We start from the raw sequence: 288,358 nt of genomic DNA, 5'->3' as shown, positions 1-288,358 counted from the left end.
TCTTAATGATTCTATCAAAAGTTCAATACTTACTAAACTCTCTCTCTCTCTCTCTCTCTCTCTCTCTCTCTATCTCTCTCTCTCTCTCTCTCCCCCTCCCTCCCTCCCTCCCTCCCCCCTTCCCTCCTTCTCTCCTTTCCCTCCTCCATTTCCCTCTTGTCTACTGCCTCTTTCTCCCTCATTTTCCTTTTCATTGTTCTCCCTATTACAACTCTGGCAGATATCTTTACGTCAACAACAGGTTAATGAGAGATTGAATGAATGGGCTATATTCAGTGAAAAGAACAAAGAGCTTTGTGAATGGTTAACTCAAATGGAAAGCAAAGTTTCTCAAAATGGAGACATCCTCATTGAAGAAATGATAGAGAAACTTAAGAAGGTATGGAATGTTCAACTTTTGATGTCTTGAGATTTCATTTTATTTAAACACATCTTTCTAAGGAACTTTGTGTCTCCTTAGTCTACATGTAATTTTCTAGCAAAAAGAACTCTCTAATTTAATTAGCAACTATTTAATATTTGAGTTATTCTAGATCCTTGTAGGGATTTTTTATCTCCAGAGTTCAATTTCATATTATGATCATATTGTTTAGTACTCCCCAACAATTATACACAGATTGACATCCAAACAGCCCCCCCACATCTTGCTTAATTATTATCCATTTATTCCTACATATCCTTAATGGAGTCTTTATTGAATACATTAGAGACATTCCTCTCTTTTAGGAAACCAGTGCAAACACATGGCTTGGCCATGTGTTGTCTATTATTCACATTTAATAAATAATTATGTAGTAAAAGAGACAAATGACAAAACACTTGGCAAATGCATTTTATAACCCTAATTTAAAGTTTTGCATAATGATTCCAATATTTTCAATTGTCTTTTTAATAATAATTTTCATAAACTAGCAAATTATATTAAATGATACATTGAACATATTTAAAAGAATAAAATCAAAAAACAAAACAGGTTTTTAAGCATTCTATAGTTATGTATAATAGTACTATGATTTTTTAAAAAAATAAGAACTAACATTCATGAGGAATTGCTCATAGAAAAAAAATTATTCCCAAATAAACATTATAAAATTGATTCTTTTTTTGTAGTACATAGGTGAATACATTTAAAATAAGCCTCCTCACCTTCATGACTGTTTTTTATTATTTAGGATTATCAGGAAGAAATTGCAGTTGCTGAAGAGAACAAAATTCAACTACAACAAATGGGAGAACGACTTGCAAAAGCTAGCCATGAAAGCAAAGCATCAGAAATAGAGTACAAGCTGGGAAAGGTCAATGACAGGTGGCAACATCTCTTGGATCTGATTGCAGCAAGGTAAAAAAGAATGTTCTTATTGCCTTCCTTAGAATGTGTTGCACCCAAACAGAAAGAAAAAGTTTTCTCTCGATACAACATAAAGATTTATTTCCTTCTTTCATGCTTCTAGTCTAAAATTTCTCTCAAAAATTAATTAATCGACTTAACTCATTATATTAAAGGAGGAAGTTGTTGATTGGCCCCCCAGAATACATATCTAAGATTTACTTGTTTAGTTCTGGGTCAAAAAAGGCACTTAAATATTTCTTTAAGAATGTTGGGAAAAGGAGCAGCTAGGTGGCGCAGTGAATAGAGCACCAGCTCTGGAGTCAGAAGGACCTGAGTTCAAATGGGACCCCAGACATTTAATAATTAATTACCTAGCTGTGTGACTTTAAGCAAGTCACTTAATCCCACTACTTTACAAAAACAAAAACAAAAAGAATGTTGGAACCTTATAAACAAGAGAATATATTTTTATTTAGTTTCTGCTTTCCAAAGAAAATAGATCAAGTCCATGAAATGCTACTGCAAAGTTCACAAGCTTATCTTTGTTACTATTAATCTGGCATAGTTTTGTCTCCTCAACAGCTGACCTTATGAATTGAACGTCCTATATATTTCAGCATAGTGGCTCAAACAAAGTTAAAGTAATTACTATAGTAAAAAAAAAAGTACCAATATGAACTTTAGTAGTTCACATTTACAAGGTACTTTAATGTTGACAGAACATTGTCCTGTGAAATAAGGATAGCAAGCTATCTATACCCATTTTACATATAAATCCATTTTTAAATATTTGTTAAGCACCTGCCAAGAATCATACAAGGTTCTGGGAATTAGAGTACAAAGAATTAAGTAGTCTCTATTCACAGAGAGCTTATGTTCTAATAGGGAATATAATAAGTTCATATGTAGCTAGATAAAGCATAAATATAGAATGAGAACTAAACTTCAAGAAGTTACAGTGCATTACCCTAAGAAGGGTTAGAGCTAAGACTCATCTCATCTGGCTTTGAATCCAGTGTTCTTTTTCTTCAAAGAGATGAGCTCACCCTTTCATTCCTCTTCCCCACCCCCAACCCCCCCCCCCCAAAAAGAGAAAATTCAAGAAGGATCCCTCTGGAAGCATGTAGACTCTGATATGATTTTAAAGCTATAAATAAACAGTTGTTCATAATTATGATACTATCTGCAACAATGATTATAATAAAGGATTATCTGTTGGGCAGATATTGATCTGAGTTGGATATTATCTCACAAAGGAGAAAAGAATTTGAATGATAATGATTCCTTTCTCTAAGTCCCAATATCAGAATTGCTTCATATCAATTTTTGATCTGAACTATATTATTCATTAATATTTTTCCTACAACCCATGTACAAGTGAAGACTTGTTCACAGAACATGTAAAGCATTTCATAATGGTTCATTAGAAGGTCATTGAGTTCAATCTGACATTGAAGATGCCTTATAAAGGAGTTGTACAACTTTTATTTCTAAAACGATGCCCAACTTTGGAAGAAGTTGAGGAGATGAAAAAGGCTTTTCTTGTTTTCACTGAATCAGCAGGCAAAAAGACAATGCATATCATCTCTTAAGAGTTTTTGTTTGCTTGTTTTAACATTGATAATTTAAGATTATCTTCAAAACTCCTTGAAAAAGATTAGTCAACAATTTGATTTCATTATGGGGAATTTTTTCCCAATACTTTGCTTATTTTGGTGTTACTTTGCTTACTTCAAACCAATTAAGATTTGAAAATTCACTATGATTTTTAGCTTCATTTCATTTTTATTTGAATCAAAACAACTTCTTTCAGAAGGACAAATTGAAGGCAATCTACCAGAATACTCCCTTCCTTTGGTGGAGCTGAGATATTATGTACATTTGCTATGAAATAGGTTCCCCCCTCCAGGTCTAGATAAGAAAAAATAGATTGAATAGTATTGCTGGGACATTTTGAGAAAGAAGATACATTGTAGAAAATATGCGACTTAAAATATCCCAGAGGTATTAACATGAAGTCAAAATTAGGATTCTGATTTCTCTTCAAAAAATTTTTATATATAATATTAACTTTGATTTAGGTAATTAAAATATTTACCTAATCTTTTAAAGTAAAAGATAATTGCCAAATATTTTAATAACTACCTACCTTCCAAAGTAATTGTGTTTTCATGTTTATGTGTGTTTATATGTATGTATGTATGTATGTATGTGGTATGTGTGGATGTGGGTGTGTAGTGTATAGAAAATGATTTATGATCTGTAATGTGTTTTCATTTTATTTTTAATGTTAGTTTTAATTGTGAAATTGGGTACTGGAATATTATTTATTTTAGGGATTATTTTGGGCTTAGACTTTCTGGTAGTTTTATTTTCTCTGTTTCTTATGCTCATAATTTTTCCTATTACCTTTATTCAACAAAGTTGTCCTTTTCTAATTCTCATATGCCAAATTGAAAAGCAACTTGTAGATGGTTAGTTGGTTTTAGGCTGTAATGCCTCATTGGATCCATTTTTTTTTCTAAACAACTTCCCAAAGGACATGTTGACCTTATAAATTTGTTTTTCCATTTCCTTGTCTATCAGTGCATCATTAGACGGTGTATTGGCTGAGAAGCAATATCCAGTAATAGTTTTCAGCTGCACAGTATCTGTAGCATCTTCAGCTGCATGCAGTCTGCTTGTTTATAACACAGGCTTGTACATGACCCATTTCTTCCAACTTGTTGGACCTTGTTGATTTTCGCCGCCACTCCTCTCTCCTTCAACTTGTCAAGCCCAGAACTAAATCTATAAAATAGGGTTGTAATCTTTTGCATAATTTCTGTTATTAATGCTTTGAAAGGTCTATTCCCATGAGGTTACTATAGTTCCAACATTAATGACTCAAGGACATTTGTTGTTATCATTCACTTGAAAGATTTCTCCTAGCAACCAGAATTATGACCTAGGAGGCAGCATGGATAGTGGAGAGAACATTGGACTGAGTCAGGAGAGTTGAGCTGTAATGAATGAATACAGATCACTTTCTACATATCAAGCACAGTATTAAGTAAGCCCTGGGGATACAGATATAAACTGGAGGAGGGGGGAAATCACTCCCATCCCCCAGTAAGTTATAGTTTTTATAATGGGTAAAAATTCACCTCTTCCCACATCAATTAACAATATAATCTCTAGCCATAGACCTTCAACTAAGAATGACCCCTTTGACTTTCAGATTCATTCAATGACTATGAAATATGAACAGATTTGCTGTACTCTGGTGCACACATCTTTGATTTAAGAAGGGAGAAAGTATAAGTTGCTAACCAAACAAACTATCAGTACAATTTCAGTAATTTCCAAGGAGAGTCTAGCAGAACAGAAGATTTCTTTTATTCACTTAGACATTCAAGTATGAGCTAAAAGTTGAGAAAAAGTTGCCCTTGGAAGGGAGGGATGGAAGCAAATATTTATAAAATAGTTATTATGCATAAACAAGTTATTTAATCATCAGCGAAAATTCTTACATCTACCTATTCTTCCTCAATTTCTCTCCTGGTATCCAATATCCAACTGCCTTTCAGACATCTTTTGTCTTTTGTTTTTTGCAAGGCTATGAGGTTAAGTGACTTGCCCAGGGTCACACAGGCAATTATTAAGTGTCTGAGACCAGATATGAACTCAGGTACTCCTGACTCCAGGGCCAGTGCTCTATCCATTATGCCACCTCAGACATCTTAAACCCAACATGTCCAAGTCTGAACTCATCAACTTTTTCCCAACCCTTCCTCCCTTACCACCTTCCCTGTAAGAATAGAGAACACTATCCTCCCAGTCCCTCAGGCTCGTGACCTAGCAGTCATAGTCCACTCTTCACTATTTCTCACCACCCTCTCCCCATTTGATCTACTGCTAAAATCTATTGATTTCATCTTTTCAATATCCCTTTCCTTCCTTTGATTAACACCACCACCACTCTGATTCAGGTTCTCAAGACTTTGCTTCTTGATTATTGTAATGACTTACTAATGGGTCTGTCCAAGTATCCCCTACATCAAGTCATCTTCCAATCAGAAACTAAAGTGATTTTCCTAAAATGTAGACCCAGCCATTTCACATTATTTGATAAACTCCATGGTTTTCCTATTGCCTCCAGGATCAAATGCAAAATGTTCTTTTTTGGCATTCAAACCTAGCCCCACCCTCCTCCTTTTCGATCTCAATACCTTAATCACAGTCACATACTCTTCAGTCCAGTAACAACTGTCTTCTTTTCTATTTCTCCAACACTCCAATCTCTCAGTTCTGGTCATTTTCTTAAGCATTTTCTCCCTCCTGAACTCCACCTAAGACTTCCCTGGTTTCCTTTAAGTCCCAGCTAATATCCCATCTGAGCCTCAATTTCCTTATCTGTAATTTGAGTTGGTTAGATTATAAGACTTTTAAGAAGTTTTCCATTTCTCAGTCTCTTATCCTGTATCTATTCATTCCAGTGTTTAAACAATGTCAATATATTATTTTCATTTCAGCATTTATACTTAACCTGCTATGTATGTAAGGTTTTAGTTACCCAACTTCAAAAGAGGCCTGCATGTATGTAAGAAGATCAATACCTCTAAAACCTAGAGATACAGATTAAAATTCCTATAATCCTAATAATTCATAAGAATATAATTACAATATGTAATAAAATAAATTCTTATTTATGTAGTACCATAAGGTTTTCAAATTACTTTCCTCATAACATTTAGAGCAGGTAACACTGGTACTGTTATTTGCATTTTATATGTACTGAGACAGAGAAAGGGTAAGTAATTTGTCCATGTTCATGTGGCTAGTAAAATGACAATGTAATATGGAGGGAAACTCATTATGTTTAGAATCAAAGAACCTACTTATTCTACAATTTTCTCATCTGAAATTAAGTAGATTACACTTATTGACTTCTAAGGTCCTTTCCAGTTTTTATACTGAAATACCAAATGGCAAAACCAGAATTGCAACTCATGTACCCTGATGCTAAAATCATTATTTTTTCTACCATGCTATACTTCCCTACAAAGACTATTGAGAAGAAATACTAGTGGGGTGAATTATTTTTGCTAATATGAGAAAAGCAATAATGATAAAGATATCAGATAAGAAAAAGCAATGATAATTAAAAAAAATCCCAAATCCCCAGTTTTAAAATAAATGGACATTTTTAGTTGGAAAGAAATTTTAAAGAAATTACTTGATAAATTAAGTAGTTAAATGTTATAGAAATCAAATTTAAGTACAAAAGGAAAAAAAAGGCTTCAGGACAAGGAGGAATGGGCTGCTAAGCAAGGTGGCATCCCTTGTAAATCTTTATGTGGAAACATCAGGACATTTCTGGGCAGCTAGGTGATGCAATAGTTATCTGGAAGATGAGGCTTCCTGAATTCATATCTGGTTTACTAGATGTATGACCCTTTCCAGGTCAATTAATCCTGTTTGCCTCAGTTTCCCATCTATTTAATGAGCTGGAGAAGGAAAAGGCAAACCACTCTAATATCTTTGTCAAGAAAACCTCAAATGGTGTCAGAAAGTCTGACATGACTGAAACAACTGAACAAAACCAAGGCAATGATTGGTTTTGTTTTGTTTTGCTTATTTTTGTATTCTCAATATTCACCATAATGCCTGGTACAAATTAGATAATAAGTTTTTATTGACTGACTATTCAGGTATAAGATGAGGAGATACTGATCACCTGTATGAATTACTAAACTTTTCTGGGCTTCAATTTCCTCATTATTAAAATAACAGGGTGAATATAAACTCTGAACTTCCTTCCAGCTTTAGAACTATAATTCTGTGATGCCTTAAATTGTTTGATCCCTTCCATGTCCAATAATTTCCAAACCTTATTCTTTCAACTGGTCTTTCCCAATTTAAGAAGCCAGGAGGCAAAGGATATTTTAAAGCAACAAGCAAAAATAAAGTAGCATCTTTATTTTTATTCCTACATTCTTTTAGGGGCAAATACTTTTTCCCTGCAATGTTTTCTCCTCACTCCACTATCTTCTTGCTTCTTCCTCTTCTAACTTGGGCCTCCCACTCCTCCAGTGGTTTGCTAGTAAATATTTAAGAAGCCTTCCAGGAAAAAAATGCAAGACAAATATCTAAATTTAATCTGAATTATTAAAAATTTCCCCCACTACTTTAGGTCTAGAAAATCAAACAATAATTTAAGCCCTGATTTTTCGGAAGTGAAAATGCATCTCCACTGAATATTTAACAATCAGCTCAGCTCCAGAGAATCTGTTGCAGAGTTAGCACAAGTTCTTTTCACAACTATTGTAAACAAGAGAGAGAAAAAGCAGATGTTACTTGCTGTCTAATTTTATTTTCTTACTCTCTATGTATTTGGGTGACTTCTCTTTTCAAAGAGGTTTTCCTAATTTATGGAAAACACACAAAATGTAAATTCCTTTTATAAGTAAGAATTCACATGTGGGTGGTTTATAAGCATTATCTTTCATATCTCTCTCTCTCTCCCCTCTGGGTCATAAGGCTCCCACTGCTTGCAGATTACACTGAGCTTTTTTTTTTCTTACACTCTTGGCCTACATTCCGGGAGATCAAGCTTGGCACATGTTGATGAATGTAAGTTTTATTTAGAAACATGACCACTTGTCACTGCTCAGTCTCATGTCATTAGACAGAAGCTACCAACATTTGTCTACACTGAACATTTTGATACTCCTGTACATTAGCAAAGGAAAAAAAATATATACACGTGCAATCTCTATAGGCTTTTGGTCTGCATGGTGTCCCTTTTGGCAGTGGAAGCTTTGATGGTGGTGTTTCAGGATTTGTGCCCCGTGAGGATGGCAGAGGACGGCAGTGTGGATTCAGATCTCCCAGATTGTAACTGCGATGTCACAAGGCAGGAATCTACTTGGGTTTCTTTCATTGTGCATAGCTTTCATGGTTCTGTGTATAGTTTATAAGACACTAACTAGATGCTAGCATTGTTCCATAATTGTTTTATAACAAGGTTTAATAGAAAATAATTGTTATAAGGAGATTGCCACATAGATGTAATTCTAGGAAATATTTTTTTTAAGTTTATCCTAAAAGAAATGATACTAAGGGAAGATATTAATCGTTGCTATTATGATTCGTTGTTTCAGCTGTTGCAGTACTCCATGGGTCATGCAAGGGGTAGGACTCTTGTAGAGAAGCTTGGATATGAAATAAATATTCATAAAAATTCCCTAACAACTATTTAAAGTATGGTTCTTGATGAAAATGAAATTCAACTTTAACCAAGGATAAAAGAATTATCCCAACTATAAAAGGACAAATATGGTCATGTTTCCTCATAATGAGAAGCAGCTAGGAAAAATAACTAACTGCTTGTTGTGGGGGTGGGAGGTGTTTGTGTTCCATTTTATATTTTTAATTAATTAATTCATAAAAGTTACAACTCATTAAACTAATATCCAGCTCTATGAACTTTTATTATAAAAAGTTTAATAAGTATGGATTGATTAAATAACCATGTGACATTGTACAAATGTTGATTTATGATTTGTTTAACCTCTTTGAGTTTCTGTAAAAGTCCTTTTCCTATTTTAACATGCCATCCCAAATTAGAAATTTCTAAATTATACTAATAAATATAGTGCAATTATATTTGAATTTCCTATTTTATGAACTAAGGAAATCATACATATGTGTACATATATGTAATTTACTTTCCAAAATGAAAAAATCTTAATAAGATCAAAATTTTGCATTTAAGAAAAGTGATGAATGTTAATAACTAATATGCACATTTCAAAATGTAGACATATTAGCAAATTAGAGAACTGACTTGATAATAATATTTTCCTTCCTAAGGAAGGTCAAACTCCCAAGCTATACTTGGAGAGATGAGAGGATAGCTATGAGCAAGCTACAAGGGGCTTATGGATTTATCAGACTTACTAAATTTACTGAGCTGTATGACGTCTCTAAGTATCTATTGTAATTGTAATCCTGGATGCCACCATAAGTAATGTCCTCCAAACTTCTTAGTCTGGTATATAGGTAAAAATCACTTGAAATTTTTTTTGAAAGAATTTGCTTTAGAAAAAGGATGGAAAAGTAAAAGTGAAGCTTAACTTTATCTTAAAAATAATGGCAGTCCTGTAATTAAAGAAGAGTAAACTTGGAGAAAATTCAATAAGACACATAAAACTGAATGTATTATGCCATCAACAGGTAACACAGAATTAAATTGGGTGTAGAGAAAGAACTCCTTTAGCTTGGATACATGTATGGATGTGTATGAATATATGTATGTCATTTTTAGACTCGTGTTTGTTTTAAAGAGAAGTTTGTCCCTAAAAGACCCTGTGAACAACTGTTTCAGGACCATGATTCCTCTGACAACTTGCTTGCAAACTGCGCTGACAATAGCTTTTATGCAGAGTAAGAGCTATCAAGAATCAGTATAAAACTTGCTGTCTTCAAGATTACATTTTACTTGAGCAATACAGTTTCTCAGAAAAACATTCTTTGTACAACTCTAAATATAATTTATAATTTCTTTAATAGTTCAGAAAGCTGAAAAGATCTCTTGAAAAATGTGATTTCTCAGCTGTAGAAGAAGCTTGGGATTTTATGATATGGGGCAAAGAAAGAGTGTCTTTGTCAAAAAAAAAAACATGGAAATTAGAGATGGAAAGTATGGGGAATCAGTTACCAGCCCAGTTTTGTTGATTTTCAGTTCTTTTTCAGTTATGTCTTACTCTTCATAATCCCAATTAGGGTTTTCTTGGTAAAGATACTGGAATGGTTTTGCCATTTCCTTCTCCAGCTCATTTTTCCAGATGAGGAAACTGAGGCAAATAGGGCTAAATATGACTGGGAACTAGTAAGTTATGAGGTCAGATTTGAAGATGAATCTCCCTGACTAGTCCCAGAACTCAATCCACTACATCATTTAGCTTCCCAGACCAGTTTTATTGAAATGGAAAATATGTGAACAGAAGTTTCATTAAATAAGACTGAAAAGGGGCGGCTAGGTGGCACAGTGGATAAAGCACAGGCCTTGGAGTTCAGGAGTACCTGGGTTCAAATCCGGTTTCAGACACTTAATAATTACCTAGCTGTGTGGCCTTGGGCAAGCCACTTAACCCCATTTGCCTTGCAAAAACTAAAAAAAAAGAAAACTAAAAAAAAAATAAGACTGAAAGGATAGGTGTGAATCAGTTAAATGGAGGGCTTTAAATATCAGGTTAAGGGTTTTATAGTTTTATCTTTACATATTTACAATATATTGTCAGGTGAATTTTGATGATTAATACAAGAGTATATTGGAGTTTTTATAAAATCATGTAGGTTAAAAAAAAGCATACTATTCCAAGTTTAGAGGTTATCAAGGCCACCCCCTTCATTTTACGAATGAGAAAGTTGATGCCCAAAAAGATTGAGACTTACCTTAAGGCTTAGGTAAGGAGTAAAATGTGGTAGAGATGAAATTTGAAATCATATCTTCTGATTTGAATTTTGATGCTCCTCACCATGTAGAGTGGCACCTAATTACTTTTTCTTTAAATTATACCTAAAAATCTACCAGACTTTCAAACTGAATTTCATTAATGATTGGCACCCAAGTAAAATAACAAAACTGAGAGAAATATGAATGATCTGTATATATACAAATACATAGGAAGATGTTTTCACCCTACTTGGGGGTAGGGTACAATCTGTACTTTTAAATTTGTTTAGGGAAGTCTCTCATGAATGAATCATGATAACTCATGCTGCAAAGCTATGATTTCCACTTCCTGGAAATACAATATGCAGTGGCTACGGAATGTACTCTGAAAAAGTAAAATTGTATTTTTTATTTCAGAGCAAATCTCAACCCTTACAGGTAGCTAAAAGTATATCAAATGTTCATTATTTTGTGTCCTTTGCTTTACTTGAAGTAAATGTTCAGCAAATATGTGTTGAAAAAATGAAGAAAAGGAATATAAATAAATCTGAATGGAAACTTTTTCTTCATCCTCTGTATTTGTTAAAAATTAATTTATGCTTCAATGATATTTTTCAATCTAGTTAAATTTTGAATGATTTTTAATCTGTTTCTCTTGAATGAATTTGAAGAGGAAAAATATCTTCATTATTAAAATATTTTTAGCAGCTGTAGTATTTATCAACACCCCAATGAAATAGTTTTGATTGGAATTTACTAAGGACCTATCTTTCTTATTTCAAAGAATGTCTTAAGGATGAGATTAGCTATCTGGTTACCTTTATGTGAACATTCTCCAAATGCCACAGGCTCCATCTCTCTATGAGAGTCACCTGGCCACCACTGTAACCTGAACTTTGGCCAACTCTCCTGAAAATATGTGCCTGAGGCCATCAAGAGTACCAGGCAAAAGTATGAATGGAATAGAATACTACTGACTTCTAGTGGGAAAGCAAATCAAAACACAAGGTCTTTGAAATGGAATCACTTTCATCCATTTTTTTGTTGTTGCTGTCCTTGCTGTTATAGTTTTTGGTTGTGGTTTTTTTTGACAGCATATTCAATAAAACAGGTTCCAAAAGGCTGATCCTTGAGAGGAAGCATTTGATTGTGAAATTAGTGTACTTCCAGGTAGTACTAGATTCAGTCTGAATTACAATAAAAATTTTAATATGTTTGTTGAGCAATTGGTAGTAAATCTAAGATTTTAAAACATTTAGATTTTTATAGAATTGCTGAGATGTTTGCCAGGAAAAATAAGACATCCACAGTCTGAACTTTTTCAACATTTAGAAATATTCACATGTCTTTTTAAAGATTTATTCTTTTTTTCTGGATCTATGATTTCATTGTTGGAGTTAACTCCTTGTGAGGAAGTTCTTTACCAATTCAGTTCTGCAACTTAGAGTTCAAGAGGTTAAGTGACTTGTTCAGGTGCATATAATCATTTTATATCAAGACAAGACACAGGACCAGAACTCAGACCATCCTATCCCTGCGAATACCTCTTCTTGTTTTTTTTTGTTTTTTTTTGTTTTTTTTTTAGTTTTTGCAAGGCAATGGGGTTAAGTGGCTTGCCCAAGGCCACACAGCTAGGTAATTATTAAGTATCTGAGGCCAGATTTGAACTCAGGTACTCCTGACTCCAGGGCCGGTGCTGTATCCACTGTGCCACCTAGCAGCCCCTCAAATACCTCTTAAACAGCATGCCACACATATTATTTTATAACAATAAAATTTATGTTAAGTTGAGAATTGCCACAAAGCTAGAAAGTCTAAAAATATTGCTTTTATTTTTTGGCAAATCACACTATAAGAGTTCCCATTTTTTGATGATAATGAGATAATGAGTTTGGTTTTTTTTTACTCCTAAGCCCCAAGATTAACCTGGAGGATGAAGGTTGCATACTGACCAACTGCAATAAGGTAGCTTGCCTGGCAAGCAGCTTCACAGATGATTGCTATGACCTCTTTCCCATGCTCTGCTTACATTTCTGGTAGTAAAAAGTCCAGAATATAGTGTGACTGGAAATTGTCACCAAGCTATCCTTATTATACATGTTCCCATTTCAATTAAGAGCTGAAGTGTACTACATGTTGAGAATTATACATGTTGCCCTTGAAATATTAGGGAGGATAATGAGGCCCCGGTTTCTAGTTAGACTTTACCAGAGACTAGTTGCAGACTCCTTTTATCAAAAATTCCAATTAACAGCTTCTAAAAACTGCTTGATTCTTGATATGGTACCAAGTCCACCACATGGATGGCATTTTTTAAAAATTACATTTCTTATCACATTAGAAAATGAGTGACAACAAAGATCCTAGATGCTTTTTTACATGTGTTACATACCTTTCAGTGTTGCATTTGAGCAATAGAAAAATAGATCTGGAATCAAATTTTGTAAATTTAATGAAAAATTATAGAGTTAGTCCCTTTCCTTGGAATATTATATCAAATTAGTTAACTGTGATAAGTCAGAAAACCTAGATTGAAGTTTTGACTTCATTACTTTTTAGCATGACTGACAGCAAAATGTTTATCCTCTCTAATCTTATGATGACCAAGTATGAGAGTTTATACAAAATGCTTTGTGTATCAAATAATATTATTTAGATGAAATTATCATTAGTATTGAGATGCTTCACCTGACAAAAAACATTCCTGTCTCAACTTCATCTCCAAGCATAGTGCTAAAAGTGATTTAATGGCAATATATGGAATGACATATGAAATATTTGAATTGAAAAAATACATTAGTCAAATACTTGAAAGATATTCAGACAGAATGGTGTATTGTTGCTTGATAGTGGTGCATTACTTTACTTTTATTTTGTCCTCTAAAATGAACTTTTCAATACTTAATACAATCTCAATCTAAATACTTCAGACATTTCTGACTAAATTAAAATTTCTGCTTATACTAGTTATAATTTGTGAAGTGCTATATGAATATGTAGTACTATTTTTGATACTCAAAATGTAGTCTAATATGTATCATAGCTATAGTACAGTTATGTTCTCTTTGGGTTTAGGCATAATTTTGCTTTGAAATTTGGATTCTGGGAAGAGGAAGGATGGATAATATTGATGCAAGAAACGCTTCAAATAATCAAATATCCCTTAGTCAATTATAAGTAACAACTTTGCTTCTGATTATGTAAAAGTATGTCCAAATGGAGCCTTTTAATGAAGACTAGCTCCCTGGTTTCTCTTTCAATAGGGTGAAAAAGCTCAAGGAAACCCTGGTGGCTGTGCAGCAGCTGGATAAGAACATGAGCAGCCTCAGATCTTGGCTTGCGCACATTGAATCAGAACTAGCTAAGCCCATCGTCTATGACTCCTGTGACTCTGAGGAGATCCAAAAGAAGCTTAATGAGCAGCAGGTAATTTTTTTAATTTGCAGGAATAAAGAAGAGTTTTATTTTGTTTTGTTTTTAAATTCTCAAGTGGTCCAGCTCCTGGCTATGCACAAGAAAGTGAATACTTGGGCAAACAACTTCCTGCATTACAGTGGAGGGAAGGTATTCTTAAGACTGAAGACACAGCATCCTTAGTGTCAGTTGTCTTTTTTCACTGGAGTTACAAAGTGTAATCCATTGATTACTTTTTCAGTGAAAGGTGAGACATGTCTGCTGTGAACTATGTAAAAGGATACTTGTTTTATTTGTTTGTTTTTGTATCCCCTTCCCATCTCAAACTACTTAAAAAACATACTTTTATTCCTTGAAAAGTTTGGAGAAAACTTTTTTGCTTTGTTTTGGTTTTGTTGGCAAGGCAATGGGGTTAAGCGACTTGCCCAAGGTCATTATTAAGTATTTGACAGCTCAAAGGAAACACAAGATGCATAAATTTAGAGTATTCATCTCAGGTGTTCACATAGACTATTTGTGCCCAGTTTATGGTAGAGCATTTCAATCTCATAATTAGTCTGATCAGTTATAGTCAGATACACTATAACTTGTCTCTACACAATAATGTCAATTTGGGCTTCTTATCTTTCCTGGAGAAGAAAGAGACCCAGAAGCAAACAGGTCAATTAAAATACTATTGTAATAGTTTAGGCAAAAAGCAATAAGATGATACTTTTACCTCCCTCCTCCCTTCCTTCCTCCCTCCCTCCTTCCCTTCTTCTCTCATTCCCTCCTTCTTCCCACCTTCCTTCCTTCCTTCCTTCCTTCCTTCCTTCCTTCCTTCCTTCCTTCCTTCCCTTTTCTTTTCATCTGCAAAAATACACATACAGAGACATATAAAATCAGAAGGTTTCACAGGCTTTTATAGGGTTATGTAATGGAGTGGAGGAGGGTGAGACTTGCCAGTGAAATCCTAGTCCTTAGTGCTTGTACAGTATCACCTGCTAGCTGCCAAACAACATGGAGACTTGGCCCTCCTGTTTCCACAAATGCATATGGAGAGTTGTTTTATATTTTGGTGACAAAAAGTCATTAATTTGATAGCTGTGTCAAAACTGAGGCTGCATACAAGAGCTTAACAAGATGAAAATTCTTCCAAGATATTTTGAACAAGTTTTTGTGTGTGCCTTATAGTCTCTGGCTCATTATCCTAACTCACAGACCCCATAGCTCAAATCCCCAGAGTATATCTAGTTACACCTCATCTTGAAGTTAAATCTGAGGGATTGGGTAATATCTTTCTAGTAAGATCATTCATAAGCCCCATCCTGTATGTTCTCCCTAATATCCATCAACCTGAGAATGCTTCATCTCGAAAAGTAAAGACTGATGGAAGGATATAACAACTTTTTTCAAATATTTGAAAGATTTTCACATAAATGAGATATTAGACTTGTTCCATTTGATACCCCAAACATACACACACATACACACACAAACACACTTACCATCTAACTTCCCCAAGCCCCCAAAGAACTGAGAGACTCCATGTTTGTAAACATTTTTTATTTAAACTATTTTTAAGAACTTTCCTTGTAAGAGCTGTTGGAAAGTGCCCAAGGATCCCCTTGAGTGTTATTGGTTAATTGTCAAAGACTAGATTAAAACTCAGGCCTTCCTGACTTCAAGCGTAACTTTTTCTTCTTTATTCCACAGCTGTCTCAGGGTGAATGCTTTTTTGAAAAACATATACATATACATATATATATATATATGGAAATTTAATATAATAATAGATTGTAGCAAAACATCTTTAATGATGATATCCTTAGTTTATAATATAAAAATATGAATCTTCCTGTTAGCAAGTGAGATGGTATAATTTGTTCTTGATTATGCATACATATTCATATGCTGAATTTCTCTGTTGTAACCATGACTATTATTTATGTCATAAGAATATTTTTAAACCAATTTAACAGTACTAATTTATTTGTCAAGGAAATGTTAAAGTTAGTTATACTTTCTCAAAGACAGATGATAAATATTTGAAATAATTTAATATACAAACCACATGCTTAAAGGAAACTAATTGATGCATGGCATGCTCAGAATTTTAATTAGATTTTTCCTATTTCTTTAATTATAACATCAGTGTGTTGACATAGCTATTCTAAATCCACTATCATTGAAGATAATTATTCCAATTAAACAAATTTAAATAGTTTATGAAAGTAAAGTTTTGTGCTATGTACATCACAAGCATTTAACAATTATTTGTTGATTTAAGAGTAATTTTTTCTTCTTAATTTCATGTGAAATTTTGATAATATTGGGAAATTTTATTGGAATAATCCAAAGTCTGTCTTTCTTTTTTTTCTGAATCAACACAAAAGAAAAAGAATGATCTGAAAGAGAAATGTTAGAAAATTAATTGCCCAAGTACTATGTTTTCCAATGTATAGGTAAATTTTTTAGATGTTTAGATTGTTATAAATTTCAAAAGTAAAAAAAATCAATTAAAAACATTAATGAATAAGAATATGCCTCTTTGAAAGACCATCTCTTTTATAATTTCCCCATCTTTGCTTTAGAAAAAATTGTTTATCATTTAATTGCTTTGTTTGCTGTAATGTGTCAATAAAAGAAAGTTTCTGACATATTCCTGACACATATCATTATATAAGCTATAAGATTATAGATGTTGTTATAATATTTTTATCATTTGTAGTGTCAAAAAGCAAAAAAGATTTTGACAAAAGTCATGGCCTCACCTTGGTCTAGAAGACTGAGGATGGGGCTCACCAAGGTAGCTTATTAAGGACATTATTATTGTATTCTAAATAAAATTTATATTCTAAAGAATAATTTATTGATTTCATTGATTTTCCCAGAAATTTATTTAGACAAGATAAATTATTCCTATATAAAATAATTATACTCTACCACCTAGCTACTTCATAAGATTTAGACTTTAGCTATCATCTATGCTAATGAGGAACCCAAGAAGGTCAAGTGAATTGTCTATGAACTGGAGCTGCCCATTATGCTCACTCATTAGACTTTTTTGAACTCAGAGTATTATTACTTGGAATGAGTTAAACCTTAACTTCTGCACAGATTTCCCTTTCAACCTGTGGAAAAGACAGTAGAATTCAGGAGATAGAAAATACAATGGAATAGAATTGTTATAGTAAAGCAGCTCTGTGATCAGATCATTTTCATGTTCACAACAGTTCTACATACAATGTTATGACATTGGAATGTAATCAAATCACTTAACAAGACCAAATTTTTCAATTGTCCCTTTCATCAACATGTCATGGTTGGAGAATTATATGATCATGCTTCCTTGCTCACCCAACTTATTGATGTTCCAAATACCCAGGAAGTTATAATGGATATGGTTTGTCATATAAATGATACAAAATTTCTTTTTTCCTACATATACATTATTGAAATCATGTACAATACTGACTGAGGGGAAAGAATTTTTGAAAGAATTGATATAAATACCTAGCTAAGTCTCAGCTTCCTCACCTGTCAAATGAGGATATTTGTAATATGAATAACCTATATTTATCTAGTTCTTTATGGTTTTCCCCAAAACAATATTTTCCTCAAAATAGTTATTATGAAGAATGTATTTATAAGTATTTTCTATCCCCATTTTGGAGTTGGGAATACTGAGGCAAGGGAGATTAATTGATGTATTTGTGATACATAGCTCATAAATTTCAGAGGTCAAACTTAAACCTGTTTTCTGGTCTCCATGATGGCTGTTAAGCTTAGTCATCTTTCTGTTTTGCAAACATTGTGGAATTTTTGTGGAAGGGCGTAAACCATTATATGTCTATCACTAAAATTATGTCTTATAGTTTGTTTTATATCCCCACTGAATCATGAACTCCTCAAAATCAGAGTGTCTTACCTAAAATTTTTGACTCTCCTAACACTTTGCATAATATTCTATGTACAATCCCTCATTGACAGATGTTCATTGAGCATGTTGTTCAATGCATATGTGATTAAGATGTTTTAAGATGACTATAAAAATCTTTATTGTCATCTCTCATATATTAATATGTTGAAAATATCTATAGGAAGAACATAATTGAAAAATAGATAATAATGTTATAAATGTAAGAGAAGGAAGGGAAATGCTTTGATTTGAGGTCAGCTTTGCCCAAAATTTAGAGATCCAAACCATTTTTCATGTTGTTTCAGATTTCCTGAATCCTAATTTTAATGCTAAATGATTCAATCATCTCCTGCCCCACCCCATAAAAAAATAAAGTTTCATGTTCTGGCCAAGAAAATGCATTAACAGTTTGGGGTTTTTTTTTGGTCTGGAAGTCAGGGTTAGAATTCATACTCTCTCTTTCCAGGCAGACCAATGACTAGGAATATACTTATTTGACTTTTTTTCTCTTCCAAAAAAAATGATGTTCCACTGGAAGTGACAGAAGAAAAATGACTAACAAGGAATTGATGTTCATAATATGTAAGCTGATAGAGATTCCCTAACCAACTTTAACGAATGTATGTTTTCTGGCCCTGAAAACTACATCCTTAAGTCATGAAAGAACTGGCAGATATGACTGATGAACCATTGTAGGCTATATTTATAAAATCACAGAGACCTGATTTTCAAAAAAAATCAACAAAAGTAGAATTTGAACATTAAAGTGGACTTGACTTCTGTTCTTGGGAAAATTCTAGTGTGACTCACTTAAGAAATAGCAGACATCTAAAAAAAGGGAAGCAGTGATTACAAATAGACCATACCAAATATGAACTTCATTTCCTTTTTCCATAAGATTACAAACTCAAAGATGAAGAGAATTCTGTAAATATAGTTAACCTAGATTCTAGCAAAGCTTTTGGTAAAGTACACCATATTATTCTTGGAGAAGATGGATAGATATGGATAATTCAACTAGATTGAATCCAAACTGCTTGCTTGAATGAATAGACCCAAAGAGCAGCTGTTAATTATACAATTCATCATATTAGGAAGTTTCCACTGGAGTACCCTAGGGATCCACTTTTGGCATTATGTTGTTAAATATTTTTATCAAGAACTTGGATATAAGTATGTATATATATATATATATATATATATATATATATATATATATATATATATATAAAATACTCATCAAATTTGACAATGATACAAAGCTTGGTGGGAGAGATATACAGCAGATTAAACACTCAGAATCCAAACAAAATCTAATAAGCTTAAATTCAGTAGAGATGAATATAAGTTGTTTAACTGAGTACTAAAAAAATCAGCTTCATAAGTATGAGATCAATGAGTCATGTTTATGCAGCAGTTCTGAAAAGAATTTGGATATTTTAATAGACTACTAGCTCAATGTGAGTCAGCAGGGTACAATGGCAAGTGAAAAAACTAATGGAGTCCTGAGCTTCATTAAGAGAAGAATTGCTTCCAGGAGAAGCGAAATGAGAGACCCACTGTCTTTTCCCTCAGTACAGGATTTAGCTTCAGAGTTACCTATCTAATTAATCTCTACAAATTATTTAAGCCTTTAAAAATGATACAGATGGATATTTTTATTAAGTCATTTCAGTCATGTTCAGCTCTCCATGCCCTCATTTGGGGTATTCTTGGTAGAGATACTGGAATGGTTTGCCATTTCCTTCACCAACTCATTTTATAGATGAGGAATTGAGCAAATAGGGTTAAATGACTTGCCTAAGGTCACACAGCCAATAAGTATCTGAAACCAGATTTTTAATACAGGAAGATGAGTCTCCCTGACTCCAGGCCCAACACTGTATTTATTGTGTCACCTAGCTGCTCCATATGTGAATACATATACATACATAAACTCACCTTTGCATATATATATATATATATATATATATATATATGTATGTAAAATAGAAACAACTATTCTCTGAAATTCTTCCTCTTAAGAATATCCTGGTCTCTGAAATCTAGAGTATTTTTTCTACCATATCACACTATAGCTGCTAGAAGTGAATTTAGTTTAATCTGTATAGATATAGAACTTTCTTAAAAGTTTACTTAGTCTAGGGAAGGCTGTCCCTAGTTTATTCTGACCTTGTAACTTACCTAGATCTTTTAATTGAGTTCTGAAAATGGATTTTAGAGTCTTTAATATGATCAACTACATTTAGGGACTTTAATATCATCATCATTTTCAAAAAGGACTTTCCTCTAATAATCCAGTAAGCATTACAAATTCAGTGTTTTTTTTTCCCTCTTGCTTCTCGGTAGCTTTCAAAAAAAGACCTACATGAAAATTTCCAAAGGAAAAACCTTGTTCTTTATCAATCATCAAATATGTCTACAGATAGTTGATGAATGCTCATTAAGTAAAAAGCATCAAATTTTGTTAGTTGCCTCATTTGGATGCATGTCCTTTGGTTTGTGACTGAAGCATTATATTCTCCTCTAGGAACTTCAGAGAGACATAGAGAAACACAGCACTGGTGTTGCATCAGTGCTGAATTTGTGCGAGGTCCTTCTCCATGATTGTGATGCATGCGCTACTGAAACTGAATGTGACTCCATTCAGCAAGCAACACGCAACCTAGACAGACGATGGAGAAATATCTGTGCGATGTCTATGGAAAGAAGACTCAAGTAAGCAAGCTGTTTTAATTCTTTAAAAAATGAGACTGCCCACAACCAACGATGTTATTTGATATAAAAATGTGTCACTATTCCCTTTGCTTACAAAGCAAATTGATGCCAGTGGGTCTAGTGGTAAAATAACCATGTGAAAAGGAACATAACCTTGACAAGCCAAGTTAACTTAAGTAGAACTTCTAAATTTGGAAAAATGTGACTTTGCCAGTACATCTTTGATAAAAAAGTGACATTTGCTTATTAACAATGAATATGTAAAAATCAGAGATGATTTATCTCCCAGTTCTTGGAAGTTTAAAGTACTGAAAAGTATCAGTGTTGAATAAGAGCGAAATGACTTTAAACTCTAGTTTCAATGCTCTCTGGTCAACTCTGTGAAAATTGATAATTTGGTTGAAAAAAGATCCGTTTTGTGAGAGTGGGCCTGATCTTGTGTTAAGACTGCAATTTTCAAATCTTATTTTTATTTCATTAAAACTGGCATAAGTGTAGACTATAAACATGGTATGCATTTATAAACCTCTTTATAAAGACTTGGAGCTCATGTTTCTTGCTTACAGTATTCTGTTCTACAAATTCCAAATCTAGGGCTTCAGAACACAGGAACAAAAACACAGCTGTTTTATTTTAGCCCTAGCAGTTGTCTGTTGTCACCCTGTCAAATTTGGGTTAAGGCACAGTTATTATTTGGCACAACTGTTACTTGTTTGGTCCCTCTAGGTCCTGTGGCTGTTGTCTTACTCCCAAGCAGTACTCTTGTGCTTGAACAGTCTTGAATAATTTAAAGTGGTATTTTTTTGTGTGTGGTCACAGAATTGAAGAGACCTGGCGATTGTGGCAAAAGTTTCTGGATGACTATTCTCGCTTTGAAGACTGGCTAAAGCTTTCAGAGAAAACTGCTGCCTTCCCCAGTTCTTCTGGGGTGCTGTATACAGTTGCTAAGGAAGAACTCAAGAAATTCGAGGTGACTTAAAAAGCTTGAAATTCAATATCTACTTATCTGGTTACAGCAGTCAACTGGTTGCCTCTCTTTTAGTGCAAAAACTGTTCACTAAATTGACTCTCAGATCATACTAATGGGTTGATTGGGAAGCTACCATCTATACTATTTTATGGTCTTATGTGTGCAACAGACACATCTTTTAAATTAAAAATCATAAAAATTGGTAAATAAGTTGGTTGGTCTAGTCATTAGACATCCAAACTGTGACATTTCCCTTAAGTATTTAAAGGGAGATCTTAAAGGCAACAGCAAATATGAATACAGAAACAAGCGTAACTTCATGTTCTGTTTGAAAATACTCCCTCATCATTTTCTTTTCTAAGAAACTTTTCAGGCCTGTAAAGATAGATATCACAAATAAAATCCCTTTTTTATTTAATTGTAGTAGATATATTTAAACTTTTGTAAAAGTGTTTAATGATAAAACAGACTTTCCCCCTTATTTTGAGCCAACATTTTTCTTTTCTAAAAAACTTTTCAGTGCTATAAAGATAGATATCGTAAGATAGATATCCCTTATTTGTTTAATTGTAACTAATAAACTTTCTGAAAGTTTTTAAAGATAAAGGAGGTTTTTATCCCCTTTTTGAGCCAAACATTTTAATCGTAGTCTTCTTAGTATAATAAAAGTTAGGTTGTACTTGGCATTTGATGATTAAAGTTGGGGTAAAAAGTGAAGATGAAAAAAGCAATGGTATAATGATACTTCATTAAGAATGCAATCATTCAATAATTTGTTCCAGGTCTTTTGCCAGTTGCTCAAATCTCTGTCCATTCCATCAGTTGCTATTTAATGAAACATTGGTTTTCAAACCCTTCAGCTGTCTTCCATTTTCACAGCTGAACATTATTTATTTCAATTTGATGTGACTCCTTTCTATTCATTTGATATTAATGGACAGATATGAAGAATAATTGCTAATTTTAAAAGCCTGGACTCACAGCGAATCGTTTAAAGCATTTATCTTACTCAGATCAGTTGCAATTAAAGTTTTTACCTCTGCTCAATTAAACCAGAAACCTGAATTCTGTTGCTTTCATTTTTCTGAATATTCATTGAGTGTTTACTATAGAGAAACTTAAAGAATAATTAATTTTTCCTTGAGGAACATATACTATATTAGAGAACAAATAACAGATATAGATGGAAAGTCAAATGAACTGATAGAAAGAAGACACATATTAAACACCTAGTGAGGATTTCTATTGTTATCCTTGACTGAATGTAATAATTTCTATTTGTACCACTAAATCTCAGAAAATTTGTTTTCTAAAATACAAAGAACTGAAAACTTTGAAAATGATAACAAGTACATAAGAGGCTTTGTGCCATCTCTGGTGAACCCTGAGATTATTGAGATCCTACTATGCAAATTTACATTGCAGTCAGTTTGCATTAAGGGTAAAACCTTTTGTAGTTGTCTTATCCTAGTATAGTAGTAATTTTAGATATATTTTTCTACTATTTCCTGCTCCTTTTGTGACAGCATATTATTTTGTGGTTAACTTAAATAATTTAGTTAATATGTTTAAACCCTATAGCTTTTCATAAGCAAGAAAAGCAACTACAAAATTAAATAAAAATCAAAAGGAAAAAGAAAGAATTTTTTGTTTTTGGAAAATGTGCAATAACATTTATTAAAGGAAGTTAAGCATGTAGGAAGGTCCCATGAGATGTGGGAGGTTGCCTACCCATAAGATAATATCACTGCTCTCTCAAATAAATGGATTTTCTCTGTTCTCTGTTCAAAAGTAACAGATGAGATGTCCTTCTTCGAACTCTTTAGCAGGAAAGAAATTTGAATAAATATAGGAGAGAGAATCAAGTAGAGTGATTACACATGAAAGATTAGGAGGAAATTCAGCAGGACCCTAAGTGATGAGATTCAAATGTACACACCAGTTAATTATTGAATTGTCTTCCTCTTACCTGTTCAAGGTAAGAGGTTTCGTGCTTTGGTTTCGTGTTAAAATGCCATAAGCTGGTCATTAATTTAATTACTTTATTACTTTTTTAGAAGATAGATGGAATGTCTGAAAGTGCCTATTATACAATATGTATAAACATTTATTCTCTAGACATAAACTAGAATATAAAATTATTTCAATTAAATGTCTTTGGTTAAAGAAATGATTGAGCATGTTAAAAATATTTCTGAAATCACAAGAATGATCATTGCATATTACTACATCTGAAAATATTTTTTAAACTTTCATCAAAATTTAAAATTATTTTTTTTGATATATTTATGGAAATTTATAAATCACTGTGGCTTCTCCAAATATCCATATGACTTTTATTTTATGGGTGTAATTATTCCAGAAATGAAGTAATTTCTAAATCACATTCTGATTTTTAATAGTTTTGTTTGTTTGTTTTTAGTTCTCTCTCTCTTTTTTTTCCCTGATTTTCTACCAAAAACTTTTCAGGCATTTTAAAATCATATACCAGAGATTTGAATTAATGCAATTGTTGGCATTAAGCATAATTCACTTTTCATTCTATTTTTCTTATATGTTTGCTTCATGATCTGAATGAATTTATTATCCCAAATAAATTTCCATTTCTATTTCATTTATAATCTTTAGGCAGAAATAGCCAATCATTATTTTTATTATATTTACTAAAAGAGATCAAATTACCATACTTTTCAAAGAAATTTTCACATTACATTTTTATTTATTAAAGCATGCATTCTTCTTTTTTCCTAACATGACTTGATTTTCAACTCTTTTCCATTCAAGTATTAATAAGTTGTTAAATTATTTTCCCAATTTATCTATATGAAGGTAACCTATATTTGAAAAGACTTTCAATAAAAGATGAAAGATAATACATCCATAGCTTAAATACAAAACAAAAGGATCTATAATTTCATTAATGTAGGTACTATCCCTATTGTTGTTCAGTCATGTCCAAATCTCTGTGATCTAATTTGAGGTTTTTTTGCCAAAGATGTTGGAATGTGGTTTGCCATTTCCTTCTCCAGATCATTTTGTAGATGAGGAACTGAGGCAAACAGGTCCAGGATCAAACAAACTAGTATCTGAGGCCAGATTTGAAACCTGAGCCTTCCTAATTCCAGTCCCAGGGCTCTATCCACTGCTATCACTGACTATTATTATGGCAGAAGAAGAGTGGGACCTTCTGGTGATAGGTCTCCCCAGACCTAATTCAATTAATCCTTCAGACAATAGATATGGATTTCATTACTGTACTTAATGCTCAGTCTTTCTAGTACCTTCCATATCTTGACTTTTAATAGTATAACCTTTAAGAAACCATGGTCACCTTTAGCAGAGAAGCATTTTTTAATGAGCTATTGAACATCTTAACACTTTATCTGTAAGTGAAAAAGCATTTTCACTTGAACTTATTCTTTGTTCTTAGTCAAACTTGACATGCACCCATACTATAGGAAAACCAATAGACTTTTATAGAAATCTTTTCACATGATAACATTTTGACACTATTTCTTTTTTTGTGGTGTTAGGCTTTCCAGCGACAAGTTCATGAAAGTCTTACCCAACTAGAACTCATCAACAAACAGTATAGACGCTTGGCCCGTGAAAATCGGACTGACTCTGCTTGCAGCTTGAAACAGATGGTCCACGAAGGAAATCAAAGATGGGACAATTTGCAAAAGCGTGTCACTTCCATCTTGCGCAGGCTCAAGGTGTTTCTCATGCTTTATTCTTAATTTGGAGAAACTGTGATCAAGGTTAGGTAATTGAACGATCAGAAAGGAGTTAATATTATTCATCTCTTTAATTCTATCATATTAGGCAGAATTGAGATGGGATAAGGGAGAAGATGGAAAAAGGTAGAGAAATTTCTGCTCATTGGTCTAGAGTAAAAAATTCTGACCTTGGGTGTTTGAAACTTTTTTTAATATTTTGATCACTATATTTCAATAAAATTAATTTCCTTTATAATCTTACATTATATTAATTTTAAAGCATTATTCTGGGATACATAGGTTTTTACCAGTCTGCCAAAACATTCGATGTTACAAAAGAAAAAATAGTTAAGAATGTCTGATCTAGAGGCTTTCATTAGGAAAATAGACATTTTCCGAAACACATCAACATTATTTTCCTTTTCCTCTCAGCATTTTATTGGCCAACGTGAAGAGTTTGAGACAGCTCGTGATAGCATTCTGGTCTGGCTAACAGAGATGGATCTGCAACTCACAAACATTGAACATTTTTCAGAATGTGATGTTCAAGCCAAAATAAAACAACTCAGGGTAAGAAATTATGTGTGGCCCAGGTCTTCCAATGGGAGAAAGAAAGAAAAAAAAAAGAGAATTCATAGAAGCTTAGTTCTGGTACTTCTTTTGTAGAGTAGAATGAAGATGATTGGAAACAGGCCTATAACTGTTTATTTGGTTTCAGGACTGACAGCAATCTGCTAGTTATTAGTTTTCGAATGGAATCTACTAAATCTGTCCAATTTTACAACAATTTTTTTAACTTCTCTGCAATATTTCATTGGGATTTCAGGCCATAATTTTTATTTTGTCTAAACTGCTAGTTACTTTTTTTGTCCTGATCGTTTCAGATATTTATAATGTAAAATAATCCTTCCACTGAGGGATAAATCTTAAAATTTTTCATTTCCACTTATAAGTGAATTAGAGGAAATTAATCAAATTTGGAAGAGAAAGTCTAAATAGGGCAAGAGAAAGGTGTTTGATAGTAAGTTAGTGTACACTTAAATGAGTTTTTCATGGGGAGATATGGATTTTTTAAGTATCTCATTGCCTACTGATCTAGGAGTGCATAAGTGAAATCTACACAGTAACAAGATGATGGATTATGTATTATTTCAATGATGCTATTCTCCTAAGACTGTAGATATTTATTATAGCATGCACTCACCTTTTATATCTACAAAACTTCTGAAAAGATTTTTTCTTTGTTCATTTTCTGTCATTGGTTATCATCCAATCAATTTATTCCCTACTTGTAGCAGGCATTTTGTAGGAAAGTATTATTTTTTAAACCATGTTTATTATTTCCCCAAAATATACTACATCACTTACATTACTCTGAGTAACTTCTGTACATCATAGTAGTTGATGGGAATTATTCTCAATTGACTTCCAAGGCTATTTTTCTATGATTCTACAAAAAAGCAGATGATATGATATAGAGAGAAAAACCACTCAATCTGGTCAAGATCAGAAGACCTGATGCTAGCCACCTCATACAGTTCTTTTAAATACCACCTATGTTACTTGGCCAAGTGTTATAATATCTCTGGGCATCAATTTCCTCACTATAAGAAGATCAGGGGTTTGGAATAGGTGACTGATAAGTTCCTTTCTGTCTCTGAATTTATTCTCCTATTATACACAAGTGTATTAAGCAGCTATAATTGAGGGTTATTGTTGTTGTTATTGTCGTTTTCCTCATTCACTTATAAAGGAGAGTTTTACTTAATGAAGTTTCAACTCCTGGCACCTGAATCTGACTTTATGTTTTCATTTTCTATTCTAGGAAGTCTCTGACAGTTTCCAATTATGTCTGTGTAAATATAACCGACTATTGGCCAAATTCCCTCTAATGATCTAAAATATATAAAGAGTTCATAATGATTTCTCACGAATTTTTACAATGATATTTACATGCAACTTTGGGATTATCGTTTAGGCATTTCAACAGGAAATTTCACTGAACCACCATAAAATTGAGCAGATAATTGTCCAAGGAGAGCAACTGATTGAAAAAAGTGAACCACTGGATGCAGCTGTTATTGAGGAAGAACTGGATGAACTCCGGCGCTACTGTCAGGAGGTCTTTGGTCGTGTGGAACGATACCATAAGAAACTGATTCGCCTTCCTGTATGTAACCTTCAAAGTTATTGTTAATAACTGTGAATTTTGTTAAATGGCTCCAACTCTTGCTAGAGAAATGTGTGGAAAATTATCAAAGGATCAAAATAAGGTGATAATTGGCTAGAAAAAGTAGTCTAGTAGAAAAGTCTTTATAACAAAATTTTCTCTCTGAAAGTGTTAGAGGTGAGCTTGGATTTTGCTAGAGTATCTGTTCATTTGTTACATTCCTGTTTTATACATGAAGTCAAATATTAAGAGGAAGATTGCTGCTGTTCATTCTCATTGTATGAAAATTGTACTTTCTAGAGTTAGCTAGGAAATGGGTGGGAGGGGGGAAAGGTGTGAAGATTGGAAGCTAAAGAAGAGAAGTAGGAAATGAGGAAAGTCTAAAAACAAGATTAATATAACTGTCACTTTTTTACTTTTAGCTGACAGATGATGAGCATGACTTATCTGACAGAGAGCTTGACCTGGATGAATCTGCAGATCTCTCTGATATCCACTGGCATGATAAGTCTGCAGACAGCGTGCTCTCCCCACATCCATTCTCCAACCTGTCACTTTCACTCCCCCAGCCTCTCCGAAGTGAGAGGTCAGGACGAGACACCCCTGCAAGTGTGGACTCCATCCCTCTAGAGTGGGATCATGATTATGATCTCAGTCGTGACTTAGAATCAGCAGTTTCAAGAACCCTGACTTCTGAGGATGAAGAAGGCCAAGAAGACAAAGACTTCTATCTCCGAGGAGCTATTGGTCTAGCAGGTGACTGCACTTATTTAAGGCAAACTTGTGAAAAGACATCTAAATCCCATCAAAGATGTATATATGACCCTAGATTTAGAGGTCTAGGACCATTTTCTTTCCTCTGGGGAAAAATTAATCTGGGCTTGATTAGTACTTATTAAAGGGGAATGGTCAAATGTGAACCTTTATGAAAGATTAATTCTTAGGGGAGATTCCTATGACTCACTGTTTTTTCTTTGATAGCTAATAATTGACATCCCAGATATCTAACTGTTTTGAAAAGAAATAGTGTTGCTCTGCTTTTCAGCTCTTCCTTACAGGAGACATTCTGGAATGGTATTTTTTCTTTGTATTCCAAAGGATATATATTGTCAATTAGAACTGATAACTTGCTTTTTTCCCCCCCCTCCTCCCAGGAAAACTATATCCTCCATAATGAGAATGAACTTTCCAATGCCTAGAAATCAACTTAGACTGTGCTTTTTTTGCAGATGTAGTGATCCCAGAAAGCCCTGAGGCCTATGTAAAACTCACAGAAAATGCAATCAGAAATACATCTGGTAGGCATGAAAACAGCCTAAGCATAGCGAGAACGAAGTCCCTCCCCATACCTGTAACAATCTCCTCTTCTTAGCACATCCAACCTTGCTCAGCTTATGGCACAAGCATGTTAATGCAGAACTTTTCTCTCTTATCTCTCTGTTAAAAGATACTGGTCTAGTTCTTTGTTATCATGAGAATAGATTTTCAATAGTTAGATGCAACATGGCCCCTTCTCAACATGTTAGGTACTAATGACTTAAGAATAAACAAAGATGATTTTTAAACCCTTTGCAGCTCTATTTGTGGCAAGTTACAGAATGTAGTAGGAAGAGCAATATATTTGGGCAGTCATGAGTTCTTTTCCTAGATTTGGCTAACTACTGATATGAGAATCTGTTTTCTCATCATGTAATCTTATTGTTCCCTAAAGTCCCATTTTTGGGCTTTGAAATTTTACTTCATTAACGTGCATATGCAAGAGAGATAGAGAAAGAGAGAGAGGCTACTAAGCTACTCAGTATTGGTTCAGAGTCAATTACTTCATTCAGGAGGGTGCAGAATTGAATTTGAATGACAGTGTTAATAGTTTACCAATAATAGGAGATACAAGGATCAAATCATGTTAATGAAATTGATTTTTTTAAACAGCAGATTTGGCGGGGAGGAGAAAGTGGTCTAGTCAAAATAGAGCTGAATATGGAGTTAGAAGGACTGGTTTTAGATGTCAGATCTGACATCTAATATTTATGACATTTTGATCAAGTTATTGTACCTGTCATTTGGATCCTACTTTTCTCATATGTAAAATGAAGGGATTTAGATGATCTCTAAAGTCCCAAATGGATCTAAATCTAGAATCCCTTATAATTAATTCCATGTTGAATGGTTTTAATCATTTTCCAGTTAAAAATGCCAGCTAATTCTATAGCAGTTATATATTAGAGAATGGTGCTATTGTTTAATCACAGAGAGTAGAATTATTCCTTTTTTAGGGGGGGAATCAAAAAAGTGTCGCAACTCAAGTTGTAGAGACAAATGAGCCAGCATTCTTAAGAGCATGTGACAACATGCCTGTACACTTGGTTAAAGCTTGATTCCCTCATGATCTTCTTTCAGATTTTGAATCCAAGCTAGTTAGGGCTACTTTGTGGTGGCTTAATCAGAACTTTAGTATTCCCCCCACCCCCAAGAAATAATACGTTGTACTGTTTCTCCAGATTTATGTAGACATACAAAGAAAAGAAAGATATGAAGTCCCTCTTTTCTATAAGAAAATTGATGAGAGGCAATTTTCCCTTATTTGGGAGGGGAAATGTGGGACTCCATTGCAGTATTTTATATAATAAGGTTTCACCTACATTGTAAACCTAGCTTCTCAGAGGATGAGACCAGAAAAGGGTGAAGAGTCACAAGTGTTTTCAGAACAGAATGCAAAATTATCTGCAAATATCAAGGTCTTCACCAGTGCTGTTAGAAGGGGAAAAAAATCACTCAATTAACCATTTTTTCTTAAAAAAATAAAAAATTCTAACATATGAGCATGTCACTACTAAATTTGCTTTATGATTTCCTCACATGCCATTTCCATGCTTCCTTATCTGAGAATCAATCCTTAAACTTTGCTAATAAATGTAAAAAACTTGAACTGGAAAAAATGCTAAAGATTCCTTTTCTTGTGGTTATAATCCAGGTGAGCCAGGAGCCTTAGAATCACATATCCGACAGCTTGATAAAGCCCTAGATGCCAGCCGTTTTCAGATGCAACAAACAGAAAATATTATTCGCAGCAAAACACCCACAGGACCTGAATTGGATGCTACTTATAAAGGATATGTGAGTATCATCACTGCTCATAATCCTTTAAAAAAATTTCTCTGTCAAATACAGCTTGTTTAAAGTCCAAGAATTTTTCCAGTTTTCTAATTATCATGACTCCCTTGAACACAGAGGCATAAAGTGTCTCCAAAAAAAGACAGGCTTATATGGTTACCTTTTGTAGACCTCTATTTTACTCTTAAGCTTAGTAAATATATCATCATTATCCTATCCTGATTTGTTTAATGTCTCTTGAGAGTTATTTTAATAAAAGTTACAAGATATTTCAGGACCAAGGCATTATTTGGTTCATTTCCCAATTTAAATGATGATTTATTCAAACAAGTTTATCAAAAAGATGAAAGATTTCTGTTTCCACTTCTGCTTTCCCTAATTCATTTAATTACCCTTAATAAAAATGTGTATTCTGGATGTTTTAATATCTTTCATTGTCAGAGTAAATAATTCTGACATGTACAACATGATGGACCATGGAAGTAAGTTAATAAAAACCACTGCTATTACCTATTATTTATACCACTGCGGGTAACTCTCCAACATCATTCAGCCCTATGTCCAGGTTGCAATGAAGTCTTCTTTTTTTCAGTGAATTTATTGTTTTCTGTCTGTCACCAATTAGGAAGCAAAAGCTCCTTTCTTCTCTGCCTGTAAACTTCTTGCTATATACATCCAAAAGATCCCTCAGAAATATCTATGGCAAAATACAAATTCTCAAGGTTGGTTTACAACAGTTATTCCAATGTATCTTGGTTCTCCTCTTTGAGCCCAGAACATAATTAATAAAAAAAATGTTCTAACATCTTGGTTCACTAGACTACATATTCAGCCCATAATTTTAAAGAGAAGTTTTAGGTTGTATCATGCAATTTAATGTGACTGAAATAATATTTAAAGTACTTTATTTTGACTATAAAATCAGGCACATATATACATTTGTATATATATATTTGCCATGTGTATCAATTGAATAATAGATCAATAATATCCAAACCTAGTTCTGAAAATATTTATTGAGCAGAGCCCAAATGACATAATGGATAGAGAACCAGTTGAAGCCAGGGAGATCTGGTTTCAGGTCTTTTCTCTAATATTTATTGATTTAGTTTTAAAATGGAATATTATCTGTCTTATTGTATTTTCATTTATTTTAACTATTTTTCAATTACATAACCTGGTTTGAACTGCTATCAATAGTGTTCCAGGCTGAGGACCCTGCTTTAGACAACTTTCCAAAATTATTAATTGAAGAGATGGTGCCAGTCTATATTGGTAGAGGGAGCCCCTATCCTCTATGGCTATCTATCGAGCAGCTATTTATTGAAACACCTTTTATGTACATAGCATTGAGGAAGGGACAAGAAGAAGGTATAGACTTGGGCATAAAACTACTTCATAGTGTCTATTTGATATCAGTCTTGTCTTCCATTCTTATTTCAAGAATGCTCTGGATTAATAAGATCTATGAGGTTTTCTGTGTTTTGTGACTGTACTTTTTTAAATAGATGAAACTGTTGGGTGAGTGCAGTGGGAGTATTGATTCAGTGAGGAGATTGGGACACAAACTGAAGGAAGAAGAGGAGAAATTATCTGGGTTCATCAATCTGAATAGCACTGAAACACAAACATCTGGTAAGTAGAACCACCCTGAGAAGTAAAAGGGAAATGGGATGCTCTGTATCTTTTCAAACTCTGAGAAGACAAACAAATATGGGTCACAAGATATCCCTTGGACTGATTTTGTAGCCAATCCTCTAAGCTTCTGTCCTCACTGTGATGATTGACTAGGGGAGAGGGAAAGGTAAAGAGAACTGTGTCAATCCATCACGTGCTCCAGTCATCCAAATGTGTTCTCTCCATCCTTCTTTCATATATTATTTACATCCCATCCAATATGATCCAAACCAATAAACACATATTAAAATAATTACTATGTACTAGACAGTACTAAACTTTGAAAACAGAATTAATTAAAAGAAAGACTGTCTGTACCATCAAGGAGTTTACAATCTAATGGAGGGAGAAACAACCACAAAAGGAGATAGAAAAGTAGAGGAGAGGAAATACCAAGGGCTACCCAGGCTAAGGGGGCATCTTGTTTTGAAAACAAGCAGTGCAGCCAATGCAAAATAAAGTGGTTTCAAACTCAAATTGAAATGGAACCTCCTGATCATACTTAGGAAGGAAGGAAGAGAAGAAGGGAGGATGAAGGTTTTTTTTAAATACCTATTACATGCCAGATACTGTGGCAGATGCTTTACAAATATTCTCTCAGTTGATCTTCCCCCAAACCCTGTGAGGTAAGTGTAATTATTCCCATTTTAAAGTTGAGAAAACGGAGTCAAACAGAGTTTGAGTGACTTTTCTCAGAGTCACACAGCTAGTAAGTGTTTGAGCATTGATTTTAACTCAGGTCTTCTTGGCTCCAAACCTAATGTTCTATCACCACCTAAGTGACTTAGAGGTCATAGAATCTAACCCACTTATTTCGTAGATGAAGAAACTAAGCATAAATTTCTCTGGACCATACAACTAATGTGTCTGAAGAGGAATTCAACCCAGGTCTTCCTGACCCCAGGATCAATGCCATGGAGTCATGCTGTCTGTCCACTTGCAATCTTGTTTGTCTCCAGTTCTTGGTTGGTTTTGCTATTCTTTCAGTTTCAAGTGGTCCATGTAGCAGGACATGGTGTGTTTGTTCAAAATGTCTATGTGCTAATAAATATCAAACTCCTGAACTACCCTGCTTTAGGTGTGATCGATCGATGGGAGCTGATACAGGCCCAGGCCCTAAGTAAAGAACTGCGAATGAAGCAGCACCTCCAACAATGGCAACAGTTCAACTCTGACCTGAACAGCATCTGGACTTGGTTGGGAGAGACCGAAGAGGAGCTAGAACAGCTTCAGCGTCTGGATCGCAGCACTGACATTCAAACCATTGAGCTCCGAATCAAAAAACTAAAGGTAGTTTGGAAAAAAACATAAAAAAATGTCAGCCCTGCTTTTTCTGTTTATATCCATCATCTTTCCCGTTAATCACTGCATCACTGGACACTCCCTTGGAACAATACTTAAAAACAGCATTAAAGCAGTCAATGCTCCAGACACTATGTTATATTCATATACAGGGTTCCCCACCCTCCTTGAGAAGAAGAAAGACTATTCCCTTACTAGTTCTCCAGGACTGAAAATATTCATTATCATTCATCATAATATAATTGCTTTGAATGCTATGACCCTTTATATTTTCCTAGGCATTAGAAAGAAGTCTTTCTCAGCCTTGCTTTCCTTATTTTGAATCACTTCCTACAAGTCTAAAGATGACCTTCTTTCAAATGATCTGCAGTCAATCAACTGCATGAAACATGAAATTCCCATTTACAGTTATTCATCATAGTTAAAGCATAGGCTGTGGGGATTTTAAAAAAGGCAGAAATAAGTTTAAGAACATAATGTTCAGGGGAGGCTAGGTGGCACAGTAGATAGAGCACTGGCCCTGGAGTCAGGAGTACCTGAGTTCAAATCTGGCCTTAGACACTTAATAATTACTTAGCTGTGTGGCCTTGGGCAAGCCACTTAACCCTGTTTGCCTTGCAAAAACCTAAAATAAACAAATAGGTAAATAAGAGCATACTGATCAACTGAATCATTTTACAGATAAGGAATCTGAGGCCCAGAAAAATGGCATCATAGAATTACTAACTGGCAGTGATTGAACTCAAACCTAGGTTACATAGTAAATTCAGGATCAGATACTCAAATTAGGGATTGCTAACTCTGAAGTCGATTGTTCCTTATGCTATAGAAAGAATGTTGGTTTTGACTCCAAAACCATGTCAAGGTGTAACACAATGAATATAATATGTCTAGCCTAGAGTTTTGAAGACTTGAGGTCAAACTCATATTAGCTGTGTGACTATGGCAAGACACTCTGTTTGCCTCAGTCTCCTCATCTGTAAAATAGGAATAACTATAGCACCTATCTCTCAGGATTGTTGCAAGGATCAAGTGAGATAAGTGATAATAATTTTAAAATTCTTATTAAAATGCTTGATGAATGTTAACATTATATAAATTTTTATATTAATAATAATATTATTACCTTGTGACGCTGGGCAAACTTTTGACCTTAACTTTCTCATCTATATAATGAGGAGGTTGTATTTAGTGATCTCCTAGGATGGTTTCAGTTCTGAATCTATGATCCTATGACTGTCAGAAATGCAATAAGGTGAATAATGCCTTGAGATTGTCATTTTACAAAATAGACTTCATTATTGTTCATGAAGAAATAAAATTGCGAATAAAATCATGAAACTGAGACAGTGATTGATCTTGTGACTTTTTACTAATTATATAATAGCAACCATCTTGATGAGAGTAAGTAAGATAGCAGTAAGGTGAAGAAAGGTGTGAAATCAGTCTATTAAACAAGTAGGGGCCAGCCCTGGCAAAAAGCTGGAGGCAAAAGAAAGCACTGATGTTTATTGAGCAGGGGGAGAGGCATGCCATGTCATAAGATTTAGGAATAATTTTATGTAGATTATGGACTAAAGAGAGAAAAAGAATAGAAACAAGGAGGACGATTAGGAAGCTTTTGTAAGAATCTAAGGTAATGAGAGGTAATGAGTGCTTAATTTTATAGAGAAAATCGAGAATGAGAACATTTAAATGATTTGCCCAAGATCACACTGATCATAAATAGTAGAGAAAGGATCCAAACCAAGGAGTCCTGACTCTTAAGTTCCACCCTCTTTCAACTATACCATTGAAGGCCATGGAAATGACAAGGATATCGATGAAAGATACCATAAAGATAGAATCAAAAATTCTTAAAGTGTGAAAATGAATTGGAAAGGACAGGAAAAATATAAGAAGTGGCAAGATAACTCTAAGCTTGCAAATATGTAAAGTAGAAAATTAGGAGAATGCTGCATAGAAAGAAGGACATTGGGAGAAGAAAAAAAATAGTAAGTTCCATTTTGAACAAATTGGACTCAAAACAATGGTGGAAAAATCTATTAGAAATGTCCAATAGGTGGTCAGTATAATGACATTAAAGCTCAAGACAAAGATCAGATGTAGATATGTAAATTTTTAATTAATTTATTAGGTGATGGTAGTTAAATCCATTTCCATTGAAATTATTATATGTTGTTCAGTACTTTTTTCAGTTGTGTCATACTCTTCATGACCCCATTTGGGGTTTTCTTGGCAAAGATAGTAAAGTGGTTTGCCATTTTCTTCTCCAGATACAGGTGAATAAACTGAGGCAAACAGTGTTAAGTGATTTGCCTAGAGTCATACAGCTAGTGAGAGAACATATAAAGAAGGATAATAGGTGAGTGTTCAGGTGAAGATTGAAAAGAAACAAGAGAAAACAATACCAAGAAAGAAAGCAAGGAAGGAAAGGATAATTGATGGTGCCATAACCTGCAGATAAGTCAAGAAGGTGAAAACTAAAAAAAAAAAGTCAATAATGTTAGCAATTAAGAGGTGGTTAGTAGTCTTGGGAAGAGCAAATTAAGTTTAAAATGGTATTTGAAGCTATATCTAAAGAGTTAAGATGGAAGATCAGGTATGGATATAGAATTATTAAATGTATATGATTTTTTGTAATTTTTTATTTGGTTTCTGCAAGGCAGTGGGGTTGTGACTTGCCCAAGGTCACATAGCTAGGTAATTATAAAGTGTCCAAGGCTGGATTTGAACTGAGGTCCTCCTGACTCCAGGGTCGGTACTCTATCCACTGTACCACCTAGCTGTCCCAATTTTTAGTAGTTTTATTTAAAAATGCAAAACAGATATAAGTTAATAGTTTGAAGGGTGCAACTAAGTAGCACAATGGATAGAGTGCTTCTGAATTCAAATTCAGGCTCAGACACTAACTGCATTACCCTGAACAAGTTAAGAAACTTGTTTCATCTGAAAAATGATCTAGAAAAAGAATCAACAAACCACTCCATTATCTTTGCCAAGAAACCCCCTCATGAAATCACAAACAGTTGGCTAGTGACTAAAAAAGACTGTACAACACAAACAATAGTTTGAAGAAATGGTAAGGTCAAGTGAAGGGTATTTTAACAGATGAGAAAAGTGTCACATTTGTAGTCAGTAGAGATGGAATTATTTATAAGAAAATATTGAAAATTAGATTTAGAAAAGAGTGGCAAGTCTATAGGATAAGTGCCAAATGAGATTGGAAAAGATAGTCCCAGGGCTTAAGTCCCTAGCCTTGCCCAGGAGAAGTGTCACAACTTGACTTCAAAGATTGAAGCTAAAGAGAGAAAGGTTTTCTGTCAAAACAGAAAAATAGATGGTATAGATCAGTAGTATCAAACTTATACAGAAACAGTCACTAGTAGAGACAGTTAGAAGGCACAATGGATAGAACACTGGTTGTGGAATCAGAAGGACCTGAGATACTTGATACTTTCTACATGATCTTAAATAAATCACTTAACTCCATTATGTCACTAAAAAAACAAAGAAAAGAAACAGCTATTAAACCATATATGTTTCCCTACAAACATAGAAAGTCACATGTTAAAATTTTTTATGTTTTATTGTATTTTTTATTTATTTTGTTAAAACATTTCCCATTTACATTGAATAAATCTCAGGCTTCTTGGGGTCGCCGGGAGTTTAACATTCTGATGTTGATGGCATCAAGAGTGACCTTATTTGGAATAACTCCTGTTAGATTTTTACAGTGAGTTAAACAGTGTTGGGATGGGGTATAGATTCCTATAGGCTACATGATTCTTACCCGCAGAAACTTCAAAGATATTGAAATATCATAATCATTATCTTAAAGTATCTCCTAACTATAGTCTTTTAATCTCCAAAAGACAATTTTTCAAAATCTGAATTATATAAGACCTTTTTTTCTAAGTAAATTATTTCAAGTCTTCTATAAAATAGGTGCCAATCTTGTTATCACAACCAGATCCTGTAAAAGTGACATTAAAAAGATAAGCATTCAGGCCAGAGCTAATGATGAGCTTGATATAGAATTGTTTTGCCCTACTGCACTCTTCCTTTTCTGTTTTGGTTTTTCCCTAGGAGTCCCTTTGTGGGTAAACTCTATGGTCTTTCTACAAATAGATTTCATAATCCCTTTGACTTCCTCTTATATAATGCCTATAACAATGGAAAACTAAAAAAATTCAAACACTACATTTCTTGTTTTCAAAGAGCCAGAGAAACGATTTGTTCTATGGTTGGATTTTTTTGTTGTTGTTTTTCAACAAATTGAAGGGATTGAACAGATAAAATTGCTAATTTAGTTAATTGCTTTACTATTATATTGACAAACTCTTACTCTATGATGATGAAAGTTATACTTAGTGCTGACAAAAGTGCATTTTGGAAAACCTGGGGATAAGGATGTTGTTGATAGTGATAACAATGATGATGAAGAGTCATGTTTATATTACTTTTTATAATGGCACTGGATTTATAATCTTGCTATGATTATCCCCAAACCTAGAGGACACATCAGATCAAACACTGAAGAACCTGAGTCAGGAAGACCTGAGTTTCATTTTGTGATGTGAGAAAGAAAAGGATGAGATAGATGGTGTGGAGATTGAAATGACAAAATTTAGCAACTATTATGTCCAGTGAGCGAGAGAAAGGATTCCAGGATTAATACTGGGTTGCAAACCTGAATGACTGGAAGAATAGTGGTATCTTCAAGAGAAATAGGGAGGGTGGAAGGGATAAGTAGGTTTTTGGGGGGGAAGATAATGAGTTCTGTTTTGGACACACTGAATTCGAGAAGTCTGAAGGGCATCACAGTTAGATGGTGAAGTGGGATGTGATACTGAGAAAAACTGAGAACTAGATAATGCAGATTTGAAAATCATCTCTGAAGGAGTGAAAGTTTAACTCACAAAAGCTGATAAAATGACTAAAGAAAAAAAAGTTTTAGTAATCTTGGGGTGTCCACTTCATTTTTCAAGTTGTTCATTTTAATTTTTTTCTTGATTCATCTTTATAGGAGCTTCAGAAAGCAGTTGATCACCGCAAAGCTATTATCCTTTCCATAAATTTGTGCAGCTCAGAATTCACACAGTCTGATAGTGAGGAGAGCAAGGAACTACAAGAGCGACTGGCCCAAATGAATATGCGCTGGGATCGTGTGTGCAGTTTGCTAGAAGACTGGCGTAGCTTACTCCAGGATGCCTTAATGCAATGCCAGGTTTGTGCAGTCTTCCTTCTAGCCTCTGAAGTCACAAGGGGGCATTTAGTGGAAAATTCCTTCCCTCCCCCCTCATTACTTAAAAAGTTGAATATTTTTATGAGCTTCATAAGTTCTGAGTGCAAATTGTCACTAGCTAGGAAACCCTGGGCCATTGACTTCTGTTTGCCTCAGTTTCCTCAACTTTAAAATGGGGTTAACAATAATACCTACCTTCCAGGGTTGTTGCAAGGAACAAACAACATAATATTAGTAAAATTGCTTAGCAAAGTGCCTGATCTGTAGTTGATGCTATGAAAGTATCAGCTATTATTAATTTATTATTATTATTATTATCATTATCATTATATTATTACTATTATGATTTAAAATTGTGACACTTATTCATGTGCCATATTGCTTTGTTTTATATATATATATATATATACATGAATCATAATAGTTGAGGGACCTGCTTTAGTAGCATGATTACTACTAAAACAATGACAACAATAAAGGAAATTTATGTAGTATAGTATCCTAGAACTATCCTATCTAAGGTTTACAAAGTGCCCTCCACCATTATTTTGATTAGAAATTGTTCTACCTCTCTAGGTATTGTTTTTTCATTTGTTTTTGTTTGTTTTGTTTTGCTTTTTTTTGCTGAGTTCCTCTCCAAGTTTCACAATAATCTTTTAAGGTAGTTCTAAAAGGAATTATCATTCCCTTACCTAAATATTACAAGACCAATAGGTCTTAAAAAGTATTATTTGAAGTCTTCTACTTCATCAGATAAGCTAGGCTGCCTCTCATGATGACTAATTGCACTGAACGATGATGATGGCCATATTTGAGTGTCAATGAGCACATAGATGTGTGTGTGTGTGTGTGTGTGTGTGTGAATTGTATATGTGAAAAGAAAGAGAGCAGATACAAGTGATATTGTGGAGCAGAATTAATAGAAGCTGACAACTGATTAAATGTGGGTTTAATAAAGGTAAAAGAAGAGTCTGGAACAACTCAGGGTTCAGAACCTTTGTGTCTTAAAGGATATTGGTGTTTTAAAGGTGAGATAAGCTCTGAATAAATGATAAGAAGAATTTTTTTCTCTCTTTGGTACCTAAAGTATAGTACTCTTATTTTCTATTAATTTATATTAAGCATATAAATTCCAGTTTCCCTGTATCTAAATTACAACCAAATAATTATTTAGAGGAGGCAGCTGGTGGCTCAGTGGATAGAGCACTGGACCTGGAGTCATGAAGACCTGGATTCAAACCTAGCCTCAGACATTTACTAGCTATGCGACCCTGGGCAAGTCACTTAACTCTGATTACCTGAAAAACAGAACCACTGGAGGAAGAAAAATAGCAAACTACTCTAGTATCTTTGCAAAAATACTAATTATGGTCCATAGAGTCATGAAGAGCTGGACATGACTGAATGACAAAACAAATTTCATACATTTGGAGACACAGGAAACTTTTCAAATCATTTGCAGTTAGAACACTAATAATAATAACCTTGCTTCTGTAAAGAAGGATATGCTTGCCATTGAAATGGAGATGCTAGAAAAAGGTAGTCCATTGAGTACTAACCAAGCTCATAAATTAGAAAAGAGAGATGTGACCCAAATCTGTGTTTAGATATGAGTATTTGGGCAGGTCGTTTGAAAGGAGTCATAATATTGCTCAAAGTCATTATACATTCTCTCATTCTTTTTATAGGATTTCCATGAAATGAGCCATGGATTGCTTCTGTGGATAGAGAACATTGACAGGAGAAAAAATGAAATAGTTCCTATTAATCCAAACCTTGACTCAGAAATACTTCAGGACCAACACAAGATGCTTATGGTAAGATGCTTGACTCTAGCCTGTGGGGGGAGAGTTAAAAAGGTTTCTTTCTTTCACTGGAAAGTAAGATAATACAGAATTCAGAATTCTAGCCTTTGTGCTTTGCTCTCTAAGTCCAAGCCTTTAGTGCCTTTTTTTTTAACAGCTAAATATGTCTTTAGGGGATGCCACCAACTGGAACTGAGTTTCAGAGTTCTTGGTTCAATTTGTAAAATGTCTGTGACTGTTCTTTTTCTTATTTATTGGGGGAGGGGGGGGAAGAAATAGGGAGGAGTGGATTTTGATGGCAATGAATTCTTATGTTCCATTAGGAGAAAATGATTTTGTGCTAGCAACTTTCTGCATACCTGAAAAGGTTATATCTCATTTATAACCTGTTAACTTAACCTAAGGACTTAGTAACTTTCAATTGGATGCTAATATAGATCTGGGAAATTACATAGTTTTACTACTGCATTTTCCCCTGCATTATTGATGATAATGATCACCTCACGACAGATCCAAGTATGGAGTACACACCTACCAGACTTCACTGGGAACACCCTCACTTCTTTAGCAAACATTAGTCATTAAGTGGTGAATGGTGAATCTTTCACTCAATCTTGAAAAAAGTACTTTACTATTCATCAGGCATAAAGAATTGAATTCTGAGTAATTTCTATATTCACAACTTGAAGGGGTTTTTTTTGTTTTTTAAAGGTTTTTTTAAATACCATGCATCTATATGCTTTATATTTTAAAAATCTCTTCATATTCATTAACACATATGATTTTTACAATAGCCTTTGAAGAGAGGTAGGATCATTCTTCCCATCTTGCAGACAGAAAACCTGAGGGCAAGGTAGATGTGATTTGCCCAAGACCATACACCAAGTTGTGATGGGTAAAACTATCACTTAGTACTCTTTCCTCCCATCCCAAACAGTATTCTTACTGCTAAACCATCATGTTGACCCTCTATTTGCATGTATGACATTCCATTACATGGGCTCAGAACTATCCTAGATTAAAGGAATATTTTTCCAAGTTTTAGAAAACTATATCTGTTGAAAATTCATAGGGGAAAAATGATATTTTACTCTGTAAATAGCAAATCAGACGTGAGTTGCTGGAGTCCCAACTAAAGGTGGCATCACTTCAAGACATGTCCTGCCAACTTTTAGTTAATGCTGAAGGAAAAGACTGCTTGGAAGCCAAAGAAAAAGTCCATGTCATCGGAAATAGACTTAAACTTCTCTTGAAAGAGGTTAGTCGTCATATCAAGGACCTTGAGAAGATCTTAGATATTTCAAGCAGCCAACTGGTAAGTCACTCATTCATTAATATACAAACAGTTTAGTCCTCCCTCAGTTGCTGTATGGTTTGTATCTAGAAGACAAAATCTCCATTCAAACTGATAGTGCTTTTAAATCCCACTATCTCAAAAATATTTTTCAGAATGGTAAGGGCCTGATATAACAGAATTAGTGATTTGTTTTCTAACACAGAGGGATAATCAAGTCCAACTATATTTTTTTTTAATTTATGAGTACCAATCACATTAGAAGTAAAATTTATGTCAGGAAAATAGATTTCTTCTTTGAACTAATTCTCTCTTTTTCTCTTTATGAAAAAACTGATTAGCTATATCAGGCAACATATATGTCCCCCTCTAGAGCTGAGAAATTAATTTCTTGGGGGAAAAAGAAAGACAAAGAAAGAGGGAGGGAGGGGAGGAAGGAAAGAGAGGGAGGGAGGGAGGGAGGGAGGAAGGGAGGGATAGAGGGAAGGAGAGAGGGAGGAAGGAAAGAAAGAGGGAGGGAAGGCATATTGTTAAACGATTCATTTGTGAATTCCTGTCATGAGCATAAGATCTCTTAGTCTTTTTATAAGCATATAAATCTATCTCAAATAATAGTAATGACACCACAAATGGACTATTAGGTGATTTTGTCACAAAGCCCAGATGAGTGAGATTCCCTCAGGGGCTAAGCCATTGCTTAGCTATAAGTCTGTCATCATTCACAAGATATATTTATTGTTTTACAACATAAAATCATAAGATCATTAAGGAAATCCCCAGTAAGATTAAAAAAAAATTTAAGATAAAAAATTGACCTATAAAATGTTTAAGAGAAATAGACTGTCTTCAGAGCCCATTTCAAATTGCAGTCCTAAAGACTTCACTATTAGAATCTGTAGTTTATTAAACTGTACTAAGAATCTGAGATTCCTATACCCTAACCTTAGGACTATGGTGACAGAGTGTCATGAGATTTGTCTAATCAAATTCAATCTTATACATAGGATTTATCCTCTTGGTCTTCTGCTGATGAACTGGACACCTCAGGATCTGTGAGTCCTGTGTCAGGAAGAAGTACCCCAAACAGACAAAAAACGGTAAATTGATACTGCCTATCTTCTCTCAGCCCTAGGGAGGAAACACTAGGAAGTAATAGTCTTTGCAACCAATAACAAAGTTCACAGCATTTTCTTGAGAGAAAAGCAAAAAGTGTCTCTCCTTTCCCCACATGAGGTTTTCCTACAGTTTAATATTGCTTCCTCATTCCTGCTGCATTTCCACCCTGCATGAAATTAGTAATGAAAAATGGTATTTTTATTTTTAAATTAAAACAAAATCAGGGCTCAAAGTGTGGCTGGTATGCAGGATATTTTTGTTGTTCAAATGACCAGTTTGAGCAGGGTCTTCAGTTGTCCCATTTGGCAGCCGTTTTGTTTGTCTCCTCCTCACCCCTTTACCATTTTTTTTTCAGCTAAAAGATCAGGCTGCCACTTTAAAAAAAAGTCATAAAAACTTATTCTTTAATTCTTAATAAGGCTCTTGATTTGGCGAGCCTGATGATTTTATTAAACTATTTACAAATCTGTCTTATAAGGTTTTTAAATGACCAGGTAAGCTGTCCTGCAAAGCTGCTCCTGGGTTGTGACCTAGAAGACTTGGTGAAATGAGCAGTGATTTTCTGGTCACCTGCATCAAAGCAAGTGACCCTGATTTGCCCATGGGTACCATTGAAACAAATAAAAAATCAAAACAAAATAAAACAAAGCAAAAAAAAAAAAAAAAGCTAATTCTGTCCCTACTGCCCTTTATACCTTGATCTTTGTATGTAACAAGAGATTTTTTTTTGTCCTGCTTTATAGTTCCATTTGTTTTTATTATTATCCCATTCTCATTAGTTCTTAGAATAATCATTTGCACTTTTTATAAGCATCTAAGTTCTGTCCTGGTGAACTTTATGATCTTTTAAAATTGATTTTTGCAACATTCACTAGTTTCCTGTAGATCCTAGTGTCAGAATGTGAAGGAACACTGGCTTTTCAATAATTTCCACTTCAGCCTCTAGAATAAGTATCTAACTTGTTTGTTCTTTAATCATATTTTTACAAGACAACCTCATAGTATTGTCTTATTAATCCACCAAGAAAGAGAAAATTCAACATTCTAGATGATGAAAAATGTAACTGAATGAGATGATAAAATGAATTCATATAAAATTTAAATGGTCAAGCATTTAGTTAAAAAACATGCCAACCAGAAATCTATTTTATTTATCTTTATCATCTGGCTATTTGTTTTATGTGCTTTAAAATTCCATTCATATATATTTATATACATATATATTCATATATACCTTTTCCAGTTCAAACTCTAAAGGTCCTTTGTTTACTTGTAAAGTGGCAAAGAATACTCAGAACTTCTTGAATAATGTGGCATCATCTATACCAAAATATATGACTAAAAAATTAAAATAAAAAGATGCCACTACCGTGGAAGTAGTTAGAGTAATAAATTTCATGGACCTTTAATAACTGTTAAACAATTGGACATTCATTTCATTTGTTCAACAGAAGAAAAGCCAGTTTCCTTGGTTCATGGGTATCAATCACTTCATTTGATTTGTGTTTTCCTTTGCTGCACTTTTAGTTTAATTTTCATCAGTAGCTTGTCTTTATTTGCCTGGACTGAACATTCTTCTTTCTTTACCCCCTGTTCATTGCAAACAGCCACGGGGCAAATGTAGTCTCTCACAGCCTGGACCCTCTGTCAACAATCCACATAGCAGGTACCTTATTCTCCTGGTTTCCACACTGTTCTAGAACTGCAAGAGGATGATGGAAAATGCCCTGATTGGGGCCAGCCTGCATATAATCTGCCCTCAGAGGAGTAAAGGAATTACTTATTTTAGAAACATCTTTGCCCTCAGTAGCAGGTTGGCAAATGTTTGGGTTCCTTTATGAATACTGAAATACTTATGAATTTTATTGCACAAAGCTCTTGGTCTTCACACACAAAAGAAAAGCATTCCCAACACAGGCACCATTCTGATACACTTGCCCAATCGGTGAGCCTTTATAAATGTAACATAGAGACCATGTAGCTGACTAGAACATAATACTGTGGGAAAGTGGCAAAGAATTTTTATCATCCTCTTAGTTCTAGATTTTACATTTAGACAGGTGATAGAACAATGCAATATTTTATCATTTACAGAACCCACAAGTCTGAATAAAGCATACTAACACTCCCCCTTTCCCCACTCCCAGCTTGTTTTTTTTTTTGTTTGTTTGTTTTTAACGTTTTATTCAGTTTGTGGGTTTGGGGTTCTTGAGATTCTAAAAAATGAAAAGTCAGAATTTGAGTAACTTCATCGAAAATTCCTTAACGACTTCTCTCTTTGGCGTGGCCTTCAGCTCCTCTGCAGTTGACACATTAAGTCACTAACTGTTTTTGATAGTTGGCAGAGTGCTTGCATCTGTTTCACCCTGGGAACAAGACCAATGTCCACTACTCTGTGACCACTAGAGAGCAGACTTACAGCTGCCGCTTTTTGCTTTCCACCTTGTCTCTGGTAGTCTATCATTTCTGCAGCTAACAATTGCTTTTGCATTCTTCCCTGCTGGTGTGATGTGTCTGTGTTCCTTCACTCTTTCACTGATCAGTTCATGTCTCCCCCAACCACTAGCCCAGACAATTTTTAAAAAGGAGAGGAAGAAAGAAAATGATGTCCTCTCAGCCAATTCCAAATTCCAGTCCTGAGTATTTCACTGTTAGAAGAGTTCAGCCACCTGGGAGTTTATCTGGGCTATTGAAGAACTCTGAATTCCTAAGGGGAGGGATAAGAGGAAATCTAAAACTGTAAATAATCCTTACTTAATATTTTCAGTTTGCCAGTTGCCACAATTGCATGTGAGAATTCTCACTTAGATGTTGAAATTATACGATGTTGAGGCATTGGAATTGTACAATAGATATTTTGATGTATCCTCATTATTAGATGATACATAGACAAACAGAAACATAGATGTATGTTTGTGTGTCTATACATATTTATGTAAACACATATATGCATACATGTATTTGATTTAAAAACACAAAGATTTTTCTAGCAATAGTAGCAATTGGCAAAATGTAACTCTGCACCTTCAGTTAGCTACTATTCTTCAGAGAGAGACTATGTTCATAATATTCATGATGTATTCCCCAGCCTCTGCAATAGAGGGAATGGTGCCCTACTGGTAGACCATTGTCCTGTGGATTTCCTCTCCTCCCCCTTACCCATTCTCCCCACACGCTTCTGTCCTCCCAAAGAAAAGTGCTGTATCATTGATTTCAGCTTGGCCTCCCGGAGGCAAAAGAGCAAGTGTGGCTCAGACAAAAGTGGGAGGGAAGGGTTTACAAATTTTCCAGAAGACAGTCTTCTCCCTGGAAGCTAAATTGGCCTCAGAGCATAGGTAGAAAATGATTCTATTCCACCTCACCTCTCCCACGGTCCTCTACCCACATTTCTTATCAGGATTTCAGACGTCTCTATGTTCAAGGCTGAGCAGGTGCTTCAACATGCATCTTACCAATGCTTTGCAGCTTGGGGAACAGCCCCCCTTCCACCTGGGGCATCCACGCGGCACCTTTCAGATCAGCTCTGTCCAGTACTGTTTATTAACACATCTCCTTAGCAGTACAACACAATGCTCAATTTGTTACTCAGACAGGCATGGAATACAAACGAGTTTCACCTGAATGGTAAATTTAATAAAATACACTAGGCAGACAGGTTGTGGTTGAAGTGGATTGGGTTTTTTAACTCATTGGCGCCGCTGGTTGGGGTGCACACACTGTGGGCAATGAATGCAGCTCCTGCTGGGAAAGGATTAACTTACAGGACATGCTGTCACATTGTTCCAGAATACTTTCACATCAGAGTACTTCGTATTTGATCTTGCCCTGGATCAGCAAATTGGAGAGGTTACAGTAGTTAGGGCAGATAGAAAACTCCAACAATTTAGGAATGTTGACCCCACAAGCTTAGAGTGGAAAATTTTAAACCAGTTTTTTTTTAACTTTTTTTCTTCTAATTTGAGTGGTATGAGCAGGGGCAGGGATTGAAGTAGAATTTTTGTTTTGAAGTCAAATTCATTTCCTTGTTTGTCAATCCTGTCTTCTGTATAATACAGTTTAGTCTTGCCATATGTGTCTGCTCCATGAGCATGGTATTCAATTGAGCCTACTTCGCAGCTAGAAAATTTTGAATCCAGGATTCCTAGTGAATGTTATACCAAATTAATTGATGAGAGTCACCACCACCCCCCCCCAACACAAACACACACATAGAACTTCCTTCTTCACTTTAGATTCTAAGATCACTGAAAAACTCTGTATATTCATACCCACAAATTTTATCTAAGTATATTTTAAAACATATAATGATGCAAGTCATCGTGGCACATGTCTGTTATTCCTACTAGGGGAGAGAGAGAGAGAGAGAGAGAGAGAGAGAGAGAGAGAGAGAGAGAGAGAGAAAGAGAGACTTGCTTAAGGTCCAGAGTTCTGAGGTATAATAGAGCTCAAGTCAATTAAATGCACAGCCCCTGGGAATGTGGAATCAACCACCTGACTACTTAACAAGGGGTCAAAAACAGCATGTCAAGACTTCTGTGATGATCAGTAGGGAGTCTAAGGCTATATAACTAGACACTGCATTCCTAGCCTGGGTGATCTAGAAGTAGTCTCCAAAAAATTGAAAATAACAAGCAAAAATTTTTTCTGTTTAAGGAATTAAGCTCAAATTTTGATGTGGTGCTTAGTCTCTTCCATCCAGTTGTCCAATGCTGGGTCTGAAGGCCTAGTTTGTACTCATATTTAAAAACCAATGGTCCTAGAGGTTAGCTACTTCAGCCTCCTCATTTTATAGAAGAGGAACATGGGACCCAGAAAAGTTGAATGATTTGTCCAAGTTTGTACAGGTAGAATAAGTGGGTAAAGATTGACTTGGCTCTGACTCCTCTGACTATGCCACTATTCCATAAAGATAGTATAACAAAATAATATATTAGCATAACTATGGACCACAGATGATTTATGCATGAATTTAGCTACACTGTGTTTAGATAGACATAGAACTCACACACTGGTATCTCACCATAAGAACTGTTTGCTAGAGAGCGGTATTAGTAAAAGTGGACATCTATATCAGATTCATGTAGAAAACCCTTTTTCTTAAAATTCTAAGAGAATTTTTTTCAACAAGGAAGGACACTTAATGAGACATTTCCTTATACCATTAAAATGATTGATTCAGTTCCCATCTCTTTTCCTACTGAATATAGCAGTAGTATCAAACTCAAAAAATCAAGTTCCTCAATGAAAGATATTTTTGTTTATTGAATCCTAATGACCAGTGTTAAATATTAAGGCTCCATTAGAGTTTTCTTTTCCTTTTTGGCCCTATAACAAAGTCCTAATTAATGCAAATGATGAATTCCCCTCAGATATGGTGTCATTAATCAGTTTTGCAATGCATATTTCCATTGCCCAGAACCAATAATCATATTTTACATAATTATAACTTTAAATACAATTTAAAGAAATTTAACCATTTTCCTAGGTCCGTTATTTGCACTACTGCTTATAAAATCCCAAAATATCTTAGGAACATAAATGAAGACTGGAAAAGACTTCACATGTCATCGAATCCAATGCTCCCATTTTATAGGTTGGGAAAAATGAGGTCCAGAGAAATCGGATGTCTTGCTCAGGGTCACATAAATAGTTAATAGAAAAGGTAGGATTCAAATCAAAGAAAGTCCTGACTCCCAAATTTATCTCACTTGCCACTGTTCTGTTAACTATAAAATGAAAGAACTAGTCCCTTTAAATGTTAAGCATTTTACAAGGTGACAAAAGTTCCATAGATTGTACCTTGAATTCAGTAGTCTCTTATTTATTAGGAGAATGATCTGCTAATTCCCATAATAACTATCTATTGACAAAACTAGGTGGTATAATAATTAGAGTGCTGAATCTGGAGTCTGAAAGACCTCATTTCAACTTTTACCTTAAGAAACTTAGTAGCCATGTAACATTTAACCTTTCTTAGTTTTGTTTTCCTCATCTGTAAAATGGTGATAATAATTACAACTACCTCCCCAGATAAGTGTGAAGATAAGAGAGGATAATATTTGTAAAGGACTTTGTGGATTTTAAAATGTTTTATAAATGCTAGCTGTCAGTTTTGTTGTTGTCTAAAGTTCAAGAGGCAAGTTAGTATAATGATTAGCAATCTATTTTCAGAGCTAGGAAGACTTGGATTCAAGACCTGTTTTTGATCGCTACGTAGCGTGTGATCCTGGGAAAGTCTAAATTGACTTCTCAATTGTCTAAGGTGCCAACCTCACCAGTAAAAGGAATTTCTTCAGCAGAGAAGTCTTTTATAACAATGAAGTTACAAGCCCAGTCTCGATTTCTTATCCTTATTGCCTGTAGCACTACTGTCAAACTCAAATAGAAATAAGTACCACTGAACAATATAAAAAGATCCCTACAAGACTCATATTGACTTCATAAACTACCCATGTTTATATGTTTCATTAATTGGTTTATTTAATTAAATATTTCTCAACATTTTAATCTGGTTTAGTCCAGATTACTTGGAAGCATGTGGACCCTTTATGTTTGACACCTCTGTTTTAGAGCACCCCAGACCAAGATTTTGGTCATCCCTGGTAATAAAGAATTTTAGTGGTCCAGGTATAGTATCAATTCAGAAGCTTGGATCAGTGGATGGTGGGTCTGTGATGGCCCTGGACCAGGAAAAAATATTGGATATGTAATTTGAATATATCCAAGCTTTCAGGTTGCCCCTAGAAACAACAGTTCCCAGGAGAGGTTGCAGGTAAAGGATAATGCCCCTTTTCCTAAAACCCCTCTCTATTTAATAGAACCACATATCTGTTCCTCTGGATATAGATACCACACTGTTTTCTCATGATGAATTCTTTAAGCCATCTTCTATTTTAGCTAATAGATTATGAAGCTACTTAAATCATTTTTAACAATTCTTCTAGCAAAGTGTTTTAATTTTGAATGATATTGAAATATTTTCATTTTCTTCTTTGTAATTTTTCCTTTAAAAAAAATCTTTTTTTTTTGATTCTTGCCTTCAACCATGCTTAAGTGTTGTTTTGTTTTTCCTATTGGACCCCTATATATACTGACTACATTACAAAGGACATTGAAGCAATTTCTAAGTAATTTAAATGGGAACAAAACTCTGCTATTTAGAGGAAGGGGATTTGTTTTAGATCTATCTTGCTTGTCTTTATCAATCAGATTATTTGCTTCAGTTTCCATTTCATTTTGTCAGTGTAGAAACATTCTAAACACAAAGCAGTAACCATGTCCATTAAGGTAGCAGTGCCAAGAGAAGAAAGAAAGGGTCCAGAGGCTAGTCAAAAGACTGCCTTTGTTCTTTCTCTTGGAAATCCTCCCAAACCTCTACTGAATTCCAGGTGTCTTTATGGCCAAGGATAAATATTAAAAGAGTACTTTTCACCCCATGATCATTAACCATGTTGGAACTTTAAAGGTAAAAAACCAGATTCACCATAGACAAGAGGTGATTTTGGTCACTCTTGAACCTTAATGGTTCCAAAAAAAAATTAAAAAGAGGGGAGTTCTGTTACAAGGTAGATTTCAGTTTTCAAGAGAAGCCAAACTCCTCAAAGGTAATTAAGCACTGTGTGTTCCCTTTGTCCCTACTTCAGCCCATTAACTCTTGGTGTGTTGGCATTCTTAGACAGTAGAAGGCCTGGTCTAATTGAACTTTAATAAGGAATGCTCTGATGCTGTTCAATGTGCCATGTCCTTTCAGGGGGATCTTTACAATATATGACTTTACATAATACAAAAATAAGTCACTTTTTTCTTCTGGCTCAAGAGCATACAGTTGTTTAATGTGCAACCTTTGTTTTGATCTTGAACTTTGACTTTAACCTCCAAGAAAGTACATCTTTTTTCACCTGTTAATTCAAATCTACCAGGCAAATTTTATCACTAGTTATGTGCTTAAGTCATTCCATCTCTGGAAGGTTTAAGAATCCTCTGCAATAATGACAAATTATATTTCATTCTAGTTAAACATCAATAATTGCAATATTATTAGTGATCTTTAAATTGACCATAAATCAGTAGGTTCTAAGTAAGAAGTATTATCTATCTGAACACTGATGAAAGTTGTCAGATCTGCCTAGACTGAAGAAAGTCTTAATTCAATATCTATGGTCACTCAAACCCACCTATTTAAGGTCATGTTAAAGCAGAGCAATGCATCATTGCTCCAATAATCCTCTGACTATATTTACAAAGAAAGGAAGGGAGGGAAGAAAGGAGGAAAGAAGAACAGTTGGGAGGAAGCATTTCCATGTTCTCACTAATATTTATGCAAAATACTGTAGATACAAAAGTAAAGACAAGCCCTGTCCTTAAGGAGCTTACTTTCTAATGAGGGAAACAAAACATAGGAGTAGTATCTTGTCAGTGGGAAATTAGATAGTTCCAAGAGTTTTCAGCTGTGAGAATATTCTTTATATTCATCCCATAACCTTCTCCATGTGAATCGGTCATGTCACAAAAGTAAACCAGTAGTTCTTATCTGTTCTTTCATAAACCAACATAAACTGAGGATACTAGAAACCATATTAGACTCAGAGTTAGGAGACTGCCTCTGCCAGCAACTAGCTGTGTACCCTCTCAAAAAAGATGTTTATCTCAGATCTTCAATTTCCTCCCTGCATCTCTCTTTTTTTTAGTCTGTTAAATGATGGATTGACCCCAAAGATCTCTAGCTTGAAGACCATTTGAGTCTCTGACTCAGAAATTGAAATTAAAGAGGAAGTCTTGCCTGCTATTCATTAATGTGTCATCAAACTCTGTAACATTTCCACGGAATAAATCATTTTGATAGGTATAAGCTAGTGTTTATCTATAGTTAGTGTAGTTAGGTACTAAGAGGCTCAAAAGGCTGTATAGGGTGATCCACTTTTTGATCCCAATAATTTTTAGAGACAAATATCTACTTTAGAAAGAGGTTTCAATCTATGTTGATTGATGGAATACTCATATTTATAGAATCACAATTCTCTCAAGTTCTGAAGTCTTATCATTTTGCATAGCGCATGCATAAATTTACTTTTAATGCAAGTGCAATTCTTGGCTTCACCAGTAGATGGCAAACATTCTTTTTGAGAGCAGGACACTCAAAATGAACTTAATTTACCCAGTGAGAAAATAATAGTTTCATTGAATTACAAAATCTTAGAGCTAAAAGTGATGTTAAACATTTTTTTTTGGTCTTCATATATCACCTACCACACTGCCTTGGACATAGGATATATTCATTAAATATCTGTGGAATTGAATTTTTGAATCAGGTACTATCTCTTATTTTACTGAGATTCCAAGGGCTAGATAACTTGCCCAAGGGTATCTATCAGGAAAAAAAAAAAAAAACATAGCTGATACTCCCCAGCTTTTTTAATTCTCACTCTAGGATAGGATGTTCTCTAGACACCGAGCTTCCCCAGTAGTCTCACTGCTCTCCTTCCCAGCTTGTTTGTTAGAGCAGTGAGAGAATATTGGGCAAGAACTGTTTCCACTCCACCAAAGCAAGTCTGTACTAGTTTTAAACATGCCCCGTACTAGTGTTCTGTTGCTCCATCTCACTCTCTCTCTCTCTCTCTCTCTCTCTCTTTTTCTCCCTCTTCCCATTCATGATAGTTTATGAACACACAGTAAACTACTTTCCAAAACAGACAGTTGAGCTACAGTAACTTCACTGAAACAAAAAGAATGTATGAGAATTCCATGTTACATATCTGTTGGTTGGTTGATTGGTTGGTTCTTATCTTTCATTATTGAAGAAGACCAAAATGACATCACTGTGTTTGAGACATTATAGTGCATCCCGCTGTGACTGATCAGACCAATATGAGCTCAGAATGCTCTACCACAGGTTACTCTAAACTCATGTATGTCATGTTTTCTTTGAGTTGCTTCAACTTTCCTTGTTCATAGAGCACAGCACCCTCACTGATGCTGGGAGGTCCTGTGCCAGTGTCTCCAATGACACAAAATCAATTCTATAGATTTTAAGAGTGACCTTCAGGGTGTCCATTATCTCTTCTTCTGACCCCCTTATAAATGCTTGCCCTGTATGAGTTCTCAATAAAATAGTCTTTTTGACAAGCATATGTTTGGCATTTTAACAACATGGCCAGCCCAACATAGTTGTGCTCCCTGTAGTAATGTTTGAATGTTGGTAGTTTAGCTCAAGAAAGAACCTCAGTGTCTGGTATCTTCTCCTACCAGGTGATCATCAGAATTTTCCTAAGACATTTAAATGGAAGCAATTCAGTTTCCTGGCATGGCCCTGGTAGACTGTCCAGGTTTCACATGTATACAGCAATGAAGTCAGCACAATGGCTCTGTAGATCTTCAGTTTGGTAGTCAGTTTAATACCTCTTCTCTCCTGCTTTCTTTTGGAGGCTCCCAAATACTGAGCTAGCTCTGGAAATGTGTGAGTCAAACTCATTATCAATGTGAACCTCCCTGGAAAGTACATGTTACACAATCTGAATATATCTCTCTCCACACATAGATATTTTCTGCCTTTTCAACATATTTTTTTAAATAATTTAGAACCATTATCTACACCCAGAATGAACATCCTATAGGGGAGAAGGGATACCAGAACAGTAATATCTTTCACTTATCCAATAAACTTTGATAGGACACATAACTTCCTTTGTCCTTTCCATAGATTGTACTTCAATGAACTTATAATTACCATTAGGTATCTATCTGCCCCCCCAAAAAAACTAAATCAAATCATTATCAACAACAACCACAGAAAAATAGAGAAATGGAATTTTCAATTTCAGGGTCTTGGGGCATCCAGATCCCATTTTGCAAGATTCAAAAGCCAATAAAAGAATTTCCCCAAAAGATCTTGAAATCAGTGAACTTTTTTTCTTACCAACTAAATTCAAAGCAGTTATTGTATTTAATATTCTTAATCACTATAGCCAAAAGCAAAAACAATATTCCTACAGTAATAGTTTGTGAGGGCAAGGTGCTGATTCTGTGCAAAATCAAATTCTGATGTATACTCCTAAACAAGCTTTCATAAGTCTTTCCAAATTGCTGGGGACATACTTTTGTATTTGCTTCATGGGTTTTCATGTACTGGAGATTGTTTATGAGATTTAAAGATGAGTAACCTTGAGATTTAAAGATGAGTAACCTTGTCTAAGATGTCTCTTATGTTCTCAGACTCAATATGTATTGCCTCACATAATCATGCTTTAATTATTCTAGAGCTAGTTAATTTCTTCTGGTAAATTTGTATAAAGCAATTATCTTTGTTAATGGAAAATGTTTTGCTGAATTAAGAGAAAAAATTAGTGGAATCTAAGTCTCTAATTAGTTATTCTTTAGTTGATTGATTAAATGTTTATTTTGCATCCATACAGTTTCCAAACAATTCTTTTGTTAGTATTGAGGAAATAGCATGGGCTTTTTACAAATCAGTCATGGGTAATAGCTCAGTTGAATTATATTTGGCATATTCTTGTAGATTCCAGGAAGAGTAACAAAACCAAGAAGCTATATGCCTTACAAGTATTGTTGTTGATTCTCTGTGTTGATTCTTTCCTCAGGTCCATAAGAGGTGGCTCCGATTCCTCCCCTTCTGAGACCCAGCCAGCTCAATCCTGCCAGGCCTTCCTCCTCAGAGTCCTCAGAGCTGCTTTACCTCTTCAGCTTCTCCTTTTGTTCTTAATTGGTCTTGCCTGTCTTGTACCAATGTCTGAGGAGGACTACAGCTGTGCCCTCTCCAATAATTTTGCCCGATCATTCCACCCCATGCTCAGATATACCAATGGCCCACCTCCTCTATGAAATAGAAGATTAGTATCTACCTATAAATGGTTAGCAGGAGAATGTGGCAAAAAAGAAAAAGAAAAAAATTAAAACCCATCTATAAAAAACAACTTTTGCCAAGTGGAATGCACATAGGGTGGCAGCTTCTTATATCTTCTAGAACCTGTGTGCAAATCATCACATTGGTAGTAGGTCATAAGGAGAGAGAGAGAACCCAAACAGAGCCAGTATTTTGGAAGAAACCTCAATTTCCAACTCAGAACCCTAGCACTAAGAAGACTCTTAAGTAAGAGCTGCCAGTGGTCTGGGATGTTTGCCACTTGAATTCTGGGCTTTGCCTGGTTCTGTGGATAGCCAAGGATTTTATTATACTGTCAGTAACTTTCCTATGTACTGCTGCCTGGCTCTGTTAGCCAATCGTCCCAAAGTACCCTTTCAGTATCATGGGATCTACAAATCAACCAGTGCTTAAGAGATTTTAGAATCTTGTACCATACAATTTTAAAAAGCTTCAATAGCTGCTTAATTTTTACTTTGGTTACTTTTTCAGGCATGATGTTCTAACCTTTGCTTTGGATGCATAGGCTGTAAATCGATAAAGCACTTTTTTAAAAAGTTTAAAGAAAACTGGATGTAATAAATAAGATCATGGAAGGTTTTATGAGAAAAAAACTATTGAATGTTAAGTAAAAAAAGGAAGATATTTATGTATGTACAGTTTGCTAAAGCCAAGTTTTGTTTGTATTGATTTATTTGCATTTATTATAGATATCCTAAAATATTTGTCTGTTCTTTTTTAATGATAATATTGAAAAACTAAGTTTCAAGATTAACCAGGGGAAATTAAAATATAACCATATGTATCTACAGGTGTTTCATTTATTTTCCTCACAAAAAGTCACATTAGGATGACAGTCAAGGACAAATATAATTACAAAGACATTAAAATATAAATATAGATTGTTGTCATCATCATAAAAGTAACATTACCTTTATAAAAGAAAAATTATTTGTCACCTCATTATAGGGTTAGAAATTTGTTTTCATTCCACGGGATGAATGAATGAAGAAAAAAAATCATTTGTAGGTGTCTTTGAATAGTGAAATCTACAAATATTGAACTGAGGAGAAAGAAAGGAGGATATGGAATCCATAAGCATTTAATAATAGCATTAATTGTAATGTCTGTGATATGATAGGCTTTGTTTCTGCTCTGAGGAAGCTTATATTCAATCAAGGGAGATATAAGAACATATAGACCACACACATAAGACATTTACGAGGAATACACATTAGATGGGAGTCACTAACAATTGAAAAGAAGAACCAAAAGGAAGACAGTCATAGGAGAATAGGAGCCTGACCTACTCTTTCCAGACAACAAGTATATGTGAGTATTGCCTATTTCTCCTTAAAAAGATTTGTCCTCTCTTTTTTTCTCTTCCTCTCTTTTCCCTAGCAGGAAAGAGTAGGGTTTTGGGTAAAGGAAGCTTATTCAAATGGAAAAATCGGACTAGCCTGAGCTGAGGAAATTAGACCAAGAATTTGCACATTCTAAACTGGTACTGATGCCTTACAACTTTAATCATCTCAAAACCATATGTATGAAAGCTCTTCAAAATATTTGGTATACACATTATTAGTTTCTGTGAAGAAAGAATAATTTGTCTTTAGAGTCTTCCCATCTCCCTTCAGAATCCCAAGGTCTACATGTTCTCTAATTATCCAGAATTCCCCATTCTGTTCAGACTTAACTTTTTACAAAGCGTCTTATACTTCAAAGTTATCCCTCTCCACATTGTGCACATTAACAGCAACACTGTGAGATGACCAACTATAAGGGACACAACTCTTCTCAACAATTTACTGATCAAAGACAATCCTGAGAAACCTGTTAAAGAAAATTCCATTCAAATTCAGAGAAGCCTGCAGAGCAAATCAGCACATGTTCACTTTTTTTAAACTTCTTTTATGTTTTTCTTTCATTCTCTTGTTTTCCCCCCTTAGTTATAATTCTTCTTTCACAACATGACTAATAGGGAAACATGTTACATATGATTGTACACATGAAAAGCTATTTTTCTTCCTTTCCCCTGCCTGCTTTAGGAATTTCTTTACCTCTGATCTTTGTTGCTAAATATCTCAGTAATCTGACTGTCTAACCAATGTAAAAATAACCAAAAAGCTTGACCTGACCATATGCCTCCCTAATTAATCAGAATTGGATGCTAGCTGAATATTTAGTAATATGTCACAGGAATTCAAGTTGGGAAACCTCAGTCAACTAAATTCAAAATGATTTAACAAATATGTATTACATGCCTTCTATGTGCCAGACACTGAAAGGTATTGGGAATCAAAAAGACAAAAATGATACAGTCCCTACCCATTAGAAGGTTACATGGGGGACAAATGGATACAGGAGAGTTAAATATTTAACAAAATGCAAAATACTTTATAGTGTGATGGGATTCACAACTGAAGGAATCAGAAAAGACTTCTTATAAAAGAAGGCACTTGGTAGAAGCCTGAAAGAGAGTTTAGGATTCCCAGAAATATCATCTAATCCAGCTCCTGCATAGTGCAAATAAACTGAATCCCAGTAAAGTGAAGTCACTTAGCTAAGTTCACATAGATAGTAAATGGCAGTGGGATAGAAATCCAAATCAACTGCTCCAAATTCAGTGTTCTTTCCACTATATCAAAAATGTCATAGAAATAAGCAAGGTTGCTTCAACTCTTAAAAGATGAAAACATTAAACAACTCCTCTATTCAGTCATTACATGAAGATTGGGGAAATGCATAAAAGAGTATAAGACCCTTTATTCTGATTTATAACTACATATGAACTGAGGAGAATGTTTCTTTTCTACACTTACACAGCAATCACCTAGATTAGGCCCTTTTTACTACTTAGACTATTATGATTGTCTGCCTCATCTCTGCCTATTTATACCCATTTTTCAGTCAATGATCAAAGTGACTTTTCAAAGCATTGATCTACAAGCTTCCTGTCCTTCTCTCAGTAAACTTTAGTATCTCACCATTAACTCTAGAAACAAATATAAACTCCTCTGTTAAGGTAAATTGAGGCCATATAATGGAGGGCCCTGAATATCAAGCTGTGGAGTTTATACTTTAACTTTCAGGCAAAGGAGAGCCATTGAAGATTTTAGAAGCATCATTGGAAGGAAACACTTTTAGGAAGAATAATCTAGTGAATAATGTGTAATAATTTAGAAAGACATTCAAATTAGAGATCATTAGTGTGGCATTTATGAATTTTTTTAGGATTTATATATTTTCACATAACTACAATAGCCTCATTGCAAATGTAAACATAATGCCCCCTTTCCACCAAAATGATAGAGAAATCACATAGAAAAGTAAAGTAAGAGAAAAAAATGTACTTCACTCTATGTTCAGATACCATCGGTTTTATCTCTGGAATGGATCTCATTTTTATCATAAGTCTATCAGAGAAGTGGCTTCAATATATTTTTTCAAATCGTTGCTGCTTTTGCTAACTGGATTTCCCTCCATTCTCTTCCTCCTTACTCTCATTTATTCTATCCTCTCTCCTTTTACCCTGTCCCTTCTCAAGTGTGTTGTATCTGACTACCCTCTCCTATAATCTTCCCTCCCTTCTATCACCTACCACCCCCATTCCCCCTGTCCCCTTTCTCCCACCCTTTTTCTCTCCTTTTTCCTCTAGGGAAAGAGAGATTTCTATAAGTAATTTCCTCTCTCCACTGCAAAAGTTTTTTTCTTAATTCTTTTATGTGAAATATCTTGGCCCATCTACCTCTCCTTTTCCTTTCTCCCAGTATATTCCTTCTTCACCCTTTGACTCCATCTTTATATTTTACCTTCACATTCAGCTCCTCTCCTGTGTCTTGTCTATTTATGCACCTTCTACCTATTCTAATAAGTGAGAAAGTTCATAAAAGCAGTTCAATCTCATTAAATACTCATAATTTGCCCTTACCATCCATCCTCTCTATGCTTCACCTGAGTCCTGAACTTTCTGTTTAGCTCTGGTCATTTCAAAAGGAAAGTTTGAAAGTCCCCATTTCATTCAATGTCCATCTTTTCCCCTGAAAGAGGATGCTCAGTTTTTCGCTGGGGGGGGGGGGGGGTGTTGATTCTCAGTTCTTTTGCCTTCTTGAATATTATATTCCAAGTTCTATGAGTTCTTAATGTAGATCTACTAAATCCTATTTAATACTGACTGCAGCACCACAATATCTGAATTGTTACTTTCTGGCTGCTTGCAATATTTTCTCTTTGATTTGGGAGTTTTGGAATTTGGCTATTATATTCCTAGGATTTTTTAAGTTTGGGATCTCTTCAGTGGGTGATCAGTGGATTCCTTTACTTTCTATTTTACTCTCTGCTTCTAAGATATCAGGGTGATTTTCCTGGAGAATTTATTTTAAAATAGTTTTTTCTCTGGTTATTTACATTCAGGTAGCCCCCATATTTTTAAATTATCTCTTCTGGATCTGTTTTCCTGGTTAGTTGTTTTTTCCAATGAGTTAGTTTTGTTTAATTGTTTCTTGATTTCTCACAAAGTCATCAGCTTCTTAGCTTCATTCTACATTTGAAGGAGATATTTTCTTTAGAGAGCTTTTTTATCCCCTGTTCCATCTGGCCAATTCTGGTTTTTTAAGGTATTCTTCTCCTCATTGACTTTTTTGGACTGCTTTTTCCATTTGACCTAAATTGGTTTTTTTAACATGTTATTTTCTTTGTTTTTGTTTTTGCTTTTGCTTTTTTGTATCTCCTTTACCAAGCTGCTGACTTGGTTTTCATGATTTTCCTGTATTTCTCTCATTTCTCTTCCCAATTTTCCTCTACTTGATAGTCAAAATCTTTTTTTGAGCTCTTCCATAACCTGAGATGAATTAATATTTTTCTTGGAGACTTTGGATGCAGAAGCTTTGACTTTGTCATCTTCTGAGTATGAATTTTGATCCTCCATGGGACCAAAGTAATTGTCTATGGTTAATTCTTTTTCTTCTGATTTTTGCTTACTTACTAACCTATGACCTGATTTTAATGCACTTCCAAAGATTTTGAGGGTATTTGGAATACCCCCCCCCAGGGATCTTATTTCTTTTTTTTAAGGTTTTTGCAAGGCAAATGGGGTTAAGTGGCTTGCCCAAGGCCATACAGCTAGGTAATTATTAAGTGTCTGAGACTGGATTTGAACCCAGGTACTCCTGACTCCAAGGCCGGTGCTTTATCCACTATGCCACCTAGCCGCCCCAGGGATCTTATTTCTTTCAAGGTCTAATGAGAGGTTCTGACTGCTCTCCTGGCCTTTGCTGTGGTCTGTAGATGATCACAAGCACTCTCCTCTGCCTTGGAGCTATGAGGAGGATCCCTGCTTTACTATGGTGGTATGGGGCCCTAGAATGTGACCTGGATCTGAGGGTGGACAAAGTCCTGTTCCAAGGAAAGTGGAGAGAGATCTACATTCTCCCCTGGCCCCCTTACCATCTATGGGCTGAGCACTCTGGGAACAGTTACTGGGTGACTCCACAGACCTGCTTCTGGTTCCCAGTTCAAGTCTGTGCTGAGGCCTGAGCTGCACTGGGCTCTACTCTCACTCTGGTGAGGCAGAGTTTTCCTGCTGAGCTTCCAAGTTGCCCTTGGTGATCCCTGGGCTGAGAGGTCTGGAAACTGCTCCTGCTGCCATGGATCCAGACACCCCCAGAGACCCAAGTGCCCCTGTTCCTGGAAGGCTGGAGCTGATTCACTTCACATCACCTGGCCTGAGTAGCACTACAAATCTTTCAAACCCTGGTGGAACAGATCCTTTTCTTCCCCATGGAATAGATCTTCCAAGTTGTCTTGGGTCAGATAATTGTTTCCATCAGTTCTTTCTGTAGGTTCTACCACTCTAGAATTTGATTAGAGCCATAATTTTAAGGTATTTGGAGTGTACTGGTTGGGGAAGCTTCTGGGGATTCATGCCTCCATGTCACCAGTTTGGTCCCCATGCCATGAACTTTTTAAAATATTTCAATAACTATTCCAATATAATTCTTTTACTTCATAATCCTATACATTTAGAAACATTGAGTGGAGGTTTTTAAGACTTCACCAGACTGCCAAAAACAGTCCATGACACAAAAACAGTAATTAACTCTTTTTAAGAAGCAAGGAGACTAATTCCTTTAGATTACTACAGTAATCTAGGAAGTGATAAGTATCTGAACCAGGAAGGACTAGGAAGGTGACAATATGAAATAAAAGAGAAGGAACCAGTAGGAGATACAGAACTTGGTGATTTATTGGATGATTCCAAGATGGACACTGAATGAACAGGGAAAGGACAGTACTGTTTGCAGAAATAAGGAGATCAAAATAGGAAGTTAAATTGGGAGAGGGTTCTGGAAGACACTGAAATTAAGGTGATACATGAGACATTCAAGTGAAAATGTCTAGGGGATAGTTAAGACATAAAATTATAGTTTAAAGAGGTAACTAGGTGATGCAGTGGATAAAGCATTGGCCCTGAAGTCAGAAGGACCTGAATTAAAATCTGACCTCAAATGCTTAATACTTAACTGTGTAACTTTGTACAAATAACTTAACTCCATTGCCTTGCCAAAAAAAAGAATTATACTTTAGGTGAGATAGCAGAAACAGGTTTTGTAGTCATATAAGTGAAGATGATAATAATGAAGCAATGAGAACAGATGAGTTCTCTTAGGAGTAGGGAACAGAAAAAGATTCAAGTGTGAACCTTCAAGGAGTATAAACAACTAGGGAATGAGAGAAAAAAAGAAGAGCTGAATAAGATCTTCAGAAAGAATAATAAAAGAACTAAAACTATGTAATTGTAAGAAGTCTGAGAAAGTTTGGTGGGGGAAAAATAGGGCTTATAGGAGCAAAGAACAAGGAGAAAAGTCTTCTAGATTTGGGGAAAAGGAAATCATTGGTCTTATAGAGAGCAGTTTCAATAGATTTTTGAGTAAGTAGAGACAGGGCAACTAGGAAATGGAGGCAGGATAGTTGAAGGGAGTAAGAAATATGATTGTGTACCAAGATTGTGTTACCCTAAATGGGATTATAGACTGATAGCATATTCCAGAAAGAATGTTGGGTCTTATTCTCTTCAGACTTTTCTCATACTGTTCTGTCTCATCACCTCTCAAGTGAGAATGGATGAATTCTCTTGGGAATGAGGAATAGAAAAAAGACCAGTTGAGGTTCAAGGATGGAACTTTGAGAAGTACCAACTATTAGGTAATGAAAGAAGAAAGAAGAGTTGAACAATAAAAGAACTAAAGTAAGTTGTAAGGAATTTGTTGGTCCAACTTGAATTTTACCTCCTTCTTAAAACTTTCCTTAGTCACCTCACCCATGAATAAGTTGTCTGGAAACTTCTTTATCTCTGTAATTATAAATTTATAGGACAACATTTTGGGGAGGCAGTATTGTGCACTGGAAAATATTGGATTTGATTTATGATAAACTGACCTTAGGCAAGATGCTTAATCTCTCTAGGCCACAGTTTCCTGATTTGTAAAAAGAAGGAGTTGGACCAAATATTCCCTTAGACCCAGCTCTTCCATCTTCCATCTGCTGTTTGTAAAAAATATAAATTTCCTGAAGAATTGAAATGATAGTCAGGGCTTTCTTGTCAAAGAGAAATCACTTTCCAAGTTCAATTTCCTCATAACTTCCATGTTTATATTCCAATGTTTTGTCACTAAATTTGATTTTAATTTATGAAAAAAAAGTAAACTAGACTTTGGGCTAGGATTTTTTTTATTGTTTGTTTTGTATGAGCTATCAAATAATCCTACTGGGGCTATCCTCTGCAAGTTTTCTTAATCAATAACACTCCTCTTAACCATGACTCATCAGTGATGCAAGATGCCAACACAACATAGCAGGCCAGTTTCTAGAAAAGCCCGTGTTCTCTGTGCTTTCTTTTTTCTCCTTCTGGGAAAAAGAGACAGTAATATTCTTCTTCTGGTGGTGTTGATGTTAGGACTGTGACAGGTAGTGTGAAGAAATCAGATGTATCTGTGTACCATAGGTTTGAGGTAAATCTGATCTCTCCCAAAACCAATGAAACAGAAATTGTGGAGTTTGTACTTTGTTTTTCCTCCTTATTGACAAGAATGGGATGAATAAGAATGAATCTATTTTAAAAGGAACCTCCCCCATTGAGGTGGCATAGCAGAGTGCTGATCCTGGAGTCAGGAGAACCCGAGTTCAAAAATGACCTTGGAAGCTTGACACCATTATTATCATACATTTACTATCTGTGTGAGTCACTTAACCCTTGATTGCTTTACAACCAGAATTCATCTCCAGTTGTCCTGGAACCAATATTGGGGTCTGGAGGAGAAAGTGAGGCTGGTTACATAGCATAAGCTCTCCCTTACTCAAATTCAATTCACATGTATACCATGGCATCACTTCCCTGATGTCATGGTCTTCTTCAAGAATGAAGGTCAAACAACAATGATTTCCTCCCAATATACAGAACCACAGAGAAAAAGCATCTCAGCTACTTTTGCAACATTAAGATTTTCACACTTCCCCATTTATACCTCACAATGCCTCTAACTGGCCATATACCTGAATCAAGTCTAACAAACTATTAAAAACCCAATCTATTCTTTGGCAAGTCACTTAACCCCATTGCCTTGCAATAACTAAAAAAAAAATCCAATCTATTCCCTATGAAGCTACCAGTCTAAACAAACTTCCTTAGTGCATGAACAAATTTATTTTCCTTTCAGTCTGACTACTCACTTTTTGACTTTTAGTATTAATAGACCTTATGGTAGATGAAATTAGGAAGGAATTATTCTTCCTTAGCCTCTGCTCCATGCATCTGGATAACTGTCAACCATTGGCAGATCCGTATTTAGACTCTGATGTGTAAATCTTTTCTGAAGCTGGAGCACTGTCTTTGTCACAAAAAAAAAAGATCAACATTCAAGTATAAATAACAGGAAAATTGAAGCCAGTGATAAGGTAGTGGGTGTTCCTCAGCCTCTTTTCTAGAAACTGGCCTGTTATGTTGTGGGAACACTGATGAGTCATGATTTAGAAAAATGTGCTATTGATTAAGATAACTTGCAGAGAATAACCCCAGTAGGATTATTTGATAGCCCATCAAAACAAAAAAAAATCCTAGCCCCAAGTCTAATTTATTTTTTCATTAATTAAAATAAAATTGAGTGACATAAACATGGAAGTCATGAAGAAGTGAAGTTTGGGAGTCACTGCTTTCTGCAAGGTTATGATTTATATAACAAGTGCCTATTCATAGATGGAAAGGAGACACAACTAGAGACTTGCCCACCTCACTAGTATATGCTGAGTGAAAGACAGTTCAAGAAAGTTAAAATACTTTCATGTGAATTGCAGTTATTCTAATTACTCCAACAGTGTGGAAAAATAGAGATATTTTCATTTTCATCAGTTCTTCCTAGAAGTGAAAAAAGCATTTAGTTGATGAAGGAAAAATGGTGGATACTAGCTATAAACTCATTTCTATTATGGTTGATATAAGGCAAGAATGCACTACTATTTCAGGACCTGAGAGATAGAAACTTAAGTGAACTAAAGGTTAAAATCAGGGCAGAGTTTAGGAAGGATGGGGCAGAGAAATGAACAAAAATATAGGTGAGATCCATTGAATAGGACATTGCTAATCAGTAGTTTTTGAGAGATAAAACAAGTGTTATAAGAGACTAGAAATGGAAGAACAATTTCTAACAATCCAGATGAAGGAAGAATCAATGTGGGATTTGTGATACTAAAATATTTTCAAATACAGAAAAGAGGTAGTAGAAAGTGGAAAATTGTTGAGTAACCAGAAATATATGGATAGGATCTAAAGGTCTGCAGAAAAGGTGTACATTTTAGGGCAGAAATCTTGTCCCTCTATAAGTAAGATATCATTATGGCTAATTTCTCAAAAATCAAGATCATAGTAAATACCAGACCTTCCTACTTTCTGTGAACAAAAAGAGAGAAAGATAAAAAGTGGCAAAGGACAAAACCCACATGAGTTCATGGGTGTCTTCCTAGGTTTCTCTGAAACCATCTCTTTCATCATCTCAGGGTAAAATAACATTCCATTAGATTCATATACCACAATTTGTTCAGACATTCTCCAGTCCATGAGTACCATCCTTAGCTTCCAGCTCTTTGCCACCACAGAGGGGGAAAAATCAATCTACTATTGACTAGTGAAGGGAGAATGAATTCATAGCCTGCCATATTAAGTAATATACCATCTAGATAACTTGAAAGCAATAGCGACATTAAGTATAGTGTGCAAAAAAAAGGGTCAAAGTAGAGTTACTTAGACTACTGGTAACTACTGGGTAAAAATTGACCATTGAAAATCAAAGACAAGACCCTCTTAATAATCTTACTGGATAGGAATGAGAACAATTCAGAAAATTTGGCTCTGCTGCCACCTGACTGCCTCCTCTTCATTCTTTGCTCATAATTTTATCTATAATGGAAGGTTCAAGGTTAAAACTGGGGAGAATGCAAAAGTTCTCAGAATTTACATTTAATAGGTTAATAAGTAAGTTTGGACAAGGATTGATTAGTTCGTATTTTCCTGGGAACTCATGGTGTTTTGATTAAATAGCTCTAAAACCTCTGGTGAGAAAAACAAAACAAAAACCAAAAGCCTGGCATCTGGATCCTGAAGGTATTAAGGAATGAGTAGTTTGGTTTGGTTTTAGTCCCTATTAGTAGTGTCCAAGGACTAGCAAAAACACTATAAGGAAAACCATTAGATGAAATATGGTAAAATACAAATAGGACTTAGAGCCAAAAGGTCTGACTGGTTTCAGGATCTACTACTCTTCTATGATTAATGGACTAATTATCTGTGTGATTTGGAACAAGGCATTTCACCTCTCTTAGCTTCCTTCTGTATAAAATGAATAAGCATTCTAGGATTTAGCATCTGATAATAGAATTGGAAGCTCTTAGCTCACCAGAAGGTGAACTGGGCCTAGGGGAGTGTACACAGACTGAAAAAAGAGAATGCCTAGTTGGGGAAATGAAGAAGGGGGACAATTAAGTATACTATTATATAAATGTACCATCATATTCTGATGGAAGATCTCTCCCCTTTCAACATTTCTTAACTGCTTTGTTGCTATAGTAAGATGTTTTTGAGGAGCAATTTTTTATTGTCAGCAATAAAAATTGACCTGGGCAAAGAGAGGAGACTGGTATAACAGTACATAGGCTTCTGAAGCTAGAAGCTTCAAGGATTAAGTAGTAACAGGGAAGATTCAGGAGAGTTCTACAGCAAACCATTCTTGCTAAAAGCTAGCATTGCATGAAATGTGAATGAAGAAAAAGTAAAAAAGTAGGATTATTGGTTTGATCTGTTTTGGATAAGTTGATAAATGCAGGGGATCAAACTGAAAATCATTAAGAGTGCCTTCCATTTGGAATTTAAAAAGGAACATATCACTGCTCGAGCACATTAGTCTTCTCCCTAAAACTTTTCTTTACTCTGTCCATTTCTTAGTCCTTAGATTTGGTCTCTGGGAACCTTATTTAAAGCCTATAGAATATCAGAAACTTTAATGTGCTTAGGAAAGAAAGCCCAAGACTGACAAGAAGAGAATCTGTTGGAGAGAAACTCACTTCCTTACTTGCCAAACTCCATCCAACATTTCCCTTTTCCTACTCTTCCCATTCTTATACCCCTCTGAGAAAACATATGACCATTTTCTTTGCCAGCACAAATTGAGAAAACATCTCCTGCTACATGAATACCAAACCCTCTCATACCTTCCCACTTAGTTAGACTCACTAAACTTTTATTAAGTGCCTACAAGGCAGCTATGTGACACATTGGATTGAGTACTTGGCCTGACATCAGGAAGATAGAATTTAAAATCTGACCTCAGACACCAACTGTGTGATCCTGGGCCATTCACTTAACTCCTGTTTGCCTCATCTGTAAAATGAAAATAATAGTAACACCTATCTTGTTGCTGTGAGGATCAAATAATATTATTATAAAATTCTGAGCACAGTGCCTTTACATAGTATGCATTATATAAATGTTGAGTATCATGATTATGATTATTATTACAATTATTGAGGCATTGGACTAATTGATGGGGATACAAAGACAAAAAGTAAATACTTCATGCATGTCCTTAAAGTGCTCACAGTCTCTTGAGTAGTTATGGCCCATACATATATCAATCAATAAATACATCAACACCAAACATGGTACTTGTTATTGGTGATAGAAATATGAAGAATAAGATATGATTCCTATTCTCAAGTTGGCCAATTTGGATGGAAAGTAGTTTGCATAATTCACTCACATGAAATCGATTTAGGGCAAGGAAGTGATGGGTGGAGGCTGAATTGGAGGAGGGGGGAAGACTGAAAGGAAATAAACCAATTAATGTGCTTCTGAAATAGTCCAGTCATTGGAAATAATCCATATATGATGAGGGACTAAGCTAGGATGGTGATTGGAAGAGTGGAAAGAAGCAAATCAATGTCAGACACATTGTCTCTATGCAACCAAATGATTGCCTGGAGATGAAGTGTTAAGGAAGAGTAAAGGGAAGAGGGATAATCCTAACTTTATGAACCTGAGAGGTTTGTACCTTTAGTAGAAGTTGGCAGGTTGAAACAAGTGATGAATTTAGGGAGAAAGACAACACGTTCTGTTTTTAGCATACTGATTTGGAGATATCTATGTCATTTAAACAGATATTTAACAAGCAGTTAGTGTTGGAGGATTAACTTCAGGAAATAAATAAAGATAAAATATATAAATTCAGGAGGGATCTGCACAGAGATGATAGTTGAGTCCTCAGGAACTATGAAAGGAAGGTGAAGAAGGTGAAAGAAAAGAGAAGACTAAAAATAAATCCCTATGCAGAGGAGAGGAGAAATAGAATCCATAGTGTCAAACACTGCAAAAAAAGAATGAGGTCCACAGAAAGACTCATTGATTTAGCAACTGAAAGATCAATTTTTGCCTTTCTAAGAAAAATTTTCTAGGTAGTGGGATTAGAAGATGATCACAAGGATTTGAGGAATGAGAAGCAGATAAGGACTCAGAGAGATTGAGTATCCATGACTTTTTAAGTATTCTGCTGAAAGGGAGAAGAGATATAGAAGGATAACTTGAGGTGATGACAGTATGGAAGAAAATGTGTTGTTTAAGGATGGAACATTGTGGACAGCAGAGAAGTAGTGAATACAGAGACTGAAGATTAGTATTAAGGAAGAATTATAAAGAGACAAAATTCTGAAGGCTTAAACACTTGGATTGACTTTTCCAAAAAAGAAGGGGCACATTTTTTCCCTTAGACACTGGCAGATGGAGAGAATGGGAAATGATTCTGGGAGGATTTGAAGTATAAAATTGGAAAGAAGGAAGAGCTCAGAGTGGATAGCCTCCTTTTTAATGAGAAAAGTAGAAATCAAAATTCTTTGCTGATATAGTGAGAAGATGGTGGCTTGAAGAAGAAGACTAACATCATGGAAAATATACTGGTCAATCAGGGGAAAGGATAAGTGTCCAAAGAATAAGACAGCAAGGAATCTAAGGTAAATAAGAATGCAAAATTGAATTTAGCTATAGGATCAAGATTGTGAAGGGAAGAATTCAAGGCAGGAGTAGGGTTGGTGAATTGAAAAATTGGGAGGGGTTGATTAGGCAGGAATCATGATGAAGACCAAAAAAAAAAGAGTTCTGAGGAATTACGTAGGAGGAGAAATTATAGGGTATGGAGATTATGGTTTGAGATTGTTTTCAGAGTCTGGATTATGGAGGTCTAAAAGTTATGAGTGATGGCAAGATCAAGAGCAGGCATATCCTCTAGTGCAGATGAGGTGGTTGTTCAAATAGAAAGATGATCAATTAGAAGATAATAATGACTTGATTTGATGATATAAATATGGAAAATAGAGAATAGATGTCTTCTTAGTTCATTTCCAGTTGAGAATCTATTATCTATTCTATGTAACTTTTCCATATGAAAGTCTCCAATTCTGAGAACAGGTTGAAATGGAGAAGTCTATGATTCTGCTGCTAAATTCCTTGAGAGAGGAGAGAAAAATGATGTAGGAACTGATAGATGCCCTCAGAATCTGACTGGGGCAAGGCTTTAATTTGGAATCTTTAATCTGATTTTAAATATTTTGATAACTATATTTTAATGACTGGTTTCCTTGGTATTTTATTTTATGCATTTAAAAACATTCTAAGAACTTCCTAGATTTCACTAGACTGCTAACAGGTCATTATTACACAAAATGTTTAAGAAACTTTACACTATAGTGCTGCAGACTATTGTAATGAACTTCAAAGGAGAGGCTGCTGAATGACAACAAAGGAGGTAAGAAATGACAGTGAGGAGCAACAAGTAAGCCTACTCTTCCTAACCCAGTGAGAAGAGGGCATGGGAAAAGGTATAGCCATTATTGGAAAGTGAAGCAGTGATATGGTGCCTTCTAGTGAGAGCCAAGATTCTTTGAGTACAAGATTCTGAGAGTGGGAATGGAAGAGAAATATAAAGAGCCAATTTGTTAACAATAGAATGAGACCCCAGTAGGCCTGATTGAGATGTCAATTCATGTAGGCTTGGGACTCAAGAGAGGTACATATGAAGGAAATTGATAGGATCAGGGAGCCAGAGCCCAGACAAAAGAATTTTGCCTAGATACTTTTAATTCTAAATTACAGGGTTTGTAGAGGAGAGAATTTGTTGGTGATTGGACAATAATACATGGTCATCCACTTCCCACTAAGCAATGGCTATTCTGACATAGGACTTAGCTATACTCTTGATTTGATTTTGTTCTATCTGAAAGTAATAAGGAAATGTTTTAGGGAACCTCTATGGAGACTTTGGTCCTAATCTAGTTCAGGCACCTGGATGGCCTTAGCAACAGGCTATGTGTGGACCAAGTGAATGAACAAGAAACCTCAAATATGGACCTTCACTGTCTACAGTATATAGTATAGATAAAAACAGTCAATGGATAGAATGCCTGACCTAAAATCAGGAAGACCTGAATTCAAAAGCAGCCCCAGACATTTCCTGGTTGTGTAGCCCTGAAAAATGGATTCACTGAATCTACTAGAGAAGGAAATGGTAAACTATTTGTGCTAAGATTATCAGAGTTAAATGACTCGCCCATTGTCACACAACTATAGGTCAAGTGTCTGAGGCCACGTTTGAACTCAGTTCTTCTGACTCTTCTGACTCCAGGGTACCACCTGGATGCCTTGGTATCTTTACCAAGAAAACCCCAATTGGAGTCATAAAGGGTTGGAAACAACTGAGCAACGACTGACCATAGTGGTCCGAGGCACAGTTGAATTATTCACCCTGTTCATCCATTACCACAGTACTTTTGCTCTGGACCCCAGCTGGTCTGTTGATTTACTTATTCCAGAGACTGAAAGTCAGTGTTTCAGGCTTTGAATTTTGGGAAATGCTGAAAAGTGCCTCAGGAAAGCCCCCCCATGGGGGAGGGGAGGGGAGGGGGGAAGGGATGGGAAGGGCAAATTAGTTCCACCAGCTGTTGTTGGAAAAAAAATCTGAAAATAATTTCCATCCTAGCCCTGCCACTGATTAGTTTGGTAAAGTCACTTCAAATCCCTAAAACATCAGTTTCCTCTGATAAACATTATCTTCTCAAACTCTTTATCAGCTTCTTTCTCTGAATTTGACAGTAATTTTTATTTTGAATTTACTTATCTACAAATCTTTAGGAAATATGATTTCCTTCCTCCTTCAATGTGTTGGGCACATCTGTCCCATACATTCTGGGCATGACTAAACCATCTTCCCAGGACAGTCATTCTCTCGAAGGGAATGAGTCTGGGCTACCAGCTGTGTTTTCTGAGAATTATATCACTCCAAAGCTGCAAGGCATGGGATGGACTTAGGACAGTGGAATTCCAAAGACAGTTTCACAGGTTACAGAAAATAATGACAGTAGCTCAGATCTCCATAACACTTTAAAGTCTGCTGAGTTTTTAACTGTATCTTCTCATTTGATCCCCAAAACAATCCCAAGAACCAGGTGGTTCAAATATCATTATCTATTTAACAGATGAGACTCACAAATTAGATGAGTTTTCCCAAGGTTACCCAGCTAGGAAATGGTAGAGCCAGAACTCGATGCCAGATCTTCAGCTCTAAATTCAAGGTTCCTTCCATGGCAAAAGTTCCTAGAAAATTGTCTTTATAATTCTGTTCCCAGGCAGATATTAGGGATTTTACTAGGAAGCAATAGTACCATCTTTTCCTGTTCCCCTTCTCTCACACTCCTCTACTTCAGGAGGAAAAAAATCTCTCTTTATAATGGAAGGATTTAATGTGACTGTCTAGTCTGGTAAGCTTTGGGAAAAAAGCTTCTCACCTGATTTTCCTGGCACATACATAAGGTTGCAGAGCATCCTAACTGCCTGTTGACAAAGCTTCTCTTCTGCCTGTTCTCTGACCCTAAAAGTCATGTGGAGCTTGAAGCTGACTCTGACCATAACCTCAGGTTAGCTTTCTTCTCTCATAAAAGACAATATTTACACATACACACACACACACACACACACACACACACACACACACACACACAAACACACAGGCAATCTACCCCAAGAGATTCTTAGTACATTCATTTCTGATATAGCAAAGATTCCTCAGGAACAAATAGTACAATGTCTTTGCTTCTGTTTCTCACAAAGTTCCCAGGAGACCTGGAACCAAATAGAATCATTTTTTGAGAAGAACTCTGTGGCATAGGAGAATGGGCAAGGACACAGTTCAGACAGTTTACCATCCTTCTCCAAAATGAGTTAAATGGTTTTCTCTGCTAGATGAGTAGGCCCTAAGGTTGGAAATCTTCTTAACTCAAGCTGACTCTAGAGAGACCATGCTAACTTTTGATGGTCCTTTGCTAACCAAACCAGGGAATCACTTTGTGGGACTCAGTTTATATTATGATAATTAGTTGATGTGTTTTTGCCCCATAAGATAACTAAAAAGGATTAAAATTCATTTATAATCTTCCCTTTTTCTGCAGAATTCTCCATCCTGTTTGGGGCAGGCAAAAAAACTGGTAGAGCCAAAATGAAATGCTGTCACAGAGTCATTGGATTTCATAGGATCATAGATATAGAGCTGGACATTAGCGACAATCTCAACCATTCTCACTCTCCCATACACACAAATTTTACAAATCAGGAAACTGAGACCCAGACTAGTTAAATAAGTTACCAAAGATCTCACCTAAACCAGAATTCACTTCCAAGTCCTTTGATTCCAAAGGCAGGGCTTATTCCTAATTCCTTCCAGAGTCAGATCATTGCTTATATTTATTTCCATCCTAACCTAGATGAATAACTGAGTTTTCCTGAGAAGAAAAAAGAAGTAGTTGAGTGAAGGTAATGATTGGTTTGGTTCAGTATTCGTTATCCTGCTTGACCTGTGAGACTGAGGCCCCATTTCCCTTATTTGTAAAATAGAGAGGTGGGGACAGAAGATCTCTAATATCCCTTCTAAATCTAAATAGAAAATTCTATGATGATCTAAAATGATCTGAAATGCTATCATATCTTTAGGTTTGACTGCTTGCCCCTTTCTCCCAGAGAGAAATAGTTGTTGCTAAAAAGTCTGGATAAAAAAAGCAAAATACCAGTTACTGTCTTTTAGCAGTCCCTCCCAAGGAAGGGCATCCAGGAGAAGTGGGGAAGTTAGGTTATAAATTTTGTCCCTAATAGTAACTATAGCTGCGAGTTTGGGGGCATCTGGCACCTCTAATTGATCTTGGCAGTGGGATTGGCTGCTTCCCTTTGTCAGAGTCGGAATAGCTTCAAGAATGTGTCCAGTAGGACCTGGGCATCCAACACATCTGTAAGTGCAGATATTAATATTCGGCAGCCTTGTTGCGACCTTGTTTTAAGTGACTACCTGTGGCAGTAAATTCAACATTTCATGGCACAGCCTATAAAAGCATTTCCTTCATCTGACAAGAATTTATGGTCCTCAAATTCTGCAGCCTTTTTGCCCCTGTATTGGGTAACAGGTTAAAATACTAGGAAAGCAGATCAGTTTTCAATCTGACCTTCATAGTTTCAGGGGAAAAAAAGATTGCAAGTCCTAACCAGCTTCTTCATCTTCCTGCATGAGATTCCTCATGTTTAGCAGAGATGAGTTATGGCTTATGAGAGCTCTCATTATCTCTTATGAGTCACTCCTTTTTTACCCCCCTTCATGGACTTGGAAGGGAAGGAAAAGGAGGTGAGGACTAAAAAAGGTCCTAAGGTACCTCTCCTCTTTTATTCTTCCACCTCCTTTCTCTCTCTGTCTTTTTCTCTCTCCTCTCCTCTTCTTGTCTCATACTCTCCATTTTTGCTCTGTCTGACTTGTTCACCTATGCCCCTCTCTCTCTCTCTCTCTCTCTCTCTCTCTCTCTCTCTCTCTCTCTCTCTCTCTCTCTCTCTCTGTCTCTGTCTCTGTCTCTTCAGTGTTTATCTCTATCTACAGTCTGTTCCTGTGTCTTGTTCTCTCGCTTCTCCCTCCCACTAAAAGCCTTGGAGCCCACTAGGGCTCTGAGCCCAACATTGCCTTTCATTATAGTTACTTACCATTGGGGAGATGACTCAAGATACTCAGAAAACAGGAAAAGGAGGGAGAGAAAGGGGGGGAAGGAAGAATGTGTAGGACCCAGGAAATACTTGGGAAGGATTATTACTCCCATTGTTCAACAGGCATAACTCTCAGTATGACTAGATTTGAAATGATAGGAGCTTCTTTTAGGAAGTATCTTCCTCACTTCCCCAAATGAACTTCTTGGTGTTGCAGGTGATTAAAGTGAAAATTACCTCTGCTCTTATATAGTCTCTCCCTGATCCTTTGTATTTTAAGAGCCAATGACTCCTAAGAAATGTTCTGACTATACCAATCCAGCAGTATTAGAGAAGCTAAGAGAGAAAGAAATCATAACAATGAAATTAGGGATAGGGGCCTGTCTTGTGATTTCACTGATATGAGGAATTCTGGAATTCCTCTGCTAATGCAATTCTTCATCTTCTCCAAAGTTTAATCCCCACTCACCTCCCCAAAACACAGACTTTTGCACTAAGAATACATTTACTTGTGGGTGACCTAAGCTACTTTGAAAGTGTTACCACTTGGGGCAGCTAGGTGGCATAGTGGATAAAGTACCAGCCCTGGAGTCAGGAGTACCTGGGTTCAAATCCAGTCTCAGATACTTAATAATTACCTAGCTGTGTGGCCTTGGGCAAGCCACTTAACCCTGTTTGCCTAGCAAAAACCTAAAAAAAAAAAGTGTTACCACTCAAGGATACAGGAACAGAAACTCCTTCCCCTACCTCCACCCTACACCAACCAATCCAGGGCAAGGTTCCCGAGTGCTTTGATTTGATTTGTCTGTTTTATTTTTAAGAAAAGAAGCGCTGCAACTTGTTTTAAACCATAAGTTTGAGAACAGTAGCACTGGAAGTATAATTTGTGTTCAAGGAGGCAAAGCCTGCTCTCAGTGAAGACTGGGGGCAGCTCTGTAATTCTAGTTGAAAGAAAAGGCCACCGTTTCACAGCATGAGTCCAGAGGTTGCCATGGATGGCATCGACCCTGCAGTGACTGGGGCACATGTGATGAAGAGGGATGGACACTTATTAACTGTGTGACTTTGAACAAATCACTTAACCCTGATTGCCTCATGTCCAGGGTCATCTCTAGTTGTACTAATTCTTATCTGGCCACTGGACCCAGATGGCTCTGGAGAACAAAGTGATGCTAGTGACTTAGCACAGCACCCCTCATTCATGTTCTTATGATGGCATCACCTTCCTGATGTCATGGTCTTCTTTGAAAAAAAAATGAAGGACAAATACCATCAGTCCTGGAATGAAGGCCATGGTTTCAGGGAGCCAAGAACATGTTTATTTGTTTATAAGATTGATTTCCTAATGAAAAGTTGAGGAAAGTGGATGGCATCCAATACATGAGGATCAGGAAAGTATAGAATCAACCCTGACCATCTCAAGAGTCTTTGTGGTCATCTGTCCCATAGATAAGGGTGAGGAGTATAAGCAGTAATTCTTCCTTGAGGGGAACTGATTTCCCCTGAACCTGTCTGGCCAAGGTCTTTGTCCAGTCTATTTAATGGAAATTGTAGAATTTAATCTATCCATCTATCCATACATACACATATTTTTAATGTATTTATATAACTTGGAGCAGTTAGGTGGCACAGTTAATAGAGTCCAGTCCTAGCCTCAAGAAAATCTGAATTCAAATCTAGCCTCAAACACTTACTAGTCATCTGACCCTGGGCAAGTCACTTAACCCTATTTGCCTCAATTTCCACTTTTATAAAATGAACTGGAAAAGGAAATTGCAAACCACTTCATTATTTCTGCCAAGAGAATCCTAAATGGGCCACAGGGTTGGACATGATCAAAACAACTAAACAACTATATGTATATATCTGGACTACATATCATATACATGAACATGTATCATATATATATATGTTCATACATATATGGGCATACATATTTTCAAGTATACATTCAGAATCATGGTAGTACCCTAGTATCAAACTCAAATAGAATCGGAGGCCTCAAAATTATACATAAAGATCTCTGCAGGCAGCATATTGACTTATAAAACCACATAGTAACTTTATCCATATTCTATTGTAGTTTTTTTTTTTGTCTGCAATATTTTCCAATTACATTTTCATCTGGTTCCAGCAGTACTTGGGAGTTTTGCTGGCCTACATGTGTTTGACAACTTTAGTGTGGCAGATACAGCAATGCACCTCAAATTAGGAAAATATGAGTTCAAATCTCACCTCAAATATTTACTAGTTGTGTTCTTCTAAGTACTATCTTTTTTCAGTTTTGAGAGTGTGCTGAATTCAGACCACAATTATTGAATTTTCAATGAGATCATTTATAACTCAGAAATGCAACCGCTACAAATCAGGACATCATTTGTTGTTTTACTTAAGAAAGTAATGGACAGGGGCGGAGCCAAGATGGCAACATGAAGGGATCCAGTCTTAGGAGCTCTCTGATAAAACTCATAAGCTAAGGACTCTAACTAAACTTTTGAGAGACAGAACCCACAAAGGGACCCAGTGAGGCAGTTCTCCTACTCAAGGTAACCTGGAAAAGAGCAGAAAGGCTCTGCTCCCCGGGGTTGGAGGGGAGGCCCACCAGAGGGGTGGCCCGCCATAGCCAAAGAACTTCAGCCTCCCTGAGGCAGCCCCAGGGCACTGGGAGCCCCAGCTCACAGCAGCGGGGGAGTCTCCTGAGCTGCACCCCAGGGAGCACTGGCACAAAGTGGGGGAACAGCGGGGGACCTCTGCCAGAGCAAGCACGTGGAGCCCAGACCTCAGGGCACACAGGGAGCAGCTTGGTCTTTCTGCATCCCAGACCAGGAAACAGAAGCAGGCAGAGGCAGTAAGCAGGAGCCCCCAGGGCATGAGCCCATTGAGCTGAGCGAGGGGAGTGAAGAGAGACTGCAGAGCTCTGTCCTCTGCCCCTGGAACAGGACTCTGGGGCTCTGACCACATTCAGATCCTGATCCCAGTCTAGATCCCCCCCATAGAACAGCAGGGCCCCCCCACCTCAGCCCCTTGGCAGAGGGGGTCGCTTATGGTCATTCACAGACCAGGAGGGAGGACAGAGCCTCACACACTGAAACCCTTGTGGGAGTGTCCCAAAAGCTCAGGAAGCACCCCAAAACCAGGCCCAGGTTGGGAAAATGAGCAAGGAGAGAAATAAGAGGAAGACTTGAGAAATATTTTGCGAATGAGCCCAAGAAGGATCAAAATACTCAGTCTGAAGATGAGGAAACACAAGCTCCTGCATCTAAAGACTCCAAGAAAAACAGAAATTGGTCTCAGGCTATGACAGAACTCGAAAAAGACTTTGAAAACCAAATGAGGGAGTTGGAAGAAAAACTGGGAAAAGAAAGGAGAGAGATGCAGGAAAAACATGAAAATGAAGTCAGCAGCTTAGTCAAGGAAATCCAAAAAAATGCTGAAGAAAATAGCATGCTAAAAATCAGCTTAGGTCAAATGGATAAAACAGTTCAAAAAGTTATTGAGGAGAAGAATGCTTTAAAAAGCAAAATTGGCCAGATGGAAAAAGAGATAAGAAAAGTCTCTGAGGAGAACAAATCCTTCAGACAAAGAATAGAATTCAGGGAGATTGATGAATTTAACAGAAATCAGGAATCAATACTTCAAAACAAAAAAAATGAAAAATTAGAAGAAAATGTGAAATATCTCATTGAAAAAACAACTGATATGGAAAACAGACTTAGGAAAGATAATTTAACAATTATTGGAATACCTGAAAGTCATGATCAGGAAAAGAGCCTTGACATCATTTTCAAAGAATTACTACAGGAAAATTGCCCTGATATTCTAGAAGCAGAGGGCAAAATAGAAATGGAGAGAATCCACTAATCCCCTTGAGAAAGAGATCCCAAAAAACCAACCCCTAGGAATATTATAGTAAAGTTCCAGAGCTCCCAAGTCAAAGAGAAAATATTACAAGCAGCCAGAAGGACACAGTTCAAATATCATGGAGCTGCAGTCAGGATCACACAGGACTTAGCAGCAACTACATTGGAGGCTCGTAGGGCTTGGAATACAATATACCGGAAGGCAAAAGAGCTCAGAATGCAGCCAAGAATGAACTACCCAGCAAGGCTGAATGTCCTCTTCTAGGGAAAAAGATGGACTTTCAATGAACCAGGGTAATTTCAAAGGTTCCTTGTGGAATGGCCAGAGCTGAACAGAAGGTTTGATCTTCAGATACAGGACTCAGGTGAAGCATGGAGATTGGAGGAGAGGGGGGAAATAGGAGGGACTTAATGAGGATGAACTGCATGTATAGACAAATGACACTGATAATATTCATATGAACCTTCTCAGTTAATAGAGCAGGTAGAGGGAGCTTTTATAGTTGAAGCACAGGAGAAAGCTGAATTCGAAGATAAAATATGGTGTAAAGATGGAGTCAATAGAAAAAAAGGGAAATGGAATGGGAGAAAGAAAAAGGAGAGGTGGAATAGTCCAAGTTATTTCACATAATAAGATTTTTTTATATTACAATGAGCTATTGCAGTGATATGGAAGGGAAAGGCAAGGGGGAATGAGGGAACCTTTGCTCTCATCAGAGATGGCTAGGAGAGGAAACAGTATATATACTCAATGGGGTATAGGCATCTGGAGTAAGAAGGAGGGGGGAACAGGGGAGAGAGCTGGGGATGTGAATAAAGGAGAGGATGGACCATGGGGGGAGAGTGGTCAGATATAACACATTTTCTTTTTTTACTTCTTGGAAGGGGCTGGGATTGGAAGGCCTGCCCAGGACCATAGGGCCAGGTGGATTCTGGGCCTAAAGGGTGGTATGGGGGCTCAGGGCTTCTTGGCCCCAGGACAAGGGATCTGTCTGCTGCGCCACTCAGCTACCCTACAGCAGAGTCAGAGTGAAAGGAGAGAGAAAATATAGTACATGGTAGTGGAGAAATAAGAAAGGAGGGAGTTGCGATCAGCAATGGCAATGGTGGAAAAATATCGAAGTAACTTTTGTGATGGACTTATAAAGAATGTGATCCACTCATGACAGAGTTGTTGGCGTTGGAACAAAGACTGAAGCACATTTTTTGTTATTATTATTTGGGGGAGGGTGCACGGCAAGTGGGGCTGGGTGTCCTGCCTGGGGCCACATAGCAGGGTGATCTTTGGGTGTCTGGGGCCGGATTTGGACCCAGGTGCTCCTGGCTCAAGGGCCAATGCTCTGTCTGCCACCCAGCCACCCCTACTATTATTACTATTTTATTTTATTTTGGGTCTTTTTTTTTTTCCTTCTTTTTGGTTTTTGCAGGGCAGTGGGGATCATGGCTTGCATGTCACACGGCTGGGTTATTGTTGGGTTTATGAGGCTGGATATGGGCTCGGGTGCTCGTGGCTCCAGGGCTGGTGCTTCGTCCATTGCACCACCTGGCCATACCTACAATTATTACTATTTTTTTTTTATTTTAATTTTTTTCTCTCCCCTTTACTTTTTTCGCCCAGCAAGTCTATCTATATTCATGGGAGGAGGGGTATTTTGTTTACTTGTAAACAAGAATATTTTATTAATGTAAAAAAAATTTGTACAAAATGAGAATAAAAAATAAATTTAAAAAGTTATGGACAAAATATTATAGTACAAATTATGCTTAAAAGTATATCTTGCACACATTTCTTTCTGAGAGTTGGCTGTTATTTACCAGCACACAACACTGTTCATGTTAGAAAAGATGCTGTTAAATATTTAGCCCTGTTCTAAAATGAGGGGGTCTGACTCAATCTCTAAAGTCCTTTCCAGCTCTGACTCTAAGATGAAATCTCCAATGCCCCCATTGTAGTAAGGACTAAACTTTGGGTTCTTTTTTAAATAGTTTTTTCATTTTTTTAATTTACAGAATAAAGAAGCATTTTTCATAACATAGTATACTAAAAAAGATAATTACAAGAAATTGCAAATTTATTATGTATAAATTATTACTTTTAAATATATAACAAAGTTATGCAATTTTTTTTCCAATTTTCCCTCCTCTTTCCTACCACCCTAGAGATGGCTATCATCAGTCTCAAGTGTGTGTGTGTGTGTGTGTGTGTGTGTGTGTGTGTGTGTAATATATACATGTATAATCATTCTATACATACTTCCATTGATCAATTCAGGAAGTTGAGAGTATCTTCCTTTGTATGTCTTGTTTAGTTAATTTTAGTTCTTAAAGGCCATGTCCATAGAGAACAAACTTGGAAGGGCTAAATTGAACTGAAAAAGGCTTTAAGGGGGTGGCTAGGTGGAGTAGTGGATAGAACACTGGCCCTGGAGTCAGGAGTACCTGAGTTCAAATCCAGTCTCAGACACTTAATAATTACCTAGCTGTGTGGCCTTGGGCAAGCCACTTAACCCCATTGCCTTGCCATAAAAGAAAAAGAAAAAGGCTTTAAGCATGTTCCTAACATGAGGATCATCCTAAGTTTGGAGTTATATCTCTTTATTGGCATCAGGATAAGTTGGTGAATTTTCTGGTTACCAGACTTAAAGACTCTTTTTGGATGTAGTGATGATGTGGGCTACCTTCAGTAGAGGGAACATATGATAGTAAAATCCTGGATCTTTGAAGTTTTGAACATAAATACTTATGAACTCCCAGACTGATTCCTATGTCCTAATTCATGGTGCTTTCAACCTGTAGTGGCATTCTTAACAGTAACAGAGAGGTACAGACTCAATCCTACTATGTCAGAAAAGTCACTTTTCTGTGGCTCATTTCTATAATTACTAGATTAGATTGATGAAGGAATTGATACATTTTTCCTGATGTGATCCTGCAAAATCAATCATATTGAAATAAAAATGCAATATTCCTACCATCCAAATTCAAGATCCTTTGAAGTATGTCTATATAACAGGAAATGTGTGGACCTGAGAGTAAGAATCTCTGGTTTAGATGATCTTCTAAGATCTTTGCCAGTTCTAAATCCTATGGATTGCCAGATCTCACTCCTATGGATACCAGATAATAAACAACATGATTGTAGTCTAAAATCTTTTTTTTTTCTCAAAGGCTTTCCTTTGTGTCATTAGGTACATTTTGGGGTCGGGAAAAGATTGGGTAGAGATGAGCTGAGAGGTGGATGCATGCCTAAAGTGTCATTAAACTCTGATCCTGGCACAGTTGTTAATGAGTTCAAAACCCTGAATATCAGTGCCTAGAAATAGAGCCACTTTCTATGCCAAGGCACATACAGAAGTCTTCCCTCATTTCATCTCCATATTATTGACAGGGACTTGGCAGGAAAGATAAAAGGTTTGAGTACTAAAGAAGATCCTAAGGTTAAACTGAGGAAACCAAAACCTGCTCAGACCACCACCTTAGTGTACTTTTTCTAAATTAGGGACTTATAGATGCAAAAATTTTTGTACCATTTAGTTTAGCAAATTGATAATATGTGCTTCTGTAGGCCTATTTCCAGGGGTTCCTCTTCTCCTCCCCTCTCAGGACCAATCTGACCCTGATTTGGTCTGGGCTTAATAAATCCTTGTTAATCCACTCCCCTTTCCTTTCATCACTTTGCTCTCCACATCTCTGCCCCAAACCTGTTGATTCATTCAAGAGCACCTGTTGATTCATTCAAGAGCAGCAAGGCAATGGAGTTGAGAATGGGAAACCTTTTCTTCTACCTGAGATAACTGGCAGAGTTTGCCCCAAAGCAGGGGGTTAGACCAGATCACATCTTCCAACTCACTTATTTCTTTGTTTCAAAACCTAGTTAACTGGGGCAGTTAGGTAGCACAATTGAATAGATCACAGGAACTGAAGTCAGGAAGACCTAAGTTCAACTCTGGTCTCAGACACTTAATTACTAGCTGTGTGACACTGAGCAAGTTACTTTTTTTTTTAAAGCAATAGAATGTTTATTAAAGATATTATTTGAGTTTTACAGTTTTCCCCCAATCTTGCTTCCCTCCCCCCACCCCCACCCCACAGATAGCACTCCCTCAGTCTTTACTTTGTTTCCATGTTTTACCTTGATCCAATTTGGGTGTGATGAGAGAGAAATCATATCCTTAAAGAGAACAGAATTCTCAGAGGTAACCAGATCAAACCATAAGACATCTGGGGTTTTTTTTCCGAATTAAAGGGAATAGTCCTCCTACTTTGTTCAAACTCCACAGCTCCTTATCTGGATACAGATGGTACTCTCCTTTGCAGACAGCCAAAAATTGTTCCCAATTGTTGCACTGATGGAATGAGCAAGTCCTTCAAGGTTGAACATCACTCCCATGTTGCTGTTAGGGTGTACAGTGTTTTTCTGGTTCTGCTCATCTCACTCAGCATCAGTTCATGCAAATCCCTCCAGGTTTCCCTGAAATCCCGTCCCTCCTGATTTCTAATAGAACAATAGTATTCCATGACATACATATACCACAGTTTGCTAAACCATTCCCCAATTAAAGGACATTTACTGGATTTCCAATTCTTTGCCACCACAAACAGGACTGCTATAAATATTTTTGTACAAGTAATGTTTTTACCCTTTTTCCTCATCTCTTCAGGGTATAGACCCAGTAGTGGTATTGCTGGGTCAAAGGGTATGCACATTTTTGTTGCCCTTTGGGCATAGTTCCAAATAGCTCTCCAGAAGGGTTGGATGAGTTCACAGCTCCACCAACAGTGTAATAGTGTCCCAGATTTCCCACATCCCTTCCAACAATGATCACATCCTTCCTGGTCATACTGGCCAACCTGAGAGGTCTGAGGTGGTACCTCAATGAAGCTTTAATTTGCATTTCTCTAATAATTAATGATTTAGAGCATTTTTTCATATGGCTATGGATTGCTTTGATCTCTTCATCTGTAAATTGCCTTTGCATATCCTTTGACCATTTGTCAATTGGGGAATGGCTTTTTCTTTTAAAAATATGACTCAGTTCCTCTGTATATTTTAGAAATGAGTCCTTTGTCAGAATCATTAGTTGTAAAGATTGTTTCCCAATTTACTACTTTTCTTTTGATTTTGATTACATTGGTTTTACCTGTGCAAAAACTTTTTAATTTAATGTAATAGAAATCATCTAATTGGTTTTTAGTGATGTTCTCCAACTCTTCCTTAGTCATAAACTGTTCCCCTTTCCATAGATCTGACAGGTAGACTAGTCCTTGCTCTTCTAATTTGTTTATAGTATTGTTTTTTATGTCTATGTCCTGTAACCATTTGGATCTTATCTTGGTAAAGGGTGTGAGGTGTTGGTCTAATCTAAGTTTCTTCCATTCTAACTTCCAATTATCCCAGCAGTTTTTATCAAAGAGGGAGTTTTTATCCTGGTGGCCTGACTCTTTGGGTTTATCAAACAGCAGATTACTATAATCCTCTCCTGCTTTTACACCTAGTCTATTCCACTGGTCCACCACTCTATTCCTTAGCCAATACCAAACAGTTTTGATGACTGATGCTTTATAATATAATTTTAGATCTGGTAGTGCTAAGCCACCTTCGTTTGCATTTTTTTTTTCATTAAGCTCCTGGCAATTCTTGACTTTTCTATTTCTCCATATGAATTTACTTACAATTTTTTCTAGCTCATTAAAGTAATTTTTTGGAATTTTGATTGGTAGGGCACTAAACAGATAGTTTAGTTTTGGTAGAATTGTCATTTTTATTATATTAGCTCTCCCTATCCATGAGCAGTTGATATTTGCCCAGTTATTTAAATCTGATTTAATTTGTGTGAGAAGTGTTTTATAATTGTTTTCAAAAAGATTCCGAGTCTGTCTTGGCAAATAGACTATCAAGTATTTTACACTGTCTGAGGTTACTTTGAATGGAATTTCTCTTTCTAGCTCTTCCTGCTGTTTCTTGCTAGTCATATATAGGAAACTTGAGGATTTATGGGGGGTTTATTTTATAACCTGCAACTTTGCTAAAATTGCTAATTGTTTCCAGTAGTTTTTTAGATGATTTCTTGGGATTCTCTAGGTAGACCATCATGTCATCTGCAAATAGTGAGAGTTTTGTCTCTTCCTTCCCAATTCTAATTCCTTTAATTTCTTTTTCTTCTCTAATTGCTGATGCTAACATTTCTAATACAATATTGAATATTAGTGGTGATAATGGGCACCCTTGTTTAACCCCTGATCTTATTGGGAATGCCTCTAGCCTCTCCCCATTGAGTATAATGCTTGTTGATGGTTTCAGATAGATACTGCTCATTATTTTAAGGAACAGTCCATTTATTCCTACACTCTCTAGTGTTTTTAATAGGAATGGATGCTGTATTTTGTCAAAAGCTTTTTCAGCATCTATTGATATGATCATATGATTTCTGATAGGATTGTTATTGATATAATTGAGTATACTAACAGTTTTCCTAATATTGAACCAACCCTGCATTCCTGGAATAAATCCTATATGATCATAATGTATTATCCTAGTGATGACTTGTTGTAGTTGTTTTGCTAAGATTTTATTTAGAATTTTTGCATCTATATTCATGAGGGAAATAGGTCTATAATTTTCTTTCTCTATTTTAACTCTTCCTGGTTTAGGTACCAGTACCATATTGGTTTCATAGAAAGAGTTAAGCAGAGTTCCATCTTTCCCTATTTTTCCAAAGAGTTTATATAGGATTGGAACCAATTGTTCCTTAAATGTTTGGTAGAATTCACTTGTGAACCCATCAGGCCCTGGAGATTTTTTTTTAGGGAGTTCACTAATGGCTTGTTGAATTTCTTTTTCTGAGATAGGGTTGTTCAGGTATTTAATTTCTTCTTCATTTAACCTGGGCAATTTATATTTTTGTAAATATTCATCCATTTCATTTAGATTATCAAATTTATTGGCATAAAGTTGGGCAAAATAATTTCAAATTATTACTTTAATTTCCTCCTCATTGGTGGTGAGTTCACCTTTTTCATTTATAATACTAGCAATTTATTTTCTTCTTTCTTTTTTTTAATCAAATTGACCAGAGGTTTATCAATTTTATTGGTTTTTTTCATAATACCAACTTTTGGTTTTATTTATTAATTCAATAGTTTTTTTTGCTTTCAATTTTATTAATTTCTCCTTTGATTTTTAAAATTTCTAATTTGGTATTTGATTGGGGATTTTTGATTTGTTCTTTCTCTAATTTTTTTAGTTGCATGTTTAGTTCATTGATTTCCTCTTTCTCCAATTTATTCATATAAGCATTTAGAGCTATAATATATCCCCTGAGAGTTGCTTTGAATGAATCCCATAGGTTTTGGTATGTTGTTTCATTATTATCATTATCTAGGATAAAATGGTTAATTCTTTCTATAATTAGTTTTTTTGGTCCACTCATTTTTTAAGATGAGGTTATTCAGTTTCCAATTTGCTCTGGGTCTATATCTCCTTGGTCCAGTATTGCATATGACTTTTATTGCATTGTGATCTGAGAAAGATGTATTCACTATTTCTGCCTTTCTGCAGTTGATCATTAGGTTTTTATGTCCTAGTACATGGTCAATTTTTGTATAAGTTCCATGTACTGCAGAGAAAAAGATATATTCCTTCCTATCCCCATTCAGTTTCCTCCATAAGTCTACCATATCTAATTTTTCTAACAATCTATTTACCTCCCTAGTTTCTTTCTTGTTTGTTTTATGATTTGATTTATCTAGATCTGATAGCGGGAGGTTGAGGTCTCCTACTAGTAGAGTTTTGCTGTCTATGTCTTCCTGTAATTCTTTCAGCTTCTCCTCTAAGAATTTGGGTGCTGTCCCACTGGGTGCATACATATTCAATATTGAAATTACTTTATTGTCTATGGTACCTTTTAAGAGGATAAAGTTTCCTTCCTTATCTCTTTTAACACTATCTATTTTTGCTGCTGCTTTGTCTGAGATAAGGACTGCTACCTCTGCTTTTTTTACTTCAGCTGAAGCAAAATATATTTTGCTCCAACCTTTTACCTTTACTCTATATGTATCTCTCTGCTTCAAATGAGTTTCTTGTAAGCAGCACATTGTAGGATTCTGGTTTTCAATCCACTCTGCTATTTGCTTATGTTTTAAGGGAGAGTTCATCCCATTCACATTTAAGGTTATGATTACTAATTCTTTATTGCCCTCTGTGCTATCTTCCCTCTGTTTGTATTTTTCCCCCTTTCCCCACCTTTTATCCATATTCCCCAGTATTTTGTTTTTGAATACCACCCCCTTCAGTATGTTTGCCCTCCTATATCACTCCCTCCCCTTTCTTTCCCCTTTCCCTGTTCCCTTCCCTTCCTTTTTGTTATTTCCCCTTATTTCCTCCACTCCCCTTCCCTTTCTCTGTCCCCCCTCCCCTTTTCCCCTTTTACTTCTTGAAAGGTTAGATGTTTTATAAGTTAACTGAGTATGTGTAGGTTGACTTTAAGCCAAGTCTGATGAGAAGATTCGGGTGTTTCTCTTCTACTCCCTTCTTCCCCTCTATTACCATAGGTTTTTTGTACCTCTCAATGTAATGAGATTTGTCCCATGCAATCCCCTCCCTCCTCCCATCTCTTTCCTGTCCCCCTTTTTAGGGAGGTAGTGTATTTTTTTTAGATCATTCTATCTAAGTCATAGAAAATTCTGAGTGTCTGACCCTTCTAGTTCAGTATATTCTGTTGAATAGAGTCCAAATTCCTGAGAGTTATTAGAGTCTTTCTCCCCGGTGGAGTTAAAGCCAGTTACATCCCATTAGATATCAGTCTCCTGGATAGGTCATGGATGTCCAGCATTTCTGGCTAGGTATATTCTCTCTGTTAGAGTTACATTTCTCAGGATTCTCAGGATTTATGAGAGACTCTTCCCCCCCCCCCCCCCCCCATGCTGGGATATAGCCAGTTTCAACTTGCTGGATTGCATTTTTTTTCCTTTTACCACCCCCTGCCTATTTTTTTTTTACCTTTTCATGTGTCTCTTGAACCTCCTGTTTGATATCCAAATTTTCTGTTTAGCTCTGGTCTTTTCATCAGAAATTTTTGGAATTCTTCCATTTCATTAAATGTCCATCTTTTTCCCTGGAAGAGAAGGCTCAGCTTTGCAGGAAAGTAGATTCTTGGCTGCATTCCAAGCTCCCATGCTCTTCAAAATATCTCGTTCCAGGCCCTTCAATCCCTTAAAGTTGATGCAGCCAGGTCCTGCGTGATCTTTACTGTGGCTCCTTGATATTTAAATTGTTTCTTTCTGGCTGCTTGCAGGATTTTCTCTTTTATCTGATAGTTATGGAGTTTGGCCACAACATTCCTTGGTGTTTTCCTTTTAGGATCTTTTTCTGGTGGGGATCAATGTACTCTTTCAATAACTACTTTGCCCTCCGATTCCATGACCTCAGGGCAGTTTTCCATCACTAGATCCTGTAATATTAAGCCAGGCTTTTTTTCTCTTCAATGTTTTCAGGAAGTCCTATAATTTTCAGGTTGCCCTTCCTCGATCTATTCTCGAGGTCAGTGGTTTTGTTGATGAGGTATTTCACATTTGCTTCTATTTTTTCTATTTTTTGATTTTGTTTAATTGACTCTTGCTGTCTTGTGGAGTCATTAGTTTCTGTAGACTCCATTATTTTTTGGGGGGAGGAGTTTTCTTCATTAACCTTTTCCAATTGGTAGATTCTACTTTTGAAAGAGCTTTCCATTTGACCAATTGAGGTTTTGAGAGAATTAATTTCTTTTTGCATTTGCTAATTTGAGGATATGAGAGAATTATTCTCATTTTGCAAGGTATTAATTGTCTCCCCCAAATTTTCCAGTTGATTTTTAAACTCCTTCCTTATTTCTTCAAGGAAGTCTTTCTGTGCTGGAGACCAGATTGTATTCTCCTCAGAGGTTCCAGGTCTCTCTGGGTTGGGGTCTTTCCCTTCCAGGAATTTTTCTATGGATCCACCTTTCCGCTGACCCTTCTTCATTATGCTAAGACCTTGAGTTGGGTGGCGCTGGTTCACCTGGCCTTGGGATCTCTAAAGGCTTTACTGAGTGCAGTTTCTCTGGCTGGCCAGTAGGAGGTGCTGGTTGCCCTCTCTGGGGTGTCTGTGACCTTGGTTGAGAGGCCTTCTCCCTTAGCTTGAGGGAGGGAATTGGAGCTATTGAATTCTTTTGCCTTCAATCAATGGTGGGCTTTACCCTGGCCTGAGGTGATTCCTCAGCTGGGCTGGTTCTTTTGCTCACACACCTGGGCCTGAGGCAGTAATAATTTGCATTTGTTTGGGAGGAGACCTCAGTGCAATGGAGGGGCTCAGAGTTTCTCAGACCTGAGGAGCCCCGGGATGGTGTCCACAGCTGTCCTGCACCAGGACTCTCCCCGCAGCCCCTTCCCCAAGCTCCAGGGGGACAGCCCCAACACCAGCGCCCCTGCTTCCCCACAGACTCAAGCCCCATTCGTCCAGCCCCACCGCTGATCCAGCAGGTCCGGCTCTCGGGCCCTCAGACTCCCGGTTCCGATTCAGCTGTTGGTCTGGCTGATCTTCCCTGGGAGCTCAGACTTACCTGCCGGTACTCAGCCAAGGCTGCTGCGGGAGACAAATCCTGAGGTAGATTTTCCTCTCCTGGCTTTTCTTTCTGGGTTTCCTTATTCAGATTTCTTTTAAGAGGTTTGTTTCATGTGATCGATGGGGAAGAGATCAGGAGACTTCAGAACTGTGCCTGTCTTCTCTCTGCCATCTTGGCCCTGCCTCTGAGCAAGTTACTTAATTCCATTGCCCTATCCCCCCAAAAACAACTAATTAATTGACAGAAGCAGGTCATCTTCTGCATCATAGACCAAAAATTGCCACTGTGTAAATGTTGACTATAAGACTCTTAAGATGGATTTTGGGGAGGAGAAACAAATTTATTAGAATTTATATATACTCAAATAAATGCTATCTTTCAATGTTAGTCATCATGGTAGGCACTGTGCTTATTCAAACAGGGCTGCCTTTGCTTCCATCAATTTTAGAACTCTTCAAAAACTTCCTTCAGCAGGTAATTTTGAAACCATATAAAAATTGAGCTCCATGACTTTGTCATTGCATCTCATTTTGTACTCCATGTCAAATTACCTATATTGATCACCCATTTATATTTGCTTCTATACGACCTTGGAGTATTTCTAAAAATCAAATCTACCTTCAAAATTAAAAAAAAAATTTGACACCACTTGTATTATTCAGAAGAATGCACTGCAGGACCCAAACACTGATTCTAGAGCAGTTTTCCCAAAATATTTGGATGAAGGGGCAATAGGTGAAGCTTCCCATGGCAACTAGAAGAGTGTGATATTCATTTGGACTTCTCATACTGCTCTAGCCACTCAATTAAAATATAACCAACCTGCACATTGACTCCACTGTCATCCAATTTCTGCTTTGATTTCTTTTTTTCCAGCAATGAAGGGTTTGACAGACCCCCTAAATGCATTCTTGACAACTTCACTACAAACTAAGCATTTGTCAGAATAATATTCCCAGTTCTTCTATTAAAGTGTCTTCTCAGGCTTCATTGTGACTTGGCGATGACCCTAACTTTTTAAAGACTAGTGAATGTCAAGAATCAGACTCTCAAGCAGATTCCAACTGGAAGGAAAGTCTACAGTTAAGGACCTTGTAATGATCTTGATTGGCTGTGTATCTTCCATCTGAGTATGAACCTAGCTCTATTCAAAAAGGCTTATCACCAGGTGGGACTACTCCCCAACAGTCCTGAAAAACTATTGAAGAGAGGTTTTACTCTGAATTGATGGAAGAAGCAACCATGGATCTGCAGAGGATGCTGGATTCCAAGGTAGAAGACTAAAGTTCAAACACTTAGTTCTGTTACATAATACCTATGGCACATTTGACATCCATTTTCTATCTCTTCTAAGATACCCTATTAGTAAGGAAATAAGCAAAATAAGCATTAAAAATACTTAATATATATCAGGTATTGTGCTGAGAGAGTGTCCTTGAAACTTAAGTTGTTCATATTTTAATTGGGGGGGGGAAGAGACATAATGTCTTTTGGCAGTTAAAAAGCAGGCGGTCAAAAAATGAAGATATCTTGTAGGAGTTGGAGATTGAGGGGTAGGGGGGTGGTATTGTTTTTATGTTCAGAAGAAGCCCTGGCCCCTGGCATAGGACCAGAAGGGGAATTAAAGCAGAATAGCTTCTATGCTTCCACAAAACAGAGGCTTTATGCAGTGCTTACCAATGGCAGAAGACATTACTGAGGGATATTCCATGGTAAATGTGCTGTAGGCTGTTCTAGGATGAAATTCAAGGATGGGCCAAAAGTAGGGATATGGTTTTGAAAGGAAAGTCAGGAAGAGAATAAAGAATTTGGTTTAAAATGGGAGGTTGGCCCCAATAACTTCCAAAGGCCATTTCAATTCTCTGTTTCTGTCTGTCTGTCCATAGATAGAGAGAATGTGAGAGAGATGACAGAGAAATATTGATCCTCTGATATAGCTATCCTACATTGTATGTACTTGAAGTATTAAAGTATTGCCCATAAAACAAAGAAAGTCTAAGTAATCTATTCTAGCTTGTTATTACCAGCACTATTTTCTTTTTTTTAAAAAAAATCTTTTTTTAATTATTATGAATTTGGCAAGCATTAACAAACATGAATATTTCCTTATATAAGGGACAGAAAAGTTAGCCTGCATATGACACTCTACGGGTTGATGTTTTTTGCCCTTTTTTAAAATATATTTCAAATTTAACACAGAACTTCCAGCACTGCCCTATATGTTTGTTGTCAGCTCCCTTCTGCTATGACACTGTGTTCTAACCAATGTAACTTAGCATTTAAGAATAGGCATGAATCCTTCTTATGCTTCACAACTCTTATTTTTAGGGTTTTTTTAAGATTTTGCAAGACAATGGGGTTAAGTGACTTGCCCAAGGCCACACAGCTAGGTAATTGTTAAGTGTTTGAGGCTGGATTTGAACTCAGGTACTCCTGACTCCAGGGCCGGTGCTCTATCCACTAGCCACCTAGCCGCCTCAGCTTCACAACTCTTAAATTGTTTAGGATTATTTTAAGATCAAAGGATTAGAGGTACAAAGGGATTTTGGTGAGTGGTATCTAGTAGAATGGTATCAAACCCAAATAGAAATAGAGGCCAGTAAGTCATATAGAAGGATCCATGCATGTACTATATTGATTTTAAAAGCTGCATATTTTTTATTCTTTATTGTAGTTTTATTTTTTAATTTTGGCAAAATATTTTCTAATTACATTTTAATCTGATTTGAATCACACTGTTGGTGTGGTTGGATGGCACACTGTTGGTCACATATGGTGGCCAACAGACCATGTATTTGATAATTTTGATCTAGTTATAATCCTTCATTTTACAATTAAGGAAACTGATTCATATAGATTAAGTGACTTGTCCAAATTCACACATAGTGCCAGAGCCAAGTTTCAAGCCCAGCTCTGACTCTAGATACTGTACTTTTCTCACCTGAATACAGCTACCATTCTCTCAACTCTCTTGACTCTCACCTCCAGTCTTCTTATCCTCAAATGAACATCCCCAATTTTAAAAATCAGTCTTCAAATGATAGGAACTCAAGGGCCTTCACCAATTTGGCTGTCATTATTTATCTTTGTTAAAAAAATTTTAAATGTATCATTGCTTTTGCTAACATGTAGTGTCCTGAATTGGCCCCAATATTCTAAATGTAGTCTGACCAGGATGGAAAATTGTCATGCTTATCGTGTCTTTATTCCTAGAAATTACGAGTTAATACAACCTAAAATCACATTAGCTTTTTTAGTTGATCTAATATTAAAGGGGACCCTGGAGATCATCTATTCCAACCTTCTCATTTTATAGCTTAGGAAACTGAAACCTAGAGAGAAGAAATAACATTACAAAGACCCTGGTTTTTTCTTAGTGCCTATCATTCCCCTTTCCCCATTGTAGCAATACTAAAAAAAAAGTTTGAGACTTAATATTTAGATACTTTCCACAGCTTCATAAGGCAGACATCCATTAGATTGTTTGTCCTATCTACCAGAGTCAGGCAAAGAGTAAATAGTTCTGAGAATCAAATTACCTAAGATGTGCATACTATTTTAACTAAATTAAAATAAGGAGATTTTAATTTTGCAAGGCAACCATCAGACAAGTCATAATGATGAGGACTACAAATATGGGAATTCTAACAATTCTAAATTAAATCTATTCATTGTCAATTAGACATGTCAAATTCCTGAACTTTCACCAGGAAGTGGTATATATATATAGTTCCTGAAAAACAGAAGCAAATACACTACAATAATCATATTTGTACTACTCATCCAGGTTTTAACGAGCTCTTTTTTTTTTCTAAGTTCACCATCAAGAAATACAAAGCCCTATGCTTTGCAGCAAAAATAATTTCATGTGGATGGGTTTAAGTCCATCCCAAAAAGAATCGTAGAGATGGGGGTAGGGATAGAAAATAAGGTTGAATGCAGCCTCAGATAGTTATCAGCTATGTAACCCTGGGCAATTCAACTGGTCTCTCTGTCTTAATTTCCTCATCTGTAAAATGGGGATAATAGCACCAACCTCATATAGTTGATGTGAGGCTCAAGTGAAATAATATGTATAAAACACTTTGAAACCTTAAGGTGCTATATAAAATTAGCTAGCTTTAATAATGTTATTATTACCTAGGAGGATATAAAAATTAAAGTAAATTTAATTATCAATAAGATGATTATCAAAGAAATTTCCTCTGAAGAGGAAAAGAAGTGACAAAAAGACAACCTGAAGCTTGATATGTGTATATGGAAGAAAGTCTTTGGAAGAAAAGATTTTGATGGAGAAGTTTATGGACTGAACCACTTGTTTCCCACATCCCCCCACAATCCCCTGCCTCATTAGATTGGGATAATTCAGAGACTCATTCCTAAATCCCATCACACTAAGGTAAGGGCAATTCATTAGAAACTAGAGTTAGGTCCGTGTAAATATATTGCTAGCAGAAAGGGGAGAAAGGAAAATTGAACGATTAGGAAGAAAGAGAGAAAATTCAAAGAAAACTGAGCTACTTCTGTTTAATTGTTTATTTGAACATCAAAGAGGTTGAGAAAATTGTCTACAGGTTCTTGGGTATCCCACCAAATTCTTTACTTCTTAAAGGTGCAAAAGAGGTTTACATGTGTGTTTCATTTAACAAAGCAAGGCAGCGACGAAACAAAATTACATCAAAAAACAGTATGCAACAGCGAAAGAGCAGAATAATCCAGCCAACACATCATGGCAGCTGAGCTTCTTCCCATAAAACAAAGACTCTACATGGAAAAATTATGTAGAGTGTACCCAAAAAAGCATTGTTTTCTGAAGCCGTGAGAGTACATAGACTGGCGTAAAGTCGCTTGTTAATTCAAGTCTCTGTGACCAAAGACCTCTCTTCATTCACAGAGGGGTCAGTTGTTGGTGGCACCTGGTTTCTGGTGGGGATTGTGTTGGTTTGACAGGTGCCCTGCTGTGCAGCACATACACGCTGAGGATGGGCTTGGAACATGGCAGCATTTACATATTTTAAAAGTTCAGGCACATTTGGATGCAAAAAAGAGAATAGAAATTTTTTTTTCTTTAATCTCTGAAAGAGTGCAAAATTGAAATCTTAATAAAGGCAGCAATCACTTAGAAAATAATTTTCAATGACTTAAAAATAGCCCACATTTTTAATTAAGACAGAATCATAGTCAGAAACAGAAGAAAATTGCAATAATGGAAAGATGAATATTTGTTACCCACAATTTAATTCATTTTACTCCATTTGAAAATATATTAAATTCCTGGGATACTAACAAAGAAAAGTATGCAGTAAGATATGGGTCCAACTCCCAGGACTTGCTTAAATTAGAGTAATGATCAATGAGTCAAGACATATAATGACCAGACTGATTTTTCCAAAAAAAAAAGTGGCTAGTTTCTTTTTGCAAATTTACCAGTGGATAGATAAGACATCAATCACAGCATCCACAGCCATTTAATCTCATTTTTTGAGAATGGACAGACCCTGAAAACTGTCATTATGAATGGAAAATGGTTTTGAATTGGTTCCTCTCAAGTGATGCTGCTTCAAATCCTTTTTGGAAGTGGGCATAGTTATAAATCTTAAATAAATAAATTTCATTCAATAATATTTAGACCTATAGTTTTCATCATAGCAATTCCAATGAATAGCAATTGCAGTATAAGATCTGTCCTTTTCACAAACCAACTCTTCCCAAATGAAATAAAACAGGAGGAAAAGCAATGTCACAATGATATATTTAAAGCTGAATTACAAGTGTACATGTGTATGTTTGTGTGTGTGTGTGTGTGTGTGTGTGTGTGTTTCTTTTCCTCTCCTAAGAATACAAGCTTTAGTTTTGCTTAAAAGTGGATGAGGCAAATCAAATCAAAGACTGCTTTTCCTCAGGGGTTGGCTTTAGCAATAAACGTTGGGTATTGGATTTGGTTTATTTAAACTTTCTTGTTACTCTATATCATTAAATGCTCATTCTGTTAAGTCCATAGCTAGACTGTGGTTAAGAGAAAATGTGGTTCAGTTTGTACTTTAGCTTTATTTCTCCAGAAAATGTCTTGCCTGTCTTGACCTGAAGCAAGTCCTGTTCTTCGTTCCCTATTTCTAAAAGCCCTAACACTACCATTTTTCTAAGTGATTGTCCATTTGAGCAAGTTGTCTGCATGCAGTTTATGGTGAAGAGTTTTGATGTCAAATCCTTAATATACATTCTACCAACCCACCCTAGAAAATATTAGGCAATTGACAAGCATTGTATTGTCCCCAAAAGAAAATGATGAAGCAAATCCTACCTTTCCACCTATAAATTTCCCCAGAAACTAACAATGGATCTCCAGCACGTGCTTGAAAAAGGAAGAGTAGCCTAAGCTAACAACTGTCAATCACTCACTAGTTGCCATTTTTATTAAGGCTAAGAAAAAATTTTCTAAAATTGTTCAAGACTCAGATATAGCAGGCTAATACTGAGTCCATCTGATTTTTTTTTCTTCCTCTCTTGAGCTTAGTGGGATCTTGACATGAATACAAACTCTTTGGATGAGCTAAGTAAAATCCTCCACTCTATTTCTGTTTGGTTTCAGCTGGAATTAAGTCATCTACAGTTCTAGGGTGGCTTTTTAAAATTTGTTTTTGGTCTTTTTTGTGTGTTTTTTTTAAAAAGGAAATCCAAGTATAAACATTAAAAAGAATCCACCATCCCAATGGCTACTATCCACAAATATCATTACTAATATTTTGGTAAAAGCAAAATTAGCTGCCCTGAATAGTCTTCCTTCTCAGGTCTAGGCTCTGCTACATGAGATGGACCATCTTCCCATATCCAGCAATAATAGGCACCAAGATTCATGCTGCTTTTGTCTACTATGGATATAAAAGTTGATATGAAATGTGATTTTCATATAAATGAACAATCACCAGGCTTTAATTGATGGCATACATGATAACGTAGCTTGAAGAGTATCTAAGAGTTAACATTTCCTTGGTTGTTTTTTTGCATGGTAACCCAGTCAACCAATATCTAGAACACAATCACTACATTCAATCGTCTGATAAACAAGTGATGTAATTTTTAAAATATATTACACTATATAAGGTGCTTTTTTCCCCCCACAAAATGACAAAAAAGAAAAAATATATATATTTTCTGAACAAATTAGTGATGTAGAACAAGTAAAATTGCCAGAAAAATAAATGCACATACATATACCAGAAATGAACATTGCTTTGTCCCTTCCCATTTGTCCCTTCCCATATCCTACCACTTTTATCATGGCTCACACTGGGTGCCTGGAAATGAACACATTTTTAATTTCTTTACCATATACATATATATATTTACCATATACATACATATATATATATACATATATGTATATATATATGTATATATTGAGAATCCCAAGCAGCTGATCCTAGTTGTGATTTGCCAAGTAACCTCTGTTTTGAATCGTCTATTAGGGAGGAAGGTGGCTAACAGTGCCCTGGGCCCATATGTGTCTTAGTTGTTTGTAAAGTGAAAATCCCACATGCTGCAGCCTGACAGGGAAACAGTTCCTGGAAGGACTGTCCTAAGTTGGGAGACCATTTCTTTTTTTAATTTAATTAGAAGGATTCCTGTGGCCATGGGTTAATTTCCCATTTTTGACTTATGAAATAAATTGGGTCATGGAGAGGACTTTTTCTAAGCTGAACTCTGGGGGGGGGGGGGGGGAACAAGAAAATACAATTTGATAAGACTTTGACCATCCTTCCCATTCTTTTCCAAATGATCTAACCTAAAGCATCTAAACCTCCAACCTGACTTCAAGGGTACTTCCTTCCCACACCAGAAGCACTAACTCAATGCACAGTCCTCACAGGTTAAATGTTGTGGAGATATAGTAAGGCCAACACTGCCTCTTTTGACAAGACTAGTAGGGCTCAAGGAAAATGTAGAAATGTAAAGGCTGATGAACTTGCTCAATGGTGACTGGGCAACCCTAGAGCTGGATTTGAATTCAGAAAATCATTCCATGTGTGACTGTTCAGCTCTATCCTTTTTCTTCTTAATCTATCTTTCTCTCTCTCTCTCTCTCTCTCTCGCTCTCTCTCTCTCTCTCTCTCTCTCTCTCTCTTTCTCTCTCTTTCTCTCTCTCGGAACCTTATAATGACTAGACATAGTATTTGGTGAATAGTTAGCTAGATGTTTCTGGCCTAATGATTCATTGTACTTTCTGTAGGGCCTCACATACTGCCAGGAGATAATCTACATGAGAAGAGATTTTTCATACTCATAAAAATCTAAATTGTTCACATGGAGCTCTTGGACCAGTAAATGAGACTCCATGCTAGGGCCGGTCCTAAGGCCAGCCTCCTACCAGTTTCATTAAAAATCATTAAAAAGGTTTGGACTACTTAAAAAAAAAAAAAGTGGGAGGGGGGGAGTTTAGTATGTGCATAAGGGGTTCAACAGGGACAAATTTGCCTGTAACTATTAGCAATGGTAAGCATGAATTAACCAGAGACCACTGCTTCAAATACAATGCATATATCCTCTCGAACACTGTCTTCAATGATGTAGTTCTCAGCAAGCCCTAGCATCTGATGCATTAAGCCCACAGAGCTTTGGTGAGGAGGATTAACATATAAGACTGGATGCATCTTGTATTGCTACAGTGGAACAAATAATCACAGGAACATTTTACTATCACCATGCAATAGAGCAAAAGCTGCAGAATATGACTTGAATAAAAATGATACATTTCTATAGGAATACACGAGTAGGCTATTACTAACCCATGACCTATCCTTTCCTAAGCCAGCAGTTAAAGAAGCTAGTTAAAATTTCTGTGAGTGGCTCATTCTTCAAGCCAGTCAACTAAAGGTATATGTTTAACAGAACTGTTACCTGCCTACCTCCTAGGTCAGGGCTTCAACATGGCTTTAAAGCAAAGGGCCAATTGAGACCCAACTCTTAGGCTGAGCTCAGTCATAAAGAGCTACAGGAATCCTTAAGCTAATTAATGCAGCAAAGGGGGTAAAAAGAGCCATTGCAAAAAATTACAAGTAACTTGGCCCTGGAATCCCTGTTGGCTATTTGCAACAACTGAATGTTTGCTGTTGAGAATGGTAGCAAGCAAATGAATGGCCACTCATATTCAAAATCACTGGTGATGGATGCATACTGGAGTGTGTTTATGTGACATTATTCAGCTGATGTGATGCATGAAGTAGGTATTATGCTGCTGGGATTCTCAGGACCTCCTGGGATTTGAGACTCAGGAGCTCTTAGATTGTGGTGGGGAAACTCTCCTCATCCCTTGTGATATAATAGGTTTGCAAGGAATGCGATGAAGTTGATGCAGTTGCTAGCTGGTTCTGGTTGTCTTCCTCCATAGGGGCACCACCTCTGTTTGCTGGTGCATGTAAGCGGTGAGCATCCAACATCTCCAGGAGCAGGTCATAGAGTGGGACCACATTCTTGCACTTCATGCTGTACAGATGCTCCATTCCTTTGTTGCTGTAGTTTCAAAAGAAAATAAATTGATGGTTATGGGTTTAGTTCAGCAACTGTCCAGATCAATTAATCAATGAATCAAAAAGTTAGCCAAGAGTAGAAAAAAGAAAGCCAAAACTGATCCAGCCCTGAAACTCCTGAGATTTTTTCACCTAGACCTTCTAGGTATCATTTTGATTCCCCTACCTCCCAGCTTTTCAAATCCTTTTCAGTGTTATCCTGGCTCGTTAGAATTCAAGATTCTTGAGTAAAGTATTATATTTCTTTTTGTTTGTGGTTGTATTTCCTGATTTAGAATTTCTCATAGTAAATATTCAATGCATACTTTATTCTCTCTCTCTCTCTCTCTCTCTCTCTCTCTCTCTCTCTCTCTCTTTCTCTCTTCTCTCTATGTCTCTTTCTCTCCCCATCTATCTCTGTCTCTGTTTCTCTGAATCTCTCTTTTGTCTCTCTTTTCTCTGTCTCTGTCTCTCTTTCTCAGATCATCTTTACTACCACAGAAAAAGGGAGGTCATGCAAGCATCCTAGGGTTTTTAGTCTATGGTACCATTTCTTTCTCAATCCACAGTTCCTGGAGATATAAATTTTCCTATTAGCTATGATGGAAAAAGCTATAGGAACTATTGATGTAAGCAGGTATCAGATTTAGTCACTCTTCTGTATTATTTTTTGTGGTGGTAGTAGTGGTAATGGTGGTGGTTTTTAAGAGGGACAAGGTCCACAATGAGTATGGCAGCTAATATAATTGATGACTCACCTCAATATGGAACCCTGAATTTATCATTCTGGAAACTGAGTCATTACAAATGAGATTCTTCCATCTCCTATATACTATTGTGTTTGTTTAGTAGTGTCAGTCATGTCCAACTTTTTGTGACTCCATTTGGGGTTTTATTGGCAAAGATCATGGAGTGGTTTGCCCTCTCCTTCTCCAATATATGTAATCTACCATAATTAGAATGTGAGCTCTTTGAAAGCAATAACAATAACTTTGTTGTATGTATCCTCAGCCCCTAATACAGTGATTGTACATCCTAACAGTATAATAATTTTTAAACTTTATGCCACTCCATCATTAAATTACTTGTGAGAGAGAACAAAAAATCTTGAATAGTAAGTTGCCACCCTTATCTGCTCTCCAACCCTAGTTATTTCTTTGCAAAAGAAGTCCAGCCAAGAAACTTCTACAGCTAATCTTTAGCTGTGCTAAATAGAATCAGGATAGTATAGCAACTAGGTGGTATAGTGGGTAGAGCACTAAATCTGGAGTTAGGAAGATCTGAGTTGTTTTTTAATCTCAGACACTTACTAGTCGTATGATTCAGGGCAAGTTACTTAACTTTGTTTGCCTCAGTTTCCACATCTGTAAAATGAGATATAGAAGGAAATAGCAAACCACTTCAAACACAGCCTTAAATGGGGTTACAACCAAAGAGTTGGTCATGACTGAAACAATGGAACAACAACAAAATAGAGCAGAAAGTGTATCTATTATTAGTTGTCAAAAATCTGGCATGGAACTAGAGAAGTAACCCAGAGAAGTTGAACCAAAGTATTATCACCACATCAGCTGAAATTCAATTTCCTAAATTGCTTTGTTTTGTCATTTTAATTAAAGTATTGTCAAATGCCTTCTGGGCTTTGCAACTTTCTTCCTGGTAAAAGCTAATGAATTCCCATTTACAGTCAGGTTAAATTTAGGATAATTTTTTTGAGAAACAGCATATGATAGAGCTCAAGTTGCAACTCAATATAGTTTATAGGCTGGAGGTCATCTAAATGCTATTTCATCTTCTTTTATAACATTTAAGACTTTTAAACATTTTCTGGTTTGCTGGCAATTTGTGGTTTTTCAAAAAATTTTGGCAAAAATTTAGAAACCCTTATTTCCTGACTCTATAATCTTTGTTTATAGGCTGATTTTAAATGAAGAAAGTTGCATTTAGAATACAGCATGTAATTAAGTAGGCCTTTAAAAGGGTCATAGTGGGCAGCTAGATGGCACAATGGTTAGAGTGCCAGGCCTGGAGTCAGGAAGACATCTTCCTGAGTTCAAATTTGGCCTCAAAAACATGGCTGTGTGACCCTGGGCAAGTCATTTAACCCTATTTGCCTCAGTTATCTTATCTGTAAAATAAATTGCAGAAGAAAATGGAAAACCACTGTTAGATCTTTGCCAGAAAAAAAAAAAGAAAAACCCAAATGGGATCATAAAGAGCTGGATAGGAGGCAGCTAGGTGTCACAGTGGATAGAACACCAGCCGTGGAGTCAGGAGGACCTGAGTTCAAATCCAGCCTCAGACACTTAATAATTGCCTAGCTGTGTGACCTTGGGCAAGTCACTTAATCCTATTGCTTTAAATAACTTTAAAAAAAATGAAAACAAAAAAAGAAAGAGTTAGATGAAAATTACTGAGCAATAACTAAAAGGTCAGAAAAACAGCACAGCTTTAGAACCAAGAAGAGTTCCAGTCCTGCCTCTGACACATACTATGTGAATTTAGGCAAGCCACTTAACTTTGGAATTCCAGGCAACTCACTAAACCTAGTCATTGAAGAAATTATGTCAACCTCTATAGGTACAGGAAGTTTCCTCTTCTGGTAGCTACCTATACCAATGAAGACACAAGCTTAAGTCCTAACCCTAAAAGTTCCAAGGGAACGTATTGGAGTTGAAACTGTCCTCCCTGAAAAATACAGGGTTTCTACTATATATTCTAGGGTAAGGAGGCTGAGATCAGTGCCTCAAAAGAAATGTTTTGGAAAGTTCATTTAGTTATGATCCTCCTCCTCCTCCCATCTACTCCATCCCTATCTGGGATCCCTTATCAAGAGAAGTAAAATAAGTTGGAATTCACCAGTTAGAAATTTGAGCTAAAAAAAAGCAGCCTTTCTCTTCCTAACTTTTGTGACCTTAATTCCCTCCAGAATTAATAGGGACTGCAGAACTCATTTAGACCAGTACTCTCCACGCTGCTGAACATAGATTTGGGAACTGTAGACTTACAAATCATAACTTCATGGACTAAGAATTGGAAGAGACCTCAGAAGTCATTTAGTCTGATCTCTCATTTTACAATAGAAAAAGGTGAGACCTAGGGATATTAAATTACTTTCCCAAAGTGACAAAAGGAACATCAATTGATATGATAAATATATTAAAAAAGCAAATATCCTGTACTATACATGTTGTCAAAGTTAATTTTTACAGCCTATGCTACTGGTCAAAGTCTAAACTTTCAATATACAACTAAGGATTTTGAATTTGGAAATCTCTTCTATTGTTAATTATTGTAACAATCGCAGGAGGACAAATGATTAGAATTTGGGAAACCTGGTTAGTTATCTTTGTGAGAACCGCATAGATATCTGGTATTTATTAAATATTAAACAGGTGCACTATTGATAGTCATTTTTTATGTAATTTAAAGATGACGTATTTGTGAGCAAATGTGTAACCTGATTTAGTAGCCATCAGAAATGTCAATGATACCTATGTTCTTTTTATGTTCCTTTGATGTAAAAATTTAATACATTTTAATGTATAATACTCCTTTCTGTGTGTGTTCAGGGTGGGCATCTTGGATAGAAGGTCTCCACTAATAAGTTTCTCAGTAAATCTTAGACAATAAACTTCATGTCTAACCTATATTTTCTATCTTTTTTTTTACTTTAAATTTGAGGTTTTACGATGTCTAGTAAATATATATATCACTTTCAAATCTATGCAGATGCTTTAGTGATTAAAAATAAAATGCAAATTCATTTCAAAATCTTTTGAAATTTATAATGACTTTTACCTTATGCATTTTCTTCATCATCAACAAACACTAATAATGCAGTTATTATTTTTATTTGAATACTGTAGATTTTTTTGATATTAAAGAAGATTCCTTATTCTCAAGGTAGTTGGGATCAACAGGAATCACCTCTGCAATATTCCTAATGAATGCTTTGCTTGAAAATCTTCATTCCTCTCCAGAGAACTCACTACTTTCTGAAATGATTTATGCCACTTTTCAATATTTCTAGTTGTTAGGAATTGCTACATCAATTTGAAACCTATCTCTGCAATTTCCACCCACTGTGACTATTCTTGCTCCCTGAGGCCAAGTAGAATAAGCTCTCCATAATCCCTTTTTCCTGAGGTATTGGGAACAGCTACACTTGAAGATAGCTATTTTGTCTCTTCTTAGTCTTCCTTAGGCTAATTATCTCCTTTCTTTCAACTAATCCTTAAATAACATTGGCTCTAATCTTCTTTCCATCTTTGTTACCTTCCTTTGGATGAGCTCCAGCTTGTCAATGAACTTCCTAAAATGTGATTACCAGAAAAAAAAACACATTACCCTTAGATGTGATAAAGTCACCCTTTTGAGACTTGTTTAATAAGTAAAATGGGGATAATGATGCTTGCAGTAGTTTCCTTATATCATTGCTATGAAGAAAGCATTTATAAAAATGTGAACTTATGATTTGTTACTCTCAATTCCTGGATTTGAAAAGCATAGGAGGTAGAATTCATTTTTTTTCCCCCATAAGTTACAGCTCAGGAAAGGACCTTGGGGTTCAAATGGAATATCAGCATTGACTATTTGGGCCCCAACCATATGCCAAACACTATGTTAGAAACCTGGAACTTACAAATATGTTTACAATATAACCTCTCCCCTCAAGAAGCTAGCAATCCAATTGGCATTAGGGTTACTTAAAGAAAAGACCTAAATAATGTTTTCTCTGTTTTTCCAGGACAGTCAATTCAAACTGCAAATCTTTGTCCCTTTTCCTCAGAGTTCCAGGAAAGAGGAAAACAAGCTATGATTCTAGAATATTCTTATGGTGATCCAACAACACATACAAAATATTTCACTCAAAATAGTCCATTCAAAGGTTTATCATCCTTGTATCTCCATAACTGCTGAGCTTCTTTTGCTTGCCTAGAGTCTGCAATGAAGAATTAAAATGCCCTTCTTATTTCTGACAAATCGCAATTTTTACTCATTGCACTTGTTTCTAATTCAATTCCTTGAAACTCTAAGAGGAAGACCTTTTGGACTTATGGCTTAGAACAAGTTATTGCCACCTTCTGTTATAGTATAAGCCTTATTCTAATGACAGAGGGTTTTCCTCTGTCAGTAATGAAGTCAGTGGAGTGACTAAAAGTTCCAGGACTTTCTGAAAGATAGGAGCTGTAAGGAATGGGTGGGGTGGGGGTGGAAGTGTTTGGCTTCTAAAAGAATGTAAGGGGAGATTGTTAGTTTACATTACAAAGATTGGGGTCTGCCCATGTTGGTGCCTATGGGCAGGTATGTCAGTGTAAATCAAAGGAACTGACCAGGTCCTGAACAGACTTGAGATTAGATCAGGCCTGCCCCATCTGGTTCCCAGTTGGCCTAGGGTCCTTGTCCTTTACAAGTGTGCCTGCTCAAGGAGGTTCATTGCATATTACTTTTCACTCCCCAGTGATCATTAGTGCAATGACCAGGATGGGAAAACACTTAGGGGTAGATGTATTAATTAGATTGCAACCCTGGTCAATGATTGTTATAAAGGAGAAGAACAAGCCTTTCGAACTGCATATATTTGGGGCCTTCTTTCCTTAAGAGAGGAGGTCCTTCTTTGCAAAGATGAATTAATAAAAGCCATTTTAATCACGCTAGGCTAAGTTTTTATAATGACAAGCTATTGATAACAGGAGCCAAATGAAATAGTGAAAAGAGGAAAAAAAAGCAAATGTATGGTCAAAGTCTAGAGAAGAAAAGTGTGCTCCAAGTAGCCATATGGACTTAATGGGTCAGCTAACAGGTTAGTATTCAGGCTTGGCAGCTTTATTGGTTGCCATATTCAGGATCAATCATCAAATATTTGCCAAGTGTCTACTGTGTGACCAGCACTATGCTTGCACTAAAGATATAAAGGGATAAACAAAACAATCTCCTCCGTCAAGGAACATTCATTCTATCATAAAAAATACATCAAAAAAAAAAAGGAAGAAAAGAGAAAATGGTGGTAAAGAAAGGCACTATTAACCGTTGGGATTAGAAAAAAGGTCTCATATACAAAGTGATGCATAGGAAAGGAAACTAGAGATTGTGAAAGGAAAGGTGAGGAAGGAAAACATTAGAGAAAAAAGGAGTCTGGCTGGAGAGTTGAGTGCTTGAAAAAGAGAAATATAAAATAAGTCTAGAAATGTCAGTTGGATGTAGCTTGTGAAGTATTTCAAGTATCAACAAGGAGTTTATATTTTGACCTTAGAGCAAATAGGGAGATAAAACATCATAGAGCTAGGATATCTGGCCTTGGAATCAGGATGACCTTGTCCCTAATACATGCCAGCTGTGTGACCATGAACAACTAAATTAACTTCTCAATGCTTAGGCAATTTTCCAAGACTTTAAAGTTACAGAGGTATTGATCTTTACTGATGGATCAAGTTTCCTCACCTAGAAATTCTTATATTGAAGTCATAGGTCTGATCTTTTTTGAAAAAGTTGCTTATTCCCTACTTTTAGGTCTTTTAGTAAAATTGTATGTATCTTGTATTAACCAAGTTATTTGTATCTTTTCTTACTTATTAGGATAATAATAATAACTAATAAACATATTATTTTATAGAACTTTAAGCTTTATAAAATACTTTCCAAATAGTTTATTTTATCCTCACAACACTTGTGTGAGATAGATGCTATTATCTCCATTGTAACAAATGAAGAAATTAAGGCAGACAAAGGGTATATGACTTACCCTGGATCACACTCTGAGACGGGATTTGAAATACTTCTTTTTTAATCTTTTTTTAGTGTTTAACCAACAGTAAACACTTAAATGACTGTTGAATGACTAACTTTACTATAATATTGGTCATTCTTCAATATGAAGGAAGATATGGAGATAACAGAGTAGCTGACAATTCAGGAGGCTCCCCACAATCCAACTTCACGCAGCTCAGCATATGGGAGGGCAAAGACAAACCATGACAAGAACAGTTCTTTCATGTTAGTAATGCACTTTTGTCAAGGAAAAAAAGTGGACTGAAGGTTTCAGTTCTGCAATTAGTACCAAGGCAGTGAGCTACAGCCTACCAAGGTGTCTCACCTCATGTGCCTGATATGGGAAAGGATCAGAAGGAGCTGAGCCAGACGTCGGTGTTGTTGTTGTAAAGAGAGGCCAGCTTTAGCCATCAGGTGAATCAAAGTATCTGTGATCTTATCCAGGACTCTGTGAATATGGTCTTTTTCTTCCAAAGATTTCAATGTGCTGGAGAGAAATGTATACACTCCTAGGAAAAAAAAGAAAGAAAAATCCACAGAATGTGAGCTCTAGGGTTGGTTAAAGGTACTTAAGTCAATGCTTTATTTTTAAATTGTGGTCATTTATTTTCCTTTTACATTGACATCATTTCCAAATATATAACTTCTCCCTTATTCAGTAAATCATCACTTGAAAAAAAAGAGGAGGAAGAAACAATGAAGTTTATTAGCAAAGCTAATTAACACATCAACAGAGTTTTATAATATTCTCAATGTTCCATACCCATAGCCTTCCAATATTGCAAAAAAGGTCTTATGGTCATAGCAATGGCACAGGGATCAGTTTCATTTTGTTGTTTTTGTCCCTTTCATTTACAACCAAGTCCTTTGCCTGTGAATTTACCTCACTGTCCACATTATACTAATAATCTTTTTGAGTTACTGTATCTAAAAAAAATTACCTGGTGATCAAAATCTTGGTGATTGAGCCTTTCTGTATTCAGTTAGTGGTCATATAACAAAATATATACAGTCCATTGTTGGGCCTGAACTCAAAGACATCCCACACTGACAGGATCAGTCGGAGCTTTTATTTGAACTACATAACCTTGAGGAACCCAAGAACAGCTCCATTCCAGAAGTGGAAAAGTGTTAGGAAAGATGGAAAGTCATATGTAATTCAAAGGTAGCAAGAGATCTCATATGAGCCTTCCTTGAACACTTAATGGCTCTCTTTTCATATCACAACTCAACACATACTCTCTACTCTTGTCATAAAATTCTTCTTGTTCTCTTCCTCTTCCAAAAATTGAATAGGTTCATAACATTCCACTTACAGGAATAGCTTTGTTCTTGGAATTTGAAAACCACTTGAGGACTGAATTCTCTATTTATGACAAATTATCCCAGAAGGTAATCTGTTGGGGGGAAGGTGAAGGTGATAGGGGTGTGTATCAGTTCCTGTTTTATGGAACCACAGATTCCTTATAAATTAGCTGCAATTTCAAGTCAGTAGGAAGTCAGGACACAGTGACTTCCTAAATGGTCTTATGGAACTGTCTCCTCTTTAGAATCCCCAAGCTTGCAAAGACTACTTGGATGATAGTTAGGCTAGTAAATTCCACAGGATATCCGATATATCTGAAGTATCCATAGTGTTTGATGTAAGGAAGGGTGTTGTTTCTCTCCAAAATGTAAGCCTCAAGGAATCTACTTTCCTCCTTTATTAAATCAACAAACATTTATTGTATACCTGTTGTGTAACATTCGCTCTCCACTCAAATCTACTTCTTCCACCTCTTGTCTTATAATTTCAAGTATGTTAAGATATTATGGTGAAATTGCACATAACCTATAGGTTAGGAAAAAGAGGAAAAAATGCCAACTCTCTAGACAGGAATCCATAGATAAAATAACCTAAAAAGAAAAATAATCTTGAAAATAAAATCCCTCAGCAACTACCACATGCACAATAAAGATCTCAAAGATCAATAGATTAATTATAGGATCATAAAGTCAGAACTGGAAAAGACCTCGGGGTAATATGGTACGGAGGTGTCAAATTCACTATCTTGGGTCACATGACAGAAAAACTCCAGAATGCTTGGAACCAGATAAAAATGTAAACAACAATACAATAAAAATGTGATAATGACAATTTGTGGTTTTCTAAGTCAATAAGCAACAGCGCCCCCCCACACACACTCCCAAAGATTTGATATTCCTGGTCTAGTGGATATTTAGTCCTGTCTGACTCTCTATGATCCCATAGACTATAACATATCAGGACTTTCTATTCTTTACTATATCTTTCTCTGTCCAAATTCATCTTCATTGTTTCCATGACTCTTATCTATTCATCTCATCTTCTGCTGTCCTCTTTCCCCTTTGCCTGCAATCTTTCACAACATTAGGATCTTTTCTTTTTTTTAAAAATTTTATTTATTTAAGACAATGGGGTTACATGACTCGTCCAAGGTCACACAGCTAGGCAATTATTAAGTGTCTGAGGTCAGATTTGAACTCAGGTTCCCCTGACTCCAGAGCTATTGCTCTATCCACTGTACTATCCAGCTACTCCCAAGGTTCTTTTCTAATAAGTCCTCTCTTCTCACAGGAACAAAGTAGTTAAACTTCAGCTTCATCAGGTGACCTTCCAGTGAATAACATGAATTAATTTCTTTAAATATTTACTGGTTTGATTTCTTTGTGATCCAAGGTACTCCCAATAGTCTTCTCCAGGACCATAATTCAAAAGCATTGATTCTGTGGCACTCAGCTTTCCTTGTATTGCAACTCATAGCCATATATTGCTATTGGAAAAAATCATAGCTTTGACTATACTGACCTTTGTTGGTAAGGTGATCTCTCTGTCCTATAGCTTTCCTTCTAAGAAGCAAGCTTCTTTTAAACAAAGGGTGAATTTAATTCATATGATCATTATAAGAATTCCTTAGTAGAAATGGATCAGCCCTCATATCAATAAAAGCATAAGAAAATATTATACAGGTGTATAATCTCAAAAATGACAAAATAATACCTGAAGAGCTGAGCTAGAGAAATTCTTTTAGCAAACTTACTAGTAGTTCCTATCTATTGCCTTTTTTTCATTCGCTAACCCCTCATATTATACAAATGACAAACAAGTAGCCTGGTTCTTCCTAAGAAGATAATAAGAACATTAGCTAAGATTAATACAGTGCTTCAAATTTTACAGGCTTTTGAGGGGCAGCACAATGTAGTGTGTAAAGGATCAGATCCAGAAAGTTCTGGCTTTGTACTTTGTCTCTGTCATATACTGGTTGAATGAAGCTGAGCATACTAATTAACCACTCACTGCTCTAGACCAGGGGTGTCAAACACCCTGCCCAGACCACATGTAGCCTGCACCAATTTAAAATGTAATTGGGAAATATTTTTTAAATCAATAAAAATGCAATGAAACATAGAAATGATAATGTGATTACTATGCTACTATGTAACTTACAGGGATCCTTTATGTATTAGTGGTTTCGTGTCCCCTCTGTTTCTATTTGAATTTAACAGAACTGTTCTAGGGAAATATTTAAGGCTGTAAGTGGAAAAGAAGGTGCTAAGCTACATTAGTAGATGGAGTTACCTTACCTGGGAGTTCCTTACAATCAATGAAACCACAAGTCAAGGTCTACTCCCTATCCTTTTACTTACATGATGGCAGGTGATGACCAAAACAACCTAGATAGTAATTTTTCTCCATCCTAATGAGATCTTTCATCTCTTCCTCTCCAAACCACTGAACCTTTTATGTCTGCATTCATCTCTGCTTTCTTCATCCTCTATATCAAAGTTAAATCCTCCAGTGCTTAAATCCCTGGGTGGCTAGGTAGCCCTGGGGTCAAATCCAGCCTCAGACACTTAATAATGACCTAGCTGTGTGGCCTTGGGCAAGCCACTTAACCCCATTTGCCCTTCAAAAATAAACAAACAAACCAAAAAACCCCAATGTTTAACTCTCTTTAAAACTGTCCTGTACACAATCTGATTAATAAGGTTGGTTGAAGAGGTATGGTCCCATATAACCTCATTGCTTCCCACCTTTATATTGCTCTTGTTATTTTAATCTTCCCCTTTCTTGCATATATCTTCAACCTCTTCCACTTGATTAGCTGCATCCTGCTGCATCCTGCAAATATGTTCATATCTCCCTATTTTAAAACAGCAACCAACCTAACACTTCAGAAATGCCTTTGATCTGAATTGTGAATGGTTATCTGGGGAAAAAGGGGTACAGGAAGGTTGTGTAGACTAGAACTTTTCCATGTTCAAGTAGCAGAGCAGAGGTAAGTGGATGGCTCTCAGCCTTCTTGGGTGAGCTTATCCAGAAATGATTCCAGATAGGGTTTACTGCTGCTGGGATCTGTAGCAATCCTCTTTAACTAGGGCAAGGAGGCCTGTCCTATGGCCTTTGGCAACAACCACTATAATAAACTTTCATCCCTTCCTATGATGCTTAACTTAGCTTCAAGCTTTTTTCCTTGCACTCTGGTCGATTATACTCCTCAGAAAGAGGAAACAGTTGGTTGTGTCTGAAGCCTACCACCATGGGGATAGGTGGATAAACATAGATCAGAGTTGCACGATATAAAATAATGTTACAAAGCTAATGATGACAAGATATGGCAACTGACTGGTTCTATAGCATGAGGAAAGGTGAGGAATTGTGACCTGGATGTTTGGAAAGATAACAATACTCTCAATAGAAATAAAGAAGTTTGGAAAAGGGAAAGGTTTCTTGGGAATGATAATGTGCTCTGTTTCAAAAAAAAAGATGCCTACAGGACATTCATTTTGAAATATCCAGTAGTTTATAACTATTTAGACTTGGGAGTCATTTTCATAGAAATTATAATTAAGTTCATGGGAGCTGATAAAATGACAAAGAGAAAAAGAAAATAGTTAAGGGTAGAACTTTGGTATACATTTGCAGTTGGAATATGCTATGGATGATGCACTAGTAAGGAGACTGAGGAATCATCATCCAGAAAGAAGAGTTAAAAGATAACAGTGTCATCATGAAAAGGTAGAGATGAGACAGTATCCATAAGGAGATGGAAGTTAATGGCCTAGCCAAAAAAGGCTATTGGATTTGGCAAATAAAAGAGTATTAGTAATTTTGCAAAGAGTAGCTTCAGTTGAGTAATGACATGGTCAGAAGCAAGATTACAAAAGATTGAGAATTGAATAAGAGGAAAAGAAGTGGAGACAGTGTGTGCAAGCAATTTTTTATATGAGTTTGGATATAAAAGGGAGAAGAAAAATTAGGCTGATAATTTGAGGAAATGGTAAGATCTAATGAGGAAATATATAATCTTCATTCATTATTATATTTGGATGAAGAAAATTAAAGATTCAGAGATGTTATGATTTGCTCACAGTCACACACTAATATGAGAATTAAATTTACTCTATTCATAATACTGCACTGACTTTCTCTGCTCCTTTCACACACTAGAAGAAGTCATTTCTCTCTCTCTCTCTCTCTCTCTCTCTCTCTCTCTCTCTCTCTCTCTAGCTAGCTACTATTTATTTATTTGCACTTAATAAACACCACTATCTATAAGTTCTTTGAAATCAGGAACTATATAATTTTTTAAACCTTTGCATTCCAATTTTCTGCTTTGTATCCAAGATAGTCTATTAATCTGAGCTATTGTTGCATTATGCTTTGCTCAGAAATGGTGTTTAATACAAGCTTTGTTGAATTGATTTTTACAGATAAGAAAACTGAAGCTCAGAAAATTAAAAGTGGCTTGTAAAAGTGATAACTAAATAGTGGAAAAGGCAGAATCTGAACCTAATCCTGTGCTTTCCATTTGCTTGGAAGCTGTTGGAAGTGGTTCTATTTGTTTACTCTTAATATGAGTACTCTGTAGCCTTTGGTACTGACATGAAAATTTTGAATGTTAACATTTCATAGTGTTTCTTTTCAATTGAAGCAAAGACTTGACGCTGCTATTTTTGACACTGGAGTTTTCTCTTATGCAGATGAGCCTTGTGCTCTGACCACTGAGCATAGATTGTTTCTCTGTTGGTCTCTTTGTGTTTCCTCTCATTCTTCTATCCAGTCCTCTATCCATCTATCCATTTATGTTTCCAATTATCTATAGATTTATCTATGTATTTCAATAGTATGTTTAGTACCTCCTGATCCATTTATCTTTTCACATTTATTTTTAAGTAACAGTGTTTAAGGAATAGACTTTGCATTTTGGACAAATAACTTTTCTTCACTGACTCATTAAATTTAGACATTCCCTGAAAAAGAGGTCTATTTTGTTGTTCCAATCTAGCACATGCATAGATTCTCAGCCTCACAGGGTCATTATGAGGATCAAGAGATAATATATGTAAAGTTATTTGCAAATTTGAATGCTATAGAAATGCTAGTTGAGATTGTTATTATCAATTTGTTCTTATTAGCAGATAATTCCATGCCTCACAAAGATATTTCAAATAAAATCTATCCTTTTAACTCTTGTTGAAAGCAGTCATCACATTTTTTAGTTGCCTGGCAAAAAAAAAAAAATAGTTAATCAGTTGTGCTCCTCCGCCACCCTCAATCCCATGGAGTCATTTAAAAAAAACAATCAAAACGTCCAAATTCCCAGAATGTTCCAGGTACTCTGTCTGCCAGGGCTAATGAAAAAGAGTAAAACATACTTCTGGCAAATTCTATGACTTAGCTGTTTCACCCACCCTGGATCTTTGTACCATTAGCCCCCTAGTATTGATGTCAGTCCTTAGGGAGTGCCTTAAGAAATACTGAGGCAACAAAGCCAGCTTTGGCATATCAGGAGGCTTCTCAAGAAGATGCAAATAAAAGGGAAAAAAAGTGAAAGAAAAAGTGAAAAATAGCATCCTTCGGTCTGTATTCAAAAAATATCAATTCTTTCTCTAGAGACAGATTGCATGCTTTCTCATTAGTCCTTTGGAATTGTATTGTAAGCGAAGTCATTCAAAATTTTCATAAAACAATATTGTTGTTACAGTGTACAACTTTCTCCTTTCACTTCACTATACATCAGTTCAGGTAAGTATTTTCAGGTCTTTTTTTCTGAAATAATCCTGCTTGTCATTTGTTATAACACAACAATTTTCCATTACAAACACATACCATAGCTTGTTTAGTCATTCCACAATAGAAAGGCACCTCATCAATATACAATTCTTTGTTATGACAAAAAGAACTGCTATAAATATTTTTTTTTGTTGAATAGGTCTTTTTCTCTACTTTTGGCATGTCTTTGGGATATAGACATACCTGTGATCTTGCTGTATCAAAGGGTATGCACAGTTTTGTAACACTTTGGTTATAGTTCCAAACTATTCCCCAGAATGATTGAATGAGTTCATAACTCTATGAACAATGCATTAGCATCTGAATTTTCCCACATTTCCTCCAACATCCAACATTATCCTTTTTTGTCATATTAGTTACTCTGATAGGTATAAGGTTTTTTCCTCATGGTTGTTTTAATTTTCCTTTCTCTGATCATTAGTCTCAAAAGTACAATAATCTAAGACAAACCCAAAGAACAAAAAATGAAGCATAATATCTACCTCCAAAGAATAACTGATATTGAGTGAATATAGAGTGAGGCATCCTAATTTTTACTTTCTTTTATTTTTTCTTTTATTTGAGTCTTCTTATACAAAAGGACTAATTATAGAAATGTTTTACATAATCGCACATGTATAACATATCTGATTGTTTACCATCTCAAAAAGGGAGGGTAAGGCAGGCAAGAAGGAATAGGATTTGGAACTCAAAAGTTTAAATAAAAATGACTAAAAATTTTGAAGGCTGCTTAAGTTTTAAAGCAGAAAAAAATCTCCATGTCATTATCCACTTTCGAAGTATTGCTGGCATGACTGAGCTTTGACGTATCTTGAATATCACAGCCAAAGCTGAGAGATTTAGAAATAATCTGTTAGTCCTAAAGGATAAGGTCCAGTAGTGGACATTAACATAGAGTGAAACCACATGGACCTCCCAAATGGAAATGATCCCAATCTCTTCCTTTCTCTCTCCTTTCTGTACCTTTAAAGACAGTAAAATTGTTACTTGAAATTTAAAGGCACATGGGGGTAGGGGAATGTATATTATACACTTGGATAGAGGGATGATTAGGCAACTGATAAAGTACCTAACTATTCTCCATAGAATCCTATTCTGATTCCTATTATTGTTGTGCAGGTGACCCTAATTCAATTCTCAAAGATCTTCTAAGCTACCAAAAATATTATTCTAGCACCAAATTTGAGTTTCTGTGAAGCCTAAACAAGTTAAATACAGAGAGAATAATCATCAATAAGCAGGTTGGAAATTAGCTGATTATTAGCTTTTGACTCTGGTAATTCATTAAGCAAAAATAGAAAAAAAAATGATCCCTTTCTTCATGGAGTCATTGCTAGAATTGATAGTGGCCTCAAAGTTCAACTGGCCCAAGCAATAAGAATCCTTTCTATAAAACACCTAACAAGTGGCTCTCTACGTTTTTCGAAGACTTTTAGTGATGGGGGAACTACTCACTAAGATGAGAGATCATCAGTTCCACTTTTCTGTGGAAACTTTAGAAAAGAAATTTTTCCTTACATCAAGTTTAATTCTATAACTTTGCAACTCCCACCCTTTTTTTTTTCCTAGTACTATCCTTTGGGACCAAGGAGTGCAAATCCAATCCCTTTTCCATGTATCAACTCATCAAATACTTGGTCAACTTTTCTATTCCTAAGTAATCTCTTTTCTAGTTCAAACATCCCCAGATTCTTCAAACAATTCTTGTATAAGATATGAATAATGTGAACTTGAGGCTGGTACCTTTCTTTCAAACTCATCAGCTTTTCAGTATCCTTCCTCAAATGTGATTACCATATTGAAACATAATGTTTCATATATGGATCTGATCAGAACAAGGCACAATAAAACTATCGCCTTTCTAGTCTATATACTTAATGTCTTTTAATTCTATTTAAAATTTAACACACTTATTTTTCTTGAGTTAACACATTCTTTACTTGTTTTGAACTTACATTTCACAGATACCACCATATCTTCAATTCCTATGTCTCCCAAAATCATTCTTATAAAGCTGATTTGCTGAACCAAAGTGTAATTCCTCATATTTACTCCTATTCAAATTCATTTTAGAACTATAGACTTGGACCCAGAAGACATCTCCAAGATCATATAGCCCAATTCCCTTATTTTACAAATAAATAAAATGAGATTTACAAAGGTTAGGTGGTTTGCCCAAAAGTCAAGTTGGCCCAACCTTTGAAATTATCAAGAATTTTTTAAATCCTAATTCCATCATTTAATGTTTTGGTTATCTCTCTTAGTTATATGCTGCTTAAAAATCTAATTATCATGTAATCTATAACTTTATTTAAAACATTGGTAAAAATAGTAAATAGCATCAGACCAGGGTCAGATCTCTGGCCCTCTACTAGAAACATTTTTGCAAGATGACATTTGAACCACCAGTGATTTTTCATGGGATCAAATTCATCCGTTAGTTTTGAATTCCAATAACTGTTTCATCACTTAATCCACTTCTTTTTAACTTATTAAAAAAAAGCCTAATCTAAGCAATTATCTCCAATCCTCTGAACTCTAGTGCTCAACAAGTGATCTGTCACAAAAGGAAATGATGTTAGTTTGTCATGACTCAGAGCCAATGGTTGAGTACTGGGAAGGGGATCAGTGGGCAGTAAGAATCATACAGTTCAATGATATGAATCGTAACTTCATAGTTGATACATCCAATGTGACACTGTTTCCAATGACAAAAAAAATGAAATATTAATGGAACAATTGAATCACATCAATATGGACATTCCTGTGATAAATGAAACCAGGAAACAAAAGAAAGTTTCAACAAAATGGAAGGATGACTAAGTCTACATTAAGAGACTAAACAAAAGAATTGACAGTGTTTGTTTTATGTTGCACATTAGGTCAAAATGTTGCAATATTTTATAGGATGTAGATCATCTCACTTTAGAATATTCGTGATGAGCATAAATAAAAATTGATATGAAAATTATCGTGGCTTATCTATCAACTTCTATTGCAGAATATGAGATAAAGCATTTCTATGAAGAACTTGAAATCATTTAAAGCAAAACTTATATAAAGTGAGTCTATCAATCTAAGGTATGCAACAGGAAAGGGAAGCAGAAAGTATTTTGGACAACATGGTTCAGATATTAGAAATGAAAGAGGCTCTTAATGATCTAGGTTCAGCCTTCAATTCCAGGTTTATTCAGCATTATTTCTAGTAACATATTCTATATTCCAACCAAATTAGCCTAATGTTATATGATATCATATTAAATCATATATTATGTAGGCCTCATATACAACATTTTTGATTTTTCTCAATCCTATAATTCACTTCCTCTCCTCACATATCTCAGACTCTCCATTTCCCTCAATAGTACAGTTACAGAATTAGCTCCTTTAATAACCAGTACTGATTCTTTAGTTGCTAATATATCCCTGTCACAAAAATTACCTTGTATTTACTCAAAATATATTTTCATTTACATGTGTGCTTCTTCTGAAATAATAGAGACTCCTTACATGCAGGGACTAGGTCCTTTTATTTCCCTTTTTTTTTTTTTTAAATATTCCAGCACCTAGAATAGTGACTGGCACAGTAGTTGGTAAATGTTTGCTGATCTATTATAGGCTATATCAAATTTATTTTTCGGAAATAGTTGGAAATGTTTTAGACATGACAAGCACCAAATCATATCATCCTCTTCCCAACCCCCCCAACCCACTCAGATGAAATTGATTTTTCTTTAACAGTTAGAAAGCAATTGGTTTCTGAATAGGGTGTCATATCAGAATTAGCTACCATGTACAATTGGACTATTGATGTTACTCAATGAGCAAAAGTAAAAATCAATGTCAAATAAGATCAAAAAAATAAGACTAAGAAGAACACACTATGTACAATGGCAGCAGCGTCAACTTGACCTATTAAAAAGTCACTGATGGTGAGACAAGGAAAATAGAAATAGTGTATATAGATATATCTGATGACCCAAAGTTCTTAGTGCTGCCCAAGTTCTTAGTGTAGTTTTAAGTTCTGAGATTTAATTTTTATTTATATTTAATTAATTTTATGAAATTCAAGGAACCTGTTTTTAATTTTTAACAATACAAGTCTCACTAGCATTATTCATTGAATGTGTAACAGTTTCCAGATGATTCTTTCTCAGACCAATGGATTGGTAGAGGAGACCTTCTTACTTGCCTACCTTAATCTAGCAGATCTATCTTCATTAGACTTTTTCTTGTGGGGGTCATGTCAACACTATTGTGGATGCATCTTGGGGTGATCTGAAGACTAGGATTAACAAATTCAATCTTTTCAATCACTGAGTAGTAGCCGACAAAAAAATTTTACAAAATTCAAAAATTAACAAGAGAGGGGTATAATAACATAAGATGATGCTTGTATTTATTTTAATAACAGACAACAATATTTTAAATACTAAATAATTAACATTTCAATATTGTTCTGAAGCATTTATACTTCTGAAATTATTAAAATATAAAATCTACTAAGATTTTTGGGGCATCCTGTACAATTATTCTGATCATCATTATTTCTAATGAAAGGTTAATATATGTGAAAGGTATCACTGTTTCTGTTCAGTTGTGTCTAAGTCTTTGTGAGCCCATTTGGAATTTTCTTGACAAAGGTATTAAAGTGGTTTGCATTTGCTTCTTCCAATTCAATAAGGAAACTAAGGCAAAAATGGTTGAGACTTGCCCAGAGTCATCCAGCTGTGTCTGAAGCTAGATTTGAACTTGGAAAGATTAATTCTCCTAATTTCAGGCACAGCATTCTATTCACTGAGCCACCTGGTTGCCCTCAGACCAGGCTTCAAATCTCACTATGTATATTTATTGGCTTCGTGACCTTGGGGAAAGATTCATCCGCTCAGAACTTTAGTTTCCTTATCTTCAAAATGGGCATAATGTAATTGTATTACCTACTTTATTGGTCTGAAATGTTTGCAAATTTTATAACTGTGTAAATGTGAGTTATTATTATATAAAACAGTCAAGTATACAAAAGAAAAATGCAGAAAAATCCTCAGTCAGCAAACACTAATTCTTCCCAAGTTTAGAAAAACCACAACAGTATTAATTCAGAATACAAACACATTCATAAATTGTTGTCTAATCAAAGATATGTTTGAATAATAAAAGGTTTGGGGAAGTTGTCTAATCAATATGGAGTTCTAAAAGGAAGAAAAAAATACTATTATAAAGCAAGAAAATAGCAAGAAAAAATGTCAGTAACTACATTCCACAGACTATCTTTCTCAACTTTAAGACATACACCCACAAATATACATTTCATATACATATTAATGTACATATATTAATTAGCTGGTTGAATGTTGCTAAAATATTTTTTCTCTTTCTTTTTAAAAATTCTTTGTTTTAAGGAACTGCTTGCTGATTAGGGCAGGGCATCTATAATAGCTTTCAAATTAGATATAAACATATATATATATGTATATCAAAGTTATCATTGATAAAAATTGGAGAAGGGAACAACAGGCAGACTTTCTCCAATGGTCTTCTCAATAGCAACTTAAAACAGTTAAGTAAATGATAGAAAGAAGGCAAGATCCTACTGTTTTTGTTTGTTGTTTTTAAAAAGTAGGTATTTGATACAATAAAGCAAAGTTAAACCTTATATGCTCTCTTCTAATAAATCAATTCCCAAAATATGCTATAATTCCATAAGATACATTAAGAAATTAAACCAGAGAGATAATTCTGCTCAATGACCCTTTTATTACTATTACTTATCGATCAATAAAACAGCAAGATCTGCTCATGAAAAGCTTTTAGTTGCTAGCTTTGACAATGTCCTGTCCAGGGTTGAGGGTTTTATACCATCAGTGTCTATTTTCACTAAAGGACATTTAACTTTAACTAAGGGATATTCCTCAACCTAAGGGGCATTTAATTTTGAAAGATATGTTTGAATTAAAAAAAGGTTTTGGGAAGTTGTCTAATCAAGAGGGAGTTCTAAAATTCTCTTTAGAAAACCACTGAGATTTCAACAGAATATTTTCCCATACCTTAGGCAGCTGGGTGGTACCATGGATGCAGTGCCTGATCTGGAGTAGGCAGATCTGAGGTAGATCAAATTTGGTCTCAGACTCTTATTAGCTTTGTGATGCTGGGCAAGTTACTTAACCCTGTTTTTACTCAATTTCCTTATCTTTAAAATAAACCGGAGAATGAAATGGCAAACCACTGCAATTTCTTTGCCAAGAAAACACAAAATGGGATCACAAAGAAGCAGACATGATTTAAAAAACTGAACAATAAATTCCCCCAAACCCAGTTCTTTATATCTACTAGTTCATCCCCTTGGTTTCTTTTTCTTTCTTTTTTTTTTTTTGATACCTTCTACTTAATGTAATAAATACCAGAATTAAACAGACATAGAGCAATCGTATATTCATATATACTTCAAGGTTTACAAGGTATTTTATAAGAGTCACGGGGCTCATGATCTTTGAAATTATAATAGGAATGCCAATCGAGGCAGCTAGCCACTTCCCTCCAAGTGTTCCTAATGCCTTCCTAAGACCCACAGATACTTAAAGACAATTTTCTAGTTACTGGGGTTAAATGATAAGAATCAAAAAGTCACACAGAAAGGTCTTTATTTATATCTATTCTCAGAAAGACCCAGCAGGACATGCTAACCATATAAGAAGCCTCCAGTTTATCTGAAGCAGAGAAGAGCTAAGAGGAATTCATTGGTACTTAGATCTATTAGGAATGATGTCTGGGAACCTTCAATTATGAAAGATGAGGAAACAAAGTTATCGTTTTTTTAAAGGCACTTTTCCCCTCATCTGGTAGGCAGAAGTCCCAAAGTAAATTAAAGAAAGGGCTAAAAATGTGTGTCCAGATAACCCTGCTGCATATGGTTCAGATAATCTCATCTAAGAAATTAATGACACTTCATCAAAAGAACAATGGCAGGATGAAATAATGGAGACAGGGCTTTAGTTTGATTAAAAGCTAAGGAACTACAGTAAGCAATAAAGTGTAACTAGAGAAAAAAATGGAGTCATATTTCTTCTTCCTTGAATCCAAACTATTTGACTCCAGTGTTAAGTTGAGGACTTTTCAATGAAAAACCTTCACACACTGTTAAAATAACCTTGCCACCCACCTTTTTGGTATCAAATATCTTATCAGATAAAAAAAATTGGGGCTTACATTTTCCCCCTCCTTAGTGGTAGTAGTAGTAATAATAAACCATTTATTTAGTACTCATGTTGCACAAGGCACTGTGCTAAGTGTTTATTATTTCATTTCATTCTCACAACCCTGGGAGATAGGTGTTACTATTTTACAGATGAGGAAATTGAGGCAAATAAAGGTTAAATGATCTGTCCAAAGTAACCCAGCAACTAAGAACCTGAATTTGAACTAGGTCTTCCTGACTCCAGGTTCAGCATACTGTGCCATCTAGCTGACAGAAGTGAGAAGATGGGGAATATTTTTAAGTTTATGGACTATTTCTACTGAATATCTTAGCTGTTGTTCAGTCATTGTCAATCATAGCCAACTCTTTATGTCCCCATTTGGGTCTTTTTTGGCATAGATACTGGTTTATCATTTCCTTCCCCCAACCCATTTTTACAGATGAGGAAACTGAGGCAAACAGGGTTAAGTGACTTTCCCAGAGTCACACAGCTACTGGCTAAGTATCTAAAGCCAGATATGATCTCAGAAAAATGAGACTTTCTGACTTCTGGTTCAGTTCTTTATATCTACTAGTTTATCTCCTTGTTTTCTTTTTTTTTTTTGATACCTTCTACTTAATGTAATAAATACCAGAATTAAACAGACATAAAGCAATCGTATATTCATGCATACTTCAAGGTTTAAAGGTATTTAACCTACTTTTGTATCTACTTTTTCATCTATCTTTTTTTTAATTTGAGATGGTCTAAGGTCATATGTGTAATTTCTTTCTGAAATGTTTTCCCCTACCCAAAAGCCAACTGCGTTTTTTCTCATAGGAACCATGATCTAGAGTCTACTTTGTCATCTCTTGGCTTCTTAATGTTTGATTTTAGAACACTAGCTGACTTGGAAGTAAACCAGGACAAAAAGACAAGACCAGAGCCATCTGAATAGTTTAGTTTTCTGTCATCCAAAGGCACATATCCAAATATTTCTAAATGATTCAGAGAAATTATCCCATACTATTAAGGAATTCATTTGTGATTTGTTGTTGAATGGGTTGGTGGGTGAGCAAAGAAAGAAGTAGCTGGGGGTAAGATTTAACACTTGGGCTTCCTAGCAACTCTGTGGGCCCAGCCCTGAGCCTAGAAAATGAGTTATTGTCATATTGTTGTTTTTATTCACACAGTCCCTCAGCTCTCTTTTAAAGGACCTTGAAGCTCAAAAGATTCAAATCAGAGGACTACTGGAACATGATCATTCTGTTCAGCCTGGTACCATTACTTGCTCTGTGGAATCCTCCTTGCACAGATTGCTAGCAAAACCATATGTGTCTGATTCAGTGACATTTATATTTGGAATAATTTTTCATGAAAGCAACTGAGTGTTCTAAGAGTCAAATAATGCATTTTACCTCTAATTAACTCAGAAGACATAACTCTATAGTGGTCTAATACACTAATAATGTGATTTGCTTAACTTGAATATAAATCCTTGCCCATTACCACCACTATGACCATCTTTGAGCAACTGCAACTTATCTAGTAATAATGAGCAATAAACCTTATCTTACTATCATCTGTTCAAGCACATGGTTGAAATCTGTCATATGAAGAGGAATTTTGCCTTATGTTCTTAAAGGACAAAAATTTAAGTTAGCATGGACAAATATGTATCCAAATACTTCTCTGTAAAACCTAGGTAAAGTGGGAGGGAAATCCTCTTTCTCTGGTCTTCCTTGGTCTCTTCATGGCTGGCTGAGACATTTAAAAATTTGAATTATTTCTACAGAAGATAAATAGTTGGAAGGAAAGCCACTGATTTCACAACTTGATGCATCTGAGGAGTATTTATCTGGATCCAACATGAATTCACTGGATGGTGGTTCCTATTTCTAGGTGGAAAAGAAAAAACCAAAGTAGTTTCCCTTCTGACTCTCTTTTATACTCTTAGGCAAGGATTTGTCTGTTCTCTTCCCTTCCCAACAAGAAGGGCAAAAAAGTCTAAAGTTCGCTCAACTGAATAAAACCCCTTCACATTGCACTGCAGAGAGCCTATTTATGTAAACTGGTAATAATCAGGAAGTATTAGCTGGCAGGTCTTCCTCTATTGGTCCTCATCTTCTCTGTACTCACTTCTGGGGCCACATGCTCCCAGAACTCCTGTTTTTCTTATTGCATGAATACAGTAAGGATAATAATGCTCCCCTGTTATATCTAAAAATAATAATTAAAAAATAACGAGTCCCATGTCCTAAAGGTAATTGAGGACCAAGATATAAAATTTTTGAGATAAGATTGCTATTAACATTAGCTATAACCTTTTAAACAAATTCAAAGAATATAATATGAGCATAGAATTGTGACTTTGCAGCAGGTAGGATTGAGGTATTTAACACAGACCTCAAGATCTTTGAAAAGTTTTGTGAAATAGTAAAATTCATTGTCAAAGAAAGATTGTAAGGAGTCCTGGAGAGATATTAAAGAAAAACCTAAGTAATATGCTTTTCTCTAGATTCTAGAACTAGCAAGTTTGGAAGAGAGGTGAGAACAGCTATATGATCTCACAATCTCCTTTCCATTCTTATAACTGCTAATATTTTATTGAGTGTTGAATCTATAAAAATAGAGGGTTATGATGAAATTATATACAAAGGAATAGCATTGTTGAAGTGATATCATCACACCCTTTTCATAATACCACTAACATCTGTAATGCTGTTAACACTTCAAAAATGCTCAGAGTAACTTTTAGTTTTGGCATGCACTATGGAGTAACAAAATTAAAGATAAATCATCATAGAAGTTCCAAAGACATAAATACTTTCTTTTTAAATTTTATTATTTATTTTTAACATTCATGTTTTAAAAAATTGAATTCCAAAGTCTCTTCCTTCTCCACGCCCTTTACTTATCCATTAAGAATATATGATTAATTAATTAATTTAATTAATTAAAGAAATATGATCTCAATTATTGATGTGAAATCATGCAAAATATATTTCCATATTAGTCTTTTGAGGGAAAGTAAAAAAATGAAAAGAATTATGCTTCAGTCATCACTTTGATTCCATCAGTTTTCTCTGTAAGTAGATTTTTCAATATAGTCCTTCATAATTGTCTTAGATCATTGTACTGATCAAAAGAGCTAAGTCATTCAAAGATGATCATAATTTAATATTGCTATTTATGTGTATAGTGCTATCCTGATTGTGCTTACTTCACCTTGTATCATCAGATGTAAATCTTCCCAGTTTTTTCTGAAACCATTCTTTTTTTGTTTTGTTTTGTTTTGTTTTGTTTTTGTGTAGCAAAACCCTTAGTAGATTTCTGGTAGTCTTATTTTTTGGCCTTTGGAGCAGCAGCAGTTTTCTGAGCAGGTGCCTTCTGTGCAGGAACCTCCTTGGCTGGGGTGTCTGGCCAGGTGCTTTGGGGCCCTTCTGCCCCTTCTGGCCTGGAGCTGCCTTCTGGCCCTCCATCTTCTTTGCTGGGATCTTCTTGGCAGAGACCTTGGAGGCAAGTGCCTTCTGGGCAACTTCCTTCTTAGGAGAGTCTTTCTGGGTAGAGGCCTACTGAAGCTTCTTCTCCTTGTGCTTGATAATTAGATTTCTCATTTTCTTGGCCTTCATGATTTTTGTAATGGTCAAAAATCTGTCATCTTATCTTTCCTTTCTCTGGCTTCAATCTTCTCAGCCCATCTTGTGTCTTTCCATTTTGTATTGATCTTTTCTTTCTCCTAAGCAGCCCGGACATACTTCTGCCTAGCACTGTGTGGGAACTTGAAATGGCATGGTCTTCCTCCTCATGCCACTGTATGGACAAAAGCCCTATTCTGATCAATCACATCGACAATAGCTACCAGCTTGCCTGCATAAGGCCTAAAGGAAATGTAGGCCACCTGACCAGTTTCCACAAAGCGCTTGAATACCATCTTGGTGGTGCCAAATGAGAAGGGCAAAACCATTCTGATCATCATTTCTCATAGTACAATAGTATTTCATTATGATTATATAACATAACTTTAGTCATTAACCAAATAATGAGCAACTTCTCTTTTTCCATTTCTTTGCCACCACAAAAAGAGCTGCTATAATTTCTTTGTACATAGAGGTCCTTTTTTTTTTTCTCTTTGAGCCCTTTAGGATATAAATGTACAGTGAATTTGATAGGTGTGAGGTGGTACCTCAGAATTGTTTTAATTTGTATTAAAAGTGATTTGGAACATTTTATTTAACATTATTATAGATAGCTTTGATTTCTTCTGAAACCTGTCTTTTGTATCCTATGATCATTTATCAGTTGGGGAATGACTCATATTCCTATAAATTACTCAGCTCCTTATATATTTGAGAAACTATGTATTTGTAAAAGAAACTTACTGAAAAAATATTTTCACAGTTTTTCTGTTTTTCCTTCTAATCTTAGCTGCAAACTTTTTAAATTTCATGTTACAAAAATTGTCCATTTTACTGCCTGAGATTCTCTCTGTCTCTTGTTTGGTCATAAATTCTTTCCTTACTGATCGAACTGGCAAAATTTTCCAAGTTCACTAATTTGCTTATATCACCTAAGTTATGTATCCATTTTGACCATGTTCTGATAGACAGTATGCAATGTTGTGTTGATCTATACATAATTTCTACCAAACTTTTTTTTCTTTTTTCTTAGCAATTTTTATCAAAAATTGAGTTATTGTCCCCAAAACTTGGCTCTTTGTGTTTATCAAATGCTAGATTACTGTGGTCATTTACTCCTGTGTATTATATACTTATCTATTCCACTGATTTATCACTTTATTTCTTATTCACTACCAAATTATTTTGATGATTACTGCTTTATACTACAGTTTAGACTCTTATATGCCTAGGTAATCTTTTCATTGATTCATAATTTTTCATTAATTCCCTTGATATTTTTAATCTTTTGGTTTTCTAGATGAATTTTGCTATTATTTTTTCTAGTTCTATAAGATAATTTTGATAGTTTGGCACTGAATAAGTAAATTATTTAGGTAGAATTATCATTTTTTATTATATTTGCTTGGTCTACCCATAAGCAATTGATATTTTTTCAGTTGTTTACATATGAATTTATTTGTGATAAGAGATTTGTAATTCTGTTCATATACTTCTTGAATTTCTTTTGGCAGTTAGACTTGAGTATTTTATGTTGTCTATAATTATTGTAGATGAAAATTCTCTATCTCTTACTGTTGAACTTTTTTGGTAATATATAAAAATGCTAATGATTTATATGGAGTTTATTTTACAACCTGTAACTCTGTTAGAGTTGTAAATTATTTCAACTAGCATTTTAGTTGATTGCCTAGGATTCACTAAATATATCATTATATCACTTGCAAAGAGTGATAGCTTTGTTTCCTTTGTTTCTAATATCTTCAGTTTCTTTTTTCTTCTCTTATTGCTATTCTTGTACAATATTAAGTAATTTGGTGGTTATAGACATCCTTGAATTACCCCTGATCTTTTTGGGAAGACTTCTAACTCATCTCCACCATAGATAGTGTTTGTTTATAGTTTTAGGTACCTAATACTTATCATTTTAAAGGAAAATTCCATTTAAACATATGTATTCTCAATAGGAATGTGTTATATTTTGGCAAAAGTTTTTTTTCTGCATCTATTGAGATAAATATATTTTTGGTTATTCTTACTATTAATATGACCAACTATGCTCATAGTTTTGTTACTATTAAACAAGTCTCAAATTCCCCACATAAATCTCACCTGATAATAGTTTTGTGATTCTGGTGATAAATGCAATAACTCTATCTAAACATCACCATCTCCTTACTTCTCCATTCCATTCTGCAAAGAGCATCAAACTCTTTCTGCCCAATCACATGAAGAAAAGTTGAGTGAAGAATCTATCCCAGACAGTGCAGGTGGCTAATTCAGATCTGAGGAAAAGGTAACTGGAACCAAGTGAAGACCAAATTTTACATGAGGGTGGAATTTATTCAGAAAAGTGACCCCCTTTAACCACAGCATTGCCTAAACACCGTCACCCTGTTCAGGCAGCAGATACCTGAATTTGTCTAGATATGTAAAGGAATGGAAGGAGAAATGAGGCATTCTGAAAACAGACCTCCACAGGTTATGCCCTTCGCCTGAAAGTATAAAAAAAGCATTTATCAGACCCTTCTGGGTGTCAAGTAAAACGATTTTAAAACAAAAATGGGAGCAGTCTTCCCTCAAGTTGAAAATTGAGCATATACTAAGAGCAGCTAACCAAACAAGAGGAGTAACACAAATGAGAGGAGTCAGAGGACAGTTCATTAGAACCTTCTTTCCAGAAGTAAGAGAAGCAGTGTGGTATATAGTTAATAGCTTTGGAACCAGAAGACAGGCTCAACTCCCTACCTCTTGATACATATTAACTATATAACATTGAGCATATTGCATTCTCAGGACTCTACACAAATCTAAGACAATAATTTGTACAAAAGGTACCCACTTATATTGTTAAAAGGAGTTTCCTAATCTTGGACTTTAAATCAGAGATCCAGTACCTACCTCTACTTCTATCCCTATCACAATCATTATTACAAAGCAAGAGGTGAGTGGTCTGAGAGAAATCAAGCTAGGACCAGCCTCAAACAATGGAGATCAGCCAGGACAAAGACTGAGACCCAGACATGAAGAAGCTGAGGGACTCCAATTCAGCCTCAAGTAGTCAAAGCACAAGTAGAGGAAGTACTAGAGTAATTGACAGGAAAGATGATTTAAAAAAAAAAAAAAGCAGAAAATCCCAAAATAATCAAGAGGAAAACTCTCAATAGAAGCACAACACACTGATGAATTCTAACACTTAGAAGGAAAAAGGAGAAAAGTAAACAAATAACACCTGTTGAAAGACAGAATTTTGTGGATGAACCTACCATCATCCTAATCATGGAATAATAAAGAGAAACCTTAGAATGACTTAAAAGGGAAACAAATATGAATAAGAAAGAAATTTGGAATGAAATTAAATTTCTTAACACAGAATGAAATTATAAAGTAGTTAGCAGACTAGGAAAAATGAATATGCAGCTAAATCCATAATAGAGAATCTCTCTAAAGAAAATTAATTTATTTGGAACACAAAAATACTGGTCTGAAGGAAAATTTGGAAGAAACAGAAAAAATGCAGCAATATTAAAAGAACACATTGATTTCATGAAAACTAAAGTGATTGATTTTGAAGACATTTGCAGAGTGATAACTTAAGGATCATAGCTCTCCCAAAAGAACAAGGCAAAACAATATCAACAATAACAAAGAAATTACCGATACCATAATGGAGGAAATAATAATCAGAAAATGACTAGAACTTCTGCCTATAGACAACAAAGCATCAATAAAGAGAATACACAGACTGCTCCTAGGAAATAATTTGGTTAAAATTCCAAGAAATGCAGTGTCTACACTTAATAGTTTTAATGATAAGTCACAGATTTTGCATTTGGGCTGGAGAAAGACTTGCAAAAGTAGTGTGAATTATATTTTCCTGTGGTTATAAGAAATCAGAGAATGGAAAGAAATAGCATATTCCAAAAAACAATGAAGGTCATGCTGAAAACCTTAAATGACGTTTTCTGCAAATTTGAATCTAATAATCAATGAAAATACAAACATTAATAGAAAGGAGGCATTTGAAGCATTTCGGGGGGGGGAGAGGATAAGGTTATTTGACTTGATAAAACCCCTAAACAGAATCACATAAAAAGCTAAATAAGTGAAATTAATAAGGAAAAAATAAGAACTGAAGTTATTTTAGGTTTACAGAATATTGTTCACATATAAAAAGAAAGAAAAACTAATGTTTGGACAAAATACAAAGTGAAATCATGAAGGAATATGAAGTACCCAAAGGCACTCAAGATTTCAGGGGAATGTTGAATAGAACAAGGGTCAAAGGATACTCCATTAGAATCATACCTTTACAAAGTCAAATAGGTGGACTAATTCTACTCTGTGAGTTTCTGAGGTCCCTCATTTTTGTTTTTGATGTTTTTGATGAAAATACTTGATAACTTAGAAGAACCTGAAAATGGTTATAGTCAGATTTTAGCATCAACACTCTTTTCAAAATGGAATAGTGCAACTTGGCCCCCAGTTGGGAATTAGTAATATGGTGTTTTGATCTTATATCGGCATATGTTTTGTTTTATATTGTTATGGGAAAATTAATTAAATATTATATCTATAAACTTTAAGACTTTTAACCATCATATCTGTAACCAGACAAGGAAACTGCTTGATGTTTATTGAGGAGCACATAAAGCTTCTTCTTAGATCATTACTGATCAGACCTCAAAATTAAAAAAAAAATGTTAAAAAATATAAATGAAAAAATTTTTAATTATTTTAAAGAAAATCATTACTGAGCTAGAAGCAGATCCCAAGGGCAGTCTGAAGAACAAAAGTCTTCTATTCTAGATAAAATTTAAAGAGATACACACTTTGAGTTGTTTGGTTCATAAGCTTCTTGTTTCTTTCCTTTTGTAAAAAAGTCTTTAGAAAAATATCAAGAGAACTTATTCCAGAATAATAAAATACGATCCCTGTGAACATTGCTTCTGGATTCAAATGCAGACACTACCCTATGAGCACTATGGCACTCATAAAACTTGAAATATTCATAAACCAGTAGCAGAAAGTAAATGGCCATCTAACAGGGTGATTTGGAAATGACAAACAGTAGAGCCTACATGATTTGTGTTAAAAGTGATTTTATGTATATTTTGGCAGCATAATAAAGATTCCCTTTTGATGCATCTGCTTTTGAAAACTTCACATAAATGGATAAACAATACAATAACAACATGCTGTCCTACTATCTAACACCCTTTGCTCTTGTTTAGAGTCTAGGGGTAAATGAAACGTTTCACTTGGCTGAAATCACTGGATCTATCAGGATATCATCTACTAACCTAAAAGAGTGGGGAAAATAACACACAAAAAGACAGACATGAGGAGAAATTGTGACTCAAGACAGCTTGAAAATTAATCAACAAAAGCTTAGTCATCAAATCCCATTGAAAAAAAGCTGTATTGAGCTAAAAAGCTGAAGGGGTGGTGTGTGTGTGTGTGTGTGTGTGTGTGTGTGTGTGTGTGTGTGTGTGTGTGTGTGTGTGTGTGTGTGTGTGTTGGAGCCTCTGTGGAGGGAGGGAAGAAGCAGAGGGCAGGAAAGTCATGTTCTTTGCTTCCTCCTTTCTCTTCTATTGCCTAATGGTAACAACTAGAGGGAACCACAGTTTCAAAAATATGGAAGAAGGTTGCCTCTGAGGCTCATTCATACCAGCAACAGAGATTCCAAGCAAATGAAATAGACTTTCAGACCTTGCTCGATAATGATTTTGATGTTATAGTATATTAGTTTTAGAAAATGCTCTATTTTGATGGACTCTTTTAGAAGCTTTAGAAAATATATAACTTCTATAGTGATTTACTGCTTATTTTTAGGGAGAAAAAATGAGTTAAAATAAAAGATAAAATTTAGATTCAGTTAAGATCAGAGCTGAGGGAAACAGTTTCATTTCAAACACAGTTCATTCTGGGTTCTGACTCATGGTTCAATTCCATAGTTCTGAAGTACAGTTTTCTGTCAGGGAACAGATAGACCAATATATAGAAAAACACTTTCCACTGACAGTCAGTTGACCCCAGTCAGTGGATAAAATGATATTTGTATGCTAAGTGTAAGGAATAAGACTGTGAACTTTGTGATCATCCTGTACTTTGATCCCAAAGTAAAGTCTTAGGATACTTAACCTTCCTTTTATAATTTGAAAATAGAGCTAATATTATTTCAAATAATTAATACACATGAGACAATGACCTAACATGAAGTTAGTCAAGTGGTCCTTTAATCTGTCTATGGGGGAAGATCCAGGACCCTGACACTATTTGGAAACCTGGTCAGTATGATTTCAGTAACTCTGCTCCCAGACACATAATTAAGCATCCAGTAAGCACTTATGAAACACCTACCATATGCTTTGGAGATACAAAGATGAAGAATGAAAAATTGAATACTCTCAAGGAGCTTTTATTGTCTCATATATTATGAATTCCTCATTTGACTATAAGCTTCTTGGGGACAGAGGATATCTTATTTTACCTTAATATTCACTGAATCCAACACTTCCTTCCATTTAATTAAAGTGCCAAACAATTAATGTTCTCTAGGTTGAAGAAGAAATCCCAGTTATTAGTCTCACAGTATGGATTTTCCTTTCATTTGAGCAAGTTGAAAGAGATATCTAACATTTCAGAAGCAATGGGCTTCTTTCTTTAGTTACTATCCCCAAGGACCCTCCAGGAAGCAATAGCTATCTAATATGACCCAGGGCATCTGAGGCCATATCCAAGGCTTTCCAAATTCCCTAGCAACACTAAAAGAGTTTAGAAGATATCAGGGTGGAGATCATCTTGTAAATTCAAGTCTGGTTGACATATTGCTGGTACTACTAACTTTCAGAATCATGGAATTTCAGAGGTCAAGGGGCCTCATCAGTTAATTCAAAAAGCTACCATAGGCCTGGGATTCCTCATTCAAACTAATTTTTTAACCATAATTATAAATCAGAGTGCATATTCTATAGCAAGTTTTTGGAGGAAATCAAGCTAAGAAACTAGGCTGATAATTGAAGGCAAAAATTTGATTAAGATCATGGAACAAATGGGCAAATCAAAGATTTAACTGTCTAAGTTTATTCTTATAGAATCATGCAATAGAGGGGGAATAAAATCATTATGAAGCATTTATGAAGTGTCCTTGGAGAGGTGACTTGGTGTGACAAAAAGCTATAGTGATAAAATAACAATAAAAAAATTCTCCACTCTGACAAACAGCTCCTGACAATGTCCATTTGTAACTGCTAAGTAAACCCTGCTTCTGCTGGAAACCTTAAACTGATGAGAATTAACTATTCTCCATGAGTGATGATGAGCCGCAGCTGAACTATGTTTATAGTCAGTGTGCTTTTAAAAATGCTCTTTGGTCTAAATATAAGGGCTTTTTGAATCATTGCCTTATTATAAAACTTAAAAAAATATAAATGCTTTAAGTAATTGGTCTAATAATACAGAGGAAGGGCAAAGAGTTCAACAATGGAGAGAGGAAATATTCTTTGTGATGAAAGCTGGTTATAATTAAACATTAAACAAATGCTGGGTTTTTTTTTTTGCCAGAATCTGGCCTGTCATGAACATGAATAAAAACCAAAAATAGATTTTATCAGCCTGATATCTTGTGTTTTCAGCCAGGTAGCAAGATGACATGGTTAGCTCTGTTAATAAAAGGAACTGGACAAAACGTCTGAGAATTTCCCCTTCACTTATTGGGACTCCCATTTCTTATGAGGAACAGATCATGATCCCAGCTTTGGGGCTTGAAAATTAGGCATGCCCTTGATACTAAGAAATAAACAAATAGATGTGAAAAGGAGCAAATTTGCTGGTGTCTTATGGTGAATTGTTCTCACCAGCAATCACAATGGAACCCTTTGGTCCCCTTAAAGATGCTATTGAAACATATCTATATGTAAATGCTAAGATAAATCAAAATACCATGATACAAGTAATCATGGTGATAAATGTGTGCAATGAATGGCTAATTATCAACATCAATGAAGCTATGAAATAGGAAGACACATGCTTGCCAAAAAGGTGTTTTGTTTTTTATTTTTTCATTTTCATAAAGAATATTTGGCTCAAAAATCTAAGTAGAAAGAGATTCTAAAAATATTCCTATGTGCAGTTAATGTTGCACTGGTTGCATTGATGCTTTCAGTGAACTTAACTCTTAATCAGTTGTTAAAATGTTTGTAAAACACTTTTCAAACCTAAAATCACTGAATAAATATTTTTTGTTGCTATTGTTATATTTTTAACATAAACATTATTTCTTGCAGGACCTGCATTTTAGTTTTTGAATCTCATTTAGATTCTTCCAGTTCTGAGTCTGTTTCCTAGAACCCACTATTCATACTTGTCTCCACCCTTGTATCTGAGTATTCAATAGCCATCTCAGTTTGAATCTTTGCTCATCCTTATTTGACTTCTGAGAACTACCAAGAAAGATGCTATTGTTCCTATTTTACTGATGAAAATAAATAAGGCTAAGAGGAGTTGAATAAATTGGCCAGAATCAACTAGCTAGTATGTGTCTGAAATAATATTCAAAATCAAGACTTCTTGACTCTTAAAATCAGAGATCTACTAAACCACCTGGCTGCCTAGTAGTGTTCCATTATTATCCATTCTGACTCTAAGAATCTAGAATACTCTCAGTGTTGGCCATCAGATGTGCTGAATGGCTTTTTCATAGGGTTGAATTCTGTTATTACTTATAGTAATAAAGGATTATAGCCCTAAAACTAGAGGGAAACTTAGAGTTCATCTAGTTCAACTCTTTCATTTCATGGATGAGAAGACTGAGGCCCATAGAAGATAAGTGGCTTGTCCAAGTTCACAGATATAAGTGGAAAAGCTATCATTTGAACCTAGACCCTCTGCCTCCAAAGAAAAATAGTCTAGGCACAGATTCACTGCTTCATAAATCTGAATGATAGCATCTAATTGTAGCAGCCACCCAGGACTTCCCTCCAGTGAACTTTTCAGTCACTAAGCCCAATATGGACTAACAGAACTATTACAAAAGCAATATGCTACACTCAAGTTCCATTAACTGTGCTTCAAATGGTTAAGATGTCTTCATACAAGAGAGCTGGCCTCAAATAGCCACCTACAGCTATTAAGCTATTTATGCCTCCCCCTAGCAAATTCTGATAGATAGATCCTAATTAAGAGGATCTTGTTGAAGGCCTTACGAAGTGTCCACAACAATTTTGAGTCCACAAGAATTATGTACAGTTGTATGAAGTATGTTAGCCAAGGACTGAGTAGTTCAGAAAGTTTGCTATAATCCCTAGCAACTTCACTCTGACTCTAGATTTCATCATAAACTTTTCCCCTATATCATACTGTCATCTTGGTTGTGGCTTGACCACTTCTTATGTGTTGAAACTCCCAACAAAAATCAAGGTTACTCAACCATTTCTAAAGGATCTTTACCACTTCACTATCTTGTCTCTCAGTTCCCTATCTTGTCAATCAATTCTGATTGGGCTATACAGTATATTTCATACTTCTTGGCTATATTATATATGACTTTTCAGATAAAGATACACTTTTCCATCAATCAACCATTTATTTAAAGAGGACACAAAAACCAAAAGACAATTCCTATTGTTAAGGGGCCTACAATCTAATGGGACAGACAACATGCAAACAAATATATACTAAGAAAATTATATATACAGGATAAATAGGAAATAATTTTAAAAAGGGAAAGCACTGGAATTAAGAAGGATTAGAAAAGGCTTGTTATTGAAGATGGGATTTTACTGGAATTTAAAGGAAGATAGGGAGATCTGTAGTCAGAGTGGAGAAGGCAGAATTCCAGGTATGGGGAACAGTTAGGGAAAATGCCTAGAGTCAAAAGATGGAGTGTCTTGTTTATATGGAATAACCAGAGACCAGTCATGGATAAAAGAGTACATAAAGGGGAGTAAGGTGTGAGAAGGTCAGATTACAAAATCTTTGAATGCTAAATAGAGCATTTTGTATTTGATCTTGCAGGCAATATGGAGCCATTGGAGTTTATTGGGTTGGGACTAGCCATGAGATGACATGATCAGGCCAAAATTTTAGAGGAATCACTTTAGTGACTGATGGATAAATTAATTTGAATGGGGAAAGACATGAAGCAGGCTGACCCACCACCAAGCTATTGGAATGATCAGGGGGTAAGGTGATAAGGTTTTACACTATAGTGACAGCATCAGTAGTATCCAAGGAGACAGGGGGTTTATTTGAGAGATGTTGCAAAGGCAAAGTAGGCAGATTTTGATACCATCTTGGATGTGGGGAATGAGAAAGAATGGGGAATCTAGAATGACTCCTAGATTAAGAGTCTATAAAACTGGGGTGACATTATTTGCCACTACAATAAGGAAGATGGGAGTGAAGGTTTAGGAAGAAAGATACTCAGTTTTCTTTTGGATTTATTGAGTTTAAGATGTTTCCTTAATTTGAGATATCTGAGAGATAGCTGGAGATATAGTTTGGAGGTCAGCAGAGAGATTGGGGCAGCAAAAAAAAAGATAGATTTTAGTATTTTCAGCATAGAGATGATATTTGATTGAATTTAAATCCTGTGAGCTCACCAGGTGAAGAACTATAGAGGGAGAAGAGAAGAGCATCCAGGACAGAAGGATTGAAAGTATACAAATTGAATCCAGAAGCATTATCTCTAGGATAAACTACCAGCTGATTAGGTTGTCCAAATACCTGGAATTCACTCTTCTATATGAACGATGGTTCTGAACAAGAACTCCCCCCCCCAATTATGCTATGTTCTATAGTTCTCATGTAATCATTGAATAACTGGGAGAGTACCAAGCTAACTTGTGCCTCAATCTACAAACCACAAAAGTATAATACAAACATGGTGCCTAAATATCATCTTTCCTTCAAAGAAACTTTGCAAACTGTGATTTAAATTCAACTATCCTATTACTTCAATGCCAAAAACCATCCCTAGAATTGGAAGATAGGGATTAGACACAGTCCCCATCCATCTAGTGGTTTTCCAACTGAGCCTGGCCTTATATCATGTTTATTTCATATTTTATCAGCTTTTCCTGCAACAAATTCAAAATCAGAAATTTTATCCATAATCACCGAAAGACAAGAAGTTTTTCAGGTTACCTTTGATTCACGGATATGAAGACAATAATTCTAATATTTTGTGGAATGATTGTGGGTTGGAACTTTGAAGAGGACAAAGAAGTCAGTGCATATGATTTATGCCCCAGAATTGGTAAATCCTTCCACAACCTCATGGACTCAAAGTAGAGGAAGGAGCTGAAGAGAGGAGGAATGGTGGACATGACAATGGCTTAATGGAGGTGGTTGAGTCAAAAGGTGGCTTTGCAGTTCTTCCCAGGAACAACAAGTTGTTATTATAATAAAAAGACCAAAGTTTGGGGGAAATCAGGTTGTATCAGATGCATGGTCAATTCCCTGGCTTCCTAATCTTATCCAAACTCCTTCAGTTCTGAATGTTTTCCCAGAACCCAGGCTTCTTGCCCATATCAGTCTTTCAATCTTGGCATGCTGATAGAGACCTGGACTGACTTTTCAGTTTACATTTTCTCCTTCCAGCTCAGACCATGACTGCTCAGCTTCAGAAAGGTCTGGTCCTTCCCCCAGTTCTAGCATTGGCTAGTAGCCATCTGTTGTGTCTATTTGTAGGATGCCATACTAAGGAAATGTCCTCATTTTCTAGATGTGGAAATATGCCTACAATATTTTTTCTCAGTACTATATTTACCGAGAGAGAGAGAGAGAGAGAGAGAGAGAGAGAGAGAGAGAGAGAGATTTACCAAACAGAATCACAGAATCTTTGAATAGGAATAAATCTTAGTGGTCATGACATCATACAAGAGAAGAATTCCCTTTAAAACATCCCTGAAATATGTTCAACCAGCCTCTGGATGAAGAATTTCAGTTGATAAAGAAGAGATCACATCTTGAGTCAGATCATTCCATTTTTGGAAAGTTCCAATTGTTAGAAGTTTTTCTCAAGTCTAAAGTTACCTTATACCACCATACTCACTATTCCTAGTTCTGTCCTCTAGGACCAGGTAGAACAAGTTTAATCCTTCTTCCATATAATAGCTTTTCAAATACTTAAGTATAGTGATCATATCCTGATTATATCCCCCCTTCATACACACACACACACACAAACACACACACACACACACACACACACACACACACACACACACACACACATTGTATTATCATCCAGCCCATTTTGTTCACAGAGAAAAGAGAGGCTATCAATTGCCTTGCTGAAATCTGTATGCTTTAGATCTAAGGCAGTCCCATGATCCAAGAGTTTAGCAGCTCTACTTCAAATATAAGATTGGTTTTGCTTGAAGCCAAAGGGTTCTAGATAATTGGTACCTCCCTTTTGAAATCATCAGAATAATTTTCAGGGTTATGCAATGGGAGAAGAATAATTGGAGAACATAGATCAGGAAAGGATATATTGTCTCTAACTAGAATGAGATATATCATACTCAGTGTAAGCTTACTGGGATGGAATAATGCTTAAAGATAATGTCAGTCACCTAACATTTATTATGTATGTGTTGTGTGTAAGACATACTGCTAACAGTAGTCTTAGGTCACCCATAGGTAATGATACTGTTCAGGACTACCACCATATTCAACTCTGATCAGATAATTTCTAGAATGTTACATTAGATTGTAGGCATTATCTTTTGATAAAAACATTGATAAACTAGAAAGTATCTAGACAATAAAGTACCTTGAGATCATGACACCTTAGGATTGTTTGAAAGAATAGGGGAGGTAAGCTAACCTCTGTGGAGTAAATAGTAGAAGGGGCAAAGAGGAAAATTTAGTCTTGCTATCAAAAACAACAACCTAGCAAGTAGAGAAGTTCCAAAATGGATTTGTCCTGTCTCAGGAAATAGTGTTTCACAAAGACTGGAAGATCTTTTATAGATAAGTTGCACAGAGAAAATTTTTTCAGATTTGTTACACTTGGTAACATCTGAGGTCCCTTCCAACTTCCAAGAGTCATTTCTTCTGCAGAGTTCTAGAAACAGGTCTTATATACAATTGGATCAGTAATGGACTGATTTGAAAACTCCATCAAACAATACACATCACAACCCAGTCATGCATCATTAAGTCCATTTTCTATGAACCATCTTAGAATTATGGAGGGGCTAATCATTAGGAGGCAGGTCCATCAATAAGCTGGCCACCTGATAATGAAATTTTTGGACCATTGTAAATCATCATTCTCAGATTCAAAAAATCAATATCACATGGACAAGATGAGAGAGGCTTGGCTTGATAGAAATTTGTATGAAAAAAAGATGTAGGAATTGGGAAGAAATATAAAATTAAAATAAGTTAACAATGTGAATATTACCATCAAAAAAATGTTATGTAACCTTAGTCTATTTCTGGAAGAGGTACTCAGGAGTGAGGAGATGATAGTCCCACTAGCTTCTAACCTGATTAGACCACTGCTGAAATCCTGTGTTCATTTCTATCTACTAATTTTGCAAGAGGTCCTGATAATCTAGAAATTATTCAGAAGGGGATCATAAGAATGATAAAGAAATCAAAATCATACTATATGAAAATATAATGAATAACTGGGACCAAGATATAGAAGATGCAGAGATTTATTTAGGGTTGTCATCAGGATAGATTTCAATGGCTCCCAAATACATCTAGGTTCATAAACAAACTCACTGGATATTAAAGCCTTTCACAACTTGGTTCCCATTTCCTTCCCCCTTCATTTTATATATCCCTCTTCTTCATATACCTTATAGTACAAACTAACAAATATTCTTGCTATTTCTTAGAAATGATACTCCATCTCCCTCTCTTTTCAAGTCCATGCCTCAAATGAAAAATACACTTTCTCCTTTCCTCTACCTCCTAAAATCCTAATTCTTTCAAAGTTTAGCTTAAGTACCACCTTCTACAAAAGGTCTTTCCTGATTCCTCCTATCCAGATTAGTCTATAAAAATTTACATATCTTATATATCCTTGCAGAATATTATATATTTATGTTATCCTATTAAAATTTTAAAAATTTATAATAAATTAAAAAATGTGTTGTCTTCCTTGATAGAATTTAAGCACCTTAAAAGTAGGTAGGGCCTTTTTCACTTCTGTTTTTGCATCTAAATAGGACCTTAATAAATGTTTGTTAATTAATGACCCATTGACTTTCTAACAAGTACAGCTATCTAAAAACATCATAGTCCATTTTCGGTGGTCTTAGTTTCTTACTTACTATAAGTCAGTGAATATATCTTAAGCCTAAGTAGGACAAACTTTGTTTTGGGAAATGGGGTGGGAAAATGAAGGATTGAGTCACTCTGTGGACAAAACTTGGATTTTGGGAGTGGGGTAATGAATTAAATTATTATCTCTACAGCACATTCAAGTCACAATAAATATCATGGGGCCTTCCCCTGAGTGCTAAGCCCAGCCCCAATGCAATAAGATTTGAGGAATCTTCTTGCCTTTTTGGGAAGCTATTCTAGGATATCTCTTCTCCTATGGTCCAAAGTTAGAGCCAATGTAAATTAAACAAAATGAAATTCTCAGACAGTGGCCACAGCAACTCAAGAAGTAATCTGAGCCTGTTACATTTTGAGGGTTTGGGCGACTGAGCAGCATGTTCAGACCCCAGTTTCCTGTTTCCTTTTCCTTGTGGTTTCTTTCAGGTATGCCTATAGGAACCACTGGTTACTCTTCAGATCCATTTCAGGTTTCCATTCTTTTGTGTTCCTGAATCATTCCCCTGGCCTCATTGCCTCCCTTGTTTGGTTCTTTTTTTTGTGATTTTTTTCTTTTCTGGAGGTGAGAAAAATCAATGTTGACCCAATTATCCCAACCTTTCATTGACTAGTTTTCTTTCCTCTGCAAAAGGATCTTACTCCATGTAGTTGCCTATGTGATTCATATACCTATTCTCCTTGACCTCAGTTTTCAAGCAACAGCATAGGGCACCCTAAAGCAGTTGTGGGTAGAAAATCTGCTCTTTGAAGTCCCAGCCCAATTTTTATACTGGTAAGGTTTCTTCATTTTCCACAGGGCTGGAAGCATAGTGTTTTGTTATTGAGTTAGTGAAATATCAGTTTTGTCCTTGATAGGAGAGACAAGCTGTCGCCTTGGTATCTCAGGAATTTTTATTTTAAATCTTTGTGTCATATCTTGAAAGCAGCTTTTCAATCCCTCTGGAAGACTACAAGGGAAGTTCATAGGAGCTTCAACTTTTACTCTGAGTGGCATCAAAAATATGAGCCATGAATGGAGAGCTGAGTAAAACTGTAGCAAGATTGAAGAAGGCCTTAATTAATACACAAAAACAGCAGGATTAATTCCAAATATTTTTTTTTAGGTTTTTTCAAGGCAAATGGGGTTAAGTGGCTTGCCCAAGGCCACACAGCTAGGTAATTATTAAGTGTCTGAGACCGGATTTGAACCCAGGTACTCCTGACTCCAGGGCCGGTGCTTTATCCACTGCGCCACCTGGTTGCCCCTTAATTCCAAATCTTGTTGGAAAATGATTCTGAATTTACCAGAACCTTTACTTTGACAGGGGTCTTTTTCTTTAAACGAAGAAAATGTAAAGCATTGCTTTTTTAAAAAATCTAGCCTTTATGTAGCTTCAAGACCAATACAATTTGGTCTGTTAATTACAAATGACTCACTTTCTTATTCAGCATTAAAATAAAATGAAATGAAAACCTTTCATGTGAACAAAACATCAGACTAGATTGATTTTGATCCATTCTTTTTGATTCCCCAAGACCAGAACATAAGCTAGCATTGATTATCCAGTCCTGGCTAATTTTACTTACTGAATATTATTTCCTGGTTAAAGGGGAAAAGGGGGAGAGAAAGCCCAACACTTGAAAAAAGCCTGCTTTTTCTGAAGTTAGCCAGATTGCCCACTCAGAACCTATCAGTATTTGCCAGGCTCTCCATCTAAGGAGCAGGTTCAAGACCTGGCACTGTCTAGCCGAATGGCACTGATCCCAGAACTCTCATCCCACTAAAAAGCAATTGTGGGATCTGGACCCTTCACTAGGCAGGACAAACGACCAAAATGAAAAGCACAATGTATATGAGTGGAACCAGAAACTTGAATCAAGTGGTAATCACTTCCTTATAGACTAGATATTTTTTTTTGCCCATGTAACTTGATCCAGTATTTCATGCCTCAGCTAAGGTAATAGTACAGATTTCCATTTATCAGTTGATAAGTGAATGTGATTGCCATGATAATCATTGAGTAATGCAGGCTACTACACTGGCAGTGAGGAGAAGTGAAAAAATATTCTGCTTCCATTCTAAAGTGGCTCAGGGGAGATGGGAAGGGATTGATTTTGATCAGAAAGAGATAAAGCATGAAAACAAATATCAAGTTGGAGAGAAATAGATATATATTATCCATGACTTTATAAATGGGATCCATACCAGATACACAGGCTTTGGTAGATAGGGTAAAAAATTAATTGATTCAGGATTCAGGAAACCCAAAGCAAAACATTACTGACATATTCATTGGAGTGGAATGCATGTATAACCAATAGGTGAGTTTTTTATGTTATACTTTATTACTAGTAGTCACCTTTCATGTTCTAGAGAGTGTCATTCTTTCTAGTTCTAACATCCAAAGATCAAGATTTGGGAGGAGACTGGACACTGATTTGGACTGAGCTGTAGATTCCATCTGTGTGACCTAAAATGACTCTTTATATATCAGCCAACCTCAGCATAAAAAAAACAGATGCCGCTCTTAGCTAAGCTTTCTAAAATGAATAAATAGGAGGGGAGCATGGAATTAGACTCCATAGACAAAATGAAAAACACTCCTCTTAGCTGGACCAATTTACTGCATTCCAGTGTTTTAGGCTCTGTTCCTTCTAATGCCCTATTTCTAATCCAGTTTTGCTTCCCCTCCTGTCATTTTTGAGCAAGAATGTTGTCATTCTCAAATATGCTCCTTTCTTTATAGTTAAGAGCTTGCAAGGGTCTGTCATTTCCTAATGGGGTCATCAACTCTGCACTTTGCAAAAGTATATGTGATGTGTACCCATAAAAACATTTATTGATGACTGAAAAAAGCCTTTTCTGACAAAAAGGAATCTGTTTTCTTTGGCACTTCAAAATCTATTTGACACCTTGGATCCAACCTGTACAACTTAAATTTCTTTGAGTAGATTCAGAAAAGTAGTTGGCTGCTTCTTTCAATTTATACCATTTTCCCCTTCAAGTACGTGTACTTTGTCTAGTTGGAAAATGCAACAAAGATAGCTGTCATCTGAAACTTGGCATTCTCTATCCCCCCTATCACCAACTCACCAGAGTTAAGTAAGATGATGGACTTGAGACACACAAACTCTTCCCCCTGGAGATTCATCATTCGAAAGCGAGAAGATGTAGCCAGCAACATGTCAAAGATCTCCACCATACCTTCCACACATTTCCCTTGGTTCCTGGGAAAACAAAAATAATGGGTCTATAAATAGTGGGTCTATATTCACAGAAATGAACAGAATTCAAATCTGTGATATGAATCTGTGATACAAATTTCCCCTTAATATAAATGAAAGATCATTTGAATACAGGAAGGCAAAACATCAATAAAGATTTCTCAAAAAATTATCAAATCTTAGGAAAAAAGTAATATAAAGGAGAGTATAAAGGAGGTGTTTACAGTGTATGTAGTGGGGAATCCTTCCTAAACAACACAATAAGAAAGAACAAAGGATTATTTAAAAACCAATCTGGTAAGAGTATGTACAATTTGATAATATTACAAGCCACTGATCATTAGACGTAGGTAACTAATGATCAGTCCTGTCATGCATGGTCTATATAAAGAATATTCTGGTCCCACTTTGAATCAGTCAGCTCTGAGAATAAAGTATAGAACTTTAAAAGACTTCCTTTTCGCCATTTTCCTCAAAGTACAAGAGGAGGAAGAAATTTATCTCCATCCATTATCAATATTAGCTCTATCTTGTGACAGAGTACCATTGCTATAGGACACATACACTCACACACAAGTCATAGAGGTGGTGAAAAGAACATTTTTTTCTTAAACCATGATTTGATTTGATTTTTTACAATTATATGCAAAGATAGTTTGCAACATTCATCTTTTTTTGTAAACTATTAATTCCAATTTTTTTCTACCACCTTCCCTTCTTTCCCTTCTTCCCATAGCAGTGAATAATCTAGTAAATAAAGGTTGTACATGAACCATCATTAAACCACAATTTTGAAGGCCATTGCATTCAACTCCCTTATTTCATAGATGAGGAAACAAGCCCAGAGTTATAAAGGAATTTGCCCAGCATCAATAGCTAGTAGATATCTTGTCCAAGGTCACACAGAAAGTTAGTTAAAAGAATCAACAAGCTGTGTGACCATGAGTTAGAAAAGTCAAATCTACAAACATTTAATAAGTTCCTACCATGTGTCAAGGGTAAAATTGAATTTTGGGAATTCAATGAAAGACAAAAAGATAATCTGTCCTCTCAAGGAACAGACAGTATAATAGGAGAGATAACAAAAATGTCTGTGCAAAAAAAAAAAGACATAAAGAGGATAAATTGGAGATAAATTTAAAGGAAAGACATGAATATTGAGGCAGATGAGAAAAGTCTTCAAGGAGATGAGATTTTAGTTGGACCTAAAAGAAATCAAAGAAGTCAGTAATGGAAATGAGAGGAGAGAGAATTCCAGGAAGGAGAAACAGTCAGTAAAAAAGCCAAGAAGGAAGATAATGAAATATGTCTTGTACAAGGCTCAGCAATGAGAACAGTATCACTGTATCAAAGAGAGCTTGAAGAATAATAAGGTATAAGAAGACTGGTTCTTGTCCTTTGTTAGAGACTAATTTCAGTTTGGCTGACTAGGTCTGATCAGACCAATACAAACTCAGGAGGCTATACTACAGGATGGTTACATATAGTTCACATGAACAGCTGAGTGAATTCTCTAAACTTAAGCATCTCATGTTTCCTTTGCTTCACAGAATTCTCTCTGATGAGAACACACCATGCTCAGTGGTCCTGTGTCAGTGTCTCCCATGCTGCCTTATCAATTCCAAAGTTCTTAAAGAGAACTTGAGTATCCTTGCATTACTTTTTCCAAACCCCCTGTGAACCCTTACCCTGTGAGAGTTCTCCATAAAAATAGCCTTTTTGGCAAGTATGTATTTGGCATTTGAACAATGTGCTCAGCCCATCAGAGCTGCACTCTCTGTAGTAAGTAACATTTGATTAAGAAGGGCAAAAGAGACCATGTTAAGAAGGAATTTGAAAATCAAATAGAAAATTTTATATTTGGTCCTGTAGGTCATAGGAAGTCACTGAAGTTTACTGAAATGGGCATTGGGGTATGACAAATCTGTGATTTAGAAAGATTGATATGACCTGAGTGAAAGATGGAATACAGAAAACTGAGACTTGAGGGAGGAGGACCAAGAAGAATGCATAAGATGATAAGACTTGGCACTAGGATGCTGGCAGTATCAGAGAAGGGAGGCATAGAAAACATATTGTGAAGATAGAATTAACAAGTCTTGGCAATAGATTGACTTAATTGGGGGGGGGAGAGTTGTAAGAAAGAGTAAGGAGGGCAAGATGACAAAGACCTTGCAAACCTATGTTACTGGGAGAATTTGGTACCCTAAATAGTAATAGGGAAGTTAGGAAGAGGAGATGTCATGAGGGGAAAGAGGGTGAGTTCATTTTTGGACATGCTGAATTTAAGACATTTGTGGTTCATATAGTTTGAATTGTCCAAAGTGTAGCTGGAGATGCAAGATTAGAGGTTAGGGCTGGATAAATGAATATGGGAATCATTAGCACAGAGATGATAATCCACGGGAGCTGATAAAACAGTAAAGAGAGGCAAAATGAGAAAAGCAGAATAGAAAGAAAAATGAAGAGGATCCAGGACAGATCCCAGAAAGACAGTGGGTATGAACTGGATGATGATCCAACAAACAAGACTGTAAAGAGAAGAATCTGTCAGACTAGTAAGAAGAGAACCAGAAAAGAGAACAGTGTCATAAAAACTTAGAGAAGAGTGTATCAAAAAAGAGAATGATCAACAGTGTCATTAACCACAGAGAGATCATGAAAGATGATGTTGGAGAAGATATATATATATATATATATATATATATATATATAGATATATATATATATATAGAGAGAGAGAGAGAGAGAGAGAGAGAGAGAGAGAGAGAGAGATTAGATTATTGATAATTTTGAAGAGGAATTTCAATTGAACAATGAGATCAGAACTGAGACTGCATAGAGTTAAAATAAGAAGAAGAAGGGAAATAAAGGCACGAATTGTAAATGATTTTCTCTAGGAGTTTAGCCACAAATTAGAGGATTGACATGGGATACCAACTAGCAGAGACAGATAAAGTGCCTTATAGTTGAAGATGAGAGAGACCTGTTTTCAGGCAATAGAGAAACAGCAAGTAGAAAGGTAAAGGTTGAAGAGTAGTGAGAAAATAGAGATGATAGGTGATCTTCAGAGAAGAAATGTCAAAATGGGATAATGTGGATGTAAAGGAGTTTGCCTTGGCAAACTTCTCATATGAAAAGGTAATGAAGAAGGAAATAAAAGTAGAGGACATCTGAGAGATGTGTGAGATTAGAATAGAGAGCTCTCAGCAAATGGTCTTTTTTTTCAATAAAATGTGAAATGTTCTCAATGAGAGAAAGGGTGGAGAAATCCATAGAAGACTTGAAGGAGAGAAAAAAAGATCTGTTAAAACTGCTGTGGTGAATGGGATAAAGGATTAATTAGGGAGGTGTAAAAAGTTTGCTTCAATTTCCCCAAGAACCTGATATTATAAATGCAGAGTAGATATTGATCTACAGTGATTAAAAAGTTTCCATCTAGAGTTCCCCCATACCAATGGAATTACAGATTTGACCCCATTAAGATAATCATACAAAACCAAAAGTCATACAAAAACAATCATGCATCCAAATGATCCCATTTTGTCATTTCCTCTCCAGAAGATCACCTATCATCTCTATTTTCTCACTACTCTTCAATCTTTACCTTTCTACTTGTTTCAACAAAATATTGACTTTCCTTAAAAAAAAGTCTACAGCTTAAGAAGAAATACTTTTAATAGGAAGATATCGTTTATTTCTCATAGCCCATGTCTGGATATTTTGAACCACTGTCTCAGGATGTAGTATATAAGAAACCATTTTTTCCTCTAATTTTTTTTAAAATTTAGATTTTTTTTCAATTAAGTCAATCCAGGTGTAGTTTCTTGCCTGAAATTGCCTGAAAAGTTTCTTAACTCTGAATTTTGATTTAACTATAAAGTTGAATGCATACATTAAAGGGAGGAATCACTGAAGCACAGATAGTCTGAGTGATGTCAGAAAATATCTAATAGATGGTCCCTCAATAAAGATGGTCACTCTGAAAAGTTAGATGTCTTTTGTGTTGAGAGACCACAGAACAAATTTGATTTTTTAAAGTGGCAATTTTTCTTTCTAGTGAAAAAATAAACAAGGATGGAGAAAATGTTTGGAAAATGAAGCTTTAAAAATAACAACTCATAGCCAAAATAGAGAAATGTTCCTTTCTCAGTATAAAGTCTCTGTTTACTTAACAGACTGTACACCGGCAGGGGAGGAAGCTTAAGTGTAGGAGGAAACCATCATTCACCTGCTGTGAGCAAAAGTTCAGTTTAGAAACTGAGAAAGTAGTATCTTAATAACCATCCTTCCAATCTCTTTTGAATATTCTTTCATTTTCCCCCATAAGAAGTCATTTCTTTCATGTTCTTCTAACAAGTTGGTTTTCCCAAGTCTTCTTGCTTTTTGTTTTTCATAGACTCTATTTCTATAAAAGGTTTGGTGCATGTTAAGCATTCACAAGGTAAGGAAAGCCTTTGAAACACAAGAAAAGGCAAATAGTCTGGACCCTGAGGGATGTTTCCATGCCAAAACCCTCTGGATTCTGGTCTTATCCTATTCCATTGTCTCCAAGTATTTCAAAGAACCCAATAAATTCTTAAACATCTGCCTTGTGCTCTGCATCTGTGGTAGAGGCTTGGGATACAAAGGTAAAAAATAACAGTTGCCTTGATAGAGCTTACAGTCAAGGGTGGGGGTGGGGTTTTAGACAGGTGTATATATATATATATATATATATATATATATATATAAATATATATATATATATGATTATTATTTCAGTTACAATTCTACAAATGTGCAGAGAGATCAAAAGGAGAGAAATGAAATATGGAGAGGGTGAGATCACTATTATTTGGAGCGATCAGGATACATAGCATCATAGACCCAGATCTGGAATGGAACTGGAACATCATATGGGTCAAGCCCCTCATTTTATACATGAGGAAATTAGACCTGGAAAATTAAAAAAAAACTAGTTAAAGGTCACACAAGTCAATCTTTGCAGTACCAGGACTTGAACCCAGGCTGTCATCTGGGCTTTTCAATCTATTCTTGGTTACTATAGTGCAGTAAATAGTATACTTGACCAAGGAAGACACTATCTACTTCCAGAAAAAGACTTGATAAATAGAAATATGCCTAGTCTGATCTTACATTCCTGAATATGTGTGTAAATATATGTGTATTTATGTATGTACAAATATAGATAAGTGTATATATACATATATATATATGTGTGTGTGTGTGTATATATATATATATATATATATATATATATATATATATTTGTGTTTAATTGTAGATTGGGGGTGGCAGGGAAGAAGGAAATATATATATATAGGAGACAACCAAAACTTAGGACAAAGCACAAAAAAGCTGGGTAGCTTTGAAAGCAATATGTAATATTATATAGGTTCTCAAAAAAGTAAATTGCTGAAAATGGAGATTTATATTTTATATTGAATTTTCTTTATATTCTGCTGTGTACCTGGAAATTTTTTCTTTTCCTTGTATTGAATTGTTTAAAATGAATTTTAAAATTTTTTTTAAATGACTATACTAGACTCCACATGGGAAGGGAAAACTATCCATGGATTTAGAAAACCTGTGGGTTTTGAGAATAGCATTCACTGCCTTGGAGCCAGATTTACTAAACTGCCACAATAACTTAAAAGTAGTTATATGTTGCAATGGATAGAATTCTAGGTTTGGAATCTAGAAGACTGAATTCAAATGGGACTTCAGATACTTATTAATGGTGTGACGCATTGTAAGTAACCTAATTTCTGTTTGTCTCAATTTCCTCAACTGTAAAATGGAGATAATAATTGTACCACCCTAAAAAGAGATAATTTAGTTTAGACAATTCAAGACACTTAGTAATCGCTTATGTTAGTGATTATTAGCAATAATAGTGGATGAAACATTTGCTCTCTACTTCATTTATCACTGAGCAAATTTCAAAGTTAATTTCCAAACCAATCAATTCCTTGTCTTTTCTCCAAGGTTCTTTCCCACTCTGAAAGGGTTTGACTCTAAAAAAGTCAAGTAATATCAAGTTAAACTATTAGCATCCTGACTGAGTCATGTGGTTTCAATGCATAGTATAGTGCCTGCAGGCCCCTTTCCATCACCACTAGGAATGGTTGCTACACAGAGTGATAAAACTGATAAGCAAACTGGTGAGGGGCTAACATACTAACCTATGTCTCGTAACATGCCTTGCACCTTTTGGAGGATTCAATAAACATTTACCTGTTTGGCAAAGTAAAATCACCAAGCTCTTCTGAGGTCTCCAGAAGATAAATGTTACAACAGGATCCCATATTTCCATTTTTTAAATTCAGCGATTTAATATTCAACCTCCATTCCAAGACTCAAGTAGGAATAAAGTATTTAACAGGGTGTTAAATAAAATGAATTAATCAAGAGCTTTGGAAAGGAGGTGATTACTGAGAAACTTGAGATAACAATACTATAATAAGACTAGATCTGTCTCGACTTAGGAGGTGCTTCTGAGGCTGTGAAACACATGGGGACCAGAAAAACAAGATTTATTTTTAAAGGAAACACAGTTTCAGTCATAGATCAGAAGAACAGAGGTTTACCAAGCAGCCCCAGTCTCTAACTCCTACTGTGAGACGTGACAGTCTGAAATGATTAACTCGTCCAAGTATTTTATCAGTCTGGTTTTCAGTGACTCTCAAAATCCCCTTGTGGGGGAATCTTGTTCTACTACTTATCCTCTTAAATGTATTTGATTTGATTTTAAGTGAAGATAGAACACCTAAAGAACAGAATTTGAAGGAGCATTTGCTCTTGGCACATATTAAAATTTTCTCCTTTATAGAAAAAAGTCAGTTTGTCTGTTTTACAGAAGCACTCAGGTACCCTATTACTCTAGATGGGATATCAAGAGTTCCAGAAAGAGGTTGCAGATGACACTGGTATTTATGCCTCTTGGAAAATGCATCTTATAAAAACGATAAATAATGACATTAAAGATCAATTTTTTTTGTCTAAAAGGAATTTAGTAAACAGGGGAAAAGACCAGTAAAAGAAATATAGGCAACTTATGTAATCTGAATAGAAAAAAAATGTTGCAGATATTTGTAGCTATTGTGCTCTATAGAATCTATACATTTGCAGGCCCACCATTCCTCTGGCTAAGTTTTGAGAAGTTTATTAACAAAAGACTAGCTTCAAATGATCCTGTAAACAACTAAAGTCAATAAGTGTTTAATAAGTGCTTACTTTGTGCCAATCACTTCATCACAAGGAAGCCTGAAATTGTTTACAAAGGGATAGAGAGGGGTTATGATGGAGATACTCCTCAAACTGATGAAACTGAGAATACCTTTAAACTAGAGCTATTAAAATTTGGCAATCTGTAATATATAGAGTTAATCTCATTTTAATTAAACTATGGAGAATCATGTGCATAAGTATAGAAAATAAGGTCCTAGACTTAGGTGACAGACAAATGGTCTTCCCATATCCCAGGTTTTTCCAAAATGGTGAAATCTACCACAGCTTTCATTCTTATGACAAATCATGGAGAATCTATGCAATTACAAAAGAGGAGCTATTGGTAGAGGACTATAGAGAAGCCAAGTAATCATGAGCTATTTATTTAGATAAATAAATGAAATTGGGCACATTGAGTTCTTCCTCCTCAAATTGAACTTTAAAAGTCTTTTCCTCCAAGAATATAATTCTGAATGCCAGCTAATATTGTCAGGAGTTTTGAAGTTTTAGAGAGATATAGGTGAATGTAATAACCATGTACTTGATGCTAGTGGATTTTCCAGAAGGAAATAGTTCAACAATGGAAATTCTTTCCCCTCCATTCCCAGTCTTCTCCCATACTACCGAGTCTTGTCTATTTGTAATTCCAAGCTTCACATATTAGGGAATATAATATTCTCTTAGTATAAGACAAGTGACATGGGTCAAAAGAAAACAAACTGTAACATAGTGCTCCAAATTCAATAAACCTATTAGTAGTATTGACATAGAAGTTGAGGACAAGATGGAAGAAATTACCCCCAAAATGAAAGATTTTAAGAAAATGCTGGGATTATCATTTATAGTATATTCTGACAACAGTTATTCTGAGAAAAGAAAGGATTAAAAAAAAGTTGTATGATTGATTTAGAAGGAGAAAATGCAGTCAAGCAGAAATGACTTTTGGTCCATTACCCAGAGGAGATTGGCAGTGATAATGAAACCAGTGCTATCTGTACTAACAGTTTGGGGAGTAAATGCTCTGAACAATTTAGACAGTATTTTAAAAATGTAAAGTTCTCAGAAGGCATATTCCAAGTCAAGGAGACCTTATTGAACAGCTTGGGCAGAAATCGCCTATGAGAATAAATGATTCCTTCTTATCTTGGTTTAGCAACATCATAGAATGTATTTAAGGATGAAATGTCCCTTTAAATCGCCTATTATATAAGAAACAATGCAAATGATGTCCAGTTTGAATGTCTTCTCTGGATGAAAGATTGTATATATTTCCTGAGCAGGGAGTAAATTATGGGTAATTCCTCACATTGGGAATATCTGTATGAACTTGGATACATAATTGAATTATAGAACTTAAAACAAGATGAGATTTCATAAGTCATCTAAATCTAGCTTCTTCAATAAAGAATCTGAGACCTTGAGAAGGAAATTACCAGCTCACCGTATCCAGCTGTACATCATCAGTCACTTTCTGTTTTTACATTTTATCATATTATCTTCCAACTCTCCATACCCCTATGTCAAGAATATGTTCCCTTCTCATTTCTCTTCCCCTTGGATTCTCTGACTTTCTTCAAGTTTCAGTCAAAAGTTTACTTTCTGCAAGAAACCTTTCCTGATCTATTTTAATGCTAATACCTCAGTGGGCATTTGTGTCCACAAGTGTGTGTGTATGTGTGTGTGTGTGTGTGTGTGTGTGTGTGTGTGTTTGTGTGTCTGTGTGTGTCTGTGTGTCTGTCTGTGTGTGTGTCTGTGTGTGTGCACACACACGCACTTATGCTTGTGTTTTGGTATATATATGTTTACATATAATATTTTGTGAATATATATGCACACATGGTATCTTTGTATGGCTATGTGAGTGAATATATATTGTGCTGTGGTGTGCATGTATGTATATGGATAAAAATATGGATGCCAACACATGTATTCCTACATATATATGTGTGTGTGCACAGATTACATGGTTGTTTGCAAGTTGTTTGTCTTTGCAATTAGACTTTGAGCTCCTTGAGAACAGGGACTGGTTGTTATTCTGTTTTTTCCCCTTTCTTTACTTCATCAGTAATTATCAGAACTGAGACAATCAATATTTTTTGACTCTGCACCTGTTTCTTCATCTATAAAAATGAGGGTAATGTCAACCCTATGTACCTCACTGAGTGGGGGGGGCTCAAATAAGTTTCTGCACAAGAAATAAATCTGATGTTCTGAGGAATCAGATGAAGTACTAGGCATGAAAACATTATCTAAACTGGAGAGTGCTATACAAATAGAAGATATCACTTAGAGAAAAATTCCTTTGATTCAGGAACCTCCTCAGTCTAGAAATGTGCTGAGACTGGTATACGTTGATTGAATTTCCAATGAATTTTCATGTCTGTTCTCACTCTAATCCCATCCTAGCCCATTCTCTCTTCTTCAGAAATACAACATTCATTTCAAAGATATCTTCTTTCTATTCCTCTTCCACTCAACTACAAATAATGAAGTCATGGGCATGACATAGCCCTCTGCCCCTCAGGGGCTGCTATGAGCCTTCTTTCTACCATATTGATTTCAAAGAAGTATTCAGGAATAAACCTATTACCAACTCCAGAAGGATTTTTTGCTATATTTGTTTCCATTGGTACAGAGGGTTGTAACAAGAATTACACAGGGAACATTGCTTTGACCTTGTCTGAAAGAACTTCTGAGTTTTGCTTCCAAATGCAGGGTCACATGCTGCTAGATTGCCTTTATTAGGTTATAGATCACATCGTAAACCACTGGGAGAAGAGGAGCCGCAGTCAAGGGAATCCTTGCTGCCTATTTTTCTCACATCAGGAGAGTAATGGTCAAAAGATTTGACTAGCCAAGGAATGTTTTCAAATAGAGGGAGTATATCTTAACCCAAGTTCTTTTGCTGTACTTTCTCAGCTAAAGTGTCGAGAAAAAAGGTTAGAGTTCAATGCCATGGCAGCTTCTATCAAAATGTGCAAAACAAACTTTTCCTAAGTGAGAATCCTTTGCCAAAGATAGAGAAAATTCTGCATAGCCACAGAGAATTTATTTCTTCGTTCAATTTATATGACTAAAATAACAGAGAAGAAGTCATCTTTCTATAATTCTCAGACAGAAAAATGAACTAAAGGCTATGTGGGAAATTGCCTATAGAATGATAAACTATCCCAATGCATAGTGGAAAAGACTCAGTTATCCAGATGTTTCAAAGTATCCTTGGTCCTTTATTACACTAGGTACCTGAGAGGAGGAGAGTGAATGAATATTACTTTTCATCTACATGCTTGGTTATTGCATGAAATACATAAGTGAATTTTTCTTCTATTAAAAATGATTTTTAAAGGAAACTATATAAATAAAACAAAAAGAAAGAAACAATTGTTTTATATTCATCTTTCATAAGTCATCTAATAATGAGAAAGGTAAGTAATTCTCCAGGAGAAAATAATATTAGTTATTATCAACGGTGATTCCTATATAATGTCCCAGTTTAAATGAAAAGGATATACACAAAAGATCTATATTTATGTCCTAATAATTCCAGATACTAGGGCTGAAACAAGGATGTCCATTATTACCATTACTATTTAGTATAGTATTAGAAATGCTAGCTTTAGCAATAAGAAAGAAATTGAAGGAATCAGAATCGGCAATGAGGAAGCAAAACTTTCACTCTTTGCAGATGATATCTTGGTATACTTAGGAGAATCCAAGAGGATCATCTAAAAACTCCTTGAAGCAATTAATATTCAGCAAAGTAGCAGGATATAAAATAAATCCATATAAATAATCAGTATTTCTATTTATGAACAACAAAACCCAAGAGCAAGAGATAGAGAAATTTCATTTAAATCAACTATAGACAACATTAAATACTTGGGAATTTACCTCCCAAGACAAACCCAGAAACTGTATGAACACAATTATAGAGCACTTCTCACCTAAATAAAGTCAGATCTAAGTAACTATTTTCCCTGAGTTAGAAAAAAATAGAAAAAATTAATCTGGAGTACAAAAGGTCAAGAATAGCAAGGGAGCTGATGGAAAAAAATGTAAAGGAAGGTGGCTTAGCTCTACCAGATCTAAAACTATACTATTAAAACATACTGTACTGGTTAAGAAATAGAGTAATGATCAGTGGATTAGGACAGGTTCAAAAGAAACTGCAGCCAAATGACTACAGCAATCTACTGTTTGAGAAACCCGAAGACATCAACTTCTGGGATAAGAACTCACTTTCTGACAAAAATTGTTGGGAAAACTGGAAAATAGTATGGCAAAAACTAGGCATTGGCCCACATCTCACACCCTATACCAAAATTAGGTCAAAATGGGTATAGGATTTAGACATAAAGGGAGACACCATAGATAAATTAATAGACCAATAAATACTTGATCTATGGGAAAGGAGCAAATTCATGCCCAGATAAGACATAGAGTGCATTAAAAACTTCAAAATGAATGATTCTGACTATATTCAATTAAAAAGGTTTTGTATAATAAAATAATTATCATCACAATTAGAAGGAAAGCAGGAAGGTGGATTGATAAATTGATAAATGGACAAAGGTTATGAATAGACAGCTTTCAAATGAAGAAATTAAAGCCATATACATATATATATATATATATATATATATATATAATCATTTGGAAAAATGCTCCAAATCATTATTGATTAGAGAAATGCAACTTAAAACAACTATGAGGTATCACCTCATACCTATCAGATTTGCTAAGATGAATAAAAGGGAAAATGATCAATTTTGGATAGATTGTGGAAGGATTGGGACACTGATGCATTGCTGGGGGAGTTGTGAATGGATCCAACCATTCTGGAAGGCAATATGGAATTATTCCCAAAGACAAATAAAACAGTTCATTCCCTTTGACCCAGAAATTCCAATTCTATGCCTATATCCAGAAGAAATCAAAAAAATGAGAAGAGTTCCACATTTTTCAAAATGTTTATAGCAACTCCTTTGCAGTGGCAAAGAATTGGAAATTGAGAAGATGCCCATCAATTGGGGAATGTTTCAACAAGTTATGGTATATGAATACTATGGAATAATATTGTTCTATAAGAAACCATAAATAGTTGGACTCTAGAGAAGCATGGAATGTATTACAGGATCTGATGCTGAGTGAAGTGAGCAGAACCAAGAGAATAATGTACATATTAACAACAACACTGAGATAATCAACCTTAATGGAAGAAGCTCCTCTCTGCTGTTCAGAGAGCTAGGACAACAATCTTAGATCAGCTATGGCCTGTGTTATCCCTATCTAGAGAAAGAAAAACAAAATGAAACAAATTTAAAAAACCCTTCAGAATCTGATGAACACTTTATAAAAATTGTCGCTTATGTATCTCTTTCCCTTAATCCTAATACCTCATACTGAAAATGACTAATCTATAAATGTGTTTATCAAAAATGTTTGTATAATGTTAACCTGACTGTTCATCACTGAGGGGGATGGGGTGGGAAGGGAGGGTGAAAGGAAATTTTGTAACTTAAAAATATACATATGCATAAGAAATAAAATAAAATTCAATACTCTTAAAAATTATTCCAGATACTAACATTTGTCTTATGTATAAAATCACAGTGAAAGAAAAACAGAGACAGAAAGCCAGAGAGTGAAAAATAGAGGCAGACAGAGATAACATGCAAAATCATATGAAAGGAAGGAATGAAGTAAAAGAAAGAAAGGGGGGGGAAGACAAGAGGCATACGGAGAGAAAGGAAAAGGAAAAAGCAGAACAGGGGAAAGGAAGAGGAGGGGAAAGAGAAGTAAAAAAGAGAAAAGGAAGGAGGTGGAAGAGGAAAGGGAGGACAAGGAAAAGGGGAGAGGGAGGACAGGAGAGAGAAAGTGAGAGAACTTTTTTTTTAGTTTTTGCAAGGCAGTGGGGATAAGTGACTTGCCCAAGGTCACACAGCTAGGTAATTATTATGCTTCTGAGAGCAGATTTGAACTCAGGTCCTCCTGACTCCAGGACCAGTGCTCTGTCCACTGCGCCGCCTAGCCACCCCGAACACTTACTCTGGAAAGGTAGCAACTGTGACTTTAGAAATGTATTAAGAGAAATAAAGCTTTTTCTTCCTTTTAAATGAATAATAATACTAAGAATTCTCTAAGGGTAGAGTCAATATATGCTATTTTGATCCCTTACAATACAAAATGTAAATATCAGAAGTTTTAGAAATCTAATGTTTTCTTTCTTTTTTTTTCAGAGGAATTTCAGTTCCACAAGGTAAGCAGAATTATATAAACTTTTTTTTCCCATCATAAGAGTTGTAAAAGTATTTTGCTTCTAAGTAATAAATAAATAAGTTGCTCATTATTTGAATGACTATTTACTGTGCTTGGAAAAGCTTTTTAGGCTTTGAAATGGAATAGGGAATACCAGTTGACACAAGCCCTGTGCCAAGTCATTCAAGTAACTTAAGATAGTAAAGTGGAAATGTAAACAACATGAGCACAACCTTCCTCCTGCATCCCAGGAGCACTTCATTTTACATTAGCTTGGAATAAGATTCAACACAGATGCCATTTTTCATGCTGTAGCCAGTTCTTTATAGCTATTCCATGAGAAATAACTCAACCAAAGGTAATTCTACAATTCTTAGCTTGAATTGTGGGGCAATTTATTTCTTCCTGTCTGAATTTGTCATCTTTTTCTATCATTTCCATTGCTTTCTTCAGGACCTACTCACTTTACCTGATCTACTCTTACACTCTATCTCACTGACTCACAAAGATGTTCTAACCTATGATTTTGATGCCACCCATAAATGCACCACTTCCATGTTAAGAACTCTGAAATCCCCTTATTTGACCATAATCCATTAGATTTCCATCTCTCCCTCTGTCCTCTTATCATATCAAACACTACTCTATCAACTGTAACCTCCACTCCTTGACCTCCCAAGTCTTTCATTTCCCTTGCATTAGTCACTATCTCCTATTTCTATAGTTCTACAACTGTACATTGCTTTTTTCTCTCTCTCATATCCCTGTGCCACTTATCACTGATTCTGCCTTTATAAGTCTTAGTCTTGGTTCACTCCTACCCTCTACTGCTTATGCTCCAGAATAGGTGTTTTGAGTGAAAGTGGAGAAAATCTCTACAGATTTATCGTGGACAATTTGAACTAGTTCTCACTGATGCTAGGCAATCTTTCTATATGTACCTTATTAACTCATTGTCTCACCCTCCAGAGCAGTTTTCCCAACCCTTTTCATTCCACCTCTAACTGCCCATGGCCTTTGTTTCCCCCAATCCTCTCAGTTGAATCCCTTGGCTCATCTTTGACTAAAAAAATTGAATACCTCCCCTCCCCTCCCCTTACTCCTCTGACACTATCATCCATCTGATGTAGAGTTTCAACATCTCAGGCTCAGACTACTGCTGGTGGGTCTATCTGCCCCAAGTCTTAACTCATTTCAATCCATTCTCCATGCAGCCACCAAACCATTTCCCCTAAAGTACAGATTTAACTGTATCACCCCTCTAATCATTAAAGTCCAGGAGCTCCTTCCTGCATCAAATATAAGATCTTCTGTTTGGCAGTGAAGTTCCTTGTAACCTAGCTCCTTTCTACAATTCTTGACATTTTACATCTTACTTCCTACCCCATATACTTCAATCCAGTGACACTGATTTCTTTGCTATTCCCTAAATAAGACCCTCCATCTCTCTTCTATGATCATTTTCTTTGTCCCCATTCCTGGAATATTCTTTCCTTAAGTCTGCTTCATGGTTCCCTGGTTTCCTTCAAGTTCCAACTAAAATCTCCCCTTCTACAGAAAGCATTTCCTCAAGTCTAGTGCCTTCCCTCTGTTAATTATTTCCTAATTATCCTGACAAGCTCATTTGTATTTCTTCACTTGTTGCTGTGTCTCCCATTAAGTTGTGAACTCCTCAGGAGCAAGGATCTGCCTTTCTATGTATATCTACTGCTTAGCAATGGTGAGCACATAGTAGTAAATGATTTTTAGTAAATGATTTTTGTTTAATTGATTTGTTTTTTTGGGAGATTATTTTGTGGCTTTGTGAAGGACTAATTGGAGATAGAGAAAAGGAGTTCATGGAGAATAATTGGAAGAGTATGAGATGTGCTTGAACCAAATGAAAAAGGAGTAGCAAAGAGAGGGCAAGTATGTCAAAAGAGGGGAGATTTACATAACAGCAGGAATTTAAGATTTTTTAAGGCCAGAGAGAAAGAATCATGGGATAATGGCACTTGGGCTCAGCTTTCTTCCTTGCTGCTGAAGGTCTACCAGACAAGGGCTGTTCATACTTATGAAAAAGCCACTCTGATTTAATAGAAGATTTCCATGATAGGAGGAGAAATAGTTTTAGGCGATCTGACACAACTAGATAATGGGACCCTGTGAGTCTTTAATATTCCTGATTTCTTGTAAAAGTGACTGTCTAAGATGGCCACCTGAAGTAAGATCAGTTATGATTGATTTTTTTATTTAGCAAATTTATAGTATGTGTAAACTCTCAAACTTAATTTTCCATTCCATTATATAGTAACCACTAGGTCCTGAGAGCTTATCACCAATTTATCATTCATTCTAGTACATTCTACTATGTTTAGACCACTTCTTATATCCTTGTTCTTATGACCTCTCTATTCCTCCAGATTTTAGGTTTGCTTAATTTAAATCCACTGGTCTTTCAACTCTTATCCTTCAACTAATCCTTTATTCTACAAATGATTTGATTCTTAGTGACTTGTGACCTTAGAGTCTATATGTATATGTGTGTATACACACACATACACACACACACGCATATATATATATATATATATATGCATGTATGTATATTAGATCTTTAAGGCAACAGGGTTAAGTGACTTGCCCAAGGTCACACAGCTAGGTCATATTTGAACTCAGGTCCTCCTGACTCTTAAGACCAGCGCTCTAGTCACTGCACCACCTAGCTTCCCTAGAGTCTATATATTAATGAACAGAATATAAGTAATAGACAAGTGTTATTTAAAATTAATACAAAAAAGATTAGGACCCCTCAAATAATACAAAAGTTTGGTAAAATGAGATTTTTCTGCAAAATACCAAAGGAAAAAAGCACATCATATAAGGATATCTGAATATGTCAAAGTAAATCAAAAAGGTATTAAGACCTTGAGGATATATAGGAAAAAAAACAGTACAAATATGGATATAGATAGGAGTATATTACAGAAAGTCTGGTCTGACAAAAGCATGAACAATGGTTTACTAGCACAGATTACAAAACTGATACAGAAGTTTTTGCATCTGATAATAATAATGTCAAACACTGAGAATTTGATAGAAAACTCATTCCATTAAAAGTAAATAATTCAACAGACTTTCTACTTGTATTTTTATCAATATCATCTCAGAGAAGGTTGAGAAAACAATGAATGAATGGCACAATTTTTGTGAACCTAATTCAGTTCCAAATGTAATAGAAAACTGATTAGTGAAGCATAAGTACCAAGAATCTTGTCCATGAGATTTTTGCACTCAAATCCAAGAATTGCTGTGAATCTTCAAAGGTTTCATGATTTAAAGGCTAACTTAATGGCAATGAGACTATTTATATCCAGCTAGGTTAGTCCTTGTACAACATGCCACCACAACCAAATACTTAAATTAACTTCAGCTTGATTGGATGAAGAAGGGAAGATGAAGGAAGGAAAGGAAGGAAAGAAAGGAAGGAAGGGAGGAAGGAAGGAAGGAAGGAAGGAAGGAAGGAAGGAAGGAAGGAAGGAAAAAGATGGAGGGAAAATGAGGGAAGAAAGGAAAGAGGGAGGGTTAGAGGAAGGGATAGGGAAAGAAAAGAAGGAAGGAAAGAAAAAAGAAAGGAAGGGACAAAGACAGAAACAAGTATTAAGCTTCTTGGATGTGACAGGAACTATACTATTACAAATATTATCTCATTTAATCTTCATAACAGCTCTGGAGGAAGGGACTCTTATTATCTTCAATTTACAGTTGAGGAAACTGAATCACATAGAAGTTAAATGACTTCCCTAAAGTCACACATATCTAACTCAGGCACAATTTGAATTCAGATCTTCCTGATTCCAGGCCAAGCACTATCCACTGTGCCACCTAGTTTTTTCTAAAACCTACAGAACTTGTGTCCTTCTGGTATAATCTTTTCTAAAATAGGGATGCCTATACAGAATGATGAGTTAGCATTATAATAGAGAAACCAAGTCAAAGTCAGGAAGACTTTAGTTCAAGCCTGTTTTTTGCATATACTAGTTCTAGGATCTTGAGCAAATCATTTAAATTCTTGGGCTTTTGGGCAACTCTTTAATAATTATAACTTTCAAAAATGGTAGGAATTTTCTAAATTGCAAGTTCCCAATATTAACTGACTTAGAGGCATGGACCTATTCCTATTCCCAACTCTATAGATTCATTTTTTTCAAGGCAATCCATGAAAGTTACAAAAATATAAAATGCTCTTCAGTTTTATGAAGTCTCATTCCACCTCTGAAGCAATGATAGCTAAGTGTGGACACAGAAGGTGCTAAGATATGATCTATACTATTGGAAGGAATAGAACAACTATATGTGATAATAGATTTACTTAAGTATGAAACTAAGGAAGGAAATATTGAGTAGGTGAGAAATGAAAATGAGAGAAATAGGAAACGGCAGAGTCCAGAGAAAAACCAGGTATGATTACACTATGATCTTCTCATGGTCAGAAACACAAAAAGAGAAAACAAATTAAGAATGATAAATCAAATGATTATATAGAATCATAATTCCAAAGACAACCACCACCAGTGTGCTTCCAAAGTAATCTTTTCATTCTTTTCCAAGAGATCTTTCTGTATAACCATCTGCAGAAAGGAAACAAATCAACTTGACTTCTCTGAGGCTCCTATATTCTCTCAAGGACAATGATTTTTTCCAAATGTAAAGATTAGAATGATGTTTAATAGGAAACTGACATTACACTTGGAGTATTGGAAAAATTTGTTGTAACTTTTAAGTGGCTAGGAGGCGCAATGGATAGAGCATTGGCCTTGGAGTCAGGAGTACCTGAGTTCAAATCTGACCTCAGACACTTAATAATTACCTAGCTGTGTGGCCTTGGGCAAGCCACTTAACCCCATTGTCTTGCCAAAAAAACCTATCAACAATGGGAAAAACCAGAAGAGTGGGAATAGGTAAAAGTTATAATTTTCAAAAAAATGAAAAAGTTTAATGCTAGAATTAGCATGATGGTGAATCTGAACAATGATCTCTATCAAAATTTCATAAATTATTAAATTAATACTTATTACATTATTAATCATTATTAAAATTACCTAATCAGTGATTTACAAGCATGAGAAAAAGAAAGTGGTCATTAGGATTCAGTAAAGGTACAGTAATAGTATATTTTTGTCAAATCAATTTCATTTCCTTTTACTATTAGAATCATATGACTGAATATCACAGGAATGTCAAGGATATAAGTATCTATTTCAGGAAAGTATCTGAATCATAGAGTCATGGAATTTTAGAGATAGAAGAAAACTTAAACATCCTTTAATCTTACTTATGAGGAAACTAATAGGAAATCCAAATATTCCATGTACAAGATTTCTGTTAAAATCACCCTTGACAACATAAAAAATTCTTTGAGGTGCCACAAAGTTGCAATCTCTTTTCATTATCATCCCTTTCATGGGAAGATCTTCAGTTAGTTTGGGTTTATTTTTTTTTAATTACAAGTTAAAAGCTAACAAAGTATGTTTTTTTAGCATAATAAGAATCTCAAGTAGTAAAATGTATGAACATTGAGACTTGCTGTATGGATTGCATGGATTCTAAGAAGAAAGAGCAGTTGACTTGCAATCAGGGAGTCTAGACCCACATTGCAACTAAGCTCCCTTAAAAGTCACCTTCAAATCTTTGAGTCTCCTTTTTCTCATCTAAGGAATAGTGATGATAATGCTTACATTTCCTAAAAAACAAGGTTTATTGTATGAAAAACATCTGGAAATCATATAATTGAATAGTTTTTATTGTCCAAGTTTCCAGGCTTAACCCACACCATAATGTGTTAATGTGTTAAAGACCTGCCAGGCACAGCAATTTTAGACAGCATCCCTGCTGTTCATGACCTCTAGGGACTAAGCAGTACTAGAGTTCTTAATTCATAATAGTCCTAAAGTGTTGAAAATTAATAATAAATGGTTCTAATTCTCAGTTTTTTCCTATCTTGTAAGATGTTATTGCCTAGTCCCCCTGGGTGAAAGTCTTAACAGATTTTTACTTATTCTATATTGATAATCCTTCTCACCAATTCAGTTCCTTAAAAGATCTTTATGATCACACTCTCTAATATCTTCATTTGCAGACCATTTTCCCTAACTCAAAAGAATACTCAGTTTGTAAGCAAAGGAGCCAAATTCAAATTTAATCTTCACTATCTGTATGATCCTATGAGTTCCCTACCTTCTCTAAGTCTCAGTTATATCATTTGTAATATGAAAATATTGGAATAGTTGGTCTCTAAGCTCTTTTGAATCTAAATCCTGTGATCCCTTTCTTTTATATATATATATATATATATATATATATATATGCATATATATACATGCATACACACATATAATTGTTAGGGCAAGGACTCTATTTTTGCTTTTTTTCCTTATCCCTAGTACTTAGGAATAAAATAAATAATAATAAATTATTGACTGACTAATAAATAATAAGCCAGAGGCATTCTAGAAGAATAGATTAGTATTGTTCAGTCATATCTAACTCTTTTTGACACCACTTGAGGTTTTTTTGGTTAGAGATACTCAGAGTAGTTGGCCATTTCCTTCTCCAACTTATTTTATTAATGAGGAAACTGAGGCAAACTGAGTTAAATGACTTTCCCAGGGTCACACAGCTACTAAGTGTTTGAAGTCAGATTTGAACTCATGTCTTCCTGATGTCAAGTCAGGCTCTTTGTCCAATGTGACATCTAGGTTCCTCCAATTTTTCCAGGTCATAAACATCTCTCTTTAATTTAAATTTCCTAAAACATTCTAATTTATACAATACAATTCAATTTAACATTTAATCACATACTTCCTTTAATCGTTCTGTAATTATGTTTATGAATGACTTATCACTACAACTAGATTGAAACTTCTTGAAGGAAGTAACCATGTCTTCTCCTTTAGTATCCTCTAGAGCCAATAGCAGCATATTAATAGGCAGGTAGAGGGTATCAAGAAATGTCAGTGATATTTTTGTATGAATATAAAGGAAAATTCTACTTTTACTTTTGAAGCTATGTGGTTTAATAGAGTCCACATGGAATCAGGATCTCTGAACTCGAATCCTCTTCTGTGATGTCCTTGTACTTTCATTACTTCTCATGTATCATTAACCTCTTCTCCCTACTAGCTTCTATCATATCCTATCCTTTCCTTCCCTGCAGTCTGACTGCCATCCTCACAGTATGACTTTATTCTAAGGTCATAAATGACATTTTTTTGTCCAATCCCAAAGCTTCTCCTCCTGCTATTTCCAGTTTTTTAAATCTTTCTGCAATACCTTTCCTCCTTGATTATTGTCTTCTCTAACATTGCACTCTTTTCAGTTTTGGGCAGCTCATTTAAGTTTCCAAAGAGAATTGAAACAAATGTGACTGCTGAGTTCTGTTCTAGCTTGACCTCTGAGACTGTTATCCTCTTACCTTTCTGACTGCTCTTCTCTCTTTTGTTGAGATCCTACCCTCTTATTCTTTCTCTAAGTTTCTGTCCTTAGTCCTTTTAGTTCTACGTCACTTGGTAGTATTACTCAATTTTATGACTTCCACTATCACTGCTATTCAAATCAATCCAAGTTTATCAATAAACTCCAAATATATCCTCAAAACTCCATTTTTGCATTTTAGTTCCATACTAAATAATTTTAATTAAATTTCTAGCCAGCATGTCAAATTTGAATGCTAAATTAAACATGCTAAAACTAAAATCTCCTTTCATTTTTTAGAATTTCTAATTTAGTATTTAATTGAGGATTTTAAATTTGTTCTTTCTCTAATTTTTTTAGTTGCATATTTACTTCATTGATTTCCTCTTTCTCTAATTTATTCATGTAAGCATTTAAAGATATAATATATCTCCTGATAGATGCTTTGAATGAATTCCATAGGTTTTGGTATGTTGTTTCATTATTGCCATTATCTAGGATAAAATAATTAATTCTTTCTATAATTTGTTGTTTGATCCACTTATTCTTTAAAATGAGGTTATTCAGTTTCCAATTGGTTCTGGGTGTATCTCCCTGGCCCAATATTCCCTATGATTTTTATTGCATTGTGATCTGAGAAAGATATATTCACTATTTTTTGCCTTTCTGCAGTTGATCATTAGGTTTTTATGCCCTAGCACATGGTCAATTTTTGTATAAGTGCCATGTACTAAAGAGAAAAGGGTTAAGCATGCTAAACACTAAACATATTATCTTCCTTAAAAAAATATTTTTTCCTTCTCTCTCAACCAAACCTCTCTATTTCTATGGATGGTACCAAATCATTTCAATTCAACAAATATTTGCAAAGATTTTTTAAAAAATATCACAGCCCTTTCCCTCAATGGAGTCCCTCTTTCACCAATAATTTTATAATATAGAATGTATTGGGGGAAAATTCTTCAGAAAAATTTGAAAATAAAAAAAAATTTTCCAGAATGAGGAGTGAGCAGTATGGAATGGGAAAAAATGAACTAAGAATTTGTGGTGTGCTTGCCATTTTTCTAGTTACAGGTTTGAAATCTAGAAGTCACCTTTGACTCTTCCTTAGACCCTATGATTCCTGTAATTTTTCAAAGCCCTGTTGATTCTATTTCCACAAATTTTTAGAATTCATTCCATCCATCCCATCCTTCATACTCTCACTATAACTGCATGAGTTTGGATTCTCACTTTCCTAAGCCATTGAATTTCTATTCAGTTGCTATTTCTGACTGACTACTATACATATGTATCCATTTTCTGCATTGCAGAATAATCTTGCTAATGGACTCCTGAATTCATTCACTATACTACAGAAAAATATTCCCTGTTCCCTCCATTCATTTGTCTATATGCCTGATTGTTTACTAACTAAAGTATATGTTCCTGACTCTAGCTTTCAGTCTTCCACAATCAAGGTCTACCTTGCCTCTCCATTGAATTTACACTTTGCCTTCATATATGTTATCTGCTACCAAAGTGAACTATTCTTCTTCCAGTTTCTTTGCCCATGTTACCTTCTTGTCTAATATCTCCCTCTTATTTTCTCTCTGTTAAGTCTCTTTTCCATACCTTTAAGACTGAACTCAGATACAGTCTTTTCCATGAAGTCTTCCCTGAGGACCACTCCCCTTCAGTGAAGATTCATTCATTTATCTAGAGCTGGGATGGAGGCTATTGTGGGTCAGAGAGGCTGTGACTTACCCAAGGTCATACAGGTAAAGTTAATCTATTCTCCTGATTACAGAACCAATGAACTCTCCATGTACCAATCTACCTGCTCTTTCCCTCCTCAAATACAGAGACTTTTCATTTGCATTCATAGTACTCTCCCTTTTACCAAAGTTGCTATATCTGCATATGTGTCTTTTCCTTGCAATTAGGTTGCAAGTTCCATAAAAGCTGGGTCATGGTTCCTTTATCTAAAGAGCCTAGCACAGTGCTTTGCAAACAGTGATTGCACAATAAATGTCTGATGAATTGCCTTGATTTGCATTGTTGATTTTGCATCATTTGGGGCATATGAATCATTCATTGTTCCTTGCCTTTGATTTTGGTCTGTAAAATGTTTGTGAATCTATTTGCTACTCTCCTACCTCACCAGGATACTAAGAGGATTAACAACAATGCTGAATGTTGGCAGAGAGCATTAAGAGCATTAAAGAAATAGTGAGAGAGAGAGAGAGAAAAAATCAAAAGTGTTGCTTAAACCAGAGTTTCAGGTTTCTTTTTCAAATTACTTTCCTTCAGAGTAGGGCTTCTGATAAGGCTGTAATGGAGAGTCAGGCAGCAAATAAGGAGAGAAATCTGGGATCTCATCACTAGAATGGACCTAAAGGGTTCATTACATATCAAACTGATACATAAACAGCAATTCCTGGTAAGCATAGATAGCCCATACTTAAAGATATCCAGTGAAGGGACACTCACTATTGTCATTACCTCCCAGAAAAATGTTTATCTGCTTTATAAAAATATTGGGAAAGTTTATAAGGGTTGAGGAAGGCTTTCCAGTATACTTAAGAGAACTTATTTTATGTCTAAGATGTCCTTTTATCTCTAAGAATCCCTCAGGAATAATCATACTGCTTGAGATCATGGATACCTTTCTATTGTTGAGATCAGTGACATTACTATTAGTCCATTGAAATGAAGATGACCACAAAGCTCAGCTTGGGCTCTCAGTCGTAGTGTCTGCCAATAAGCTTTTTGAGGGCATCTTACAGTAATTTATTCCTTCATAATCCTTCAACTCTCTCATGAGGATATAGATACTTAAATGCCTGGCTGACTTCAGAATCTTCTTTCTTACCTTTTATTAGCCCAATACTAGTGAAGAGAAGCTGGTTGCTAAGGGTCACAGCATTGGGAATAAGGTGAGACCTACCAACTGGGGTCTGAGGGAGAGTATGGTTTTTTTTTTCTTCAAAATTTCTGAAATGAAAGATTAATGTGAAAATGGTGAAGGAGTTATGTTCATCTAAACTTCTTGCATACATAAGAAAGCATGAGTTAATTGTGATAACACATGTCTAAAATATACTGGAATGGATATATGGGTGGCTATTTAGGAATCAGATACATAGGATCCTCAGAGGTCATCTCTAAATCAGCCAAATGATGTTATATGTGAGGAAACCGAGGTCCAGAGAGCCCAAATGACCTGCTCAGTAGGTTCTGGGGGTAGCATGAGGCATAACCAGGACTGAAATCCAAGTCTTTCAATTCCAAATCCAGGGCACAGGTTCCACTAAAACATGTAAAAATTACATATTGATGAAAAACTGCCAAAGTTACAAAGAGTAGAGAATTCAGAAGGTCTTTATGTTTCTAAGGTGCAAAGGAAAGGGATGATAAAGAAAAATATATTTAAGGAGGGTTTGTTTGGATTTTGTTTGCTTGGTGGTTTTTGAGAAATAAATCAGTCAGTCAAAAAAACATTTTTAAGAGCTTATGATCTGTGCTGAGTACCAGATACAAAAACAAAACCAAATAAAAAAAGGCAAAAATATTACCTATGTTATCAACAAACTCATTTTCTAATAAAAGAGACCACATGTTAAGAGGCAACTGAATAATACAATCAATCAATAAACATTAATCTCTTACGATGTTGGAGGCATTGTGCTAAGTGCTATATGAACAGAGTTAATGAAAGATGGTTTTTGAGTAGAGGTATTTTGTGTGAGGGAGAGATGATACTGGGAAAGCTAAGACTTTCTATTTAATTTTAAATTTTTTTTAAATTTATTTAAGGCAATGGGGTTGAGTGATTTGCCCAAGGTCACACAGCTAGGCAATTATTAAGTGTCTGAGATCACATTTGAACTCGGGTCCTTCTGACTCCAGGACTAGTGTTGCATCCACTGCCCCACTAAGTCTTTCTTTAAGCAAGGGAAGCTAAGAGTTTGAAGTTAGGAGAGATAGTGTTTCAGGCCTAGGAGAAGTGGTAGAAAATATAGAGACAGAGGACAGAGCATCATTTTCAAGGACCTTCATGGAGATGAATTTAAGTAAATCAAAGAGTTCATAAAGAGAGTGAAGTATTAGAAGACAGGAAAAGTAGGTTAAATTACAGAGGAATTTATGTTTGAGCATGGTACTAATAGGGAGTCATGGTGTTTATTGAGTAGGGAAGTAGATACTCAGGAATATCACCAAATGGAACAGTAGGATAAGGCACTGACAGATACTTCCTAGAAGCAATGCTACTATTGACATGATTATAAGTTTCAGCATTAGATGGGTGGGGGGAAAGATTGTGTTCAAAACAGTGATAGCTTAAAACTTTCCCAACTTGATAGGATTTTCTAGAACTTGTCTTCTGAGGGCATAAACCTGATGTAAGTCTATTATAAACTCAATGCCACAACAAAGTATCAAAGGGTTAGTGGTAAAGGGGGAGAAAAGAAATATATAAATGAATAGGGGGTATAGTAGATTGATGAATGCCTTGTACATTACTCAATCAATAAGCATATTTTTAAATTCTTACTATGTAGCAGATCCTGTGCATAAAGAAACATGGTGCCTAAGAACATTAAATTGATTTTAATGGGAAATGTCAATGGAGAGAAACATGGCAGACAAAGCTTAAGAACTAATGAGTATAGCCACCAAATTGTAGAATGGGCTCCTGGAAGACCAGGGGAAGTAGTAAAAAGGAAGGCATTTAAGAGACAGGGAGGTAAGCAATGATAAAAACTGAACCAGTCCTCTAGGAGAGAGACAACAAAGACAAATTAAACCTATTTGCTAATTTTCCTTGAAGTCTCCCCAGAGGCACTTATCAAAAACAAAGGCACCATAAAGGTTTTGTGCAGCTTAGGAGAGAAAAACCAAAGGTGTATTCTAAATAGGCAAGAATTATAGGGACAGACATTTAGAGCTGGTGGGAACTAAGTCATCTAGTCCCCTTCATTTTATAGAAGAGCAAAACTGAGGTCTATAACAAGTAAATTACTTGCCTGAGTTCATACAGGTAATACAGTACAGAGCCAAGATTTTAAACCTATGTCCTGTGACTCTAAACCTAGCACTCTGTCCACTGTTGTTCAGTTGTGTCTGATTCTTCATGACTCCATAAACCAGAGAACATCAATGCGGCCCATTGGTATTATTGCAAAGATCCAGAAGTGGTTTATCATTTCCTTCTCCAGTGAATTAAGGCAAACAAGTTAAGTAATTTGCCCAGGGTAACAGTGTCTGAGGCTAAATTTGAACTCAAAGCTTCCTGACTCCAACCTCAGTGTTCATGCCACTATACCACAATGCAATTTATTTGTTGATAGAAAGTGGGATAACTACAGTCATTATGCTTGCACTAAGCAGAGTATTCTCTCCTTTTGAATTCCACTAGCATTTGTGTATCTACCATCAATACATTGCCTTGTGACTTTTTATACATATATCCTTTTCCTCTGCGAAAAGAGCTCTCTATCTTATCCTTGAAGGCAGAGATCATGTCTTTTACTTTTTTTGGAGATTCAGAATCTGTCACAATGCTTTGCAAAAGTTTTACAATATATTTTTTACAATGATATAGCAAAAAAAAAAAAAAAAACAATGCCTTTTTTTATCTTTTATTCTTTTATTTTCTTTAACCCTAGAGAATATAGGGAGCTTCTAAGTATTTGTTAGAAATAAAAAGAAAAAAAATGAATGAAGCAAATAAATTATTTCCTAGTTACCATTGCAAATGAAGTTTCAGTGGTGTCTTTTTGACTTCTAATGTTTGATAGGTTGTTTATAGATTTACCCTTGTCTGAACTGGGAATATTTTAACCTTTAAGGTTTCATGTAGTAGCATTTGTATCGAAAGAGAAAATGAAAGATATTTCAGCTACCCTTTTTCCTGGAAAATAGATTTCCTTGAGAGACATAATTTTAAAGAGCAGTATTTTATGTGTCTTTCTCTCTTTGTATTTATTAAATAGTTCCAGAGTGTTAGTTCCTGGCATTTCTAGACACTTTGATAGAAGATTAAGAATAAAATGGCCAAAAGTATGGCACAGAATGAAGAAATTGTGCTAATTTACCAATGATTTATTTGAGAAGCAAAAATAAAGGGAACTGAGATGGAATCCTATTATTTCATCAGTGATTGGTACTTCATATTTATTGCCAAGGAAACAAGCACTTAAGTACAAATTGAACCCAATGGTAGGCTTTTAGAACAACATTTTTCTCTCCCTCTCAACTTCTCCCTGGTCTATTCCTGAGGGCTCCATGTTGTACTCAGAAAAACTCCTAAACTTCAGAAGCAATTCTGAAGCAAGGTAAACAAGGCCCCTACTTTTAACTTCATGGAGTGCATCAGTCTGCAGAGAGCTAATGAAGCTCTTGAAATACCAAGCTTCTCTTGGGCCTGTTACTTTATTGAAATGTTTTTAAGTCTTATTACTGCATTGCAATTACAATCCATAGAAAACTTGAAAAACATCCATTTCAAGGATTGGGCCCATGACTCTTACTGAAAGATTTGGATTCTGTTTACTTGAACATACAATCTCTAAATGTAGCAGTGAGTGTCCTTACCTTCAACAAGTATCTCCATTTCACAATTGAGAAAACTTAAGGCAATGCAGAAGGCTGGCTTGGTTGGTGACAGGCAAGGAGATAGTGTCATTATCTACTGCTTGTTTATAAAGAGGTTCTGAGTTTATCTCTTGGTATAACAAAAACAGAAACTTCTCTTGTTTTCATTTGGGTAATTTCATTTTTATTGCTCTGTAACAAGGCTTGTCAATAATGCATTGTACTTTGAAAGTAGCTTTGGATATTAGAGATCACATATTCAAGTATATAATACCTTTAAATGCATTCTTGCAGTTAAATATCTTAAGATAACTATCTTAAAACAAGACACACTTAAAAGTAATCTTATTTCTAAAGAACTATAGTGTGGGAAGTCCATGCTCCTTTTATTATGTTTCCTTATGTTGGAGAAACAATGGCTAGCAATGAATTTGACAGATTATTCCCCATACCTTTCAATTAATTGTAAAATGCTGAATTATTAAATTTTTATGAAAATCCAGTTGTTCTCTGGAACAAACAATGCAGATGAACAACAAGATTAAGAGCAGAATTGAAGCTTAAGTGGATCAGGTCAGACTGCCTTTGGTAAATTTTAAATCTGCTTCTTTCATATCAAGTTTCTCAAGAATGCAAAGCCTTTCTTTTGAATTCAAACATTCTATTGTTCCATGTGGCAGAAAGACATGAGATATAGTAGTTGTTAAAGAAATAAAATGAATCTCATCCAGAGGTGAATAGAGAGGCAGTTGATGTAGGCTGTAGTATAAAAGCAGTGATGGACTTTGGGGAAGAAGAGGATGTAATTAAAGATGTAATTTAGGAACAATATGATAAGAGAAAATGGACTGGTCACATGGCAAGGGAGAGGGATATCAGATCAGGTAGACATTAGTACCCCCCCAAAATATCAAGAGAAAGCATGGAGTGGACATATAAGAGAATATGAAAAAAAGTTTCATAAAATAGAAAGACAAGAATGAGTCAAAATTTGAGTTGTAGGGGACTTCTGACTTGAGATAACATATCCATTTGATTTTTCAGAGATAGTAGAATTAGACAATTTATAACAGCATGCCATCATTGGAAGATTATTAATGTTTTTAAAAAGTTGGAATTTTGTTTGTTTGTTTTTTTCAGGAACATGGAATCATTAAAAAGCACTCTGCAGTTTCCAAAAAGTAGTTTTCAGCTAACTATTCTTCCTACTTAACTCTGAGCTCAGTTCATTATCCATCAAGTTATATATGTACTAAAAGATCGAGCTTGTGGGATGGACATCCAACTGTAGAACATAAGCTTCACAATTGGTATTTTTCATTTAATTTGTTTCTTTAGTGTGGATACTTGGACTGATTTTCATTTATTAATTTCCTTTTAATGATGGTGGTCATCATTTAGAACACTCATTAAGACAATGTATTTTGTGTTATACTATAAGCAGAGATGAATATAACAATAGCCACTTATTTTAAAGACAGGTAGGTAGCAGAGTTAATAATGCTAGATGGAGCTTGGAAGATCTGAGTTCAAATCCTAACTTGAGACACTTAATACCTCTTTGACCTGACCAAACCTCTTAACCTCTATGAGTCTCAGTTTTCTCATTTTTAAAATGAGTATAATGGCACCTATTTTACAAGATTGTTGGAGGATGAAATGAGAAATTATATGTAAAGGACTCTGAAAACTTTGAAACATTATATAAATGCTAACTATAAATGTTATTCATGTAATCCATAACTCAAGTTCTAAAGTCCATGTTATGTTATATTTCTTTATTTTCTAAAAGGGATAATAAGACACAGCCAACAATTAAAATGCAAGATAGAATCACAGTATCATAAAAAACATAAAAAGTGAAATTTTCTTAGGCATTTAGAGGTAGGAGAAATTGAAAAATTAAGTTCAAATACCAATTATAACAATAAAGTTAAGCTGAATTTTAAAAATAAAAAATTGCAATTTATACACATACTAAAAGTATGTCTATAGGCATAGCAATTATTTTCCAAGTTCTAAAGATATTTATCAAAATGCTACTAGCCACAATTATACATTTAAATGTAGTAAAATTAGCCTGAGAGGCATGAAAATACAACAAAGAGAAAACCTGGCTTTGTAGTAAAGGAGTTCCATTTCTGATACATTCTAGTTGTGTGCCCCTGGACAGGTCATTAAATTTCTCTGGACTGTGAACTCCTCTCTAAGACAAAGGTTGGCAAAAAATCAAAGATAAACACACACACACACACACACACACACACACACGTAAAACAAGAGAAAAATAAATTTCCACAAATTCATTACTGATGAAATTGAAAATATGATAACAAAATTGAATATCATATTTTATAATACAAGTCTATAAATTAAGAAAATGGAATTCCTTTTTTGGGGAGATTTTGCTCAATAAGGTTTCGAAATTATTGTTCCCTATTTTCAAAATCAATTTTAAATACTCCTCTATTAATGACGATGAATAAATTATATTTTACATATTTTACCTTTGAGAATAATTTTTCCTAGAAATAAGTACTACTAATATGGATATAAATCCATGAATACAAGACTCTAATTAAACCAAAGGGCTAATAGTTTCAAAGAAGTTTATTTTCTCTGTATATATTTTTCAGTTGATGCAATCAAACTTCAAAGAGATTCATTCCCACTTGGTTAACAAATAAGTCCCTTAGTTCTAAGCTTTTTTAAATTTATATTTTTGTGGAAAATATTCTTCTGTGATAAGAAATTTCATTTTTAATTTTTTTTAATTTTTCTATTATTTTCCTGTGAGTTGGGAAAAATTATGATCAATGTTTAGTATTGTAATGTTGATATATATTGTATTTTTAGAACAGCTTTTGTATCATTGCATAATGAATACAATGCTTTGCCATCTAATTCAAATACAAAATAATCCACATTCCACTGTGTCTTCAAAAAGTATCATTTCAAGTCTTCTTTTCTTTTTTTGATATGATGCAGATATACTGGTCAGATTTTTGTTTCATTTCATAGTGCATGGTACTTGAAAACCTGCACAGTTCTATGTCACTGTGATTTTTAGCAGTTGAAAGCAATGAAATCGCCATGCCACTCTTCTATCATGAGAAAGTAGCAAATAAATTATGGTTGTGGTCCAATAAAATTTTCTTTATTGACAATGAAATTTGAGTTAATAAAATATTCTGTCCATAAAATATTCTTCGTTTGGATTTTTTCAACTATTTACAATATAGAGACTGATGAATGTAGTTTTAATGCTGTTAAAATCTTGCTACTTGTGGAGGGCTGTTTGCTCCTGAGATGCAAACTGACCCCCTGTTCATTGTATCCTGTCTCCCCTTTATGCTGTTGTTTGTTTCTTATTCCCCCATTTTCCCCTTCACCTTACCTTGGCTGTAGATGCTGGAATGACAGGAAATGTCATGTTGAACTTGGGGGTTGAGAACCTTGGGACAGGAAGGACCAATATATAGTTTGCCATTAGAAAATACCTGACCTAAGGTGTAAGACCACTCCCTAAGTTCATCATGTCATTGAACAAACTCTTTCACTAAATAAAGCATGAGAGTGAATGAAAAGAGAAGATGAAGAAAAAAGAAGAAGAAGAGAAGGAAGGAAAGAACAAAGAAAAAAACAAAGCAAGAAAAGAAAAGAAGATAATCCTGAGAGACTTTTTTATGGAAAATGGCATCCACAACTAGAAAAAATAAAACAAAACACTTTGGAGTCTAAATGCAGAGCAAATCATACTATGATCACTTTTTAAAATTTCTTTCATGTTTTTTCTTTCCTTATCATGGATTTTTACCTTAGTTCTAGTTTCTCTTTTACACATGATAAATATGGGAATATATTAAAAATGATTGTACATGTATACATTTATCAGATTATTTGCCGCCATGGAGGGGAGAAGGGAAGGAGAATGGTAGAAAAATGTGGAACTCATAAACTTGTAAATGGATGAATGTTGAAAACTACTTTTGCATGTAATTGAGAAAAAAATTAAAATTAAAAAACCTATTCATTCCCTTTTACTTCTAGAATCAAACACACAATTCAGTTTCTCATTTGAAGCCCTTCAAAACCTGGTCCCAAACTACCTTTTGAGCTTTATTATATATTATTCCTCTTTCACACACTAAGGTCCAGTCAAGCAGGCTTTATTGTTTCTGTCCATCTCTTGTTTCAGCATCTTTGAACTGATTGTCTCCCATACTTGAAATAAACTTTCTTCACTTCTCAAAATATTTAGTTTTTTCCAAAGCTCAGTCTTTCCTGATTTCACTAACTTCTAGGAAGTACTTGCAAATTGACTGTTTAAAAAGCATAACTCAATCATTTACCCTAAAAGCCCTGGAAAGCATAGTCATTTTTAGTACAATAAAAAAATTTATATAAATGAAGCCAAAAGCTAGTATTTTTGCAATTGGGAAAAACTAAAAGTTTTGCAAAGAAGTATAGTAGTGTGTGATTATTTGACATAATTTTTAAAATGCTTGTGATATTAATAAGAAATTAAAAACAGTTACAAAAGGAGACAAAATTATTCCTATTTGCATATGACATTTTGATTTACTTAGAAAACCCCAGAGAATAAAGGGTATGAAACAACATAATAGCCTCATTATAATACCAGTATAGAAGCTAAATCCATAAAAATCATTAGTATTTCCATATAACCAAAACAAACTCAGGAAGATGCTAGTGAAGAAGGATAATTTCATTCAAAATGACTACACATTTTTTATAATTAACAATATATCCTCAAGTCATAAATGCAAACTGAATTTACTCAGTTTTTCAAGACCTATGAAGCTATAAATGCAACTATAAAACACACTTTAAGGAAAGCAATGTAGGGGCAGCTAGGTGGCCCAGTGGATAGAGTACCGGCCTTAGAGTCAGAAGTACCTGAGATCAAATCTGGCCTTAGACACTTAATAATTACCTAGCTGTGTGGCCTTGGGCAAGCCACTTAACCCCATTACCTTTCAAAAAAATCTAAAAAAAAAAAAAAGAAGAAGAAAGAAAGAAAGCAATGTGGCAAAGATAAAAAAAGGAAACTGTCAAGGGGGCGGAAATCTTTACACAAATTATTTCTAATCAGGATCTGGTACCTAAAATACATAGGAAACTAACAAAAGCACTTAAGATTGATACCTATTATCCAATAAGAGATCAAAGATATGAACAAAAATGTTTTCAAAATAAGAACTGCAAATGATTAACATATGATGAAGTGTTGCTCTAAATCACTAAAATTAAGAGATACATCAAAGCAACTCTTAGGTTTTATCTCAAAATCTTAAAATAGATGAATGGCAAAAGATGAAGTCAATGTTGGAGAGTCTGTGAAATAACTTGCACATTCAAATACTATTGGCAGAGCCATTCCGGAAAATAATTTGGAATTATGCCAAGAAGATAATTAATATGTCTCTTCTCTTTGACTCAGAGATTCTGTTATTGCATATGTGCCTTAGAGATGTTAAAAATGTACAGTTTTATGTATAACAAAAAATCTATAGCAGTACTTTTCCCCTCTGTGGAAGCAAAATAGTGAAAACAAAGATGCTGATTGATTGGTAAATGACAAAACAGATGATGGCACTTTAAGGTAATATAATATTGCTGTCAAAAAAAAGATAAATATGAAAAAAAATTTTAGAAGCAAGGAAAGGCTAATATGAATTGGTTCAGAATGAAACAGGCAGAACTAGGAAACAATATATACAACAAAGTAAATGGGAAGAACAATAAAATAAAACTGCATGAATTTGTAATGAAGCTTAACCAAGCATAGAAGTTTTAAAAAGATGTACTTTCATTTATTAATTGAAGAGGTGGAGAAACTATGCATGCAAAATAGTGGTGATACTGTTAAGAATAGCTGAAGTATTTGCTGATTTTCTCAAAATGTTTTTTCCTCCTCTTCCTAAAATCTATTTATTTATTTGTTTGTTTGTTTGTTTGTTTATAACAAAAGCTTTGGCTGTAGATAGAAGAAAGATATATTTGAAATGAATACAATGCCAAAATTAAAGCTATCATTTTAAAAATAATTGAGTTCCTCATCTTCCTCAATTTTATTCTCTACATGATCATCCCTAGTTCACGCAATCAAAGGGACTGCTTTATAATGGATCTTTTAGTACTTCAAAAACTACCTTTGTATGAAAACCAAGATAAACTTGCTTTTATTAAAAAACTCACCAGTTGAATAATTTTATAAGGAGGTTCTATTATATAATTAAATGAACAGAATAATCCTTAGTATTTTCCATCTTGAATTTCCCTTAAATTGATTCTTCTAAATTTTCCTCAGAAATAGAATTTTTAAAAAGTCTCATTTCACCTCCCTCCCCAATTTCCTGGGGCAGTTTAGCATCATCCAGAGAATGAGATGATTCTCCACTGGAAGAACTTGTACCAGAACATAGCCAGAAAAATTTTCCTATGAGCCAGGACTTAAAGGCCAAAGGAACACTTTCCCTTGGAACACCCCTCCTAAAACTCAATGACTTTGATTTGCCTGGATGGTCTTCTAAACTTAGTTGTTCATTTATTTTCAAATTTTATTAATGCCTTTTTTAAAAAGTATATTCATATGCATATATATATATATATATATATATATATATATATATGTGTTCCTTGCACACATTGCTTAGCACTACCCAATGAATCTTTCTGCTTAAAAAAGAAAAGTAGTTAAATGAACCTAATAGACCCATATGTATCTGTTTGTGTAAATGTAATATTCTCCACCTGAGATCTACCTTTCCAATGAAGGTTTGCTAATCTCTTGTCCAGAGCCAAAATTAGTTATTATAATTACACAGGAATCATCGAAGTTTTCTGTTTTGTTTTTATTATTATAGCCATGCATATTGTTTTCCTGGGTTCTACCTAATTTTCTCTGTATTAATTCATAAATTCTCTTCATGTTTCTCTAAATCTCTCATATTCAACATTTCTTATGACTGAGTAGCATCCCATTACATTTATGTATCCAGTTTCTAGCACAAGGACTGGCATATAGCAGTGCTATAAATCCTTATAACTTGATTGATTAATTTAGCCATTTCTCCATTAATGTAGCATACTTTGCTTCATGTGTTTTGATATAGTAAAAAAATGTTATTCTATGTATTTTGAAGTTTATTGAACCTTTTTTTCTGGCATTTATATTTTTTTAAAAAGAAAGATTTTATTTATTTTGAATTTCACAATTTTTCCCCGAAACTTGCTTCCCTCCCCCCCCACAGAAGGCAGTCTGTTAGTCTTTACATTGTTTCCATGATATACATTGATCTAAGCTGAATGCGATGAGACAGAAATCATATCCTTAAGGAAGAAAAATAAAGTATAAGAGATAGCAAAATTACATAATAAGATAATGGGTTTTTTTAAATTAAAGGTAATAAATAGTCTTTGATCTTTGTTCAAAATCCACAATTCTTTCTCTGGATAGATGGTATTCTTCATTGCAGATACCCCAAAATCGTACCTGATTGTTGCACTGATGGAATGAGCAAGTCCCTTAAGGTTGATCATCACCCCCATGTTGCTGTTAGGGTGTACAGTGTTCTGGTTCTGCTCATCTCACTCAGCATCGGTTAATGCAAATCCCTCCAGGCTTCCCTGAATTCCCATCCCTCCTGGTTTCTAATAGAACAATAGTGTTCCTTCACATATGTATACCACAGTTTGCTAAACTATTCCCCAATTGAAGGACATTCAGTTAACTTATAATTCTTTGCCACTACAAATAGGGCTGCTGTGAATATTTTTGTACAAATGATGTTTTTACCCTTTTTTTAATAATCTCTTCAGGGTATAGACCCAGTAGTGGCATTACTGGATCAAAGAGTATGCACATTTTTGTTGCCCTTTGGGCATAATTTCAAATTGCTCTCCAGAAAGGCTGAATGAGTTCACAGTTCCACCAACAATGTATTAGTGTCCCAGATTTCCCACATCCCTTCCAACATTGATAATTTTCCTTTCTGGTCATATTGGCCAGTCAGAGAGTTATGATGTGGTACCTCAGAGATGTTTTAATTTGCATTTGTATAATAAGTAGTGATTTAGAACAATTTTTCATATGATTATGGATCACTTTGATTTCCTCATCTGTAAATTGCCTTTGCATATCCTTTGACCATTTGTTAATTGAGGAATGGCTTTTTTTTAAAATTTGACTCAGTTCTCCATATATTTTAGAAATGAATATTTTGCCAGAAACACTAGTTGTAAAAATTGCTTCCCAATTTACTATATTTCTTTTGATCTTCATTCTGTCATTTATCTTTTGGAGAAAAATAGCCAGAAATGAGATTTCTGAATTTTTGTCTCAAGTTGCTACCTGAGACTCCCCACTCTCTGCAATGGTGCTGGTAAAAAATCATCACATTTGAGTTGAGAAGTGGGTGATGTCCCTCACAGCATAAAAACAGTGGTAGTAATTGTATACATTTCCGATATGCCTATTATTCTTTCAGGAAGGGAGAGAATAATTTGGATAAGTAGTAAATGGATATTTTAGATGATTAATACTGTCCTTTTAATTAATGCATAGAGCCTAAGAAGAAAGAAGCCAGTCATTCCAGAATAGGAATGAGGACTTCAATCCAGACCATAAGACCACATAACCATGATGCTAAAAGACAATTTTGACTTGTAGTAGGCAAAGCAAATAAACATATTGACTTCATCTCATTCAAACCAACCTTTCATCCCCTCATTAAATAAGGGAATTGTGGTAATGAGGAAATAGCTATGCAAAATGGCCTTCTAGTATAACTAGTATATCCAATATTTCAAAGTCTATATTCTTTTCTCATCCAGTGTGTGTCCTAAGATCTTTGATGATTTCCCTGTGGTACTGATGAGCCAAATGATCTTACTTTTACACTTACTTATTTTAAAAACTTCTTTTTGGGAGACAAATTAAAAAAATAGTTTAGGAGCAAAAGTTCATTCCCAATATGTAAATGCTGAGTATGGAGCAGGTGTAAGTCTTCAAACAGAACCTCTCTCTTGCCAGAAAATGAGAGACAAAGATAGAATAAAAATGGACAATGTAGAATAAATCTGGCAAATCAGCATGTAGCTATATCCAAACAGAACAGATGCCTATCTAAATCAGCCCAGAATGGATATCACCTTGAAAAATTCATGAAGTGAGGTGCAGATGCACCTTCACTAACTTCTTTCATTGTTTCCAGGAAAATATGATGTTAGACAAAATAATATTACAGGAAAGTCTACAGGAATGGAGTTGACGGAAACCAGTTGGGAGGGCAGAAGGTAAAGACCTGAATTCAGCAGAGCAACTAAGGAGTAAGCTCTGAGTAGTCCTGGCTGGGAGTAGAAACTAAGCTGGGATTGGAGATGTTGGGGAGGGGAGATGGGGGTGGGGGGGGACAAAGGAAAGCTTTGTAGAAAATGAGAGAATCCGTGCTGGTTTGAATGACTTCCTCTAAGTTATAGTGGGGGATATGAAATGTTCTAGTAGAGTTGTAATGTCTTAACGATCATAGTTTGAAAAAAATGGTCAGGAAAGTGTTATAACAGGCTCTGTCTATACAGAAGGAATGGGCACTTTCCTTGATCTAAAATAAATGACTACTGTATTAATATTACCTAAGTGGAGATAGTTGTGTTCGAAAGAGAAAAAATGGAAGTGGTGGGAGTATCAGAGGGAGATCCAGTTTTCTCTGACTAGTGTGCTAATTTATATACATTAAGATGTTTTTAAATTAGACTTTGTCTATTCTCTTATATATAGCCTGTATTTTAGTTAGATCAATTTAATTCAATTGATATATAGGAAATGACAAATGAAGAAATAAGGTAATATAAGAAAATATAAGAAAAATCAAATTAACCTCCAACATAAGATTAATTCTTCAGACTTGATGTCAAGAAAACTATTGACTTTTTTAAAAAAATGAATTATTGGGGCGGCTAGGTGACACAGTGAATGGAGCACTGGCCCTGGAGTCAGGAGTACCTGAGTTCAAATCTGATCTCAGACACTTAATAATTACCTAGTTGTGTGGCCTTGGGCAAGCCACTTAACCCATTGCCTTGCAAAAAAAAAAAAAACTAATAAAAAAAAGAATTACCTCTTTCCAAATGTTAAACAGGAGACTTAAAAAGATCAATCTGATTTGTTTATTACTCAAACTGACTTTTCTTGAAACTCCTGTAGCAATTTACTTCATGACTAATATAGTGACAACTTCAATTAGACTTTTGTGTCTCTTTCTCCTCTTTCCACCATTATTTTGGTCCTTTGCAATCTCTAGTTTTCAGATTCTCTAAGCAGGGAAGGTAGAGTAAAGACTAAGAAAAGACACAGGCATTTTGGGAGGCAAGAGAGTACTGTTAAAGGACACTTACAAATAAACTTTGTTCAATTGCACATACTTTTAATTTCAGAAAGTTCCATTTGTCATAGCTTTACAGCAAAGATGCAAATCTTCCTGTAACTCCTCTCCTAAAGTGGGACTCTCCTTTTTCATGTAGATGAATGTCCTACCCTGCATGAGGGACAGGGTGAAATTGGTGAGAAGAGATCTTGCCTTTTCATCTCCACCAATAAGGAGAGTCATATCCTAATGGGATTTGACACAATCCAACCCATGATAGTATACAAAAGGGAGACATTGTTTTAAAACTTATCTAGGACATAGCATGTCCTGAATCAAAAACCAGGACAGTAAAGACAATGGAAATGGATGACAATCAATTATCAAATATGTTTCCAGGACAATATTGTGAAGAAATAAAAAATCTGATCCTGCCCAGTGTGGAAGTCAGTAGATTGGCTGGTGAAGTCTTTGGTTTCTTTCTACAGCGCTGAACCATGTCATTTTCCTCCTTAATAAATTCCAGTAGTTCCCCATTATTGCCTATAAAATTACAAATAACTTCCATTTGCCATTTAAGGTCATTCACAACTGCCCCAACATCTCTTTCTAGACTTTTTTTTTTAGTTCTTGCAAGGCAATGGGGTTAAGTGGCTTGCCCAAGGCCATACAGCTAGGTAATTATTAAGTGTCTGAGGCTGGATTTGAACTCATGTACCAGGGTCGGTGCTCTATCCACTGCACCACCTAGCTGCCCCGCTTTCTTTTTCTAGACTTTTTATACATTATTCCTCTTCCTGCTTTGCACACTAACTTTCTTTTCTTGTTATTAGCAGCGACACTCGATTCCATCACCTGGGTCTGGGGCTTTGCCTTAACTGTTCCCGATTTCTGAAATTCATTTCAACTTCTGAAAATTCTTTGTTTTCTTCAAGTCTCAGTTTAAGAACCACCTTCTACAGAATTATTTCCTCAGTTTTCCTTCACCCTTAGCTCTCTCCTCAATTATCTCATAATATGTGTGTGTCTGTGTGTATGTATATATATATATGTATATATATATATATGTCTAGTTGTGTGTATGCATTTATACACATATAGCAGATATACCTAGATATTATTCTATATTCCTCACTCACTCATTCCATGCATCTAATCTGTTGCCAAATTCCACTGTTTCTATCTTTGCAATATGTCTCCTGTAGTTCCCTTGTTGTCCTTATCTGTTGTCCATCACTCTGGTGCCATCCACATCACCTTGGTCCTACACTACTTTAATAGCCGATTCTTTGGTCTTCCTGCTTCAAAACATCTTTCCACTCAGCTTTAAAACTGATGTCACCCCTCCACCCCTATTCAATATACCCCAGTGACTCCCTATTACTTCCAAGATCAAATATCAAATCACTTGTTTGACTTTTAAAATCCATATTTATAATCTGATCCCATTCCAACCTTCACCTTTTATCGCTTAGAATTCAGAGTTTCTTTAAAGATTTAGCTCAAATATTATCTTCTACATTGTTCCAGCCACTATCAGTCTCCCCCAAAATCTATTTTTATTTATCTCATATATAGCTTATTTGCATGCAGCTTTTTTCATGTTGTCTCTCCCATTAAATTGCTAGAGCTCTGAATATAGGGACAGTTTTTGCTTTTCTTTGTATTTCTGGCACTTAATTTAGTATCTTAGTTTTGTATATAGTACTTGTTTAAGAATGCTTATTGACTAGATTCAGGTTGATATATATATATATATATATATATATATATATATATATATATAATACGTATGTATATAATTTAATTTTATGTACTTATATATGCCAAACACAAGACCAGGAGTGGGTAGTTTTGTTATTGATTTTCCAGCTCCTGCCCATAGTGCCTTGAATATAGTAGGAGCCTAATGCTAATCCATTTTACCCTGCATTCATGACTTGATTTTATTGTCCAATTATTTCAGTCACATCCAACTCTCCACGAACCCATTTAGGATTTTCTTGGCAAAGATAATGGAGTGATTGGCCATTTCCTTCTCCAGTTCATTTTACAAATGAGGAAACTGAGGCGAATAGGATTAAGTGATCCATCCACAAAATTAGGAAATTTTTAAGTCTAAATTTAAGCTTACAACTTCCTGATCTTCAGGTCTTGCATTGTATCCACTGTACCATCTAGCTACCCCTGAACTGATTATCAAACCTATAGACTTTGATTCTTCTGATTTAAATCTGAAAAATAATCTATATATATTTCTTTTAAATTAAAAAAAATTAGACATAGTCAGGGATTGAAAGTTTAATGAAATTAGGTGTTGCTGAAAAATTCTATCTTTTGAATTTTTGGATTTTTTTCCCCTTAACGTCTCATGAAACATTTCCCGCAAAAGGCAAACTTTAAATAAAAATACACATTTATGGAAAACATATTAAAAATGAAGTTGCTATCAAAAAAGAATATGATTTGGAAGAGCAGAAAAAAATACTCTCTCAACTACAACAACCTGTTTTTCTTCTAACACAGAAATTTACTACCAAGCCACTCTTACAAGCAATAGAGGTTTCTGTTGTCCAAGAGTATTTCCTGAAGGCAGAGAACAGGAACTTGCCTGATGATGGGGAGGTTTGTGGAAAGAGCTACATTAACAACATTCTGGCCAGAGTCTGTGGTGGAGAGAACATTTTGCTTGTCATTTTGGTTTCTCCTTTGTGATTGGAGGAACAGTGTTTCTTCTGAGAGTAAAGGGCAGCCTAGAGAGAGGTTTTGGCTCCATTGGGCAATTCATAAATATTTCTCAGAATTTGTTAGCACTGATGATGCCAGAAGTGCAGAAGGAGACAGTCCCTTGGAAACTGGATGGTCTTACTGAACAGGCAATTTAAACAGTTTCCTCAAAAATGACATTTGCCTTCCAGCTACCATAAATTTTATTTCTGCAGCAGCTAGGAGATCCCACAAGAAAAGAGACAGCATGAAAACTTTTGCTTCTGTTTCCTCCTATATTTTTCCACCATGAGCATTCAGGCAAGTCAGAGTGAAAAGATGCATTCCCAGACTATGCAGAGAAAAATTTTGTGTTTTCTGGTGCCAAAGTACACCAAACAATTAAAAGCTAGTATTAAGAGGTAGGTCGAATAGGGATTTTACTAACTCAAAATTATTTTTCTTCTTTTCCTAATTAATTTTACATGGATTCTTTTTCTCCTAAGTTTTCTTCGTATTAATATATCTCAGTGTGAGGTGAAAGCCACTCCATTTAACTCTGTAACTTTGATTGGGTGGCAAAACCTTTTGATGATTTAAGGAGTAATATAGGCCCTCTTCACACTCACATTTGATTATTTGGTTCAATCAAAAAGTTTCTTCATCATATCAAGACACCAGAGAAAAATGAGATGTTTTCAACTTCACTTTAACACACAAATACAAATGCACACATAAAAAAAAATTGAATCTAATTCTTAATTTATATTTCATAATGAGGCTCCCACCCATTCCTGGTTTTCAAAGAAAGAGATGGAAACACTAAATGCTTACAATTCCTTGTTTTAGAATGTAAGGAAGGCCCAAGAATTATAACAACAACAAAAACCCAGTGAAACTCATTTATATAAAGTTATACTATGTTTATAAAGAAAGCTAGTGTAGCTATATAGAATGTCTAATGACTTTAGAAGTAGAGGTCTTAGGTTTGGATCTTGTCTCAGCTAATTTTATTCATGTGACCTTGACTAAATTATTAATCTTCCTAGGTCTCATTTAATTTATAAAATACAAGGAGGTTGGACTAGTTGGTCTTTAAGTTCCCTTCTGGAACTAAATCTATGATGCTCTGAGTGATCACTGCAGATTTTAATGAATACAAGGAAAAGAAAAAGAAAATCAATATTAATGGTTTGCATATCTATTGATCATTTAACAAACATATATGATTACTATGCACTTGGTGTGGGCTAGATACTGCGTAAACCCTGTCCTCAAGAAACCTGAAGAAGAAGGGAAGACCCATCAGATTTTCTATGTCATTAAAACCCATTTGTCAATTTTCTCATTTTGGTGACTTCAAGCTGAGATGAGACAGTAAACTCTTCCCTCCCACAGCCTTGTAAGAAACAGTTGACTATGTATAAAGTAGGAGCTTCAAAGGAAACTTGAATCAGCAGGCTGAATTGCAATGAAAACTCTATCTGCTTCTGAAGGGTAACCTTTTGGATCAATTCAGATCAACGAAGATTTGATACATTTGATCCATATATATATGCAAGACAACATGTTCATTGGATACAAATAGTGTGGATAGAAGCACAAAATAATAAACTCTTCTTTGCCCTCAAAGAGATCACATTCATTGAGGCAGCAATTTCCATAAGGAATGCAAACCTGATTAAGAATACTAGAGTTTTCATATGTCTCCTACATTTGCTTATTCCAAAACGATTGTAAAACCTCCTATCAAGAAGAGGGGATACCTGGACTCAGATTCAGTGTTCACAGCAGCATCCCAGCCTGGAAGCATGGGAAAGCCTGAGGTGGAGTCAAAATAGAGTAAATGCAGGGACTCACCTGAGTTCTCCTCCAAACCATTCCAAATAACTCTAAATAATTTAAATAATAATGCTACCAAATTCTAGAGCAGCAGAACCCACAAGAGTGAAACAATTCCTCTCCTGAACTGCCCCCCCACAAAGATAAACAGAAGATCAGCAGGAAAGCTCTGTTGTACCAGAAAACCAGGAGCAGACTTTGGGAGCCTCTGAATTTGCAGCAGCGGTGGCTGCTTCCAGAGTTTTCAGCCCACAGACAGTAAGGTCTGTGGTCAGAAGATTATAGAAGTCTCTTTCCTAGCATTTAGATAGGACTCTGTTGCTTTGCTTATATTCAGATCTAGATCACAGTCTTGAGTGACTGTCCCAGCGTGAAGAGGAGCACTAGCACACCAGAGCATGTGGCCACACTGGAGCAGGGACATTCCTCACAGTTCCAGGGCAAAAGAGAGTGCTTGTGGTTACTCACAAACCAGAGCATAGGCCGTGAGATTAGTAAACACCTCTCTTTAGATCATACCACTAGTAAGAACTGAAAACTTGCAGGTTCCTAGAAATATCTTGAAAACCACTGCAGAAAACCACTGAAGCTTGGGATCAACCCTGGAAGCAGAACCCAACTTTAACAAGGAGATAGAATTTGAGTAATAGGTTGGGAAGATGAGCAAATAATAGGAAAAAAAATATTACTATAGAAAATTACTTTGGTAACAAGGAAGATCAAAACACACACTCAAAAGAAGATAACAAAGTCAAAGACCCTACATCCAAAACCTCCAAAAAATGTACGAATTGATCTCAGGTCAAGGAAGAGCTCAAAAAGAATTTTCAAAATCAAGTAAGAGAGAAGATGAAAACTTGAGAAGACAAGTGAATGTGATGCAAGAAAATCATGAAAAAAAATGAGCTAACAGCTTGATTAAAGGAGACCTCCAAAATCCTGAAGGACAATAACAACTTTAAAAAAATAGACTAGTCAAATTGTAAATGAGGTACAAAAAAGTCAATGGGGAGAAGAATGTCTTTATAAGTAGAATTGGGTCAAATGGAAAAGGAGATACAAATGCTCACTAAAAAAAAGATAACTCCTTAAAAAATTAGAATTGAGCAAGTGGAAGCTAATGACTTTATGAGAAATCAAGTAATAATAAAACAAAATCAAAAGAATGAAATATTAGAAGACAATGCAAAATATTTCATTGGGAAAACAAATGACATGGAAAATAGATTCAGGAGAGGTATTTAAAAATTTTTCAAAATGAAATACTGCAAAGCCACGATAAAAAAAAAAAAGAAGCCTAGAAGTCATCTTTTCAAGAAATTATTAGAGAAAACTGCCCCGATATTATAGAACAGAGGGTAAAAGAGAAAAGAAAAAACCCTACCAATTACCTCCTGAAAGACTCCAAATTGATAGTGGGAAAGCTCTTAATGGGCAAACATGATGGGAGTTTCAAAGTAGGACAGCTGCATAACAGTTCTCCTAAAATAAATAGTCAAGGGAAATACTATGGGATTTCAAAGCTACCAAGTTTATAAATATTTCTGGAAGAAAAGCAGAAAACTGAGCATAATCTCCATCTTCTGACTCACTAATATACTTCATTAAGCCTATGTAAAATTGAAACCTTCAGTCCTAATATGTCAGGAGGGCATGATCTCCTTATCAAATCAGATATTCAAAGAATAAAAGAAATAGAGATCAAGTAGGTCTAATTTAAGATCATTCTTTTCTTTTAAGAGGGATGTTATAGAAGGCCAGCTAAGACACTAGTAGTTCATTTTAGAAAATAGGCTCTACTTAAGCTCAGATCTGTGATTTTCATTGTTATCAGTTACTCAAGGTGAAGAAATTCTCTCTACCAATGCATATCATCAATTCATCCATAATTTCCAATCTTAGAGAGTTGCCTACTGTCCCACACCCTTTTGAAGTGATTCAGACTATGATTCTCCATTCATTAAGTCATACAGCTTGTCAGCAGTATCCCTAATCAGTATGATGGGCAGTTATGTGGCACAGTAAATAGAGGAATTAGGTCTGGTTTCAGGAAGACTCATCTTCCTGAGTTCACATCTGGTCTCAGATATTTACTAGCTGTGTAACCCAGGGCAAGTCACTTAACTCTGCTTGCCTTAATTTCTTCATCTGTAAAATGAGCTAGAAAAGGAAATATCAAACCACAACAGTATCTTTGCCAAGAAAATCTCAAATGGAAATATAAAGAGTTAAACATGACTGTAATGACTCAACAACAATAATAGCAACATCTAATAGTATGAGTCAGAGCAGTTATCATTGAAGCATGTGTCCACAAATCTCACAATAGCCATTGGTTTGCTACTATTTGATATGCTTTCAACATATATCAGATGTATTATGATATATCTTATTCTGTAGTTCCTATGATGAATAGGAGGAATTCAGAAAATATGAGATTTGTATCAAATAATGGAGGGGAGAACTAAGAAAGTAACAAGTGAAATGACTAGAAGAGTATAAAATAATTTTTTAGAAAAGGTAAGTTGAGGTTTAATTATTTTATTTTTTGGTGAGGCAATAAATAATTTGGAAGGAGAATTCAGTTAATAATGTCCAAGGATGTGTGCTTAGCCTTGTGATGTAGAACACTTTCTTAATGATTTGAGTAAAAAGATAGATGGCAGGGCGGCTAGGTGGCTTAGTGGATAGAGCACTGGCCCTGGAGTCAGGAGTACCTGAGTTCAAATCTGGCCTCAGACACTTGATAATTACCTAGCTGTGTGGCCTTGGGCAAGCCACTTAACCTCATTTGCCTTGCCAATAAAACCTAAAAAAAATAGATGGTATGTTTATCAAATTTGTAGATGACGTGGAACTAGGAGGAATATCGTCACAATTCCAAAATTTCAGTAGATTAGAATAGACCAAATGTAATATGATGGAATTTAAAAGAAAAAATATAACCTCTAACATGAACTCAGAAAACTAGTGAAAAAGTCTTACAATTAATTTTTAAAAATAACTTTACCAGTACTAGATGGAAGAGATATGACTAGGTAGAAATTTTGAAAAAATGGGACTTTTAGTGAACTTCAAGCTCAAAATGAATTCTGTCTTCAAATTTTTGAAGAGCAGTGACATGTAGGAGGGATGAAATTGTTCTGCTTGGTTCCATAGGGCAGAAAAAGAGCAATGGATAAAAGTTTGAAAGTGCAAGCCAGACTTTATGTCAGGACAGACTTATTATTAGAATGACCAAAAGACAGAATGGTCACCTTCAAGGAAGTAGGTTCTCCCTCCCCATGGGACCTTCAATCAAGAACACATCTCTAATAGGGAATAATGGTTTAGTTTTCAAGTAGCTTCTGAGAACCTTTACAACTCTATAATTCTGTGTCAGTCAGCCTTGAACTGAGGTAAAATATGCAAAATATACTGTATGAAAGACATTAGCTGTTGGTGGTGTAATGGATAGTGCCTGGTCTAGAGCCAGAAAGACCCAAATTCAGCTTCTGATACTTGGTGTGTGATTCTGCGCAAGCCATTTAATATTGCTTGCCTCAGTTTTCTCATATGTAAAATGAGCTGGAAATGGCAAGTATCTTTGCCAAGAAAATCTAAATGGGGTCATGAAGAATCAAACACAACTGAAAAAACTACTGAATAGCATAGTCTTCAAGAACTACCTGGGAACCAGAAATGTGAAGTGACATGCCAAAGATCAGAGACTGTACATCTCTTTCTTCTTGGCTTGAAAGCCACCTCTCTATTCCATACATCATGCTAACCTTGGTAATGTAAAACAAATTAATGTGCTTAAGAAAACCTTCCCTTTGATATAGTAAAGATCTTTGCCTTCATCAGTGTAGATACTCATTCAACTAATTACATTTTCAATTCTTCTACAAATGAGATCTTTAGGAGATGCTCTGGCTGAAAAAAAATCTCATCTCTCTGATCAGTCTGATGAGTTTTTTTCCTGACTTGACTAGGTTGATATTCAGAAGTTAGATAGGCAGCTCATCTCTAGGTATGGACTAGACAACTTTCCAGGTAGGGTTTCTGCCTGGGTATCATTTCTACACTGCAAGGAAAAATTGGCAGACTTGCCTAAGGATAGGGCATAACTACTACTTTTGAATGCCTACAGTGGAATTCTTGATTCTAATGCTATATACTTCAGGGCATAGGTAGACATCCCTTTCTATTCCCTCTCCTCTCTTGCACACATGGGGGGGGGCAATATTTGGGTCCCAGGGATAAGATAGGGCAGAAGGATATCTATCTTTAAGGGACCAGAAAGAGTCAGAAAGGCTTTCACTTCACATCTGTCATACATTGCTAGTTCATTGGGAACCTAGTTTTAAATCAGTCATAGATAACCTGTTGCGGGGGAGGGGGCTACATACTAGACCAGCTAGCTCCCTGAGGGTCTATTGAAATTGAAACTTGAATGTTCTAAAAGAATTAGAGAAATTCATAGCATCTTAGAGCTATAAGAATCGTTAGAGTCCAACCATCCAGGAAACTAGAAAGGGAAAACAGAGATTTTAGTGGTTTGGACTCATGAAAAGCTAAAACTTCTTTGAATTAGCAAAGGATGATTCATCATTTGAATAAAAGACCACATGGCTATGGAGGCAGAATACTTCACAAAAATATGCTGGCTTAGTAATCAGTATGATTTAGATATCTGGTAGCTTTCCTAAAAAATCTGTCTTTGCTCATTATCTTCTCATATAAACTTGAACAAGTCATAAAAGAAACAAAACAACTCAGTAAAGTTTATTGGCTTGCCTGGAGTATTTATGAGCAAAGTCTGATGATGAAAAGGGAGGCTATATCCTGGAAAGAGTGGCATGAACTGATGCTGAGTGAAATGAGCAGAACCAGAGCATTGTATATACTAATAGCAACACTAAGTGATGATCAACCATGATGAACTTGTTCATTTCAGAAGTACAATAATCAAAAAAATTCTAAAAGATTTGTGATAGAAAATAGCATTCATATCCAGAGAAGGAACTTCAGAGTTTAAATGCAGACCAAGGATTACTATCTCCAATTTTCGAAAGTTGTCTTATGTATTATGCCATTTTTTTCTCTAATGCTTTTTTTTCCCCTCCATTTGGATTTGATTCTTCTTTCACAACATGATTAATATGTATCTATGTTTAGTGTGGATATACCTGCAGATTCTTTATTAGATTGCTTTCTGTCAGAGGGAGGAGAGGGAGGGAGAGAGAAAAATGTAAAACTCAAAATCTTACCAAAAATGATTGTTGAAAACTCTTGTTGCATGTAATTGGAAAAATAAATAAATAAAATATTTTTAAAAAGAAAAGGAAGGCTATGGAACCAGTGTCAAGAAACCAGTGTACTCACCTGTCCAGCAGTAGGTTAGGAGCAAACAACAGTTTTCCTGGATGCTCCATTGAGCGCCAAACAAGTCCAATCATGAGGATCTCTAACCAGGCACATTCTAGAAGATGGACCTGATCATGGAGTGTCAAATCCACAAAACCTGGAACAAAATAAGAGTCAAGAATAAATTAAAGTGAGTTCTTATTTGGTGCTTCAATCATACTATCAGGGTAGAATTTAAACTCCCATTAGGCTAGGTGGGACTGTCTCACTTTTTAAATTTTTATCTTCAGCACCTGACATAACATCTAGCCCATTGTAGGAACATAACAAATGTTTTTCAGATCTCCCTATAAGATCCTCTTCTATTTTTCCTGTCTTCTTACACTTTACACCCTCTCACTCCTTCCCTTCCCTTGTACACACATACACATACACACACACACACACACACACACACACGATAATCAGTGACACTAGCATCTTTTCTATTCCTCTTCAGATCTTCTTCCCCTCCTCCCCCTATTCTTTCCTTCTCTTCATGTTCAAATTTCAATTAAATTTGACAAAAATTTATTAAGTATTTATTAACCCAGTATACCAGGTACTAGGCAAGGCATTATGGATATAAAGATAAAACAAAGGTTAAAAATAAATAAAGAAAAATTTGTTGAATCTAGTATCAATCCCTTTTTACTGATGGGAAAATGTAAAGTAGAAGTTCTTAATACTTTTTTGTGTGTATTATGGTGTCCTTTGGTTGTCTGTTGAAACCTATGGATCATTTCTGAAAAAAAATGTTTTTATATGCACAAAATAAATACATAAGAATACAAAGGAAATGAATGTTGATGAAATATAGCTATCAAAAATATTTTCAAGTTTATAAGTTAAAGAATTATTCCAAAATCCTGAAGATACATAGGGACTTAGAGACCAGAGTTTGATATAAAGAGAAGTCAATATTTATTAAGTGCCTTCTATGTGTTAGACACATGTGCTAAGTGCTAGAGATACAAATAAAGACAAAAATAGTACTAGATCAAGCAAAGAAGGCCATGTAGTAGTCAGACACAAAGGGAAATGAGAGAATTATGAAGCAGAAAGGTGATCAAGAGAGTCAAAGGCTATAAAGAGCTCAAGCAGGATAACAAAAGGCCATAATATCTGGCCATTAAGAGATCACTGATAAAGTTGGAAAGAACAATTTTAATGAATGATGAAGTTAGACGTCAGCTACAAAGAATTAGGAGAATAAGAGGAAAGGAAGTAGAAGTAGCAAATTATACATGGTCTTCTCAAAGAGTTTAGCCACAAAAGGAAGAAGAGATACAGAACAGTAGCAGGGAGTTAACCACAAAAGGGAGAAAAGATGTAAGATAAGACTGGGATGGACAGATTGGACAGATCAAATGAACCACTCTTCTCAAGGAACTTATTGATCCTTAATGTCAGAGGAGAGAACTACATATATATATATATATATATATATATATACATATATATATGTATATATATATGTATATATATATATATACACATACACACACACACACACACACACACACACACACACACACACACAGAAAGGTAAATATCTCCCCCTACTTAATTTTTTAGGTGGTGCAATAAATATAGCACCAGCCCTGGAGTCAGGAGGATCTAAGTTCAAATCCGGTCTCAGAAACTTAATAATTATCTAGCTGTGTGGCCTTGGGCAAGCCTCTTGACCCCATTGCCTTGCTAAAAACCTAAAAAATATATAGTAGGGAGAGATATGGATTGTGGCAAGCAATAGACAGGAAAGAGTTAAATAGGGAGTCTCTATTTAGGAAAGAAAGGGAGGGAAAGAAAAAAGGAAAGAAAAGAAGGGAATACAGTTTCTATATTGTCATGATTTTGCTGAAGTCTTTTATGAACATCTCATCCTTCGACCCTCCATAAACTCCAACTATTCTAAACCCTGCATCATTCCCTCAAATCCTGCTTCCCTGCTTCCCAAAACATGTTACTCTGATGATTCATCATTATCTCTGGTATGGGGTGCCTACTTCCCTCTCTTTAATACCCTTTTCCCAAGTTGTTGAGGAAAAACACAGAAGAGTTCTTTGTTTCCTATCTTTTCTTATCCATTGGTCCTTCAGGTCTACTTTAGTTTGAAATTATTATGCTTTTATGTACATTATGCATCAAATATAAGGAAAAGCCCAGTCTTTAAAGAAATTCAGTTGTGGGTCAGACTGCTATGCTACATTCTCATTCCCTTAACCATATGAATAAATGAATTCTTAAAAATAAAAATAAATTGAAATGTGCTTGACCATTTGAAGGTAATTTATATTGTGAATGACTGATTTAATATATTTCTGTCTCTTAAAATTTTGAGCTGGCTCCAACATGCAAAGCAGATTTATCGAATTCTGCACTAATCTCCTTTTAGAAAAGAGTAACTATAAGGTATAAGGAAGATCAAAGATTTTCCTTAAGAGAAGAAACACAGGGAGTAGGAGTCCAGTCAGAATTTAAATTCTTTTAATTAAACTGCTACTTAGGCACATAACTATTCTATCTCTTAAGACTGCATGAGAATAAAACTTGACATAGTATAGATACAGAATGTCCCAAAAGTCTAAATGCAGTTTGAAGATAAAGCTTAAAACCCCACTAAGGATTTCAATATGCTCTCTATAAAATATAAGGAGGGAAAGTTTTCACATGAAATTAACTACAATAATACATCTATATTTCTTGATGGTTGATTCATAAATAAAATTTCTCCAACCACTAAGTGACATAAAAAGGACAATAATTAAGATGTCCTTGAGGGATCAACTTTAAAGAAATAAGGCAACAGTAAAATATTAATTTTAGAGCTAGAAGGAAAGGATTGTTTTCCAGATAAAGAAAACTGAAGTTCAATCAGGAAACCTTTATTAAGTGCCTAGTACATTCAGGATAATAAGGTCCACAGAACTAGTATGTGGAAAGTTTGTCCATGTTAACTCATTTAGCTTCAGAAGTTCCACTCCATGTGCCAGAGACCTTCTTTCCTCTCTTGACATCTGGAGGATATCAATTTGAGTTCTTGATCCATCCATCTGTTATCTCTTGTTCTTATCATACAACCAGTCCATCCTTTTTTGGATTATATATTCCCCAATGACATTCTTTATTCCAGTTCTTCTTGGAAGCCTTCTGTAATATGTTGCATTCTATTCACACCCAACACACAAACATCACTCAATTTGCCCTCTGAATGATACCCATTTGTAATTCTTTGGAGACTAGAGTTCCATGATTTACAGGTAGAATATTGATCTTAAAAATATGAACCTTTGTTTCTGAAAAGTTCTTGGGGTCATTAAGGGAGTTTTGTAATTTCCTGAAGGCAGTCTAGCCCACTGTCCTCCTTTTGTATAATTCTGGACCCAATATCTCCATTTTATTGCCTGTTCCTATGTAAAAAAACAGAAACAAGTGATGTGCATCACCTGTTCAGCAGTTAGTCAAACATAGTTATCTCTATTATATTTCTTAAGGAATATTGAATAATTCTTATGGATAAATGGTTTGGACATTACATGCTGAAAGAACTTTTTAAAAATGTTTCTTCTGAATCAAATGTACTACTGAATCAAAAACTTTTATTCTACTGAATCAAATGTTTTTGTATAACTGCTGTATGTGTGTCATTCTGTCTATTACAGGATGGTAAAGACAGTCTATATTGGAATGTTTCTTGTGAATACCTACTTTTTCTCTAATGTCCTTGATGCATATATTCATTAATGTCATAAGAATTATATGGATGAGAAGGTAGGTAAGGAGATCAGTAGTTGCTGATGTTTCCTCATTTGCCTTTTTTCTGATGGTATTAATATCTGAGAATTTCCCATGCTTTTTGTATATCATACCATAATTCAGATGATTTGTGAATCAACCATCAATTGAATGACTATAATGACACCTCCAGCATTGATTTTCTCTATGCATCTTTGCTCTAATCTAGCTACTTTTCCCATAATTTTTTGTGCTGTTTCTATCTCATTTAGAAGTGTAGGATTAGAATTAAATGCAGTAATCATACTATGCTTCATATTGAAAAAGGATTATTATAAAAAAATCTTTATAGATCTTTTTTTTTACATTTTTCTTATTTGTTGCCTGGTTCCATTTTTATCCCAAAAAGCTCTTGAGAAGACTTTGTCTAATTTAACCTCCTACCAAGCTTTCTTTAAATTGACTTTATTCTCTATGCTTCTGTGTTAAGGGCACTACTGCTCATAATTGTTCGTCATTCTCTTCCATAATTTTTTTTAAATGAGTTTGCATTGTAACCTAGTGCTGTCTTTGACTGCCATATTTCTCTACTTGGAAAGTAAGTTAACTATCTGCTCTCAAAGGTTCTCTTTTGCTCTTCATGGCACACAAATGGATTTATATTAGTTAAACTTCTGAATGAAATTATTATTAATAGTCTGTGCTATATTGATTTTATTTGGAGAGTGTGCAGGTCTTAATTTTTCTACCTCATCATCTCTAACATGTTTCTTTCAAAAAAGATATTTTCAAGATGATCTTGTTGCAAGTTTTTAACATAGAAATGGAACTATATGATGACAAAATTACCCTAAAATGATGCTTTTATTGTCTTTCACTGCAATAAAACAAATCCATCAATTCTTTCATTTGTCTGTTCAAAGAGAACCTATGAGTAATTCTTCCCAGGTATCACAGTTCCTTCTTTCCTGTAGTTTTTATTTATGTTGAGAATGTCAGTAATGGTACAATTTACTTGTTCCAGTATTACTCTACTCATTGGCACTGGAAAAAGACCTCACATAATAAGTACTGGTAACCTAGATAAAGTCTATAAGAAATCATTAAATTGTATGATTGTTATTACCTTTTCTCTGCTTTTCTACCATCTACCAGGCATCCAGTCTTCAAATAGTGAGTTTCTCCACACTTATGGATACTGGTCTTTGGAAATCATTCTAAATCTGGGCTTACCCCATATCTGAGATCTTACAACATGGTGGAAACTGTCAGGGCTTTTGCTCCATAGGAGTATGCTTTAAAACACCAGGGTCATGGGCAGCTAAGTGGCAGAGTGGATAGGAGAGCTAGGTGGTACAATGGCTAGAGCATTGGCCCTGGAGTCAGGAGTCAGACACTTAATAATTACCTAGTTGTATGACCTTGGGCAAGTCACTTAACCTCTTTGTCTTAAATTTAAAAAACTCCAGAGTCATTTTCATGCCACAATGAGGAGCATTGCCTACAGTGGGCTCTTGATCATGGCTTAATAGAATTGAATTAAATCTCAAAAAGAAGCATAGTAATATCTATTGCGCTGACCTGATAGCTCTATGAGTTACATGGGTGATTCTAGCAGAATCTTACTTATAATGTAAATATATCCTAAAGTCAGAAGGAAGCTCTTCTTCTATTACTATCTAATGTAATTCAGCAATAATTTGTTTAGCACCACACACATACATATATATACAGGTATATGTATTAGATAGCATATGTATATATCTGTCTATACATATATATATATATGTGTATGTCTGTATACATGAAGCAATTTGCACAGAATCAAGTCTAATACATATTATTTAGAACAAAGCTCAGAAATAAATTTGACTTAACTTTAAACTCTTTTTTTAAGAAAATTTAAAACATTATCTTAAACTTTCTTGCAAATTACATTCACTTTCATAAAGGTTAACATTTGAAAGGAAGGCTTTTACTCTTCCTTCCTGATATTCAATGCTATTTGTGAAACACACAATCACATGACATTAAGTCACCTACTATATAACCTGTATCAGATTATTCATTCCTTCTAAAAACCTCTAAAAACTATATGGAATGAGATTGGAGTGAACCTTCAGGAGCCACTATGGTTTAGACATAAATGATTTGCTGTTAACCAGATAATGTCTCTATTTTAAAGAACATAAGGAGTGATTTTGGAAGGTAATTCTATGTATTTGAAATAATAACACTTTTTAATTTTCACATCATAAGTACAGCATTGCTAAAGACTGACAATTTTAAAGGTCTTTGGGGAGCCAAAAAAGATCATCATAACCATTTGTACTAAATAGGCAGGATGATTACGAAATACGTCTGTCTGAAGAATGTCTATTTGTAATGGTTTTCTTTCGAAGTCCTGTAGATTTGCTAGGTCCTTGTGTTGGAATGCTGTCAGTTTTTTTCAAGTGAAATGACCAATTTGATTATCTTTTGCAGCTGTGAGCATTGCCTGTAGACAAGAATTAATCTATCTTATATTTTCAGCAAATCTAATGGGGATAGAGAGAAGAATAGGAACTAAACTGCTAGATGTGAAAACTAATGGATGAAATGATTCCTCTTTTAAGACATAGTCTTAGCATTTGAGCACTATTACTGATATAATGTAGATTTCATCACTGTTCAGTAGCTGTTTTATAGTTCATTTATTTTTCAGTTAGAAGAGGCCTTAAAAGCTTTCTTATCCAACCCATATTTCCCAAAGAACCCTCACAACTTAACCAACAGATTGTCAGTTATCCATTGTCTGAAGATCTCTACTAAATGAGCAATCTCCATTTCTTACCATAATCTCTTTTGCTTTGGGAAACTAAATAGAATATTTCCATGTATAACCTGAAGGGAAGAGAATTCATGTGGGGTTTAGTGTATTTCTTTAGCCACCAAATAGTCAGCATATTTCATGAAATATCCATAAATTTCAGGTAGCAACTCTTCTCAGTGTATCTTGTCTGCATCTGTGATAGCAAATTCACCCCCAAGGCATCAATAATGAGCCAAAGTACATTTGCAAATGTTCCAAAATAATCTCCTTAGAGGAAGTCAAGACAACAGATTTGCATTTATTTGAGGAAACCTTGAGAAAATTATCACCAACTTGAAAATGGGAAGGCTCTGGCAAACTCTGTATCTGTTAGTCCTCTTTCCAAGGATCCTTTAAGTCTTCCCTTGTGTCACAGATTCCAGGCAACTTCAAGAAGAATGTAAAGAATACAATGCAAATTCAACACTTTCCCAGAGAGCAGAAGTCAAGGATTTAAGTTATTTTTCCTAATGTGCCTCCTAACACTGCTATTAACTTAATTGGCCTATACTTGGTTTCTTCACAAGTGAAATAAGATTTGGCTCTGTTTACCCTCTCTTTACCTTAGTCACGATGGTAAGACTTATAATCAAATAATGTTGTAAAAAGCACCCTGAGCTCCTTAGATAAATGAAGTAGTGTAATATTTACTCTTGTAAAAATCTACCTTGAAATATCTAAAGGGATAAATTACATTGATTCCAAGAAAATTCTAGTCATGAAAAAAAGATATGTAAGATTAAATATATTCCTTAATTTCATGAGACATAAATCTGTAGTCAGTCAAATCAATGGAAAATAATTCATTGGAAAATAAAAGTAACAATTATTTGGGGAGCTATGTGTATAAAAATCAGAAACCAGGTGGTTGAGTCCCTAAACAAATCAACTGAAAAACATATCAGTTCTTTGACCTTCAGGGAAAAAAATTAATCATGTTCTTACTGCTGTGATGACCCTGATGTACTCCAAAATGTCAGATATGAAATTGCTGCTTGCATTTTTTTCAATTCTGCCTTATTACTCAATGATTGAAGATTTGAATAACTCATTTATTTTCCCTTCAATGCCAAAGACCCAGAGAAAAGTGGAATAATGTAGTGGAGTGGAGAGAGATAGTGAGAGATGGCACTACAACAAGGATATGGATTCAGACTTTCTCCAGAGGAAACTGGTAGCAATCCTTTCAGTTTCAGAAAAACTTAAATGCAGAGGGCAGAAAATGCTAGAATTTGAAGAGATATTAAAAATCATCTAGCCCAGCATTTCATAGAGGAGAAACTGTGGCCCAGAGAGATAAAGTCATTTATCCACAAGCAAGTTAGTGACAGAGCAGAGACAAAAAGCCAGATCAACTGACTCATGGGTCAGTATTCTGTTTATAGCACCAGAGCTTCTTCTTGGTTCAAACACAATGAATACTTATTTCATTTTTCTGAATTTATGATGCTGAAAGAATTGTTAAATAATTTGATATTTCTTAGGAAAGAAATTTTACACTTTCAAGAAATCAACTTTACAAGTATAAAAAATGGGAAGCATGACTAAACAGCAATTCATTTGGAAAAGGTCTGGGGTTTTAGTGCAAACCCAACAAACCCCATAGCATGATGTGTAAGTAAAAAAAAGCTAATGAAATCTTAGGCTGCATTGGGGTAGAAGATGGATTAGTTCCACTTCACCTGGAATACTATATTTACTTAATGGCAACCCATTTTAGCAATAGTATTGACAAGCTGGAGGGCATCCAAAAAAAGAACAGCTAGGATGTTGAGGGTCATGGCATGAGAGACTAAACCAAGTATGAACTAATAAAGAACTGGGAATTTTTAGTTCTGAAAAGATAAGACTTATGGTGACATTTTAATTGTTTCCAAATACTTGAAGAATATTCAGGTGGGATAGTAGATAGAAAGCTTGCTTTGAAGCCAGGAAGCCAGGAAGACCTGGGTTCCAATTGCACTACTGTCATGATCTTGGGCAAGTCATTTAATCCTCTGTGCAAATTTCTAAGACTATAAATTGCAGAGATAACCTGAATTGATATAGGGACTTTCCTTATCCACGAATTACTCACATCAGTGAAAGTATAGGACTGATTCTTATTCCTATCAAGCAGGTGACAAATTGAACTAATTTTGAAAGAGAAAAAACTAGAAAGTAAAAGTAGACATTTCAGAAAAGTAGATACAGGGACTCTAGAATGACATCAATCCTATAAAAGTCATCCAAAAGCAGAATAAGTTGGTTCTCAGTAAGTAGCGGGCTCCTCTTTTTCTATAGAGAACATATCTTTCCACCATAAAACCCTTCTCTCATCTAAACTTGTCTTCTGTTGAGAGTGTTAATATACTCCTAATTCCACAAGTTCTCACATTGAGTGTCATCTGTGTCTCTCTGTTCATTTTCCCTGTTAAATCAGTTTCTAGGGGCGGCTAGGTGGCGCAGTGGATTAGAGCACTGGCCTTGGAGTCAGGAGTACCTGAGTTCAAATCCGGCCTCAGACACTTAATAATAACCTAGCTGTGTGGCCTTGGGCAAGCCACTTAACCCCATTGCCTTGCAAAAACTTAAAAAAAAAAAAAGGAAAAAAAAAGAAAAAATCAGTTTCTAACTCTTGTCATTTCTACCTCCAAAATCTCTCTCAACCCCATCATCTTTTTCTTTATATATGGAGGTCATTCCAATTAAGGTGTTTGTTGTCTCTCACTTAGAGTAACAAAAACAGCCTCCAGATCCATTTCTTTGCCTCAAATTTCTGCCTACTCCAATCCATCCTCCAACAGCAACAAACTGATTTTCAGGGGCAAAGCAAGATGGTGGAATAAAGGAAGGGATTCACCCAATCTCTTCCCCAAATCCCTCCAAATATCTTTAAATGATGATTCTAAACAAATTTTAGAGTGGGAGAACCAAAAAGTAACAGAGTAAAACAATTTTTCTGTCCAAGGAAACTTGGAAAGTTGGCAGGAAAAGTCTGTTGCACTGGAGTGAGAGGGGAACACAATGTAGCTCTGGCTACTAGTGTAGATATGACCCCAGCAATTCAGGAATAGGAGATTGAATCAGTGGCAGTAGGGACCATTTCCAGATCTCTCAGTCCAGAGATGCCCAAGACAACTTAGAAAGCCAGCAGGAATAAAAGGATTTTCCCAAGCAAGTCATCAATCTGGTCAATTTATTCCCTTATTCATTAAATACCAATTTCAACTCTGTGATATATCAGTTTAAAAATAAGAATTTAGTATGTGTCTACTATGTGTCAGAATCCTCCTAGGCACAAAAATATATAAAACAAAAATGAGACAATCTCTTTCCTGGAGGACCAGAAGAGACAACATATGCACATATGGATAGGAATACAAAAAAACAAATAAAGGTGGGGTTCAACTGGGGGATCAGCAATGATTGTATTAGAAGATGGCAGCACAGCTGAGCTAAATCTTGAAGGCAAAAAAAAGGATTCTGAAAAACATAACCGAGAAGAGATTACATTTCAAGCATGGGTGAAATCCAGGAAATGTGGTCATGTGGAAGGAACATTAAGAAGGATAGACTAAGATCACTTCTGTTTGAAATTTACAGATCTTCAAAATCTGACTCTAGCCTACCTTTTCAGCATTATTTCACATGATACACTTTAATAAATTCTAAATTTTAGCCAAATTGGTTCCTAACATGCAGCACTCCATCTTGTGACTTTATAACTTCACACTGGCTGTCCCCAATGTGAGAAATGCCCTTCACTTCCATGCCCTTGGTTTTTTTGCCCAGTTCAGGAGCCATTTTCTATGTGAATAATTTGCTCATCTCCCCAGATGTCAGGTTCTTTCTTTCAGAAACATCTTTTATTTATTAAATCTATTTTGTTCATGCCTACATATTTTCATGTGGTCACTACAATAAAAAGTAAGCTCAACCTAAAAAGAAAAAAGAAAGGAAACTTCTTGAAGGCAGGGACTGTTTTGATCTTGTCTTATATTCCTAGTACTTATCCTAAGCACACAACCAGAGTTTAATAAATGCTTAGTGACTGATTGATTGAATATTGGAGGACGATTTGAGAGGTATATTGTAGAGAGTATTCTTGGTAAAGAACTCTTGTTTTTTAGTTTTTGCAAGGCAATGGGGTTAAGTGACTTGGCCAAGGCCACACAGCTAGGCAATTCTTAAGTGTCTGAGGCCAGATTTGAACTCAGGTACTCCTGACTCCAGGGCCAGTACTCTATCCACTGTACCACCTAGCCTCCCCATTCTAATTTGAGATTCTGTGATGTGATACCACTTCACTCCCCCAAAATAGCATTTTAGTATTTTCTAAAACTTAGGGAACATATAATTCCAATGGAATATGGCATAATTCAGGAAGGAGAAAATTTACCAAAATGTATTAGTAATAATGGTTTACAATAACATTCTAGAGCTTTAAGATTTTAAGCATTTCCCATATTGAGGTATGCAATAAATCACAGATAAGAACACTGAATCTCAGATAGTTCAAGGAACTTGTCCAGGATCACACAGCTACTCAGTCTGAATTGTGACTCTAACTTAGACCATCTGATTCTAAACATGAAAGATCTTTCTACATCTGCCTTTCAATATTGATAAAATATTTCAGCCTTGGCCTTCCAAAGCATGTTCCCTTAATCCTGGCTTCCTGTTAGCTCTAGGTGTTTCTAATTATCTTAAATGGAGCAATATAATTTCCAAAGAAAAATGTGATTTAATTCATTTAATTAAATGATCAAAATATATCTTTATGGCATACCACACTCTTAAAGGGCAGTAGAACTGTCAAGACAACAATAATGAAAAGTAATTACTAAGAAGGGGAGAAAAAGGTTTTGTGTTAGTGTGTCTAGGTCCTCTCTATATGGTTCCTTTATGACTTCAGTGAGGATTCCACTTTCTGCAGCCATAATGAACAACCTACACACATTACAATTGCCATTTTTTCTGATAAAAGCCAACTTCATGGTGAAATAAAATTTTTGTTGCCTCTTCCTTAAGATAAAAAGAGTCTTAGGGCCTTCCTAGACATTTTCCTGCCTATGGTCTAATGTAGTTACCAAAGCTCCTTTTTTTTTTTAAATTAGTGCTAACTACAAAATATATTCTTTTCTGGAATATTTGAAAGAGTTGCAGTTTTATTCAGATTCCTGAATCCTATTCTCCAGAATATTTCAAAATGATCAGGGAATAGCAGGATCTAACATTTGTTTCTATATGGTTACAGCAAATTGAAAGCATGAAGTTAAAGAACTGGACTTGAAGTTTGCCTATAATATTCTAATTGTTGGACTTTGGACAAATTACTTGACTCCTCTGAGCCTCTGTGTACTTACCTGCAAAATAGGAATAGTAATATCTGCACATTTTTTCTATCTCACTTCACTAAGGGAAACATACTATACATTATGAAGTGCCATATGGATGTGATCCATAATTACTGAATCCTCAAATTTTACATAAGTCAAGAGCAGAGCAGATCATCAAAACATAAAGGCAGCTAAGTGGCACAGTAGGTATTGGACTTGGAATCAGGAATATCTGAGTTCAAATCTGACCTCAAATATTTAATACCTGTAGGAACATGGGCAAATCACTTCACATATTTTGCCTCAGTTTCCTCACATGTAAATTAGGAATAATAATACTTAGCTCCCAGGATTGTTGTGAAAGTAAAATGAGATAATATTGGCAAAGCATTTTGTAGATCTTACAGCATCATATAAATACTAGCTATTACTCTTATTAGATAGAAATGCTAAGTCCTAATCCCTTAGTCTTCAGACAAATAGACTAAGATTCAGAGATTTTAAGTGACTTGCTTGCCTAGAAAACCAAAGAGTCAGAATTTGAACTAAGGTTCTGACTCCAAAGCCAAGGTTCCTTACTAAACAACGTTTATAGAACAGACTAAATTCTCCCAATATAAGCGAGTAACAATTTCTACACCAAACTGGTTCTAAGATCCCCAGTGCCGTTAATCCTTGATCAACATGGGCAGGTGAACTGCCTTGTGAATTAATACAGGGCAGTGACCTAGATCCAATAATTCTGGATGAAGACAAAATCACCAGCATCAAAGGTCTTATGAGCTTTGACAAAAATCCATGTAAAATATCTATTCTGAAGATCTCTTCCTCCTTTGAGAAAGAAAAAAGTGAAGAGTTGGAGTTTTTGAGACAATCTAATGGAAAATGAGGTTTATTGGGTAGCTTAGACAAGGAAAGCTAGTAGGTAAGGCAATAACTAGAGGGGTACTGGAAAAGCTAGGCAGAAAAAAAGGTAACACATACAGGTTTACAATACTCTTCTAATGGGATGCAGTATATGAAGCTCTTTATAATTCTTGAAGCATTATACCAATGTTATCTCTTATTATTGTCCCAGGTGCTATTGTCTTATTATACTACTGTTTCTTGCCAAAGGCAGCTTTCGTACTCAACGTGCCTCATGTTGTGTCAGCTTGCTTCAAAACTTTAGCAATTTAGTATTTTGGTGGGTTTATTATTTTTTTTTTTGCTAAAGAAGTGAGAGCCTATGTCAGAAAAGTATTGTCTATGAGACTTACTAAAATTTATCAGGATCTTTGATGCTGGTAATTTTTCATCCAGATAGTTTAGGTGTGGATCCACTTGGTTGGTGAATCCCTCTCTGTCTGTTCTCTGTCACTGTCTCTACCTCTGTCTTTCTATCTCTCTCTGTTTCTGTCTGTCTCTATATATGTATATATGTATATATGTATATATGGAAATATATGTTTGTTTATGTATGTACACAAAGATAACTTTTCATTAGACTAGGTCATTTCAATTTAACAATAATCATAGCTAACATTTGTATAATGTTTTAAGATTGCAAAGTATTCTATGAGTATACATCCATAAGCACATTATGTATATAATGAATGAAAAAGTGTTTTCTCTCTTTCTCGATCTCTCTGACTCTGTGTGTCTCTTTCTTTCTCACTTTCTTTTCTGAGCACTGAAGTCTAAGCACTGGAGATACAAATAAAGATGCAAAGGAGCTCCTGGTTTTAAATTCACATCCTAATAAGAGATAACACATAGGGAGGTTTCAGCTCTAAATCAGAAGTAAAGGTCCAGTGGTCTTTAAGGCACAGTGGGAGTAGTTCATCTTCTTCAGTATCATTTGTATTAAAAAGGTTAGACAGTGCAGTGAATAGAGTATGAATCTGAAGCCTGGAAAATGTTTCATTATATCAGGTGATCCTCATAATCCTGTGAAATAGATACTATTTACTGTTCCCATTTACAGACAAAGTAACTGGGACTGAGAGATTAAGTGACAGAATTAGGATGTGTCTGAAGTGAAATAAGTGAAATTTTAATAGCTTTTCCCCCCTGATAACAAATCTAGCACCATGTCCACTATTCCATACTGCCTCAAAACCTGAACATTTGGGTATGCATCCTTTCTCTGATACCCATTAGTTGTATGACCCTGAAGAAGACATTTAGAGAGATCTTTTCCTCTCTAATTGAGGGAGTTGGATTAAATGACTTACATTGACTTCTGCAGCTCTCAAGCTATGATTCCAGATTTCCTCTTTGTTTATATGAAGTATTCCTGCCTAATTTGCTTCTGATTAAACTAACAGCTAAACGAACAGCCCTACTAATAGACTAACCTATTCTGCTCTGAGAAAGGATTTCACATTGTGGGTTTAGAGCTTCAAAACATGATACTTTATATTTCAGTATTTTTTGCTTGAAGCAAAATATGATGTCATATTGTCTTTTTTTGTTTATTTTTTCTTCTTTAAATATAAAAATATTAATAAAAAAAGAGATAAAAGACTTCCTGAACATCAAACAGTTCTTACAAAACAACATTTTCATGATTTAGTAAGTGAGGGAACAAGAACATGTGGGTTATATTTCCCTTAAAATACATATGCATGAAAAAAAGCTTAGAAAAGTGGTCAAGAAAAGCACATTTTGAGTTTTATTGCCCTTGAAGCATTTCAAGATGTTTAACAAATTCTGAATGCAGCTGTGCTCATCCATCCCTCAAATGAACGGTCAGTGTTCTGCTATTGTGCTCACCCATGTTTCATTTGGAGGTTATTCATTCTGATTTTACACTGGAGTACAGAGAATAAAATTTGTTAACCTCTGGTGAGTTTTTGGCCAGAGAAATGAAGTGATGGTCTCAAAGCAGTTGTTAAAGTTTACAAAGCAATGGTAAGTTGGCAATCACACATAATGAATTAGATATATGAATACATTCGGGATTAATCATCTGTCGAGAAGTTAAACAATTTACTTTGAGCAAAAATGGAAGAATCCTACCTAGAAAAATCATAAAACACTTGTCAGCTCTACTTTATCCCCTCTAGTGTGTGCCTAAATGAGCAGAATAGTAAACCAATAACTCTGGTAATACCAAGTGCTAGGTCATGAATGAGTTGATGATCCCTTGAAACTTTTCCCTGTTGAAGATATTAGAGCACTAGGTTTCAAAAGCTAGGCAGTTCTGACAGTTTTATGACATATTACTTCACAAGATATCAAATTAATGTTATGTATGAGATCATTTCACTATCTAAAGTCTCATTGTCGCACAGGAGACATTTTTTGGTTCTCAAAGGCTATGTCAATGCAATGCCAATACTGAGAAGTTTGCCAGTCTGGAAAGGCTCTGAAAACGACTATTCCATCAGACCATATAAGACCAGCACAGGCTAAGTTCAAAATGGTTTATCACCCATAGACCTGACATGAAACAAGGAGCTTTTTTTATTTGTTTATTTTAACAATACTCAAAGACTTTCTGCTAAGGTGTGGGAAGAGAAGTAAATACCCACACCAATGAAATGATAGATTCTTGAAAGGCCACTAGGTGACACAGTGGATGATAGAGTACTTGTCTCAGAGTCAGGAGGATAGGAGGTCAAATCCCTCCTCAGACACTTGAAACTTACTAGCTGTGTGATCTTGGGCAAGTCACTTAACTCTGACTACTTCACATGCAGAACCATCTCCAGTTGTCCTGATTTATACCTGGCCACTGGACCAGATGGCTCTGGAGGACAAAGTGAGGCTGGTAACTTAGCATAGTTCCTCTCACTCATATCTAATTCATATGTTTGTCATGTCATCACCTTCTGATGTCATGGTCTTCTTCAAGAATATAGGACAAAAATTTAAAAAATGAATATAGGACAAACAGGGGTGGCTAAGTGGTTAGTGCAGTGGATAGAGCACCAGCCCTGGAGTCAGGAGTACCTGAGTTCAAATCCAGCCTCAGACAATTAATAATTACCTAGCTGTGTGGCCTTGGGCAAGCCACTTAACCCTGTTTGCCTTGCAAAAACTTAAACAAAAAGAATATAGGACAAACAGCATCAGATTTTTTAATTCCTTTCTGAAAACAAAGCACAACCATTATGACACAACTTAATGGGACACCTAGATGATGCAGTGGATAGAATGTCAAGCCTGGAGTCAGGAAGACTCCTTTTTCTGAGTTCAGGACTAGCCTCAGACACTTAATAGTTATGTGACTGTGAGCAGATCATTCAGCCCTGTTTGCCTCAGTTCCCTCTTCTGTAAAATGAGCTGGAGAAGGAAATGGCAAACCAGTCCATAACTTTACAAAGAAAACACCAAATGAATCCAAATGAAGAACTGAACATGACTAAAATGACAACACAATAGTTCTTTATTGAGTGAGCTCCAGTCTAATTCAAATACATTCAAAGAATTCTTAAAGTATAACAGTACATCAAGACTATGTCAGCGAATACAGGAGCCAGTTTGGGATACAGGAGGACATGGATTTAAGTTCTGTCTTCAGAACATATTAATTGTTCTACCATGGTCAAATCATGGCAAACCTGTCAATTATTGGGGCAACACATAATTAAAGACCAGTGATAAATTTTCTTCAGTGGACAGAATATCCATTTTTGGATAATTAAATCATAGCTTCAGATCCATTCTCCCTTGACTCCCCACCATATAAATCCAAACCCTAGATAATATTAACATCAGAACATAGGTCAGACAATATTTAAACTTGCAAAGACCTGAGATCTGTTTATTGATTGAGATTTAAAAGGCTCATTCAATCAACTATTAATTCATGAGATTTAGTATAGTTGGATCTCACTTTGGATCTAGATCATAAATAGAATGTGAATTTTCATTTTATCATTCAAGTCATATGGGCCAGCAATGTCAAATTCATATAAAACCTGGGGCCATTAAAACATGCATAAATCTGAGAATGCACATTGACTCAGAAAACAAACGTTAACATTAATTATGTTTTATTGCCTTTTTATTTGTTTTGTTAAATATGTCCCAGTAACATTTTAATCTGGTTTAAGCCATACTTGGGAGCATAGAGCATGTGGTGGGCAGACCCTAAATTTGACAGGTCTGATACAAACATATGGTTTCTGTGTATTTTTATGTAGGGAAAAGTATTTAAGAGTCCTATGCAAGTCCTAATGCCAAACACTACAAAAATAACTAGTAAAGAATGGTATAACGTGCTTTTGACATACAATTTTGGGTGTTAGCCTCTCTATGTGACAAATGTGCTATATACACAAGTATACTTGTTTGTATTGCATAGACAAATGTATAGATACAAAGATTCCATCTATCTATCTATCTATCTATCTATCTATCTATCTATCTATCTATCTGTGTATGTATGTGTGTTTGTGTAAATGAGCACATTTACATGCACCCATGAAAGCTGGGACTGCCTTTCGACGTTCTTTGTATTCTCAGCACTTAGCACAATGCCAACACAGTGCTGGAAACATAACAGACACAACAAATTGACTGACTGAAGAGGTGTATCTTTATCCCTTTATAGACCTTTAAAGATCATTAGTACATGATACAAAAAAAGTATACATATATTTTATTTGTATAATGTATATTTAGCCTATCATTTACCATGGCAACCCTAAATTTTAGAGAAATGGCAAATTTCCTTCAGTGGACAGAGTATTCATTTTGCAAATTCTTCACATTAAAACATACATAAATCTTAGTTTGAACAACAAATAAAATATATTTTTATATTTTATGTATGTAATTCTATGTTCAGAATAGGTGTTATACACACATTATATATATATATATATATATATATATATATATATATATATATATATATATATATGTATATAAACACTCTCCACCCAGGGTCATATTCCAACCCTTTCATCTTCACTTATGAAAGTAGCTTTGAATTATCAAAGGCTGAAAATCTGGAAAGTCTCTCATTAAATCATAAAAATTTCAAGGATGGACTCAGTGACAACTATTTATCTGGTACCTGAGGATTAGCCTAGAGAAGAACAATGACTCATAGTTAAATTGGTTGCAGGGTAAAGATTATTGGAATCAAAACTTTCCAAAGTAATTATCAATACTTTGTTAATTATTTTCTTGTGATAGACATTGAACATTAGCAGCTAATATTTATAGTTATGAAAAGCAAAAAAAGTTGCCCTCCTCTTTACATTTATAATACCAAGAATAACTATTTGGACTTTTTAGTCTAGCCCTGGCAGGTTATCACAATTTATCTTCTGATAAGGTTTCTTGGATTAAGTGACTTATCCCAGGACCACATAGCTAGTATGTGTTGGAGGTAAATCTTGAAATCATAAATTCATGACCAGAGTCTGTTTTCTGTCTGCAATGCCATGCTCCCTCTCAAAACCATTTTTTTAAAAAAAACCTTAAATATAATTTTGTACTTGATCTATAAGTATTAACCTATGGAAAACAATACCTGAGCCTAATTCCCTTCTATTAATGATCATCATCACTAATGTCTTCAAATAAAGCTTCTCCTTTCACTTCATAGAGATTAATGAGGTTGACAACAATAGGATATACAGATTTAGATTGAATCACTGTTAATTTTTCCTCCCAAATATATTAGTATATATTCAATTTTAGTTACTATGTATACATCTGTACAATATATTACACTTATGTTTAACCTATCCAGTAGCAGCATTATACTATGTCTACATATACATATACAAATATAGATCTAGGAAATGAAATTATTTCTTTAAAGCACAGCAGGTATCTGAAAACATCTAAAAATTTCTATATTTTGAAATGAGAAATGAAATAAGTATACCTAGAAATGTATAGATATAGCTTCAGATAGCTTCATTTCCTATTACAAATTCACAAAAATCACAGAATCTCCAAGGTGGAAGGAATCACAGAAGTCATCTAATCTGACTCTTCCTTAAAAAGAATTCCTTCTATTTAATACCTTAAAGAGTCCTTAACTTTATCTAAATACTTCCAGAGAGAGCTTGATTCCACTACTGTCCATATTGGCCCATTTTAGTTCTGAATAACTATAGCTATAAGCACTAATAATTTTTTTTCCTGTCTAACTTAAATGTGGCTTATCAATTCTACCACTGTTTCTAATTTTGCCCTCCAGAGTCAAGTGGAACAAGTCTAATCCCTCTTAAATAAAGCTAATTCATTCTCCTATAAATCCTTCCATCTCTAGCCTAAAAATCCCAAGTTCTTTCAAGGGTCCCTTGTATGATTTGATCTCGGGTTTCCATTACCATTCCAGATACCTTCTTCTTGATGTTCTCCAAATTATCAGTCTTTTCTAAAGATGATGCCCTGAACTAAATCTAAATATAATACTTTAAATTTGGTCTGTTCGAGGGTGGAGTCATAATAGGGCTAATCATAAAAGAGGCAACATTGAATAGTGGAAAGAGCATTGAATTTGGAATCAAGAGATCTAGATCTGAATTCCAGGTCTACCATTGGCTAACCTTGAGTAAGTCATTTAAATCTCAAGGCCTTAATTTCCACATATGCAAAATAAGGACACCTGCTACAATCTATGATTGTTTGATGATAGGACCTCTTTATCCCCCTATCTTGAATATCATTCCATCCTTATTTTGACCCAAGACTGTCTTAGATTCCATGTCTATCATAACACAATGTCTGACAAGGTTTAGAATTTTAGACCACAGTCTACATAAAAGGGTATGAAGAAGAATCATCCACTGGATTCCAAATATCAATGAGAAAAATAGCAAACATGCTTTAGGTCATCCTTTTTTATTGGTTGGCCATATATCAGCTTCTAACTATTCTCTTCTTTTTAGAAGCTGAGAACATCCTTAGCTCTGATTTCAGCATAGACTAGCTTTAGATATTCTGAGTATACATACTCCTTTTCTCCAAACATCAACAAGAAAGGCGTCAGGATCAGAAACTCTAGAGCAGCTTGTCACCTCACCCAGGAAATGGTAAACCTAACAGTCAGACCAGAAGTAAAGAAGAAAACAAGATAAAGACCTTGGAGCCCCAAGGACCAGACTTAGGGATCAAGAAAACATATCCCTCAGCTAAAATTAAGCAGATGGCAATGCTACCTCATTACCAGCCCCGTCTGGATTATACTCTGAGTCTTGGTTTATGAAGAGATGGTTGTCATGACAATAAGCATTTGAGAAGAGTTGGAGGGGGGGAGAAGCTGATGGATACAGGAGTGTCTCCTCTCCTGCTGTTCTTCCTGCTCCCAAACAATACAAAAATGGCACTGTACCCCTAAGGATGGGGTAGTTCATCATTTCAGAAAGCAAAATTCATCTAAGCAGGGCAGAGAATCCATTAGCTGCAAGCAGTCCCACATGAAGGTAAACTAGTCTATTTTGAAGTCCACTAAACCAGTCTAATAACTGCAATGTAACTTTCTTTTACAAACCCAGAGGGGAAATCAATGTTGGTTAAATGGGAAGGGACAGAAGAGAAAGAAATGATTCCCCAATTTCTCAGAATAAGTTGCAAGCCGAAACAGAGGGGGGGAAATTAATAAACTATAAAAACATACTTGTAACTGTCCTTTTTAAGTGTTTGTCAAAGGGACAGAAAGGGCTTGCAATCCCAGGGCAATTCTGAGTCTTCTGACAAAGGGCACTGACTGCTTGTATTCTAAAAGTCAAGAAGCACTTGTACCTTGGAACAGCATTTATTCCTTCCTACACTTGTAGAGACAAGCATGCATGCACATAAACTCACACACACACACACACACACACACACACACACACACACATATACAGAGTTCACTTACTACTGTCATCAGATATTTTCTGATACTATGTGCTCTCTATAAAACCTAAGGATGTCTGTTCACACAAAAGCTGTGAGGTACAAAGTTGATAAACCAAATGAATGGAGATTTTCCACACCTTCCTCACTGCCTCTTTTACAAAGATTCTCTGAATAACAGATAACTAACTGGCTAATTGACTCATAGTTTGGGGGTGTCCTCTTTTAGTATCCAGAGAAAACATCTGATTTTAAAGGAGGGATCTATTCCAAAAGAATATCTGTTGTCAGAGTGTGGAAGAAAGATAACTATGTGTAGAGCTAATGAGAGGGAAGAAAGATTTGTTCTACCATTAGTCTTGAACATTAAAATGTTGCAGTAGGGATTTTAAAAAAAAATAAGGCAAATGGGGGGCCAAGAGATATAACTGAAGCAATCAAAATACTCAGGGTTAAATAAGATAACAAAACTTATGCAGGAAGTTGAGAGAACAACCTGTGATTGCTTTGTGGTGGGGGACAAGAGGAAGACTGAAGTTGGCTAACTAACTTCTTTCCAGATAGACTGGGATACAACAAGGATTAGATAAGGTGCTTTTCTAAAACCATAGTGTTCCCTCATCCTGCTGTCATTCCTTTGTTTTATACTAATTTTAACATTGGAGAAAATATTCCATTCAAGAGGCCTCAAGAATTACTTTGCAATTCAACCCCACCACCCCCACCATACAATTTAAACTGATCTTTGTGGTAACAAAAAGTACTGGTTCTAGAGGCAGAAGGCATGGGTTCAAATCCCACCTCTGACACCATCCATGTCATGGCAAGCATTCTCTGGACCTCAGTTCAACAAAACAGCAATAGCATTTAAAGAGTGATTTAAGATTTATTAAAAAAAAGATTTTACTTGATTATCTATCTCAATTAATCCCCACCCTCCTGGGCTTTTATTATGTCCACATTATCGATATGGAAACTGAATTTGAAAAAGGTTGTGTCACAAAGCCAATAACTGTCTGGGCAAAATTTGAATTCAGGTCTTACTGACTCACTATGCCACAGTCACTTCCAGTTAGAGATTTATGAGTCAATGATTCTACTATAGGCATAAGAACCCTTCAAAACTCATGAGGCTTAGTACATTCTAAGAAGAAAAGAAATGTACTCAGAAGGAAAGTGTGGGCAACAGAATAAAATGCTATGGGAAGTTCAAGAAAAAGATCTAAAAACAGTTAATTAGGAGGTTTTGCAGTGATAACCTTGAAGAGAGCTACTTCAACAGAATGGAAGGGAATGGAAACCCTGTTGCAATGGATTAAGAAATGGTGATGGGAGGAACAAATAACTTTTTAAATATATAATGTACTTTAAATATTATTCCATTTGACCATTTAAACACTCATTTTAAATAAAATTGAATTCCAAATTCTCTCCTTCCCTCCCTTCCACCTTCCGTCATTGAGAAGATAAACAACTTGATATAGATTACACTTGTGTAGTCATATTTCCATATTAGTCATGTCATAAAAAATCATAAACCAAAAAAAAAAAAAACCCAAAACTCCGTAAAAATAAGAAAGCCAAAAAAACGTTATGGTTCAATTTGCAGTCAGACTCCATCATTTATCTCACTGGAAGTGGATAGCATTTGTCATCACTAGTCCTTCAGAATTGTCTTTGATATTTGTATTGATCAGAATAGCTAAGTTGATTCACAGTTGATCATCATATAGAATTGCTATTACTAGGTACACCTCTTTCCTGGCTCTGTTCATATCACTTTGCATCAGTTCATGAAAACTTTTCAAGTTTTTTACAAATGCATCCAACTTGTCATGTTTTATAACATGATAATATTCCATTATAATCATTTACAATTTGCTCAACCGTTACTCAACTGGTGGGCATTTCTTTCCAATTTATTGTCACGACAAAAAAAGAACTGCAAAAAATGTTTCTGTATACAGAGATACTTTTCCTTTTAGAAAATCACTTTGAAGTACAGATCTAGGAGTAGTATTTCAAAGGGTATTCCCAGTTGAATTGCCCTTTGGACATAGTTCCAAGTTGCTCTCCAAAAAGGTTGGATCAGTTTACAACTCTATGAACATGCATTAATGTCCTAATTTTCTTTTTTTTTTTGCAAGGCAAATGGGGTTAAGTGGCTTGCCCAAGGCCACACAGCTAGGTAATTATTAAGTGTCTGAGACCGGATTTGAACCCAGGTACTCCTGACTCCAAGACTGGTGCTTTATCCACTATGCCACCTAGCCACCCCTAATGTCCTAATTTTCCAACGTTCCTTTCAACATCTCTCATTTTCCTTTTCCTTCCTATTAGTCAATCTGACTGGTGTGAGGTAGTACTTCAAAATGGTTTTAATTTGCATTTTTTCCTAATCAATAATAATTTAGAGCATTTTTTGTAAGACTACAGATAGCTTTAATTTCTTCATCTGAAAACTACCTGTTCATATCCTTTTGGCCATTTAACAATTGGAGAATGATTTGTATTCTCATAAATTTGACTCGATTCTTTATATATTTGAGAAATGAGGTCTTTATCAGAGAAAGGTACTGCAATTTTTCCCACAATTATGATTATATGTAGAAGAAATAACTTTTTAAAAAATGTTTGGTCATAAAAGAAAAGAGACAGAGTTTAAGAGTACCAAAGGAAAGTTTTCCTAGGGAAATAGATACAATAGAAAAGGGGAGATTAAAATTTCTTGAAAGAGGAAGATTGTTGGACTGAATTCTTGGAGGATATGGAACTGACCATAAGATAATTAACCTTACGGGTCAGACTAAACCTCCCTCAGAGGAAGGAGGGAAGAAAGAATGATGATGATGATGATGATGATGATGATGATGATGATGATAAGTTTTGAGGAGAGGACACTTTTTTATAAGCCTCAGTCTCTTCAATGGATTAGAAAGAGTAGGTATGATGAGGAAGTTGAAGAGTTTCTGTGGGGGGATGCATTGTTTTGTTGTTTAGTCATATCCAACTCTATGTAACCTCATTTACACAAAGATAATGGAATGGTTTTTCCATGTCTTTCCTCAGCTTGTCCCCATTTTACAGATGAGGAACTTGGAGTAGGTGACTTTCCCAGGGTCATACAGCTATTAAGTTGGGTAAAACCAGATCTGAAGTCAGATCTTCCCAATTCCACAGCAGATGCTCTAGTCATTGAACCACCTAACTACCACTGGGGGAATGCAATAGAAAATCAGTAATTTTTTTAAAGCAACATTGAGATTCAATTGAATTTACCATAAAGCAATTTTCTAGCATGCTAGTTAGCATCTTGTATTATTCTGATAGGGGAAAATCCAAATTCTCTTAATAAAGAAGCATAAACTAGGAATATTTCACATTTTATTATCATTGTCATCAACCAATGTTCACTGAATACACTCTGTAAGCAAAGCAAAATATGTATTCAAGTGGGCACAACATAGACTCTGCTCTCAAGATACCTTATAGTAAGCTGTGATACCTGCAACAACTCATATTTCCATGCACCCCTTCTAAAATTATCATATATATTATTATTCTCATGTAGTTATATAAATATCTCTCTGAGTATTATTATTCCCATTTCCCAGATGAGGTTCTGAGAAATTGGGTAACTTTCCCATAACCACATAATGAGCAACTAACATAGCTGGGGTTTGAACCCACTTCCTCTGTCTTCAAATTTAGCCATTTTCCCATTAGGCTATGTATTTACTTAGGGGACCTTGGAAAATGCACCTGATTGCTCAAAGCTTCAGCTTGAAAAATGAAGAATTTAATTAAATATCTCTAACATCTCTTCTGGTTCTAAAATTTATGTTCCTAAAAAAAATCTGGAAGTTGTCTCTCTGTCTCTCTCTGTCTTTCTGTCTGTCTGTCTGTCTGTCTGTCTGTCTGTCTGTCTCTCTCTCTCTCTCTCTCTCTCTCTCTCTGTCTCTCTCTCTCTCTCTCTATCTCTATCTCTGTTTATCTCTCTCTCTCTCACTCTGTATGTGTGTGTGTGTGTCTGTCTGTCTGTCTCTGTGTGTGTGTGTGTGTGTCTCTCTCTGTCTCTGTTTTTCTGTCTCTCTGTGTCACTGTGTCTCTCTCTGTCTATCTCTCTCTCTCTCTCTCTCTCTCTCTCTCTCTGGCTCTCTGGCTCTCTTTCTTTCTGTCTTTGTCTGTCTGTCAGTCTGTCTCAGTCTCTATCTCTGCCTATCTGTCTCTCCCTACTTGGATATTTTTATTCATGGTTTTAAAATATGTTTGAGATATGTTTGAAAATGGGAAAAAGCAGGGCGGCTAGGTGGTATAGTGGATAAAGCACCGGCCCTGGAGTCAGGAGTACCTGGGTTCAAATCTGTGGCCTTGAGCAAGCCACTTAACCCCATTTGCCTTGCAAAAACCTAAAAAAATGGAAAAAGCAATTGGTGACAACATATAATTCCTGATTGTCAAGGTTCCCTGGCAGTAGCTAGGAAAGGTAATGTTACACTGACCTGTAGAGAAAAAAACAGGGTGACTAGGTGACATTTGTCAAATGACTGAGTCAGCAAAGCCAGGACTAGGAAACATGGTCTGGTAGCAATTCGGACCTGCATAGTCTCTTGATTCTCACCATTTAGATTGGACAAAAGAATAAAGCCACAAAAAGTAGAATGAGATGAGAAAACCACAGACATTTTCCAAGTAATTTTTAAGTGGGAAGGTTTGACTTAGAATCAGTGGGCATTACTGGGAGGAAAAAAGTACATCTACAAAAATGCCTAACTTCAAGGTAAACAGTTTCACTTAAAGACAGAATCAATGAATTGCTGAATTTGGGAATCAGACTTTTATTCAAAATATGAGTCCTATCAATTATAGTCTTAGAAAGGAATTTTCCAGCTTCATCATTGATCTCTAGTGATAGTGTCAAGGACAGGTAAATTTTGGGGAACCGTTAGAGAGCTAAGCCACAAGTAAGGACAGCTCAGTTTAATAAGGCTACGTGTATAACCATAAACTGATCATTTTTCAGTTCAATTCAACAAGCATTTATTAAATGACTATTATGTGTAGGGGAAATTAAAAAAAAGAAATTTAGGAAAAAAGTGATCCTTGTTCTCACAGAACTAGAGGAATATGAAACATCTAACACATATACAAATTACTATAACACCCAATCCATGCTAATTAGAAGTAATGCTGCTAAGGAGGAGTGCTGAATATGAAGTTCTCTGGGTTCAAGTCCCAGATCTGTAACTTGCTAATTATGCAATCTTAGTAATTTCTTGGGGCTTCAATTTCCTCATCTGAAAAAATTAGTGGTTTGGATTAGATTCTAATCCTTCCAACTCTAAATTCTATGACTCTATAGTGTATAAAAGATACAAGCAAAATGCTACATGAGTTTCCATTCATTTTTTAACATACACTTATTAAGTTGCTACAACTGTGAGGTTTTGGTCTAGGCAATATGCATATGAAGAAAAAGATTTTAAAACATTTTAAAACAGTCCCTTCTCTCAGGGCCTTGCTTACATTCTACAGGGCCTAAATATGGAAAGCAAAGATGACCCCTAGGATTTAGCTTGAATACTTTGGAGGAAAATCAGGAAATCAAAAAGGGGAGCTGGAATGGTGAGAAAAGATGATGGTAAAAATCTATGGTCATACTTTTCCCATAAATCATTTTTAATTATATCATTCCCAGTTCTATATATATCCAAATTTAGTCTCTCTCCTGAATTCCATTCTCACATCACCTCTTCAGGGAACTACTATTAATTCTCATTAAAATTTGAGGACATATTAATCAAGTTGCTACTATGCAAAAGAGGTTCAATAACAGGCATTAAATGACACCACTAGTTAGTCTCAAACTCATTTTGCATTTTCTGTAGTTTTGGGGAGGTTTAGTTTAGAGACTGATGATAACATGAGCTAAATAGTATATTTACTATTTTCATTCATTTCTTGATTTGAGATGAATACCATAAAAAGCTCTGTATATATAAATACTAAACTTTTTCAGAGATGAAAATAATAACTAGAAATGAACATTTTTTCCCAATAGAAAATTCTAAGATAAAAGATGTCCTGCATGGAGTGTACTTAGAGGCTTAAAAAAATTTCTGTACTCATTTGGTCCCATATTATGAAACAGACAAAAGAAAAGAAAAAAGATTAGCATCTGTTATTTAATAATGATCTCTTAGTTGTCCAATTCAATGTCTTTTTACAGTCTTCATCCTTCTTGACCTCTGCATCATTTGACACTGTTATTCACTCTGTCTTCCCAGATACTATCTCCTCTCTGGGTTTCCATGACCCTGTTCTTTCTTAGTTCTCCTCTGACCTGTCTGACTATTCTTTCTCAGGTTCCTTTATTAGATCATCATCCATGTCCCCCTACCTGACTAAAAGTGTTTCTCAAGACTCTATCTCAACGAACTTTTTAGCTTTTGTGGGTTCAATTATCATTTTTAATTATATAATTTCCAGTTCTATATATCCATACCTAGTCTCTCCAGAACTCCATTCTTACATCACCAACTACTTTTTGGAATTTCCAGTTTGATATTCCCATAAGAATTCAAACTCAAAATAGAATTCATTATTTTTGTCTCTATACATATCTATCTTCCTAATTTAACTATTTTTGTTAATCACTTTCCTTCAAGTCATTCACATTTGCTACCCTGATATCACCTTCAACCCTTTGCTCTTCCTCACTCTCAGAGTATTCTATCTCCACAACATAATTTGCATCTATGCCATTTTTTCTATTCACCACCACTGACTCTGGCCTGTGAGGCCTCTTGACTAGACTATTGCAATTGCTGCCTTTAGTCTGACCCTTTCACAATCAGTTCTACACCTTACCAGTAATATTGCTGAAGCATGATCCTAACTATGTTAATTCCTTGCCCAAAAAACACCAAGGGTTTTCTATTTCCTTAAGGATAAAATGCAATCCACTCTTAGAGTTTAAAGTCCTTGACAATATGGATCCATCTTATCTTTCCGAGTTTACTGAATATCACTTCCATTCATACTCTGAATTTTAAGTTCAAGTCATACCAGTCTACTACTGTTTGCTATGTACATTCCATTTTGACCTTGTGCAAAGGCTTTTCTTGGTGATTCTAAGATATTTCTTATTCATTTTTAGCTCTTAGTTGAAGCAAAGATGAAATACCCCCTCCTCCATTTAGCTCTTCTTGATTTCCAGAGCTGTTAGCACTCTCCCTTTCTCTGTAGTATTATGCAATATAGATAGGTGTGTGTGTATAAACAAATAAAAATGCATGAATATTATATAAACTGCATATATGAAGTGTATCTGAAACAATATGCACTTAAGTCAGTAACTATATCTAGGGTACACTATATGTGCACATTTATGTATAGACAATTTATATACACATTAGTAACTACACATAGCCACAAAAATAACTATCCATAGTTGCTGACATGTATACATATTATATATATATATATATTATATACATATATGTATGTAAATAAGAGCATATACTATGTATACATATCAGTGTTTATACATTATATATACACATCCCATGCACACACAATATATAATATTTATTTGTTTGTTTGTTTTTTTTGTTTATTTATTTATTTAGATGTTTACTAAAAGTATTTACTGGTAAATCTGCAGCCTCCACAAAGAATTCCCTTAGCTGACCCACAACGAGGACCATGATATCAGGGAGGTAGTGCCATGACAAACAACTCAATTGGATTTAAAAGAGTGGCTGTTGCACAAAGTCACCAACCAGTCCAGTAGTCAGATGAGAATTATGACGTCTGGAACTGGTCAGTGTTCATATATTGTATATAGACATATGTATCTATCCAAGCACACTCAGTATGTATACTATTTGTAGTTACTGGTGTGTATACACTAAAAGAATAAAAGATCTTTAAGGGCAGAGGCAGTTCATTTTGGTCTTTGTATTCCTAAGGTTTAGCATAGTATTTGGAATATAATAGGTGCTTAATTAGTTGTTAATATACTTTAGTAAAGATATTTTAAATAGAAATAATTCATTCAGTGACAGAAATTAAAATGCCTCCCTGGCTAAAAAACAAACAACAAAAAGTCAGTGGCTGAGATTTACATCACTTCCACCTTTTCTTGATTTGGAGGATTAACATAACAAAATCAGTTCAGTTCTTCTCCTCAGCCTCCAGGAAGGACACTGAGGGAGGAAAGGTCCCTAGCTGCCAAAGTCCAACACAGCTGCAGGCCAGAGCTATGTTACTCCTTACACAGTGGGCGAACCAAAAGCCCTGTCAGGTAGTAAATCTGCAACCTCCACAAAGAATTCCCTTAGCCGACTAGCCACCACTCCTCCCTCCACACACCTTGAGCTATGCCTTCTCCTCTCTCCTTGGGGACAAAGCAGGGAGTACCCGGCTGAACCTCTCCACCTGTGCGTGGGCCTTGGAAGCTTTCCAGAGGCTCCCTCCCCCAAAGCAGTAGGAAAAGCTGGATGGAAATGTTCTTCTTACAAAGCTGGCAAGCAAGGTGTCAGCCTGGAACCAGATTTGAGGAAAATGAAACAAAAAATCACTTTGTCCATTTTGAATGCTTAGAGCTTTTTTTTCCCCTTTGCAAAACAGAAATATTTGGGAGTTTGGGTGTTCCAGAGAATGTTTGTGTTTCTTCATAATACATTAAAATTAGCTCTAGTTCTTAAATTGGGAGAGGAAGGGACAGTTGTCTATCAGGTAAACTGATCTTTAACTCTGGAAACACTAGTTCAGCTGCCATAAACCCCTCACAACTGAAAACTCTCTTGGAATGTATGCAGAAGAGATGATAAGGGAGAAGGCCAACACAGGATTTGTCTCCCCCTAGGAAGGAGAGTGGTTTTTATTAGGGATATTTTGCAAGCATAGCTGCCCCTAAGAATTCTTCCAAGAGAGGAGCTTACCCAAAGGCTATCCTGATACTTGGAAACTGTCAAAATAGGCTTCCAAGTACAATGGTACCTCCATATTCATCATTAATTCATTCCAGAACTCAAGATGAGTGATGAAACCAATGAGTAGGGAACAATTTTTTTTTCCATAAGAAATAATGCAATTATAAATAATTCATGAAAGTTTACCAGAACTTTAACATTTTACTAGGCTAATATTAAGTAATGAGATTTTTTTTCTAATAAAAAACCTTAAAGCTAAAAAGACATAGGTTAAAAAATACCAATTAATTATATAACAATAAAGTAAAATTTAACTTTACCTGTACTGAGAGGAATCTCTGGCATAATGGGTTGTTATTTGTCCTTCACTCTCAAAGAGGACCATGACATCAGGGAGGTAGTGCCATGACAAACAATTGAATTGGATTTAAATGAGTGGGTGCTGTGCAAAGTCATCAACCAGTCCAGTGACCAGATAAGGATTAGGGCATCTATCTGTAAATGGTGTTAGATGAAGTGGGAGACCTTGGCCTTTTAAAACAAAGATCTTTCACAGGTCACAGTTTGACTGTGATTCAGATTAAGCCCAGGTAACAGAGAGAGAGAGAGAGAGAGAGAGAGAGATGAGTCAAAGAGGCCAATAATGGACATTTTTGCTTAGAGCAAAAAATTAAACTGGGAGGGCAAGACCCTCAGAACTTCTCAATGATTGAAGCAGATAAGTAAGAAATGAAGCAAAGAGTAGCCTCTTTTTCAAACTCAAAAAAAGAACCCAACTAATTAATCTGGAAGGGACCTCTGGAATTTCTAGCCAAAAAAGAGAAATATTTGCTGTTTACATTCACTCTGAACCAATCGAGGCCCAAACAATGTGCAAGTGGGATTAGCCTGGAGTTCTGTACTTTTCCTGAGCTTTTGTGAGAATGAAGGCAGACCTCTATTATATCAAGGGAGGGGCAAAGTGGCAAGCAAGTGACAAGTCATGAAGCATTTTATATTGCAACATGGTGTCTTGACTCAAACAAGTTCTAGCAAGTGTGAAGTGCAATGTCTCCAGAAAGAACTGGGTGTTGAAACATTTTTTCTCTTCAAAATGTGAAAAATAATGGGTTTGAGGAGGAGTATTGAGGTACCATTGTATAAGAAGGGAATGTGCCAAAAGGAAAGGGAGGAGAGGATTCTTCAATACCCCTCCAAAGAGAGAATGTGCTTTCATCCACTATCTCTCCAGGATGAAGTCAATGGATGGTCCAAAACAGTGAGCTCTGGATTTTCTTACAATAAGAAAGAAGGGAAGTATAGTACCAATAACTTCTATCTTCTAGAGAGATCATATCAACTATTTTAGACCTATTGACTACCTAGTCTGAGTTGTCTGAGTTCCCACCCCCCCCTCTAGAATCCAAAAGATTTTCTAGCCTTTCAAGCCACTGATCAATTTTTACCACTGTTAATATTAGCCATGTTATAGGATCCAAAATGTGTTATGGGCTAGACAGATCTGAGGGCATTGAAAAGAACAGTAGATTTAAAACAAATCCTTCATTCTTTGCTCCTAGTTCTGCTCTCCAGGAGCAGAGAAGACTGAGTCTTTAATTCCTCTAACAAAAGATAGTCCTGTAAAAAGTGATAATCTATTTTGTCTCCACTAATTCTTTTTTTCTGTAGACTAAATATACAAAATTCAGACAATAATATATTTAGAGCTAGAAAGGTCTTTAGAGATTAATCTAGTCCAATGCTCTTATTTTACAGATGAAGTTACTGAGGCCCAGAAAGTTTGAATGACTGCCCATTGCAGAGATAGCTAGTGGCAGAGGTGAGATTCAAACTCAAATCCTTTGATTCTAAAACCCTGCACTCCTTCCACTGCATCATATGACTTCCAACCAATACTTGAATGGAATAAGTTTGAAACCATTCACCACTATGGGAGCCTTCCTCCAAAATGGCAATCTTTTTTTCTTAAGATAAGCCTCTCATAAATCAACACATTATTCTAGGTCTGATCTAACCATGGAATAAGTAACACTGTAAAATCACAAGAAGGCAAAGTTGACCAGTTCTGAACCTTAACAAGAATATGTTAGGAAAATGTGGCTTAACTTAGCATAAATAATAAGAGCTATTATACTTAAATATTTAAATGTTTTTGCTATTAGAGTTGTGCCTTTTGCATGATCTGTAAATAGAATATTAAGAATTATTGGGATTCTGACTATGGTTGAAAAAATGGATTACTCTCAAACAACCTGCATTGAACTTCATATGTGGATAAAAATCCACTGGTAACAAAGTCAAGAAGGGCATTTGGTTTGAAGAAAGGTTTTGGTTTGAAGAACCTATCACATAAAATGTAATAAGGAGAAATACAATACTTTAAAAAATACCAAAACTAGATTAAGGATTTGGCTGATAAAGCCCAGTAATAAAAGTAGAAATAGCATTTCTGTTTCAGAAAATTTTATCCTCATCTCATTATTTTATTTCTGTTACAACTACTGCTGCTGCTACTTCTACTATTTCATTTTTGCATTATTATTATTACTACTACTACTATTATTATTATTATTGTCTTTGTTGTTGTAGAATTTCAAAAGCTGTAGACTTGAGGACAGAACTGATGTTTATCTCAGTTCTTCCAAATTAGTGATTATAATAGCTGAAATTTATACACCACCTTGTTTTCAAAAAGACAGACTTAATTTGATTTAATCCTGATAACAATTCTGAGACAGATGGCGAAAATATCATCATTATATATGAGAAAACTTATGCACAGAGAGTTTAGTCTGTCCAAGGTCACATGAACAGCAAGGAGTAGCACTAAGGAATGTATTAGTGACTCTTCTATCTCTTAATTCTCTCTATCATCCTTCTAGTCTTCTTTTCATCTATCCATCATTCCTCTGTTACGTTATCTTGTCATTCTGAGTGAGCTGTGATTTGAAACTCTGGCCCAAAGGGACATTTTCATTCATTTTGTTCCATCTTAAAAGCATAGTCAATGCCAAGAAAACTGAAGAAAATGGAAAGGCAGTTTGTTGAAAGATAACATAGGTCTTTAGACCTCCCTGGCTTTCAGCAATCAGAGCTATTCTACACAGTGCTTCTCAGAATGGAGTTTTCCTTGCTGTATCAGTATTAACAACTGTCTGCTGAAAATTGACTATACTTGTCCATTTGAAGCTCCTGCAGCTATATTGTTAACTGTCTGGGACACTTGCTTGATGTAATATTCCCAGACCTCATTTTGTCACAAAGTAGAGGGGAACAGTCTTTTTTCTTTCTTTTCTTTTGCCTTTAATAGAACTATAAAAAGTGTAGTTATTCTATCTTTCATAAAATCCCTGGGAAAATTTATTTAATTGTAGATATAGTACAATAGATGCCTATGCATCTATGCAAGAATGTGTTACAAGAAGACGCCCAAAGCATGCATATATCTTCTAATGTAATCCTCAGATAGAATTCAAATCAGAATACTTATCCTTGTGCAACAAGTTGAGGTAAACCTAACCTGGTAAAACTAGGGCTATGGAATTTTACTCCCAAAAGATAATAGCACACGTGCTTTTTGCCAACTCTACTCCTTAGGAAGACAACTGGGATTGAGATGAAAACCTCAAGATTCCTTACATTCTCTACATGGAAGACAAAGAGAAATATTGTGTGGTCTGTACTATTTGGGAGGGAGCCTGGGAGACTGGAAAGGATACATGTTAGGAGTTAGTACAGTCCCTGGAATGCCAAATAAATCTTGATGTTAAAATTTGGGATAAGATATTTAACCTCTCTAGGGTTTTTTGTTTGTTTGTTTTTGGATTATTTCAGTTCCCTTCCAGTTTTACATCTATGATATTATCACAAGAGGGATTACAATCAGGAATGGCATTCACTTGAAGCATTCCTAAATTCTGCCACAATAGAAATTCTTCTGGTATAGTTTTTGATAACAAAGGAATTATTTTTTATCATGATAAGAAATAACATGAGGCAAGCCAGCCAGCCTCTCTGAGGTAGCAAGGCTTACTGAGGGAGAGATGTGAGCCAGCAAGGACCAAGTGGGTCAAAATACTGCCAACCTCAGCCACAGTCTCCCTTCAGACATTTGTGATGAAGGTCTAGTACTCAGAGTCCAAGAAACCAGGTCCCTGAATGTGCTTCCAGCCCACACTCAGCAGCAATCATTGAGGAGGGAAATCTAGAAACTAAAAGACTAGCCATTTGTACCACCACTACCACCAACCATAGACTGTTACTGATAGAGAGGTAATGTTCCAGTGCTCTGGAAATATCAATGATCTCCTTCCATAGGCTACAAGCTTTTCTTCCATTCTGGACCCCATGACTATCATACATGGGGCACTCTTTGTAGAGATGCCATCTTTCAGCTATCCCCCAGAGGTGCTACAGACCCTCCCTTCTTAGCTGCCAAAACCACCAAAAACCTGGAAAAGAAAGTTCTTATCTAAATCCTTGGTACTTCAAAAGAGTGAAACATACACAGTTTTTATATGTGGAAATTACATTAAAGAAGCCCCTTTTTTCATTTGACTTACAATTGAAGCTTCCCATGTGTTTTGTCTTTCCCAATAATGCGGTAAAAACTCCTTGAGTACAGAGATGAATATAATCTTTTATTCATATACCAAACAGAGTGCTTTGTGTATAGCAAGTGCCTAATAGATGTTTTTTCTGGCATTCATTCATTCATTTATGATGGAAACATACAGACACATCTGTTTAATACATGCATATTTATGTATGGGTATATCTCTGTGTGTGTGTGTGTGTGTGTGTGTGTGTGTGTGTGTGTGTGTGTACATTTCACATATATTAAACTGGAATAGTTAATAAGAGTGCAGACCTTGAAATCTAGGAGACCCAGGCATGTGCTTCATGGCCAAGTCACACCTTTTATTAACCCCAGGAAATTTTCTGAGACTTTAAGCTACTAACAATTTGCTGGTTTATATCAATGGAGAGTTTACATATGAAAGGAATTTACCATATCGATAAAATTATGACAAGATTCCAACCTACCCCCCCAAAGAATATGATTTTGTGTGCATTTACAATTCTCCAGTACTAAGATAAATTTACATTCACTTTTGTCTCCTTGTTTCTTGAAAGTCAATACGTTTTTGAACTTCCTCAGCTTTCATCAGCAATTGCTATTCCCCAAAGGGCTTGTCATAGGTTATTGCTTTCTCATAATATCTTAAACTGAATGCAGTCAATCACTAATTCATTCATTCTATACATAGGTGTTCAGTTTGTTATGTTGTGTTACTTAAGAGCATACAAAATAAAAATGACAATCCAAACAATTATTTTGTCTTCAAAATAGAAGGAAAAGTAAGATAAATACATATGAAAGTTAAATAACAACACAAAGGAAGTATATGATTTGTTCAAATGGATGGTATATTTATTAGGTGATGTGAAAGTTCAGGAGAGATATTAATGTGACCTGGGATCATTAGAGAAAGCCCCAGGGCAAAAGATAAACTTTCACTAATTTCTGAACAAAGCTAAGTGGAAGGGGGGTAGGAAGGGCATTACATTACAAAGGATAGGGAAAATATAATATATTCCTGGAGGAATGAGAACTGTTACAATTAGGTCAAAGTTTTCATTTATGATATGGAACAATTTATCTTATCATGTATATTTGTGTTGATCATTACCAATTTATTGGATATGATCTCACAGCGATTAATGTATAAATTCTTTGGAGGCAGCAACTGTTGTGATTTCAGCTCTTAGTTCAATTAGATGCTTAATAAATGTCTGCTATTTGACAGATTGATTGTTGGGTTGGGTGTGGCTAGATTGCACATGATTTGGAATGCTAGATTGAGGGGTTCAGACTTGATTCAACACTATTGGAAGCTCTTAAGTAGCAGATTGACTTGATAAAAATTAATGATTTAGCAAAATAATGTAGCAATAGTGTAATAGCATGACATTGGGGGAGGGCTAAGAGTTATAGGCTGAGGATCAGGAAACCAGTTAGGAGATGCTTATAATAAGAAATTAGGAATAAAGTAACAAGTTCCTTGGTATGAAAATAAAAAGATAATAATATGAGTGGCTAGGCGGCACAATGGATGAAGCAGCAGCCCTGGAGTCAGGAGTACCTGGGTTCAAATCGGTCTCAGACACTTAATAATTACCTAGCAATGTGGCCTTGGGAAAGCCACTTAACCCCATTTGCCTTGCAAAAACCTAAAAAGAGATAATAAAAATTTTCATCATACTGTAACTAGAAAAAAAAAGAGTACTTTAGAAAATATATGGATTTGGGGTCAGCTAGGTGGCACAGTGGATGGAACACCAGCCCTGGAGTCAGGAGGACTTGAGTTCAAATTCAACCTCAGATACTTAATAATTGACTAGCTATGTGACCTTGGGCAAATCACTTAATCTCATCATCTTAAATAAATAAAACTTAAAAAAACAAATATATAAGGATTTGAAAATAGTTTGCTTTAAGGAAATTATAGTTTCAGAATTATAAGAATTTTTATATTTTTTGATGTAGGATAGCTTCTGTGGCCCAAAAGTTACAGAAATCTATTCTTATCTATTCAAATAGATTAGACAGACTAAATATTATTCCATTCATGATAATATAAACTAAGAATTCTAATTTCAGGTTCTTATCTAAAAACCAGAAATACTGATCATTAGTCAAAATTTTTGGCCTAAAATCCCCTTCTTTCTTACCATGTCTAGATTTTTCTTTTTTTTTTTTTTTTTTTTGGTTAGGCAATGGAGTCAAATGACTTCCCTAAGGTCACTCAGCTAGTAAATAACAAGTGTCTGAGGCTAGATTTGAACTCATGTTCTCCTGACTCCAGGCAAGTACTCTAACCACTTCATCACTTACTTAGCTGTCCCTAGACATTATTCTAAAGAAAATGTTACTGCCTGAACTTCATTCAGTAAAACTATATCCTAATTCCAAATCTCTCCCATAAGTTCAAAAGTTGTTTAACAGTCTTTTCTCCTGTTATTTCAGATATTATGCACCTATAGGCATTCCAATCAACCATTCACAGAATAGTGTTTTTGAATGCATAAAGCAAAAGATGAATGATATCAAAGAATTATATTTATATCAAAGTACAACTATCCATGTATTTTTAAAAAGACATTCACAGATTCTGGGTTAAGAACTCCAGTCTATATGGAAGGAATTAGCTTTTAAAAAAAATCATTATCTCAATTTTGAAGAAGGAAGGACTTGTGATTATAAATCCTAAATTCTTTGATATCTGAGATTTCATGCAATCTCAAAAAGAAATGTTTGATATGTTAAAATGAGACATTTTAATTGAAAAACTAAATCTACACTGAAATATACATCAGTCTTTTCATCGATAAACTCACATATGTAAGCAACCCAACAAAATCAAAAAATTAATTTACCTAAACAGAACTTTTTTTCAGCATTGCTGAAAGTGTTATATTGTGAAGAATATTTGTTAATGAGGGTATACTTTAATAGACTGTCTGATAGTCTGGTAGAATACTTTATATCTGATAAAGAAAAAGAAGGATTAAAAACCTATTTCCTTACCATATCAACTTCACCTCTGTAATAACTATTATACCCTCCTTTCTACTTCCATTGCCAGCACTATAGTTCAAGACTTCATTGCTTCTTGCTTGGATTATTGCACAGAAATGGCCTAACTCCTCCCTTCTCTAATCTAGCCTTCTGACAGTTGTCAAATTTATTTTCCTAATGCACAGAACTGCAGACAAAAATTACCATGGCCCCTCATTACCGACACACAGAACTAAAGTCTTCCATAAGTTATATTCAGCCCACTTTTCCAGATAATTCCTCATTAATAAACTATATTCCAAAGAAACACAACTTGTGGGGGTGGCTAGGTGGCATAGTAGATAAAGCACCAGCCTTGGAGTCAAGAGTACCTCGGTTCAAATCCAGTCTCAGACACTTTAATAATTCCCTAGCTGTGTGGCCTTGGGCAAGCCACCTAACCCCATTTATCTTACAAAAAAAAACCCTAAAAAAAAGAAAAGAAACTCAACTTGTTCTTAAGTATGTCATAAAAAACTTTGTCAAAGCCCTTGCTAAAAATCAAAATACATTAAGTGTGCTCTATAGCATTCTCTTGATCCACCAGCCCAAGAACCCTTCTTATCACATATTGTGTGGGCAATGGAAAATCATTATATGTTTCCAGGCAAGCGAATGACATAGTAAAATGAATTTATTAGAAGTATTATTTTGTCAATTGTGTGAAAGATGTATTGGAGAAGAGAGAGACTAGAGTTAAGGAGACTAATAAAGAGGCTATTACAAAAATCTATATGAGATATGGACATAGCAGTATTAGGGAGGAGGAGAGGAAGGACATAAGAGGCATTTCCAAAGATGAACAAACAGGCCTTGGTCAGCATTTGGATATTGGGGATGGGGGAAGAGATAGAAAGAGAGAAAAATTGAAGATAAGAAATTTATTCAAGCTTAATGTAGCGAAAGTTTCCATTAACAAAAATAGAGAATTGGAAAGAGGCAAACTGTGAGGGGAGGGAGATGATTCAATGTGGAGTTGAAGGTACTGTAATCAAGATAAGCATAAGCGAAAATCTGTTGGAGATTGAGATTATAAATCAGAAAAGAAACTGCGACTGGATATATAGGTTAGAGGTAATCATTGTCGGGGCGGCTAGGTGGCTTAGTGGATAAAGCACTGGCCTTGGAGTCAGGAGTACCTCGGTTCAAATCCAGTCTCAGACACTTAATAATTACCTAGCTGTGTGGCCTTGGGCAGGCCACTTAACCCCATTTGCCTTGCCAAAAACCTAAAAAAAAAAAAAAAGAGGTAATCATTGAAGGCATGGTAATGGATAAGATAATCAAGGGAGAGTGTAGGGCAAAAAAAAGATGTAGAGCAATGATGGCTAGAGTTACACAGAGCTGGGATCAAAAGCAAAAATGGAAGACCATGCTTATCCAGAAAAAGATAAATAAAAACAAATTAGGATTTTATGATTTAAGAAGAGAAGAAATAAAGGAGATCTGAATCAGATCGCCTGCTTTTCATTCCTTTTCTAGACTTCCTTTACCATGTATGTAAACCTCTTTACCTTGGAATTTTACTTTATCCCTGAACTTCACACATTGAAAACCACCCCTGTCCTCCAAACACACACACCTTTTGAATTGTTGAGGTTCAGGTCAAAAAGGACTCTGAAATACAGACTATTAGGAAAGTTAAACTGGGCTTCTAAGATGAATGAGAATGAATGGTGATAAGGTTGTGAAGGCTAAAGTTGGCTACATCTCCAGCCTTAGAAAGAAAAAAGGAATGAAACAAGCTTTCATTTTTAAGTGCTGCTATGTCTCAAACACTGTGTTAGATAATTTGCAATTATAACATTTGGTATTGTGAGGTAAGAGCTATTCTTTTCCCAATTTGCAATTGAAGGTATGTCATTAGTGATGTTCCAAGTCACATAGTAAGTATCTGAGACTGGATTTTTACTTCTCTTAACTTCAACCTCTATTCTCTTAAGGACTTCTCTTTTCTAGACCTGTCTTATATAAAGATTACCTAACCTAGTATAAAAGTAATGTTCTGACAGGGTTCATGTTTTATGATTATCTAAAAATATTATATTGGGAAGCTGTGTGATTTTATTAATATAGGGAGTTCCCTGTGCCCAAGCTTCCTCTTATGATTGAAAACTGGTACATTCTCTTTAGTTTAGAGAGTTGCATGGAAAAATTTAAACTATTTTTATTTTCACATATTAGCCAGAAATTCATTTAAATTTTAATAGTAGATGGAACATCTAAATACATACATTATGCATAATTGTAAAGAAGTTTGGAACCAATTTAAAGTGTAGTGTGATCTGTGCTTATCTGCACAAAATCATTTGTGTATTCTGTGTAAAATCAAGTGGGTACAAGAGAGCAGGTTAATTACATAAAAATTAAATTAAATTAAAAATAGCATGATTTAGCATTTGTTCTTAGTGACACTAAACTAGATAATCTTTAAAAATCATCACTTAGAAAAATATTGATAGTCTAAAGAACAAGACCTAATTTTGTGTCCACTTCAAGCTAATTCTGTTTCCCTCTTAAAGTCATTCCAACTTCATTGAATCTCTATTTTCTCATCTTTACAATGAGTCAAATATAATGATTTTTCAAGAATATTGAAAGTTAAATTAATATTTTTCTGGTGCAAGAACCAAAAATGCCAGGCACAATATGAACATTTCTATTATAGTTTTCCAATCAATGCAAGAGAAACACGTTTGAACATCATAGGAAAACAATAGTAAGGGAAATTGCAGAGTCTGCATTGTCATGAAAGCATTCATTTTAAATTGAACTATCTCACCTGTATTTCTTCCCAAATAAAACAAATTATTTAAATATGTCAATTAAATAAGCAATATTTGCAGATGAAAGAGATAATTTAATGCTGATGCTAAATCTACTGGCTGGACCTCAACTCTAAAGAACTTGAGAAATCTGACTAATTAGCTATCAAAGGTAGCTAGGTAGCAGAGTGGAGAGAGTGCTGGGCTTAGGGTCAGGAAGACCTAAATTCAAACTTGACCCCTGGCATTTCAATTTTTTCACTTAAAAAAATCTATTAAGCACTCTTTATTTCCCAGGCACTATACTAAGTTCTGGGAATACAAAGAAAGAAAGAAAAAAGGTCAGTCCCTGCCCTATGAGAAAAGACACACAAAAGGAAGCTGAAAAGAGTAGGGGAAGGGGGAGAAGGTTCCACATCTTGATCTGTGGAATTGAAATCAAGCAGAACTGCAGATAATATGACCCTGAGCTAGTCACTTAATCTGTCTGCCTTAGTTTCTTCATCTGTAAAACGAATAAAATAATAGCACCTTCCAGAGTTGTGAGGCAAATGAAGTTATGAACTAAAGTTCATTAAATAAAACACCAGCAGGGCAGCTATGTCTTGGAGTCATGAGGGCAGGCCTTCAAATCTAGCCTCAGAAACTTGACATTTAATAGCTGTGTAACTTGGGCAAGTCACTTAACCATGATCACTTCACATCCAGGGTCATCTCTAGTCATCTTGATTCATATCTGGCCTCTGGATCCAGATGACTACAAGAGAAAGTAAAATTAATGCCTTAGCACATCCCACCTCACTCAAATACAATTCATGTGCTTGTCATTGTATAACCTCCCTAATGTCATTGTCTTCTTCAATAATGAAGGACAAAATCATCATCAAATAAAATCCTACACCTTCAGTTCATAGTTACTATCTCCTAATTTATCTTGATAATTGTTGAAAAGAAGAATTACTAATTCATAAACACATACTTTTTGGAATTTCTTATTTTAAAAATTCAGCAAAGTATATAAAAAGAACAAATTTACTTTTTGAGAGATAGCACATATTAATATTAGAAATCATAAGATGGGGATTCTACTCTCAGCTCTATCACTAACCAGTTCTAGAACCTGAACAAAACTATCAGTTGTGATCCCCAAATGAGATAAGATAGATGAGTACATATAAGTATATGTAGAGATGTATAGATAATTCTATAGATATTTTATTATATACAGTGAAATAAAAGTCTTCATGCAATTTTAAACTACAATAACCATGACTTTTGAGCTACTGTATTTATTATATTAACATAGATATACATATATATACATATCCTAACTAAAGTACTTTAAAATTGAAAAAGCACTATATATGTATAAATGTATATTTACACACCTATTCACACATGTTCATATATACATACACACATATGTGAATATATACACACACATATATAAGAAATCTTATTGATTCTTGCAACAATCCAATATAGAAAGTACTATTCTTATCCCCGTTTTACAGTCTGAAAAAGTGAGATTGAGAGGCAAATGGACTTGCCCAGGATCATACAGTTAAGTGAGGCAGGATTTGAACTCAGATCACCCTGACTCCAAATCTAACACTTTATGGACTATGTATGCTCACCTAGCAGCAAATACATACATACATACATACATACATGCATACATACAGATATGCATATGCACACTCACACCCACCCACATATTTATGTATATTTTTGCAATACAGCATTTGTATTTGCATAAGGAAAAAATGTACAACTGAGCAACAAGAAAAGCAAAATATTAGCTGTGGTCAACAGCTACAAAGAATGCTGCCTTCAATCTATATATCCAGGTTAAGAGGAAGTGTACACTTCTTATGTTTATAGGCAAAGATCTTCACTGCTCACCAAGGGCAGAGCTGATGGTACTTAGGTTGTGAGGGTAAAGGAAATGGGTTTTCTGACCTGTCTGCCATTTTTCTGGGTGTGTAGTATGTTCTGTTGGTCCCTGTCCATCATAGGAAGATAGCCAGGATATAAAGTGACAAGGAGATTATTTCTCTGCCCATCCTCCTTATTCCTATTCCGACATATCTTGCTTGCATGTGATTAGACTGAAACATTGTTTTAGTATTTGGAAGGGCCAGCAACAACTGGAAGTAGATTGTGAAGATGCTGTATATTCATGTTCAACACACACTATGTACCTCTTAACTCTGTCTTAGACTCTAAAGAGCAAATTCTGACCTACAGATCTACACCAATCTGAGGTAATTTTTGACTAGTCCTTGATAGTTTTGCTAAGAGAGGTGCTTCTTAAAATCTTTTCAAATTTAAAAACTGATTGATTCATTTTCCTTGTTCTTCCTACATCTCAGTAGCTAATCCCTGAACTATAAACTAATAAGGAACAATATCTGTAGAGGATGAAGTCATTCACAATCGAAAATGTAGCTAGCTTAATGGTCTCCCAGAGGGTTTTGAATATCCCCTGTCCTAGACCAAAATAGCGATTAATATTTTTTTGCCAAAGATATGTCTTATTTTTTCTTAATATAATATCAAAGTTATAATTTTTCTTCCTCATAGCCACAGTTATTTTTAAAATTTATTCATCTTCACTCTCTTTCAATTTTGTACTCTTTCTGTTCCTATCAATACCACATTAGTTCAGGCCTTCATTAATACCTACTTGAATATATACAATAACCTTTCTTCTCATTTATTCTCCAATCCAGAATTTATACTGCTGCCAGATCAGCTCAGAAACAATCCTCAAAAATCTTATAATGGCTCCTACTACTTATCATAGTTCTACTTTATATTTCCAGCTGTATCTCATGCTCCCTTCTACATATAATATGCTTAACTAAAATGAACTGTTTTTCATGTTCTTTGTAACCTGTGCATTTTTCCTTTCCTCCCACTATTACCCCATCCAACCATGTGTCAATCAGTCAAGCATTTCAATCAATAAACAAGTATTTACTGTGTATATCCTGTACCAAGTCTTGGGGATAAAAAGAAAAACAAAACCATGGACCTTGACTTCCATGTTATAAAGGAAGAGATAACATTCAAGAAACCATTTTCTTTCAAGCTATATCTAGAGGAAACAGAGAATAGCAATGGGAAGGAACAAGAAAGACTTGCTGCAGAATATGGAATTTGAATTGTCTTGAGGGAAGTCAGGAAAGAGTGAGGAGGGAGAGCATTCCAGTCATGAAGACAGCAAGGAAAAAAACAATGTAGAGACAGGTCATGGCTTGTACAAAGAACAATAAGAAGATTAGACTGGACACTACACACTACAGGGAAAAGAGTCAAGTATAAATAGGGGGGGGGAAAAAAAGCAAGGAAATGCCAATTTATAAAGGACTTCAGATGTTAGAGGATTTTATATTTATCCAAAAGGAAATAGAGAGCTACTAAAGAGTTTTGAGTATGAGGATGACAAGCCACTGATTAAGTAACATCACTTAAGCAGAGGGTGGACAGGAGTAGAGAAAGACTTTAGGCAGGGAGAATATAAGAGTATTGCAACAGTTTAGATATGAGGTGATGAAAACTTAGATTAGAATGATGGCTCTGGTAGTGGAAAGAAGGGAATATATGAATGATATTATGAAGGTACAAACAACAGGACATATGGATATGTGGAGTATGAGAGAGGGGTCAAGGAGGCACCAATGTTGGGAGCCTGAATGATTAGGAAGAGGCTGGTGATAATACAAAAGTTTGAAAAATAGAAGGGTTGGAAAATTATAATATGGAGGAGGAGCCAAGATGGCAGTAGGAAAACAGCCTCACTTAGGTGCTCTCTCCAAAATATTTCAAAAACCTTAAAATTATGACTCTAAATTTTCAGGAGACAGAACCCAAAGAAAGATCCATTGAGGCAATTCTCCAGTCCAAGGTAACCTGGAAAATAGTGAGAAGGCTCTGTTCCACAGGGTTAGAGAGGCAGCAGCATGCTAGAGCAAAGGAGTTTCAGCCTTCTGGGAATAGATCCAGGGCACCTGGCAGCATAAGTGGTTTCCTGACCCACCATTCCAGGGAGCACCAAACACAAATTGGAAGATCATCAGGGAGACCTCTGCTGGGACAAGCTGAAGTCCAGGTCAGAGTGGCCTTCCTCAGTGCAGTCACAGCCCTCAGCTCAACCCAGATCTCAGGAAAAGGAAGCAGGCCTGTGGAACCATCTAGTAGGAGCCATCCAGCAACTGCTCCCTGATTGTTTAACCCAAGAAAGGTAAGGGAGTAGGCGCAGACTGCTGAGGTCTATCCTCTGTCCCTGGGACAGGACTCTGGGACTTTGACCGCATTCAGACCCTGGTCACAGTCTGGGGCCCCAGAGGGGTAAGCCTGTGGCCATTCAACAGACCAGGAGAGCAGCCAGGGCCTCACAAATGGAGGTCCTTGTGGGGGTGTTCCAATAATACTCAAAAGCTCAGAAAGCACCCCCAAACCAGGCACATTTTGGGGAAATAAGTAAACAGAAAAAAAAGGAACCTGGCCATAGACAATTACTTTGGTCCCATGGAGGACCAAAATGAACAATCTGAAGATGAGAAAGTCCAAGTTTCTGCATCTAAAGATTCCAAAAAATATAGAAGTTGGGCTAAGGCTATGACAGAGCTCAAAAAAAGACTTTGAAAATCAAGTTAGGGAGATAGAAGAAAAATTGGGAAAAGAAATGAGAGAGATGCAGGAAAAACATGAAAACAGAGTCAGCAGCTTAGTCAAGACGATCCAAAAGATGCTGAAGAAAATAACATATTAAAAACAAGTTTAGGTCAAACAGATAAAAACAGTTCAAAAAGTTATTGAGGAGAAGAATGCTTTAAAAAAGCAGAATTGGCCAGATGGCAAAGGAGATAAGAAAGCTCTTTGAGGAAAGCAAATCCTTCAGATGTGAAATGGAGCTAAAGGAAGTTGATGACTTTGCTAGAAATCAAGACAATAATTCAACAAAAAACTAGAAGAAAATGGGAAATATCTCATTGAAAAAACAACTGATCTGGAAAACCGATCCAGAAGAGCCAATTTAAAAATTATTTGGCTACCTGAAAGTCATGATCAGGAAAAGACCCTTGACTTCATCTTTAAAGAATTTCTACAGGAAAATTGCCCTGATATCCTAGAACCAGAGGGTAAAATAGAAATTGAGAGAATCCACTGATCTCCCCCAGAAAGGGATCCAAAAAAACAACCCCCAGGAATATTATAGCCAAGTTCCAAAACTCCCAAATCAAAGAGAAAATATTACAAGCAGCCAGAAGGAAACAATTCAAATATCATGGAGCTACAGTCAGGATTACACAGGATGTAGCAACATCCACATTAAGGGCTTGTAGGGCTTGGAGTATAATATTCTGGAAGGCAAAAAGAACTTGGAATGCAACTGAGAATCAAAACTGAACATCCTCTTCCAGGGGGGAAAAGACGGACTTTCAATGAGACCGGGGAATTTTAAATGTTCCTGTTGAAACAACCAGAGCTGAATAGAAAGTTTGATCTTCAAGTACAAGATTCAGGTGAAGCACAGAGGGAGTGGATGAGAAGGCTACATTATGAGGGACTTAATGATGATGAACTGTGTGTATTCCTGCATGGAAAGATGATACTGATAATACTCATATGACCTCATGTAATAGAGTAAGTAAAAAGAGCCTTTGTAGATGAGGCACAGGAGAGAGGTAAATTTGAAAAAATGATATATTGTAAAAATGGAGTCAATGGGTGAAAGTGAAATGTACTGGGACTAAGAGAAAGGAGAGGTAGAATAGGCTAAGACATTTCATGTAAAAGATATTTCATGTAGCTTTTGCAAAATGATATGAAGGGGGGAAGGTGAGGGGGAATGAGGGAGCCTTCATTCTCATCAGAAATGGCTCATAGAGGAAATAACATACACATTCAATAGGGTATAGAACATTTAGAAGAAAAAGGAGAGAAGGGGGCATGGGGGAGGGAGGGAGATGTGGATGATAGAGGAGAGGATAGATCATAGGAGAGGATAGTCAGATACAACACAACTTTTTTTACTTTTTTACAAGGTGATGGGGTTGGTTTCCCTGTCCGGGACCATGGGGCCGGGTGGTTGCTGGGTTTCTGGGGTGCGATACAGGCTTAGAACCTCTTGGCTCCAGGGTTGGTGCTCTGTCCATTACACCACTCTGCAGCCCCATAGCACATTTTTTGAAGAGGAACAAAATGAAGGGAGAGAGAAAATATAATAAATGGCAGTGGGGAGGAATGGATGGAGGGGAAACATAATCAGCAACAGCAACTGTGGAAAAATATGGAAGTAACATCTATAATGGACTTATGATAAAGAAATTGACCCACCCAAGACAGAGTGGATGGTATCAGAAAATAGACTGAAACACATTTTTTCTCTTTCTTTCACTTTATTTCTCATGATGTTTTATTTTTTGTGAGGGAGAAATATTATGTTTACTCTTAAACAAGAATATTTTAGTAATGTGTAAATAAATTAAAGAAAATTTTAAAAAAATTTTTAAAAAGAACAATAGAAGTGTTTGGGGAAAATATAATGCTTTAACCAGATTCAGTTTGAGAAACCTTTAGAACATCAAATATGAGATGGCCAAGAGACAATTGTAATCGTGAAACTGTATGTCAGGAGGGATATAAGGGATATGTATGTGTATACACACACATACATATGTGTTTCTGTACATTTGTATATTGCAAAGATGGAGAGAAAGTTGAACCCACAGAAACTGATGAAATTATCAAGTGAAATATTATAAAAAATAAAAGAGGAATATCCAGATTAGAACTTTGTGGGATACCTATATTTAGTGGCCAAAACCAAAAATAAAGATTCAGCAAAGGGGACACAAAAAGACTTGTACAAAAAGAAGAAGAAAAAACATTGCATTGAAAACCTAGAGAGAAGAGAGTGTATCAAGAAGAGAAAAATCAACAAAATCAAAAACTCAAAAAGTCAAGGATGAGAATTGATAAAATGCATTATATTTGGTGACTAAGAGATCATTCGGTGACTTTGAAGTGAGTAATTTCAATTGAATGAAATCAGAAACCAGATTGAAAAGGTTTTAAAACAGATTGAGGAGAGAGGAAATGTAGGCAGCAAGTATAAATAGTTTCCTCAAAGAGTTCAATAAAGGAAAGGAGAGGTATGGGATCAAATGAAATTTAATTGGTTGGATGGTTTTTTAAATCATGATGGAGAAACATGAGCAAGTCTGCAGGCAATAGGGCAGGGGCTGTTAGAGAAGGTGAAACTGAAGATTGGAGTGTGATTGACTGAGGACCATCTGCTGAAAAAGATAGGATGGGATGGAAACAAGGATGCAAGTAGAGGGCTTTACTTTGTCAAGGATAAAAATCACCTGTTCACACAAGATATAGTTGAAGGAAAAGATAGTGAATAAAAATATTTGTATGCTATGAGATGAGAAGGAAAGCAGGTGGAGCTCTTGGCAAATAACCCCAATATTTCTATAAAGTAGTGAAGGCAGGGTGCTATGGAAGTCTTGAAAAGGGAAGAAATGACTTGAAACAGCTGCTTTGTGGTAGTAGATTGACTTGATTAGGAAGGTGTCAAAGGGTTGCCTTGCTTCAGTGAAGGTTCAGTTGGAATTATGAGATAAGTTTTCAGTCAAACCATTATGTTTTCATGAGCAGAATGTAAGAGTAAGAGTAGAAGATAGTAGAAATAATCTAAGAGTGAGGATAGGTGATAGGACAAGGGGGGAAATGATTGAAGCATAAACAATAGTGCAGAGTTGAATTAACTCACCAAGGGACCAAAAAACAGGAAAACAATGAATGAAGTCTTGTAGGCATGATAACTGGGGTAAGAATTGAATGGTGGAAGAACTTGAGGTCAAGGTAAGGGCCAAAATCAGGATAGGAATCTATAATATAAACTAATACAGCCAATATTTAAAGATGTTCATTATGTATTATCTTCTCTGTGAGACATTTTCTGACACCCATTAACACTAGTTAATATATTTTTCCCCTCAGCCTTCAATTGGTGAGCACTTAATTGTCACTACTCTCATACCTTCATCCTGGATTGTTTTGTATTTTAATTCTTTATTTAGTATATGTTGCAGCTCTATACTCAACTGTTAGCTACAACAGGTTAAGGTCAGGTCTTACTTCATGACTATCAATATGTTACATCAAAGACAAAAATATTTTCTGAAATTAAAGATAAAAACATTAATATTAGTTTGAATTCCCATAAACATAACAAACTAACCATCAGAAATAATTATGAGTATGTTAAGTATTAGGGAAACTAAGTACAGGATTTTTATTTGGCATATAATAAGACAGAAATGATTTATTTTTATATAGATAATGAAGAGCTGACCAAAATGATGAGTTCAGTAACAGTTGAGAAATAACAATCTAAGGATAGTTGCAAACAGTTATCAGCATCATAAAAGTCATAGAAAATGCAGCTGAAAATTATATTTTTTCTTTTGGATATAGGTTAAGGAAACACTTCAGGAAAGCCTAGAGATAAAAGATAGTGGGGCAAGGCAATATTGCAAAGATAGTAACATCATTTCCTTCCTTTTTTTTTCAATTTTTTAGCATGTTTATTTAAAGTTGAGTTCTAAATTCTTTACTTACCCAAATAAATATAATAGAAATGACAAGTCTATTTTAATTAATTAATTCAGGGCCACACCAATCAAATTATCAAAAAGTATTTTAGAGAGACAGGAAGAATAATAACAAAATTCATCTGGAAAACAAAAGCTCAAGGATATCAAGGGAATAAATGGAAATAAATGTAAAAGGAGGTGTCCTAGCTGTATGTACCAGATCTCAAACTGTATTATAAAGCAGGATATTATCAAAACAATCCAGTAGTAGCTAAGAAATAGAGTGTTGGGTAAGTGGAATAGATTAGGTTCAAAAATACACTATAGAAAATGGTCATAGTAATCTAATGTATGATAAATCCAAACATTCAAGCTTTTGGATTTTCTATACTGGGAACCTCAGGATAAAAGATGCTAATTCCAAGGAATTAATTGGAAAACTTATCCATACTAATTTTCTTTTCTTAATCTGAATGCTTTTGGGAAATGTTATTTCTCTACAAATAGTTTTACTAGAAGTTTTAGACTTTCCAGGTACCTGTGATGTCTTTGGTTTTGCTTTCCCTGATATTTCTTAGGAGATAAAAAGGACAATTGTATGAGTTTACCAAACAAGGGTTTCTCATTTCCATTAAGGACATGGAAGTGAACAAACATGCTGTACCATGAAAGATTCAGTTTAGATATTACTAAGAACCCTCTGCTTAAAAGAATTTTGAAATAATAAAATACATAACATAAAACAAATAACCAAAGAAGACTACAAAATCTCCTGAGATATCTTTAAGAAAAGGATGTAAAGGGAAAAAAATACTTTTCAAAACTAAATTGAATTTAGGCCTGTCTAAAGGCAGAAAACTGACTTGAGATCCCTATTAGCTTTATCAGTTTATGTTTTTCATGGTTCTTTATTGAATTCTCTGGAGCAAGTGGACAATAAAAGGAAAATAGCCATGACTCAAAAAGATAACAGGGCCAATTAAAAAACTCTCACAATTATGGAACTTATTTGAGGCTTGCTAAAAACTCAGAAACTGCTCTGTCAGAGAATTTCATCTGGATCTAATGGGACCTTCACTATCTAAATAATTTTTAACTGGTCCCAGGCCATCTCTCCAGAAGAATGACGTAAAGAACAATTCTATCAATTAATGAAGAGCTGGGTATGACTGAACAGGTATTTAAAAAGAAGTACTGAAGGCAGGCATGGAGTTTGGCTTTAAAAAGAATAGAATGCCAGTGATACAGCAAGCATATTCCATGAACAAGACACTTCATTTCTTGGCTCCAAGGAATTTTCTCTAGCTGCTATGCAGTCCTAAGTCACGCCCTCCTCCACTCTGACTACTGATCTCCTGGGTTTCCTAACTTGAAACTTCAATAGTAAGGCTTCCCCAATCCCACTTAATTCTAGTGTTTCCCCTATCTTATTTGCATCCAATTTACTCTCTAGAAAGCTTGTTTTTAGTTATTTATTTGATTCCTGGAAGGTGAGTGGCATCACTTGACCAAAAAAAGTCATTAGAGCCATTCTTATCTTGAGGAAGCCCAACCTTTTTGACCAATGAAAGTCTTTAGGAAAGATATACATGACACAAAGAGAGATGACTTTCACATTACAATTTTATGAGTGAATTCTGGCAAACAGAAGAGAGTCAGATATAGCATCCAGAGTGTCTTCATACCAATTTTTATGCATAAATGTATATCTATGTAGTTATACAATACATCATTATAAATGCTCCAACATTAAGAGTAACCAGTTTATGAACAAATTATGTTTTCAAACATTTGCATCTGCTATAAACTCAACAGGCACTCTAAACCCTGTATCCGGTTCATTTTCTTGAAGGTTGCCTTTGTGGTACAAAATTTCCCCTGATCATTCCTTGATCTTTTAATATTGTTTTAACACACACAGGTTAGGAAAGGGGGGGGGGGGGAATGGCCAATCCATCAAAAGGGGAATGAAAAAAAGTTTAATCTTGATTTTTCCCTTGGTTAAAAAATGTTATTTCATACATCAGGGTTAGAGGGGGGAAAATCCTTGCAGTTAAAAAATTTTGTAGTATCTTTCTTTCTTATTTATCTCTGAAAATAAGCCCTTCCTTCAAGAATGGCAATATAAGAGGAAATCAAATGTGCTTATAGAGAATGATGGGAAGAGAAATAATCTGAATTTGAAAAAAACTATCGCAAGCATAGCATGAACATAAAACCTACAACTACATCACAACTACAAATAGAAATTGCTCAGAACATACCGTACTGTCCATGAGAAATGATGCATAACCCTAGAGTTCATGGTCTGGTCATTCTTTATAGTCATTAGAAAATAAATTAGTCTCCTACCAAGACACCTGCAGCCATGTTAAATCTTCAGCTGGCTTAAATTTGGAAAGCTCTCTGAGTTTCTTTTGGACAAAATAACCTAGACATTCTGGTTGTGAAGTATTGCCATGTCTAGTTCTTGCCTTAAAAGTGTGCATCCTATCACCAAATTCAAGAAATATCTTCATTTTAGATCATTGAGAATGAATGCCAATTAGATGTCTTTCATTCACCTATTCAGCAAAAAAAATTCTTTTTTTCTTTGCTCATTTCCAATCCTCCCCACCCCCTACACAATCATACTACCTTGAAAAAATGCCAGAAACAAAATTATTCGAGGTCTCATATGACACATCAAAGGGAGAACAATCAACAAAATTAATTGCTACAATTTCCTGTGAGTACTATAATGACATGAGTGCTTTAGTTGTTGTGGAGGAGTGTCAGAATCCAGAACAGCAAATGGGGGCTGGCTTTTAGGGAGATAATCATAAACTGGAATGTAGTTGACCATTTGAATTCATTTTCTTGACTATTAACAAGAAGTATGTTCCAAGAAAACACATCTCCTATTAAAATAGAGTATATTTGGTTTTCCCAGAATTAGTTTGTTCTAAAATGTGAGACCTATTAATTGTACATTCTTTGACAATGTTCTGCCAACTTCAGATGATCAAATATTTAATAAAATGCATTCCAGATAGAGTAAAATGTTCAAATAGTCAGATTATGATTTTATACTAGGATAATATTCTTTCTGATTTTCCTACATAGTACTTATATCAATTCCATTATGCATTCATTGATCAGTTACTAGATTGCAACTGAGATGTCAGATCAGATGTTATCATGATGCAATGCAATTCAATTCAACAAACTTTGTTAGACTCCGCCTATAGCAAAACCCTGTATTGTAATTGCATGGATAACTGAATAAACCAGAGAGTATTTGAACAGTTTTACTTTTCCACTGCTATGGTAAAAGAAGATTCTAAGAAAATCAGTAGTGTAATTAAATGGCAGAGAAATATAATTTTTACTGTATTCCACAAAACATTGATTGCAAGGATTTTTATAATTGATATACTAATTATTAATCTTATCTATTCATTAAAATAACTCTTATAGTCTATTTTGTATAACTAGTTATGATATATACCTTAAAGAGCAATTCAATTCAATTTAATGGAATCTCATTTGATTAGAAATGTCAGTCTTACAAAATGAAAAGGAAAAGAGTGAAAAACTGCTTATGAACTTTTGGTACATTATTATTTAGTTCCTGTGTCTTTTGAATTGCATTATAAGAACAGTATCTCTTTTGTTCGAAATATTTTATTTCAACATTATGTTTTATTTACTTTTTTCTATAAAATATTTATGATAAACTTCCAGGTTATATTTTCCTGAAATTACTTTGATTCCAACTCATTCTGCTTTTGTTTTTGTTTTTGTTTTGCAAGGCAAACGGGGTTAAATGGCTTGCCCAAGGCCACACAGCTAGGTAATTAAGTGTCTGAGACCGCATTTGAACCCAGGTACTCCTGACTCCAGGGCCTGTGCTTTATCCACTGCCACCTAGCTGCCCCTCATTCTGTTTTTAAAATGAGACATACCATGATAGTTTTTTATGTAAGAGTATGTGCCAAATTCTCTTTTAGAATTAATCACATTTACATTATGAAGGTGCCAAGAATATAGCTGAGAAGGTAGTAGAGACAATAATTTTGCCCTCTAGGCTTTGATCATTTTCCTTCTATGCCTTTCTCCATCATTCTTACAGGTCAGAAGGAAGAGGATTAAGGTAAAAAAAAATTGGAATTCCAATCTCCAGAGCTGTCTGATAGTTAATAAGACATTATTAACTTACCCAGTTAATAAGTTATCTAGCCTTCAGAGAATGAAAATGAGGAAGAATATAGTATGCTCACCTTAAACTAAACAACTCTGACTGAAAGACTTAGAAAATGACTAAGCCTGAGAGTATTAGTGAGTTGGGAGGGCCCTGCTTTTTTTTTTCCTATAGACACTTGGGGCTAAGAAGCTCCTGCTGCAGCGTATAGGTTTCCTAGCTTAGACTGAGGAAATCAAATAGAAGTTTTGTGCTAATCCTAGTGTTAAGGTTTTCAGTTTTGTTTTTTTTTTAAAAAGAGCTAGAAAAGGCATAAATGCTCTCTGAAGAAAAAGATTATCTAAAGGTTTCAACTAAGTCAAACACAAAAAGTGATAAACCTATCAATTCATCAACAAGTATTTATTAAGTCCCTAGAATTAAGTCCCTAGACACTAAAGTAGGCAAACACAAGTACAAAAAAAAGAAAAATCCCTACTTCTTAAAGTTCTATTCCAAAGGGGAAGACAATAGAGACTTATAAAAATAAATACAGAATAAATTAACAAATAAAAATATTTACAAAGTAATTAAATCAAAGTAATTTGGAAAGAAAGAGAGGGAGTGTTACCTGGGCAAGTCTTAACCTCTATTTGCCCCTGTTGAGGTTAATAATAACACCTACCTCCTGTTGTATCCGTATATATTTTTTCTATGTTGCTCTGGACTTTGAGCAACATAAAGTTTTGAGTGATAGACAAAGAAGCCTTCGGAGTTGGACTCTTAAAAGTCAAGACACCGAAATCACCAGGAAGACTGAGCAGGAAATGTTTAGAAAAAAATGTTTGCTTAGTTGCAGTTTGAACTAGATATCTTCTGAGGTCAATTTTGGCTCTGAGATTCTAAATTACAAAATTCTTCTGAACTTTCACTTCCTCACCTTTCCTATTGTATCTTGAATTGCTTCTACATATTTACCCAGACTTTCTTTCTTTGCTCCAATCTCTGAGCAGAGAGGCCCTTCCTTTAATCAAGGATAACCCCTCTGTGTGTATCTTTGATCTAATGCCAGACACAAATTTATTCAAGGCCTCATATGACGCATCCTTTGCTAATTCACCATCTACTTCCCACCTGTTGTGCATATCTGTTGCATACTTTGTTGTGGAAATCATATTTTCCCTTGAAATTTCTTAATTCTAATATTGGCATTACCATTTTCCCCACTCATCCAGTTCAGAAAATTCAAAGTTATCCTTAACTCTTTTCTCTACTTTATTCATATTTCTTCCCTATGTTCAACCTGTTGCCAAGTCTTAGCAAATCTACTACCATAATGTTGTTCAAATTCATTCCTTTTTCTTCATGCTAGTTCAAAGTGGACTCCTCACCAGTTGCCTGGACCATTTTAATAGTCTTCTAATTAATTTTCCTACTTGAATCCCTTGACTTACAAATACATGATCCATGTAGCTGCCAAAGAAATCTTCCTAGGGCACAGATCTGATAATTTCACTTTCTTGAGCAGAAATCTACAGGAGCATTCTAAAATAAAATACCAATTCTTCTATATGATGTTTAAGGCTACCAGTAATCTGAGTCTGGGGTACCTTTACAGCTTTATTTTCTAGTACTTCCTTTCATTAATTCTATGTACCAGGTAAACTGGCAATTAACTATTCTCCATATGAAGTATTTTATCTCCAACCTCCACATTTTTGCACGAACTGTATCCTATACATTAAATCACTACTTTTCCATGGATATTTTTCAGAATCCTCCTATTCATTCGAGGTTCATCTTAGGTACTACTACCTCCTCAGGATCAGACTTTACAGATCCTCTCTGCTATTAATGATCTTTCCCTTCTCAAACTCCCTTATATTTACTAATCTGTCAATACATTGTGTGTCTTCCTCTCTCCCTCTTGGTAGAATGTTAATTTTCTGAGGACAGGGACTATATATAATTTTTGTCTATGTCCCCAGGGCACATTTTGCACATAGTAGGACTTAATAAGTGCTTTCGGAATTGTAATAAATGTCAAGCATAGAGATCTAGGATCCTCTATATGCTATAGGATTCTAACATTTTACAAATATGGGAGGTTTCAGAGTGCTTAAGGGTGAAAAGAGGAGAGTCTTTACAGTTAACTTTATAGCCAACTTCAGGCACCTTGCCATGATGGACAAACTCTCATCCAAGTAGAACAGCATGTCTGAGTCAAAAACCAGGTGGGGAAGATAACTAAGCTCTAATATATCAAATTATTTTTGACTTTTTAAAAATGTGATTCACATCATCGACAAAAATACCAAAAACTTAAACTAAAAGGAAAATTCTCTCATAACTTTGAGTCACTCAATCAAAAAACATCCTCAGTTTTGTGTATTTCTGACCTTTACTGTGAATCCTCAATTCATCAGTTCAGGTTTATATGCTTGGAACCAATTGTAGGAAATTCCTCATGTTGATAAGTAAATTGTAATATCTTAAATACTGCCAAGAAATTAGCAATGCTCCCTGACTTACTACTAAGCCAAAGGAGATTACTTGATTTGTTTATTGCAATTTTAAAATTAGATTTATCTTTTCCAATTCAAATTTATGTATGTATATATATATATATATATATATGCTATGTACAAAGATTCTTCATAGAGATTTAGTTCCCTATTTAGTTGGTATTACCAAAAAAACCAAAATGAAATAAGGAAAAATTGCCCAAGAAGGCAATGGGCAGCAGTGAAATTGATTTACTAGGACAAGTTATCAAATAACTAACTAGCTATGGGCTAGGAAAAAGGACCAAGGGTTGGCTCCAGAGCTAATTTTTTTATTTTACTCTGACATTAGTTAAAGCAAACATCATATATTTGTACTCTATACAGAGAAAGGAACTAATGTTCCTTTCAATGGTTTTGTGCAATTGTTTTACTGTATTTTCTAGAAAACTTTCTTTTGAAAAATTGAAACCTTTCCACTAAAAAGAGCAATTCACAGGTAACACTATTAAGTAAAACCAAGATCTATCTAGATGGTTTGTCCTAAAAAGATAGGTAAAATGATTAGGGACTTTGCAGCTTCAAACAGGAGGAGACTTGATCAGCTAACAAGTTTACATTCTGTTACTACTGCTAATTCTATTTGAAGGATGAGCACAGGAAATTAGAGAAATAATAAATTCCTACTGAAGCTATATTTTTCTTCAGTTCTGAAAGTGACAGCCCACAAAGTATAAATTTGTTTGAGAATCCAGCAACTCTGATTATATGTTAAAGGAGAAGTCATTGAAACCTCTTTTTACTTACTCATCTGATACCCTTCCTTCCATCTCTGTGCAGAGATCTATCTGGAAACTTTTTTTTCAATTGATAATTTATTTTATTTTTCAACATTCATCCACATGCATATGCATATTTTTAAGTTACATAATTTTCTTCCACCCTCCCTTTCCACCTCTCTGCCCTCAGGCAAACAGTCTGGTGAATATTATGCATACACTTTATGTTTAACAAATTTACAGATTAATCATTTTCTGTATGGGGAATTAGGATTACAGGAAAAGAAAGAAAACCATGAGATGGAAAGAAAAACACAAGAGTAACTTTTAGAAAGTTAATGTAATGTTCATTCAGATTCTGTAGGGGGGTTTTGTGGCGGGGGGGGGGGGTTGTTTCTTTGTTTTGCTCTTCTTCCTCTAGATGTGGATAGTATTGTCAGCAGCAGGTCTCCTAGTGTCCTAACATCTCAGCTGAGAGGAACTGCATCCATCAAGGTTGATCAACTCACAATGTGGTTGTTAATGTGTACAATGTTCTTTTGGTTCTGCTCCCTTCATTCACCATCAGTTCCTGTAATTAATTCCATGCTTCTCTAGAGGCCAACCAGTCAGTTTCTTATAGAACACTCATGTACCATAACTTGTTCAGTCATTCCCCAACTGATGGGCATACCCTCAATTTCCAATTCTTTGCCACTACAAAAAGAGCTGCCATGAATATTTTGGAACATATGATACTTTCCCCATTTTTTATGATTTCTTCTGGATAAAGGCCTAATATTGGTATTGTTGGGTCAAAGGCTTTGATCAGTTTTATTTCTCTCCAGAATAGTTGGATCAGTTCACAGCTCCACCAACAATGTATTAATATCTTCACAACCTCTCCAACATTGATCATTTTCCCCTTTTGTCATCTTAGCCAATCTGATAGGTGTGAGGTAGAACTCCTTAATGGTTTTAATTTGTGTTTCTCTAATCAGTAATGATTTGGAACATTTTTTCCTACGATTATATAGCTTTAATTTCTTCAATTGAAAATTATCTGCTCATATCCTTTGATCATTTATCAAGTGGGAAAAGGCCTTATAAATTTGATGCAATTCTCTATTCATTAGAAAGTAGACCTTTATCAGAACCCCAGCTGTGAAAATTGTTTCCCAGCTTTCTGTTTCTAATTTTGGTAACATTTGGTTTTTTAATTCATGCAAACCCTTTTTAATTTGTTATAGTCTAAATCATCCATTTTGCAATTTATAATGTACTCTATTTCTTGCTTAGTCATAAGTTTTTCCCCTTTCCAAAGCCGTGCCAGATAGATTTCTTAATTAGTCTGTTAATTGGTCTATGGTATCACACTTTATATATAAATCTTATATACATTTTGACCTTATTTTGGTATAGGGTGTGAGATGTGGGTCTATGCCTAGTTTTTGAAAAACTATTTTCCAGTTTTCCCAACAATTTTTGTCAAATAGTTCTTATCCTAGAAGCTAATGTCTTTGAATCTGTCAAAAAGTAGATTATTGTAGTCTTTTACTACTGTTTCTTTTGAAACTATCCTAATACACTGATTCATTACTCTATTTCTTAACCAGTAGCAGGAAGTTTTGATGGCTGCCACTTTATGGCATAATTTTAGAACTGGTAGAGCTAGGACACTTTGTTTTTACATTTTCTTTCATCAGTTTCCTTGATATTCTTTACCTTTTGTTGTTCTATATAAATTTTGTTACTATTTTTTCTAGTTCAGTAAAATAGTTATTTGGAAGTTTGATTGGTATGGAACTGAATAAATAATTTAATTTGGGTAGAATTGCCATTTTTATTATATTAGCTCCAACTAACCATGAGCAACTGATATTTTTCCCACTGATTAGCTTTGACTGTGTTAGAAGTGCTTTATTGTTTTATTCACACAGTTTCTGGGTTGGTCCTGGGTGAAAGAATTCTAAGTAATTAATGTTCTCTTTAGTTATTTTAAATGGAATTTCTCTTTCTATCTCTTGCTCTTGGGCTTTTTTGTTCATATATAGAAATGCTGATGATTTATATGGGTTTATTTTATATCTTGTTATTTTTCAGAATTTGTTAATTGTTTCAAGTAAAGTTTTTAGATGATTTTCTTGGATTCTTTACATATACCATCATATCATCTGCTAAGACTGAAAGTTTTACTTCCTCATTGCCAATTCTGATTCCTCCAATTGTTTTTTTATTGCTAAAGCTAACATTTTTAATAGATACTGAATAGTAATGTTGATTATGAGCATCCTTGTTTCACCCCTAATCTTAATTGGAAATGCTCCTAGTTTTTCCCCATTACATATAATATTTGTTGATGTTTTAGATGGATACTGCTGACTATTTTTATAAAAACTTGAGAGGGTCCTGCTGTTATCCCCAATTACAGATGATCGAATGAAGATTTAGAGAGATTAATTGATCTGCTCATGCTCACCAACAAGTATCAGCAGTGTGAGTTGAACCAGTCTTTCTGACTTCAAAATGATAGTTTGTTGCTCAACAAGAGTACTCACTGATAAAAGGCAATTAAAAAAATAAACCAAATACAATAACTGATTTCTAAAATCACTCCAGACAACAGCACTCACTGAATTATCAGAATTCTCTCCTTCTGGTATGTGTTTAATCTCAATTCTAATGGTGAGTTACTGAGTATCAGAGTATTAGCTTTGATTTATACCATTCAGTGAAAAAAAACTCTGGTATCTGTTTACAGAAAAATGAGCTAAATAGTGTCCCTTAGAGTGTAAGGACAGAAAGTCTGAAAGCAGAGGTGAAAAAATCCACCAAAACCTTGAGAAGTTTTAGTGAACCTCTCTAGAAATTCAAAGGAAGCAGTATATGATGAAAACTGGTGTGTACAACTAGAGCCCAAAAAAGGACTTTTAAACAGATTCAATCCAAAAACTTGCCTTTCAAATCTTCTGAGTTGCTAACAACCAAAATTAGTTTTAAACTGGAAAGAGTCCTTGATTTCTTTGGACACAGAAAGTGACCTCTCCACATTTTAAAATATGGTCTTCATGATTTATTGTGGTCAAAGGAAATATTATGATCAAAGTACTTTTTAAATTTAATGGTGTTTTATTTTTCCCAATTAAATGTCAAGATATATTTTAGTATTCATTTTTACAAGATTTTAAGTTCCAAATTTTCATCTCTCCCTCCCTAGTCTTAATTTTTCCTAAAATGTTAGGCAGTTTGATATAGGTTATAAATATATTATCATATAAAGCATATTTCCCTATTAGTCACAGTTGTGAAAGAAGAAACAGATCAAAAGGAAAAATACAAAAGAGAATAAAGTGAAAAAGGATGCTTCAAATTGCCTTCAGAGACTCTTAATCTGGATGTATATAGCATTTTTCTTTTTTTTTTTTGATTCTTGTATTTTATCTTGAATCATTTTGGTGCTGAAAAAGTTGAATCATTCATAGCTGATCATCAAAGCATATTGCTGATACTATATACAATATTTTCTTGGTTCTGCTCATTTCACTTTGCATACAAAATCTCATAGAAGATTTTCAAGTTTTTCTGAAATCTGCCTGTTCATCTTTTATTATTGAAAATATTATTCCATTACATTTATATACCACAGCTTGTTCACTTTCTCCAATAGATGTGCATCTCCTCAATTTCCAATACTTTGCCACCACAAAAAGGGTTGCTATAAATATTTTTGTACATGTAGATCCTTTGCTCTTTTTAATGATGTCTTTGGAAAATAGACCTAGTAGTGGTATTGTTGGATCAAAATGTATGCACAGTTCATTTGCCATTTGGGCATAGTTCCAAATTGCTTTCAAGAATGATTGAATCAATTCACTATCCCATCAAAAGTGCATATGTTCCAATTTTCCCACATTCTGTCAAATATTTATCATTTTTCTTTTTTGTCATATTAGTCAATCTGATCAGAGTTGTTTTAATCTGCATTTCTCTAATTTAAAGTGATTTGGACTATTTCTTCATATGCTGATAGTTTCAATTTCTTCATCTGAAAAATGGCCTGTTCATATCCTTTGATGATTCGTTAAGTAGGGAATGACTTCTATTCTTATAAATTTGTCTGTCTTCGATATACTTGAGAAAATACTTGTAAAAATTGTTTCCTAGCTCTCTGCTTTCCTTCTGGTCTTGGTTGTATTGGTTTTGTTTATGCAAAAGCCTTTTAATTTAATATAATAAAAATTATCAGTGATGTCCATCAATTGGGGAAAGGTTAAACAAGTTATGGTACATGAATATTATGGAATACTATTGTTCTATAAGAAACCATAAATGATCTGACTCTAGAGAATGATGGAATGAATTAGGATCTGATGCAGAGTGAAGGGAGCAGAACCAAGAGAACAAGGTATACATTAACAACAACATTGTGAGATGATCAACGCTGATGGATGCAGCTATTCTCCACAGTTCAGAGAGCTAGAACAGCCCTATTAGATTGGCTATGGACAATGCTATCTGCATCCAGAGGAAGAAAAAATAAAACAAAATCCTTTAGAATCTGATGAACACTACATTCACTTTAAAAAAAAAAACTTATGTATTTCTTTCCCTTAATCTTAATTCATCATACTAAAAAATGACTAATCTGTAAATATGTTTAACTTGAGCTATTTTATATTTTCTTTTGTTGCTTGCATTCTTTTGAATTTGTTTGGTTGATTCTTCATGTCTCATATTCATTGAATTCTACTTGCCCAATCTAATTTTTAAAGGTATTGTTTTCTTCAGTGTTTGTACTTACTTTTCCATTTGGTCAATTCTCTTTTATTTATTCATTTATTTATTCATTCATTCATCCATTTATTTGTTTGCTTATTTTTTATTTCTTTTTTTATTAATATTTTACTTGTTTTGCAATTATAAACAATAGTAGTTTCTATCTATCATTTTCTGTAAGGTTTTGAATTTTACAATTTTTCCTCCACCTTCCCTTCCCTCACCCCATCCTCCCACAGAAAACAGTCTGATAATCTTTACGTTGTTTCCATGCTATACATTGATCAAAATTGAACGTGTTGGGAGAGAAATCATATCCTTGAGGCAAAAATGAAATATTAGAGATAGCAAAATTATGTAGTACATATGATACTTTTAAAAAATTGAAGATAATAGACATTGATCTTTGTTTAAATCCCACAGTTCTTTCTCTGAGTAGAGATGCTATTCTCCATCACAGGCACTCTAAAATTGTCCCTGATTATTGCATTGATGGAATGAGCAAGACCATTTAAGGTTGATCATCACCACCATGTTTTTGTTAGGGTATACAATATTCTTCAATTCTACTTTTTAAGCAGTTATTTTCTTTTTTCTAATGATTCTCTTGTATCAATCTTATTTCTTTTGAGTTATTTTCTTCAGTGGATTCTTATATCTCCTTTTAATTTGAAAAATTTTACTTTTTAAACATTTGTTTTCTTTTTCTAAGCTATTGGCTCTTTTTGCATAGTTCTCTTGTATTACTTTCATTTCTTCTCCCACTTCTTCTACTTCTCTTACATGATTTTTAAGTTCTTTTTGATTTCTTCCATGAGAGCTTGAAACCACCTCCTATTTTTCTTTGGGCTTTTGTCCAAGGGTGTTTTGTTTTGTTTTAGTTTTTGCAAGGCAAATGGGATTAAGTGACTTGCCCAAAGCCACACAGCTAGGTAATTATTAAGTGTCTGAGGCCGGATTTGAACTCAGGTATTCCTGACTCCAGGGCCAGTGCTCTATCCACTGCACCATCTAGACACCCCTGTCCAAGGATGTTTTAACACTATTGTCTTCTTCTGAGTTTCTGTCTTGATCTTCCCTGTCACCATAATAACATTTTATGATCAGATTCTTTTTGTGGTTGTTTTTGTTTCTCATTTTTTCTTGGTCTTTTTCCTTTCCTTCAAATTTGAACTCTGCTTCCAGGGTGTAAGGAGCATTGTCTCAGGCTTCTTGTGCCAGGGGCTGCAGGCCCTGGCTGTTTACCTGGTGGTGAACTGATGTCACCCTGAGGCCCATCAAACCCCCATGTCTGATGCTATGCTGAGAGGGTGGGGGGGGTGGATGAAACGTGATGAGGCTAGGAGGGTGTTTTTGTGTTTCCCAAGGACTACACTGAAGCATGTGGCTATATATGACCAGTTGTTTGCCCTGGATATACTGAAGCAGATGGCGGTTCTCAGAGTCTTCTTTCCTTCTGGTTATGCTAAAGCACGTGGGGAACAGGGTAAAGGGATCCTGGTGTTGGCTTTTGCTTGCTCCATTGCACTGGAGTTCAGGATTCCCCATTGGTTTGCAGAAATGGGATTTGCTGCTGGTTTGCTGGGGCACTTCCTATCTAGAACTGCGCTCTTTTTATCCTAGTGAGATAAGACTTTTCCTGCTCAGGTACCTTGGAGAAAAAGTTTGTTTCACCTCATCTTTTTACTAATTCTGTTGTTCCAGGATTTGTTTTAGGGGACAATTTTATTGTTGTTGGGAGATGAATATGGAAAATTTATGACTTTTTACTGCTTACTACACCATCTTGGCTGATGGAAGTCATCTCAGAGCTTAACTTTTAGTGATGAGTTTCTCTAAGCATACTTAGGTAGGTTCCCAGGCATACAACAGGCATATAGTCCTTCGCTGCACCTATATATAGAGCTTAATTAGAATTGCCAGAGTTGATACTTCAATATGATGTAACCTTTAAGAACTCACAGTTATCTCCCATGACAAGATATCAAGAGAAGAGTTTTTGACAAATCACCCAGCCAGTACCAGAAAAGGTGAAGATAGGGGTAAACTAGTCTTTCCCAGAAAACTATTATTTAGTAAGAAACTATATGCAATACCATCTACTAATCTTCATGTCTAGCCAGTCTCAAAGAGAAATAGGTAAGAAGTCCAAGACCCTTATGGCCCTTACCCTGAAATAATACCCCTTAAGACTAAGAGCTTTATCATTCATTTGTAGCTTACTAATACTCCTATGGCTAACACATTCCTATTACCTATTTATTTCCCATCTTTATATTACTCAGGCATTGGTCCCCCATCAAAGTGCTATTACCTTCATATTCCATACCCCATTCTTTCTTTTATCTCCTTCTCAAACCTACCTATGCCCCTATTCACTCTTCTCAACCCTTCCACTGAACCTTTGGAATTCAGATTCTATATTTACCAAACTTCCCTTCCTTTTATCTTCTTTCTCTAAACCTTGCTTCCCCAGATGATATTTTATCACTACTCGTGCTCTGCAGAACAGATGTATCTTTACTCACACCCCAACACCCTGGTCCTGGAGAGTTGTTTGTAATATTTCTTGTTCCCCATTGCCTCTTCTAGACCCTTCCTTTGACACTTTTGATTAGCAAGCTTTCCTCCTCTGAAGTTCATAGTATCAAAATTTTAGAACTTTTTCAAATCATGATGGCTGTTGTCTTTTGACCTTTAGGTCATTCTCCCTTTTATCACCAGATTTATTATTTCTCTCTGTGCTCCAATTACTGTCCTAGGCTAGGAAACTTTGGCATCTCTATTGATGCTTCTTCAAATTTTCTAACTTCTCAATTCCTCAATGTCCTTATATTCCGTTACAAACTGTTTCATTCTACAACAACTACACACGGGTAGAAACACATTTTGAATTTCAAAATTAGCCATATGTTCTAACCCCTTCAGCCAAAAACTGACATTTTTTTCTATGGGAATACACCCTCCTATTACAACATCTCTTCCTTTGTCTCACTAATCCCAACCCTAATCTTCACCCTCTTTGCAACCTCCAATGTCTCCACTTCCCAATATCTTCTCAGGCCATCACCCCTGCTATGACTTTCTTCTCTTCCCAATCTTAACCCTGTAGTTAATTAATTCAACTCCATACTGTCATCAACTAGAAAATTCCTTGCCCTTCTGCCTTATCTCTATGTATCCTTTGCTAAACCATAGCTCTAGATTTTCTTCTGCTCCTCCTCACATACTTTCAATGTAGCTGAAAGAAGTCACACAACTGTATAGCTGGATTTTGAATGAAGCAAGCAAACTTTCTATTCTTCCATAACTGAGTCTCTTTTTTTCAAAAGCCATTCCAAAACTTCTGTCTTCTTAGGTGATCCTCTAAGACCACAAATTGCAGAACAGGTCTAAGACTACTTTAGTAGAAGTTTCTGCATCAACAAATTCCCAGAATCAATAAAATCCCAGGTTGAGTCTCTATCCCTATCTATTTTTTTTCTTTCCATTATCTTCCTTGAGAGTAGGAATTGCTTCAGTTTTGAATTCATATGCCTAGTGACTAGCAAAGTATCTAGTTAGTGAACACTTAATATCAATGATGGATAAATAAAGAAGATGCTTATTTCACTTATTTTCTTCATTAAAAAGACAGCATTGTCATTGGCTCAGTCACAGAACTTCATGTCACAAAACTTCCCCCTTATCCTTGTCTTGAAACAATACCCCTTTATTATTGTTGGCATTATTATATTCATTTGTTCCTTCTAATACCCCCATAGCTAACAAACTCCTACTACCTAATGCAGGAAGTTAAAAAGGTAAAAATGATTAGAGAAAGTACAAGGGTTTGGGAATTGTATAGTTCCAAATAAGGATCCAAATTAACATAGGCTAAATGACCAATCTGAGTTGTTAGTAGGTTTCTTTTTTTTTTTCAGAGCTTCAGTATCCAAGGAGTTAAGATGGAAGGACAGGATTTTATTACAAGATGACACATTAGGGTTGGGGAGGAAAAGAATGAATTATTAGGGAAAGTACAGGAGTTGAGTATTTGTTGGACTCAACTCTTCTATCTTTTCCTTTGACCTTTAATTCTAAAAGTATGTGTTCCTTTTCTCCTTCCCTTCTTGAGGCATCCCAATGTATATACAAGACACATCGGGCTGCTATATCTTCTCCTGATTTAACCATGCCAGGTTTAACCAAGCAAAGATTCAGACAGATTTAAGTGTTGAATTTACCATTTTCTTGTGTGAACTTGAGCAAATCACTTAACTTCTTGAGACCTCGATTTTTCTACATATAAAATGGTGATAAATAATAAAAATTGGGAACCTAGAAAGGATTTTTAAGCACAAGTAAGATGTATATGTAAAGTGCTTTATGATACTTTATACATACCACATGGATATTAGCTATTATTATTTCCTTGAGATAATGATTGGTAAAATGATAAAATATAAAAAAAAAGATGGAAGTGGTTTAGAAAATCAGGCATAATTGTCAACTGTAATTCATAATTTAATTTTAAAAAAGAAACAACAAAATATCACTTAAAAACTGATAAAAAAGGTGAAAGAACTTTTAAAAGATGGCACAGAGATAAATGTTTAAAATTCTTCTGGTTATTAATTTCAAGGAAAGCATAAAATAGAGAGATGTATGCTTGCAAAAAATAGAGACCAAATTGAAGAGGAGAGTCTCTCTGGATTTTAGGATACTTCGGATGATCTTGTTTATAGATAATGTTGATTGCATCACCTCCCTTAACATATTGCAGATTCACCTAAATTAGATCCATGATTATTCAGAAACCTAACCATTCACACAGGGACAATCAAGAAAACTATTGTCTGTATGTTGATAAGTAACTGGATAGATAACTAATAAAATTTATGTGCTGGTTCAAGAAAATTGAATAGATACCACAGATATTAAACTGGACCCAGAATAGATGGAAGAAAGAGGATTGTACTACCTCTGAAAAACTGTATCTTGTTTTTCATGACCTCAAGCTCCTCATTGAAACAGAAGCCCGTATTTTAATATCAATATTTCCTCAATAATTCTGTGTAGCTATAAATCATGAAATAGCAAGATCTCTAAAGAATTAAAGCTTTGGAGCAGTGGAGAGGTACACAGTGGGTGCACTAGTGTGATATCAACAAAGAATTATATACTAAAAGTGGAATAAAACTCATCATTAAAGAGTTCTATGATTGGAAATGGAGATGAACTCAGTCATTTAGAAAGTAAGGAATAACAAATGAAGAACTCAGTGGTTCCAATTGTATCATTCAATGTCAAAAGTTCTGGAAGAAGTCTCTGATCACTTTGAGTTTAAACTCTAGGAAGGGATTCGTAGGAGGTCATGAAGAAGGATTACATAGCCTAGAACATTTTAATTGCAATCTGTACTGTTGGAGGAAATGCTCATATTGAAGAAATCAGGGATTCAACAAAGCCTCAAAGTAAGCAAATAAAAGTAGACTTTTTTAAAAGAAACACAATTTGAAAGAAGAAATATTAAGGTTAAATAAGAACCTTTACTCCCCCTCAACCTAGTGCAAATCTTACTCATTTATCTTCCTTTCCAACAAGAAAATGGAAGTAGAAATGATAGTTATCACAGTGACTCAAAAGCCCTTTTTGATATTCTAAAAAACTTATGAAGTGAATAATGCTTTGTCCTTATTTAAATTCTTTTCCCAAAAGGAATGCAAATTCCTTTCTATGCATTAACTGTTTGGCTATCACAATGCTTTTGATGGAATATGTGAGCAATAAAATTTATCATTTTTGCTCTTCTTTTCATTTTTCTTGTATTAAGATAGTTATAAATCTGATGAAAGCAAGAATTCACTGACTGATGCCATATGGAGAAGTGGATACTGAGATGAGTCCTAACCTGAAGACACAATATGGAGAATTAGATAATTAGAGGCCAAAATGTTGGGAGAGATTTTTAGTCTGAAACAGAGATGAAACTTGGAGCCATAAGGAGAGAAGATTCAGAACAGCTGAAACTACCATTTATTGTGAATTCTGTTGGACTGGTGAAGTAGTATATAGAGAAGACTGACTTTCTTCATCATATTTCCTGTTTCGGTTTTTGTCAGTTATGTAATGGAATGTAAATAGCCTCCACATCATTTCTTTTCTATTAGCTTTTTGTGCATATGACTGGGAGTTTATATAACCAAATCTGAAGTTCTTAGAGGACACCTGGGAGGAGGTTTAGGAGATGGTTGTAGGAAACTATCTCTGCATAAGAGTATCTTATATATTACTTTTCCACTGAAGACAATATAAATAAACTATATGATCAAAATGTACTGTCTCTGACTATATTCAAGGCATCTTGAATTGTCAGAGGTGAGCCCAGATGGGATTAGGTCTCATGAACACATTTCAAACACAGGTTTTATATTTAAGAAATTTCAGTAATATTTCATATATTTCATTTGACACCTTAGATTAATGGTGGACCCAACCATAGGGATGAATCCAAAGTATTTTATACATATTATAGATGCACAAGTATGACTGGGAAAGTCTATTTTAGGTCTTTGTAGACTGAGTGTCCTCTAGTGGACAGGCTGTGTAATACAGTTTCTTGGGAAGGACATCCCATCCATAAACTTTCAGAAAGAATGACTAGTCACCCAACTAGTAATGCCAGTAGAATCTTCTCAGTGAGCAACTTAGTTCTCACACTCCCTTGCTGGATAATAAACAAAATGAAATTCTACCTTCCTGAAAGCTTAAGAAGGCAGCACTATTTAAGAAACTAAGTGGGGAGATAAAAAGAGTCAACCAGTGTCATATCTTTGTTTGCCAAATACAAAATCTAATCTCAGAATATATTGATGTTTTACAGCTAATGCAGTGCAACAGTAGTACTGCCTTCTAAAATTTTGCAAAACAAAACTCTCTTGGATATGCAAATGATAATGAACATATGTTAATTTTGTAATTTGCATGTGAGACTCAATGATTTATATTTCTGTGGTATCATGATCTGCCAGACAGCATAGTGGAACAGAAATCATGGTACCTGGATTCTATTCCTTGTTCCACATAGTAGATTTGTGGTCAGAATTTCTTTGACTCTCCATCCACTCATCTGTTAAAAAAGAGGCTAGCAATTCCTCCCCTACTTACTTCACATATGAGACAGAATACAAACTATTGACTATAGCATTTAAGGTCTTCCACAATCTGCTAAACTCTATTTTATTCTGCTCTCTACCAAATGAACTGAACTATTTGTCAGTCATTCAAATTTCCCAAATTTGTTCATTTCTTTGTGTTCATGTAGAGTATCAAACCCTTCCACCCCTAACTCAATGCCTAGAATTCCTTCCATATTTTTGTTTACTGAAATCCTTCTCTTCCTTCAGGCCCAAAGTTGATATTGCTTCCTCCATAAAACCTCTAAAGATAACACCAGATGAAAATAATCCCTTTCTTCAAACTTCCCTAGAGCAAATTTCCCCTTTGTCTCAGTAAGCCATTAACACTTTTAGAATTTTCTCCTTTTTTTTAGGTTTGAGTTTGCAAGGAGAGCACTTATGTTGTTTTGTTCAGTCAGAAACTTTGCTTGAACTGGTAATGGCTAGGTTCATGATTCTAACTTCCAGATGTCCCACAGCCAGAGGGGAAAAGTGATGGCATGATTTTTGACATACTAATGCTTTCTTCCTCATGGAAAAAATGACTTAAAATAATTAACTATACAACTAAACCGGATTGATCATTTTTTAAAAGAAAGTATACTTATAGATTTAGATAGTAATAAAAATGAAGTTAGTTACAATTCAGTACTTTTCTCATGAATCTTCAATTCTCATTCATTTAAATTCTCTTTTTTTTTCCATGCTTTTAATGGAATACACTTAGAATTCCAGTGGATATGGCTCAGTCAGAGGTGGAAATAATTAGGTCCACTTCTCTTCACATCCAAGCAACAATAAAGGTGTCAAAGAAGGGTGCCAAGGACAGCAACCTCACCTCCTCCCTCAAAATGAAAAAAAAAATTCTTACAGGGAAAAATAATTTCAAAGCAAAAGTAACTGAAAGATCAGTAAAATCTTAAAAGTCTTAATTTAATAAATAAATAGAACTGAGTAAAGAAAATTGAGTTTTTAGAAAGAACAATTTGCCAGTAACTACTTATCTAGAATCTGACTTCAAGAATATTTAGAAAGTATAATATGTTCAATTTAAGAAATGAAGGAAGATCTAAACATTTAAAAATGAACAAGTAGTTCAGTTCATTTGGGAGAGAGCAGAATAAAATAGATCTTAGCAGATTATGGAAGACCTTCAGCATCAAGGAAAGAATTGGAAAATGGTAGTATAAAAATCAACAACTTAAGTGAGTGAATTCTCTGAGGAAAAAATGATCTTGGTTCATAGAAAAAAAAAAGAGTTGAAAAAAAGATACAAAATAAAATAAATCACAACTCAATTAGAAGACAAATGAAAACAGAAATGAAAATAAAAGAATAGAGAACATAGATTGGTGAGACAAACTAATAATTTTTGGAATCCCATTAAAGTAAGATAAAGCTGAATTAACATGAAAATTATATTTCAGCTACAGAAAGTACTAAAAACTTAAATAGAAATTTGGTCATTAAATCTAGTTTCAGTAAGAGGAAGAAAATGTTATAAGATCCAGAAGGGAGTACACTTTTCAATGAGTATGATTTCAAATGATATATTTCTCATTAAGAATATTGAATAAAGACTGAAATATAATGTAGCAAAAAGTAAAGGAAATCTTGACTACTCTAAAATTTCATGCTTGACAAAAATGAGCATAGTCCTACCTGCTAGAAAATTAGTTTTAAATGCAAACAAATAATTGCAAGACATCCTTCCAAAAAGTAAGCATATAAAAACCAAAAGGAAAAAGTCAACTCTAAGCAAAGATTTTGATATTTAAATAGATGAGAAGTAGGATCTTTAAAAGGTTTTTAAAGCCTTTAAAACAAAGTATTACTAAGTGGTGACAAAATATTTATATTCTTTCAGAAGTAGAAAGGCTGTTGTTTCCTTAAGAACCACTTTAGTGAAGAGACAAAGTAAAGACTGACAGATTGCTTTCCGTGGAGGGGGGTGGGGGGAGGGAAGTAAGATTGGGGGAGAAAATTGCAAAACTCAAATAATATCTTTAATAAAAATTAATTTAAAAAAGAACCACTTTAGTGGAAAATTCATTTAGTCCACCAACACATTAGTAATATGTCACAATAAATTAAAAATGAATAAGTGACAATTTTTATATTTATGCATATATGCATACATATTTGCCTATATATGACTGAATATATGCATATATGTAAGACTGACACCTCACCAATTTTTAATAATTGAAACCTATCTTTCATAGCTATAGAAAGGTGAAAAATGTATAACCAATTGTACTATATATATAAAATGAAAAATATAAATATATTTATAAAGAAAATATAAAAGACAAAACAGACTTCTTTTTAAAGTTTTTTCACAAATAAAAATAATGAAGTTACAAGAACTTATGATGACTAGCAAAAAAAATTGTATTACACATCAGTGACATTATAGGGTTTCGCATCAAGGGCTATCCTCCAGGCAAAGTACATCACTAATGTTACAATATTATGCCAAAAGGAATGGTGAATATGAAAAATTCCAAGTAATATGAGAATATAAGAACTGATAAAATGGAGACAACTGATCCAAAAGATCTAATTACATAATAATTACAACTATATAAATGAAGGAATTAAATTAAAACAAAAGAGGTCATATACAATGTGTATAATTGGTGCTATCTTGTTAAAGGACACAATCAACTTTTCTTTCTTTGTTAGCCAAATATTAAATTAAATTAAGTTAAATTTAATTTAAATTTAATTGAATCAATCATTCTTTTGCTTAGCTGATTAGCAGAAGCAAACTTTGCTTGGGGTTTATCTGTAAGCTTGTTTATGCATTTCTGCTATGTGAAAAACATTTATTCATTTTAAAAATAAAGAAAAGTTTTTATGTTGTAGTGTCTAAAGAAGTAAAAATTAGTTGACCTAGGAAAATAGCTCACATTACTATAGATGAACTCTAAGTTCTCATTCAATTCAAAATTAGTCAACAAACATTTATTAAACATCTACTATTTGCAAGCCCTTTGAATCCTATGATTCTCCTAAAACTGGCTTCAGTATCAGAATACCTCTAGGCACACAATTCCTCAATGCAAGAAAACTTCCTGCATTCTGATAGCACTCCACTAGTACACTGAAGAAACTTCAGGAAGGAAAAAAGGCTCCACAAGCCTCCTGCCTCCATAGTACTCCAAAGTATAGTCTATATCAGATCTCTCGAAGATCTGTCTCTCAAAATCAAATACATTCCAGACATTTTAAATCCATTTTCTTTAGGCTTTTGTTGTGTTATAAAATTTTGACATATGACAGGAGAGATGAGGATATAGGATGTACATTTACCCCCTTTTATTAAGAGAGAGCTAATTGTATTTTTTCCTAATTATAAAGACTTCCAGACCATTTTGGCTAACCTGTTCCTGACTCTCCCCTCCCTTTGTCAGATATGTACTTAAAATCTACTGAAGTTTAAATGAGGAATACTATCCTCAGCAATGCTGTAGCTCCCTTTCAACTCTTGTAGCCTTTTGACAAAAACCGCTTACTAAAAAAAAATGATAAACTGGAGTTAGACCATCATAGTTTAATTAGATAAAATTTGTTAAAAACCCTTGCAATAGTATTTAAAACTGCTAAAAAGGAATAAAAAGCTCTTCTGGAGCATGGCTTGTTATTAAATTCATGCTAATATTACATGATTATTTCATTATTATTTCTAAGGCTATATTTTTATATAATATTCTATTTTTCCCAACTAGATGTTCAAATAAAATTTTAACTTTTTTGTTTGGTTTTTTTAGTTGTTTTTTGGGGTTTTGGTTTTTTTTTGCAAGGCAATGGGGTTAAATGGCTTGCCCAAGGCCACACAGCTAGGTAATTATTAAGTGTCTGAGACGGGATTTGAACCCGGGTACTCCTGACTCCAGGGCCAGTGCTTTATCCACTGTGCCACCTAGCCATCCCCACTTTTTTTGTTTTTAAATTCCAAATTTGAGTCATTCTTTGTTCCCTCCCTTCCCTGTTCTTGAGACTATAAGCAATTTGATATAGACTAGACCTGGGCAAGTATGTAAAACATCTCCATATTAATCATTTTGTCCATAGCTGTATTCTTAAATGAGTAAATGTAATTACTTTTTTAATAAAAGCAAATAACTATAGGTAACACAGAAAATACCAAGGAATTATTCAGTGTTACCACATTTAATACCTCTGAACATTGTAACTAGACTGAGTTCCACCACCCCAAAGAATTAAGGAAAGTTTTAGCTAGCAGGGTTTTCAATTCAGAGACTGCTTTCTCCAACCTAAATGCTATTGCTTCCTTGCAATGACATCAACCAGCTCTATTCACTCCACATTTTGGTGGCCTTCCTCACAAAAAAAAAAAAATTAGCAAAATAAGGTGATTTGCACACACTTTAATTCTTGTTAATAGGCAAAAATAAATCTTTGAGAGGGCATTCCCATCTCTCCATCTTTTCGCCTCCACAAAAACAGCATGTTGCTTCATTTACATTAGTCAATTTGACATCACTTCTTATGCTCTGTAATAATAGGTCCTTGTAATCTGAAGTAGTCTCCTGCATAGAATGAGTACTGATTTAAGGAGACAATAATTTAACATTCATAACAGCCTGGATTCATGTAAGCAGTGGGATCTTTATTTGTAAGAAAATTTAAGTGCTTCTCTTCACAAAATGGAGGACTCTCAATCTCTTTCAGAGCACTTCAGGGGCTCCTGGTAGTGTGTAAGAACTTCATTTTTTTAATTTTAAAATTCATCTTCCATTATCAGTATTATGCTAAACTGAAGAACCACTATTATATTTGTGTATATCAGGAGAGATTTAACAACTTCAGGTATGTGCTATGTAACACTATTAGAAAAGATAGGAATCAGATATTACTGGGTTCTTCTGGTACTTCAGTCTTCTGAAGTCTCCCAGATTGGGGAAGGCTTGCACCAGATTGGGGGGAAAACAGTCATTTTAGACTGCAATAGCCACTGCTGAGTTTCTTTTAATGTAAGTTCACCTACCACCCATACTGGGCCCTCTACAAGATTCCAGTATTGTGCAGTCAAAAATCCCTGAACAGGGGAATCAAAACAACTAGTTTTGGGTGACACTCTCCTTTAACCCATTTAGAAAGATATAAACCATATGGAAGAAGGACGTTATCTTTATAATACTTTTCATCTTTAAAATTCTCTAACTTTTGGGCAGCTAGGTGGCGCAGTGGATAGAGCAACGGACCTGGAGTCAGGAGTACCCGAGTTCAAATCCAACCTAAGATACTTAATAATTACCTAGCTGTGTGGCCTTGGGCAAACCACTTAACTCCGTCTGCCTTGCAAAAAAAAACAACAACAACAATTCTTCAGCTTTCAAAAGATTTTCATAAAAATTTTTTTTACATCTTCTAGATTTCCTCCTGTACCCCAAAGTCATTCCTTTAACTGAGACTTATTTTCAGGGGAAAAAAAAATTTAGTCAGACTAATCAATACACTGGAAAAATCTAACATAAGTCTTCAGACTTCACCCTCCCCCCCCCCACACACACACATACTCACATAAACACAAACACATACACACAAACAAAAGCATGGGGGGAAATGATAACATGATTCAGCCATTCTGGAAAGGTCCAAAAGTGTGCATGCTGAATTGGGAATTAACCCTGCTCTGTTCCACATTTATTAACAAATTTGGTTATTCTCCCTATTGTTCTCTGAGTATTATCTCTTCCCTACTGGGTATTCCAAGTACAGGCTCCTAGACACTGTTAAGTTACTCAATACCATTAGACTTCAGTTCTTAGATAATTGAGCTGACCAAGAGGACCTTTGAAAATCCTTCAAGTTCTGACATGTTGTGATTCTACAATTCTCACAGCATGATCTTGCCCTGAAGTGAATATAAAGTGGAATTGGATGTGATTATATAGTAAAGAAAAATTTAGTAAATGAAAGGGAAAACAAAAAAGCATAGCTTAAGTGTATTCAACTGAGGGAAAATGTAGGCTGTACCAGTTGCATGCTCTGAAAAGGGCTAAAGTGTACTCTAAGGCTAATTAATGAATTATTAAAACAGTAATGAAATAAGCAGAGCTTTTGGCACAACACCTACAGTTACTCTCAACATAGAAGAAATAAAGTTGTCCCCATAGTAGTTTCATCCCTGAAGAAATAGTACATGTAGTGGGTACAATTGCCACAGCAACTTCAAATAGCGATTGAAAGACTACTTTGGTAAGTAAAACCTACTATCTCACAATGTTGGCATGGCCCTACCCTTTGTAATGTACAGAGAGGACTCATCTCCTTCAAATTCATTACTCCCAAAGTCCAATAAGAGGAATACATGGCAACTACCAGGTAAGTTCAAGTGCAAGATGGCTCTCTATGATCACTATTGATGGTAGATTCTCTTATAATTGTCATACAGCTATTTTCAATGTGTTTGTGAATTTTGAATATTACATTCACAAAATGCAAAAATAAATTCAGTTTAAAAACTTTTATAATGTAAAAAACAAAGTTGTTAAATAATTTTTTGTACAGAATCATGAAAAAAAACCCATAGATTATGGATTGTATTTTTTTGAATGCTCTTTGAGAGTATATATAAAGTACCAACACAGAGGATAGGTGATTAAATGAATTAAAATAGTAAAGTTATATTTCAAAGTTAAAAATAAAGATTTATACTATACACTAAAATTTAAATATGTATACTTAAGTGAGATGCTCTCACTTTATCTTCAAAATAGTCTGATGATTATCCTCATTTTAGAGATGAGAAAACTGAGACTTAGAGATAATAAAGTCATGATACTTCAGCTAAAATTCAAACCCAGGTCTTCCTGATGCTAAATCCAATATTCTTATCAACCATACCACACTATCAACTGAATTGAACTGAATTGAAATTAATTCAATTCCACTTAAAAAAAAATCAATGCAAGGGGTGGCTAGGTGGCATAGTGGATAGAGCAACAGCCCTGGAGTCAGGAGTACCTGAGTTCAAATCCAAACTCAGACAATAATTACCTAGTTGTGTGGCCTTAGCCAAGACACTTAACCTCATTTGCCTTGCAAAAACCTTGAATTTTTTTGTAAATCAATGCAAAAGTAATTTGGTATGAAATAGAGAATAAGCTTTGAAGTCAAGAAAATCTGGGGTTAAATCCTGTTTCTGATATATCCTAGTTATGTTAACATGGACAGGTCACTTAGCTTCTCATTGTGAATATTATCTACGATCATAAATTGCAGACTTATTTTCTATTTTTATCAGTGAAAAGGTTTTTCATACTAGGAATTTCCTAGAGGTATGAAATTATAGATTTGAACAGAAATAATGAGTTATTTATGCTATGAGTGCTCATAACTTATTAGACTAATTCAAGACAGTGTTTCCCAAACAATTTAAATATATAGGATTTTAGTGTGTCTTAGAAAGATTGTTGCAATCCAGGTGCTGTGTACTTTAATCTTTATATTCTACTTATTTCAATGAAACATTCCGATTACAAATACTTTAAACACATCAAAAATTTTAAAATATTCCACTGTAGCCAAAACCTAGATGTAATGCCAACCCACAAAATTGGCAAGAATTAATAAAACTCAAATTTTGTTTATTGTTGTTATAGCAACAAAGTCAAAGGAAAACAAAAAATGATAAAGATGGGAAAGCAGAAATTATTCATATAAGGGAAAATGAAACATAAAAATATAAAATACTCAAAGAATTGTGGTATCTTAGACACATAGTGGATACTTAATTATTTGTTGAATTGCTAAATGCAATCTTCCTTTTGTAAAAAGGGTCAACTTCCCAAGAGTCAACTTAATAGATTTCCTGAATAGGCTGGAACATATCAAGATTTTTCAAGATATTGTAATTCAAAAGCAACAAACAAGAATTTCAATACAATGATTAGGCATTTTTAATTGGAAGAATCTATATATGTACATAGATGTATACACACAAACACACATGTATATTCATAAATATATATATACATATTTATATATGAAAGGAGCCTTCCCTACTCCAAAGGTTCAAATAAATTTACATGCTAAATTTCATGCAATATTTGTTGCGCAAAATTTAGCACGTAAATTCATTTGGATCTTTGGAGTAAGTAAGGAATGCTTCATTCTTTGTATTGGTATCCCTAGCTCCAAGAACAGTGTTTGAGCATATTAAATTATTGTACCTTATTTATTATTGATTTATTACTTCTGAGAGAACAAGGAGATTAAAAAATAACACTGATATCAAGTAGAGATTCAGTCAGCCAATAAACATTTATAAAGGGCCGATCATGTGCCAGATACTCCACTAAGCACTGGGCAAGAAAAGAAAGACAGAAGTATTCTCTCTGCCTTTCAGCAGTTCACAGTCTAATGAGGAAGAAAACATTCCACAAACTACATTCAAATAAGCAATTCCACAGGAAAAATTGGAGATAATCAAGTAACTAGAATACAGATGAATGGGGAATGTCTTCTTATAGAAGGCAAGATATTAGTTGGAAATTTGAAAGAAGATTCAAATTTTCCTATTAAAAAATCTAAAGTTTGTTTCTTGTTTTTTAATGAAGTTTATATAGAAAAGTTAATTAGTTTACTTCTTTGGCATTTTGTTAAATAAATTTGAAGATATAGCACTTAAACTTTTTTGTGCTTTGATTTCTTCATTTATAAAACTAGCAAAATACTAATTATTACATTCACCTACCAATTGGGTAAATGGAGTAGTACCTATATTTCTTACATTTTCTCTGAAAGGTTCTATCTAAGTAGAAGAGGTCATTATTACTATCATTTACATTTTCATTATTGATTATAGGATCTTACAATTATAATTACAATATAAGATTACAATATAGAATTGCAATTATAGGATCTTGCAACAGTATTGCTTACTGTTCTTTCGGAGTATAATACTACTTTTCATCTATTTTTGTCCTAAAAAAATTTTTTTTCTTTCACATACCTTAAATAATTTTAAAACATCTTAAATTATTGCAATTTTTCAGATTATATTCATAAATATGCATACTACTTATCAAAGACAGCCATGTGTAGTCTATATTTTAAGTTAGTTGTCTGGGAATATAATAATCATTTTTGAATGTATAATTTGTGCTGACTATTGTAGATCTGGAGATATGACCTGCTATTTAGTAGATAAAATAATTAAATATTTGAAACAAAAATGGCTAATTTCTTTTCCAGGACCCTCATGATTTAATATTAAGTTGTTAAATGCCAATTTGATTAAAAATCATTTGTGTTATACATATTTTAATTTTTCATTTGAAATCTTCTTTCCATATTAATGGAGTTTTCTCAAACCCAAACTCAGAACTAAAGGCAAGAATACTGATTGTAAAGCATACTTTGCAGTACATGATCTATATTTCATGTCATGTCTTTGAAATTATATAAAAAAAATCTGGGGTCAACATCTGAGAAAAATAGAATATGATTGCCTCCCACATTCTACCTTTCCCTGTACAAGGGCAAAAAGGACCAACATGTGGAATACAGGCTTCAGAAAATTTCCCATCAATAACTCAAAGTCTCATAGTAGGTACAAATTTGAATTCATAGCACTTACCTCCTAGATTAAAAGCATGCATTTCAAATACCCAGAAAAATCAAAAGCAAGTACTTTGACCAAATAAGAGATAAATTTTAAGTTCATGGAGCATGCATGATTTTAATTCTGTTTGAGGAAGATACAGGTCCATCATTTTTATATTATTTACAAATACTCTCATTTGTATTTAACTCAATTACAATGATCAAATCTTAGTTATTCCATTCCCTGAGAATAATATTCTATTTCTCCAAGTCTATAGACATTTAATCTTTTTTAATTTTTTCTGAATAAAGTGACACCAAACTTTCATATTCCATTCATATTATCTCTCTTTTACTTCCTCAAGAAAAGAATAATTGAAGGGATTTGCTAACCAGAGCATGCTTGAAAAACTGTTATTCTTTCATACCTCTAGACTTTCATCATTTTGAAAATTATACAATGTTTACTGACTTTAAAATGTTAATAATTCACCAAAGTAACCCTGAAATAATTAAAATATTATCACTGCAGAATCTTTTTAGGCCAATCTGTCTCTGTATCTGTCTGTTTCTGTCTGTCTTTCCTCCTCTATCTCTTTCACACACACATTGTCAGATGAAAATGTTTGACTCTCAGGGATAATTCTAAATATCATTATTTGCTATTTCAGCATTACATTAGTACAGAAAAAAGTGAATTATCATTGGTCATCACCAACTGCAAATATTTTATCGAATGCTCACTGAATCATATCTGAGCACTATGCTAGGTATCTGAAAATTGTGTAATAAATTCTAATCTGAAAGAATACCTCCCTCTCTTTTATTTTGAAAATTAGATAACAATGAATCTCATTTGTTCTGATTCAATTAGACCTCATTCACTTTTAGTATTTTAAATGCCTTTCTTGAATTTTAGCATATCAAGCAGGTTGCTTCCCTGATCATAAGGGAAGATAGTTCCAAAAAGAAGCCCCATTAAAAGTTCTCCCAACTGCAAGGAAGAGTTTTGTAACCTAGGTAACAGGACTGAAACATTTAGATTCCCTGGAACCAAGGGTTCCTAACCAGAAATACTTAATTCAGTCACTCAGCCTAAAGCCTATGAACAGAACACTAGGCAGCATGCTGTGACCTCAGGGGAGGTTATAAAAATGCCCTAAACATAAACAACCCCAAGTTTGCTTTTCTTTCATAAGAGCATTACAAAAATCTTAGTCAAGCTTTACCTTTGTGACTGATCTATGCTATTTCTTCCATTAGCCATAGTGATGTACCTGCCCACTGATATCTTTCCTTTCCAGCTATGAATGGCCTTAAAGGAATAACTACATTCTTGACTCAAGTCAAGTAAAACATTTGATTTGAGAAAGAAACAATATTGTAATTGTATATTGGGCACAGCCATAACCAGGATATGATGCATTTGGACAGCACCAAAAGCTCTGAACAGGAGATACTGTACCTTCAGCTAAAGGTGGAGACCACCCAAGAGTGTAGAAACAGTGACTCTAGGACACTGCTTTGAAGTAGCTGCCATGGAGACCCATATTTCTGACCATGGATCAGGGAATCACACCAATGTCAATTTCTAATAGTTTTATATTTTAACTGATTATTTTTGCTAACCAGGTTCTAAACTCTGCTGTTTCTATGCTGAGAACTAGGAGGGTTGTTGGTACCTGTAAATTTGCTGCTCTAAGCCAGAACCCTGAATGTACCACCTTAGTAAAAGTTGCTTTGATCTTAGTCAAGATTCTTCCTTTTTCTAGATCTCAGTTGCCTTGCATGTAAAAAAGAAGAATCTGGATTTTGAAAGTCCCTTTTAGTGCTAAATCCTATGACCTGTTTTTTTTTCTTCATGGATTAGCCAAGTGCAGCCTGTGTTGTTCACTTGAAACAGTAGCTGCTACATTTCCACAATGCCTAGAAAGATATTATTTGAAATGGCATTTTGATAGTTGTGCCCTTCAAGTCCTTCTGACAGTAATAACAAATGTGGATCGATTTTCATAGAAGGATCAAGGGTAATCTGAAATTTATCCTATCACATACACCAATTTAATTAACTAATGGAGTTTTTTTGGTTCATCCTCCTGTCCTTGAGAGAAAAGTAGTCCTGTATAAACTAAATTTGAACCATTTTGTGTGTTTTCTTCAAGAATATATCAGCTATCTCGGCCTGCCTAGGGCCGCACAGCTGGGTGATTGTTGGGTGTCCGAGGCTGGATTTGGACCTGGGTGCTCCTGGCTCAAGGGCCAGTGATCTGTCTGCCACCCAGCTGCCCCTATTGTTATTATTACTATTTTATTTTATTTTGGGTTCTGTTTTTTTTTTGTTATTTTTTTTGGACTTTTGTAGGGCAATGGGGTTGGGGTACCTTGCATGGGGGTCACACAGCTGGGTGATTGTTGGGTGTCTGGGGCCAGATTTGGGCTCGGGTGCTCCTGGCTCCAGGGCTGGTGCTCCATCCACTGCATCACCTGGCCATACCTACTATCATCATCATCATCATCATCATTATTATTATAATGTATTTATTTATTTTAATTTTAATTTTTTTCTTTCCCCTTTATTGCTTATGCAGGTCTATATTTTCTTGGGGAGAGGGGGGTATTATGTTTACTCTTAAACAAGAATATTTTAGTAACGTATAAAAAAATTTGTACAAAATAAGAATAAATAAATAAATAGAAATATTTTTAAAAAATCAATTGTCCAGGAGGGATGGGAATTCAGGGAAGCCTGGAGGGATTTGCATGAACTGATGCTGAGTGAGATGAGCAGAACCAGAAAAACACTGTACACCCTAACAGCAACATGGGGGCGATGATCCACCTTGAAGGACTCACTCATTCCATCAGTGCAACAACCAGGGACAGTTTTGGGCTCTCTGCAATGGAGAATACTACTTGTATCCACAGAAAGAACTGTGGAGTTTGAACAAAGACCAAGGACTGTTAAATTTAATTTAGGAAAAAAAAACTATCCTATTGTCTGATCTTTTTATCTCTTATACTTTATGTTTCTTCTTTAAGAATATGATTTCTCTCTCATCACACTCAATTTGGATCAATGTAAAACATGGAAACAAAGTAAAGACTGACAGATTGCTTTCCATGGGGGGGGTGAGATTGGGAGAAAAATTGTAAAATTCAAATAAAATCTTTAATAAAAGAAAAAAAAAGAATATATCAGCTCTCTCTAAATCTCTTTATCTATCCATCATCTATTGTATGGAGTAATATTGTTCAATGGGGAGGAAAAGGAAAAGAGCAGATGTTTTTTTCCCTGTCATCTCATTTAATTTAAGTCATGGAAATTCCCTTTTATTTTTAAAAAAAGTAGAATTCTCACCAGGAATTCACCATTCCTAACTGCATCCGAATGCTTCTCTTCCTTTGATTTCATGAACTTTTAGTGATTTCTTTTCTCTACATTCACCCCATAAAAATGGTAACTCTTCCAGGTACCCATAAAAGAATCATAATATACTATGATATGATAGAAACTTCAATGTAACAGTTCATTCTAGGTTACTGAGGTAGGATATTCTTAATAAGGAACAACTTTTTCAGGTCTTCTAGTACTCGAATATATTATACTAAGTAAATTTAATGTAAGAAAAAATATTTTTAAAAGGGAGGGAAAAATTATTTTTAACAAATACTTATTCAATGAAGAACCATTTGCCATAGGATTCTTTTAAATATAAATGTTTTGTATATTTTTTAAATTATGTGATTTTCAATTTTTAAAATTTACATTATTTTCAGGAAGATAAATTATTGTTTAATGCAAGAAATATTACTAGAGACTTTTTTGATGACTGAGTCATACAGAAAATAAAGACTATCACCTAACATTTTTCTGTTATGTAGAGAAAAATAAATGTTTCTAGGAAAAGAAAAAGATTATCCAAGGGCAAAGTTGATATCTGATAAGTATATAATCTAAAATTATCTGACCTGAATCAGATTCATGGTCAAATCACTCTCCCATAGTACCAAGGAAAATGTAGAAAGTTATTTTTGCCCACTGTAAGGTCAAGTTCAGACATAAAATCATTTGAAGTCAAAGTAATAGAAGACAATTTCCTAAGGGAGGTAGGACATGGGCCAGTTTTTAAGTGAGGGATTTATTCAGAAAAAGTAGTAAGGAATTGTAACAATGCAAGCTCTTTGAAGTCAAGAACCATTTAATTTTTGGTTTTGTATCTTCAGTTCCTAGTATGATGCTTACAACACCAGAAGTACGTAATAAATGTTTATTAAAAGTAATCACAATGAAGACATTTCAAGTACAGGAGAATATCTTGAGCAACCAAACAAGAATAAGAATGGTTCTGAGGGTGAATAAGGATGAGCAAGGACACTAGTATAACCAAAATGAACCATTTGTGTTGGGTAATAATGGATATTAAGTTCAGAAAGACTAGAGAAAAGGTTCAATTAATGTGACCTCTTAAATCTTAGTCTGAAAGATTAATATCTGAGAGCAAGATCCAACTGTTTGTCTAATATTAAAAATGAGGGCCTAATATGCTGAAAGTAGCATGTGAAAGATGGGATGTAAGAAGATTTATGTGGCAATAATTTGCTAGATGGATTGGAAGGAGGAAGTGAAAGTAGAGGACTATGGAAGTAGGAACATAGGAGTACAGCTGCAGGGCAAGAAAGCATTCTAGAAATAAAATAGTCCAACTAAGTGATTTTTGTAAATATGAAAACTGAGACCCAGAAAGGACCCATAAATGTATCAAAAATTACAAAAAACAGTAAATAAGAGAGCCAAGAGGTATAGGCAAGTCCTCACATTCCAAATCTAGTATTTCTTCTAAAATACTACATACTATATTCCACTTATTCAGGGCAGGTAGAGATATAGGTAATGACAGTCAGTCAGTAAAGATTAAATAAGTCCAAGACACTGTGCTAAGTGATATCAGTGAGAAAGAATAAGGGGCAAAGCCAGAAATATTTCAAATAAAAAACTTGCATCAGGCAATCAGGATTACTCTAAAGCTCCAGTATGAAAAACAATCATAGAAGTATTGACAATGTAAGCAACTTTGGCTAGAGAAACTGATTTGGGGTGTACAGAAATATTTTAAATATATTGATATTGGTATAGTCAATCAATGATATACTTCTTGAAAATGGACAACTGAAACAGTTAAATTTTGTACTTGTATTTTTAGCTACACAATACATTCTCTGTTTCTGGGTTGAGATGTCTATATGGCTCATCTATGAGAGGGAGATAACTGGGAGGAAATCAAAACTACTTAAGAAATGATTTATATTCTGGGACTGACAAACCTAATCTTTGAGAAAGTGATGGATCCTTGCTTAGAATAATGTTTTAAATGCATAGAATTATAAAGAAAACAATAATACAAAAATACACTAACTCCTTTTTCCCTCCATAGATATATATAGATATAGATAAGCATTTATACATACATGTTTATGAATATATGTGTAAAACAAGTTCACAGACCCTTAAGAAGCCCAGTGTAGAAGAATTGTTCAAGGCCAATGACCAAGATATTAGAGATATCTGCAGCTATAGAGTAGGAGGAGGAAAGAGAAGTCTTGTAAGATTTAATAGCTCTTGAACCACATTAAAGCTAGCATTTTGTGAGTGAGGATGTAACCCAATGATATCTCAACTAACATGGATCATATTGATCGTGTTTCTTTATATTTTCACAATTAGGCAAAAGTTGTGTCAATAAATATCATAATGTGGTTATTCAGTAGTAGCCATTCTACATACTTCATAATTTATAAAGGAAACTAAAAAAAATTGAAAATAAAGCTTTCAAATGAATAACATTTCACTTTCCAATTCAGATTTCAGGATCAGGAAGAAGACCCTTATAATAAAGGATGGATTTCACAACCCTTCAAAGAGTATTCTTAACAAGCAGTTAAGTTTAGAAGGTCACCTAGCAAAAACAACCTAAAGAAAATCTTCTTGGAACTTAAAAGAATTTTGTACAAAATATTTACCTTCTAGTTTCATGAAGCTGTTAAAGTTCTACACATGGTGAATGATCTAAAAACTTCAAAGCAAGTGGTCTAATGCTTTATTTTCAGAAAATAAAACTATTAATGAGTGAATTATTAGCTAAGTTTGTATTGGATGACCCCCAAACTCCTCTTTAGATTAAAAAAAATCTTCCAACTGCCTTTCTTTTTGTACCTTTAAAATGCAAGGCTTAGAAACACTCCTCATGATACCAAAGAATCAAATCCACAAGGATTTCCTGGTTCATTAGACTGTCTTATTAAAATCAAAGTTGCCTCTTCTAAATAACAAGTAATAGCAAGGTCATCCAAAAATGTATCAGAACTTCTGATTTTAACAGAATAAGCCTTCTAAAAAGATTCAGGCAATTTATTTTTCCCTTCAATCCAATCATCAACCAACCAAGAATTTATCAAACACTTGTCAAGTACTGTATTAAGCACCAGAGTTACAAAGACAAAAATGAAAACCTCTGTTTTCAAGAAACTTCTTGATTCTCCTACAGGGAGATAATTGAAAGCATCAATAGTGCCCACACAGATGTAGACAAATAACTGTTAATTAATATTGGAGGGCAGAAACTCAAAATAAAGGAGATAGGTCAAGAAAGGCCTCTTGTAAGGAGTACCATTTAGATTAATTTTTGAAAAAACTAAGGAAGCTAAGAAGCAAAGGTGAAAAGCCAGTGTATTTCATGCATTAGAAGTATTTTCTGCAAAGTCGGGGAATGGAAGGCAAAAAACTCAAGTGTGTAATGGCAAAGAAGGCTACCTGACTGGAGCAGCAAAGATGTAATAATAATATTTGAAGGGTAGCTTGAAGTCAGATTGTAAAAGTCCTTAAATGTCAAGGACAGGGATTTGCATTTGGTGTTAGATATAATAAGGAATTTTATGGAACAGGGAACTATTAACATCAAGCATGAACTTGGAATATGTACATTGAGAATTATTTATATGTTTCTTGGATAGTTTCCTGCATTCAGAAGTTCCCCGATGCATCTCACCATTCTCCATGAAGGAGACTGCCCAAGTTTACTTTACTACTAGGCTGAAGTACCATCTATTATTTGAAATTTATTAGCACAGAAAATTATAATTTTCTTATATTGGAATTTTTAGGCTGGGTAGAGCTATCGCTTTAAATGGAGACAACTGGCATTCAGTCAGAAAGATGTTTTCAGATTTTTGCCTTTGTGAATCCTACTCAAAAACTTGTAAACTAATTTGAAATAATTTTTCTTGACTTAGAAAGCCTTCATTTTTGCCTTTTTAAAGTCCATAGCTATTTTTATTTTCTGCATTGTCAGACAAATATACTTCTGATTTTTTACAGCTGTGGGCATGAAATTTCATAAAAATACATTTCATTTGGGTCTGTTAGTTTTAAAATTCAAGTAACAAGATATAGTTGGGTCTCAGGCTTAAAGAATTGCTATCAAGACACAGACCAATGGCTCTAGATGTTCCATTAATATAAACATCTGTAGTTATGAGTAAAATAGCTAAGAGAGGATATAATATTTTTAGCTATGCTTAATGCATTCTCTATTTCTGGGTTGAGATGTCTATATGGCTCATCTATGATTATCATTAAGAGTTGAGTTTCATATCAGTTCTTTTAAATGTTGTTCAAATTTCCCTTTTTTTTCCTTGTTAGAAAAATGTGATAACTATTTGAAAAAGATAAGAGAAAGGAATGAGTGAGTGAGGATGTACCCCAATGATATCTCAACTAACATTGATCATATTTATTAGTGGATCAAAGGACAATAATTCAAAAGTCAACAATTAATTGTTCAAATTCACAAATGGAAGAAATGAGTAGTCAGTAATATTGATATCAACTTTTTTCACCATTCAAATTGAAGAAATACTTTTAGATCCAAAGGAAAATAAAGTCAACCATCATACCACTATTTTTCTTTTATATAGTCTCCTAGATTCACTGCATGTAAAAGAGTTTATAGATGCAGAGAGACACAAAATTAAATACCCATTTTCAGATAGCCAACCCTAGAGACCAGAACCTGAATTATATATGTTCCCTTTATAGAAATATGACAGCTATCTAAGAAAGATACCTCTAAAATTATATTATTTCATGTCTTTAAAACTAACTGAAGATATATAAGGTCCTTAGAAAGAAAGGCATGTATGAAAAGGGAATAGTCAAGCTTATTCTATTTTTTTCTATACAATATAAATTATCGGGGATATTAAAAAAGAAAAAGCAATAAGTGTAAAGTGCTACAAACCAAAGGGTCCTAAATTTTCACTCTGTCCTAAGATGGATTAAACTTGTGAGTTCCAATGTCTTTGACTAATGCTTTCAAGTGGTACTGTAAGAATTTCAAGAGTATTTCACAAGTATGTTATTTATGGGAAGATTTAAATGGATCTACAACAAAAAGTGAGGTTTGGATTAGTTAGTGATGACTTCTCAAGATTATTTCAAGAGCTATAACTCTATTATGTAATTCTGAGTTCTTTAACTTAAAGGACTTCTATCAATATTTTGTGCTAAAGATCAGAGTACTATTGAGGTAGTGCTTCCTATTTACAAATGCTCTAAAAAGCCATTAGTTTATGTTAGTCAACTAATTTAACCAGTGCCTACAGTATGCTAACTACCATACTAAATAACAGGGATACAATGAAAGGTCAGTCCTAGATCTCAAGGAGCTCATAGCCCAATGGGGGAGGCAACATACAAGGAGCCAAACAAGATGTGTACAAGATAAAGGCACTAAGAGAAGGAAGACTGGGAAAAAAATTTTGTAGAAGGTGGCACATTAGCTGAAGCTTGAAGGAAGCTAGGGAAGCCAAGAAGCTAACATGAATCCAGAGAGAACCTCAGCAAGGGGGACAGCCAGTGAAAATACTGAGTCAGGAGATGGAATAATGTGCTCAAAGAGCAACCAGGATGTGGTGAGGAGTAAAATGAAAGAATATTGGGAAGGTAAGAAGGTGCCAAGTTATGAATAGCTTTAAAAGTCAAACAGAGAATTTTATATTTGATCCTGGAGGTAATAGGGAGCCACAGGAATTTATTTAATAAAGGAGTGATATGGACAGACCCTTGTTTTAGAACTATCAGTTTGACAACTGAGAAGAAAATGGATCAGATTGGGGAGAGGTTTGAGGCGGAAGGAAAAACCGGCTGACCATTGCAAAAGTCTAGACATGACGTGGCAAGCCTGAACCAGGGGGGTGGTAGCAGTGTCAGAGAAGAGAAGAGGTCATATATGAAAAATGATTCAAAGGCAAAAATGACAGGATATGATAGCTAATTGGATGGAGTGAAGAGAGGGAGCTATGGAACTGACCATATGTTCCAAATCTTGATGTCTGCAGCAAAGAAAGAGTTATTCATGAAATGGAGCTTTAGTCATAGAAGTATTATGAAGAATAAGCATGTCTTAATCTAAATAAGATCTTATTTCTTCTCAATATGAAATGAATTGTATGAAACTAGGTTCCAGTCAGAAAGCATTTGGGAAATTCAAACACATTAGCTGAATTTCAAACATGCATCATTATTCAGTGATAGAACAGCTAACTAACAAGTACAAACAAGTTCAAACAAATGGTTGGCATTAACACTAACTATGTAAATAAGACCATCATCCTGGAATCTGCTAATTGCATTTCCCTTACATAAACATCAATCTATATTTACTCAGTCCTTTCTCAAGCTAAACTGAAAAGCATCAAATGTTACAACAGTGAGTACAACTATGATGGGCTGGCCACATTGTTCAAATGTCAAACATATGCTTGCCAAAAAGACTATTTTTTATGGAGAACTTACAAAGGGCAAGCGCTCACAGGGGGGCCAGAAGATGTGATACAGGGACATTTGAAGATCTCTCTTGAGAACTTTGGAATTGACTGTTCAGCATGGGAGACACTGGCACAGGACTGCCTAGCATGGTGTGCCCTCATTAGACTGGGCTCTATGAACAAGATAGAATTGAAGCAGCTCAAAGGAAATGTGAGATGCTTAAGTTTAGAGCACCCACTCTAAGTGTTCACATGAGCTATTTGTGCACAACCTGTGCTTAAGCATTCCAAGTTTGAATTGGTTTGATCAGGCATAGTCAGACATAATGTAACTTGTCTCTAACATAGAGATGTCATTTTGGTCTTCATTGATAACAAAATACAAGAAGCAACTAGTTCAACTAATTAGGACATGATGCTAATCAGCACAAATTCATGAATTTGATTCTGAAATGGACTACTCAGACTCTTTCTGCTCTAGAGCTACAAACTGCCCTTAAAATCTTAGTCATCTTACAAATGAATTTTGTTGGCTATTTATTGATACCAATTTGAAAATGACAGGGAAGTAAGGCAAGAAGAATTAATGGAAAGTTTGTGGTTGAATCAATACAAATCCAGTTATTAACAAAATTATAAAGTAAACTCAAGTACATGGTGTATAAAATGTTTGTCATGATCATATTGCCTTTATATTCATAAGACAATTGTCGGTATTAATTAACATATGGATAATACATACAACATTTTGTAAAAATATTTCCAAACAACTGTATTTCATGGGGGGAAATGTGACTTTAGATCAAATATAGAATTGCAAATAGTTATGCTTGTACTATGAAAATATTTGTTTTCTTAGATAACTCTTCTTATCTAATTAAAAAAGCAAAAAATAGAGCATTTCTATATAGTTTCACTTGTTTTTTACTATGTAATCTCATAAAACAAAAGTTTCATCTTTTTGTCTTAATCTCCATTAGATCATGAAAGTAGATATGGAGAACATAGAAAATGGGGTGGCACAAAGAACTTCAATTTTTCTTCTCAAGTTCAGCACAGTAATTTGAAAAAAAAAAAAGTACACCCATGGAGCCAATGAGTACAATTTTGGAAATTCCTTAGGGCAGGAATGCTGGTTTACAATTGCCCTGCATACCAGTATCCACAATAACTTTAGCACTGGGAAAAAAATGAGTAAATAATTACAGATTTATAATCTTCTACTGAGATCTTGTTAATCCACTTACTATAGCAATATGAGAAGCTTTTTTTAAAAGTAGAGGTATTTACTAATAATAGAATTACTTTAATAATAAAAAGATTTCATAGCACATTGATTTTATTTAATGCTTTGCCTTCTCCCCCATAATTGCTCAATTAGTTTTTAGAGTTTTTAGAGCTTCTCAATAAGACCTTTATGTGCCTAATTTTCAAGGAAATTCTGACACATTAATCCTGAAATTTTAAGAGAAATATATTTCAGAAATATCTATTTAAAAATTACTTTGGAGATTACCTGGAAGCTAGTTAGATGAACTATTTTCATTGATTCTTCTTCCGTCAATTTGAAAACAAGTTTTATGTTATTATGTCAAAGATTCAAACTCAACATCCTTACCTGGCACCCTTTTTGCCCAGTTGATCATGTGAACAAGCTCCCTGTCTGCCAGGTTGGTCAATAAACTCATCATTGAAGCTTCACTGAAAGGTCTGTTTGGGTCATATTCAGAATAGAGTATTGGCGGCTCGGCTTCCAGCAAGGCACTGACCATTTGTTCAGCTGTCAGGGACAAGGCTGGGCTGTTCTTCTTGGTATGTTTTATCAAGAGAGGGCTTGGCCAAAGGGTAGAAGCTCTCATGTCAGTTGAGGGACCTGCTTCATTTCTCCCATCTTGATCATCTCTTTGGCGTTTATGCTTCAGCATACGTCCACCTCGGCGGTCCTTCCGGATTCCTGAGAGTGCAAAAACAAACTAGTTAGTTGCCTCTCTTTTAATTTTATATTTCTAAACTGAAATCACCACTATAGATCCATTTATTTGTTTTCTTTTTCTTTAAGGACACTAAAAGATAATAAAATATTAAACTGGCCAATAATCAATTATTCCTAGTAATCAACGAAATTTCAAAATATCAATTTTTTTTTTTTAGAGATAAATTTGTTCCTGCACAAAAGCATTCAGTCTTTCATACGTTTAAACTACACTTTGTAGAGATGTCAATGACTTGCTCAAGGTGACTACTAACTATGTCATATGAGACATGGGAGTTCTGACTAAATGATTACCACAAAACTAAAACTTCATCACTCATTATGTTTTCTCTTTTGCTGAAAGAATAACAGGCACTCAGGTTCAAGAATTTTGTTAAGCTCTTATTTTTCACAAATAGCCTTCTATTTTCCCATCATAAAAGTTTCCAAATAGTTTATTATGATTTTTTGGCCAAACCTATACTCAGTGGTTTTAGGAAACAAAATCATGGGGACATATTCCATCTATTTCAAATTGCCTTTTTTGGTTTTATCTTATTCTATAAAAGGCAGCACTTCTAGCATAGAAAAGGCTTGCAATTAAGTAAGAACAAATGAAAGATGAAAATTATCATGGCCACTAAGAAGCATTTAACTTCAACATATCTAGCCAAATTACAGGTGCTATTAAAGCTTGGCTTACAAGAATGTTTACATTAATGAAAAAAGTTATTGCAGTCATTTTTTCATTCCAGAGAACACACAAGAAAACTTACTCTTTAGAAAATATTTCTTTTCTGTCAGACTCAAAGTGTTGATGTCAATAAACTGTGTTTTCCCTTTGGTATAAAGAATATCTCTCTTAGAGAAGAAGAAGGTAGGCAAATATAGGGAGCCCCAAAAGTCTTTAAACTATTAACTGACTTTGGGTTCAACTTATTTCTACAAATAAAGAGCTGTAGGAACAAAAGGCAGAGATTTTTAAAAGGCCTTTCTTGGCCAATTAAAGCCAAGGTGGGGGGGGGGGTAGAAAAGTGGCTAGATTCTTTCTTCAAAGTCTCTGGGAATCTAGAATAATATTTTGGGGGGATATTAGTTATTATTTTACAGATTTGGAAGCTGAAGTTAAGACATGTTAAATGCCTTGTCCAGGATTGAAATTATGGTCTTTCTGACTCCAAGTCCAGCATGATATCTTACACATTCTAGATCTCTCATTTCTTTGCTAATGATAATTAGTATTTACATAGTTCTTTAAAATGTGCAAATATATGTACACACACACACACACACACACACACACACACACACACACACACACACACACACTACATCATTTAAGCCTCACAACAATCCTGAGAGGGAAGTACTGTTGCCCACATTTCACAGAGGAGAAAATGGAGGTTCGGAAAAGTTAAGGAATTTTCCCATGGTCAGTGTCAGAGTTAAGATCTGAACCCAGATCCTCCTTGATCCTTGTTCAAGCAGGTCTATACTGTGCCATAACAACTCTCTGTACACGCTCTGTACAAGAGCACATATTCTAGAGTTAGATCTGACTTTTCTTTCCTACCTCTGATGCTTACTACCTGTGTGACTCAAAGCTCTCTGCTAAGCTTCCTCATCTGTAAAATGAAGAGTTCTCATTTTCCTCATCTATATAATGAGGATAATAATGGCATCAACAATCTTAGTGTTAACATGAGAATCAAATGAGCTCCTATGTATGCATCACTTTGCAAACCTTAAAAGTATCATATAGATAACTGGCTATTATTATTATCATTCTTACTCTAATTAGTCAAAACTCTAATTAAAAATCAAATTAGCCAATTTGTTGTTTAAACTTTAATCATCACATAATTTAGAGAGTTAACATGCTTGGAGAAACATTTAGTTGTACAGTTGAGAAGACTGACAATAGTATTTGTATCAATACTCATCCCTTCACCTGAACCACGATAACCTCCTAACTGATCTTCCTTTCTCAAATCTCTCCCTACTCCAATTCATTCTCCAGAGAGCCACTTGAGTGATTTTCCTAAATCACTCCCCTACTCAACAAATTCCAGTGACCTCCTATGACTACTAGAATGAAATTTCATTTAACAGTTTTTAATATTTAAAGTTCCTTAAAATGTAATCTTTCTTGCATCATTACACATTACTTCCCTCCAAGCACAGTTCAGTCAAACTAAAATGACATTTTTGCAATTCTTCACGCATAACATTCTATCTTCTACTTTTTGTATCTTTATACATTGGCTGTCCCTTATGCCTAGACATAATCTCTCCTGGAATCCTCCAGTTCTTTCAATGTTTGTTTTTTTTTTTTTTTTTTGTGAGGCAATAGAATTAAGTGACTTGCTCAAGGTCACAATGCTAAGTAAATATTAAGTGTCTGAGGCAGGAATTGAATTCAAGTCCTCCTGACTCCAGGTTCATGCTCTATCTACTGCACCACCTAGCTGCCTTTCCCCATTTCTTTCAATGGTTAGCAAAAGCAACTCCTCTACAAAAATTCACTTTTCCCCAAGCTTTTAGGATAGTGCACAGGGTGCTAGACTTAGAATCTGGAACCCTTCAAATTCTACCCTCAGACACTTATTAGTTATATAATTCGGGGTCATTTAATCTCTTTCAATCTCAATTTCCTTATCAGTTAAATGAAGGTAATGATAACACCTACCTTGGAGGATTGTTATGATATATAAATAAAACACTTGTCTAAACTCAAAATGTTACATAAATTCTATCTATTATTTTGAATTGCCACATCTCTTTCCTGCTCCCCTTACCATATATCTATCATTATGAATTTATATGTGCCTCATCCTTGCTCCCATTAGAATGTAAGTTCCTTGAAGGCAAAAACATTTCTCTCTGGATCCATTCCTGGCACCTAACCAAGTCTCTATTGATATGGGGGTGTTTAAGAAATTTTTTGTTAGTTGATTATTTTGGTAGTTGAAGCTAAATTACTTTACTGTCAAATGTTTGAACAGGAGCAGTAGAATATGCAAGAATATGAAAAGAGTTAACAGAAGTTTTTTTAAAAGATTGTTGAAAATTGATGTTTTTAAGGGCAGTTCATAGCTAGATACTTGGGTCTTGTAATAAAAAGTAAAATTCAATTATATTTCCACTTTAGATTGACGGAAATGAATTTTTTCTCAGTGTTATTAAACCTCTTCCTAAATTATTGTTTAGACCTGAAGTCTACAACTTCAGAGATTTGGTAAGGTAATTAAAATTGATAAAATAGGACCTATCAGGAATGAAGAAGTGATTCAGTTAAAGAAGAGATGGCTGAGGAAAGTCATTAGCTTCACTAAAAAATGTGAAAGCAAGAGTTAATTGTCTTCAACTAAAGAATAAGGGATTTAGATTAGACCCAAGAACTAACACTGATGATGGTTAAATGCTGCCATAGTTATCAAGGTAGTCTATGTATGAACTCTTGTTCCTTGGAAGTGTTTGAAATTAGTGCAGTTATTCATTTGAATCATGATTTTGAGAGTACTGTAAAATAGTGGAATTGACTCACTCTCCCTTAAAATCTTATGAAGGTATGATTCACTTAGTAACTTCTAACCAAAATAAATTTAATATATAAATTAGTAGAAAAGTGGATAATCTAATACTTATAAAAATTGTCTAACAGTTAAAAAAGTGGTATAACCAATTGATATTAAAATTCCATTTGTTTATATCTCTTAAATTTTCTAAATAAGTTGAAATTTAGTTTAGCAAACTTCTAAATCATTGTAATGAAAAAAAATGCAAATCTAAACAACTCTTTAACTTTTACCTCATATCCAGCAAATTGGCAAAGATGATAAAAGCTAGAATAGTCTATTTGAATAATGGAAGGACAGGCACAGAAAAACATAATTGGTGGAACTGTCATATGGTACTAGAAAGCAATTAGGAAGCAATTTTATGCTTTGGTTTTGTATTTTGAAAAGTGTCTATACCCTTTGACCCAGAACTACTGCTACTAATGATACCCCAAGGATGTCAAGTACAAAATAAAGGTCTCACATACACTAAATATTAAAGATCTAGAAATAAAGCATATGCCCATCAACTGAAAGAATGACTAATCAGATGGTGATATGGTGATGAAATACATTGCTTTTCTAAGGCAGATCATAATACTGGGATAATAGAATTCACTAAAAGACACAGAGGAAGAAAAACCTTATTGCATTTATTTTTCTTGACTAAGAAATAGCATTTAACTTGGAAGAAAAAAAGAAAACTTTTTAGGCTCTTTTCCAACAAGAAATATCACGCATATATTTAGATAGACAGACAGATTGGTAGTGGAAGATAGGAGGGAAATAAGCATGCAGGCACTTTACAAATTTTATTTCATTTGATGCTCATAGCAACCCTGGAAAGTAGGTGTTACTATTATCGCCATTTTACAGTGAAGAAGCCGAGGCAAACAATGCTTAAATGATTTGTACAGGGTCACTCAGCTAGTAAGAAACTGAGACTGAATTTGAACACGTGTTCCTAGCACTCTTCCAACTGGGCCACCTCACCATCTCAATGGGTATAAAATGGGAGTGATGACCAGAATGGGTTTAGCATGATTTAGAAATGGTAAACAAGAATATCTTGACCAAATCATTGATAAACACAACTGTAGAGATAACCCTAACCAACAATCTGGCAGCAGCAGTAAGACTTAAAGCAAAGATATTTATTTGCTAAAGGAATTTGCTCTTCTTATGGAGGATGAAATAGATTCCCTATAAATAATAAGGTACTCTAGCATGCTTCAGTTTTTAAAGGATATCTTGGTAAGTTTATCCAGTAATTTTAGAGGTTCTTCCCAGTGACATTCATGATGATTCAAAAAAAAAAATTCACAGAGGGAAAAACAAGGGATAAACACAAATGCAATTGGATAATGAGTCCACAGGTGGACAGTGAGATGGGACTAGAATTACATAAGGGGCTGAAAGGAGGCCAACTTACATTCAGAAAATGCACAGTGATTTTAATGATCTCAAGCTGTTCCTTGACACAATTCATCTTTTAATCTACAGGTCCTCTCAGGGATACTCATGCAAGAGCATCTCAGAACACAACAATCTCAAAAGAATCAAAAATGCAAATGACCCAAGGAGCAACAAAGAGATGAATGATGGGTATATATAGGTTGAAGTGCATGTCTGATGATGCCCTATGCCTTATGAACAAGAAGTAACATAAGGGATATCATAAAAAATAGTGTTTACCTGGTGACAGAACTCACCTTATGGCATAAGAAAAAGAGTGTAAGTAACTACAAATAAATGTTTAAGTTGAAGCTTAAAAGTGGATAAATCTTCCCATTGTGAGGAATGATACAAGAGGACTATCTTTCAGTACTTTCAATATTTAAGGCTATTGTGTGGGAAAAAGGAGTGACATTCTATTTAAGCCTTAATCTATTTAAGAGTTAAAGTGAGGGGCGGCACAGTAGAAAGAGTACCAGCCCTGAGTCAGGAGTACCTGAGTTCAAATCCAGCCTCAGACATTAATAATTACCTAGCTTTGTGGCCTTGGGCAAGCCACTTAACTCCATTTGCCTTGCAAAAACCTAAAACAAACAAACAAACAAACAAACCAAAAAAAAGAGTTAATGTGATATGGAAGAAATTAAAGGGATATGGGTTTTAGACTCAAAATAAGGGAGACCTTCCTCAGACTTAGAGGTGTTGTTGCTGTTGATGCTGCTGTTGTTGCTGCTGCTTTGATGGAGTAGGAAGGTTTTGGTGCCCCCATCACTAGAACTATTGAAAGAGAAGTTGGATGGCTACTTTTGGGGATGTAATAAATTCTTCAAGAACAATTCAAACTTGATATTCCTTAAGATTCCTATCATTTCCAAGTTTCTATGATGCTAAGTGCAAGTGACAGAATCTTATGATACTACTTAGGGAAGTATATTTATCTGCCACTAAAAATACTCCACATATCACAAATAACAATGTGGCATAAGAATTCTAAAATTCTTCTCACTTTAATGGGAATTGAATGGGAAAAGGTGAAGTTCTAAATTTCACTTGTAGATCAACGTTCATTTTTTTTTAGGGTATTTTTTGCAAGGCAATGGGGTTAAGTGGCTTGCCCAAGGCCACACAGCTAGGTAAATATTAAGTGTCTGAGGCCCTGGATTTGAACTCGGGTATTCCTGACTCCTGGGCCAGTGCTCTATCCACCACGCCACCTAGCTTCCCCTAGATCAACCTTCTTAAAATGAAGTCTATAGAAGGACCATAATTTAAAGGCTAGATTATCAGAATTAGAGATAAGAGATCTGGTTTCAGATTCCACCTCAGAAACTTCATGGAGCTTAAGCAAATCACTGAACTTCTCAGTTACTTTTCTCATTTGTAAAATGGAGGGTAATAGCATTTTTACTTTATACCTCAGCATGGTCTAAAAGCCATCAGTCCACATGCATTTATTAAGCACCTCCAATGTACAGTTACTGTGCTAAACCCTAGGTGCTACAAACACAAGGCAAGTGCCAGTCTAATGGGGAGCTGTTTTGATTGTTTTGTTTAAAGTGCTCTACAAATGTGAGTTGTTCTTATTGTCACTGCAGAATTAGGTTTACTATAATAGAGACTGTGCTTAAATTACAATCAGTTCTTCATTATTCAAGATTGTGGAAAACAGGAATAGGATAGATAAGCTGAAATTTACAGATAATTTTTAAAAATACAATTTCTCCTTAACCAAGGTATTATTTTCTTGCTTCTAAACAGCAAAAAATAGAGTTTACTAAAATGGTCAAATGACCAATATGCCAGGTATCAAAATGAAAAAGATAAATAATTAGTTTGGATAAATAAAAATTAGATATGATCATCAAAATTCTATAATTCATATTACTTACTATATTTGCAAACATTGTACACAGTTTAAATATTAAAATAGATGACACTCAAAAATGAATCAGGGCAATAAAGCAATAAATATTTCAATAACTTTATAAAAAGGATCCACAACTATCATTCTGGTACTCTTGCCCTCATTTGTCCAAGGTTATGGACAGCGCCTTCAAAGAAGAAAGAGGATTGAAATGAGAGGCCTTTCAAAAGAAGATGTTCATACCAAAAGGTGCTGAAAGACCAGGAGACTGTAAAGATATTTGTAGGGCAAGACAAGGTGAATGAGATGTGAAGTGGAGAGGTTGAAAGGGGAAAAGAAGATAGAAAATGGGAAAACAGGATATCATAAAATACAAACTACTTTAAAATATAGTGCTGCCCATAAATTTATTAAGTCAGAGATTTATCCCAGGGACCTAAGTCAAGCCTGAACTTTTGAAAGTCTATTTCTAAATTATACAAGGTTGTCATTAACTGTTCATTTTTACTTCTTCCTTGAATTTCTTAGCTTGGCATTTGTGTCTCATCAAAAGCTGAAGAACTAGCTGAATAATTGTTAATAATAGAATTCATTCTATTACTCCACTTTAATTCGGGGTCTATTTTTTTAACAGATTTTTAAAATGATCTTTTCTTTTCATTAACATTATATTCCCCAGTGAAATCTTATATGTAAGATTATTCTCATAACTACTTAAAGACTATTTTGAAATATAATCAAATATACATCTATATATAAAATGATAACTTCCCTTCTGTTTCTCAATAAGGCCACATTGCTCATTTTAATTCAAAAGACAAAGAAAAAGCATAAAAAAGGATTTTTGAAATTTATTTAGCCTGTTGGAAAAATGTGGAATGCTAAATAATGTTAAATAATCCATTTAACTGAAGTAACTAGGTGGCATAGAGCACTACCCCTGGACTCAGGAAGACCTGAGTTTAAATCTGGCTTCAGACAATTGATACTTACTAGTTGTGTGTGACCCTCAACAAGTCATTTAACCCTGATTGCCTCATCAAAAAAAAAAAAATCTAACAGATCAACAGATAAGGTTCCTCTGAATTGCTTTTTATTATTTCTCTCTAAACATCCAGGCTGAACCAGTTTCCAGTCTATAGTCCAAAGCTCCAAACTCCAGTAGTCCCTTTAAATGGCAGTAACAAAAGGAGTGAGGGCAGTGAGCCAGGAAAGCTCTATGAAGGAAGATGACTGACAACCAAACAAAATCCATTTCATGTGCCAATATGAAGTTACCCAAACTAAAATTAATCAAATTTCCAAGCAAACCAACTGGATGAAAAACAGAATTCACTCCAAAATTAAAATGTGAACTTTGAAAACAAACCCCATTTGTGTTTATGGCAAAGGTACTCTTGAGAAAATTTGAGAGATGCTCACTTAAATGTGACAGCGCTATGATAGCAGCTAGGAAGTACCAGAAACATTTGAGTTTGATTTTCATCCCCGACATTCACTATGTGACTTTAGACAATTCAATTAACATCTCTGTTGCACCAGTTTCTTCATAAATAAAAGGAGGAAGTTGGACTCAAAAACATTTGAATTGTCTGAATGGTTAGGATCAACATGGCTAGGGTATTTTAGAAAGAGCAGAAGAACAAAAGACCTAATGATCTCTACCATCCCCACTAATAATTTCTAGAAACAGGATTGTTGTGAGAAGCAGTATAGCATAGGAAAGTGGAAAAAAATAGCAGAATTAGAATCAGGAGATTTGGGGTCAAATCCTACTTTAGACACTTATGAGCTCTATGAACTTGGGCAAATCACAAAAGCCATTTTCAACCTCAATCTCTCTTCTGCTTTAAATAGGCATCATGGCGCTCAAATTACAAAGGCTATGTCATAGTATCATAGATTTAAAGAAGGAAAGGAACTTGCAGATCCAGTCAGGTCACTGATTATTACAAATGAAGAAATTAAAGTCCAGAAATCCCAAGTAATATGCCCAGGGTTATTCAGTTAGTATCTAAGGTAGAAATGGAACTCAGGGCTTCCTGATTCCAAGTTCAGCCTTCTCACCACTACACTATGTTGCCTCTCATGGGGAATAAAAAACAAAGCTGTTGCCAAAAAATATGCTCTTGTGTCATATGAATGCAAGTTGTTATCAAGAAATGAGATTTTTCAGATGAAAAACTTTTTTCAAACAATTAAGTTTACAAGATGTTATGATCACATCCTCAAAAATAACATGTTGAGGGGTGGGTCAGTTTTAACATTAATGCTGGTCAGCTTTGACATTATTTGGTTTACTTAACAGAAAATTTGTATTACAAGTATTTGAAATGCTAGGTTTTTTTAACTTTTTAGCTGGTAACCTGATGAATAATGACATTTTTACTCTAAGGAACCTAAGAAGCAAGTGACTTCTTATTTATTTGCCAGTGATACAAGTATTATTCCCATGGCTATATTTAATTGAAAAGCAAGTTAATGAATACATATCCAGTTTTGGAATTAGAAAGACTTGGGTTCAAGTCCTATCTCTGACACATAATGGCTGTGATTCCCTGGGCAATTCACTTAAACTCTCCAGGGATACCAGGTAATTTTTCAAGATTCTAAATTGCAGAGCAGCTTCCAATATGAATTGATATAGGAAATGACCTCACAAGCAGTTCCTTATACCACTGTAATTATAGGTCAGGTTTAAACAAAATGTAACAGATAAATAATACCTACCATTTTAAGTTCAACTAGCTTGCTCTCTCCCTCTTTCCCTCCCCCCTTACCCTCCCTTTGATAAAAAAGACAAATTCTGGTAATCCTTCTTTGTACTTTTTTACATGTCCTTTTCTCTTTCCATGGCCACTTGTCACCATTTTATCTTAGGTCTTTATCATCAATACAAAGTTATTGCAGTAGTCCCTGAACTGGTTCTCCATTATTTCTTCTCCAATTTGTTCTGCCTTATGCCTACCAAGTGAAGCTTCCTAAAAAACAAATTTCACCAACAATCCTATTATCAAATTTTTTTCAATAACTCTCCATGCAGTTGTTTAACTGTTCAATAAATTTTTATTGAGCTCTTAAGTGTAAGATAACCTGATAGGTGATATTAAGATACAAAGATGGAGAAAGAACAATTCCTGCCCTACTTAAATAAAGCAATGTTCTCATGATATGTTAAGTAGCAATGAAGCTTTTCATTTTTTTAAGTCATATCAAAGTTTAACCTAATTCAGTAGCATAATCATAGATCATTTCTTTTAACTTCACTGTTTACAAAGCTCTTTTTTAATGTACACATAGTACCATGCTTACTCAAAAATTAGCATTAAAATATAACCTAAAAGAACAATTAAAAAGAACTACTAATCTTTAATATTAGTATCCCAACATAAATATGCTCTCAAATTATCACATAAAGTTAAACATAAAGCATGCCTGCCTAAAGGGTCTTATTCAAAGGTGATCTGGCTACATTTTTTTCTTTCAGATATGTTCTGAAATGTCAGATCAAGGAAGGGAAGACTACCTAAGCAACACAGAAGAATTTTAATGCCATATTGACAACAATTTAATACTGAGTTGGTTCAAGAAAAAATTTAAATGAATAAAAACTAGAATTATGATAAAAGCTGTTATGTAAAGGGAACAATTTAATCTTATCGTTTTAAACAAGTTATTAATGCCAAAATGGGAAACAGATAGAGGAAAAGATATTAATATGGAATGTAAATTTCATAAAAGTTTAACCAATACAAATCAATTGCCATAATGAAGATCACAAGGAGCCAAAAGAGCCAAAATATCACTTTAGGCAGGAAACACTTTATCTCCTTTTCAAGTAGAGAGATGAAATAGCCAAGGGAAACACTGGTTTAAAATATAAACATGTTTGTAAAAGCTTGCAGAGAAGGTTGGTGGAAGATTATGAGCAATATCTCCTCATAAAACAGTGAGAAACAGTGGAAGAATAAGCAAGTTTAAAGAAATGTTGGCAAGGTGCTCAACTAAAGCAGTCGGCCAAAGGTCATTTTAATATGAAATTGGAAGGAGGATAGCAAGCAGACAAAAGATGGAAAATGTCTGTAAAGGTTTCATGTTGAACTCTTTTCAATAGCAAGGATGGAGGATCTACCACATTTGGGTTGTAGCATCATAGTTCCGTACATTCTACTTGAGGAAGTGGAAACAGCAATAAAGAAAACAAGACATGGAAAAGTAGTTAGAATAGACCAAGTATGAAAAAGAGGATACCACTACTGGAGATGAGAGTTTGGAGAGTATTTGGGAATTCATTTTCAAGGAATATAAAGGAGAAGAAGGTGCCAAAGGCATGAGGAGAAATCTTGGACTGTATTATTAACCACAACTACTAAAGGCAATTGAGATAAGCAGCAAGGAGGGCACAAGGAATGGAAAACTGTGCCTGAGTC

General features: G+C 35.0%; 2 protein-coding genes and 1 pseudogene across 13 annotated transcripts in view; 1 reads left to right on the top strand and 2 right to left on the bottom strand.

The window, feature by feature from the left end:
- Window positions 1–59,040, top strand: part of SYNE1 (spectrin repeat containing nuclear envelope protein 1) — a 598,518-nt gene extending 539,478 nt beyond the window's left edge. For 4 of the 12 annotated variants that reach the window (XM_074187855.1, XM_074187850.1, XM_074187848.1 and 1 more), the window contains 19 exons: window positions 221–379; window positions 1,173–1,339; window positions 14,036–14,198; window positions 20,618–20,805; window positions 21,625–21,775; window positions 25,309–25,491; window positions 25,927–26,064; window positions 27,473–27,664; window positions 28,087–28,420; window positions 28,894–28,962; window positions 30,636–30,778; window positions 32,284–32,410; window positions 33,531–33,742; window positions 38,784–38,984; window positions 40,691–40,819; window positions 41,910–42,122; window positions 43,106–43,198; window positions 44,825–44,883; window positions 54,812–58,126. In XM_074187855.1, the coding sequence (XP_074043956.1) occupies window positions 221–379; window positions 1,173–1,339; window positions 14,036–14,198; window positions 20,618–20,805; window positions 21,625–21,775; window positions 25,309–25,491; window positions 25,927–26,064; window positions 27,473–27,664; window positions 28,087–28,420; window positions 28,894–28,962; window positions 30,636–30,778; window positions 32,284–32,410; window positions 33,531–33,742; window positions 38,784–38,984; window positions 40,691–40,819; window positions 41,910–42,122; window positions 43,106–43,198; window positions 44,825–44,883; window positions 54,812–55,052 (3,162 nt within the window). In that variant the 3' untranslated portion in view covers window positions 55,053–58,126. Of the gene's footprint in view, window positions 1–220; window positions 380–1,172; window positions 1,340–3,434; window positions 8,229–14,035; window positions 14,199–20,617; window positions 20,806–21,624; window positions 21,776–25,308; window positions 25,492–25,926; window positions 26,065–27,472; window positions 27,665–28,086; window positions 28,421–28,893; window positions 28,963–30,635; window positions 30,779–32,283; window positions 32,411–33,530; window positions 33,743–38,783; window positions 38,985–40,690; window positions 40,820–41,909; window positions 42,123–43,105; window positions 43,199–44,824; window positions 44,884–54,811 lie in introns of those variants that run through there. The other 8 variants (XM_074187854.1, XM_074187849.1, XM_074187852.1 and 5 more) reach the window with 6 other exon arrangements.
- A 37,151-nt stretch (window positions 59,041–96,191) lies between these two features.
- LOC141488099 (estrogen receptor) lies at window positions 96,192–278,864 on the bottom strand. The gene is made up of 5 exons (XM_074187846.1): window positions 276,696–278,864; window positions 187,644–187,782; window positions 139,688–139,821; window positions 104,724–104,907; window positions 96,192–97,631 (listed from the first exon to the last, which is right to left on the bottom strand). Exons 1-5 carry the CDS (start codon window positions 277,000–277,002, stop codon window positions 97,400–97,402), a joined length of 996 nt encoding a protein of 331 aa, XP_074043947.1. The 5' UTR covers window positions 277,003–278,864; the 3' UTR covers window positions 96,192–97,399.
- LOC141488100 (large ribosomal subunit protein eL14 pseudogene) lies at window positions 104,918–139,681 on the bottom strand (annotated as a pseudogene).
- Window positions 278,865–288,358: the final 9,494 nt, after the last annotated feature.

This window comes from Macrotis lagotis, chromosome 5 (genome assembly GCF_037893015.1).
Source record: "Macrotis lagotis isolate mMagLag1 chromosome 5, bilby.v1.9.chrom.fasta, whole genome shotgun sequence".
In the NCBI taxonomy this organism is placed as follows: Eukaryota; Metazoa; Chordata; class Mammalia; order Peramelemorphia; family Peramelidae; genus Macrotis; species Macrotis lagotis.
Note: the sequence above shows the minus strand (reverse complement) of the source record. Positions and strands in the feature narration are given on the sequence as shown.

Coding starts and splice junctions, on each gene's coding strand:
- LOC141488099 (XM_074187846.1), bottom strand. CDS start 277,002: ATGCTGAAGCATAAACGCCAAAGAGATGATCAAGATGGGAGAAATGAA. Junction 139,822..187,643: donor CCTAACCTACTGCTGGACAG/GTGAGTACACTG, acceptor TTGTTTTCCCAG/GAACCAAGGGAAATGTGTGG. Junction 97,632..104,723: donor TCCCATATCAGGCACATGAG/GTGAGACACCTT, acceptor TTGAAACTACAG/CAACAAAGGAATGGAGCATC.